Source organism: Anser anser, assembly GCF_964211835.1.
Source record: "Anser anser genome assembly, chromosome: 2".
NCBI lineage: Eukaryota > Metazoa > Chordata > Aves > Anseriformes > Anatidae > Anser > Anser anser.
Window position 1 is genome coordinate 63610164 of NC_139721.1, and position 286386 is coordinate 63896549.

The 286386-nt window shown below is 43.9% G+C and overlaps 7 protein-coding genes and 3 long non-coding RNA genes across 12 annotated transcripts; 6 read left to right on the forward strand and 4 right to left on the reverse strand.

The window, feature by feature from the left end:
* Positions 1-2243: 2243 nt before the first annotated feature.
* On the forward strand, positions 2244-29904 carry SCGN (secretagogin, EF-hand calcium binding protein). The gene is made up of 11 exons (XM_083822731.1): positions 2244-2544; positions 3009-3079; positions 12977-13069; positions 13305-13394; positions 14033-14089; positions 14918-14995; positions 25109-25164; positions 26261-26306; positions 26421-26480; positions 27063-27131; positions 28755-29904. Exons 1-11 carry the CDS (start codon positions 2472-2474, stop codon positions 28881-28883), a joined length of 822 nt encoding a protein of 273 aa, XP_083678857.1. The 5' UTR covers positions 2244-2471; the 3' UTR covers positions 28884-29904.
* Positions 29905-43198: 13294 nt separating this feature from the next.
* On the forward strand, positions 43199-52886 carry LOC310895702. Its single transcript, XR_014580876.1, has 2 exons — positions 43199-43337; positions 52323-52886. It is a non-coding gene; the product is annotated as an uncharacterized lncRNA (long non-coding RNA).
* Positions 52887-73881: 20995 nt separating this feature from the next.
* On the forward strand, positions 73882-134895 carry PARD6G (par-6 family cell polarity regulator gamma). Its single transcript, XM_083824529.1, has 3 exons — positions 73882-74088; positions 84003-84225; positions 132050-134895. The coding sequence occupies exons 1-3, from the start codon at positions 74017-74019 to the stop codon at positions 132907-132909; spliced, it is 1155 nt and encodes a 384-aa protein (XP_083680655.1). The 5' UTR covers positions 73882-74016; the 3' UTR covers positions 132910-134895.
* Positions 133743-135796, reverse strand: LOC310894450. Its single transcript, XR_014579913.1, has 2 exons — positions 135657-135796; positions 133743-135310 (listed from the first exon to the last, which is right to left on the reverse strand). It is a non-coding gene; the product is annotated as an uncharacterized lncRNA (long non-coding RNA).
* Positions 135797-135908: 112 nt separating this feature from the next.
* LOC310894448 (biogenesis of lysosome-related organelles complex 1 subunit 4-like) lies at positions 135909-145446 on the forward strand. Of its 3 annotated transcripts, none has more exons than XR_014579911.1 (6): positions 135909-136225; positions 136418-136489; positions 137553-137654; positions 138387-138521; positions 140303-140399; positions 141948-145446. XR_014579911.1 is itself a non-coding variant. In XM_083824530.1 (5 exons), the coding sequence occupies exons 1-5, from the start codon at positions 135980-135982 to the stop codon at positions 142041-142043; spliced, it is 651 nt and encodes a 216-aa protein (XP_083680656.1). In that variant the 5' UTR covers positions 135938-135979; the 3' UTR covers positions 142044-142876. The 3 variants fall into 3 exon arrangements, 1 of the variants encoding a protein (XP_083680656.1); XR_014579912.1 differs by lacking the exon at positions 140303-140399 and having other exon boundaries at positions 135938-136225; positions 141948-142198; positions 145268-145446; XM_083824530.1 differs by lacking the exon at positions 140303-140399 and having other exon boundaries at positions 135938-136225; positions 141948-142876.
* LOC310894451 lies at positions 142385-152661 on the reverse strand. Its single transcript, XR_014579914.1, has 2 exons — positions 152352-152661; positions 142385-151925 (listed from the first exon to the last, which is right to left on the reverse strand). It is a non-coding gene; the product is annotated as an uncharacterized lncRNA (long non-coding RNA).
* Positions 152662-152806: 145 nt separating this feature from the next.
* On the forward strand, positions 152807-177950 carry GLIPR2 (GLI pathogenesis related 2). The gene is made up of 5 exons (XM_083824531.1): positions 152807-152968; positions 164612-164720; positions 166840-166943; positions 175287-175364; positions 176394-177950. The coding sequence occupies exons 1-5, from the start codon at positions 152956-152958 to the stop codon at positions 176552-176554; spliced, it is 465 nt and encodes a 154-aa protein (XP_083680657.1). The 5' UTR covers positions 152807-152955; the 3' UTR covers positions 176555-177950.
* Positions 177951-201326: 23376 nt separating this feature from the next.
* On the reverse strand, positions 201327-205081 carry LOC310895738 (uncharacterized protein). Its single transcript, XM_083827376.1, has 3 exons — positions 204868-205081; positions 201920-202066; positions 201327-201512 (listed from the first exon to the last, which is right to left on the reverse strand). The coding sequence occupies exons 1-3, from the start codon at positions 205013-205015 to the stop codon at positions 201484-201486; spliced, it is 324 nt and encodes a 107-aa protein (XP_083683502.1). The 5' UTR covers positions 205016-205081; the 3' UTR covers positions 201327-201483.
* Positions 205082-228828: 23747 nt separating this feature from the next.
* On the reverse strand, positions 228829-231186 carry ALG2 (ALG2 alpha-1,3/1,6-mannosyltransferase). The gene is made up of 2 exons (XM_083824532.1): positions 230785-231186; positions 228829-230560 (listed from the first exon to the last, which is right to left on the reverse strand). The coding sequence occupies exons 1-2, from the start codon at positions 231121-231123 to the stop codon at positions 229658-229660; spliced, it is 1242 nt and encodes a 413-aa protein (XP_083680658.1). The 5' UTR covers positions 231124-231186; the 3' UTR covers positions 228829-229657.
* On the forward strand, positions 231186-236064 carry SEC61B (SEC61 translocon subunit beta). Its single transcript, XM_083824534.1, has 4 exons — positions 231186-231251; positions 231380-231477; positions 231636-231737; positions 235741-236064. The coding sequence occupies exons 1-4, from the start codon at positions 231249-231251 to the stop codon at positions 235826-235828; spliced, it is 291 nt and encodes a 96-aa protein (XP_083680660.1). The 5' UTR covers positions 231186-231248; the 3' UTR covers positions 235829-236064.
* The last annotated feature ends 50322 nt before the right edge of the window (positions 236065-286386 follow it).

The window sequence follows — 286386 nt, forward strand, 5'->3', positions numbered from 1 at the left end:
TGTGTCCTGGCTCTGGAGATCATCCTCTGCTCCAGCTATAGGATCATCCTCTGCTCTGTCCAGAGGAGCGATGCCGCTCTTCACTTCTCCTGGAGCTGTGTTAAAACACGGCGGGTGCTCAGGAAGGGAGGGAGGCAGCAGCCAGCCCTGCTCGGCCACGCAGCAGCCGCCGCCTTCTCTCTTTCCCTCTTGGCAGTGGATCTTACTTGTGCCTCCCCGAAACATTTGGATTGATGGTTGCATTTTCCGTGAGCCTCACGAACCACGCAGGAAACGAGTTTACTAGGAAATAGCATTTATGCTGCTTGAAATCTATTTTATACACCCAGGTTCACACGAAAAACAAAAAGGGGCATTTCTTATTCCTTGATGTGTAATTGCCATAACCTGAAAATAAACCAATGAAAGAAACATCTGAACAAATGATCTGCCATCACAAAGGCTTAATGGAAAATATAATCCCGTCAAATATTATTAGATTAAAGCCATTTCTGAACTTAAAGAAGAGTGGTGTGTTTTTCTAAAGATGTATCTTAAAAAATCTATAATGCTATGAAGAACAAAAAATCAATTTTTTATTTTTATTTTTTCAGCTTTTCAAAACAAGGGTTTGAGTTCCTCTACCTCGAGAGTTCCTGCATAGTGCAAAGCCAGAGCTGAAGAAGTCATTAATCAAAATCATCCCTCACTTTTAAAAATGCTGCCTACCTTTAATTCTTATTTATTCCTGTAAGAAAATAAGGCAAGGCAGAGCAATGGGAGTTTGGTACATGAGCTGTGCGTACAGCAGAAGGCACGTTCCTCTCGCTGCTTTAATGCCAATGGCAATAAACCCACAGTTCAATACGCTCCTCAGGTTTACAGTACCCTGCGCAGCGTCCTGCCCAAGTGGTGAAACTTGCTCTGAGCCCCTTTCTTTAATTCATGCTTTACTGGGTAACAAAAAGCAGCTGGAGAAGCCTAAACCCATTTTAACCATGCAGAATTTAAGCTTTAAGGTAGTTTAATAGATATTGCTGCCGATTGTTTCGGTGTCACCTGTATTTAGAAGGCCCTACTGATGTTTCAGAGGGGTGTTTGAGTACTTGCTCATGCTTTAAAGAACAACATGTGTTTTTCTTGTACTGGATTGTCACCCAAGTCCATTGCAGCATTCCCCCCTACATTTACAGGGTATGTTGGGGGCAGGATTTGAGGGAGCAAAGACATGGGGAATGTCTGGGATGGGGTAGAGAAATGGGAAAATGAAGCCTGTGGCTTGAGATAAGGACAGTTTATTAGGACAGAAAAGAAAGGAAAATAATGATAATAGTATTACTAATAATAATGTGTACGAAACAAGCGATGCACATTGCAATTGCTCACCACCCGCTGACCGATGCCCAGCCTATCCCCGAGCAGCCGGCCCCCCACCCCGGCCAGCCACCCCTATATATTGTTTAGCATGACGTCAGATGGTATGGAATACCCCTTTGGCCAGTTTGGGTCAGCTGTCCTGGGTCTGTCCCCTCCCAGCTCCTGCTGCACCCCCAGCCTGCTCGCTGGCAGGACAGAGCGAGAAGCCGAAAAGTCCTTGGCCTGGTGTAAGCACTGCTCTGCAACAATTAAAACATCAGCATGTTATCAGCGCTCTTCTCATCCTAATCCAAAACATAGCACCCTACCAGCTACTAGGAGGGAAATTAATTCTACCCTAACTGAAACCAGGACACGAACCAAAATAAGCCTGGAAAAAACTCTCCGTAAGACGACTGGGAGGAGATAATGGCATAGCCAGAGATGATGTGGGGAGCAGGCTAAAGTACTGTGACGCCGGAGTCCAGCCCCAGGCAGCCGAAGTTGCTGCAGGCCGACATGCAGGTGTCGGCTACACGGCTACACGGATCGCGTGTAGTCCCAAGGAGTGTAAATGCCAGCCGTTCTGTACCAGCACCGAGCCCTAACGCCGAGGTTTCTTCCTTTGATTTGTATCATGGGAGGAAGAGGATGCACATTTCCAGCCTTCCTCATTCTGGGGCTCTTCCTTCCCGCGTGGGGAACCCTCCTGGCTGTCGGCAGGGATGAGGATGCGCAAGATCCCTGCCTGCTGCTTCTCCATTTTCACAAACCACGGAAGAGGGTTACACATTTTTAGCAAACTTCATTATTTATTTATTTTCCCCTGAACGTCAGCTCTCCTCGGAAGTTCTCCACGTTAACCCCCACCGTCCCTGCCTCCGTTCGCAGACTTTTCACGCGTTTGAAGGCGGCGTCAGGCGTAGCCCGGCTCTTTCAAACCCACCCGGGCTCGCTCCCTCCACACCCCACGCCGCCGTTTAGACACGGGGCCACACCACGAGCGTGGTGGGGGGGCTCTGCCTTCCCCCTGCCCCCCCGCGGGGCCGCCCCCGGGGCGGGGCCGCCGTCCTCCAAGCCGGGGCGGGCGGCGGGCGGCGGGCAGAGCCCGCGCGGGGCCTTGCGCGGGCGGCACCATGGAGAGCGGCGCGGCCGGACGCCTGGACGCCGCTGCCTTCCTGGGTGCCTGGCGCCGCTTCGACGCCGACGGCAAGTTTTTGGGGGAGGGGGGGGACCCCGCGACGGGCCGGGGGGGGGGTGCCTGTGAGGGGGTGGGCGCCCCCCCGGGTGGGAGCATGAGTGGTCGGGGAGCGGTGCCGCCAAGCACCACCCGTGGTGTCCCGTGGGGGGTTTGGCTTCCCTCTTCCCCCACGTCGTGTCCAAACTTCCCCCGTTTCGCCCCCAAAAGTTTTCGCCTCTTTCATCGCCTCGCCGCCCCTCCAGCTCTGTTGGCTCTCGGGTTCCCCGTTTGCGTTTGCCCCGAAAAGTTTTCTGTAAGGCAAACTCCTACGGGATCCCCGCGGTGCTGTGCCCACCACCACATAGGACCGAAACAATCAAATGGGGGGTGAAATCCCCTGAGCAGGCAGGAAAGGGGACCCCCACCCCGCAGCCTTGGCACAGCAAGCGGTCCCCGTAACACCGCACCACTGAGATGTTTCACTTGCCTTTAGACAACGGCTACATAGAAGGGAAGGAGCTCGACGACTTCTTTCATCACCTCCTGGAGAAACTGGGACCAGAGGTAAGTACCGTGCCATGCTCGTCGTGCACCACTTCACAAGGCTGTTATGTTAGCGGTTATTTGTATTTATTGTCCTCGGGTTGCTGGCTTCCCTAGCAATCCCTGAGGTAAAGAGCCCTTCGCTTAGCAACGAGGTGGCATTTAGGCAGGTAAAGCAACAAGTGCAAAATGTTGGAGCGTTTGTTTTCGGTCCTACATCTGCTCTCGCCGTGAGGCTGCAGCTGGCACCAGCTAAAAACGCTGATAGGAAGCGTGGAGAGAAAGTCATTTACTGCCGCCGAAACACGTGAAAAAGCAGTGACACGCAGCCTGGCAGGGCCAGGGGCAGCACAAAGGTGATGTTTTATTCCAGCAAGCGCTGATGAGATTTGTTAATGCGAGGGGTTTGTTTCCAAGGTCACGTCTTAACAAATATTCTGTCATTAATGTTAAATAGTGCTTAGGAAGAAGAAGGACGTCTGCACGGCTGAAAACGGCCAGAGGCCAGATAGGAGTCAATTACTTTGCTCATAAGGTCAAGCCCCGGCTCTCAAGTGTTTCTGCTTTTCTCCCCTGGTTTACTTTTCTACTTGTGGCAGCCTTCCCCCCTTTCACTCTGTGCTACTACCAGAGGTTGCGCAACAGTTTACAGGTGCTAGTTTTCCTGGCTCCAACCATACTTTGCCTTTGACTGCTTCTGCCAGTTAAGCACAAATCCTGCCTCTTTGGTTGTCTGATCAGAAGTATATAGGGCATATATTGATAATGTTCCTACCATTTTCACTATACAGCCTATGGTCAGCCAGTAAGAGAAAAGGAGTAAGTGTCTTCCAAATGGAAGGGAAGGGTATGCCAAAAAACAGACATTTAAGCAACAAGTAATTAATGAAAAGGGAAAAGGTAGCTAATGAAAGGCATAAAGTCATGAATATCAAGTGTAAAATCAAAATTACACTTACAAGCTGAGTAGGATTCTTGGGTCTTCAGGGCTACAATAAGAGAAGATGCTGTAAATCACTTTTTCATCAAGTTTTTGTTTAACTTGCAAGTAAGTGTGGATTGCAATATTGGCAGTTTCTGCAGAAGTGTTTCTCCAGAGCTCAGGTGGTTAGACGAACAGGTAAGCACATAAAGTTTAAAGCAAATCAGAAAAGACTCAAAGGTAAGCACTAAGAATCACTAGGGACCCAGAAAAGCAGTTCTGAAGAGAAACTGGAAACCTCATGGTGGGTTTGGACAGGGATGCCAAACTGCAGGCATTATACGATTAGAGGTCCAGAGGAATCTCCCAGCCCTGCTCGATCCCATAGCTGCCCCTCTCCAAATCCCATCCCATGTGGGATTTTGGCAGCAACCTCACACCAGCTGGGCGCAAACCCGGTGCGTTACAGCAGTTTTGGCAGCCTTGCTGCTGTCAGCATGAACTGTGCTGTACTGGGCTCACCTAGCTTGCACCTCGCTTGCTTTTGCTCTCTAGGTTTGGCCATTAAAAGAAAAAGCTTAGCGCAAAAGGAGGGAAGAAATAACCATCTCTCCCCCTCCCTCTTAAATGGAAGAAACGAATAGGTTAAATCTGGAATAAAGTGCTTGCTAGCTGCCAGGGCGCTCAGACAGGCTCTCAAGTGTTTTTGGTGTTCTCCCTTGGTCTTCTGTCACACGTTCATCAGCATTTCCACTCGGGCAGCGTTACTCTGGGCAGTAAGACAACCTGTTGTCTTCTTCCCATTGCTGACAGCCTGTTTGCTGTCCTCACAGTTTTATATGGGGACAGGCAGCACCAGAGCAGCCTGCCTCCTGCTCTGCCTGCAGGGGATAGCTGCCCCGTCCGTGTATGAGATCACCTGCAGCATTGCACGGAGCACACTTCTCTACCTGCTCTGTATGACGAGTTTTTGTAATGATTTTTCACCAATTTTGCTCTTTTTCACATGCTTTATTTTGTGCAGACTTGTGGTTATTGCGGGAGGGGTAAAGAGTCCCCCCTGCAATGCTTTTCACTGCCCTACAGAAAGATAATGGCATCGGTGATACGAGCAGTGAGCTGGGGCTGAGCATCCCTCTGCTTTAGTGCTCATTTTGACACTTATTTCTTCTGTGGCCTCTTGACATCTCTGTTCTCTTTCACTGTAAAAGAGAGAGACAGTAATATGTACTGGCGTAACTTCCAGATGTGTCGCAAGGATTAATTAGTGACTGCGTCTGAAGTGCTCTACAAGTGATAAATAATGTTATCAGCCCTGGAAGTTGTCTCTCCTTGAATAGCAAATGGTCTCATAATTATATTTTTTCAGCCTGCACTCTCTAAGCTGTTATTTCTGTTAATGACCACTGTAGTCCTTCAGCTCTGTTTTTCCTCCCAGCTACTCCGCAGCATCCCCAGCTGACACTAAATGCCAGGGGATCAGAGCAGCTGGGAAAACAATGCAAAGCGAGCCCTCAGCAATCTGGGAGTCAGATTTCTTGGTGACGGGGCTGAGCAAGGAAGGAAACTTGAAATGCCATCCAGCGAGGGAGGCTAATGCAGTGTCTTTTATTGAACCATCAGGAAGCTGGGGAGAAAGGGAAAACTTTGAGGCAAAGGTAGACCTGAGTTTTGCCAATGCCTTGTAACCTTATAATAAACAGACACGAATCCCAGATGCTGCTTTCTGTCTCTCCCCCTCCAGCAAGGGGCAGTTCTAAGAAAATGCCTTTGATTTCCAGATGTGCATTACACGTATAGAAGTTGTCAGTGCAACACAGTGGATTTATGGCACTGATGTACTCCAGTCGGTGTAACTTCTCCATCAGCTGGCAGGGCTTCTGTGAAGAAGTGGGTTGTTTTGTTTGCAGGGTATGAGGGACAATTCAGTCCAACACCAGCCCAGGTTTGTGAGCTGCTATCTGTTATCACTCCTATGACTTCTCTCGAACCACTTCAGCCTCCAGCTTCACTGTATGGATGCCATTGCCTGTGCTCTCTTCTCCTGCTTGCTCGTAAACCTCGTTCTTCTACGTTATGGACAGATTTCCATTTGTAAAATCCATTATCCTGCAGTGAAAATTTAGTTTTCTTGCAGCACTGAAGAGGTAGTTTTATTGGAACAGGAAGTACTGCCCCTATATTTCTCTCTTACATCACTATGCATCTTTCGTTATAGAAATTATTTAGGATCTTCCTTGCTTCTTTTCTATAGTTTTAATGAAGCTCTATGTATGTTCTGGTAATAATTAGATAAGGAGAGGTTTCTAGATGAATACTGTAAATTTCAGATTAGCCTTTTACTGAAAATTTCTATAAAATCCATTATATCTGTGCAGATACAAAAAGAGTTGTACATTATCATTGCACTTTCAGGGTTCTTTCACACAAAGCTCTTTGTTTAAATTATTGTAAAATTAGGCAGAGATTTAGGAACAGCAGACTTCCAGATGAAAGTTTAGTTGCCATCACCCAACTGGAAGTGTGTAAGAGGCCATGCGTGGAAATCTTTGAAGTGCAAATTTGTTCAGGTAAGACAGGTATTAGCCTTGATATAATCCCCGCTCCCCCAAACCACCTAGATAGTTATGACTGGGAGGGACTGAAGCTAATCTTCAGGAGCTCAGCCTGAACAGCTGTAAAGGATTTGTCTTTGATTTTTACTTCCAAAGATGAACAGCCCCCAGCCTCTCGTGCATGTCAGCCTCGCCTCGCACAGCGTATTGTTTGTCTAAATCGTGTGTTTAACTTGGTGGTCAGATGACATGGTCAGGAACAGCTAGTTGCTCAAACCAAATTTAACGTCCAAAATATCAGCCAGCCTCAGAGTCACCCAAAGCAGACTGCCCCTATGTTGGGCCACCCCAATAAAGGCAGGGTCACAGAGCAGGTCTCTGGTGACCAGCAGGTCAAGTAAGAGCAAGAAGACCCCTAGCAAAAAGCATTCATCTTGCAGCCTCCTCCAGGCTAACTCAGAAATCTAAACCCTGAGTCAATTCTGGTAATTGCCCAAATACGTTGATTTATTTAGGTGTGGCTTTTGTCAGCCTTGATTATCCCGACCAATTCCTATTCCAGTTCCTGCAAGTTAAGGCAGAGCACTGCAAACACCTGGAAGTATCTATAATTGCAAGCTCAACATGCCCATGGGAATAACAGGCAAAACTGATGTGTTTTCATTGCCCGAAGGCATGTCAAAAAACATTCAGCCTACTGGAAAGGGCAGAACAAAGAACCTGTCCAAAGCCTAACCACAGAAACGTGATGGCACAGGGAAGGCTGCAATAGCCTTTGTTCGATGCTGGTGTCTTCTATGTGAAAAAAAGATTTCCCACATATGTGCTGATGAGAGCTAAAGCAAAATAAGCAACAAAAGCCCGCAAGGGATGACAGGGTAAGTGCTCATCTATTGTAGCATGCAGGATTGTAGTAAATCCTAACCAAAGTACAGGGCCAAGTCCTCCAGCAATAGCAATGCAGGTCAGTAAGCAAGATTGGCCCGGTAGCTTTGGGTGAAATCACATGCCAGCGAAGACAAAGCGGTCCAGCATACAACTGCATGGACGAAGTGAAATCATTCATGAATATATACTTGTTTAACACTACAGGATTTAGAGAACAAATGTTTGGCCAAAAAAAGTTCCCCTTCTAAAGTCGAAGTGTATGTTTCTGATGTCTCATCTGGTCTTCTCTGGCCTGCCACCATTACTATGTGGTTTTTGGCATGGTGATTATTGTCAAGGTTGTTTTCCAACTATCATTCTTGGCAGATGTAATTTATTTTCACAGATCTTGTAGGAACTTGATATCACTGAGACCCTTTGCACTTCTATCAAATTTGGCTGAAACGTTGTTAGGAGAAACATGTGCTTAAGATAAGCTTCATTTTTTTTTTTTTCAAGAAACAGGCTATAATAGTCACTTACATTTAACTTCTTCTTGCTTTTTATACTGTTATCAGTATAGGGACTGGCTTCCAAAAATCATGTCAAGAAGGAAAAAAGAACACTTATGACAAGGTTGTCTTGATCAGCAGGGATTAAATGAGGCTGCCCCTTTCATCAGATAGTCGAGTCTCCTTAGCGCTCCATGCATTCGCTTTTTGCTCCCCCAAAACAAATGACTCGTAGCTGTATTTTCATCATGAAAAGCTGCTGACAAGCACATGGATCCCTTAAGGAGTAAAAACTTACTTAATCAGAAAGCATGGGGCAAGGGTACAACAATATGAAAGGAATAGGTTAACGAAGGAGACAGATTACAGCCAGGTTTCTGAAGAATCATAATCAACCATGACAAAGAAATTAAATGCTGCGTGGATTAAAAAAATGTGAACATGCCCTTTCCATTATTACAAACTGTATTAAGAATTAAATTACCTTTGTGATGCTAAGTATTTCGAAAGGGTTTCCACAAAAGATGAAGACCGGACTTGGAAAAGAGAAAGCAGAAAATTCATTTGTTATAGCAACTTCAATTATAGAAGTTCCCGTCTGCAAAACTACATGGAAGAGCATCCGTAGAAAGAAATTTACTGCTCAGCCCTGAGATATGTATGAACAAAGTCGCAATAATATTTTAAATTGTACTTTTATGAGGAAAAAAAGTGACGTGTCCTCCTTCTCATAGGGCATAGTAAGGATTTATTCCTTGACCAGGAAGCATGAGCATGCAACAGAGCTTAGAAACCACGCAGCATCCAACCTGTGAGGGACTTTATATTCATATAGAATAGATATTCGTATGTATAAGGAATACATATATATGTTAGTTTATATAAAGCTGGAGCTTTATACTCCTTCATATGAAGCAACCTACAAAGGGGTTAGAGCATCCCTCTGTTCCAGGCTAGTTTTTATCCTCATTACAGCCCAATGAAGATCGTATTTCTTGGGATTATCAGAGAATTGCTTTTTTTTCCCCCTTAAGTGAGCGTCAGGGAGGACTTTGCTGGAGGTTACCTTCTGCTGCAGGGCACTCAGCGCACTGAGGGGCCCTTCCTCCCTTCCCAGCCGAGTACTTGCTCTCCCAGCAACCACACTCTTCCTCAGCCCAGCCCTGAGCAAAGCCGGAGGCCAGTCCCAGTTCAGATGTGTTTTCCACTCTTCATTACAGTGTGGATGGATGCTAAATGTGAGAATCTCCATAGCTGTTTCTGCTTTAAGTGGGCAGCAGTCCAGGTCAAAATTGTGCTCCTTTGTCGATTAGGATTATTACCTCTTGATAAAATTCTCTTCCAAAAACTCACGGAGGTGCATGCAGCAGGGAAAATACAGAACGACAGCTTGCGTTCTGTGGAAGGCCTGCCCATAGATGCAACAGCATTTGCTTTCACAAACTTTCACAAAAGCAGAAGTTTATCGAGTTGCTAACAAGTTTGCAAAATTTTAGCCCAAGCATTGAACACTTCTGAAAGCTTTACAAACCTTTGAAAGCAGGGAGAGAGGATTAAAATGGAGATGATGCTTGAGACAGGCAACGTGGTCAAGACAGCATTAGCTTTTAAGAAAAAAAAAAAAAAAAAGGATGTGCTCAACTACAGTGCAATCACTCCAATCACTCCTCAGAGAATGGTGTCCTCGAGACTGGATTTTTTTCCTTACTCCCCTTATATTCCATAGAGGATTGAATAAATAGAGTGCAAGCCTGAGGCATTTGCAACAGGCACGTGTTTGGCTTAGGCTTTCCTGCTTGCTTCAACCTTTAGTTGAACAGCAAATTAATAATTACAGGGGAGGGAAGGAGAGAAGGAGGGAGGGAGGGAGGGAAGGAAGGAAGGAGGGAATGAAGGAAGGAGGGAAGGAAGGAAAACGCAAACTTCCTGGGGAATCTGGTGGCCATAGCACTGCGAGCAGCACATATGTAAATGGCATCCATCCTTGCCTGTGCCTGTCTGGAGGGCTCTCCTTCTTGTTCTTCAGCCTCTGCCCTTTCTCCCTGTATTATAAGACTTGCCCTGATCTGTGAGGCAATGAAATATTCGTAGGAGACTAAAGGCAACTGGAACATAACATAGAAAATACTTTTGTCCAAATATTTTCAAGAAAGGGTTTGGCATCTCCATCCATGGTCTTGGCTCTTCCCTGCAGCCTGCTCAGGCTGCTCCACAGCAACCTACAGACCTCCAAAGTCGGATTTTAGAGTGAGAAGATACAACAGGAGTCTGCAGTTCCTGTCCTTGCTTGGAGAAGTGGAACAAGTCATGCAAACTACATGCAGGCTTTTTTCCACCATTTTTGTGACTGAGAGAGAATTGGAACAACCTACTGCTCTGCTCGCTCCCTACCTTGGTTTGTGAACATCACCTTTGAAACCTTATGGTCATATTCTGAGAAGATATATCATGCGTAGTGTAAAAATCTGCAATATAGAAATTATTTTGCCTTGAGTGTGCATCTTGGGGAAGCCCATTTGTACAGCATCTTTTACTTCCCTTTTATTCTTTGAAAGCAAAAATTGCTTTTTAGCAGATGCCACTACCTGTTGTGTTTCATAAGCAGCGTATTTATGAACAGAGATAGCTTGGCCAGTATGAAAAATACACTATAGTGTGACCTCTCGGACTAAAACCTATTGGAGCTGTGTTTCTGTACATTCCAGGTTTGGAGTATTTACTCAATGTATTCCATAGCTTGAATCACTTAAAAAAAAAAAAAAAAAAAGGAAAGAAAGAAAAAAGAAAAAAAAAGAAAAGGAGGCAGTCTTATTTTCATGCAGATAACATTCCTGCCACACAAAGTTCAATGAAGTAGTGGTTAAAAGCTGACACGAAGTTGAGCATTTAACAAATGACTAGTCTGTACTCTGCAGCACATTTTGTAAAATATCAGCTCTGATTATAGTTTCAGAAATAACTTATCCTACTGGGCCTGGAGGAGGATAATTTCAGAGTACTTTGCAAGCCTATTGAAGTCAGCAACTGATAGGCTTGCCTAATGCCTGGGAAGTGTCTGGAAGCGTCAAGGTGCAGTCAGGAGGCAATTTAAATAGCACGAGGATCGCGAGCTATAATGCCGAGGGGATGGCCCTCCGGGGCATCTCCCCTGCGGCGCTGCGCCCCAAGGGACGCGCTCCACCTGCCCCACAAAGAGCCACCTGGGTGCCCCTGTCCTCCCATTCCCCCTCCCAGATCCCCAGATTTTCCTTCATCTGGCTCATCCTCCATTGCTGCAGATAGTGACGAGATAAAAGAGGTTCGCTTGCTCTAAGCAGGGCCCCCCTCCCGGTTACTTTGACTTGACACTTATAAATTGAAGCCGATTAACATTTTCTCCCTGATTTCAACATAGGATCCTCTGCGTGGACCATGCGATTAGCGATTGATATTACACCATGCTGTGAAAGGTTTTTGTGTGAGCCCCTAATGACTGTGTGCAGGCAGATGCTCCTGAGCTCTGAGTCTGCTCTGAAGCAAGGTGAAGGCAAATTAAATGATACCATAAACGATCAGTCATAACATCTGACTACCCATTTAACTCTAGATGTCTTTTTTTGTGTTATTACTAGCAGCAAATTAAGGCTTTTGGAAAATACCAGTCACACCGAAATATGTGGGAAAAGCTGGTGACAACGCGGGGGTCGAAATAAGCCTTAGCTTAATAAGCTTAATCAGAAGATATGATATCTCACCGCCTTTCTAATGGCTTCATCTGTGACATCCTGGTGTTTCTCTCCAGCCCAGTCACTGTACAAATCCCCTGCGGCAGAATTGCTCGAGAGCAGCTGGGAATGGCATTGTCAGCTGGCTGCTGCTGAGTATGGGCAAGGCCAGGAAGGTTTCAGAGCATCAGGAACGATCAGTTCCCTTCGTGGTGGTTTCAAACACCCATCTCAAGCGAGAAGATGAGCTGCACGGGCAGCGCTGTTACTCTGCTCAGAGGGGCTCCAAAAGTAGACGAAAAAGAGAAGCTGGGTTAGGAGACCCAGAAAGACACTGCTATATCCGTAACTCCACCCAGATGTTGAGAAGATAAAACCTTTCGAGGGCTTTTCTACAGAGGTGGCAAGGGTTTAATTTATGCTCTTGTAAAAATGATAGAAAAGCATGCAGAGGGCCTGTTGGGGTTCTCCTGCTCCCAGAGAGGCTGGGATCGGAGCCAGGAGCTGGCCCGTGCGGGTGCCGAGGGCAACGTGACGCGGTGACCGCTGCTGAGGGATTTGCCGGCTGGGCTTCCCAGCCCAGCCACGAAGCTTGTCTCACCAGAAGGCTTTCCCCGTGGTGGAGAGGTCAGGCTTTGTGTAGCCAAGTCAGACCAGATACCCTAAAGGTTACTGTTTTAAGAAGAAGTCATGCCTGGTTAACCTACACGTTGTGTTTCACCTGTCACAGCAATGCCTGTCAAAACATATAACCTGACAAATCCTGAAAACTCCTCACTGCATATGAATTGATTAGGGGGTTAAACAGATGCAAAGGGAACATGAATTGCTTGAAATCCTATGTTGTTAACCCAGAAATGCTGACAGGGCTTAGTGCCAGGTCTGGAACCAGCTGACTGGCAATAATAAGCAGCCATCTTGCCCCACAGACAATTTTCAAGGCTGATGATCTAGTGAACCGCAGGGATGTTCTTCAAGGATAAGGGTGTCTTCCTGAATGAAGCAAGATGAGAATGAGCAGCATCAGAACTGCTGTCATACAAACCCAAGCAAAACCAAACCCCGGGGATACAGTGGGAACAGCTGGCTAAAGAAGCAGCATCACTGAAATGTTTTAGGGTCTCCAAGCACTGGTCTCCCAGCTGATAACTTAGTTACCACAAAGTTATGAGTAGAACTTATTTCCAGATATTCGACTGAGGCAGTGTGTTTGTGGACTTTTAGAAGCGTTAGCCCCCAGCTGTAAGGATGCAGTGTTCCTGGTGGTTATCTGCGGGTGAGACCTCCTCCAGGAGGCTCGAAGTGCACTGGAAGTGCCCTCAGCAACTTCCACGCTCGTGTTGTTTTCCCCATGGCAGGACACCATCACGGAAGAAAAAGTTCAGAGGATGAAGGAGCAGTTCATGTCCGCCTACGATGTCAGCACCGATGGCCGCTTGCAAATCCAAGAGGTATTTCTCCCTACCCCCAGCCCAGGGTTTCTTTTGCAGAAGGAGGGAGGATGAGGGCCTGGAGCAGAGTTGGGAGATGTGGGAGACGGAGCTGGGTGGCGAGGGGGTGAGTCACGGAGGGACTACGTAGCCAGATCTCTTGCTCTGGGGTTTATCTCCATGGCAGCTTCTATTTCTCACACTGCATCTGCAGCCATCCAAGCTTTCCTTATCTTTACTTTCCCTGTTTTTTCAGCTTGCAAATATGATCTTGCCAGATGATGAAAACTTCCTGCTGCTTTTCCGCCGAGAAACTCCCTTGGACAACAGCGTGGAGTTCATGCGGGTCTGTATCTCTGCCTTTGCCCTTTCCCCTTGCACACCAATAGCTTCAATATACGCACTCCAACAACATTACCCTGAAGAGTTAGGCCAGGCTGTGAAGGCACACAAATGCATCCCTTCCCTATTCAGGGACACTGAGAAACTCATCTTTGGCAGAATGGGTGCAAGAAAAATTGTGAAATACAAACTCTTTTTTTTTTTTCTCCACAAGTTCCTTCAGTTGAAAGTTTTGACATTTCAAAGACTGCTTGCAGTTGCTTTTATTTTACATTCAAACTGGGGGCTCCTGCAGATCCATGGCCAGCTGTGTACCAACCTATAGTCAAGGCAATAACCACACTGAGAAGCTGCGTGTACAAATTAGGTAAGAAATGCAGGCCAGTTTCTCAGTCTTTTCTTCCATTTATAGAAACCATGTCTGCATTAAATACGTGATTGCAGCGTGTCACATGTACAGCATCCAAATGAGAGTAAACGCTATTGTGTGGAAAGTTTATTTTATTTTGTCCACAATTAGTTAAATATTGGGTAACACAACAGCTTGCTCGTTAGGGGAGTCCCAATTCAGATCTTTACTATCTCCAGAGTGGGTGATTAATTGCAATATTTATGCAGTTGTATCCATCTATCCCCATCCAGATCTGGCGCAGCTACGATGCTGATAGCAGTGGATTTATTTCAGCTGGCGAGCTCAAAGTAAGTTATTCTAACCAGTCTCCTTGGGCTTGATCTACAGCTCACAGATGTCAACGGGAGCCCTTCCGTCGCCTTTACCAATTGGCTGCCTTTTTGTGCAGATGACAAATGGCACTTCTAGCTTGTTCACAGCCAGTTTAAGGGCAGGGCACCCTCCAGCCTTCTGGCACAGCTGCAGGCACCGTGCTGGGCTGGAGGAGGCTCTGCTGTCACCCCTGCTGTCCCACTGCCCCCTCGCTCTGCCCCGTGCCCCCTGAGGAGCTGCCTCACCTTGGCTTTGCTCGTGCACCTCTCCCAGCCTTGCTGAACAGAGCTGTCTTTTATTAATGGGGTTTCTACATAACCTCTTTCTGAATCTGTGGATTTTCTCTATGCTGATTTTGTTTTAAAGCTATGGCTTTTGAGGCAGATGCCTGTTCAGAAACCACCATGCACACGCTTTGAGCAGTCCCTGGGCTGCAGCCTCCATGTGCAGCCCCACGCAGGCAGATACTGAAGTGTTTTGCTGAATGGAGACTGTTTTCATCTGACATCAGTTAGCAAATACTGCAGGATTTATGTTATCTTTTACATACTTTGCAGGTGATTTTTTTTCATTACAACTGATTCTGCTATGCCTGCTCAGTGGAAATTTGGTTATTTTCTAATTTATTTGTAAAAAACATGCTTCAACTTAAAATGTGAGTTTTACATGAAATTGAAGGCACTGGTACTAATCAGGAATGTGGAATTAGATTAATGTGCCCCTGCTGAATTTGGATCTAGTTTCTTACTGTTCCTTCTTGAGTTTACTCTGAAGAGTAACATTTGACTCTTTCCTGACTACAGGATTTCCTGCGAGATCTCTTTTTGCAGCATAACAAGGTGGTTGCTGAAGTAAAGCTGGAAGAATATACTGACACGATGGTAAGAAAAGAGAGCAATAATATTATTTGGATTGTAGTACTGCCTAAAAATCTCTCTGAGGGTAAATGTCTCAGTATATGGTGCCACAGATGCCCTCTCAAAGGCTGCTTCTTCTCCAGGAGATCCCTGTGGGAAGTTAAGCAGCACATGCTGCTGCTGCTTCTTTTCACTGTACTGGACATCAGCCGTGAGCTGTATTTCAGTTGTTTTTCCTTTGAGTTGAATAGTTTATTATGAGAAAACAGTTTGACTTTGTGCCACAGCAAACTAAGCCCTAAACCTGTTCAAAAAAATGGGTGAGGTGCATGCATCCTTCTTTGGGGCAGGTTCAGTCTCAGACAGGTCCTCAGCTCCTTCTCTCACTTCCTCCTAGCAAAACCTTTTGCCCTCAAGAGATGCAGGTATCCATCTCTTCTCCTCTGCAAAACCTAGAAAGACTTGCTGGCTCCCCGCTGCTTCCCTGAAAGGCTGGGAGCTTGAAGGCTTAAAGGCTTTGGCTCTTCCCCTGCCTTCTCACAATGTAGTTTTTATACTGCAATCATCAGCAACATAATATTTGGTGTAAATTTAGCATCAGTCACCTCAATTTCAGAGCAACTTACTTTATCAACCATCTGAAAACAAGGAAGAAAGAAAAAGCCCATTTCTGATGTCATTATCAAGGGTATCATTTGAGTTCCACCAGAAGACTTCTACTGTTGCAATTTTCTAAATGATTTTCACACGGGACTATCTTGCTTCTTGGCACAAAATCTGTGTTTGTACCTACAGAAGAGCTTGGTATGCAAGCAAATGAGGAGCTCCCCACATATTTTGCAATACCACGTTATGAATGCATGAAGCGTCAGTGACTAAAAATGTGACCCTTGAAAGCAAAGTGAAAAACTGTACCTAATGGTGTACAAAAGTGTGTACGTCTTTTCGTATTTATAGAACAGTGAAGGGAGAGGAAAGCAGACTGCAGAAATTATTTTCCAGCTGGAAGAGCTTGAAAACAATAAAAATCCAGAAGCTACAGCCAGAACGAAAATCTTTCCAGCAGTGTTTGTAGGTAGCAAACAGCTTTTAGGCTGCTCCATTAAGGTTCCCTTCCCCAGCGGCTCATCTCTGACCGAGGGCTGCTGGTGGATAGGCGATCTGAAGCTCACAGACATTGGGCGGCTCATTTCCTCCAACTTTTTTCCCTTTCCAATAATTTCCCGAGAAATATCTGTGATTTCTGCCACCCCAATGCAGCTAGATAGCAATGCAGTTGGGAAGAAATGTGGTGTGGTGATGCAGTCCAGGGCTGACAGCCAGGGGGTCTGGTTTCTATTCCCATATTTTTTATAGATTGGCTTTGTGTCTTTGAAGAGACAGTTTAGTCTCTACGCTGCAGAATAAGATTTGATCTGGGAAAGGGAATGCTTCATATATCTGGGAAAATCTGTGACTTGAAATGCAAGTCTGGCTCGTGAGGACAAAAGTTTGCAAAGCCATAATGCCAAAAGGATCACGGATGTTATTAGAAAATTAGGATATGGCAGATGACTTTTTCCCCTTATGATTCTTTGTTATAAAGATTGAGGATGTTTACAAACACACCTGATCCCAGGAGCTAAGGTAGGATGTGAAATCACAGACTAACATCACAGGTGTTGCAATACCCTGCAGTAAAATGGAGGGTATGCATTCTGCGTATCACGGCAAGGTAAGAGCATCCACGTGGACAGTATCTCTACAGTAGCAGATGCACTGCAAAAGGTGATTGCATGGGAACTTGTCTGAAGCAGCAGTGCAAAATTATAGGGAGGGAAAAAAGATTCAGTCTTATATTATCAGCGTATTAAAAAGAGAGAAAATTGTATTAAAAAGGGGAGAAAAAATGACTTGAGGTGCCAAGAACAAAGGTATGATGCCAAGACCCAGGTGATGAGAGCACTCTGCTTTCTATTCCTGCTTTCTGCACAGAGCAGGAAAGTCCCGCCGGGAAACTTCTTCCATCACCACTGTCGGGGTGATAGAGGCCCTGACATACTTGGCTGGAAAGCCGGAGCCTCACATTTCATTACTGAGGCTTTTACAGGCTTTCTGTTGCATCTCTAGCAACCATCAACACCATCAACAATTCCTTTACTTCAGAATGGAAATACTTGTATTTCTTTCCCCACTGCTTTGTTTCCACCCTTGTTTAGAGCACAAGGTCTTCTGGATGAGGACCTGGTTTTGCCACCACAGCTACAGAGCGTCTGATGGTGGCCCATCCATCCTGTTCAAGGCTTTCAGGTGCCACTGTAATAACTTTTGGCTGAAAGAAGCAGCATCCCAAGGAGCTGTAATCCCATCTGTCTCCACAGGCATTTACAGATCTTTGTCCTCTTCTCCGTGCACTCCACAGCTGGCTGCATATATCTTAAGCAGCTGCTGACACACTGAGTAGGCCCTCGAGCTTTCTGGCAATAGGGATGAAGGGGAAAAGATAGAAATGATCATTCTAAAGAAGATAGCCCAGGCATGAAAAGAAAAAAAAAAAAAAAGAATTTAAAAAAAAGTCCCTTACAATTCTGTGCTAGGTGTTTGCGGCCTTAACTTGTGAGAGGTATAAACAGGTATCACACTAACCAGTGAATGGCAACTACTTGCAATTTGCTTATGCTGCTATAAATGATCCTACAGGGCATGAACAAACAAAGGGAAAAGAAAAAAAAAGAAACAGCTGGGAAGAGGTAGAAAGTATTCATTTTGAAAGTATTGCTTTTGTTTGCTGCTTTGAGGAGCCAGAAGTGTCACTAGTGCCTCAGAAAAGAAGTACCCCTCTCTCTCTGCCCTCGGTTTAACGTAGCACCGCAAATGTTGGTCCTGAGCAAATGTGAAGGAATAGGGAAGAGAAGATGGGAGTGACATTAATGCTCACTGTCAACAGAGAAGGCTCTCTCCTGGCTTACTGGATTTTGGACCCAGCTACGAGTCTTATTTCCAAATTTGTGGTGTAGGCTCTTCAGACTTCTCAGATTCAGATGCATTTACATATGTAGACTGATACATGTATGTATGTATGTATACACACATACACACATACATATTAATATTTTTATATCATTCTAACGTTATATTTTGTATATATTTACTTATTTATATGTATGAACACATTTCTCATTCCTTATCTTTAGCCACTTCAAGTCAGACATAGGTGAAACCAGAGTATCTGAGGTAGCACTTCTGCTCTGCTTCACTGTTACATGAAGCACTTTCCCATTTTTAACATGTGTATATTGGCTGTCTGCAGAAAGTAGCATCACTTTATCAGGTTGCTTAGAAGCCATTTGTTAGCAGACTATTCTATTTCCTTGTGACCTTGACATACTTTCTTCAGAGAACACTGATTTAGATCGGGGATTAGATGAACAAATAATGAACCCTTGGGAAGAAAAGAGATAGGGAATTGGCATTGCACAAGCACCACAAAATTTGTTAAATCAAATCTTAAGGAGCACCAAAGTCACTGAGAAATGTTGTGAAAGAACATCTGAGTTCTCAAGGCTCTTGGTGGGGGAATGAAAGTAGCAATTCTGTGCTGAGGAAGCCCTTTTGCAGGGTTTCTGTTAGTTTTTTGCTTAAAGATATATGTATATATATAATACATGCTTGTATTGATAGTCATTAAGGGTGTATTAATATCTACTTACACACAGGCATTTGCATGAGAATATAAACAGCGATGTGCTGTTCTGAATCTCTGAAAAAAAGTCTGTGGGTTTGTCTTCTTCCAGAAGAGACAAACCACAGATGACTTCTAGACTGAGTTGTGGGAAGGGAGCAAGGTGCTCAGAGGCAGAAGCAAAGCTTTGTGTTGCTCTGAGCCTCTCTGGGCAATTAGAAGATGTCGGGGCCGGGGGGGGAGAGCAGGGAAGAGGGAGGGAATTAATTGAAAGTGGAGGCTTTTAATAGCATGGTAAGAATATTATGCCTTCTTTAAGCAACACAAAATGGAGAAATGAAAACTTGCCCCATTACTGCTTCATCATGAGAAGGAGAGTGTGGAGGATGACAGTAGTATTAACAACCTTTCCCATGCTCCTGGTGAAGTTTCAGTTCATGCCTACCCAGCTTATGCTTGCATTTCCCAGCATTTTGTCACAAGTGACAGCTTCCATACATACACATAGCTGTGTACTTCAGCAGAATGTTGTAAATGCCTGAATATGAACCAGATTTAAGACATAGCTTTTGATGAAATTATGTATTCATCCCTTGTCTTCTGTAAGAACAAAATTCACACTCAGCTCTTGCATTTTTGGCATATATTATTACCTTGTTCATAGAAACGTCAGGAGTTCGTAGCTTCCCAGATAGCAGCATGCTACTCTAATTGGTAATCCCAGTGTCTACAAGCCACGTGCAGGGGAAAGCTCAATACTGAGGCAAAGTTCAGCAAATTATGTTACATACACTGCTGAAATAGTCACACATAGAACACTGATACTCACTTTTTGAATTGCTTTATGTTGATATAATCAGGCCGAGCATTAGAATGTCCTGTAATTTGAGCATTATTATATTTTAGCAAAACGTAAAGGATAAAAATAACCAAAGCAGAATACACATTTTGCTCACCACAAACTAAATTTCTAGGAAGGCAAAAATGTAAGCGCAGTGACTAGTAATTCAATAAGCATTGGTCATGAACTACAACATCTGAAGAAAATTAGTATATGGATATGGCTGAGGATGAAATCTTATCTCCAGAGAAGTCAATACAGCAATCCTCCCAGTGATAATGCTGCCATAGTTTAACCACGCTTGTCTGCAGAATTTCTGGGGACGGAGCTGTGTATCCTGAGCAGTCACTGCCCCCCCATGTGAACCCACAGCTGACTAGGTGAGGGCTCTTGGTCTTCTCAGTGCGAATGGAAACAGTCTCACTTCTCCCTGAAGACACTCTGTGTCCATGTGAATTGTGCATTACCTTGGTTTTGTGTTGGATGGACTGTTGGTGCTTTTGTGGTTGCTGGCTGTCCCCTCTGCAAGGACGGTGCTGGAGGTTCAAAGTGGTTACTTCCTCATCTATGAAAGCCTGTCTGTCTGTCCATGTTCTTTGCCAATACCTGTGTATTTACACAGGGAAAATCCAGGTGGTTTACCTCCTTAGCACCTTATTGGACAAGCTATCTTATCCGTATAAATGAAGTCCTTTACGACCACCAAAGGAATAGTGCAGTGGAAAGACATCTTTGTTATGATGATGAAAGCCTAAGCAGAGCCTGTTATGTTTCTTAACACATTCTAATCCAACTTCCCAAAGCCCTAGAAATACGATGATGGAGTATGGCCTAAGACTGGTGGTTTAAAGGAGAGGTCTTTGTACTTCCCTTCTCGTAGCAGTGGTCCATGCTGGCCTTCATCCCAGGTTGCTCTGTATGAATGCTGTGACTCCAAAAGACTGCATCTCCAGCTCTGCATTGGCACTGCAGCCATCGAGCCTCCTAATGCCAGCCACCACACTGGGAGCCCTCCCTGAGAGCTTCCTTGTGGCTCTGGGTCAGTGCAACTCCTCTTGCTGCAAAAAGTCTGCCTTGTTGTGTGTGATAGAGAGGGTTCCCACATAGCTCTTGAAGGGTTCCCACATACCTCGTGAACACCATGGAGGGAAATCTGGCTCCTATGTCATTTCTAGACTTAATCCCAGTGGTTCTGTCGTCTCCAATTTTGCACCGTGCTTGCTGTGACGTAAGCCAACAGAAGCAGAAAATCACATTTCAGCTCAAACTTCACTTCCAAACATCAAAACCCGTGAAACATAGGTGCCTGCAGGCTTTTGAAAATCCCAGCAGGTAACAGTTTAGTCTTTCAAGAACTGAAAGACTCTTTGAAATCCTGCACTAAATGACTTACCTAGGTTATATAGGCAATCTGGTGGGACAGAGAACTGAACTTCTGTCCCAGGGGTCCCACAGGGCCCTCCAGGGCTCTGCAAAAGCCTCTGGGCCACCATCCTTCCCCACAGAAACAAGACATAGGCAGTCTTACTGCTTGGACGTGTGTCTTCGGTCTTTGTTTATTCACATGCAGTAACTTTTTTTACTCCTTGGCTATTTTAGTTATAGCTGATGCGATATAGGTGGTCGAGATGTACATTTTTAGAAGGTAGATGGTCAGGGAAGAGACAACTCTCTCTGTGTCTCCCCCCAGGGATAACACACTTCATTACACATCAGAGAAGGGACAGAAAAGTGTTTAAAAGTCAGCTTTAGTAATTCCACTGATCACAAACCTATTTATTTTGGTTGTTTACTTCTCTCCTTATCTCTGTCACAGAAAATAATTCGGGTTTATAATCTTATATGGCTCTTCAAAGCATGTGTGAGCTTGTCATATCTTGGTGTTTCAGTGGCCTTCTTTACAACACCTGATTGAGGAGGCAGAAATATTTTTTGCTGAATTTAAAGCCAATGGCAGTTTTAATTTAGCACTTGAATTGCAAGATGTAGCAACTTTCGTTCTGTGAAACCATATCTCACTTACGCTCTGTCTGCCTCAGAGTACACAGACTAAATTCAGACAAACAGAGCTAAGACTTCCCTGGTGCACTGCCATTAAAACGTCAGAGAATTAATTTGTGCAAACATTGGGTAGCTTGACAGTAAAACAAATGCATCATTTCATAAAGCATACTGCTGAATGCAACAAAGCTTTTAATGAAATTGAGTGTTATTTAAACATGCCAGACCTTATCCTTAACCACACTGAGATGCTGCATATCAGCCTGGCAGCATAAATACACCTTTCAAGAATGTAAACTGAAAATCCATCAAGTTTAACATATCAAGATGGTGTGCAAAGGCAAAAGTTTCAATTAGAAACAATCTCATAACAATTTAAAATATCTCCTTCTCCCATGAGGTATGCATCATCATATGGGGTGGGTACCCTCTGTCATTCTTTGTGTACTTATGTACACAATTAGCAGATCAGATCAAACACTTGCAAGCTTGAAATTTGAAAGTTTAATTAATGAACATTTCCCTAGGCTTTTCCATCACAAGATTGCCATATAGCGTGTATGCATGAGCTACAGTTGTCCAAATAATAGGATTAGGTCTACCTTGTTAGCTGTGGTACCTGAACTAATTCAGTGAATGCTATTCCATCTTCCCTACGTGTTTCCAATCTTTCATGTGGAATTCACAATGCAAGAATTAGACCGACCTAGCTCTTCCAGCAAGACTTTTTTTGCTCTCTGTTGACTGGTATGGGCAGCAAAAACATTGCATAGGTTTTAAAATTTCATTTAGGAGGTTTGTTGCAGAAAAAAAGAAAAAAAAAAGAATTTGAAAATGCAAAGGTTCTCTCTTGTTATTGCAAAAACAGAGATGAATGAAAGAGGTCAGAGAGGGGAGCTGGTTAGATATAAGTAGACATGGTAAACCACTGGTAGTTTAATGTTAAGCTCAAAGATGGAGTGGAAAAGAAGCAAATTGATTGGGGACGTTGCTTTTCAGTAAGCATTCCACTAAGGGATGTATTATCTCTGTAGTTAAATTTGTTTTAATGGAGTCTGCAATGCTTCTGGAAAATTGCAAAGGGTTCAGAAATGGATAAAGTTGAAAACCACTGGCTCAGAAAATTGATAATGAAGCAGAAAGGCTTTCACAACTAAACCATCACCTCTAATCTAGCCTGTTTCATTAGGGGCACAAAAAGCTCTTCAGCTTCTCACAGCTATTTGAGACTTCTGAAACCATGAAAACACTTTGTACCCACAACGTAAAGCAAGTGCAGGGCAGGTGGGACACTTGAAAGTCCCAAGAAAAATGGCTACATTAGGGTGCTTATTTTTTATGATAAATGAGATGAGACTTAAGATGTTTCATGGGAAAAGAAACTCATGGATTGTCTCAGACAGGTCTATGTAAAATGAAAAACAGGCCTAAGTCTGATTCTTGAACTGGAGACCAATTCTGTCCTGGTCCCAGAAGTTGCCATCATGGTTAGCGTTTATATATGTTTATTATTGTGATTGTACAGAGGTCAGGACCACATCGTCGTGGAGCTGAGCTTCTCCCAGAAGCTCTGTGTGTTTACTTTCTTGAGGCGTCACAGTGGGAATGGCACATCTGGAACTCTGTTTGAATCCAAAGCCTAGGCTGAAACACTGCCTTGTAGTCTCAAGAGAGTACTTCTGAAATTGCCACAGAGAATAACAGAAAAAAACTTCTTCGGGAACTCAAAAAACATATGCAGGAGGATCTGGGTGGAGTTCAAGGAGTTCTAAAGGCAGTAGTTTCCAGTGTGTTCTGATAAGGGCCTTGTGTCTCTACGTGAGGACTAGGCCAGCACCTTCAATGTGGCCTGCTCTGTCCTGGGCAGGCTGAGCTCATCCCAGTGGGGCAGAGCATCCACAAAACACTGCCTTCTCCCACCGTGCAAGGCTATCCATCTTATGGTGGTTTCTTACAGACCTGTGGATACTGTGGAGGTCACTAATGCTCCTCAGTGGCCTACATGGAGAGATTTAGAGAAACGTTTTCAAAAGCTGTTGAGTCACTATACAGCCCAGGGGCTATGGCATCCCTACTACCCACATTTTGGCACTTTCCTTAGCTGGCTAAATAGGAGTTCATCTCCATAAACTTCCTTTATGGAGTATTTTTCAGAGTAATTGTGCAAGCTGGATGTTGCAAGGCAGCCTGCGAGGGCTCCTCTGCAGAAGGAGCTATTATGGTTTATCTCCCTCTCTCCTCATAGAACATACAAAAACAGCTTAGCCACTAATGTGGCCATTTGGAAAGAGGTTTTTAAAATCTTATCTGTGGTGATTTACCTCTACAGGGAACATTAACCATTTTCTATTGCCTGCAGAAATACTACTTTATCTGCAAAGAACCGAAAGTTCAGCTTTTTCTCTCTGATGGCAGTGGGGTGCCGTCATTGCAAGGCCATTTCATCCCTTAGTGGAACCAGCATGAGCAGCTCCCACTCCCAGCTCTGCCTCCAGCTTTGCCTTGTTGCGGCCCAGGCAGACACCAGGGAAATGTCCTCGCATTGCAGTGGGACAAACTAAGGGGCAGAAGGCAAGGTGGAAGTGGTCAGCTAAGATGGAGAGGGACGTTGTGGACTGACCCTGTTTGAGAGAAATCCTCAGGATGGTTCAGCAGCTTTAACTGTCTCTCCAGCTCCAGGCAAAAAGAAAAGTGGGTAAGTGGCTTTCCTTGTGCCACTGAATATCTGCATTGATCTCAGGACATGATTTTTCCAGAGATCTCAGTATGGATCTTCAGTTGTCCATATGAGTTTTACACTTTCGATCAATAGGTGGAAAAGTGGGCCCATACCAAGTCCTCATCAAAATTCCCATCCAAACCTCAGTAGTGTAAATCACAGAAGAATTAATTAAAACTTGCTGCAGTATCTTATTTACTCCCAGCACAACAGAGGGCTACCACAGACTCACCAACCTCAGCACAGGCACCAGAGCAAAGGGCAGGGAGGAGGCAGTGCTGACAAAAAAAGGCATTGTATTTACTCAGTGGCACCCCAAGAAACATCAGAGGATGGTCCCTGTGAGCCTGTGGAGCTGAGGACTGGCATGTGCCTGCCCCAGCAGTGTGTTACCACACCAAAGGTTTTCAGTGATTTGGCTGCTTGTACCCACCAAATAAGAAATGAGGTTCATGGAAGTAAGACTACTACGTGTTCTGTTACCGAGGATCTGACAAAGAATGGCAATCCATCTTAGTAAAATATTGATTCTTCCCCCATTACAATATTGAATACATTTTTTTCTTTTTAGCTTTGAGCCATAAGTTTTTCATGTTTGCGACCCATTACACTCTACCCCCATAACTGACTCTTATTTGTTCCTTGTAGGGAAACACAGTACCAAATACATTAAATAAACAGATAATATCTGGTGGTGACTCACCAAAAAGATTGCATTTAGAAAAAAATAATATTCAGGGAAGGATAACTTTTGCACTCACCCAAATTAACCTCTTGATATTGGCAGCATGAATCTTCTTCCCAATCCTAGCCATTTTTTTCTCAGGGCACAGCAAAATGTCTATCAGCTTTTTTTCTGTGTCTTCTCCTCATGGCCTATCTATTTCATGGCGACACTGTCTTCTTGATTTTTAGATGAAAATCTTTGACAAAAACAAGGATGGACGGCTGGACCTGAATGACCTGGCAAGGTAGGCTTCAATTACAATGATGCGTTTTTTCAGCATGCAATGCAGATCTAGGCAAGGTGACAACTTACAGCAGCAATATCTCTCTGGGGATGTGCATTTGAATCCTAAATTACATCAGGCACTCTCATGTAGGCATCTCAGGTCTCTGACACATGGTCCCCACTGTGATAGCCTGTGAGTGCTTAGAGCTGATGACACTGAGCAATGCTAGGAGTGGTCCTCGGTCACCAATTTGCACTGTCACGGCTCGTGACACCTCAGCACGGCTCCCCAGGAGGTGGTGAAGAAGCCAGTAGCACTGCTTCTCCATAAGGCTGGCAGTCTCTGTCAGCAGGGGACAAGCATTTGTTTCATATCGCCATGTGCGGCATGGATGGCAAAGAGGTTTTGCTCCTTTATTGAGGAGTCAAGGCACCACTGCTGACGAGTTTGGCCACGTCAACAAGAGAGGATTTGGAGATATAAGGCAAAGATGCTTGTGAATGAAACATACTTCTTGCACCTTGAGCCCTTCAGTGTGTGGAAGCATTTTGGCACACCCCAAAACTACTGGCCCTAAGAGCCTCGGGGCAAGCAGAGCAGCTGGAAAGATGAAAGCTTTTATCTGGGCTGTGAGGGACTTGGGGAGTGAGGTGGGGGAAGCAGAGTAATCTGTGTGGCCTCAGCACTCAGGCCAGCATTACTTCATCCCTTCCTTTTCCAGCCAGCAATTCTTCCTCAAAAAGAGGGTGGTAAATTACAATTTCCTGTAACGCAGCACAGCAACCCGGTCACAGAGGAATAATAGTCTGGCAGCTCTCGTGTCAGAGGCTGGCAGCCTCCACTGCGGTGGGCCACCAGGAATAAATGCACTGTGAGAGGCGGCGGTGCTAAGAAACATGGTTTTCCGTGAGCCGAGGAAGACCTGCGGCTCCCCATCAGACAGGGAGGGAGGCACGTGCTTACTGAACAGCACCCTTGAATAACCCTGCAGGAGGTTTTCTATTTTAAAGGCCTGTAATCTCAAATCCCCATGCTTTATGAACTGAAATAGTTCAGAGCAGTTTGTGTGTAGACGACAAAGTGACAAGATCGTAATTTCAGTCTCTCCGTTCAGGATTCTGGCGCTTCAGGAAAATTTCCTTCTTCAATTTAAAATGGATGTAAGTATTTTTGATGCATTCCTCCCATCTCTCTCAGCTAAGATAACCTGGGCCAAAACCTGAATCTCTTTCTTTTCTCTTTCTTTTTCATTTGTTTCTCCTCCCTGCATGCAGGCTTGCAGCACAGAGGAAAGAAGAAGAGATTTTGAGAAAATCTTCGCACACTACGACGTTGTGAGTCCTAGAGGCCATTTCTTTGTGGTCTTTACATGACACTGATTAGATACAAGCTGCTAACAGTTCCTCTCCCTGGTGGGTGCTGTGGGTTGCAGCGGTGCCAGATCCCATGGGCCAGAGGTGCCCATGTACAGGTGGGGAGAGCAGAGCTGGGTGAAGCTCAGAGACCACGTGGCAAAGTTCACATTTTCACTTTTTCAATCACCACAGCCAGTACCGCTGCATTAACAATATCTCTCTGCAGGAGATGCAAGGGCTGCAGAAAAATGAAATCCCTTCCAGTACCGAGCCAAGAGTAATTCTAAATCTGGCCCTGGGCAGACAGAACTGCCCAACCATTGGTTAGAAAACAGCAATCCAGAGCCTCTTCTGCCATTCACACAATGGTGTGGTGTGATGACCAGCAAGCCTCACTAAATGGTGGGAGATGCTGCTGCCATCTGAGGGGAAGAGATGGTTTGGAGAAGAGGAAAGGATCTTAACATTATTGGGCTCAGTGACCAGGTGGACCTACTGACTAGTAAACATTTCTGTGTTTTTGACTTTCTGGAGGGTTTTGATGTTTATTCCATCTTTCAGAGTAAAACGGGAGCACTTGAAGGCCCAGAAGTGGATGGGTTTGTCAAAGACATGATGGAACTGGTCAAGGTATCTTCGTGGCTCTTACTATTTATTAACACCGTGTATGTCCTATAATAATGCAGTGCTTATTCTGGTAAAGTTATGTAAATGGAGTGGGTAGTGGGAACACAGAGTCAAACTTCACTTTGATCAGAAACAGAAACAAAAGTCATCATCTCAGCATAAACACTGCAGAGCATTTCACCATATCACAGAAATTCTGCCTGACAAATTAACACAGCTTGACTCAGCAGTTGTATTTAAGAAAAGTTCCTTCTAACTCATGCTCTGAGCTGAGCAGACATTATGGTATCACAAACGGTTTATGAAAATTTAGTCACCACCTACTCTACCCACACTGACATCGTTTTTGCTCTAATGAAATAAGTATTGAGGATAAAATAGCTGAAGGGTGTTGAGTTAGCTGAAAGAGAAATTGGAATGAATAATACGTGCCTCTGCCTTTTCATATCATATCTGACTGCAAAGCAAGGTGATGCTGGTCAGAGCTGAGAGCCCTCAGTTCTTGCTGACAGTGACGCAGACTGAAGGTTCCCAGAGCATCATCAAGTTCGGCTGAAGCTTCAGGAAGTTCATACGTAGGATCCTTGATGGTTGTGATTTTGTAAGGCCACACAATCAGCTTTAGAGGACGATATTGATAGAGCTGCCTCTGCAATAGAAATCTTCTTTGACTCAGAGCAAATCATTTCCCTTGTTATCCTGCCTTCAGGCTGCTGGAGCAGCTGTTCAGAGAGGACAGGGCAATTCATATTTAGGAGGTGGTAACAAGCACAAAGGTTTATATATATATAAAAAAACAAAAACAAAAACAAAACTGTTGTTACTCCTAAATTCTGCCTTCTCAATGATGAGCAAGTATACCTGTATTGATATCGATTGGCCTACAGTCCCAAGTCCATTTGGCAGACACCAAAGACCGCACCTGTGTGCAGGCAGCTGAGAGTCTGTATATGTTATGGCCATGGCACGTAGGGAAGGGTGTGAGGACAAATGGACCACTGGGCTTGTGCTCTGTGCACGTGTGTGCAAAGGAGTGAGGGTTGTACTTGCCCTAGGGGCCTTTCTTCATCAGCATCACTCCTGGGCACCACTAACTGTGTGCATGCATTTGATCTCCTCGTTAGGAAGTGGAGAGCAGGGAAGTGGTACAGCATTAAGAGCAGGCAGAGGCAAGGTGGCCCATAAAGTATGCCTTCAGCATTCATTTGATCCACTAAAAGTATGTCTAGGTTGCTGACTGGCCTGTAAAATGGTGACCTGGCAACAAAAATGCCATATGCAACGTGCCTCCATGGGCAGCAGATCCGAGAGAGGAAACTGAATGAAAGCAGAGGTCCAGACCTTTCTGCAGACACTTGTTTGATGCAGACTAGATACTGCTGATCCTGACTAAGGGCAAAAACCATCTCACATGTCCTCGTGGGACTCACTGTGCCATAAATCTAACCATGCCCATTTTTGCAGGACCTCATTTACCACTTCGCTCGTTTTCCATGTGGGGTCAGGCCACTTTGTTGCTCGCCCTCCAGAGCATCTCCCTGCTGCTGCACTGCCTCCTGCTTTTCAGAGCTGCTGAAATCCAGAGCTGTTTTCCCTCTTAACAGCATTGTTCTCTTTTGCCTGCAGCCCAGCATCAGCGGGGTGGACCTGGACAAATTCCGCCAGATTCTGCTCAACCACTGCGATGTGAACAGGGACGGGAAAATTCAAAAATCGGAACTGGCCTTGTGTCTTGGGCTTAAAATGACCCCGTAGCTGTGGCGGTGCTTGTGGCTGTGTTTTCCTTGTGAGATTGCCTGCTACTCCTGGTAAAAGTGTGCTGTGTAAGCAGGCAGGTGGTGGGGCAGGGGGGCGTTTGTATGAAGGGGCAGCAGATTGGGGAGGACAGTTTTATCAGTGCATACAAATACCTGAAGGGAGGGTGCAAGGAGGATGAAGCCAGGCTCTTTGCAGTGGTTCCCAGTGCCAGGTCAAGAGGCAATGGGCACAAACTGGAACACAAGAGGAGCACTTCTGTGCTGTGCAGGTTGCAACTGCCCAGAGAGGCTGTGGGGTCTCCTCCTTGGGGATCTCCAAAATCTGCCTGGACGTGGCCCTGGGCAGCCTGCTCTGGGTGTCCCTGCTGGAGCAGGGCTGGGACCAGGCGGCCTCCAGAGGTCACCTCAGCCATGCTGTGAGTCTGTGACAAGTGTCAGTGGGTGATATTCAGTAGATGCCACTGCTTGTGGGACCCTCCAGCAGCTTCTCTGCCCGCAAGCACACCATTTGCTCAGAAAAGGGGCTGCTCGCCTACTCCTGCCCCCGTGAAACACTGCCCAGCCTGTCTGCTAGAGTAGGGACAAGCATTTCCTAATGTCAGTGCTCTTGGGCTGCTGCTGCTCTGTGTTTCTCATGGCTGCCTACTGTGTGAAGTCACTACTTTGGTGAGCATTGTGCTTTTGTTTGTGCAGTTAAAATTTTGGATGGTTGACAGTGTATTTGTGCAGAAATAAAAAAGAAAAAAAAAGTTACAGAAAATCAGTAAGACTGGAGTTCATGTGTTATGTATGGAAAGCCATATGTTGCAGACTGACAGACCGTACAGAGTAGCCATTTTAGTTAAAACCCATCAAATGGCAAGAGGTTTTGCAACGCCTATCATCTGTAGTGGTTTTCAGGTCTGCCAGCAAATGGAACACAGTAGGTTCTTCCCATGGGGAAACCACACGTAACAGAAATTAAAATTACCTCTAGGATGAAGTCACAGAGTAACACCACTTCTGGAGGAAGCCTTTCTTAATACTGAAGTATTAAACAAGGTTTCCATAAATTGAGAAATTGGAAGAACAGAAGTCTAATTAAAGAAAAGCTCATAAACACAGGTGTATGTTTTTTTTAAATCCACGGGAATTAGCAAATTCTTGCAAGCTTTATTGAACTTGAAGCTTCCTCTCACTCCCAGACCATAAACGTAATCCTCGAGCTTAATGGCATCAGCATCATTTGTGCCACATATTTCCCTATTCCAAAGGATTTGACCGCATATTCAGAAAGTGCCACACCTACACTATCATGCCCAGGTAATACTTTCTTCATCTCCAAAGACAGTTGCTGAGGTAGGGCTGTCAGCAAAACTAGCACACACTTCAGCATTTATGTCTCCTGCAGATGAGGGACCCAGACGTGACACTACAAGTTTCTTTCTGGTTATGTTCTTTGCACAAGATGGCAAAATGAAACACTCCCTTTATATTCTCCTTTATCAAAACTAATCAGAAATCGCCTTCAGTCAACACATACAGAGATGGTGATTCAGTAAAGCACCGAAGAACATATACAGCTTTAGGGAGATGCTCATTTTCCATTTACACCCATGATGATAAGCTCGTAGACAAAGTGCTAAGTGCGTGTTTAAACAGAGCACTGAAGTAGGCCTTTAAGCTCTAAACTGCATTTTATCCCCATGGCAGCAACTGAAATCACAACCCCAATAACAGAGCTTCACAGCAGTTCAGAAAATACATAAGCAAGAAATCAGACCTGAGCCACAGCTCCACAAGCCACCAGGGACGTGCTTTTACTCCCGGCCGCTTGCATCTGAGGGAAGAGCTGTGTTCAGGAGTGCACGATGGCAGAGAGGAAGCCGAACAGAAAAATCCCATGTGCTGCTGCTTAACAGACGTGCGTTACCACCATCCTGAACAATTTGCCACAAATTTTGTGAGGGACCAAACCTCTTTTCATCATACCTCAAAAAGGTATGGCTTGCCAGCCTAAATAATTATGCCTTTAAGTACATTCTTCTGTTGCATTCTCTTCTTTCAGCCTTTATATTGTTCTCATTGTTATTTCCATTTTCTTAAACTACAGTTTCTACTAATTTGGACAGCAGATGAATTCCTGTACCATTCCCTACAGAAAACTTCCACTTGTATGATCTTTATGCTATTTTCACTTTTCAGTGATAAAAGGTCTATTTTTTTCACCCCTATTTAATCCTATCAATATGAGTAGAACTATTTTTCATTTATTAAAGTATAAGTTTCAGAGTATCCTGGCCTGCTTCACCAAAAATATAGCAAATTTTAACCTAAAATGCAAAGAGTCTCTTACGGACTGTATATAACCACAGCTCTTCTTTAAAGCATTGCATAACGCTGCACCTTTACTGAAACCTTATGCTTTTCACATCTTCCTTAGCCAACAGTTTTTCTGACAGGCACTAAGTGGTAATGAATTTGGTATGTTCTTGTCACAATGCACTTTGCTTCTTTTGTACAAATCTGTGGATTTTTTTAAAGTGCTGAGTCTGCAAAAACCTTCCTCTCTGCAAGTTCATGCAACTCGTTTTATTAGCTTTAGATGAGTGCCTGAAATGGGTGCATTTACAAGGGTATTTTATAAAACTTAATCAAAAAGTGGTTGGGAATGGTAGACAAAAACCTCACATGAGGGCCTCGGAAGCATTTTTTTATGTAAGTGTATGCAGTTCCACATTCCCGTAAGGAATTGTTTGTATCCAGAGCAGAGAGGAGGGATTGGGATGGCTGGCAGGCACCCTGCCCTATTTTCAAGGACCGTGGGGGAGAGCCGCATCCCAGCGAGCTGCGGGTCCCCCAGAAGCAAGGAAAAATGTCAGGTGATGCCGTGGGATTCGAGCCCAGGCTAGAAAGGTCAGCAAGGCAATTATTAACGAGCCATGGCCTTATAGCCCTCTAGCCTCTAAAAGTCAATGTTATCACAGGAGGCAGGCGTTTTGAAACTTCCTGTGGAGAAAAACGTGTTCCTTGCTTGCAGATTTTTTTTTTTTTTATATTACTATATTCACTTGAGTAATGAATGATCTGTAAGCCCCGTTGGTCCCTGGCTTGCCTGTGGTAGCCCTGGTGATTTCATCCCTCTGAAGTGCTATGGATACATGGACAGATAATACATTTTGATGAAACACTGCTATTGCCCATTCTGCAAACAAAAAAGGTACTTTTATGTGCAGTGTGGATTCCCTTATGCACCAAAATGTGAGATAGTTTCACAGTTGAACAGTTACACGAAAACACCTGTTTTGCATGAATTACATGAAAACACCCTGCCTACAAAACCAAAGGCACTTACAGACCATGATGCCTTCAGTGCTGTAAATATATTGAAGACATGCAAGGAAGGTTTGGAGCTGTTTGATCGGTATATTCTCTGCCAACAAAATTCTGCCAATATCACACTGTTTAGGAACTTGCATCTTGGTAAGCAGAATTTGATAACAGAAATGAATGAAAACGTTTGCCAAGATATTTTCCCTTGGTATTTTCATGTTTTCCTCTAGAAAACTGTGATTAAGGGATTCACAGTTTTCTCTTTGTTCAGAGTATGCAAATTTGCCAAAATCAATTTTATGTGACTTATATCATCATATTTAATAGGTATACTTCCAATACTTTTAGCTAAGACAAGCATAGTGGTCAATATTCACCACGCTCCCAAATGTAAAATTTTACATTTTTTCTCCCCTTGCTTGTTGAACTGGCAAACTGTTGGATCTGAAAATCAAAGGGTGAATCTCCTCAGTGTTTCTTAGCTGTTCCTTTGCCTCCCTTCGGCTGTGAGTTATTGGAGATGGTGCCCTGGTCTCCTGTCACGCTCCCTGCTCATCTGGACCCTTCTCATTTTCAGCACCTGATGCAGTTTTGTTCTGGATGACTTGTCTTGACATCTTTGTCAGGCGATGCTGCCTCTGACAGCTTCAGCTGAATGTGCAGAACTCATACCGGCGAAAAATGAACATTTTTAGGGCTTTTAATTCAAATCCATCCTCGTTTAACTCCATTGGTTTCCCTGGAAAAGGTGCTATAGATACACAATCTTTTCACCTGTCACTTTGAACCTCAACAAGCCGCCTCCCAAGCCATCCCCGTGGAGATCGGCCCTTGGAGACACAGAATTTCCTGGACCAGCCTTGCAGTCACAAATCACACACGTCCCATCTCATCCCATGGTCTGTGCAATTTTTCCCTGGAATAATGAGCCCCAATATACATGCTCACTTCATTCCCCAGCCTGAACACACCGCAGCAGTCTCACATCATTGACGCTGGAGCTGGAACCAGATGAGGTGTGTACAAGGCATAACATTTAAGTTTCATCACTGCTTTATTTTCCAGTTTTCAGTGAAAGAATTCTTTTCCTTTGTTCTCACCACAAGGCTTTAAACAACGTAGGTGAAGCTGCCTGCGTCTCTTATGAAAACTGCATTTTATTCCTACTCAGAGCTAAGAATTGAGCATAAGCCCCAACAAAGGGCTCAGAGCACAGGGAACCAGCACAATATTTTGATCAACCTGCTTTTCTGTTTGTGTGGCAAGAGAATAGTGTCAATAGTAATGAAAACAATTGTTACTAATGCAACCAACAAGACTATCATGGGATCATCTGCCACGTTATAATAGTAACCCATCAGGAGAAACACCTTAATTACAGCTATTATCTCTTAAAAGGGCTGGGTAACTCTTGCATTAATCTGATTTGAAAGAGCATGTTGTCGTTATGTAGTGAAATGTTAAATGGGACTTTGCTGCGTAATTACACGGGCTAAAGTAACTATGAATGACATTTTTGCATGAGGGCTACCCTGACTGACAGTGAAAAGCTCCCATTTTCTGGCTCTTAGTGCCAGTGCTCTTCTTGCACCTGTATTTTCAGTAAACCCACAGAGGATTACATCTAATTTTAAGGAACATATGCACTTGGGAATAAGAGGGGGAAAAGAGTGCTAGTTACACCAATTATGAGAAAAGACAAGGGAACCATTTGCCTAATGCCAAGAGGCACCTGCAGGGAGCTCCCACTGGGTCCCAGGGGTTAAAACCATTCCTAAGTTTGCTTGGGTAATGGGAGAAACGGAACAGAGGTCTCTGCCCAGGGAGAATGTTTGGCACCACAGCACACAACATATTAGCAAATTCTTGGGCTACATCTCAAAGCCCCAGCCTGTTGTCAAGGAAGTTTCCGTACTAATTGCGCTGGGATATGGCAATTTTTGGTGCCATCTGTAAGACCAGCAACTCTGCAATCCTTTGGCAGGGGCATGCTCCCCAGAGGACATAAGCCATGAGCTGTCTGGCTGCCAGAGCTGGCCAGAGGAAAGAAAAACAAGACAGAAATGGGATTTGTTCCTTTTTTTTTTTTTTCTTCTCTCTCTCTCTTTTTTTTTTTTTTTCATCTGGCATCTCTTCATACCATGTTTCAGGAAAAAAAAAATAATTTGGATTTGACAGACCACATTTTGGCCCACTAATGCTATTATTTATTATTAGGTAACATAGCCTGGAGAATGGGCACCTGCCCCAGGCTGTGAAAGACCTGCTGTGGGGTCACTGCTCTGCTCAGCACGATGGTTGTAAAGCTTAAGTGCCTTTGACCAGCTCAGCCTTACCAGGAGAAGGTTTCTGCTGTGGATGATGACAGCACATAGCCACATGTTGGAAATTAGATGTCTCGGTTTGGAAGGGTACTTGCAGTGGGTATATTTAAAATAATGGGCATCAAGTTTCCAACTTCAGGAGAGCTGAAGCTGCTTTTTCCAGGGCTGGTTTCCACATCCAGCCTGAGAGCCGCTTGCCGCAGGGCACACCCCAGTCACTTTTTGAGATCCTTCTGCAGCAGACTATGGTGACAAAGCCCATGGAAGGAGCTCAAGGCAGCTATGGGTGGGCAGCAATAAAATAATGATGTTACAGGAGGGGAATGTGTGAAACTCAAGCCCTCAATTAATTCTGAATCCAGATGAGGTCTGTACCAGTATTTGTGCCAACTCTTCATGGTGCTGCCTGGTAAAATAATCAACGCCAGAGCCTAGAGAGAGCAATGGGCCACAGTTGGTGGAGTCAGGAGAAAGCATGGTTTTAATGTGGCTGTGGAAGTAGAAATTGCATGAGGCTGCCAAAACACTTGGGTCTCTGCCATCAGATGGGACAACCTGGCCCCAGTGGAGCTGGGCCAATGTAGGACAGCAGGAGATATGGCCATGAGCTTCATGCAGCCAAATTGTGCAAGGGTTTCTCGCAGTTGTTCAAGCTAAGGATAGCATGTTCTTGTTCTTAGCTTCCCTGCAAAGTCTTGTGTGAGACATTATTCCCCATGCCTCATAAAGAGGAAGATGGAGAAAGAGAAATATGCTCAAAAATCCCATTCAGGTTGCTGTTTGAGCAAATTGTTGTCATCTGTTAGTTTGGCTAGCGTGTGTCTAACTTTGATGGTGTGGCCAAACACAGTTTTTATTTATCACTGCTAATCCTTAGGAATCCGGTTCATTTCTCCAGAAGACAAAAACTAGGAGCTAGCAGACTGCCAGGGCTTCCTTTGCCAGGAGGGACAAGGACGTACCTGGAGAATCTCTCTTTGTTTTAGCGAGATATCCAAGGGGGAGCTGGGCGATGGAGCCTGGAGGAGCCAAGGTCCCTGCTGCCCCAGGGGAGCTTCAGGTGAGCCCTGCAGCAGCCGGCAGCCCCGCAGAGCATGGCTGTGGCACGGGGAAGAGCGGAGACTTCTCCAGACACACTGTCGGGGCCATTCGCAAACCCACAAGCAGACACGAAGCCCGGGCTGACCCATTGTTGTACGTCTTCCTGCAAGCAGAGAGCGTGCACGCGAGGGCTCGGATGGCGTGCGGTGCTTGCCGAGTGCTCCACAATAACTTGATTTTTTGCCTAAGAGCTAATTAATGAGGTGGTCAAAGGCAACTGTTTCCTCCTTCCTGATGTGCGTAAATGTGCACAGGAGCGTGGGTATGAGTCCAGGACATTTCCTGGTCATTAGGCTGAGAGTGATCTGCTTGGGTTTGGGCCACGTGGAAGAAGATTACATAAAAATCAATAGAAACTTGCATTTGTGTCATAAGGCATAAAAAGCTAATAGGCATGTCTTGTTGCAAGGACCTTAGGTGACTGACACAATGTCAGGATGGTATTAAGGACTTGTTCCAGGATTTCTTTTACCATCTCTGTATAATACAACGATGGTGTTTGTTTTTTTTTTAGTGAGAATTCCTTTTTATACCTAAAAAAAGTAAAAGATGCAATTGGCTTACAATTAATGACATTTGGATGGCTGTGTTTTGATTTTTAAGAGCTAGAAATTGCTTAATTTTACAAGTCCCTGGTAGGTGAACCCCTTTTAGGTTCTAATAAATCATAGCACATTTTAAATTATAGCACATTTTCTGCTTGCTGTCTATGAAATTTAGCTTGAGATTTTTCTTCCATTTCCACTCTCCTGCTGGTGGGATCCAGGAGTGCTACAGCCCACACCTTGCACACAACCACCACAAATCAGGCCACACAAGATCAAGCAGCTGTCTTTACAACTCATGACATCTCTTTTATTTTTCCTCTCCTTTCTTTGCCTTCCCTCATCTTTGCCTTGCTTTTCCTTTTTATGGGAAAATGTGGGATTGTTTCTCCCGTGCCTTCTGGGTCTGCAGCCCCCAGGCTGCCACACCTGCCAGCTGCACTCTGTAGTGTACAGCACCAGATCTGCTTATTGCTGGTTTCATTATTTTCCAGGAAGCTGCGACTCTCCCCCAGTCTCCCCATCTCGGTCAGCAAGGCGCAGGGGCAATTCCCTACATCATGAGCCTGTTCCTTCTGCCCCTTCATGGGAGACAGAAATGCAGAGAGCTGGGTGGGAAGAGGAAAGGCAAGGCAGCAGTACGCCAACCCACGATGTCGATAGATGCCACGCCATCACCAAACGTGCCCAAATTCACACTCTTGGGGGTCTCTGTCAGCTCCCCCAGCTTTGCAGCTCTACTTCTCCTGCACTTGGAGTTGTCTCTTGTTACAGCTGGTGGGCTGCTGGTTAAAATCTTGCCAGTCTCACACCAGAGCTCAAGGAAGCGGGGTTTGTACCACTCGTTGGACCCCATGGAGAGGGGCCAGGAAGGATGTCTGAGGCTTTCCCTCAATTATTTCTTTCCACTGCCTCTGAGGTTTCTGGTGCTGGGGGTATCCTCTGTTGCAGCCTTAAATCTAGCTTTTGCTGGCCACGCTCCTTGTTTTCAGTAAAGACTTGGGACTTTTTGTCATTTCACTCGTTCTGTGCCTGTCTCTGGCAGTGCCTCCAGCTGCCTCAGACAGAGGCAGCCCCTCCTGCCCCAGCTGCCTGACGCCTTTTTAAGGCACCACAGGTGCAACTCCTGGCTTTGAGGAGCCCAAACGAAATAAAGCTCTCCCTTCCCATAACTAGGTGGGCACTGTCCTTCCTGTGCAGCAACTAATGGTTTGGCAAAACCACTGGGAAGTAGGAGTCCCAAAAACCCTGCTGTATGTGGGTAAGACTGAATTGAGAGAAGTGATGGATTGAGACAGGTGATGGTAGGTGACAAAGACATTTTGTGCCCTGCTGGAGGAATAGCAAAAATAAATGTCTTGTGTTAGCATCCTCTGTGTGCGTGTGTGTGTGTGTGTGTGATCTTCCGCTGGATAATGACACGTTAGTATGATAAAGTACAGCATGTGCTCGTCTTCTTCAGGAGACTGCTTGTTTGTGTTGTTTTTTTTTTTTTTTCTTATTTTAAATTGAAGGCTGGCTCAGTAAGGAGCACCTTCCTACCACACTGCTTATTCCTCCAGAGTGTTGGTAGGGAAGGACCCACACAGCAGCCATCAGCTCCAGACCTGGGGAGGCTCCTTCCACCTCTTCGTTTGACTCACCATCATTGCAAACTCAGCGTCCGCAGGAAAATAATAGGAATCTCTGCTTATTTTATCAGGCATAGATAGGCCTCTCAATCTCCAGGACATAAAAGGCTTCTCACGAATAATTGGTGGTGAATAATTTATGCAATTAAATATCCATTTTTTTCCATCCACAGGAGCAGATCGTTCATTCTGATTGTTCCAGCACTTTCCTGGGGATCTTTGATCAGCTTTGTACAGCACGCGGCTGTACATTTCCATTTTCTGCTTCAGATAAGTTTTATCATTGGGTAGAGGGCTTAAGGAATTAATTTAGCCCATGAGTGCCAGGCTTAGGTTTCAATCTAGGAAGAAATGGAAATTTTTAAAATGTCAAAGCCTTTCTTTAAGGGCCGTGTCAGCCTGCCTTGGGCAACCCTCTTAGAAAAATGAGTGCGCTATAAAATGTGGTGCTTGGGTGCAGAGCTAACGTTTAATTCTCTTCTGTCAAATTCACACAGCTACCAGAGCCCATTTTGGGTGTAGCTGCACCATTCATTTTTTCCTGTCTGGTTTAATGGTCCTGTCTGAGACTTTTAAGCCCAGCCACTAAATAAATAGCTTCATGTACATGCATTTTTTAGGAAGTATTATTACAGAAAAGAGAGTTCTTTGAAAGAGAGGGAAATCAGTGACTGCTTATCTTAAATCACTGCACATTTCATTTTAGAGTGGTGTTAAGGGTACTTAGAGCATCCAGATCTCAGTTCTGCTGACATTACTGTAAATTACAATATTACATGCATATAAAGTCACAACAATTCATAACACCAGTTTTGAAAAACCTGACTGCATCTTCACCTGGCTTATTTGAGTCCCTAGGGCAATTTTCCAGTGCGGACTATTTCACAGTCTTGAAGCTCACTTACCTCAACCAAGTGTCAAAGGCAGACTTCAGCCAGCTGTAATAGTACACAAAGAGAAACAGCTGAGACTAGTGGCTGGAGCCCTTTTAAATTTCAGCCAGGGCTTATGGAAATGTTTTCACATCTTCACTTCTACATAAAGTTGTGCCTGGGCCAATATTAAGACAAATTACAGCTCTGGGCTGTATTAGACTCTTCCTTCTATACGTAGGAACTGTTTCCCTCTTGTCAGCTGAGAACCTACTTGCAACTCTACGTTGAACACCAATGCAACCGATGCCTGTCATGCACAGCTCATCCTCTCGCCAAGCCTTTCTCCTGGGAGCAATTGGGTTTGCCGTGGTTTGGTGTGGTGGGGTTTTGTAATCGATATAAAGGGCTGCCAGGAAAAGCAGCTAGAGTTCACAGGTTAAATCTCGGCAACAGATGTGAGCTAATGAAAATTAACGTTAAATGAAATTAACTTTAAATGGATGACATTATATCTGAGAATCAACCCAAGTTACATGACTCCCCGTTTCCTTCCCTTTATACTTTCTGTCAGCAATGCTGTCGCTTAAAGGTCATGCTCTCTCTCTCGAGCTTCACGTTTTTTCAGAGTGCTTTGGTGAGGTTGCTCTTTGCCAGTACTCTCAGTCCCAGGTGCACAGCAGCCTCTGCTTGCATGTTCGAGCTGCCTTGCCTGCAGACATGATTCCTCGAGCAAACAAGAATTTGAAACCACAAATCAGGAAATCAGTTGTGATTGTCTCGTGGCACTCAAGGAAATGTCCATTTCTTGTACTAATGGGAGATTTTCCACAGATAAACACATAGAGTAACTGGGAAAACGCCACCTGTAGCGTTTGCTCCATGTGCCCACTTTTTCCAAGCAGGGTATGGCCTATAACACTTTTTAAAGTGTCAGCTTAAGCTTGTGCTACCCCTTGTTTCACAAGTGATGCACTTGCTTGCTAAGAGCAGACTAAGAAGACTTCTATTGAATTCAGCAGAGCCAGAAGTGACGTCTGCATGGTTTTGACTACAGTACAAGCTGCCACTTGTGCCTCCACCCCACGGCACGTGGCAGAAAGGTGGCATCTCACAAGGGTCAGCCCAACATGCCTGTCCTACCAGTGGGAATTTGCCCACCCTGTCCTGTGCCTCATTTGCCAGGATGTGACCAGTCCCTTTCCATCCCTCTCCTTTTTGTTCTCTGCTTCTCTCCTCTAAGAACAAGAAATTAGGTTCCTTCACTTCCTATTTGTAAATAATGCTGAGGGATAGTGGTAGCTGTGATGTGCAGCTGTAATGAACCGTATGCTGCTGTTCAGCACAACCAGAGATGAAGGAGCAGTGAAAGCCAGGAGACCAGTTCGGGTAATTACAAGGGGTGAGGAAGACATGCGGTTCTCAGTCAACAAGACTTTCATTGCTCGCCTCTCACCTTGCAGGAATGCTGTCAGGAGAGCTCGTGCAGAACTAGCAAGGATTATCAGGGCAGTCTGGACATCCAGCCCTTCTCCAGGGTGCTCCCAAATGGCTCTGGCAGGGCAGGGAAGGGAAACACAGGGGGCTTGCGGTGGTGCAGGTGATGGGGATGCAGCCAGGCACTACGGCAGCATTTGTGCTGCTTGGTCACCATTAGGCAGAACAGAAGAAAAAACTTTTTCTCTCTTTTGTCACAGAGCACAGCTCAATGGCACTGGCTTTAAGCTGTTCTTTGGGCTGGGGCTACATTCATTTAATGCTACAAATGCCACGTTAATAACTTCCAGTTAATCAGAACTGATCAAACTTGGAGCAAATATTTTGCAGAAGGCATTTGAGGATGACTGCAAGTGAGCTCCTAGTCTAGAAGTGTACGTGGAAAAGTCAGGACAGAGATCCTTAAAGGCTGATGGTTAGGAGGAACGACAAAGACACTTTACTTCCACCCTGCCCTCAAAATAAATCACGTGCTCCTGATTTTTTTCCCCCCGTTTTCTCATCTATCTTATTTATCCTGTTTTGCTAACACAGATTCATCCTTCCGCTCATGTCTTTACGAGGAGGGAGCCACACTCTGTAGGCTTGCCAGACTTTCTTGGCTCAGTACCACTTTCCAGTGGGTGCTGTCTGGGCTGAGAGAGCCTGCCTCTTGCTTTTGAAGCCCCACATACCAACAAGGTGTGAGTGCTGGTGGCTCTGTGTTGTGCAGCAGGGCTTCATGAGCAGAAATCAAAAGTCCAGATGTAACATGAACTAGACAACTCCAGGTTTCAAGGTGCAATTTTACATTACTCGCAGGTTGTTGCATATATGTACTTCTAGTGGCTGTGGGTGTGCCACTGTATATCCACAATATGTGGATATTAACACGTGCACGGATTAAATGCCAACATTTCTCTGTGTGTGCATAGTATTTAAGCATATGTTTGTTTTTTTGTTTTTGGTTTTTGTTTTTGTTTAATTTTGAGGTTGCGCGTACCCTTCAATTAAAGTGAAAACAAGAGGGATGGGGACAACCATTACAGATGCATGCACAGGATGCCAGTGACACAGTGAAATTACTCTCTAAGCAATTCAAGCCTCCTGGAGGTTTGCTGTGCGCTGTAATTTAGCATTCCTGGCGTAACAACTCAGCCAGACCGACATCTAGCACTGATGGTTTGGAACCGGGGAGCCGGGGAGCCGTCGCGGGGCTGGGAAAAGCTGGCTGCCACCGAGTCTGGCCCTGACATCCCTCCTCTGCAGCTGCACAAGTGGCAGCACACGGCCACCAGCCACGTGGACGAGGAGGTTTCGGATGGTTTTCGGAAGAGGGGAAGAGTCCCTGAGCAAACAGGGCCTGGCATTCGCAGCGCCTCTTGGGCTGGACGGCTGTTGAAGCCATCATACGTAATTATTAGTGTGTGGATGATAATTATTAGTAACAAGTCACTATTAAATTAGGCTTGCAAACCTCGTCGTGCCAGCTCCTGAGCAAATACAGATGAGGAAAGATGTCCCAGCCCCGAGCTGGATGGCTGCTCCCGGGGTGGGGAGCGATTTGAGAGCCGCCAGCAGCCCTCACGAACCCCACCTGCCCCGCAGCCAGCGGCTGCTCTGACTCACACAGGTGAGCTGGCGGAGGGAAAGCTGGCAAAAAGCCTTGCCGGCAAACCCAGGGACTCCAAACAACGTGTTTTGAGGCTTCCCCTAGCTACCTCTCTGGAGCAATTTCGTCTCAGCTCTGGGCTGCTGCTTGCTCCCTGCAGCCGGCCGATTGCACTGCTGTCCCTGGGGAGGAATGGGCACAGCCAGTGCTTTGTAACAAAGCGTGTAAAGCAGTAAAAAACTGCAAAATGTGACATGTGATGCCCATTCCCTTGGGGATCAGCATCTCCTTCTGCTCTGAATCCTGTATCTCAAATGTAGACCGCGAAAAGGAGAAGCCTCTTCAGGTGTGTGCTTGCTGGCCGGTTGTGAAAGCCCTCCCGAGCAGAAGCCAGCCAGATAGGTGGCATCCCAGCACGAATCCTGGAAATACATCGCTGCGAGGTCATTTTGCAGGGCTGCTTGGTCAGAAAATCCGTTTACCCTATGCACTGATGAAAGAGTTATGTCTGGATTTTTCCCTTAAATCTTTGGCTTTAATTTATGAAATCTACTGTGTTATTTCACCTGGGATTGTTTGTCCATTAAACATCAGCCTCATTGTTCTCAAAGTAATGGCATTTAAAATGCATTACCGTGGGGATGCCAAATTAGATTGGGGTCACTGCAGTGCCAGGCACTATACGTGCAGAGAAATAGCTGCCCGTCAGGGAGGATTTCAGACTCTTTTCCTCTTAACCTCTTTCTACCAGACCTTCAGACGCTTGTTGAAGACTGATGGTGACTGTGGTAGTTACAGTCAGCAGCTGGCTGACCACAGGGGGAAAAAATCACATGCAATTGAGAGGAGGTAGAAACTCCCTTGCAGCCACGTATGGCTTGTTGTACACTGCCGTAATCATCCACCCTCAGCCTCATTCAGATACAGCTGTGCTGCGTACAACATCAAGGGGACATTACGCTACCCAGTGGAGGTCTCCCCTGTTTGCTAACTACAGAGAGCTTTCCTGAGAGCAAACACCTTTTTTACCTTTTTTTTTTTTTTTTTTAATGCTGTTCTCCTTCACACTAGCAAACACGTTAAGGCACCAAAGTCCCGCGTCACAATATTATGAAAGCCTGTTATTCCTGAATGGGCACTGAGGACATAGGCACTGTGGCACCTGCAGGTGGATCTGCTGTCTGTCACTGGTGATGGGGCTGATGGAAACACACGGGGCTGCTTCTGTACCTTGTACCGTGATGATCTTTACCAGATATAAAGGCATATCCACAAAAGCCAGCATATAAAACCTCTGCCACTTTATCAGAGCCCTCCCTGTGCTACGAGGTTTCCAAAGGCCACAGACTGACCGCTGGCTTTGAATATCCCTTGGCTGCTATTAATCCTTCCAGGGTAATGGCAGGGGGCACTCCTCACTGATGGCACACACCTGTGAGGTTAAACCCCTGCAGAAGCAGCCACAGCGCTCCACCTCCTGCTGGGACCATAGAGGGGAAGGAGAGAGCTGGGCGAGCAAAGCTGTTCTACCTCAGCATGGCCCCCAAAGGGTGCCCCAGGTCGAGATGCTCCATGGCAGGTGAGTAAGTGGCCCTGAGGGCCAAAGTTTAATTGACAAAATACGCTCCATCCCTTAAAAAAAAAATAAAAGAAAAAAGCTTGGAGGAGGAATGTGTATCAGATGTTAACAGCAATTACAGTTTTTTCAGTTTACAGTGCTTGCTTTTGCCCTGGTCCGAAGCCAGACGTTTAGGTGGTGTGAGCTAGTCTTGTGTAACATTTGATAAGTGGTGCCCTATCTTAAATCCCAGCTTGTGGCAGTGATGCAAAATAACTTACTGCTTGTTTCCATTCTGTTACTTTTAATTAACGTGGGGATTCATGGTTGTATCTTTTTCACATTCTCAGAGAAGCTGGGGTGCTCTTGCTACTGTGTGGTGTTAACTGAGAAGCCGGCATCATATCTCTGTGTCAATCCGTGCTGTAAAAATGCCCCACTACAGGTGCACAAAAGTAGGGATGAAGGTGCACGGGGAAATCTGAGTGCTCTCAAATTCCTTGGCTGTTGCCTTTCCTAGCCAGCTTCCTGCAAGCAGTGCCTCCCCCTGACGCCCCAGTTCCAGCACCCACAGCCAAGGGAGCAATAAGCTGCTTAAAACATCTGCTCTCACACTGCCACACCAAGGCAGGGTTGACAGCAAGCAGTTGTCATGCTGATAAGACGAAAACCTGTAATAGAGGGTCTCGGTACCAGAGCTTCACTCCTAAGTGCATAGTTCCACCTGGACCTCTGTAGGGCAGGGCACCGATTCGCTGTATATTTATGTAGCTATGAATTCACCACTTCATTATATATTTATTTAGCCATGAATTCACCCAGAAGGCTCACTGAGCCAAGCACTGTTTTTCTAACTGTTCTCTCCACCTCAGCAACCAGCTATTCAGGGCAAACATCACTTAGCTGCAGTGTCGCTGACTTAATATGCTGGTTCAGTCAGCTGAGCGCTCTCAAGACAGAGCAATGAGAATGACCTTTAAATGCCACAACTTGCCTTCAGAGCTATTTAGATGCTTCACTGGCTGCACAGCCATCTAGAACAGCGTTCACACAGCAAAACTCACTTAGCAAAGAAGGAAAACTTATTGCAGCAAACGAGGCAGATGCATGTGAGACCTCTGCTTTCCCTGGGCTGTTTGCCCTGGGACCAAAGCAGAAACAAATGCATCCTTGGTGGTAAGAGTAGGCTCACTGTGTAACCTAGTTACTCAGTCCAGACTCAGTGTGGTTTCCAGACAACTCCTCTCCCTGGTCCCTGTGAGTGCTCAGCGGTAGCATTCACACACCTCCTATGCAAATGACTACAACATGCTCTTGGAAATAATTGCTTGCTCACTTTTTATGAGGCATACTGATAAATAAGCAGATGCTAATGTTGCTGTTAATGTAATGCTGATGTGAATGTTTAACTAACACTCTTAAGTGTAACTAACTGGTGACAGCTGGCTGAAGGAGCTTCCAGCACCTCTTTCAGAAACCCAGGTTTTAAACCAGGTACTAGCACTAAAGGCAGCAATGATCTACAGGTTACCCACACGCAGTTAGGTCACTTTTCCCTTCCATGCTTAAGGACGGTCAGGAAAAGCAGCAGTCCAGATGAGGCTGCCTCTGCCACCATGTTTCGGCTGGGCTGGTCTTGACCACACCTTGCACGCGCTGGAGAGGTAAGAGAGAAGGTTCCTGCTGCGACAGATGCATAGGAGACATATAATTAGGCTTTCAACGACACGCAGACACTGCAGTTTTGCGTGGTACATAAGATTGAGGTTGGCTGAATTCAGTCTTTGCCAGCTAGTATCTTAGCCTTGGGGTATCCCTTAATCCTGGATGCTGTAGTCTAACTGCTGACAGTGTCATATTTGTGCTATTTGATTCTCATGTTCTTACGTTGTGTGCACTAAAACAAGGCATTTCATGCCACAAAGAACACCTGATCTAAATAAGGAAATCTAGCTGCTCTCAGGAAACAGCAGAACAATGCACAGTGCCACAGGAGCACCTGGAGAAGAGAATAAACCCAAACTATCATAAAGGGATAACAGGAGCCATTCTCGGGGATAAGGGACTTGAGGGAAAGGAAAATGATGCATAAATGGAAGAACGGCTACAGATAAGAGCTTATTCTACAAAAGCAGGGCTTCTACTCTCCTAGAGGCGGTGAAGTTCAAAATGGGTTGACTAGACAACTTGAACCTCTTAAGGAGGTAGGAGATTTGCTGTCAGAATAGGTCTAGATGCAGCTGCTGATGATCAAAGGCTGATGACTTCAAAGTAGCAGGAGGCCACCCAGTGCTCTGAGCTATATCATGTGCAAAGTGTAGTGTTAGTGGCCGCCTTTACTCGAGGTGTTGATTAGATGGCTTGGGTGAATGCCCTCTGTGATTATTCTTTTCTGTTCTTGACTTGCTGTCATCTGGAGAGCAACAAATCTACTAGATTAGAGTGAAAGTGACCATGCTCACCTGTCTTGTGAACGTACTTTTTCATCTTTAGCAGAATTCTCTCAAGGTTTGGCGAATGCACTGAAGAACACAGCTGGAAGTTGTGTGTCCATCTCTGTCATTGATTTCATTTGTCATTGAAGAGTTACTCCTTACTTTCTGATATTATCTCCTTAGCATTACATGTGTTCACTGCAGGGCTGAGAAAAGGAATTTTGTTGCAGACTGTTTCCCTTTCCTTGGACGTATATCTTCACTCACTCATCTCTCTTCCAGAAAACTAGTTAAGACCATCTAATTGGTTAAATAGTGGATATTTTTAAGAAAGGAGGTACCTATCACACATGCTATGCTTCCATAATCTTTTGTACTTCCTCTGTACCATGTAAGAGGGTATTTTAGGAAGCATTAAGCCACAGTTCTATAGCAAGGAAGTTCCTAGAAAAACTGTCTGCTCAAAGGAAAAAGGTTGTGGTAGCTTATAGCACTAGTTGTAGAAACTGTTTGCAGCAGAGCACGTGCCAATCTGACAAACTCCGAACAGAGGAAATATCCCTATGGAAAGTTAATCAAGTTGATTTTTTTTCCCTTTGGGTCTTCCCATTGTCCTTCTGCCCTGTCTTTTAGGTTGTTTATATTGGGAAAGCATTTTGATTAAACAGTGCTGCTGGTAATTCTTTCTGCTCTCTCATGCAACACCCTCTGCAGAGACTGGGGAAGAGGTAGGTAGTGGAGCAGAGGAGGTGGAAACACAAATTACAGCAAAATAACTAACAGGACCAAAGCATTTGGACTTTTGCACCTGACACGCAGGAAAATGATCCAAAAGGGAAATAATAAGTTCCACTTCTTGGAAGGAAAATGTCTTCATTTTATCAATATTCTCTTGTTTGCACAGCCATCTGTACTCTAACTAACCTGTCAACAGGCTTGCTGTACAAGGTGAGTGGAAATGCAGTCGATCTGTCTCAAGCTTAGAAAGTCACTGATCTTTATCACTTTTTCAGCTAATTCAGTGCTGATAATGGCTTGTGTCTCACTGCAAGAAAACTTCATCTTGCGTTGAACGATTGCTCAATTCTGCCTGCCTCCCCTGAAAGACTAACACAAATAATGCCTTCTGTGTGAAACAAGACATTTCTTGCTTAAGGCCCAAGTCTTGCACACATTTCAGTTGGTATTTAACCATGCTCCTGTTCCCTGTCCTGTTGACACCAGGAGAGCTGTTTAGACAGGGAAAATGAAGTTTTTATTGTGCACTGTAGCAATACCAAGTTCTGCCTTTGGTTTTGCTGTCATTCCTGGCTCTCCAGAGTGCCTGTGAAGGCGGGAGACTGTCCAAGCATAGGTGATCCATGAAACAAGCTCTGAACAAATCAGGGGAAGTTCAAGTGTGCATCCTTGGCCTCTGATTTAAAATGTTTCTTTTAGTAGTGTAGCTAGAGCTGTTCAAAAAAAGCACAAGTTTTCTTTGTAAGAGGGAGGCTTTGGGTCAGAAAGCTGGAGTAACTCAGCAGAGGCAGGAGCAAGCTCAGTTACGGGGTTCTTTCATCCGTCTCTTCCTCCTGGTGCAAGCTATGTGCTTCTGATGGCTTTGTCTTTGGAGCCTGCAGCAGTGTGGGGGCAGGCAGAAGCTTCAGTCCCAGCTGCTGGTGGGAGAAGGTCAGAGCCCTTGGCTGTGGCTCAGAGGTTTCCAGGCTTGCTGCCTGCAGCGGAACGAGGAAGCAAAGGCCACCAAAACGTTTTTCTGGCATGGTTTGTTTAATATAACAAACTGAGCTGGAAAACCCATGAGATGGTGACAGGCTGTATTAATACAAGTGGGGGTGAATCAAAACACATGAAGGTTGTTGATCATTGGGGTGTCATTGGGCATGTCTGAAGTCAGTTACGAAAGACCTGACTTGGCTTTGGTATCAACAGACTGCTGGAGGGTGAGACTGGGGAGATAAACCTGGAATCAGCTTTAATTCCTCAAGGGAGGCTGGTGTCCATCTTTGGGGACTTCATGCTCTTTTTTTACGGCAGCTGTTCTGCTACACAGGGTAAAGCAGCAGACTTCACGCCAGCTTCAAAGGGGAGATGAAGAAGACAGGCTTGGATGGGGTAAAGTCCCAGGGCACTGCAGCAAGAACCAGGTGAGCAGTGCTGGCTGGTGTGCCGTGCACAGGCACTGTGTGCCTGGGGAGCTCCTAGCTGACCTTGCTGCGCAGGGAGAGCAGCCAGCTCCAAGGTGAGCGCAGGGCCTGTCCTCTCTGTTACTCCTGCATTTCAGCTCAGTTTAATCTCTTTAATCGTCTGTTGAGAGTGTCTTAATTACAAATATCTGCCCCAGAGGAAGTCAGGTCACCTCGTAGCCCCGCTTTGGCAGGGAAGCACCAGCTGTCCTCCAACCACGTTGTTTCCAGCATAGGAACCAAATTTGGATGTGATGTCTTCTGATTTCTTTCTGTGCTGAAGAGCATGTAGATACAGATGTTCACTTCAAGGCTGAGAATTAATCGTGGAGAAGGCTCCATGGAGATCCTATAGCAGTCTTCCAGTACCTATAGGGGGCCTACAGGAAAGCTGGACTCTTTGTCCGGGGGTGTAGGGATAGGTCAAAGGGTAATGGCTTTAAACTAAAAGAGAGCTTGGATACAAGGAAGAAATTCTTCTTCACCCAGAGGGTGGTGAGGCACTGGCACAGGCTGCCCAGAGAAGCTGTGGATGCCCCATCCCTGGAGGTGCTCAAGGCCAGGCTGGATGGGGCTTTGGGCAACCTGGTCTGGTGGGAGGTGTCCCTGCCCATGGCAGGGGGTTGGAACTGGGTGGTTTTTAGGGTCCCTTCCAACCCAAACCATTCTGTGATTTTAAAAAAAAAACAAAAACAAAAACAAAAAAAACCACCTATTTATGCTAATGTCATTGAAAGTCTGTATTAGATGTTTTTTTTATTAGATGTTTTTTTCCTGAGGCCATATGTTTTCTCTCCTTTCCTTTACTACACCATGGCATTATTTCTGTGGAAACCTATGCATCAGTAGAGTACTCGCTCTTATGGAAATGGCTGATGTTTGAAATTCCTTGTTCATAGTTGGTGCAGCTTGCTTGAAAAACAGTTCTGTTAAACTGCTTGAACAGTAGATGTTAAGAGTACTCTCCGCTCAGTTGAGGCTCAAGTAAGTTCCTCGAAATCATATATGGGAACTTGAAAGCATTCCGGGGCCTTTTTTTTTCTTTTTTTTTTTTTTTTTAAATACACCCTCTTGGCCAATTCAGATCTTTACGCTGACTGTGGCAACATAGGGGCAACATTTGCAGTAAACCAGGATCCAGGTTTCCTCACAGCTAGTAGGTCTGAAACATGACCCCTTCCAGCTATTTAAAAACAGTTAAAAATGAATGGGGATACCAAAAGTGTTATCGAGTCAGGCAGCCTATAATCACCACAGCCTCACCGTGAGGTTTTTGGCAACTAATAGGACAGGGATGAAGGTACTGGTTTGGGTCACACACTTATTCGTACTGGAGCACCCTGGTACCTTAGACCTGAGGTTGGGGTATGTGCTCAGCTTCTCAAAGGGCGGGAGGTGCACGAGGTGGTGCAGGCATCAGATCCAGGTCTGTGCCATGACCTGTCTTTAACAGAATGAAGTGCAAGGCAGATGCTGTCTTTTTCAGTCTTAAAAAATAAAATAAAAATAAAAATAAAAAAATTAAAAAACCAGGCTGAACTAACAAATTCCAAATTTTGAAATAAAGTTAAATGACACAAAATATTCACTGTGCTAAATCAGTCAAAAGGGAAATAAGGCTCTAAGTTCACCTTTCTGTTTATTATAAGACCACATACAAAGATGAGTGGCAGGCGGTGGCCCCATGCTGTTGGTTCAATAAACGAAGTCTTTGTATCTCTTATCACGTTCAATTAAGGTCTGAAAAACTTGTGGCCTACAACACTTGTCATGGCTGTGTTCATTTGTAATTAGCATGTCAATCCTTTCTACTTAACTGGCTGCCAATCTGAAAGCCTACAGCAAGCCACCGTCCAAAACACAGATTTTGGATGCTGTTGGCTGTTCAGGCTTTTATGCCCCTGTTGAAAGAAAAGGTGCCCTCCACAGAGTTCTTCATAAATATTCGTGACTGTTTGTGCCTCTGCTATTGTGTCTTGCTTATGAAGGATTTGATTATTCATTTCTGAAAGCGATTTTAAAACATCTGGAAGCAATTACCTTGCTTTCAGGCCTTTTAATACCTGACTTTATTTTTTTCCACTTCAATCAATTTCATTCAGGCACTGGGGACTTTGAAGGACTTCTTGCTGTGTATACCCCAGCACAGATGAAAAAAAAACAGAGGGCTTCACTTGCTGCCATAAGGCAGGCTTTATTTCAGCTTAAACCTTAACTGTGCTCTTGTAGCCCTTCTCACATGACTCCCTCTCCTTGATCGCTTGATTCTTCAAGCTTTCTCTCTTGTGAGCCCTGACTGGCCAAAAAATCCAGCTTGCAAAACCTCAGGTCCTGTGGAACTCCTTGAAATACAGGGCTGGAAAGGCAACAGCATATTATGCTGGAGCCCCAAATGCTGTAGGAAGCATTTTGGTTGCCTGTATGTGTCCTCAGAAGCTATTCTTATTCTTATCATTCTCTTATGTTTTGATTTTTATTTTAACTGTTCACATCCAATCAATCACATCCAATAAAATGATTGAATAGTGCAGGGAGAAAAAAAAAAAAAAACATAACATGCTTCATCATTAATCTCAGTAATTTTCTTTCTTCATATTGAACAGACTAGACCAAAGTAAGGGAAGAGTATTTTCACTGGAAAGATGATGAATTCTTCTAACTTTCAACCATATAAGTGGTAGAAGAAAAATAATGCATGGTACAAAGCTCATTCTCTGAAAAGGTCACTACTGTTTGGAGAGGAAAAAAAAAAAAAACAACAACTAATGCAAAGTCTTGGGATTTGAGTTTTTCTATTCATCTAATTCAGTGGAGCATTTTTCCTCTTTTAAAAAATTATTAATATTCTGACTGACGGAAGAAAATGCACCTCAAAGTGCATTTCTCAAATTGTATTGTACGCTTTCTCAAAATATATTATCTTTACATATATTTGTATATGCACATATACTCAATTGCCCAGTAAGTGCACTTTATAACACACATATATACACTTCAGCATGCTTCTAGAGGCACAACCACAAGGAAAAGCCTCTCGTTTCCTCACCAGCAATTTATGCCTTTGACGTGCTTCTAATAAAGCCAAATGGTCCAGAAGGTTAAACGCCAGTTCTGTTGGAGTCAGTGCTGCTTCTGCCATTAATTTCTTGCAAGGCCAGATCTGTGCTCTACAGACTGGAATAATGGAAAAGGCTTCAGCGGCTTTCCAGTGTGGGCTGATACCAAGCAATCTGTGAATCTTCCCCTCCACCAACCCTTTCTGAGTACTCCTATGACTTAACAGTTTGAAAGGATCATCTGTTATTAGAAAAAAAAAAAATATTGAACTAATAATGTAAATTGCCACTGCTTGTGCCTTTGTCTTGCATTTTCTGCTAGTGCAATATATCAAAATTAGATATTTTCCTTATTTGCATATCATGTTAATTGGACACTTTCATGTAATGTATTAAATATGACACACTAGCTTTATCTCTAGGGGCCAGAGCAAACATCCCCAGACTGAGGGCAACACAGGGCACTTTGCAAAGTGCCTGAATCCAGGAGTAGTTTGGAAAAATGCTGCCATGTACCCAAGAGTGTTAATCTAGTTCTGCCTGTTTTTACCTTCCCTCCTTAGATAGGAACATTTTGGGATGTGTGGGGGTGTTGTTAGAAATATTTTTGCTGCACATCCTAATTCCTGAGATGTCTCCCGTTAGCTTTTACGCAGAACCGGGAGAGTTTCCCTCCTCGCTGTTTTCTGAGAGGCCTCGGTGTTGTGTTTGCCTGTGGAATGCAGGGTACATCTGCTCCACATCAAAGCTGATTAGGCATTTCTCTACCCTCTGTCATCCTGTATTTTCAATACACTCCCCTCTATTTCCATAGTTTTCCTTTCTTTTTTTCCCCATTCTTGGCAAGTTTCAAGGACACTGAAAAAGTCACCATTGCATGTGTTACAAAAACAAAGAAGAATAAGTCTTTGTTATTTGAGGATCATTGGAACAATTTCTGATGACTGCTCGGCACCCTTGCACGTGGCCTGCTTTACTATTACTGTTATTGAGATAATTTCCAATATAAATTCTCTTCATCCACTGTTTATTTTATCAGCTTTTGGTGAGCTTTGCTGCAGATCTCCAGATGGATCACAGTTTAGATTATGAAGGTACCTCTAACCCTGCAACAGCAAACTTTGGCCTGTGAAAAGTAATTTTTTCTTCTGTTTACAGTTCAGAAGCTGCCAAAATCCACAAAAACGTGCAACAATCCTCAACAAAAGTTGACTCATCAGCATACCACGGGGTTACTAAAATGACATGCCGCTGAGCCCTCCCCTCACACATCACACAGCATCTTCTCTGAAGAAGCGTGTCCGCTGATTTTTGCTGTATTATTTTTTTCAGGGATGGAGACAAAGGGCTATTCAGACTCTAGCCTAACCAGCCTATGCAGCAGCAAGTGGCATGGAGTACATTTAAAACGTCAGATACGTTTGTCACTGGGTCTGCTCCTGGGTTGTGGCCACCCAGCCATCTGCAGGGATCACACCCTGCTGTAGGTGCTGCTGGGGCTGCGCTTGTGTATCTGGGGGCACTGATATCTGTCCCACCAGGGATGCCAGCGAGCATTGTTCCTTCCTATGGTACAGCAAAATGTGTAACAGCTTTGAGCATCGTTTTTGCTGAGCTGGGAATGATTTGGCTTCTGTGATTGGCACACACGTAATTAGAAAAGCTCTGAGCATCCTCCCTAACGGGTCGTCCCTGCTGAAAGCTGCGGTGTGCTGGCTTGTGTTGTTCTCTGTGTTTTCATACGAGCCTTTCAGTAACAGAACTCAACACTGATGGTCACAGCAGGCCCATATTTTGGTCTGCTTGTAAAATGCTCTAAAAAGCACAATGTCTCTTTCTTCTTCTCTTCATGCAAACCAGCATGCTCATCCTTAACAAAGTCCCAAAGGACTTCACTATTTATCCAAAACTCCCTTACCCTTTATATGGATTCTGGCTACCCCTGCTGGCTCACACAAATTCTCAATACCTGAATTTCTCTTGGTCAGCAGCCAAATCTTGCAGGCATTGGTATTTCGCTGTGCTCAGAGGATGCCTTTGGAAGAAATTTGCTGTGTAAGGTGACAACGTCAGTAAATATCTTGAAGAGGTGAGAGAGGAAGACACAACTTTAGTTTTATGCAATGTCTTGGATTAGATTTTGGTACAGGAAGCTCAAGACAAAACGCCCAGAAGGGTCAAAGTTGGACAATACTTTGTCTTGCCCACCTTGTATCTTATTCAGACTGTCTGATTGCTAGCTCAGCAAATGGACTTGAACCCTGGTCCATTCTCTTTCCCTACTGTTGTCCTCTTGCCTGGGAATGCCACCCACCAGTGTGACATTTGAAAAGCCTTTAAAAGCTGACCCAGCATGGCATGTACCATTGCAGTGCTGTACAGCTGCCATGGAGCGGATTTCTTTTTTCCTTCAGGATTCGTCTGTGGTGTGCTTTTTTGTGATTCCCACCTGCATTACATTTTGTACCTCATTTTTCAGCCTGCTTTTGTTTTTGAGAAAACATAAATGCTTTGTGCCATCGCCTTGCTTTTCCTGTCTATCATTAGAGCAGCAGTAGCAGGTGGGATTCTACCACGGGCATTCCCTGAATCTCCTCTGCAGTCCTCACTGCTCTGCCTCTGGGCTTGGGGAAAATAAACCCTCCTGTTCTCCTTTGCCCATGAAAAAAACATTTCAGTTTTAATTTGCTTTTTAGGTTGTTCTGCTCTCCATCCCACTGCTGGCTTTGCAGAGCACAAATAGTTAGAATATGCCATCTATGGGCCTGAGGAAGGCTTGCAAGCTTTAATAATTGGTTATATAAGGCAGTTCTGTTCTTTAAAGAGGGAGTCAAACGATATATTTCATTAAAAAAGCAATGGTAATTATTTGGAGGCAACTCCCAGGCCTCTTCTCAAAACGCTCCCATTCTAAACATAAAACTACACAAATGCTTCCTGCTAAAAAGCAGACACTGCTTGTGTCCTGTTCAATAGCACTTTACAGCAGGAAAAGACAGAGGGAAACAAAGCTCACCTGATGAGTTTTTGTGTTTTTTTGTTTGTTTGTTTGTTCGTTTGTTTTGTAAAGCATCAGTATGTCATCTATATGGATTAGCAGTTGATTTCACCCAGCTGCCACCAACAACCTGGCTGCTGAGCCACCCTAAGCTTGTCTCAGACCACAGCTGTCCTCTCTATCACTCTTCTTAAAGTCATGTTCAGGGATAAATGGGGCTCATTCAGCTGGTAGCACTGTTTAAGCTGAATAGCATTGTGTTTGGTATGAGGGTGCCAGAGGAAGGCCTTGGGTACAGCTAGCAGGTGTCCCGTGTGAGCCAAGCTTTTCCTGAAAGTGCCCTGCAGGATGAGCAGTGAGAAATCTCGGTAAGGGTATTTAGCCAAATCTGGGTAGCAGTGAGGTGTTTAGGAGGGGACGTGGCCGGATTCATATCACACAGACACAGAATCATCTAGGGTGGAAGAGACCTCCAAGATCATCGAGTCCAACCTCTGACCTAACACTAACAGGTCCTCCACTAAACCATATCCCTAAGCTCTACATCTAAACGTCTTTTAAAGACCTCCAGGGATGGTGACTCAACCACTTCCCTGGGCAGCCCATTCCAATGCCTAACAACCCTTTCGGTAAAGAAGTTTTTCCCCAATATCCAATATTCATGATGTTTCATGCTGGCACTTCCCAGGAGAGCAGGTTCCAGCCTTGTGCCAAGGCATGTGCTGGAGCAGCAGGCCGGGCTCCAGGCACGCGAACCGGTCAGCGCTCCATGTGGCTCATCAGCCATGTGTGTGCTTTTAGCCCGAGGTAATGGAGTCAAAATGAGTAACTCCAGTTGGCCCTCGATGAGGAACGGTTAGCTCACAAACTGAAATTACGTGAAATTCGTCCTGGGCTTCGAGCAGGCAGAGGGAGGCTCGCCCTGTAGGGTCAGGGGCTGTGGTGAGCTGGTATCGCCTCCAGGCAAGCCATTTCCCTCACCGCCTGGTGGCCCAGCTCTGCCCTCAGCCATACATGACCCTCAAAAGGGACACAGCATGGACTGTGAGAGTGCTTTTTGTCCCATTTTGTGTAGCAGCCCACGGGATCGGACCCTGCGAGACAGCAACTACTTCGGCCAAATTTGGAGCCTTCAGGGCAGGCTCTGAAATTTATATTTAGCACCTTCTGACAAGAGAAGGGACATTGTCTGTCCAGCACCTCTCAATAGAAGCAACTTACTTAGGTTTTTAAACATCCTAGGCATTCAATTCAAAGACGACAGCTGTTACTGCCTCCTCGGAGGTTGTCTATCAACAGCATGTCAAGCAAAGCATTTCCAGGAAAGGGGTTGTTGCTTTGCTTTATAGCTTGCCTTAAGCCTGTGCAGTGTGTTCACTGAGGCCAGAAAAGTCATTCCCAGAACAAAAGCACACACAGAAGTCCCCAGATCCTCACGTGGAGCCAAAATTCTGAAAATGCACACCCTAAAAAATATTACACAGCCACACAGTAGAAAATGCAAATAAGTCATGAGATAACCGATAGCAGGTGCTTTACTATGGACACAAGACACCAAGAATAAGCAAAGGAAGGGGCCCCAGGCCATAGACACTCAACCTGACCACGTCACAGACATGAGCATCCTCTGAATTAAATCTGCAGCCACTTTCTTGACTAAGGCTCACTTTCTCTGACATACTGATGTGGCTCATCAGGTGATCTCTCAGAGCAGAGGTGGTGCAAAGCCCCGGTGTCCTCCACAAGGCTCTACATTATCCTTTGTAGTGATGCTGTCTTTGGGTCAGTGACCTGGAGAAATACTGACTCAGTCAGTTATAGTGATTAAAGAGAGAAACGAGACAGAAAGGTGGAGGTTTTAAGGTATGTGAGAGGTTTCTATAAACAGTGAGCTAATCTGCAGGGGGCAGCCACTCTGCACTCTCATTTAATGGTTTCTGAATAAACATGTTCCGCAGCAAGGTGTGATACTGATTCTCCCAGAGTCGCCCCTGATACCTGCTCACTTGCTTGCCACAGACACCAGTGCCATTCAGCTCATCCCATAAGCTTACAGCTTCTCCACCACCTTTGGTGTGCTGCTCCCTCCTTTTGTGTCCTCAGATGCTGGCAGTGTCTAATTCACACTGACTTTCTGCACAGCCTTTTACTCAGCTCATGTGCATATCCAAATATTCAGCTTTGTCTAAGCTCCTAGCAGCTCCCCTCTGGGCTCATATTACTTTCTTTGCATCCCTGTCATGGTTCCCACTTCTCAACAGCATCAAATACATACTTTTCCAAAGCCATTTCGTAAATAAATAAAGAATTTATTTTAATTATATATATATAATTATGTATATAATTATATATATATAATTATAGAGGGATAAGTCTCCCTCTCTGGCTACCTTTAGGACTCTTGAAGATCCTCAGTGCTGGACTCTGAAGCCTTTTGCAGAGCCACCGAGAGGACTATGTGTGTCTACTGCTTGCAAATTTAAACTGAAAAGACTAAAATGCTAGTTACTAGCTATACTAAAATCAGTGCCAGTGCTGACCCACCAGCTTCCTCCTCATGGTATTTTGTTCATCCCTGCAAAGACTGTTAGCATCATGTGTAAGAGCAAGCTGCAGCTCAAGGAGCTCCAGGAATAACCACAGGGAGATTCTGAGCTGCGTGTGTTTCCCCTTCTTGGCTTTCCCCAATGGTAACTCACAAAAGGAGGAAAGAGGGTCCAGGGAAGATCTCAGGATCTATTCACAGCAGTCACTAACAACCGTTTGCTTAGACCTGGGACTCAAGAGCCATGCATTTGGCTTGAAACAACATTGAAACACCCCCAGTGGTGGAGCTGCAAGGGACGAACATCATGCTGTCGCTGTGTTATATGGTTTATGCACCAGTTTAGCACCAGACTGTGCTCCTGCAGAAGCCAGAAGTAACTGGCTAAAAGGGATTCCCCATGTGTCAGCAACAGTTTCCCCTTCTTTATCCCAAATTTGTCAGATTGGGTAGTTTACTGCAAAACTCTACTTTTTAAATCTGCAGTTGCTAGAGGTCATGGCTAGAGTACTCCTGTTTTTTTCTATTATTCCAGGTGCATAGTAGTATTTGGATTTCATTCACGGATAAACATAATTCTGGCACATGTGTCAGAAGTAAACATCTCAGCATTTAGGTTTTCTTATGTTTAATTCTAGTATTTTTCCTGTGGGTTGTTTTAAGAACACTGAGGAGGGCAAAGTCCTAGTTTAATAGTTACTGTAACCTTTCCAGGGACAGAAATTAGGTAGGACCCTACACATGTGCTTTTAGGTGGGGTACAGGAAAGAAAAAACAAACAAATAAACAAATAAATAAATAAAAGAAAAAGCTAATGTTTGAGACACTGAAGATTTTTCCCCAACAGCCCACCTGTATCCACTCTACATGCATCCTTCCAGATGTATGCCCTGAGTCTGATGCATGTAAAGCATAAATCTAAACCATATGCTGCAAACTGTTGGGCCTGGCAGTCTAAAATATCCAAGAGACCACAGGACAGAAATCTCATTACAGCCTGATGGCTGTTGTGCAAATGCTTTAAGTTCGTATTTTATCCTGACTCTAACAATCAGGGACGTCAAATTGGGAGCAGAGCGCTCGTGTTTCATCCACTTGGCAGGAGATGGCTGTGCATCACGGCGCGTTCGGCTCTCGTGTGTTTTGCTGCTTGATTTGTGGCTCGCTCCCTTCTCCCATCCCATTGTGGCAAACGCGAGAGAAATCCAGCATTTCCAGCTGGCCGAGAAATATCACACAGCTGATGAAACTGCAGTTGATTAAAAGAGCAGTCCTTGGGCGTGCAAAGCAATTAATGCATTCGGGAGGGCAAAGGAAGGAGTAACAGCAGCTGGGACATGGCGAGCCCCCAGGGCGATGGCTGGGCAGGGCAATGCTGCTCGCGGCTCTCCCCTCCTGCAATCCCAAATCAGCTGGATCCGGGACGTGGAAATGGAGACACAAAACTGCGGGGGGGTTAGGGCACTACCATGAGGATTTAATTTCATCTATTTTGACATGCAGCCTGCCTCAATTCAGAAATTTTACAATTACAGCCTTTTACAATTCGGAAATGTGGACTTTGGTCAGACAGTGCTTGCCACCTAACTCCGGGCAAGCTCTGACTCCTTTTGTTATTTCTAGATGAATAAAACAGTGGAAATACCGGTGTATGTGGAGGGATTACACACAACCTGTGATTTCAGAAGAGCTATGTCTTCGTCTGGTCTTTGTGGAGAAGTTTTGCTGCTTTGGAAGCTCTTGGATATCTTCTGCTCAGGGTTCAGTGGATCCAGGCGATACTCAGGGTCTCCCAGCTCCTCTGTGCTGGGTTCTCCATTTGCTCAGTAAGTTTTACCAGGTGTCAGAAACTCCAGAATTGTCTTTTATCCTTACGCACAAGGACAGGCATCACCTGCAACACGTGCACCTTCTTCTGAGTAGGAAACGTCCCACTTCCCTAGGTTTCTGCCCACCCTTTCTTCCCACGCTGTGCTGCCTGAGCTGGAGCTGCCCCACAGAGCCCGGTTCACAAACCTGCAGTGTGCTCGGTGGTGGGTGACTCCAAGCCCCTTTGACACATCGGTGCAAGGCCATCACCGGGCAAAGGATGAAGCCTTTTTCCTCAGGCATGCAATAAAGCTCCGCTCAGCAGAGGCTGGATGTCCCAACACAGTCAAGGAGAGATGGGCTGAGAGTTAGTTATGTGCTTGCATACGTCTACAGAGCAAAACACCAGCCTTTGCCAACATGTAACAAAGGGCATTAAAGAATTTCATGAACACAGCTTCAGTGAGAGCATGCATAGAAAGTACTGGAGTAGGCGAAATTGGGTAACGTCAATCTCAGAAAAAAAAAAATATTAGGCCAAGTGCCCATTTGAAATTAACAGCAATGCTGGTCAAAAAAAGATCTCCTTAAATCCTCTGGAGTCAACAGAAAAGAGGCTCTGGCACTGAAATGTCTGCCAGATCAGATTTCACCTCAGAACGGGAAGGTTGCTTTTGGATTTAAAAGGGTGGCCCATACCAAAGCAGGGTAACCCAAAAGCCCTTTTAAAATGTAGAGCTTCTTTTTCCCTATGCTCCCAGTCTTGGAAAAATAAAAAATAAAAACTATTTGGCGGGTGGGAACCTTTGTGCAAATCGTGCCTGGTGCTCTCCTCCCTTGGGCCGCCGGTGCAGGGAGGCAGGAATTCCTCTGGCACGTCTGCGCCGCGAGGCTCCGGGAATTCGCATCCTCCCCGAGCCTGCTTTAGCTCACTGCCCCGGCGTCTTGGCACCCGCCGCCTGTCCGGGAGATAAGAGCGCCTTCACAGAACCGCTTTTGCAATTACCCACCTTCTAGGTTTGCTTCCCCTGACCTTTGGAGGGATGCGCGGGCTACGTGCCTTTGTGCAGGAGGCAGGCTTTCTGCGAGGTGGCTGTTTCAAGGGAGCACATACGGCCTTTTGGTAAATACCGTGTCAGGCCCGCGTAACTCGCAATTTATTTCTAACAGTCCTGATGCACACCGTGGAGGCCAGGGCTCGTGTTGCACAAGAACATGAATCTAAAGCATTTCAGAGCTGTGAGTGAGGTGGATAGCCACATTTTTTAGCAAGCTGCAGAGCAGTTGTTGACTTCAGCTTTCTCTTAAGTTTCATGAAACATTTTAAACTGTTCAGTGCTTAGAAGAAAATGATAAATCACAACAGATGAGCAGCCTGTGAATTATTCATTAAGCATCTGGCTTTGGCACTCGAGACCCAGACTGGACGCCTAGGAACGAGGACAGAAAACTGCTTTGTGATGTTGAGCGTATCAGTTTGTCCCCACATGCACTTAGACAAGTACTTGAAGCCTCCTTCAAATACTTCAAAGCCTTCTCATTTCACATGTCCCCACAGGGCTCACCTGGACTGGACGGAAAACAATTTCTGCTCTGGAATCTTAGAGTGCAGCTTGCATTAACAGATTAAAGCTGAATATTTTATACTTAAAAGCAAAGAAACCAGCTCATTCTTTTTTAAGTCCTATTGGGTGTTTCCTGGCATTTTTACAGGCCCGAATGCTTCTTGAAAATCTGGCCCTAAGACCTTTGGTGGAAGCAATAGAGACTCCTGCTCTGTGTGCTTAAGACGTGGAAATGATCAAGGTCCTTTCTGTCTGCTGTAGTCCCAGACAAAGCCAGCAGCATTTACTACATCCTGAGGCAAAAGCTGGTATACTAATACCAAACACACGAGTTAAAAACAGTTGATGACCAAGCTGTAGAGTACTTGCTTCACTCTGTGCTTTATGGATAAAGAGACATAGCCAGGTCTTAGCCTAAAAAGCTCTAATGTAGCACAGACTGCTGATGGGGCTGGGAGCACAAGCTTCATCTGACCTGGTTGGATTTAAACATCGATTCTTCTTGGTGGTGGACGTGTTTTAAAAGCGGCAGCTCCCCCAAGAAGTTTCCCGTGGTTGGAGAGCCAGCTTTCCTGAGAGCAAGCGTAACAGCATTGTGAAAATCTGCTTTTCCTCTTCACTTTTCGGAAGGGCAGAATAAATCAGAACCACCAAAGGGGTGTTACAGAGCCAGTGCACACGAGTGCACAGCCAGACTCATTTAACATTTAGCCATCACTGAGCTGTTCCTCCTTTCTCTGAGCAAGTAAAGTGCTTTGCAGCACTGTATCGACCCTCCCACGAATAATCCAGAAAGCTGCACTCTCTGCTGAGCCTGGGGGTAACTTCATCAGCACTCACGACGTCTTATTTGAATTACACGTAAGGCCGGGTGTTTAAATTACAGGAAGACTTTGTGTTTAAGAGTTTCCGCATCGTGCTGAGGCTTGGGAAAAAAAAGTAAGGTTTGACACATAATAAGGATTGATGTGCTACTTCAAATGCTGGTGTTACTGGAAAGGAAGGAACTTCCACAGGAAGAGCAAGGGAAATTATACAGGAATCAATAAAGGCTGCTAAAAATAGCGTTTGACTTGTCTTCTGTGTGAGTCAAAATACCCTACACAAGGGATGCATATGCTATATCTTGGCTGGTACATCCAGACTGCTCTTAATGGGGCACGTGCTGTCAGGATTTCCTCAGAAGTCAATGGATAGAGACCAGCGTCTCTAGAGGACTGTTCATCACACTTACCTAAGGAACTGCCAGCCAAAAAAAAAAAAAAGAGAGAGAGAGTGCCGTAGAGCCTACCTTTTCCCTAATTACCATCAGTTTCACATGCTTAAAATCAAGCATGTGCTTAATTACTTTCCCGGAGAGAGCACGGAGAGCTGAGTGCCTGGCGGGACTGAACTGCTAGCTCGGAGGAAAGCAAAGAAATAAGCAAATATTCTGGATGAACCTGACAAGCAAAACAGGGAAACGGGGAGAGCTCGCCCGCAAGGATGACTAAGTTGCAGGCTCGGAAGTGTAATAGGTCCCAGGAGAGAGAACATGATTAGTCAGGCAATTTACAGGTAATATGCTTTCATCATTTTCTCTTTAGCATTAATTTTCTCCAACGTCGGGCGGGAGCTTGCTCAGGAGGGAGGCAGCGGATGGGGCTGGGGTGGCGTGGGTTGGGGAGTGGAGCTCAGCCCCAGGGTCCTGGTACCCCAGCATCGCTGCTGTTAGCAAGGGGCTAGCGAGGCATGGAGCAAATGTCAGGGACAGTGATGGGCGTGCAGCTGTCATTTGAGGGAGGGAAGGGTGTCAGACCACTTGCTTCACATTGGGGAGGCTCTTGGCGTTTCTACACCATGGTTGTTACATCTGACTAGCCAACTCGATCAATTAGATCCATTTTGAGCTTGTATTTATGTGAACACTGCTAAAGAACAGCAGATTACCCGACTGGAGAATACATTAGTACCCAAGGTCGTCCTGCAAAATGTGAGAAAAGATGGCTTGGGCACAATTAAGGAGGTTTTTGCTTCTAAGACTCCATTAAAGCCTACTACACAAACTCTCCTCAGGGCTCTCTACACTCCTTAACAGGGTTTGTGTGAATAGATTGAGAGCAGTACAAGGCCCTAAATTTGAAGATTATAGCCTGTAACAAGTCACAGAGAGTTTTTAGCATCGCCCCTGTTAATCACCAGCAGGCAAACATGTGCAAGAAATAATACCCTCCCTGCGTGCCCCCACCTCCAGCTTCCCCATCTTGCAAACAAAAAACTGCGAGAGCCAACAGATCTGTTCTGGCTTGTTTTATTTCACTTGATGTTTATTAAAATGCTGTGTTTGCAGTTTATATTTCTTGGCACGCTGTTGTTTCAACGACAGTTAAACAAGAACAGCAGATAGACCGAGAGGGTAGCTAGTTCCATTCAAAGTTTTGGAATGATCCTTTCAGTCTTATAGTCATCGGTTGCATTATCTGTGTTATTTATTTGCTTTTGTTTTACTCGCTTTGGACGGCAAAAATGAGCTCAGCTGTTTCCCTTTGTTCTCTGCTCATTTCCGCTTTCAGTTTCTCAAGTACCAGCAGGACGAATACAGCAACATCCACGTTAATCCACCAGAAACAAATGTCCGCGACCCAAAGGAATTGTCTACGTGAATGTTTTAATTCAATAGCAAAAGAAAAAAAAAACAAATCCTGGCATTCAGCACCCCACATCCCTGTATTGAACCTCTCCCACCCACCACAGAGTGAGCCCTTACCCAAACTGCCTCCCAGGGAAGGTCCCTGGCCCAGGACCTCTTTGGCAGATGCTCTGTGGCCTCAACAAAACCCGTGCCAGGAGCTATGTGAACAGTTTAGCAATGCTTTGCAGTTGTTCGGCAATCGGAACAAAATTGTTTAACAACAGCATAATCGAGAGCTGTCTCCTGGGAATGGTCGCTGGCATTGTTCGTGGCTGGGTGCCTATATTGGCAAATTAGCGTCTGCCTGTGCCTCTCCTTCCTGCAGCCTGTGTTGAAGCTCAGTCTGTGTCTCCTGCCCTGAGTCCCAGCCTCATCCTCCTTGGTCCTAGCGCTGGGTGTTCATAGCCAGGCACCACAAACTTGGTGTCATCTGCAAACTGCGTGAACTGCATAAACCTCATCCCCATGCTCTGTCTTTCAGATGATCTGATTAAAGCATTGACTACAATCTGCTCATCCGCTCACTTTGAGTGTTCTTGATAAAAGAGCCCTTTTTATGAAGAGCTGAGCACACACCATTCCCAGGCGATCCATAAAACCTTTTCTTGAACTCAGGACCCAAAGTTCAATTGACTTCAGGGGTACACAGCTGGGATCACAGCTGTGTGGCTGCTTTGCCTCCCTGAATACAGGGGTGCCATCCCGTGGTCACGATTCGGGCCCCAGTTGGGAAACATCAGATATAAGACAGGCTAATTCATCCTCTGTGAGCCATGCAAGGCTGCTTCTGCTCTGCCTACCTGCTGGAACCAAGCTGAGATGAGAAGGCAGAAAGCTTAGAAGGCTTCCTTCCCCGTATCCCAGCAATGATAGCATGTTTCGCATCAGGTTTCTTATCGGAAAAATATACTATGCCTGTGTATTTTATTTGGATGGAAGATTATTTTTTCTGACTATTTCATCTTCATATTTTCTCCCCTCGTCAGCTTTTTTTTTTTTTTTTTTTTTTTTTTTGTTGGCTCTGGGAAATGAAGAGTTCTTCTCTCTGTATCACTGGAAATGAATGAACAACTATTCCACATGAGCTTTCTCTGTTCTGTCAAAGGTGGAATCAGTAGGCAGATACCTGACAAAGGTCAGTGAAATTTTTAATCCTGTTGTATATAAAACTGGGTGTACTTCCAGAGCAGGCTCTACTGCCTGTCAAGAGCTCCCTCATCCTCGCTGGGAGCCCTGGTTATCTTTCTGGTTCTCTGCTGGGAAATGCAGGCTGCCCATCTTCTTAGCAGCTCTTCTGACAGTAATGGAAGTTGCACGGAGAGTTAATCACTCCTTGGTAGACCTAATATAGGCTAATATAAATATGCTAAAATAAGGCAACATGTTAACCACAGGAGAGCTTTCCCTTCCCCTTAAAAACAGAATTGGGAATGTTCTATACCACACTGCCCCAACAGGTAGGGACATGGGAAAAACGGTCAGGAATTACTAGGACTTGGCAGAACAAACAGAAAGCATTTGGAAAGTGGCCTGTGACCTGAAGGAACGAAAACCTTGGATTCAGGCAGTGACAAAATGATGTGCAAATGCAGATGGAGAAGAGAAGGTGAAGTTTGAGGTGATATGATCTTAAATGCAAGAGGAAGTCATCTCATGGAGTGGGGCCTGGCTTCGAGAGCTCAGTGTAAAACCTGAGGAGGTGAATAGGGTCCGGTCTGACGTCCTACCACTGATGCTGAGGATGACATGAAAGAGCTGAACGACAGGTTGCAGTCAGTCATGAACAAAATGCCAACACAGGTGCGCTACTCATAACAGAAGAGCTCAGTCCAAAACTGGAAGCCCAATGCTTTTGATCCGAAAGTTAACACATACCATGAATGAAACGGGCGAGGGGGAAATGCCTATGGCTTCCTTTTCTGGGAAGCGTACTCATATCACAAAGCTGAGTTATTCCCAGCTGGGGAAAGAATGAGGTGAGTTGAAATCGCCCACACTGAATGTGGAGAAGAGCGACTGTGGGGAATGCCGAGGAAAATGCAAGGGGCCACGCAGGTACCCATCCCCACTGGGACACAGGTCTGAAGTTTTCTGTTCAAAAGGGTGAAACTGGGTGAAATCTGAAGCAGTCAGGGAGAAGTGTCTGAAGCACAAATTCCTGTAAGGGAAAAAAAAAAAAAAGAGAAAGAGAGAGAGAGAGGACTCTTGGCCTGAATTTGATGTTCTTTCTACACACAGGTTCATTAGCAGACGAAATTGTCCTGCAGGCAGTGGAGGCTCTACTGCTTCACACTGCTTTTCCAGCTTCTTTGACAGGAGATAATGACTTGCCAATTGTCTTAGGCTTGTTAGCAGTGTAATTTCATACATTTTAACTTTGCTATTCCTATGTCTGAGGCCCAAATCCTGGCTCACTAGTCCATGTGAACTAACTCTTCCTGTTGTAAGAAAACATTTGGCAGTGTATTAAAGGGAAAAGATACCTTTGGAGATTTTTTTTTAAATTTTTTTCCAGGAACTTTCTTCAGTCATTCACCTTGAAGCTGATTTGAATGGGGAGGCTTGCTCCTGCAACCTGGCAGCTGCCTTAAAAGCTAACAGGTTGTAGGGTAGTGCTTATCTTCTCAGGAGCATTCAAGTCACGCACGACGAGCTCAGTGACGCAGAGTTCACTGTTCTTGTTTTATATTTATGCCTGTCACATACTCCTTCATTTCATCTATTTCCAGAACACCTACACTTGGTAGCGCATTTTCTGAAAATAATTTGGAATAGCAAAACCAGACTTTTCCCATGAGACTCCCAAGGAAGAAAAATGTAGGTTTTATCACCATTAATTCTTAGCTGGCACGATTTTCTAAGAATTATCATTTGCCTATGAAGTGGTTTTGAGGCAACTTTACAATGCTACTTAAAGCATGCTGCACGTTACACCAGACCTCACACCTTTTTTATGAAAAGAGAACAGTAGAATCCAAATGAAGGATACTTTGTACTTGTGTTGAAAACTCCATCTTATGCTTCCCAGTTCTTATATCATGATAAAGCGTTAATTATTACCCCTTGTTCACCTTCTTGATTGACTTAACAGCTATATAACCTCTCCAGCTTCTCCTCTATATTTTCCATGGTGTGGTACAGAACCTGGATCATACCTCTGACCACTTTTGGTGCCTTTTCCTGCACCTTTTCTTGTTCTGCTGTGCCATCTTTGAGAGATGGGACTGGAACCACGCACCTGATATTCCAGACAGATGTTCCCTGGGGGTTTATACAACGATGTTAGTGGAGCTTCGCTCTTCCCCTCCTAATAAACCCAAGAGTCAATTTGTCTTTTCAACTGCTGCTGGATGCTGAACCGATGTCCCCCAGGAGATGGCTGCTTTAGAAAATAGGCACTATGTCTCTGCAGGGTAATTACCCAAACTGCCTTATGTCGTCCTTGCAGCATTACGTATTTCATACTGCTTTGCATTAAAAATATTTATTTATTTATTTATTTATTTAGTGCAAGCTTGCCAGCAGAAACTAACAGAGACCACCTGCAAAACCCAGCCAATGCACCTGAAATGGGGCACTGAGTGTCCAGGGCATCTGCAGTTAACAGCCTGCCTCATGCTCCTGGCCTTTGCTGGCATAAGATCTTGTCTTCACTTTCTTACAGCACTGCCAGAAGTAAGTGTTCGAGCTGAAATCTTTCCCGGGTGCCTACCTCAGGCTAGTTTAGTCTTGCTAGGAGTTGATTTCATTTGGGGATTTTTGTGGTTTGGAGGGGGTTGTTTGGTATTTTTTTCTTTTTCATTTTTTGACTCAGGCAAAACAGCTTATCCATTGCCAAGGAGGAGGCTAGGGAATGTACCTCTTATCCATATTTGAAGAAAATAAATTATTTGCCCTTTCTTTTGGAAATTATTTATGACAGTGGGATTTGCGAAAAAGACTGTATTTTTGCGGATAATTGTGCAGTGTTTTGTTGAGGAGGAGACTTCTGGCATCCCCACTGGCATGCATCTCTTTTTTTTTTTTTTTTTTGTCCAAACTCTTAGCCTCTGAGGAGTCCTAGTTTGCACAAGCTTCTCAGTTTTGAATGGTTAAATTTGTAGAAAACCCTCCCTGAGTTAGGCATGCTTAGCTCCTCGCAGGTCATGCTGGGCACAGACACCTGAATGGGGTAGGAGACCTATCACACATGTGAACCCCAGCTAGACCCAGCCTTGACAGAAAAAATCTCCAAGGGTTGCACTGGAAGAAACAACCATCAGGGTGAGGAGGAATGAAGAAAAGCAGAGGAAATGGGGCGACTCCAGGGAAACGGCAGGATAACCAAGGTTCGCCTTGATGCAAAGGACTGATCTGTGCTTTGATGAGGGGAGCTGTTGTTTATAGGGTCCTGTGTTGTTCAGTCCTTCAGCAGGACCTGAGCACATCAGTGCCTGGCTCCAGCCAAGTGAGTTTCCAGCCCTTACCGAGAGCACCCAGGCCGGGCTCCCTCCTGCCTGCCAGCATTACCACCTCCAGCGCCTCAGATCGCAGCAAGCTGGATCCCTGCTCTGCAGGTAGGAGTTTTCCTAACCAGTTACGAGTCTGAAATATGGAGCAGGTCAAAACCAAATACCGTCATTCCTCCTCCGACACACACACAAGAAAACAGCAACCAAAACCAGTCAGCATTTTGCTGACTCCTCACAATCACCCGGTCTCCGGAGACTGTTTTCTTTTGGCACCCAACATCAAGAATAACGTCAGATCCTAGCCAGTCATGTGGCGCCAGTGTAGAGTGAACAAAAGCCAAGGCAGTTATGGGAAAAAGGCCATTGTTCCAAAAAAAAATTTAAATGATGTCACTCTCCCCCTTAACAGCATCAATAAAATATCCTTTCCAATGGCGAGTGCTTCTTTCCGCAGTTGCCTGTGGTGAGCGTACAAGGCAAGGACTGGATTAGTGTGCTTCACAGAGGCTAGATATTTATCACAAAGCACCACATTTCAGTAAAAAAAATCCCTTCCCCCTTCAATACTGAGCCGACCAGCACCGTCCCTTGAAGTTGGCATGAGACGTGAGGGCCTAGGGACAGCAGTGAAGGCTGGAGCAGAGTGTGCATCTTCTAGGAGGGAAGAGAATCAGTCGTGCGCCTCGTTACTGTACTTCCACTTGTTAGGAGTCACCATTTGCATTATGACATCTGCTAGAAATCTTAATTATGGGTTGCGGCCCCACTGGAGTAGGCCCGAACAGATGTAAGAGTTATGTTTCTAATTATCTTAACACCTTTCCGGCAGGGTGTCATAAGCACAAGTTAATTAAGCCCCGTGCTAGCCCTGTGATGCAGAGATAGAAGTATTTTTTTTCATTCTGATTTACAAAAGAAGAAGCTGAAGGACCAGCTCACACCCAGCACCCTGTCCTGAAGCCCAAACCCTCTCCAGGTCCTTCTGCCTTAACCACTAGGTGCCTGCTCACCTGGCAGAAGATTTTTACCTCTTGTTGATAAAATTAGCAAACCACGTCCTATGCCCCTGCTGAATCTTAAGAGGATTTTCTTATGAAGATGAAAAACATGAGGAATTTCAACATTGCCCACATTTCTCCCTACCATGGTGACCAAGAAATGTCTCCAGACCAGGCTGCCCCCGTTCAAGAGCTCAAGAGCCAGCCATTGCCTTGCAATGGATGCATTCCCTCGTGCCCCTGTACCTATATAAGTCATTAGTCAGTTTATCAAAGCTTACTAGATATCTCACTCTCCCTCCAAACCTTCACAGGAAAGGAGAAAACTTCATCCCCTGTCTTGGAAGACATCACCCTTCCAGCCCTCTTGCCACCCACCTGTGAGCTGGGTCCTTCAAGAGCCACACAAGTATTCCCTGGCTCCTCTAACTGTGGGGAAAGGGCTGCCAACAGCGAGTTCTGGGGCAAAACAGGCTTGGGGGGCGTCTGCTCCTTGCCTCTAGGCAAAGTATGCACACCAGCAAGGGCAGCGAAAGGTGCTATAGCTTCCCAGCCAAATAGCGATCTCTTTCCACTGGCAAGCATCCGCTGAAATTGCATTTCATTTTTCAGATCAGTTTCTGGAAGTAAAAATGCAAGAGCAAAACTTTAGACTTTCCAGAGCTGTTGAGGGGATCTTGAGCAATAAGATGGAGACGTCATGAAAAGGTCTTTAGGGTGACCCAAAGCAGACACACTGAAATTCAGATAAGCAGAATTAAGCAATGAAAAACCTTTGCCTTGAGTCTTTGTTAAGCATAACTTGCTGGTGGTGATAGTGATGATAAAAATCCGAGGCACCAGCCCTCAGTTTGGAGGAATCTCATAAATTAAATTCTCCCTATTTCACGGTCTTCTTATTGTAAAGTCTCTCTGGTAAACTGGCCTATACCTACAGTGCTGAATGCAAGCACCTTTTGTTTAGAAGTCTTCAAGCTATCAGGGGAAAAAAACTAGGAAGTCTGTTTCAGTCAAATTTTGATTTTGAGCTTAATATTTTTATAGTATATTAATTTATGGTGGATTTAGAAGAATTGGCAAAATTGATCTCAAAGACACCTAAGTTTAGGAACAAGTGCTGTAGCACCATACTGCTCTGTAGCCGCTGTACCAGTCAAAATAATATCTAAGAAAATACACCTTGACAAACGTGTGAATTATTATGAAGCCTTTTTTACTAATGTCTTGTATTTTGAAGAAAAACTTGCCATGGAAAACTGAGGCTTCTTTGTTGAACTGCTCACCCTGGTGAGCTAGAGGCAGACCCGTACTTAGGGGGAATGCTGTTGAACAGATGGGATCACTGTTTTGCACATGATTCTGGAATGCAATAAAATTGTTTGGTTCTGGGAAAGAGTTTTTCCTCCCATTATACCACCAAAATGGCCAAAAGGCCTGATTCTGAAAGCCATACCCCCGCAAGTAATCCTCATTCATGCTTCAGGAAAACGTGAATTATGAAGGAAAAAAGAAAAAGCATAGGAACATCACTTCTGCAGAGACTTTTTTTTTTTTTTTGTATTAAGAAGGTGCAAAGTGGAGCCTGCTCTGGAGGAAAACAGATACAAAGAGCCTAAATGCATGGCTAACAGCAGAAACACAGCAAGGAAAGTAGGTGAATGCCTCACAGCTGACAGCCTGCGATGAATTCAGCAAACTGGGCTGGAGAAACAGTTTCAGGGATGTTCTGTGAGATTTCCCTCTTCAGCATCGTGACCCAGCAGTCCTTAATACTTCACATCCCTTTTCGCCTCGCAGCGGATGGTAGTGCAGGATGAAGGTTAGGACCAGAGATTACAAAATCGGGCCCTTTATCCACAGAGGTCAGGGAAAGCCACTTGGACGAAAGGCTTACAGACAGATTCTTGGCTGGTATAATTCGTCCCAGCCCCAAAAAAGTCGCAGCGAGGCTCTGCTGCTTTGCACCCACTGAACATCTGGCCCTCAGCCTGTGGGAAGAAGGATAAAATGTGCCTCATGCTTCATGCATTTCTAAGCAGCTGCTTTGAAGGACTCCTCACATGGGACTGTGTGCTGTTGCTGAAAGCTCTGGAAAGGATCGATTGTGCACAAACATTTCAAAACTTCAGCGTTTACAGGGCATGAATGCGGGCTGGAAGAAATCTCTAATGTAGTAAGCCGCTTCTTGGCAAATCTCTCTGCAAATCAGGTGGGTGAGGAAGAGATTATGTCCAGTCCCAGACGATTAAGAGCTTCATGATGCCTTTCCATGCAGGATCTGCTTCACTAGTTCTGACAAGATCAGGTGGTTCCTGCCTGGTACAGCTATGTGCAGTGGTCTGGCAAACATTGGATGGATTTTGATGTGTGAATATGTGTGACCTCTCCCTCTAATTGTTTTTTTTTTTTAATCATTTTTAATAATCAGGAACCTAATCTTTCAGTGTCTGCCCTTATCTTAACATGGTAACTGCTCTGGCAGCTCTGCCAAAGAAATCTTGCAAAGAACAGACTTAAAAAGTCATCTGGTAATATTTTTTGGTAAGAAGTTTTCAGCTGCAGTTACATATTTTAGGGATTCAAATCAGTAAGCGAAAGTCAAAATTTGTATGCTGTAGGACTCCCATAGCTACAACAGTTCCTTGTTATTTTTCCCTACTGTCGGGTGATACCTCTAACCACTTCTGAGAAGGCTTGACCTAATAGCTAGACATGATACCTTATACATTTCTTAAAGACAAAATTCAGGAATATAGGGTTAGTTTATTTATTTGTTTCTTTACCTTTAAGTCACTTTCCAAATGGAAGTTTTCAGAAATTATACTCTCATTAAGGTTTTGGTTGTTCCTTCCAGCTAACTGCATCCCGTGCCGGGCTGAAAACCTCTGTGTTTTTATGAGGAACTGAGACTGAGCTAAGGTTGTACTCTCCTACCTTGTTACCAAAACCCAGCTTCAGCTTCCAGGACTAAAAAATATGCCAGACAGCATTCCTATGAGTTAAACAGTTACCCAAAATAGAATAAACACAGTTTGTGACTGAGAAGAATTGCAGAAGGATGCCACAAGGCTGGTTTCTCTGTTCACCAAGCATGTTAGATAAGCACTTGGACCATAAGCAGAAGGAATTGCATCCTTAGCCGTTTTCTCATACTGGCATTAAATTTTAAAATTAACAGTGCTGCTTTTCCTTCGATTTATTTAATTTATGAAGATCTGGTCAGCTTATGTCCTTTAGGAAAATACAGCAGAAAAGTTACTCCAGTATCATTGTGTTTTTACAGCCTATTCTAACTTAAATCACAGCTTTCACAGAGGAAAGGTGCTTGGGAAGATAAAGATGATGTCATCTACATATATTATTTGATAGTACAGGACTAATTAGAAGATGTATCCTGTGCCAACTTATAATTATGCTTCAATTTACTGGAGAAGTAGGACCAACTATAAGAAGGGACAAAGTGAAGCATAGCATTATCTTGGGGGAAGAGAATCAGGCAGACACTCCTGCACACCAGGGCTGTGATAAGTAGTGTCTTTAAATCAATTATTAATTTGGGAGATTACAAACAATTGGGGATTAGTGTTCAGGAGAAGAAATGAAAAGATGTTGGTAGTGCAGAGCAGCGTCCCGGAGAAATGCTGGGAGCTGTAAAGGCAAACATCCATCTCCACCCTCCCTGGTGGGTGCTGCAGTGCAGCTCAGCAGGTGAAGTCTCCTCAGCTACAGCTCTGACCTCTCAACTTGGAGTATGTAATAGCACTCAAACCTCATGCAAAAGGTTTCCTTGGCTTATTTTATAGCAAAGTCATGCAAGAGGTTTCCTTGATGCTTCACCGTCCTGGTAGAGAAGAAGTGTGGGTTTTCCCCACCCCTGAGAGCAAACAGCCACCTCTCTTTGCTCTTTTTCCTATTAAATGAACACATGGCTCTGCAAGGCCTGAAGGCAAAAGTTCTTAAAAGGGAAGAAAAAGAAGACGTTCCACCAAGAGGGCAGGGACGGTGGAACAGCAGTGGTCTCCCATCCTGGTGTGGCCATCGCTGCCCCATGGGCAGCCTCCTGTGCCATGATGTCCCCCGCCATCGTCCTCTGCAGCTGATAAAGTAAAAGCTATCCGGGCTGTTGCAGGAATGCTGCTCCATGCACAAAAAGCAACAGTTTTCATCCCCACTCTTCTCCACTTCGTGCTGTGCTGGGGTTTGCTTTGCATTTAGAGAAACCAGAACCAGTCTGGCACTGCAGCAGTTCCCCCAAGCCCTCAGGACTTGCTGTTCATAACTCCTGCAAATACAGTGCGGGGAGAGGGGGGAGATGAATCCTCAGATGTGAGCCTGGGGTATTTTCTACCTCTCAGAGCACGTAGATGACTGTTGTTAGCACTGACAAGGCATGCAGCGAGTCAGTGAAGTCCCTTGCACACTGAAAAACACAATTTAATCCCTTTAGGTCAGAAACAGGGCAAACAAATTACTGGTTACCAAAACAGATGAAGATTTAAAGAAATAGTTAAGGGAACGTGATGCCTTTGGCTGGTGACGACAAAAAAAAAAAAAAAAAAAGGTGCCTGAGTAACAGCAGTTAAATTAAAACCATCTCGGTGGCTGAAACGTGGCAGGAGTTCGAGGAGGAAAACAGCTGGTAGGAGCAGCAGCTCCCACCGTGATGTGGGGCCGGGCAGCCCCGGAGCACACACGTTTTTGGGTTCCTGCTCGTCGGTGGAGACGAAGTCACCGCTCGTTTCTGAAGCTGTCCTCGTCGGGCCTGAGCTCTGCTCGGGAGGTAAGGGTTTAAGCCTGAAAGTAATTTGGAAAAGTAAAAAAAACTGCGTGTCTCAGCAAATTTTAAGAAATAGACTGAACTGAAGCTTGGATCAAACCTAATATATTCTGTTAACTTATAACATTAATGTGTTTTTCTACTAATTAAAGCATACAGTCAGGTTTTCATACTCTGGCCTTCTACCCACCTACTTTAGCCTCACCAGTGAGCTATCCAGAGACCAGTCATTATCTGGACCAGACTGGGGAAAAACTGCTCATCTTAATTTTACATACTAATGGGTATTTAACTCAAATTGGATTTCATTTGACTAAGACACTTGTATTTCAAAAGTCTGTTCATTTTATGTTTGAAGTCACGGAGATCTGAACAAAAAATAATTGAAATTAAAATGTTACTCGGGCTCGTTGACACATTTTCTTTCAGGAGGAAAAAGCGATCAGCTGAGAAAAAGCAAAGAGAGGGAATTTTGTTGAAGTAGCTTCAAAGACAGGGCAGATGAGGAGAGGGCCGCGTATTCATGTGGTGGGAATTGACGGGGCAGGGCGAGTGGAAGTCCTCTCAGTCCTCTGTGTCGTGCTTTGGAAAACGGGTCTTTATTCTTTATGAACCCAGCATGGCTTTTATGTCATCACGAATATTTGTTTTTTGGTTCACTTTTTGGGATTCCCCCTGTGGTCACAGACAGCTCGGTAGGCATTATTAGTTTCAAAGGTGTTTATTAATCTGGAAGGGATGGTAAAGAAGCTTTTGCGCTCTCAGGAAGGAGCATAAAATATCCAAATAAACTTCACAAGCACCAAAATTTACTTCAATTGACATCAAAATTTATTGAAAAATCGTCAAAACTTTATTTATTGAAACTACAAAGTCCAACCCCACAGCGACTGGGCCCGTCCCCCCGTCGCGGCTGCCATTTTGAGGGAGCCGCAGCCCCTGACGGGGGCACAGCCACTGGGGGGGGGGGGCGGGAGGGGGCGACACGGGGGGCGGGGCCAAGACTTTGGGGGCGGGGCTACGAACCAAGGGGGCGTGGCCAGTCGGCTCGGGGGGCGTGGCCTAGCCGCCGGGGGCGTGGCCTGCCCGTCCCCGCCGCCCGCCCCGCCGTTGTCCGCCGGCCGCGCGCGCGGGGCGGGAGGGCTCGGGGCTGGCGGCGGCGGCGGCGGCGGCCCCGGGAGGCGATCGCGGTGCGGCCGCGGCGTCGGGAAGATGAACCGGAGCTTCAACAAGTCCCAGACTCTGCGCTACCTGGAGTGCAGCGCGGTGGAAGTGAAGAGCAAGGTGAGCGCCGCCGCCGCGGCGGCGGCAGCGGGGACGGGAGCGGGGCGGGCGGGCGCCACAAGCGCCGCCGCTCGATCTTTTGTTTCACCGCCCGCACCCCCGGCGCTCGGCGTGCCCGGGCGGTCGGGAAAGCGGCCCCCCCCCCCGTGCTACCTCGGCACCGCCGTGGTGGGCAGCCCTGTTTTACAGCCGCCGTGCTCCCGGGCTGGGGGGAAAAAACCCCAAACGTGGCCGGCTGGGTGGGAAGGGGGCGCCCCCAGCTTTTTGGGGTGCCCCCACGGGTGGCACTGGGGTCTCCAGCCCCAAGCTGGGAGCGAGCTTCGAAATGGAGGGTGGGCTCCAGGTGCGGGGAGGTCGGCGGGGGCTGGTTTTAGGGGGTTTAAGGGGGTCCAGGGGAAGGCTGATGGCAAGGGGCCACGCAAAGGCACCGTACCTGTAGGAGCGTCGTGCCCTGGTGGGGCTGGTGACCTTACAGCCACCTCGCCCCGCACCGGTGGTCTTGGTGCAAGCCCCTGGAAACGGCGACCGCTTTTACAGATCGGATGGACCCGGGGAAACAAACAAACAAACAGGAGGAAAAAAAACAAACAACAAAACAAAATCAAAAATAAATTCAGAAATAGACCCTGCAAACCGTCGTGCCGCTTTCGGTAGCCAGCCTCCCCAGCCCTGGGCTGCCGCTGTTTTGTAAGCGCCAGGCCTGTCCCGGCCTGCCCCAGAACGAGAAAGTTGAGTCCCAGAGCTCGCGGCTGGCTGGGCACCCACCCGCGGCCAAGCCCGGCCCCAGAGCCACGCTGGGCAGCCCCTGGGGCCGGGGGATTGGCGTCTGGGGGCTTGGGGAGCCCCCGAAGGGCCGAGGACCCCCTCAAGGTGAGAGGGTGCAGCTTTGGAGCAGCCCCTTCCCATCTGCACAGGCTTGGGTCAGACATAAGGGAACCCCGTGAGAAGGTATCAGTGGGCAGTCCGGTGGGTGATGGCCTGAAAACGTGACTTTTTAAAGTATTTATATGTTTTTGACGGGCTTGCCCATCTTACGGTAGCCGGGTGGTTCCCCCCGTAAGGGTGAGCAGCCCGCCGGCTAGTGCAGTGCGTTGGTCACCAGTCAGATGTGGCGCCTGTGAAAACTGGCTGAACTTTTTCCGGGCTAGTTGAGGATTAGCTGTACCTGAATTTTATTTCTCTCCTCCAAAGGAAAGTTCTTGAAAGTGCCCTTAGTTACTGGAAGGAGAGAGATTGTGAGGTTCTCAGTACCAGCCCGGATGAGACACTTCTTTGGCAGTCCCCAGTATCCTTAAATCTCATGATTTCTGATGCGTGTCAGGGGATTACTTTAAAACGTAAATGAATAAAAAGGGAAGGAGCATCCTGGCAGCCAACTCTTGATTTATCAGATTTATCATTTCTTGCACGGCGTGAACGTGTGAGCTTCGAGGGTGATGGGATTACAGCTGGTCCGAACTGACTTGTACCTCTCCTGGACCAAGCCTGACCCATCACCCCAGCTGGAAATGGGGCCCCAAAGGATGTGGCTGCTTCCGATGCCTGTGTCCATAGATATTTTGATGCCTTGTGATTCTTCCAGCAGGGAAGTTCAGAGTGATGTGTTCCCTGGCTACAGATCTTTGCCAAACGACTAGTTTTGTGGCTCTGTGCAGTGCTTCTTGGTGTATGTCAGGTCAACTTTTTTCTCTGGGCAAACGGAAGGTGCTTCACAAGTCTCCTGGTCACTGTGCTGCAGTAGGTACTGAAGGTGAAGTTGGAGCACGAGCCCTCCGTGCGCATTTGTTCTCAAACATGGCAGTAATTGCAACAGTCTTCTGCTTTAAGAAGTCATCTTCCTTCAGGCCCTGTGCTTTCTCCCTGCCTGTCTCCTCCCCTGAAAGCTGGCCTTATAATCAAAACACTTAAGAGCTTATTGCTGGATGGGAGAGCGGAAGGAGAAAGAGAAACCTGCTTAGAAATTGGCACATGTCATAGGAAAATAATAATTGAATCGTAATTATATCTTATCCCTTTTCTCTTCTTGAGTCTTTCTCAACAGAGTAAATTAGAAGCTCGGTTGTTATCTAGGTGTTGTCTGCATAGCTCAGAATAAATGTTTCAGCCCTTTTAGGCAGGATCTGAAGACACATTATCTTGCTGGCTTAAAACAACTGTGTATTCTCATGTGTCTAGTGCTCCGTGGCTCCCTTCCTCAGCCTGGTGACAAGAGGAGTGAGTGTCTGTTCCCTTTGAAGAAATTACCTCTGATCTCTGAAAAAAGTTTCCAGATGACTCTTTCTCTCCTCTTTACCAAGATCTCCAGAGCAAGCAGTGTGTGGGGATTTTTGTTTGTTTTACTAAGAATCTTGCAAGTTGGCATGAGATTGCAACCCTATTTTCATTTTTCTCTCTCTAGCTTTGCAGAGAGGTTGAAGGCCTCTCTTTCCATGAGTAACCTACCAGAAGAACAAAAACTTATAAAATGGGAAATACTATACGTTAATGCTGAGACTTCCTCTTTAATTAGTTCCATGCAGTCAATTTTATCTCACCCTCCTCCGATCAAGTGAAAAATAGAGAGATGATTTTCTAAATTGCACATATAGCTTTTCAAATAGGAGGGTGTCTATCAGCTGAAGTGTACATTTCTTTTCCAGTCACCTGGATGTTCTGGAATGGTAGAGGTGTAAGATTCCCTCAGGCCTTTAAATGGTAGCTCTCTGACTTGGTTGTGCGAGAGCGTTTTTGCATTTTAAAGGTGACAGTGTTATGTTTCTGGCTTAAAAGCAGTGTAGAATTATTATTTTCTCCTTCTCCTACTACATTATTCCCTGTAAGGTGTATATACCAGTATGAATTTGTTTTCAGATTTTCAAAGGGACTCTTGGTTCCCTCCAAAAACAGTCCTTTAAATAAACCCTCTTGTTTAGTTGCTAAACCCGTTTAAAGAATGAAAACTTTCAGTAATAGCTGAGGATTATAGAAGCACAGCTACCTGACTCAAGTTCTGTTTTGGATTCTCGGTGGTAGATTGTGACATTTCTGCCATATTAATAGTGTCATATTTTCTTGTATTAACAACTGATTTACAAGTTAACAATGTGACTAACATCTTTTTACTATAAACAAACCCATTAAGATAAATATATCCAGTTAACTATAACCATATTTCTTTTGCTCTCTCCTCCCATCCTGTTTCTTCTCTGTTCCAGTAAATGGTGGTGTTCAGCTGAATGGGTCCATGAGTGTAGATATGATAGTGATATGGTCCTCGAAGACAGAGGGCATGCTTGGGGTCAGCTGTGCTCTGTGCTTTTAGAAGTGCCTTCAGATAAAATGGTGTCTTTGGGTCTTGGACACGTGCATGAGTAAGGTGATGCTTCAGCAAGTCTCTTCCCACGTGCTGGGTTGGAGTAACAGCCAAACACCTTGTGGGTGCCTTGTCTGGTGTGCATGTCATCTTGCTTCGTATCAGAAGTGTACCTCTGGCTGTTAGGTTAAAAATAGCTGTTTTAACCTGCAATGCCTTTTTTTTTTTCCCTCCAGAAGTTGCTGATGCAGTTCAGATAACTTTAGCGATATTGCACATACACGTGACACTTCAGCTCTTACCTTGCATATCTGAAATTTATAACACCAAGCGGTGTTTTACTTTTATTGGTAGTGGTAAGAGCAAACTTGCCTTTACCAGTCCCCTATAAAGAGATTGTAAAGGTCTGCTTCTCTTCTGTCTGGTGTTAACCAAGTGAGGGAAGTCTACAGATCGTCTTTTCCAGCCTCTTGTACTTTGTGTGATTTCACTCTAACCCTGGAAGTCATGCAGGCCTTCTGGAGTTCAAGAAATGTTTTCCATGTGTTGCACTCTTCAAAGCTGCTGAAGAAGCATCGCTCTGTTTTGACATCCTCTAGGTTTAAAAAGATGTAGTCTACTTTAAGTTTTGAAGCAGTACTTTAGTTTCTTCCAAGTTAGGATCATACTTGTCATACCTAGAACACAATGAAAATAATTGCAGTGAAAAGCCCTGTGACCGGCTGGTTTTGAGCTTCAGAACAGTTGATTATATGCAAACCAAATGTGGCACGGACTGAGAAAACCGCAGTGCTTCCCCTCTCAAATGAAGACAGCATGCCACAGCAATATCAACTTGAGTCAGTCTGGATTTTGCAAAACATGTCAAGAGGAAGATCTTGGGCTGTAAACATTAACCTCTTCAGAAGTCTTGTGCTTGCTCCGTTCCCTCCCTGTTTGCTGAGCTGCTGATGGCAGGTACCGTGATTATCCCGACGTACTAACTAGCATCTGCTGAGCTGCTGGTTCCTCTGTTATTGCAGCTCTTTGCTTTTCATGGCAGGGTGACTTTCTGAAGTGGTCACACTGGTAACCGGAGGTCTGTCATTGAATTCATTTGAGAGAAAGTGACCACAGCGTGGTAGGCTGCTATACATGAGGCTCGGGTGGTGCCAGCCGTGTTATGCAGGTGGCTGGCACTGGCCAGAAAGCTAGCCCTTGTCACACCGTCCTCTGCTGGATCCCACCTCCAGCTTCTCGCCCTTGCTTTCGTAGCCACACTTATCCTAGTGGCTCGTGAGTTTCTAATCTGCTCAAAACTTCATCCAACAAGTCTGTCTTTTGGAGTCGGCGTCTGAATTTTAGCCCGGGCACACTGAAACAGCCCTAAAGGGCACAGAGCAAGGGGCCTTTAATTTGCTGAGGTGCCCTGTGAAGCTGAAAAGCTGTTTACAGCTGGGGTCAGAAAGGAATGTCTCCTCTCGGAGGTTAAAATACCTGTGGAGACTTTGCAGTCCGGCAGCCTGCAGGACCAGCCACCTCTAAGGAGTTCTTCAGGGGGCAGTTAATAGTGCTGTCCTCAGTAGTCCCTTATCACGCCTCTGTAAGAGGCTTTGTGGGTGCTTAATCTGGGCTTTTAGTAGCCAAGAAGCACTTCCATGGACGGCTTGCTTGTCCCTAATTACATTTATAATGCAGGCCAGAAGTTAACCATGAAGCTTACCTTCTGAGCCATTCCCTCCCTCTGAGGGCAGGCAAAATCTCCCTGCGCAGTTAGTCCCGCTCCCATTGGAAATTCCTGAAGCTAATTGAGGCAGGAATGTCAGGGGCAGGGCGCGGTGCACCAGCCCCAGGGCCACCCAGCCTGCGGCCATCCCTCTCCCTTCCTCCCTGTGCAGGCGGCTCCCGGTCCCCCGTCAGGTCTGGCCAGGTGTGCCTGCGCATCAGATCCCTTCTCTGCGGCTCTGGTTGGCCCCGGGCTCGTGTGAAAGCTCTGGCAGAAACTAAAAGGGTCGTAAAGTCGAGTTTGCAGCCAGCAAAGCGTTACACGTGTCTTGTAACCGTGTGGATGCATCTCAGGAAATGGTCAGCAAATGGTTTGCTCTGGCTAGAGACCTGTGCTAGTGCAGGGCTGCCCTTTAGGCTCATGGGTTTGTGTGCTGTTGGCAGTGTGTAATACCAGGCCTCCTGAATCCGTGCTCCTTTGTCCCACTGGGAGGCAAGGGGACAAATGTTCCTTTCCCCCTCATGCTAATGGGATGTGCCGTGGATGTACGGAAGGGTGATGCTGGAGTCACAGGTGCCAGGGGAAGCTGTGTAATGTCCTCGTGCCCAGTGGTCAAGAACACAGGTGAGGCAGGGAAAAGAGTAAGCTTAGTTCTGTTCAGGTTGCCCTTGGATAGTTGAGTTTCTGTGAAGAGATCCGTAAGGGACGACGGGAGGGGAGGCACATCTCATGAGGAGAAGTTGATCCGAGAGCAGCGTGGACAGAAGTTTTTGCCCAGGCCTTGCAGACCCCTGGGGAAGGTTGAAGGGGTTGCAAAGACGGTCGTGCAAATGAAAGGCAGAGAGGCCCGAATCGTGTTGGGGTACTGTGACAATGAAGGGGAACCATTGGTGATGGGGGGCAGAATGAGAACTGAAGGTACTGGGGCACGGCTGTGTTTTGTGGGGCAGCGGAAGGGGAGACTACGAGGCGGAGAAGGGCAGGGGTTGAAACGATGCCAATTGGGGCAAGAATATTGAGGGAGATGGTGGCGGAAAGTGTCTGTGATGGGGTTCCTGTGAGGACTTGCCACTAGAGACAGCCGCTGTGGGACTGGGAGCAGCACGAAGGAGAGCTGGGTGAGCTGGGGAAGACGTGGAGAGGGGAGAAAGGGAACAGAAAGGTTCAGACAGAGATGTTGCAGCAGAGCTCAAGTCCCAGCTGAAAATACCCCGTACAAAACCATTTACCTGTTGTCTTTGCTCCTATTTCTTTGCCTCTGCTCCTTCTCACCAATAAAGCAGCCCTGATCAGGTCTTCCTCATTCTGAAAAGCTCGCAGGTAAGCAGAAATTACAGTCTGCAAGGCTGAGAGTGTTTGTTTTTCTTTCTGTCCCCGATACTCCATGGGAGAAGTAGGTGGCTAATGTAATTCATGTTTATTGCTAAATGTTGCTCTTTGATGTTTTCTTATTACAATAGCCTAAACTTGAAGCTAGCAATGAGCTAGAGGGATGGCACCTCATAAACACAGCACTTCTATTTTTCACCCTGTAACATTTTTGAAACTTACCTTTTTAAAAAAGAATAAAAGGTCTGTTTTGCTTGCAGAGAACTCTTCCATTTCATTCCTACAGAACAGCAACCCTCCAAACAAACCTCAAAATCCTGCTCCCTCCTCTACCCCATCCTCTCTTCTGCCCTCGCTGCTGCACCCCAATTTAAAAAAAAAAAGAAAAGTTGGATGCTGTTGGTCAGCCTGTGTAAGCTTTGCCCAGTGACTTTAGCAGTGACTTTCTTCTTCTTTAGAGCAACTTACCAGAACACGTTGCCTTCTCTAGTAATTATTTTCTTGGCATCTCTTTTTGCTCGGGGCTCCTGCTTGCTGTATCGCATTTTGTTTGGATGCTTTCGGTCATTTAGTTGCAGACAGTGAGTGTAGTGGCTGGCAGATACTTCGGAGGAACTTGGAACAGAGTGTATTCTTTGCGAAGCAAAATTTACATTTCTTTCTGAATTTCTTTTCCTTTCAGTCATAATTAGCTCTGTCAGACTAAAGTCACTTAAGTTTCCTCGGAGCCTCCTGTCCTCTGACTCCTGCAATAAGTGGGTGCCGTATTCGCGTTAGATAAATAGGTCAAAATGATTTACTTCATGATGGAGAACTAATCTGCTTGTTAAAGCTGTTAGTTGGTCAAACAGTGTCATACAGTATTGTTCTGGCAGAGACTGCTGGCAGACGCCAGTCCTTGTGTCTCTTTCTTTGGAGTGATACGCTAAGGATGAACTTTGTTTGTAGCTTAGGAAAGCAGACAGTCATCTTGGCTGTCTTTGCAAAGCCCTCAGAATTTGTAGTTTCTGGAAGATACGTGGTGGGTGTTATCTTGAAATCCCTGCTGAATACAATGCGGAGCCCCCGGTCCCCGAGCCGTGTGGCACTGCAAAACCTATTATTACTGCGATACTCTCTATCAGCCTCATTAGGGATGATGAATGAACGGTCACCGCTGAAGCATTTTTTTCCTGTTCTGAAAAGCCACCCTGACAATGGTTGCTGCCTGTGTATATGCCCAGGGTAAACTCATCAGCTAAACCACGGCTACAGCAGTACTGGCCTTTAAACAACACGGCATCATCTGAGCTATCTGCTTAAATCCCTTTTGAAGGGGCTCTGTGTTTTCCTTCCCTTCCCCTGCGGGATCGCTGCCCTGCTCCCTTGCATCCTGTGAAGGCACACGTGAAAGAAATGCGCTTGTTTATCGCTGTCCCGTTCCTACGTGATGGAAGGCTGTCCGTGGGCCTTCCCGAGGCTGAACGAGTGGGTCTGACTACACAGCGTTCACATCAGACCTCGGTGCCCCAAGCCTGCAGATGGAGCCCCACCGGTGGACTGTTACCCACGCGTCGCCTTCCTCTGATACCATCGTCTCGAGCGTGCCTGAGGCCATGCCTGCAGGGCTTAAGCTGGCAGGCCTGGCCTCGACACCGGTGTCAGCAGGCCCGATGGGCCTGGGTGGCATCATAGGCTCGCTGTCGTACTGGCTGGGATGAGTCTCCACAGCACCTGCTTCCTTGTGAGCACCGTGCCCGCTAACGGTTCTGAGTGAGCCTCTACAAACGAGCATTTACCGGGGCCAGCAGCCAAGCACATAGCCTGGCACGATGCTGCGGTGGCTAAAGGAACCCCACGTTCCCGCTGAGGCGTGCCGAACGGGAGGTGCAGCCTCGGCAAAGCCTCCAGAGATCATGTTCCTGCCTCTTGGGTTTGCCGTGTAGGCGCTACGCTTGTCATGGGCAGATGGCTTCTTCTCTTCTGAATCCACGAGAAAGCAAGCTTTAAGATACTTTTCAAACAGCAATACGTCAGCTTTCTTTTGGTTTAAAAAGTTGTCGCTCAGATTTTTTTTGGAGAGGAGCAGGGGGTGGAGGACAAAGAGGGACTGTTTTTCCTCCATTGGAACCAGCTGTGGGTTGCTCGGCTTTTGTGCGTTTGGATGGGCATTCTGAATTGAAATCCAAACTGGAACCAGCAGTTAATATTACAAACAAGCGGCACAATTTGACTAAACAAGCTTTCAGACAAGCACAACTAGGCTTTGATGCTGAAGAGTGGGATTTTCGTAGCTGCGGAAGTAATCTGAGAACATGCTTGCACCCAAAGCCAGTAGGGCTTTGCTTTTTTTTTTTTTTTTTGCTCGAAGATGATTATGGCGATGATTCAGACTTTTGTTGGTCTCAGCAGAAGAGTGGCTTGCATATGTAAGTTGATTTAACAACTGTGAATCTCTAAGTGAGTTACTCTCCATTTTGAGGAAAAACTTATCTACAGAAAAGTCTCAGTTTTCTTTAATTGTTTTTGTTTGTTTTCTCTGTGGTTTCTTGCCCTGGTATTGACTGACTTCGCAAATGAGAACTTCCATGAGGTCCTAGTCGCAGCCTGCCTTGTTTGTGGATTTAAGGATATGGTTCCTTGCTTTCGGGAATGAGTTAGCATGATGTAGAGCTTCAGCTGGTGAACAGTAGATTACTAGCACTAAACAATATAAGCTATGGAAAGAAGTGTACCAGAAGGATGATTTAAACTACACAGTTTAACTGTCTGATTACTTTTAGATGCCTAAAAAAAATGATTGGAGAATCTAATTGTTTCCTCCTGCTCTTAATAGCATACTTGGTTTCTGATATCAGCAATAAGGCTAACTGAAGTCTTTTCCGCAATCATGTCCTTACTTAAATACATTAAGTTATTTTAAATAAAACATTTTCAATTATCTTATGCCACCCCCCTCCTTTTTTTAACAGTCACTTACAAAGCTTCAGGAATAAAAACTGGTGCAGTGACAGAAGATTTAAACCTGTAAAAACTCGTTTAAAATAAGAACTTCCCTCATCCTGCATGGATACCAGGAAATTCTGGGGGCATGTAGAGGGAGTGTAATTTGCTAATAGCAGTCTGTGCACTCGCATACCACACTTCTTTAAAGGTCTTGTGGTTGGGATCCCAGTGGTATTGATAGAAAACGTGTAAAGAATTTTTATTAAGGTTGTTTGAATAGCTGAGTAATTTCTTTTGAAAGCAGTAGGGTGAACACTTCTGCTTCAAAGAATAGTTCTGCGGATGCCCAAAATGATGGTAGTGAATGATGGAGCTTCAAAGCTAAATCCTGCAAATCCTCTGGGATGGAAACTTGAAAGGAAGCATATCCTTTAAATATTAAGGTGGCACATGTGAGCATACCTATTGTCAAGCAGGGTGGTGTCTTGGTAGCCACGGTTTTATTCTAATGGGAGGACTTAAAAGGGTTTTTGTAGACTTGAAGGCACTCATATATGGCTGTACTTCTCGTAGAAAGAGATGTATACCACGACCAAATGTCAAACTAGAGCGTTGGGCTGTGAAGATGTGTGAAAGCAGACACTTTGTTGTTTTCTCTTACAGTTTGGGGCAGAGTTCAGAAGGTTCTCCCTGGACCGCTACAAGCCGGGAAAGTTTGAAGACTTCTATAAACTAATTCTTCACATTCATCACATAGCCAACCTGGAAGTGATGATCGGATATGCTGATGTGCATGGAGACCTCCTCCCTATTAACAACGATGACAACTTCTTCAAGGCCGTTTCAAGTGCTCATCCGCTGCTCAGGGTTTTTATACAAAGGCAAGGTAAGACGCAGTTTTCATTTCAGCGCCTTGACCGTTGGTGGGACAAGGTGAAGAGCGGATTTGTGGCCCTTGTATAAAGGCTGAGACGACGCAAGAGGAATGTGGGACCCCTTCCACTCTTCTTCTCAGGGTCACAGGCTGTTCTTTCACACCTCAGTACAACATGCAGAAATGACGTGACTTCAGGGCCAGTAGAGGTCCGGCATTGCTGCCCGTAAGGCATCTGAGGGATAGCATGCTGCTTGTCACCGTGAGACCCTTCTTTTCCTAGGGGAATGTGCCTTGTGCTGCCTGTGCTCTGTCATCACCCGAGCATGCCAACCGCACTGCTCTGCCTGTTGGAGGGAGCTGTGAGGAGGGAGGGGATCCTAGTGTTGTACTACTAGTTCATATTTAGAAATACTATCTATCGATCTATCCATTATAATCAGTGTCATATCTAAATGATTCATGGCTGTATAGTATACCAATGCACACAGATATGTAGTTATTTAAAAATAATAATAATTATGTCACAAATGGGTTCTTGTTTGACTCTGACCTGGCAGGCAAACAGATGATGATTTCTCCTCTGTCCTTAAATAAAGAAGTGCTGATTCTTCCCTTTTTAAAATCATCAACCAAGTGTTGGGCAGAATTGCCTGAATGTCAAGGTGACTTCAGATTTAAGTGGCTGTGTTGTTCTTGTCAAGCTTTTATTGCAGATATCTGGAAGTATACCCTACCTTCCCCCTAAAGGCTCTGTCTGACAGTTGCTTCAGACGAGGGTTGCTTTTTATAATGAGTTGTCTTCCTGCAAAACTCCTTAAATCCCAGAGGAACCCAGCACTGTGTTAACACTGCCTCCGCAGTGTTTTCAGTCATGTAGTGATTTATAGCACAGGGTTTGGAATTAAAATCTGGTCAGTAGCAGAGTCAGAAATGAGACTTGATCTATGGCTTTGAACAGTCATGTAGCTTTTTGGGGCTGGGCTCTTTGCTCTGTGGGTTTTTGTATTGATGAGGATTTAGCAAGAGGCTCCAGCCTGCTCCCTGATATGAGCTTGTATAGCGTGTGGTTTGATTCTGTGTCATCAGATACAGACAGAGCTGTGTGGCCCTCCCCATCCAGAACATGTTGTTTGCCTCCTTCTTTTGGATGAAAATAAATGCTTGAGGGGGCAGTGGAGAAGTGGATCCAGACCAGTTTCTTTTGTTTGTGTGTGTGTCAGAGGAGTGGGAACGTCTGTGAAAGAGGACTTGGGTTGTTAGCTCTCCTTTCTGGTGCAGGAAACGCCGGGTTGGATGACAAGTCCTATTACATCTCCTTCCTGCAACGCCTGTTAGGGCTTGTGAGTGTTCATGGTGGGTCAGGTCATGAGAAATTGCTTGCATGACTGTCATGCCTGCATCAGTTCAAGTTTATTCATGTGTCTCTGGATCAGTCCTGTTCCAAACGCAGCAGTCCGTGCTCCGAGCAGACCGCTAGAAGCCTTGAATATCCCTAGTGGCACTGGGAGAGGATTTGCCACCGAACTGCTGGTCACACAAATAAGAGAATACTGTTGGATACATGTGGGGAAGATGCTCCCTCCTCTTCTTCAGCAGGAAATTGTATGCTAGTCAGGAAGGTTTCTAGCTTGTAACCTTAATGGAAAAGTGCAGTGTTTCATTCCTTAAAAATCTTTTCTTTTACTTGCTGTTCAGTGGAAGGAATCATGGTCACACAAAAGGAAGCTCGCATACAAGGGAAGACCAGTCCGTGCCTCCCCACACGTGGCAATGCCTGAAAGCTTTCCCAACACGTGTTCTCTCGTGCTGCCTCTAAAGCTGAAGGGAACAGTGAATTCTGGCCTGTCCCTTTGACTAATGGCACCTTTAACATGGGACTCTTGTGGCTAATGCTTGAGACTCGTGCTTGTGGATGCTTCCAAACCACCTCATACATTTTCTTTTATGAGAACAGACTTTGAGAAATCGTTCCCTTCCAAAATAGCAGGAGTTCCTGAAATCTTGTTTGTCTCTTCCTCCTTTGCTCCATCATAACCCTCCCATGCGCACACATGCAGTTTTCCCTTTCTTCAGACTGAGGTGCTGGAGCAACGCTGGTCCTTCTGCTGGAGAACAAGGTGACCAGCCCCTTTCCCAGCAAGCAGGAAACCATTGTGCCACCCTGGGGAATGCGGTGTGTCTGCTGTGCTTCGGCTCACACCCTAAACGCGGGCTGCGGAGGCGGGAAATTAAGTTGACAGGGATGCCAGTAAAATATGAGACCGGTCCCCTGACTAATGGAGACTGCAGAGCATGGGCTGTACAGCTTGTTGGGTCGTGGATCGCTGTTCTTCGGCAGGAGAAGTCCTGGGAGGTGACTGCCAGAGGTTGTTCCTGCAGTGCTGTTGAGTAGGGAGGAAACTGGGCAGAAGTACGTAGACGTGGAACAACTGAGTAGTTGAAGTTCAGGTCTTTTTCTAGCCGAGTGGACTGTTTATCAACTGCGTGATTAGTCATTTTGTCTGTTTTCACAGTTTATAGCTGGGTTATCCTTTCTCTTGTGAAGTGGGTTATATAACGATGATAAACCAGCTTAACTGTTTGTTACCAGAGGGACAAAACTGGTGACAATAATCAAGCAACAATTTGCTAGTTTGATTTTTGTTTGCCTTTTTTTTTTTCTTTTAAATCTGAGCTTAGTCTTGCACTTAAATTCAAAAGCACTTCCCTCATTTGTCCTGAGGCTAGCTATGTGCGTGCCAGGCTGGTGTCCAGGTACGGGATAGCTGTTTTAGTCTATGTCCTCGGTTTTTTTTCCCCACACCTGAGCCCCAACATTTTCAGGATCACAGTAGCTGTTCTCTCTTCAGGCAGGGAAATGTCAGTGCTTATAAGCCAGCCTTTTTATTAAGAACTGGATTGCCGTTCCCAGTGTGCCTGTGACAATTACTGCAGATGCTTTTTGGGGTCTTGAGGTCTCTAGGACATCTGACGGTTACATTTGAGTACACTCAGCTGTGTCAAGTTTTTATAGCTCGTAGTGATCCATCTGCTGAAAATATGTGTTGCTCTTCCTTCCCCCTCCCCTCCAACACCAAATTACAATGCAGATAAAAATCCTAATTACACAACCAGGCTATAAAAAGAAAAACAAGCCAGTTTTCTTTTGACTTGCTTTCCCAGGCTACAGTATGGGCTGTGTCCTCAGCTGTTGTAAACTGATGTGGCTCTTGACTTCATTAGCACAATAGCGATTTATATCAGCTGATGCTTCCAGCCCAAGAATTTACTCACTTGGCTGTGACTGATGTCAAACATATCCAGAACCCGACATGGAAGATGCCTGCTGCTGGGGAAAGGACGGATGTACCAACGACCTTAGAACAATGCAAGGAATTATGGATGGGTTTGACTTGCTCCACAATAACTGAACTCTTGTACTCTAGCCAAGACCTGCATGAAGGAAAGGCTTATCTGTTGATGCAGTTCTTCATCATTTTTCAAGACTTCATTTGTTCTTTGTCTGTTTTAAACTGTAGCTCTTGAGAGACGCAGTATTGTGAATACAGCAGAAATTAAAAAAAAAAAAAAAGTGTAAGCTGTGAATTCAAGTAGAAACAAAGAACTAAAAAACCCAAATGGGTCAGTATTACATACTGTGACTGCGTTGCATTTTTCCTTGTATGATTAAATGGAATGACATTACTACTGAATCTTGTTTTAATGCCTGTCTCGTAGAGGCAGAGTGTTTTCAAACCAGGCTGTTTTGGAGGCTCTGAAACAGAATGGAGTGACCAACAGCAGAAGTATAATGACTCCCTCACCATAAACCTGCCCGAAGCGACTCCTCAGACTTTGCAAGCAGGGCATCAGGATTTAAGTGAAGGTCTACGAGACAACAGTTTCCAAGGTTTCCCCTCTTTTGCTCAAATTATCTGCTCTGGTGTGTTTAACCTAGTAAGGTTAGGAACTCTGGGAGTAGTAGGATTGTGTGTAGGGACTGAGATTGTGCTTGTGGCTGTTGCATGAGTACAGCTGCTGATAGTCTGAATCAGCAGGTGTATTACTATAGTTCTTAAGCAACTTCCATAAACACAACAGTAAACTACGGATGTTGGGGAGCCGAAAACAGAATCTAGATCAAATTCACACTCTTTCCATTAATACAATGAATTTTAAAGCTTCCTAAAGGTTTGAATGGTTACATAAGTATCCTACAGGTAGGGGACGGGTGAAGTGCTGGAGTGTCAGATGCTGGATCTGTATTTCTGCATGTTTTCGAGTATCAGGCTTCCTACAGGAACATAAAAGAAAAAAAAAAGCCTTAAGAAGCTGAAGAGCATTCTGACAGAGCAACTAAACCTAAAACACTCTATAAAGCTAACCAGAACAAGGCCTAACATAATAATTTAGTTAATGCCACAAATGAACTACAGCTGTTAATTGAGGTGGCCTGAAGCTAGAGAAGGCTGATGTCTTGTAGTACCTTTATTGTCTTGTATTTTGCAGTCTGGAAAACTGATAGTGTGTAAAAAGCCATTAAGTACCATCTTCAGAGACTCGCTATTCGGTGTCTGTTCTTCTGTAGTTATATTTTAATAGCCTATTACTGTAACAGTAAACCAGCACATTGAACACCAGACCTTGCTTTTCTCCTTGAGTGGTTAGCGCTGCTGTCTACCATCAGTTCTCACTTAAAGGTCAGTCCAAAATCAACAGGGAGAAATGTGCGTTTACCAGGCTGGCTTTTGGATCTGGCCTTGAATATGGCTTGTTTTAATGAGTTTGGAAGAAGCTAATTTTCCTCAGCAGCGTGCAGTGACTATAAGGTGTTTAAACTGCTGTACCATGCAACAAAGTTTCTTCTTTATGTGCAGAAGCAGATAAATAGCTCTGCAGTTTTTTTTACCTGGCAAAGTTCTGTTCTGCTTGAGGTACCAACATCTGTGCTTAGCTTTCTCGTTTTATAAAATCATAGCAATCGCAGTGAGTTTTAAAACAAAAATGTGCTAATGGGAATCGTGCCCGGGTCTGACTGAAAAACTGATGGTGGGTTGTTTTATTGTCTTTCATACTCTGAGCAGATAATCCTCAGGAATGGTGGTTGGCTGTCTAACCACATGTGTTAAACATGAGAACTGGCTTTGAGGCAGCAACTAAAATTAAACCTATTTTCAGCTATCTAAAACCCTTAACTCTCGGCTTAGACTTCCAGAGGAAAAGTTGAAGTCTTTCACATCTTTTTGGTTCTTCAGTAACCTTCCTGTTTATTTTACAGCACTGGCGTTAACTTTATCACCTCAAAAGGCTGTCCTTCTGAACAAGAGCAGGGTGATTTTACTGCTCTCAGAGGCACCTGATATATTAAATAATAAAGCAGGTAGCAGCACATGTTGAGGGGAATCCTGAACTGCTTCTGTTCTTGCTCCTGGTTGGGCTGTGCAGATTTTCAAAATGTTCTTTTACAAATCCAAGGGAATAAAATTAAAGCTAAGGGTGCAGAGAAGGTGACTTGAGACTTATATGCTCTTGTGGAGGAGGAGGGAGGAGAAGCCACTGCTCTGGCACTTGGTGTAGTTCATTGATGCAGTAGAAGACGCAGCTCAGCTGCTCTCCAGACTGTCCTAGGGCTACCACCATGTCTCCTCTGCCCTGGCATGGGTGTGATCCAGTGTCTGAGCTCTCTGAGAGAGCTCTTTGGCAGAAAACCAGTTGTTCTTGTGAGGCATCAGCACGGGATGGGCAGGACAACTGATTGATGTTGCCATGAAGCCTCAGCTTCCTGGGAGGAAGCAGTTTGCTTGCAGACTTTGGAAACAGGCAAGGCTCCTGCATTGAAGAAGGAGGAAAAGGCATCTTGCCTTAGCTTTGACGAGATTAGGGAATGGTGGTAGATTTCATGCTAATATAATAGGAATTGCTGCTAGGCTTAAATCCTTTCATGATTTTTCTCAGAAACATCTCTGTGTTTGAGCTGGAGGGGTCTTTGAATGCTTGTTAAGCCAAGTAATCTTTGTCCCACTCGAGTCCTTTGATATCTGAAGATAAGTAAAATGCAGCTGTTTGTTTCACTGAAGTCTGGCAACAAATTACTGTAGCTCCATTGCCCCACCTTTCATGTGCAAATGATGAGACTGGGTAATCTTTCAACTACTTTATTAAGCATCTTTGAAAACATTACGTTTTATCTGGCTTGTCAGACATAAACACAAAACAGCCTTGGATTTTGTCTTTGGCAGGGGTAGTAATACCTGGTCGCTGAGCAGAGCCAGCACAAGGCTGCTTCTCTCCTTCTTGAAAACTCATTTTTTAGAGCATGCGGATATTTGGTTTTCATCTGCAGTTATTTTAATTGCAGCCAGAAGAGTTGGTAGGCAAGAATTATAGGTGATAGGCGAGGAGAGCACGTGGAAATAGTGTTGCCTGCAAATTGGGTTTCTAGAGTAAATCTGAAACTGTTGTTTTACAGTAGTTTTCACTGGGCACTGTATAAATGTTAGTAGCTGCACCATACGCTAGGGATGGAGCAAAAGCCTTGCGAAAATGCTGCTGTGCTCTAACTGGCAGAAAAAACTTGTGGTACTTCTGTATTAAAGCTACATGGGGCTTGCATTTAGTTGCAAAGTTTAGTAACTTAATAATGAAAACATTAATAAATAAAAATTATACTATAACTGCTACAGCTGATTGCATTTAAATTGCATTTAGCTGGCACTGGCACCACAAGCTCAGCTGAATTTAGACTAAAGGAACTAATTTATGGGGGAAGCTCATGCAGCTTTTAATAAGAGACTCTACTCAACTCCACGCTTGGCTTTCACTGGTGAGCCACGTGAGAACAAGTAAATAACCATTCTTTTCTTTCATTCCTCACTCCCGTGTGTTGTCTTACAGTTGTAGATTGCTGCTGTGACGGTGCTTAGAAAAACAAGTCAGAAGGACTCCCCCAGTTATTCCCAATTATGTCTACATAAAGACAGTCTCCAATAAAATTTTTATCTTGTTTGTACTGTTATAATCTTATTTTCTTCTTTGGTCTGGCCCTTTTAATTTAAGATAGTGAAGCTGCTCTAACAGGTGGCTTGACCATACAAAAACAGTGGAGAGGAAGGTTTGACAAACGATCCTCTCCCGCTAAGGTCTCTGCGAGGGAATTTTCCACTATTTATATTTCCCTACCTTAGCAGTCAAAATACAAGATTCTGTTTCCTGCACATGGCTCAGGTTTTTTCCTGTGCTGCCTAGCTGTCATTTCCGTTCTTAAATGATGGAAACAAGTACAGCGTGCAGATAATAATGAAAGGCACTTGACAATCTCCTCTTGACACATGTTGTGGATTTCACCTGGAGAGACCTCGCACGCTCAAAGTCACTTTCATGTGGCGAGGGAGTATAGATAGCACAATACAAAGGCATATGTTAACTCAAGATTCAGGCCTTTGGGAATAGGTTTTCTGTTGAATTTCTTAAGTACTCTAAAGGGCTTCTGACAACTTAATGGGTGTACTCTTGCACGGAAAGCAAGTGTGCAATGTTGGATGCTTCTGCTAGCTGTTCGTAGTTAAGTTAGTTTTTTCAATGCCTACTAACTGAAAATATAACTCTAAAAACCTTAAAAATGTATGCTTTTTAAAAGTGAAAGCTCCTCTTTCGTCTTCTCGCTGCCTGTGTTGTTAGGGGTGCACTTCCCAAACGTGACTGTCGGCTTTAATAATACTGCACAAGAACTCAGGATATTCAGTTCCAAGAGGGAAGGCGGTGTGGGGACGGTTGAAAGACCTCTTTCTTGAGCCTGTCCCTAATGAAGATCTGTTTGAATCTTATTTTTTCCTCTGTGCTATGTTTAGAGTAGCAAAGAATCCTGTGGGAATATTGAGGAAACTATTAACCTAGAAAACTTCACTGTTGTTCTTGCTCTTCAGTCCCCTGCTATATACTGACACTAAGTAACCTCTAAAAACTTCATATGAACAACTTCCACACCACTCGTCTCCTCCTCCTTTCTCCCTCCTTCATTTTCCAGTATTTCTTCTGTCTCTCTGGTTTCTCCCCCTTGCTGTTTTTTTTTTCTTTCTTTCAGCTCTCTGCTTTCTGCTCCTTGTCTTAGTTTTGAATTGTTCTGCAAGGCCAGTGTGTTTGTTGGGCAAAAACACACAGGTACTGGTGCCTGGTATTCCAAGTGTTAGAAGAAAGCTGGGAGAGTGTTAATAGCAGTGGAGTGGCAGTGACAGAGCAGGTAAGGAAATAAGAATTAGTGAGGAAAAACTGCCTGCAGTCAGGATCTTAAATGAATTTATTGTCTGTTTGGATTAGAAATAATAGAGAAGTTGGGGATTTAAAAATAAGCAGCGTGAAACTTTGAAGGAGAACACTTCTCTATGTTTATTTCACTAACGAAGAAGAAATACTGTAGTGCCTGGTCACTGTGGAAGTTGGAGAGTTGGGATCCAGCAGAGTCGGTGGAAGGCAGTGTCCCAGCACAAAGAAGTCATGAAAACTCTCTCCTAGCCTCCAGCAGCAGTGGGCTCTGAGACTGAGTTTCCGCCGCCTCCTCCACTGCAGGTGACCACAGCTGTTTCTGTTGAAGTGGAGGTACCAGCTGTGGATTTGAGAAGGCTTAAACCTGTTTTAGTCCGCCACGGGTACCAGAGAGGTGTGATAAGAGGAGGTCTGTCACTTCTGACATCTGGTTGAACACTGATGACGACCGGTCTGTTTGCTTTGTTAGCCTGGGTAATGCCTTACTGCTTTGTTTTCATTCTGCCAGGCAATCTGGTACTTTTAGTGTGTATCCAGCAGATGCAGTGGTTTTATTTACAGAATAATGTCATCTTCAAGTCTTTGTGTACTCACTACAGTCTAGTTTTAAATGCAGTTGGCATGAGTGAAGGGGAGAAAAAAACACACTCTTGACCAGAAAGCCATGGAGTTTCAGAAAGAATTCCCTCCAAACTGTAAGAATCTGAATGAATGCTCTATAATAGATCCTACAAGTCCAGGGGGTTGGGTGTCCTCTTTGCTTGCAACAAAGAAAAACGAAAGAGTTCCCAAAGCTTACATTTTATGAAACTGCAAAAATTCTAACATATCTTTTTTTTTCCTCTCTAAAGGATATCTGTAACACACTTGAAGTACAATGTGGAGCTAAGTATATATATTATATATATTTTATATATATATATATATATATAAGCTGAGACAGAGTATCAACAGGAGATGTGACAGTTTTCTTGTGCCTGCATTACTTTTTGCTCACTTAAAAGTGCACTGGGAACTTGTGTAATGTAATCATTGATTTTCTGTACTCACTTCTGGCTGAGTATTAGAGATGATAGGGTAGCTTACAAGGAACCGACTTAACACGCATCAAGCTCTTGGGACATGCTCTCTCCTCAAGCTTGAATCATCTTTACAGCTACAGAAGACCTCTTTATGGTGGATTTGACCTATGCCTCTCACAAAATGTGAGATTCTCGTTTCCAGTGTTAAACTAGCTTGGATCCTACAGTGCTGTGGTTGAAAGGCTGCTTCTTCATCCGTTAGGTTGCTTCACGAGGGAGTTACTTTTCCGTGTGGGTAACCACACCATGTCTTCTTTTATCGGGCTGTTGTACCTCAAAGGTTGTGTCCTAAGGGTTGCCCCTAGATAATAACGGAGGCGCAAAGAGTGCTGATGACCTGCTAGTGAGCTTTACATTTGCAAGGGTAACTGAGCTAATTCTGGTCATGATTTCCATTAGGTCTGCCTAACACCTCTTCTTGTGTAAATAGGACAAGCCTAGAGGCACATCAGATTCTTCTTTGTTTTAGTTGACTTTAGTAGTGGTGTGGCTGGTGCCTTTGTGACCTCTTCAAGGTATCTGTCCTTGCGCTGGGCCATCATGATGAAAAACAGGAAACTTTGTGTTTAGCTTCACTCTTCTGTTCAGGTCTCGTGTCTTTTGCTGTTGAAAGCAAAGGTGCTGGTGAGAGTATTGCAAAATTTCCCCTTCCCCGTTTTTTGGCTGATTTCAAAAAACAGAGAGGGCTTCAAAGGTTATGTGACAGCATTACCTGGCAGCTCTTGTCAAACTGTAGCGTTTGGGACCTTAACTTTTCTTGCATTAAACCTGTCTTCAGGTTGTTCTGAGGGCTCCCAGCCTGTCCCCTAGAAGAGCACTGCCCTGTGCTATATTTTGCTTTACTCAGGATTTACTTTGTCCTTCCCTGATCTATTTGGCTGCCTTCTACTGGTTACAGGGATCTGTTACTGGCATGCTCCATCTGGAATGGAAGTTCAAGCAACTTGTATGTTGAAGGCCTTGCATGCTGTCTTCACTGTACCTCAGAGGTATCCGATGTGTACGTGTAAGCTGCTGTTTTGGTAGCTCTCAGACATTGCTTTGCACTCACAAGATCTATGCCATTTCTTGGGGCAGAATGTCCTGAATTGGAGTCTCCCCACGTGACATAGCAATGGAGTAAGGAGAGGAGGGAAGAGCAGCGTGTCTTTTAACATCCTTTAAAGCATGGACGTTTTTGGAAGAGGATGTGTTAGGCAGGTAGTTCAGAGCCTGGGGGGAAGAGCAAGAAAGTTATTGACAACATATGACCTTAGGAAAAACAAACAAAAACAAAAGCACACAAAACCTACCCTCTTGTTCTTTCCTGCCATGCCATGGCATACGTCCTCCTGCCACACACACATTTGAATCACTTGACAGGGGACAGACATGCCGTGTAATAAAGAGATGCAGGAACTGGGGCATTATCCAGGTTCTGTGCTCGAGGCTGTCGCCATACATCGCTGCGCGCTGATCTCTGTGCTGCAGAGCACTCCGAGGTGGAGGGGTGGGATGGGGGTGGTATTGAAGCTCATCTCAGGCTTGCCATGTCATCCAGAGGGGGATGGAGAGCAGAGGGGGAGCACTGAGAGAAGCCTTGGCTGGCTATCCATTGTGGCTTAGCATATGCTGCTGTGGGCAAAGAGGTTTGGCCGTGCCTCAAAACCCATGTCCCCTCCCTGAAACGTTCCCAGAAGCAGCTGGCCACAGGAGCCAGCTCATGGGCTGCAGATCACAGGAAACAGCTTGCTGCAACAGACGTGTCTTCCTTTGCTCAGATGACCCTCAGCAAGGGTATGTGTCACCTGCATCGTCGCTGGGAAGCGTGTAGTGTTGGCAAGCAGCAGGAGGGATGTTGCTGGTGTGCACAAAAACCTGTCTGACAGTGGGCTTCCACCAGCGTCGAACCCCAGACAACGCAGAGATGGCATTTGAGCATCCCTGCAACTAATTTGCAAGTCCTACCTCCGGATGCCTGGAGTAAAGCTGTGCAGCAATATCTTCCTGAGTGTGTGGGTTGGGATTTTTGTTTGTGTTGTCTTTTGTTTGCTTGTTTGTTCCCAGTGCTGTACCTCAGTCGGTAAGTGGTGGCTGTGTCCCACACCCTTCTTCTCACGAGTTGCATCCCGAGTTCCCAGAGCCGTGTTGCATCATGAGGAAGTACCGGGGCTGCAGTGTGGTGCGGGTGCCTTTCTGCCCTGATGAGTGTCACACGGTGTGTGGGTAGCACGCTCCGGAGTCCTGTTGGTCTGGTTTGTGGGTGTGTGTGCTTATCTTGGAGGATCAGAGTTACTAGCTCCATCTGTCTTCAGAAATGTTATTGTGTCTGTCTCAGCCTTTCCATCAGTTCCATGTGGACGTCCCAAGAGAGCTGAAAGAGGTGTGAGGAAGGTGCTTCTATGTGTGCATTGGCAGCAACAGGGAGAAAATTTTCCTTGCTCACTTAAACCCGGTTAGCTACCTTGCTCGCTAGCACTTGCCAAATGGTACGCTGCCGTGGTGGCTCTCTTGCAACGGGTATGGGCTAAGCAGTTCTGGCAAACCAGGTGTCCCTGCCTCAGAGACCTCCTGGCATGACAAATGCTGCCTGCGTTGGCAATGGGTGCTGCTGGAGAGCTGCTTGTGCATAGAAATAGCAAGGGGGAAGTTACATCCCTGCTGAGGAGGACTCACTGCGGCAGGGATAGAGGTATTTCTAGACGTGTGGAGACTCCTAGATCCACAGATTCATCTGTAGGGTGCCCAGTGGCTCTGGCACGACCTCAGATCCCTTTCACATGGCCAGGCTGTGTCAGCTTATGCAGCCCCGTGTGCCTTGCGGAGCTGAGCATGTTCGTGCTCTGTGCTGTGTGGCGGTGAAGTCTGTTACTCAGATTTTGCTTCCTGTGTTCTTGCTGAGACGTGGTACCTGACTCAGAGCGGTTGTACTGTTTCAGGGAAAAACATAGGATTTGCTTATGATGCTAGCTTTGACACTGCCCAGAATGTCATGGATATTGTTCCATGCAGCGAAGGAATCCCTCTCCTCTTCAACATGGTGCCGGTCTACAGTGCATGCAGATAGCCCTGTGAGCGAGTCCAATGTACAGGTGCCAGAAGTGGCACGCTTGGTTCAGAGCAGCAGGGATGAAGAGTTCAGGAGGTCTTGTCACCATGCAACTGTTTGTATTCACCCACTCTGCACTTGGCTGCTTCCTTAGTTTACAGGTGGAAATCTAATGGTTATGGGACTGTGCTTTTCATAACACTGAGGCTTCTTCCAGACCTTACCTACCCACAAGCAGACAGTTTAAAAAAAAATGAAAAAGAAGAGGAAGAGAGAGTGCACGGGAAATGACAAATATCTATAGGAGAGATGGGGAGAGAACTGACAAAATAGCAAAATCTCTCACACTTTTAAAAAGGAGCTCAGTAAGGACTCGAGTTCCAAAAGTTCCAAATTCACATGCTCTTTGTAATCTAGCTTCCTAGATCGTTTGCCACAATACGTTTTTATATGGTTAAAACACGAATAATTTTAAAACAAAGGTGTGACTCTGATGATTACCAAGTTACCAGCTCATACAAGTGGTGTGTGTGCCTGCCACTGGTGGCACAGTCACTGCCACTAGCCGCTCCTTCGTAGCGTGGTCACCTCTGTGATAATGCATGCCAGCTTTTGCAACATGCAGAATTCTGCCTTCCCAACAGCCTGAGGCAGGTAGACTTTATTTTCCTTTCTTTTTTTCCCCCCTATTTTCTCTTTTATGATGGGCAAGTTACATGCCTAACTTCTTATCATCCCACTGAAAGGTAGGTGAACAACTTTTGCACTGGCCTGATAAACTTTTTTTTTTGTGATATTTTTGGGGTCTTAAAGACACTTCAGATCCAATGAGTCTCCTTATCCGTTAAGATTGTGGTGCCAGGTTCAATTCAAACCCTATAAAAACCCGAAGGAGCAAAATAGTTCTGACAGCTTTATTTAGAGGATTCTGAATCCTCATTTATGAAGGCAGTTGTGTGACAGCTCAGAGGATTTGACCTGACCATTGCAAGATATATTCTGTGCAAGCTCCTCTAAAGAGCACTTGCCCAATGGATGTGTAAACTGGAAGCTGGTAAACAGCTTCTTTTCTTCAGACATAATGTGGTTGTCTGTGTTTTCAAGGCAAAAGATGGTGTTTAAAGGGAAGTCTGCAACCACAGCTGTCTTTCTCATGGTCATCTCTGTGTGCATCTCTCTAGAAATGCTGAATATGCTACCTTGTGCAGGAAATTTAAATACAGATTTATAGGAAGAAAAGGAGTAATATTTTGACTCTAGAAACTAGATTTCTGCCTTCTTTAATAGAGAAATATGCACAAGAAGTCTAGGGTAAATGCATTACCCCCTGTTGCTCTGTGGGGTAAAATTGGAGAGAAATGTCACTGTCCATAGCCATTCAGTAAGTTTTTCAGCCAGTCCCTCTCTGAAGTGAAGAACTTTAATTTTAAATGGTCTTCATTCATTTAAAAACACAACAAACAAACACATACAAGCTTTTTTGCACATTCACTAGCTTCTGCTGGGAGGTGTTGCGTCCAGCTGTATTATCTCAGCAGAAGATGTGTAGACAACTCCAGTACTAGCATGACATACTTAAAAAAGTCAAAGAAAAGCTGATTTTCTGCCAGCCATGTCATGATTTAGGTAAAGAGAGGAGCTAAGTTCCGTGTGTGTTGTCTTACGTACCTTTATTTGTGTGGCAGGTGAGATACCAGCACCTCAAATAACAACCGTGGTCTTAAGCAAGCATTTCATAATGAAGTCACTTGACTCATCAACTAGTGGGAACAGCAGCCTAGATCCACTTTACTTGCAGGGAAAGGGCTCCCTGGGAGAGACTTTACAAAGGCTTAACAAAATTCTCTGGATTTTCACTAGTCTGCATTTTCTCCAGTGGCTGGGATGTAATGTGCTAGTGAATTGGTTAAATCTGGGGCTTGAGGTCCTCTCCTAAAGTGCTCTGTGCAGCTCTGTGGTCCTTCCTCAGAAAGGAGAGAGAGACCTTATGTTGGAGTGTTGCCACCGTGTCTGCTGAATCACGACCATGAAAACCGCTGAAGGGGGTCTGTGCTAAATAACAGGTGTTGTATGCCAATGGTTATTTTTGGTGGTTTCAATTACAGTCCTCCTTTCTCCAACGACCGCACTGGTGTTTGTGTAAGTGGATGCTGAATTGCAACAGCGGAGCCGCTGAGTACCTAAGCCAAATCCGAAAAAGAGTGGACACGTTTGCAGCAATGTGCCTGTTCTTCTCTGCTATTCTAGCCCGTGACCCTGAACCTCTTCCTTGTATAAACATGGATGTAAGCAGTCAGGATATTTTTGTTTAGGAGCAACATCAGGAGGTTTAACTGGGAAGAGGCAGCACAGAGGATGGAGCAGTGGTTAGGCTTTTGAGTCTTTGTCTCAGTGGGAAAGTATGAATGCGTTTAATACTGTATTTGCACTCTTGACTGGCAGGGACCCAGCCCTGACCACAGCGCCTGCTGATGCTGCAGGGATTGTTTTGGCATTTAGCATCTGGACGAAGAAAAGGCACTTTGGGGAGCTTATTAGTAGGCTGAGAAGAGCAACCGTGACTTTTTTTTTTGCATCCTTTCACTCTTATCCTTTTTTTCCCCTCCCCTTTCAGCAAACTCAATGTTTAGACGTCTTGTGAATGAATGGCGGAAAGTCTTTGACTTCTGTTTTGAGGGGAAGCCAGGAGTGACTAACATTCCATAATCTGATTTTATTGCACATTCTTGTCTTGGATATGTTTTCTCTTTCCCTCAACCAAAAGAAGAAAACAATTCCTGATGCAAGTGGTTTCTAAGCTCTGTCTTCCTGTAGCTCCACATGTGGCTTTCTGTATCCATTTGGGAACTGACTTTGCGTATTGTTTAGTTTTCATGCAAAAGATCTTTCTCCAAATTCTGACTTGAATAAAAGCAGGAGGGAGTTCAGATTCTCAAGTCCATGATGGCAGCTGTGGCAGACAGCAGATAAATGCTGTTCCGCTTGGTACGTTCATTAGCATTCTAGAAATACCTGACTTGTCTGTTTCCTGATTAGGAGGTCTCTAGACAAATGCTTGTGTTTTTCCTTTTTTTTTTTCCCTTTTTTTTTTTTTTCACAGGAAACAAAGTGTTCAGAACTTCTCTGGAAAAAATTAGGGATGCCTTTCCATCTACATAACTGTGGCATTCTTTCATTTGCACGTGTTGCTGGCCCCTGTTTGGTGGGGACCTCTGTGCATGCTGGTAGAGCATTTGGCACAGAAACAAAGCGCTCTAGCTCCCTCCCTGCACCCCCAGCAACTCTCATTTCTGCCTCTTCCTTCAATCGGCAGATGTAGGAGATGGGTTTGACAGGAGTTGAGTTGAAAATGGTTTCAAGGGGGGGCTAGTCTCATGAAACTTGATCAAAGCCTGCTGTTATCACTGAAATACGGGTGTTGTTATTGATGCTTGGTTGTAGCTCGTGAAGTCTTAGGTGCTTGTACAGTTTCATTTTGTAGGCAGATGGCTTTTAGGTAAAATAATGACTTCTCAGTGTGCTCTCCTGAAGTGAAACACTGCTTCCTTCCTTCCCCCCCACCCCACCAAAGTAAAGCTTTAAGTCTTCAGTGACCAGGAGTGTTCGATTCCACCGAAGACAAAATGTATCCTGTTTGTTTAATAAATAATCAGCTGGCTTTGATTTTTTTGGCTTAATTTAGTCCGAGTGCTTGGGGGCGGATAGATGGGAATGCAGCCTTGGGGGTGGAGACTTTCAAGGAAAAATTCAAGGAGTAGAAAATTAAAGTAGCAGAGGATATATCCTTCAGCCAGGCTCTGGGAGACAGCATTGTGGCACGTGTTGTTGCTCATAGCTTCAAAAAACAAAACAGTGATTCTCGAGAAACTATAATGTAGTAACATGCTCCCAGTTAGGTAAAGCTTCACTTGCTTTATTTAGCTCTGGCAATGCCGTACGCTTTTATTCGCAAAGGCCTTGTTTCTAGAGCCTGTGGTTGACTGCTGATGTGGGCCTGCAAGCCTTCTAGTTCTCCCAGTTACCAAGGAAAATCTTAGACCTGAAAACCCAAGCAAAGTATCTGTGGGTCTAGCTGCACAGATACTGGTACAGGCAATTGCATTTTGGCTCCCTCTGTGCTCTCTTGGCAGGACATGAACCACTTTTGCTCCAGAAGCCACATAGTTGTGTTAGCACGGTGCCAAGCTCAGATTCCTGTGCCTGGTGTCTGGAGCAGGGTGGGCGCGTCTGCAGTGGATGGGATAGCCCTGGGCCTTGGTGCTCCAGGGGTAAGCTAACAGAGCTCTGTGTGTGTGTATAAATATTTTATATATGTATATATATATATTTTTTTTCCTATGCTATGCCCTTTTTTGGGGGAAGAGGCGGAAGAGGGGAATTACACAGGGCTAGCATCAGATACTCACAGATACTATAAGCAGGTACTCACTGCGTACTACACCTAAATTTCTTTGGCATATGTACTATGAATGGTTCTTTAGCGGTATTATTACAGATATCTGTGCACCACACGGGGTCTTCAGGTGACAGCTAGCAAATGCATGCCCTCCAGGGTCACTTTTCTGACCACCTGGGGACAATGGTACAGGTAGTTGCCATCAGCCTTGAGACATGCCAGAAGAGCATCAGCGACTGGGGTGAAGGAGGGAGGAGGTGAAATGCCAGTGTGTTGAGGTAAAACTCCCTCTGAAAAGGAAGAAAACTTATTTGCTGAAGCTTTTCTTAGACCCCAGTTTTCTACAGCAGTTCTTTGCTTGGAAATGTCTTGTGCTTCGTTGTTGCACTAAAGCTCATAAGCCTTTGAATTACAGTATGCATGCTAATAAGAATTTATTGTTTTTGTGCCCTTGAAATGAACAAAAACACTCCCACTCAGTATTAGCAGTCAGAAGGAAAGCACACAGTTCCCCTTGTGCCTTGCTCTCCCCTTTCCCAGCCACCCTCCCGTGCTGTGAGGGCTTGCTGCAGATCTGCCATGTTGTAGTTTGTGCCAGAAGCATGGTCCCTGCCTGCCTTCACACTGCCAAAGGTGGGCTTATGGCAAACTGGGGAGGTTGTGCGTGTGGGAAGGAGAAGGTGTATGGGTCTGTTAAGCTGAGACTGCAAATAAAAGTCTCGGGAGTGTTTTGACTAATGCTTGCAGCTCTTAGAGGCACATAAAAGCGGAGGGGGGGGAAGGGGGAGGAATCTGCATTCTCTGCCAAAGCTTCCCACAAGTTGCATCCCTTTTTGAAAAGGAGTTTGCAATGAAGGGCCAAAGTGTGCTTTTAGACCCTGAGACCTAGCAAAGCACCCAGCTTTTCTTCTTCTGTGGCCCTGCACAGCAATGTAAGGCGATAAGGCCTGCTTTTGGGGGGCGGCTGGGCAGCCATGTCCCCTCACGCTCCACCAGGAAGAGGCCTCGGCTGGACCCCTCGTGCCAGCGTCCTCGCCATGGCTCCTGCTCTCCAGGCTGTCCCCTTGGTGGTGGACATCTCCGTGTGGTGTCCTCTTCCTCCTTTACCTCTGAGCCCCTGTATTGAGGGGCAGGCCACTGCTGTGAAAGCTGCTGCTCGGGTCAGTAGTTTGGTCCCGCGTTGTCACTGACAGACCTAGAGAACATCTTGGAAAAAAGCGCTGCAAAGACTGACGTGGTGGGGTGCATTCATCAATAAAATCAGCACGTGGGCGTCTGAAAAGCAATCTGGCAGAGGGGGAGCCTCTGTTCAATGTGTTGTGTCCTTTTGTGGCTGCTGACGCTTTGTCTCAGGAAAGAGAGGCTTGGAAAAGTCCAGAGGTGAGCAGTGAGAGGAAGAGGCTTATGAAACTTTTCCTTTGGCTTTTCCCCATATTAAATGGACAAATTGAGGCAGGAAGAAAGGTCTGACGCTGTTGCAGGGTATAACTGCTGGGAGTTGTTAGGTACGTCTGTCCTTGTGCCTTGGTTCGGGTCAGGAGGACACTTGTGAAGTGTCAGAGCACGCAAGCCGGATTCCTTCTGCATAAAACCAGAAGCTGCTTACCCAAAGCCCACCCGATGTGCCGTGGCAGGAGACCAGGCCTCGTCTGAAGCAAAAACCTTGCCAGCTTTAGCTCTGGCTGTCGGCACCCTCGGTACCGTTGCCTTACGGAGAGCCCTGATGGGTTGGCCCACCTGGGGCCAGCTCCAGCGTGGTGGTGCAGCAGGACAGACTGCCCCGGCCAGAGGCTGTGATGGCAAACCTCAGCCCTCCATGGCTGCAGGCACAGCATGCTTTCCAGTGGAGATGTGTGGCAGACCTTTACGTTCTCTGACAGCAGGTTTGGTGATACATGTTATGTATATGTATTCTTAAACAGCTGCCTTTCACGCTGTCATGGAAAGTTGCCAGGGGCCCTTTTCTCATCATCTCGCTGCTCTCCCTTCTGGGAGATAATTGGTTTGTGTCTCACTGTGGAGAATTGCACTAAATGGTCTCTCGAGGTCCATGCATATCCAACTCCTATACAAGTGGTATGTGGCAGGTTTCCTCAGCTGCTGTGTGCTCCCACAGAGTTACTTAGAAATGCGTGCACACCTTTCACAGTAAGTGTATGCTTTTGCTGCAATCTTAGAGCGTTTTGCCCAGATTTAAGTGGTTTGAAAGGCGTGTAAGAGAAAATTAAATGTGAAGTGGGGGAGGGGGGTGGGAAAGAGGCTTGCTTTTTTCCAGACACGGGTAAGAGAGGGGGTAGTGTGAGAAAGATTGGAGCCCCCAGAAGCAAAATGCTAGCTTTCCTCATGGGCAGTGCTTCCTTTATGTCAGTGAGGTGCAGGAGGAGTTAGTGTGGTACATCCGTTGTATGCTGAAGTTTGACAGTTTCAGTCTGACCAAATTTCTTAACCTGTGTGCGAGCAGGTGAAGCAAAATAACAAGTCAGCTTCTTTCTCCTCTATTCAGTCCCACTGGCAATTTTTGTTCCAAAACAGCCCAGTTTAGATAAACAGCAGAGCTCCCATGGTGAAGTCTGCTGTGTTCTTAGAGACAGATCTCCTGACCCTTTGCCCTCCATGTGTCTGGGTGACTTTGTTTTCAAACATGCTTGATCTAAGTGCGTGTGTTATTCTGGCCCTCTGAAGTCCAAATGTACTGTTTGCCTCATGTAACAAATGAATGGCAAGTTGGAAAATGCAAGTAAACTTGTGCAATGCTGTTGCCCTTAGATGATGAACTCCCAGGAACAGTTCCCAACACCAACTGTGTAAGTATTTGCTTGCTGTTAAAGCTGCAACCGCAAAGCTGTAAATCCCTTTTTTCCCCCCTTTTTTTAGGAGATGGGAAGAAAGGAGAGTGTATTACTTCCTCTCTTCCCCACCCACCCTTGTTTGAAATTTCCGAAGATGGGAGAGGAGGGAGCGTTTTTGACTTATGTGAATAGTCAATACGAAAACCTTATCCAAATTAGGGGTGCAGTGTCGTAAATGGTTCTCATCTCTCATACACTCATAAGACTGCATGCTTGGCTTTCTTGGCAAGCTCGGGAAGCAATTCTGACTATTAACCAGCCATTAATTATCTGTGTCCGTGTGGCTGGGATGCGCAGGCATTCCTGACGTAGGAGAGAGCAATGCGTTACAGGCTCGCCGGCCGTCTTGTTCTGCAGCTCCAAGGCGCATGTGTGTCCGCGCTCCTGCAGCCCTTGGGCACATTGGCGATGTGGCGCAGTCGCACAGCTCGGTGACATGTTTTTCCACAGGGCTCTCCCATTACTGAATCCCTAACTTGTGTTCTTTATTTCACCTCTCCCTAGGGGTCTTGCTGCTTGCAGTGGTTGTTGGCCGTCCTCTCCTCCATTCAGGCACTGTGAAGTAGCTGACTGGGAGAAAAGCCTCTGTCTTTGGTGGCTAGACTGGTTTTTGCGCTGGCGATGACTTCATCTTTTGACTATGCAATGTGTCTGAGACTAGGTCTGCTGGAGACACACCTGAGTAACTTTGGTTGTAGAGATTATTAAAGAAAAATGCTCCCCCTCTAGTTATAATAAAACTTCTGCCATCCATTTCCTGAGTCCTAGCACAAAGGTAGTCTCCGAGTGAACTATCAAGTTACACTTGTTTTTTTTTTTTAAATTGATTTTTCCTTTGTTGTTTGACCTGCACTCTATGCCAGCGTTGCTGGACCAAGTTAAGTTCAGAAGACCTAGTTTTGCTGCCTGTATTTCAGGGAAGGAAATCATATGCTACTCTGTCCTAGAAAAGGAAATCCTCCCTGGATCGAAGCATGAATACTTATTTCATTTTAACATGGCACATTTTAGCAGGAAAGGGCTGGAGTGCCTTGAACCTGCTTGGTTTTAGACTTTAGTTGTCCCGCCCAGTTTGCATTAACTTCTTAAAATGTTTTCTGCTGGAGTTCAGTCATGTTGGAAGCTCCCATTCCCCTCCTTGATCTTTGTATTTAAATCAGCTATTGTACAGTTTAAGGAATTCACATCAGACTCTCAATTTACTTTAGGAAGCAGAAGAGACCTCAACAACATGTGAATCTCTGGGTTAAGGATTAAATTAATCCTAAATTAAGGTTACTTTGCATTACAACCTTGTGGCCATCTGCATTGGGTTTTATAGCAGATGCTTCTACCCCTCCTTTGAAGGAAGTATTTCCTGGCTGTCGCCTCCATCTTCAAGCCTGTGAGATCTGGCATCAGACATTGTTTGTGTTCATTTATGGGGATGGAAAGGGAAAGGTGTGGAGCTCATCCTGCTTAGCAGCATCTCTGTTTCTGCTCCTGAGCCAGATGTTTTTGCATGTGGCCTTGGGTGCAAAATCATGTTTCAGCAGGTTGGATGGAAGGATTAGTGAGAACCAGCTGTTGGCAGGAAGGCTTCTTACTGTCAGTGTCGTGGCGTGAAATCGATTGGATAAGTACAGCTCTCATGTCTTACCAGGGGACTTTTAAAAACTCTGCTAATCACTGTGGGAAATCTAGAATCAAATACGTTTTTTTTTCTTTTTTTCTTCCCTAAACTGAGGCTATAATCCCAGGGAGTTTTGGTTTTGTTTTTGATGACTGCCAAATAGGATAAGTAAGAATGTTGCCCTAAACAATGCAGTGGGCTCTGTCCTGGTGTGTCTTGACCAGGGCTAACTAAAGTTTGCTCATTCGGACCCTGAAATTAAATTGCAATCTTGCTGCGGAGAAATCAAGCACCTCACGGACAGGAAGATTTTTCAGGAGCCTGAGATGTCCCCAGGAAACTGCTTACGGTTAGAAAACTTACCTTCCTTGCTCACTCACCTGGTATATGCCAGCTTTTACCCCAGGTGTTGTGGGGTGGCTGCTGGCACACGTGAGGAGTTCTGCCTTTCTCACGTCTGATAAAAATCAGCATGGCAGCGTGTTGCAGAACTCTTGACCTTAGCTAGCAGGCAACACGACTGCGATTCATTCTGCACTGGCAAGTTTTCTCAAGATAAGACATTAAAGGACTTTGAAGATCGCTTTTCAGATGCCATTTCAATAGAGCAGGTAATGGTCGTTTGTCCAGGTGCTTCTCGAGTACAAATCTGGCGGCATGCTTTCCAGGGTAACTTGTTAAGTTGTGCATGCTCTATAAGCAAAATATTTTTATATGCTGCACAGGAGTAAAATGAGCTAGAACAGGCTGATGCCAGGCTATGACTATGGCAGAGGCAGTGACTAAGGTGGAAAAGGAATGGGTCATTACCGTGTGGGCTCTCTTTAAAAGAGCATATTGTTTTTAAAAGTTCTCGCATTGTGCACACTGTGGTGTTTATCTTGGTTTGCAGTTATCAGTGATTTTCTTCTTAGATAAGTGACCAGTAGCTGAGCTGTCGGGCAAATGAGTTCATGTGTGCGCGGCCCAGGCCGAGCACCTAAAAGAAAACCAAAAACACAAACCTAGGGCTGAATGTTCTGGGGCTGCTGCATTTCAAAACTGCCATAAAACAATCGCAGTGGGGCTTTTCCTTTCCAAAATATCAAGACAATAGAAAAAATTCTTCTAAAGAAAGAACAAATGGAGGAGGAAGGCTCTAATTGCCCTTTAAAAACAAAATCCCTATCTTGCTGAGCTGCTTCTGGTCCAAACTTAAAACATGAGATTAATCTTTGAAGCAAAGCAAGAATCTCCAAGTGGTTTTCCTCCCTCCACCCAACACGTACCTGGGTTTCCCACCCGCTTTAGGAGCAAACCCTTTTCCTAGGGGTGAGCTGAACTTTGTTGTTGCCAGGAGCAATGAGATGGAGTCAGAATTGGGGAGGCGAGGGGAGCAGCCCATTAATCTCCTTCCTCCTCCTCCGGAACAAATAAGGGTTGGATTTTTATTAAAACCATGACTAAGTTTTGTTTCTTAAATGAAAACATACGCTTTATTGACTTTTTTTTTTCAAGTCCAGGAAAGCCCTTCCAGTCATGCTCTGTTATTAAGTGTGCCCTTCTCCCAGTCTCCCTGAAATCGCTTGCAAGTGGAGTTTTGTAATAATGAGTTTTTGTAGTAAAGGAGGGGGGAGGTCAAGCTCTAGTTGCTCTGCTGATGAGACTCCTCAAGGAAATCTATCCCTGGTGCTCATCTCTGGTTCAGTTAGTTGTACGATACCGCGCCTTTCTCTGTGCTTGTGCCTTGGCACAAGGGGATGAGACAAGGCAGGAGATGAGGCCAGCTTAGCTGTGCTGATGTTTGCGTTGCTGATTTTGGCAATAATGCTCCTTTTGCCCCGGACGGCCCTCTGCTGAACGAGGAGAGCAACTTTCCCCTATCCTACCAAGTATGAAGAAGGGAGAATTCTTTATTAGCTTTTATCTTACTTCTGGCTTCACTGAAAATGCTTTTGCAACGTGATGGTGGAGTAGGAATTGAACAGGTTTGGGTACTTGAGGCATCCCAAATGAACGGGCTCCTGTCCTTGCTGTAGGACTTGATTGTATCCTGGCTGCGCCTTTGAAAAGCTGTTTGCTGGAACCTCGCTTGCTTGCGGGTCTGACCTTGAGCCGCGGGTGTTCCCACTGCTCTCCCTCTGACGTTAATGCCACTGGGTTTGCTGGCATTATGAAAGTCTCCTCAGCACATTCGGTCAAGCTGTGACTTCCACAGGTGTGTGTGGCCACACGGTGGGCTCCTCAAGCAGCTCTTAATTTCTTCACGTGTCTGTGCTGGCACGATGCAAGCTGGCTGTGGCAGTGGTCTCATGGGAGCCTGCCTGTACGGGACAGCAGATTTCTTCCCCGCGGACTAAGGGGCTTGCTGAGAGAGACTTCAGGGAAGCTTCTGGTGCCAGTGGCAGGTGTGGTGAAACGTCTTCTCCCCACTGCCTGCGGTAGAAGAAAGGTGGGAAGCTGTGACTCGCGTTCCTCCTGTGCCTGGAGTGGCAGCAGACCCTCCTTGCTGGGGGTCCACCGAGAAGTGAGTGGATGGAAGGCGTTACTACCTTCCGAAAATGTGACAGTTGCGTGAGCTCTGCTCCTTCCCCAGGTGTGGCCCGTACAAGGAATATTTCCACCTGGGGTGTGGGAGGGCAGACCGGGTGAGGGGTGGCAGCGCTCATTTGGCACGCTTGAAACTGCTCGAGCAGAGTCTTGGAGCCTTTCATGACCAGGTCTGGCGTGCCAAGAGATATCAGGAGGGCCAAGGGGGAGAAATGGATGCTAAGGCCTGGGGGCTTTTTTGGAGGTGTTTGTTTCTTTACTCCCCTTCTTCTCCTCATGCCCTACCTCCAGAAAAGGTCCTAAGAAACACAGTAAAGGACTTAATTATCTTCTGTTAGTTCCTGTGAAAGCGCAAGATGAAGTTTTAAATCTAAATGAGACAACATTCGTATTTTCTGTACTTTACTGTTCTTTTTCTTCCTGCTTGCCATAGCCCTCCACTCATCTTTTCAAGCCCCAACTTGTCAGAGCACACATGCCCATTCTTACTCTTGCTGTAAACTCCTGACTCTGCCATAGGTGAAATACTGGGATGTCGGCGATCAAATGCAGCCTCTTGCAGGCAGATGCCTCGAGATGCCTTGTTCTTCTGGGTTTTCTCATCCAGAGACTGAAAAACAGAAAAAGGGAGCTCATTAGATAGCGGAGACCTGGCTGTACCAGTCCAAAGATACAGCTCCTGTTGAGAGAGCCGTGTAATGAGGAGTTGTACAGGTATCAATATATGGAGCACTGATGGGTGAGGTGAGACTGTGGAAAGAGGCGAAGGAGCTGAAGGCTTGTTTTGGCATAAGAAAAACTGTCTGAGTGAGCCTCCGAGGATGTAAAGTAGATGAAAGGATCTCATGGGCTTTGGGGGACCGCTCCAGCGTTGTGGCAGTGGGGGACCGGACACATGCGCTCAGCGGATTTCCTTCCAAACCCGAAGGCTTGCAGATACCTTACTCTGTGCTTCCAGCGCTGCTGCTGCTGCTGAAGAGGAGCTGTGTGAGAGGGGCTTTTGCTGCTACTAGGTGTTCTGGGCTTGTCTGGAGAGTTGGCTGAGAATTACAGGTGCAAACAGGACTGAACTACAACAAGCACCACACCAGTTTAGCTGCTTGTATGCTTTTTTTAAGCTTCCTGCACCACTGAGCACTGACAAAGCTGCAGCTCCATCTTTACAGACGTTCTTCTGTGCAAGTGTTGGACTTGTAATGTGTGAGAAATCGTGCTGTGGTGAGGACAGAGCAGTCTGGGCCAGAAAAAAGAGCTGGAGTGTGTACTTGCGGAGTAACGTGGCTGGGATTGCACAGGCACGCTGCTGGAGGTAGGTCAGCCTGGTGGTGCTGAGTTAGGAAAGGCCTGTTGGGAGTCCTAAGTCACGTCCATATTTATCATGGGACAAAGTTTTATAAAATTAGAGAGTTTTAGAGTAAGTGCTTTCAGCCCCTGGCTATAAGGATGGTGGGAGAGGAGCAAAACGGCTGATTAATGCTAATCAGCCAGCTGTTAATGAAGTGCATGTTCAATTTTTCAAATTATACAGAAGAATTTTTAATCCCAGACTTGAACGGGCATGTTTTGAGGCTAAGTGTTGGGTACAGTTGTACTGGAATACCTTATAGCAAAGGTAGGGTGGAAGATCTTTTGTCTTAATTACCTAAACAAGCTTAGGCTGGAATATGTTTTCGCAAGGCGGTGTTGATTTTTCGCAGGATTAAGTCTGTAACTTAGCAGGCTTGCTTCCTTCCCTGGGAAGTAAGTTGACCACCTACTCTGGATTGTTACCCCCTGCGTGGATTGTTACCCACTCTGGGGAAAAAGCGGATCCGAAGGTGCACGGTAAACTAATGTGATAGTTCAGCGTGCCTGTATGCATCTAATTCTTCTTCTCCCCTTTCACAGAGAATGTGAATTCTTGTCTTTTGACTGAGTTGCATGATTTGTAAGTCAGCTGAAGGCTCGGTGCTGCCTTCCTCCAGCAGCTGCTTGTTTCGTATGCTGTAGCCTCGCAGTCACCACTGCTGAAGAAGAAAGGATGCTTTGGGAGAGTCTGATGTAAGTGGGAATATAAAGGCACTGGTTATGCAAAGGGAGATAGGAATCGTTCCAGGCAGCAGCATGGCTTACGGGCATTTTGTATGCCTCGGCTTTTCCCAAACCTGGTGTTGGCACCTCTTCTGTGTTGTCCTTTCTGCGCGTATCAGCTTTCCTCTTCTGAGACTGGGAGCCTGTCTGAGTCATCCTTTGATTCTTGTCTTCTACATTTTTTTCTTCAGGGGTTCAGTAACATACACGAGCAATCGATAAGCCAAGTGCCTCCAGTTGCAGAACTGCTTTTAATTCCACTGCTCCCAGGAGGCTGCAGTGCGGTTTTGGGCCAGCCCTGTTCGTGTTCAGACACCTCTCGACATGTCTGTCAGGTGTGCTGTCTTTCCTCTCCCTCCCTCCTGTTTTTCTTGATAGCTGCATGAGATCATCCTTTACCAACACCACCCCCTTAGCCCTCCTCCCAACACCTAACATTGCTGTGCAGACTTTTGGAGATTTTTTTCTCCGTGGTCCCAGCTCTTGATCCCTGCACAGACCTCTGCTGGGTGCAGCACAGCTGCTGGCCCAGTCTCCTGTCCCTGCTGCCTTTAGTAGTGCTTCTGTGCTTTCCTGTAGAAGTGGAGCGGTACAAGTCAAGTGATTTAAGTGGCTGAGAGAAGCGTGGGGAACAGACGAGGAATGGCTGTAGGGTAGGATCAGAGATTATTTTGCATAGCGCCTTGCCGGGTTGGAGATGCCATGTCTTTTCCTGGTTTCAGGCTATTCCCCTGTGTTGCAGCAGTACCTAAGAGGGGTGATGTATTTCCTGCGCTTTTAAGCTATTCTTAGTCTTCGTACAGAAGCCGCCCAGATGCGATGTGATAGATTGGTACCTGTAGGCTAAAGAGCTTACAAAGTGCCATTCCTTGAGCGCATGCACAGACTTCGGGCCTTGTGATACCTACCTGTCTGCGTGTTGCCAGGAGTAAATCTTCATTATGGGCACTGCTGCTAGGCAGTGCTGGGGATCCTGGCACTTCTTCTGCAAAGAGTAAAACACTGTAAAGTTGCAAGGGGTGGCTAGCAGCAAATTCTGGACAGCTCAGCTGGGCTCTGCCTTTGCAAGCCTCCAGATCTGATTAAAACAACAGCACTGCAGAGCCCTGAGATACTTTCTCTGAAGGTAAAAAGGAAGGTGGCTTGCAGAGTTCTGGGCCGTCCTGGTTTCCTCAAGTAACCCGTTTTCATGGAGTGGGTGAGCTTGAAGTAAGTGTTTTTTGGAAGTGAATGTCCCTAATGTTTAAGAAGCTGATGGAGGGAGAAAGGAGAAAGAATTGTGAAATCCAGTGAGATTAATTACATTGTGAAATGCCATCGTCAAACTGCAGCCTAGTGGAATTCCACTGCGAATCCGAGTGCTGTAGGTCAGACCTGGCTTAATCAAAGTCCCACCACTCCCTTAACGCATGCTGAGGGACAAATTAGGAAGAAGATCGCAAGACTAGACCTTGACATTGAAGACTTGACCACAAACAAAAGCCAGGATCCACTGTCTCAATGGAAAATAGATAAATCTCTGAAAAATAGGTCATATTTTTTTTTTCTGCAGCTTGGCAGCACATCAGCTGATGCTTAAACTGTGAAGCTTATGAAGCAGATCAGGGTGCAGCCCCACTGGCTTCAGTGCACTGGCTGTGATACGTGACAGCTGACGATGTGGCCCTGCAGCTCAAGTCACAGCAGACAGATGCCTTGCAAACTAGCTGTTGATGTGTCATTTGAAGATGAAGACCAAGGTTTCCTTTTTCTAGGGGAGGAAAAAAGAAAAGGTTTTGTCATCAGATAGGTTGGGATGGGATTTTCTGCCTGAATCCTATCTTCGGCAGAAAAAGAGGAGGATAGGAATAAATTAGCAAGGTGTGTCCATGTGTTGTGAATTGTGAACTTCATCTGCTTCCTGCAGTCTGCATCAAGAAAAGCACATCTCAGACTGACACGGGATGATTGAGAAATCTTACTCAGGCCTATTTATAGAGGCTCTCAGGTTTTAGCTATGGTTTCCACTCCTTCCTCTCTCAAAGAATGAATTTCAGCTTCCTTCAGTGCAGGTAGGAGAGCACTTTTTCTACACCATGATCTGTCATTCTTGTTTTCTTACCCTCCTTCCCCTGTGGCCAACTTTTCTAGTACTCTACAGACTAGAACAAGCAGTTTCTTGCACCTGATTTTTCTGGAGAAGACTTGTTTTCTTTTACTTAAGTAGCTATAGTTTTAGTGGGATCAACAGATGTTTTCTGCTCCCTCCACCGGAGCACTTAGTGCTGCTCTCATCTTCTGGCACAACACCGTGGCTCTGCTGGCTTCCGTCAGTGATGCTGGCTGGGACATTGCTGTAAGCTCCTGTCAGATCCCCCTAGGACAAATAACCCTGTTGGTTTTTTTTTTTCCTTTTCTTACTCCAAATCTCACTTGATGTCAGATGTGAGCTTTTCCTTTCTTTACAAGATGCCACTTCAAAATTTGACCAGATTGCCCAAGTGAGCTGTGGTACTGTCCCCTCTCCAGGTCCCTCTGCTCCTGTCTAAGTAACTGGCTTTCAGTTCTCTGCAGATGGGGCAAGGGGAAGGTCTCCCACACTTAGAGCACAATCTGTGCTATTGCCTGCGTGTGGATCCTTCAGGTTATATCTGCAAGGGCTAAATCCACAGGTTGCTTCCCTTTAGCCCGAGACTGGAAGGCTGTGAGCAGCCGTACAGACAGCAGCCAGCCTTTTGAAGCAAGTTGCCGTTCAGTAACATTAGAAGCTGTGCACGTCACGCAGTCAGCGGTTTTTACCTTTAAAGCTTTTTTTCTATGCAGATGCACTCACGTGGAGTTTACCGTCCCTCTGATGTTAGCCACATGGCCTGGCTTCAAGACTTACTCCGCAGAGCTTTTCATTATCTGTGCCCTGACGTGTGTGTGTACGTGTATGTTTCTTTTCCCAGGAGGAGCTTGCTGAGGGCAGAGCTTCTTCGCCGTCCTTTTGATCTTGGGCTCCTTTGGGATTGAAAGGGAGGCTTAAAAGGTTTATTCTGAAGCCAGGATAGATGGACAGCCACTTGCTAGCTCACTATCATTGAGATTTTTGTTAATGATCCTTCAAGTGTTTCTCCTTGAGTCCCTTATCTCCAAAGCAAAAATTGTGACTCGATTTCCTGCCTGCTTTAGTCAGTCGGTCCTTTAGATGTGGTGCCCATATTGTCAGGTGATAGCATCCGTGAGATGGGTGATTACTATAAAGCCATACCGAATATTAATGGTTGATATAGGGCGATCTCACGCATTTGTCCTTATTTAACAGAACCCTTTCCAAAGCAAAGTCTGCAGAATTGGGCTCTTGGAGCAGGCGAGGCCCAAGCTGTTGAGCTAAGACCACGTTTATCTCTGAGGACCAACATTTTCAGCCTGTGCTATAACTTGTTGGTCCTGAATTCGTAGCTTTCTGCTATAAACTTGACCCTCTGATTATCCAGGCACATAACCTGCATGAAATAATCGTGTATTCCCAGGCTATTTCTGTGCTTTTATTTTTTTATTTTGTACTCCCAGAAACTTCTTAGGAAGGGAGCAGGAGGACAGTGAACTAGGGGCTTTATAATTTCATTAGTAATTTTGAGAGAGGTCTGGCTCAGTTGGCTTGGCCTGGAAACTTCTCCGTATTTAGCTTGGAGAACTGAAAAGTGCTTGTTAATGTGTTTGGTATCCTGTAGTTAAAGACAGGTTAGGATGAAAATAATGTTGTTAATATTGGTCTGTGGCACTGCTGGTAGCCTTACTGTTGTTTCATTAACCGGATGAATCCCAAACCTCTAAGCTACCACAGGGAGAGGCAAAAAGCCATAGTCAGTGACCTACAGGAACTAGCAGTGACTTCCAATTGCTCAGAGGCTCCCGAGGAGGATTTTACTTGGCCACAGAAACCACCAGCCTCACTGGAGAAAGATATAGCAGTGGGTTCGCATTGCTGCAGCAATGCTGAGATCAAGCTAGGGTCACGCAGTGGCATGGCTCACCGCAGCCCTGAGCACATAGTGTCAGGGACTGGCTGATTTGGACGCAAAGAACTGACCAGAAGTCTACCCAAATCCACGCTTAGGTAGAGCAGGTAACTGGACGTGTGAAGGTTTCAGTCTGGAAGCCCGACTTGAAGCACAGGGCATGGAGATGCTGGTGGATAGGATCTGCCCTCCAGCAAAACTGCCGGCAGGCTGGATGTGGTCCCTGTAATTCACACATCTGCTTTGTAGCTCTTCTTCAGAACTTAAGTGCATCGATAGTTCTTTCCTGCTGTGTCTCAGGAGTGTTTTCCATACTGCTTTTTCTATCCTTGGTGTTAGAAGCAGCAAAGATTTCATACCGAAAGTTTCTTTGTGGTCAAAGTGAAACATAAAGCTGAGGTGGGCCTTCCTTCAGCTGCCTCTTCGCAAGCAAGACCAACAATAAAGTTCAGTCAAGGCAAAGTTGCTTTTTGAATTAAATCCAGATTAATTTTTTTTTTGTTGGTTTTTGTTATTAATTCCCTAGGCCTTTTTTGCCTAGATTTGGAAAGTGTGAAATGTTTGATACTGTGTGGCTGTCTCCTGGACCACAACGGGCTGAAATAAATGAAAAGGCGTGATCCATTCCTCTCTTGGGGGTGTAACACAAATTATTTCAGTTTAGGCTAGAAAATCTTGTATATCAGAGACTGAAATTTAAGTACTTCAGTGTTTTTTGTTGTTTTTTTCTTTTTTTTTTTGGAAAAGGGAACCAGGGACTCTGTTCTGCCTGTTTTCTGTGGGGACAAAGGCTTTTAAAAAGGTGTTTAATTCCGAATCTGATATGGATCCTAAACTTTGAAAGCTGTGAGCTCCATCTTTTTGTATACACATACATATACATACGTATATACTAGTCCTTTGCAGGTATTCCCAAGCTTGAATCTCTGTATTTAGAATTTGAAGACCGAGTGGACCAAAAAACGTGGATGCAAGAGGATGTCTGTGGAAAGAGACTAGAACAGAAAGGGCAGCTGTATTAGCAGGGTGAATCAGGTCAGTAGCTGGCAAAATATTTGGTATCCCAGGTGGTTCACCGACCCACGGCCCTGCTTTTTATTGGTGTTTATTATTTTTTCCTTCAACTTTTCTGTGGTGTGTGGAGCCGGCCGCTGAAGGGCTGCTTGCATCAGTATGATCAGCAGCGCTGGGATGCTCCAGGCTGATAAGCAAGCTCCTTTTGGACAACGTAGTCGCTTGTCAGGATGAAAGAGCGGAGGGTGGAGTTTGGTTAGCAAAGATCAGGTATGTCCATGGGAAGCCGGCGGTGTCAGAAGGTGCAAACCCAGCCTGTTGGGTGGGTTTGGCACAGCTCTGTTATCTGCATGAAATGGCTGTCCGCGCACAACCAGGACTCAAACCTGGTCTGTGAGTGCAGTACAGCTCTTCAATGAGCCAATTACTGCTCTGAGGGCTGTACGGCCCTTGCCCATGAAAGGTGCCGTGGCAATCCGAGTGGGTGTGTTGATCTCTCCCAGCGCTGGGTGGGTGCCCGGCTTGTATTTGGGGGTGGGAGTGTGCCCACAGTGTGCCTAGCTCGTGCTTGCCCTCGCCTCGTTCTGCAGTGGTAGATCGGCTGGCAATAGGGCAGGGCTGTTAACAGCATCTGGAAGCCACGTGTGCATGCTGTAGGGTGTCAGGTATGGCCTCCTCGCAGCGGAGGCTTCAGCTTTGCCGGCAGTGTTTGACTCTAGCACTTGGAAATGGTAGGGACTCGTTACCTACGTTTGCATGCGGTCAGGTTTGAGTTGCACGCCCAAGGTACCTGTTGGTTAACAAACAGCTCAGTGACTTGGCTGGAAGGACAGGGGGCCCTTAGGAATAGTAAAGCCTGTCTAAGACATAGCACACAACAAATATCAAGACTGTCCTGAAAAAAAGACAGCTTGTGGCTTTTGTAAGCTGCAGTCTCTGCATTCCTGGCAGCTCAGGATCAGGATCTGTACAGCAATCGGAGGCCTGACAGGACGTTTGGGAGTGCAGTAACAGCATACACCTTTCTGCAGGGGTGTCTTCTGAGAGGACAGGACCACATCTTTCCTCTGATATCACTTCCTACCCTAAGCAAACATTGAGCAACGCCTTCCTGCTCGTTCCATTCCTCTCACGTTAGTTGCTGCCCAGCTTCTGCAATGGTTCTTAATCAACAAACTTCAGGTTAGCCTTCTAGATAAACACGAGTTAATGACTCAGAAAGTGGTGGGGTATTTCAGGTGTTAGCTTTTAATTGGAAGTCCCCTCCCAAGTAAGTTTTCAAGTCTAAGAGTAAACAGGAATTCCTCCATTTTCTCCACCCTGCTGACAGCATGACTTCCTCTGATGGAAATTATCTAAGGAGTGCAATCCGGATTGTTTTTTTATACATCAGGGGTGTTGACAGGTTATAACATAGTCTGTAAATTTTAGAGCTGGAATCTGTTGACCGTGTTGCTGGTACAGAGCACATGGGATAGAGAAACAGTTTTTATGGCCCATTAGAAATGCAAAGAGTGCAAATATTGATGGAGGAGGGAAGAAGCCCGAAACAGTCATTTTATTTTATTTTACGTCTATTGTAAATGTTTTTTAGGGAGACGGTCCCTTAAATCCATTTGTTTCCATTGTAATAGGAATGATTTCTTCAAATGGGGATAGTGAGAGCACTATTGTACAAGGGCAGGCTTTATTTGAAGAGTCTGCAAATAGTTGTGGTTGGTGATATGTGTGTGCTGACAGCTGTAATATCTGCACGAGCAATTAGCACAATCTGCAAAAACTGCAAATGCCAGCTCGGGACACTATCTAAGTGCTGCCCTGTGCACTGAAATGCTGGAAGTGGGAATTTTAAAGCTAATTTAAGAAAGCTGTTTCCTCGTGGGAACAAAACAGGTTTCGTAATGATGACTTGTGTTTGCAAAGACACATTTTCTGTCTACTGAGAAAATAAGGTCATTTGTAAATGACCTATGATGTATGCAGCAGAGACCTAGTGTTTTATTAAAAGAAAGTGAGACTCTTGCAAGTCTTTTATTTTGTGTTTTTTGGGGCTGGGGTGTTAAAAACGTAAGCCACCTTTGTTTCTGCCTGTTAACCATTATCAGCAGATAAAGCACGGACTGTACACTGTGAAGGAGGAAACACAAGGATTGAAGTGTCTTAGTCAAGCTGTTCTACCTTATTTTAATGCCTTCTTAAGGCATCTATAAATTCCAGAAGAGAAAGGGAGGACTGTGGGCTGATGGTTATCTTCTTCTATTGAGGCCTCAAGGAAAACAACCTAGAGACTTGCAAGAATAGAATTAAAAAGGCTAGGAAGGATGCTTACAGAGTTTTAAAATGAACTGAGGACAGACAACTTAGGATGGGGCAAAAGAAAGTGACAGGATTATGTCTCCTGCTTTCTGAATCAATATAGTAGAAAGGGTTTGTGTCCTTGTGTTTTTTTTCTGCAAGTCGGTTGTTTAAAGACATGCAGTCGTTGCATGTGATCCTCATGCAAATGTCCAGCTTTTACCATTTATAAAGCATTTTTGGTAACGAAGGCAGTTTGCATACTCTGGAAAGAATAAATCCTCTGGGGATAATAGATCTGTTAGAAGTAGGCAGAGGAAAACCAGCTTAAGGACCCTGCTCCATTAATAAACTTTCTCTCAAGTGGCTGCTCGGTGGTATTCTCACAGCTTCGTAGCCAGCCTTCTGTCTGACACTTGTCCTAACTCCACTCTGCATGCCAAAAGTCTGGTTCTGGGCCGTCCCCTTCATGTCTGCTTCAAAGGTGAAGTTAATGCGTGTCCATTAGCCATTCTGGAAAGTAAACTTTGAGCTCAAAACGTAAGGCATATTAGAGTTTTTCTTTGAAGTGAAGTAAGGAAGACTTCCCTAAGCGCACCGTGCTCCTTTAGCACTTCTCACCAGACAGGCAGCAAGTAGACAAGTTGCTAGAGGTTATGCATTACACGGGTATGCTGAAAGCCCTTAATTCCTCAGTTTGTTCTTAGCTTTACCTGGTGAGTAGTTGTCATCTGGTACAGTGTCAAGCATCTTGCCTGACACATAAGCAGTCCTTTTAATTTTTCACTGCCTCATTTATTGATACCTCCTTCAAAACTTGGTTTGTGGTTTCACCAGTATAGAGAAGGGCTCTGGGTGGTTTTTTGTTTGTTTGTTTGTCTGTTTCTCCCCCATTCTTTCCAGCTAGCTCGCTCGCACCTTGGAAATTCTTGCCAACAGCCAGCTTTAGCTCCAGAAAGCAAAGTCCTCCCGAGGCTGTCGAAGCTGCTCAGGCTGGCAGCTCCCCACCCTGCTCCTGCCTGCTCAGCTGCTCTGCTTCTGGTCCCTGTGGGTGCCCAGTGCCACCCTCCGGCTCCTGTTTGTGAAGGCTTCCTTCGGCCAGCTCTTCCCCGTGCGCAGAGAGGATCCGAGGAGGCAGCAGGCCTGGCCTCGCTCCCAACACGTCCCCGGAGTCTGAGCCTCCCTCTCTGCCAGGGACCTTGCAGAGATGAGTAAAGGGCAGTAAGAGAGTTCGAAAGAAGCTCAGTGCTGATCCTGAGGTAGCGTTTTTCTCCAGCAGTTGGGACAGCTTTTGAAAATGCCTAGTTTTCAGGCATATTTACTTGTAAATGACTTCTGAATTGAAGGTTTTACGGCCTCTGAACCGGAGATTTGCTGTTGGCCATGCGTAACTATAAGTACTGAGACACAAACTTGTTTGAGCTGGTAAACATAGCTGCTGCCTTACCAGTTGGTGACATTATTTCCTTCTGGATATTCCCTGTTGCCTGGCGAGCCACTGCCAAGGTATATAGAGTGACTCACTTCTTGTAGTGCTTCCAAGGTGGAATTTCTTAAATCTGAGCTCGGGGATGACAATAGGGATGTTTTTGCCTACTTGCTAGGTCAGGCGTTTGTCTTTGTTGGGGCGAGCCCAAAGGTGACACATCCCCTACCCAGTAACTCACCAGCCAGCAGCTGCCTCTTGTTGATGGAGCGGATCTCGTTTGGGAAACTCGCTCAGAGGGCTCTAGTTCTGGGGAGGTTTTTACGTTGCTGTCCTGCAGAAAGCTCCCATTGTGCAGGAGCTCGGGCTGACGCTGCACAACGTGACGAGTCTCCTACGCAGGCAGCATCCTCCCACAGCCTGCCAAGCCGAGAGAGCCGCGCTCGCTCCGTACGTCGCCGCGGTGAGAGCGCTGGGAGCTATTGCCTGCCATTATTACAGAGCTCGGAATCTCCTCCTCGCTTCCTGTGGGCTGCGTAACACCAGAGCAAGGCTTTTTAATTAACGCAACCGTCTGAAGCTAGCTAAAGAGCAGAGCTCAGCTAAAACGGCTTCCCCGGTTGTTTGGGCAAGCAGCTGATGTGAAATCTGGCACGGGAACTTTACGTTGGCCTTTGACTGATCTGACATGAGAGGCATAAAAGCAAACAGGACGGTGGTGCTTTCCCAGGAGAGACACGTTACAAGCAAAACTCTCACTTCCATGGACTGGCTTTTTGATATCCACAATGCCCAGCTGCTCCTGAGTGCCTTGCCACCCCTTCAGTATATTTCAGTTACTGTTAGGTTCAGGATTTTCCAGATTTCTTCCTTGCCAAGACAAGCAGGTGATTCATAGCTACTGCCTTTTTTTCTTTTTCCCCATTTCCTTTCTTAAACTTTCAGCAATGTGCATTAAAAGGTGGAGGCTAAAGCATTGACATTATTCCTTTCAACTAACCTGTCATTTGACTTGCTGTGGCCAAGGGCTTGACTCGTGTAAAATGAGCTGATACAGACAAAACCGAGGTGAGTTGTCTTGTTTAGTTCCAGCCTAGGGGTCTGGATGTTACACTGCATCCACCCAGAAGGAAAAACTGGAGCTGAGCAGCTGATAAATACGATCAGGAAGGGTGAAGGGAAAAGAAGCCCAGGTATCTTTTTTTTTTCATACCTCTGTGTCATATAAATTTTTCCCCCCACTGTAGCTCCCTGGATTAATGTGGTGTTAGCTGCTAAGCCAAGGGCAGGTGCCATTAGCTCCGAAACCTGTTCAGCCTGTCTCCTGGGTGCTCCATCCGCTCCTCCGAATGGGAGAAGTGCTCTGGTTTTTGTGCAGGAGGTGTGCTGCATTGCTGCTGCGTCCGTGAGTACTGTACAAAACACAAAGGTTCTGCATTGCATGTTTTTGGCTGTCTTTTTAAGCGTGTTCAGTGGGCTGAACACGAGCCCAAAGCAAACGTTCGTTCTTAATGTCAGCCTCTGCAGTGCAGCCACAAAACTTTGTAGAGTTGATGGACTTCGAATAAGGTGTTTCATTAGCCGATGTGTTAATGAATGCATACTGAAATACAGCACAACTTAGTGCTGAGCATTTGTGTGCCTCCCTCTACCCTCCCCGCCATCTGCCCAGGAGCACCTTAGCAAAAACGTGCGCTGATCAACCTGCGAGGCAGTGTTTTTCGTTTATGTAACTATTTGTCTTCACTCTCCGTGTCCCTGGAACTGTTTTTTTTCCTGAAGATGAGATGCATCATCAAATAAAAATGGTCTTGGTCACCACTTGGCTCCTGCTGTGGGAATTTAGTATGGATTTAGTAATGCTGCCTGATCTTATTAAAGGGCTTGCCAATTCCTGATGCTGTCTAGCAATTTAAGAGAGTGAGGTGAGGAAAGACTTGAAAAGGAACACTGGGCTCTTGTCAGGAGAAAACAGAGGGGTTTTATTCATTCTTCTTTTATATGGAGGGTGAAGATGAGATCTGTCTGCTCGCAGTTAGTAACCCAGAGGGGGCTGAAGGCAGAGGAAGGTGTGACGATTAGAGGTGAGAAGTAAGTGGTGAGCTGAAGTTACTGGTAGCAGCTCAGTGTCTCTGGGCAAGGACACAGCTTGTACTGAAACTTGCCCGAGTCGGCTTATTGTACTGGGGGATACTTCTGCTGAAAGCATTCTTGGAAACGAGTTATGTAGTGTAATGAAAATAAGCCCTAACGTACTGCATCTGTTCTTTCCTGCCTTTGAACAGTACAAATCCCTCCTCCTTCCTTTAAAGCTGCTGGGCTTTGCGTAACCTCTGATGTATTCTCCAGGTTTTTAGCTTAACCAGCGCAATGGGAGCGAGGTCTCTCGTGAACAGTGCGTTTTTATTTTTAGCTCTTCGGGATCCACCGATTAGAAGTGCTTCTTGTAATTAGGCTTCTTGTGTGGGATGCCTTTCCTTGAGGTGACTTTTCTGGAATTTACAGTGGTGGTAAATCATTCGGTGCACACTGACTAAAGAGCTGCACGTCTGGTCTGGCCACAGCTTCATTTTTTTTTCAGGCACGGGAAAAAAGCCCAGCACTGCCCGTGCACTTCACCCAGAGGGATCAGGCTGGGAATAGTGTATCTTCTTTTAGATATATGCCTGCTCCCCCACCCCAGCGATATTTAGCCAGCAAACGCGGCAGTGACTCAGCGTTATCTCCTGTGTAACAGGAAAACTGAGCTGGTGAAGGGAATTCCCAGTGGCAGGAGTACCGGGTGGCGTACCCGAGCGTGGCGCTGGCAACCTGCTCCCTGTTTGTAGCAACAGGAGATGGCATTTCGAGCGGAGAGCGGCTCACTGCCTGCGCTTGCTCGGCGCTTCTGGAGTATCCGTGCCAGCCAGACCCAGAGCGGCTTGCTGCTGCTGCTGCTGCTGCTGGCAGAGCTGCGCTTCTCTTCGACAAACGTGCCTGGCTAGAAGCAGGAGGTCTGTACTGCAGCGGGTGGTAGGGCTCCGCTGATGAAATGCAAGGAGTAACCTGCGCTCCTCTGCAGGCGTGTCGCAGCTGCCAACACCGATCTTCATTAAGGGGGCAAAACGTGAGTCCCGAGTTGGGTTTGGTAACTACAGAAAACGTTTCCGTGCCTTTGAACCAGTAAATGTCAGCTTCACTTGCCGTGCTTCGTGTTGTGTTCTGGTACCGTGGAAGCTGATCTAATTCTTTAATTTTTGAACAATCGCTTCCTGCCTGCCACTCCCTTGTTTGTGTCATGTGCTCGTAGGAAGAAACTCCTTTTTAAAGGAAAAAGTACCGCATCCACTAGTTCACCACGCTTAAATAACGAGGCGGCATCTCAAAAATTGTTTGGACAAAGGAGCAAAGTTTTAAAGTGGTATAAACGTCTCTGTATTTATTTTATTTTATTGCTTGCTGTCCAGTTTTACAGACCAGTGCTTGATATTCTGGAAAAAGAGAAGCTTCACAGTCAGGTTAGTGGTGGCCTGAGGGCTGGAGCCCTCAAGCAGGCAGGTTCTGCTGATGCCCGCTGGCATTGGGATGATTCAACAGCTCCCTGTTCTGCTTTGCTTTCAAGAGTCCCCTCAGCTGTAAAGTTTGCCCAAGCTGCAGCCTTTAATTGGTGTGTACACGGTTGGGCTTGGAGCCCTGGCCTGTCATGGAGAAAGGGATACAGCATTATAAAAATAAAGTTGGAGCAGTCATTTAGCCAATAGCTCCACACAGCTGATCCTCCTGCTGGAATCACAGTGATTCTTTAAGCTGCTTTTAAATAAAATGGTCATTTTTTACTGACACCAAAGGATGAAAGTTCAGTGCTGCTTGCGTTCTGGTGACGGTCAGGGTGGGACGTGGCTAATCTAACGTTAAAAGTGACAAATTCATTTTGGAGAGGACATGCAAGTTGAATACGAGGAAGGCTTCATTTCTATTTTGAGGAAGAAGGGTGAGGAAACTGCCTTGACCCTGTCGCCCCGGGGTCCTAAGGCCTCTAAGGAAACAAGGCAGTAGCCTGCCGCCCTCGCCCAGGTAAGTGCCGCTGGTCAGGAGGCTGCAGGTGGAGGCCAGAGCAGGGCAGGCGAGGCTGGGCTCCCAGAGGTCACGACTTGATGGGCAAGTGTTGTAATAAATTTCGTGTGCCACGCGTGCTTTGAAACCTTCTCAATTCCGCGATAAGCAGCGGAATCTGGACTTTGTTGACAGCCTGCTGACTCGGAGGCAGGAACCATAAAAGCGCTTTGTAAAGCACTGTGTGTGTTTTTCTCTGCCTCCCCTCCAGTGCAGGATGTACGTGGTATTATCACACCACCGCAGTTAAGCTATAAAAACATGATGTGTCCATTTTGTTTTTTTTTTTAAAAAAGAGAAACGCATCCTAGAAGAATTTGAGCTGTGTAAAAACGTGCTCTTCTCCATGAAGATGTGCTGACAAGTTCTGAAAACCATCAGGATAATGACTGCAGAGGACTGCCATTTATTCCTCCGAGTCTTAAATCTTCATTGCATATGAACTTCTCCACAGTTTGGGGATTTTTTTTTCCATTTATTTTTGATGGGAATTCAGAAGTGTAACCGAAAAGGTTAGGCAGGCTTCCTAGCTTGCCTGTCTGAACTAGCTTGGGATGAATAAGGTGTTACTCAGCAAAAGAATGCATGAGAAAGAGGCTGTTTTCTGTGCTGCAGTCATTCTTTTCGGTAGTACCCTTGGATCTCACAGATCTAATGCTTGCGACAGTTGAATGACCCCATTGCCATGGCTGTGAGATACCTCGTTTTTTTTAAGGGGCTCGTCCTGGCAACGCTGCATTTTTGATTGAAAGTAGCAAGAGTCATAGGTAGGAAAGAATCACGGGGGGGCAGGGAAGGAGGTAAAGCCCGGTGAATGTAGTAGCTGAGCCACGGTCACCAGGGAGGTCTGCAGGTATACTGCCGCTAAAGATAATGGATGATTTTTCCTTCTGAACAGAAAAAGCACTCGCATGCTGCAGAAACGTGATCAGCAGCTACCTGCATGCAGGACAGCAGACAACCTTGCTTGCTGTCAGTTTTGCTTTTAGCCATGGAGGGAGGGTCACTCTGGACTGAAGAGGAGGAGAGCACTAGGGTATGTGGCAGAAAGCGGCAGGAGGGAGAGCCAAATGCGATGCTAAATTCGGTTTCCCTTGGGCAAGCTGCAGGCTGTATCAGCCGGGTGCCACAGGTCCTGCCTTCCCTGTGCGACCTCCCTCTGCTGCCTGTGCGACACAGCCCTGAAGTGGCCTTCACTGCCAGCCAGGGTACTCCCAAAGGAGGAACAGGCTCCGTTTTAGGGTCTGTGTCGACAGGGTGGTGGTTCTCAGCAGGTTCAGTACTGCAGCTCCCCCAAAGCTTTCCCTTGGACCCATGGCTGTGTAAATAGTACAAATATACTAGCTTTATTTTGTGCCCCTCAGTGTGGTGCCTTTCCAAGCTCCGTTAGCAGCTTCTTCTGAGACTACTGTGAAACAGCATGTTTTTTTTCTTGTCAGAGGTATAAAGTTCATATTCTGAATGAATATGATCCTTAGGTGAATTTTTTTTTTCATTACTTGCAGTGCTTTTGCAAATATCACCCTGTGAAAAACAGAATGGTGTTCACCCAGATCTGCTCTTTGGTTTGATCTGTTTACCTTTCTTATCTTCCAAACTTTAGACTTGTACAAAAAGTAACTTTTTTCTCATACCAAAACAGTACTCACAGCAAAAAATATCCACTGCATTTTGTTTGTCATTTATAGGATTTTTACTGTATCTGCTGAGCTTGGTAAGAGTTGTTGTAGTTTGGTCTGTCATTTTCCCTCATTGCGTTTCACTTTGTATGACATGTTGACATTTTCTTTTGGAAAGAACAGATTCCCTTTGTTGCCTGTGTAGGGAGCAAGTGGTAGAGCTGTGAGTTGCTCGATCTTCTGAGTGAATAGAAGAGAAATTGTGTGTTTGTTACAGGTCAGAAATTGAGTGAAATAAAATAATTAAAGGGTGGCGTTTTAATAACTTCATATGGTACAGTTCTTAATGCTGACTAGCCAAAGATACTGTATGTAATTACAGGCTGGAGAGTGGTGGTGGTTGTTTTTTTGGGGTGATATTTTTCCCTAAGCATCTTAGAAAAGGATCAATGGCTCTCTCACTCTGATAGCACCAGCTGAGCGAAAACAGGTTTTTTTTGTGGCCGCTGGGTGTTACTGGGTGCACAGGGATACAAGGCTAAATCTGTCAGGCTCTGCGAGTAGGAAAAGTGCTTACAGGTGCCCAGTGAGGGAAGCCCCACGGATAACGCCTCCACAGCAGCACCGTGTGTCTTCCCCGCTGCCTTGGGATGAACATGATGGTGGCTGAGATGCACAAGGGAAACGCCATTTCCCACCCAGCCCCCCTGCAGGGAAAGGGAAATGTTAACTAATACTTGAAAAAATAAAAGGACGACAAGGCCGCAGCTCAAAACCTGCAAATTTCTATCGCTGCGATAATGTATCCCTGGCATAATGGGGTTTGTGGAAGGAAACAAGGCGAGAGGGGCCCTTTCTGTCGCATTTTAGAGTGGAAATTGCACGTGAAGCTTAAGTAGAAAGAAGACCCTGATGCTTTTTTCCCTTTAAATGAAGATTTGTACCGGGGACATTGCCCCAAGAAGGAAAAGGCAACCCAAATAAGTCACTCTGGTAAAGATAAATGTCTTACCTGAGGAGAATGCATCTCGGACATGAAGACAGCAGACTTGACGAAACAACTTAAAATCCTCGCAACAAATCCTCACAAACAAGTGGCTGACCAGTAGTGATACACTTCACAACTAACTACACACGTAAAATTCGGAGCCTGAGAGCTGGTTTTTGGCTGCCTAAGGCAGCTGTCTGCTGGGTTTGAATGTTGTGAGGGTGAGGATCGCTCTGGGAGGTACAGGCCTGGACACTTGCTTACATTTGGCAGCATCCTCATCCTCCTGAGGTCTCTCTTGTGTCATGGGGCAAGCTCGTAGGTCAAGGAACAGCTCCTGCTCCTTTGGAGCTGTGCAGCTGGTCAAAAATAGGGAGCCTCCTCCTGAGGAGGAAGGAGGTTCGGCAAGGGAACAGTGGCCTCTGATGACAAGCAGAGGGAAGTGCAGGAGGCCACACCAGCAGTGCAGATCAAATTCCCAAGGGGCTGTCCTCATCCTTCAGGCAAGTGGCCTAAAAATGTTTCTCACACGTGTCTGACACTGTAAAGAGAGCCTGAATCTAACGCAATGGTTTTTTTGCTTGCTATAACACGTAAGATCCAGGAACAAATAACGTTCACCTTCTTGAAAGAGAGCAGAATATTCTGAGCTTATAAACAAATTGGGAAGAGAGACACATTTGTGTTCCTCAGATTTTAATCCTGATCAGATAACAAATGTTTCCTCCATAGGAAAGCAAATTTATCTTTTTAGTACTGAATCACAGTAGAAGATTGCCTTTTGAAAAACTGCACCTCACTTTATTTAGTAGGACCTATACTAGGGTAGGATGTTCTCAAGTTTTCTTTCTAGCAAAGTTATTTGGTGAAATTTGTTTTCAGAAGTGTCATTGAGTTTACAGTCTGCGAAGTCCTTGGAAGGCTTTGTTTTAGAAACTCATGCATTAAGATAACATGCTCTCATGTTAATGTGAACTCGTCCCTTTTGATCTTGTTTGTGCTTCCGAAGCACTGCTGATTGCCATAGATTACCTAAATGTTACGGTTTATAGTTTGTCTTCGGAAGGGTGATGAGATTATGTCCGGCTCCTTGTGATACAGTGGTAGAGAGAGGAATGAGTGGGGTGTGTGTGTGTGTGTGTGCATACACGGCGTGCTTCTGTTCCTTGACTTCTAAGGGCATGCCAGCTACAACTGTTTTACCTGCAGCGTGTGTTTTGGATTGGCTCACCACCCAGAGGTTGCTGGCAGCAGCTAGATTTTTTTCAGTACTCCCGTAACCCACAAAATGCAACGTTAGCATTCAGACACCCTTATTTTTCCCCCTCCATTAAACGCTCCTCGCTGAGTGATGTTGGCAGGAGGACCCCCTCCGCCCCCCCGCCCCAAGCCATAGTTCACTTCGTGTCTGTTTCCTCCTGACTCCCTCTGCACGCGGTCAGCCTTGCAGGTCGCAAATGAGAGACTGCCAGCTGATGTGTTGTCCGATGGCTTTCGCAAGCGCTTCTGGTTTTGATCTTTCTGAGGAAGGAGACACCGAAAGCAACTCGTGTAAAGTACGGAGGGTGTTTCTAGCAGAGACATGGAAAGGTAGAAGGGTTAAACGTGACATGTTCCCTCGAAACGGTTTTGTGCTGCTAATTTGAATGCTCAGTAATAGAGATCTGCTGGATTGAGGGGTTACCCTTCACTAATAATGACTCATTGGCCTCCTTCCCAAGCTGCCTGAAGTGCTGCTCTCCCTAGTGGAAGTAATTTTGTCTTTGAAGTACTTTCCAGAGCTGTCAACTAATGTTCCACAGTTCCCAGAGGAAATAATAAGCCATGAGTGCATGTACACTGAAAAAGTAGAGGCTGAAATGAACTGTTCCTATAGGAGCCTGGCAGTCTGCTTCTCTGTGGAATTTAGCTTGTTTATACAATCTTATCTGGCTAAGCTTTGGTATTTCATCTGGCAGGCAATTCCTATGAAAAGCAGCTGTCCAAGCAATGGGAGTGGTGCTCCTGGTGGCTTTTTCAGAAGGTCTATAATTTCTTGTTTCATGTAAATTAAAGAAACACAATACTCTTTTGGCTGCAACCAGATGCTCTGAGCAGTTTGCTTTCCCTTATGAATAGTCCTTTAGGTATGCTGTGCTGTGGTGTGCTCTGTGACTTAACGACAGGATTCACGATGCCCACCAGGAAGGTATCATGTATTTTGGAAAGTCACAGGCTGACTACTGAATTGTCGAAGGGTATTTTCCTCAAAGATGTTAGCATCTATAACTCTGTAGATATGTTTTTAAAAGAAATTCTGATAGTAAAACATCCGTGCCTGGAAGTGAAAACCTCCTTCAATGAGTTTTACTGCTGCTGGACAAGTGGAGGTAGTTCCACCAATTAAAACAAAACAAAAAAAAACCCAGTGGTATCAAGAAATGAAGACAGCTGTAGCATGAATCTTCTCTAACAGAAAGGTTCTGATGGGTAAGTAGGTAGTGACAACTATTTATAAGAAAAGGGGGGAAATAAAAAAGCACAAATATTAAACAGGAAGGATGCAGCCGGAATACTTAAGGTTTTATATAACTTACTGTCAGAAAATAAAATGTACTGAAAAATGAAGCTTCTAGGGAGAAGAGGTGGAATCATCCTCCAGAAGAAGTGGAGGTGTTTTTTTGTGCAGCCTTGGGTTGTGGTTTCATGTATGACAGAACCGGAGGGCTGAGGATTCCTCCAGTTGTGGTAAATGTTCTTGTTTGCTTCTTCCTACAGGAACAGTATTTTCAGCAGGAAGCAAATTACGGACATAAGTAAAATTCAGGTCCAAGTCTTCCAGAGTTCGGTAGTTATCCATGATTATCCATCCAGTTCATAGCACATCTTGGTGTGAAAGCACTGCATTTTCTATGGGGAAGTGCTCCATGCAGTCTGCCCCGTTCTAAGAAACGAAGACCATATTCAGCAACTAAAAGGCTAACTCTTCTGTTTTGTTTTTTTCTGTTTTTACTCTGACCTCATTCAAGACACAGGAATACATGACACCCTGTAAAATGGAAGGCTTTAAGTTCTTTCTGTGTAGATGCGCCATTTGATGGCACATCTCCTGCCAGTATGCGTACAGATTTATGTAGGCTTTTTGCTCTGCAGCAGCAGGAGAATTTGATACTGCAACAAGTGAAACATGAAAAACGAGCTCTGTCTAGTTCATATAGTTTATACTTGTCTTCGCTGAGATCAAACAGACCATTTTATTAGGGAAAAATGGCACTCCTGCCTGGAATCCTACGTGGCGAGGAAACTCAAAACCTAGTAACTGACCTTCATTAGAAGTGTGTCACTGTAAATTATGCTGTGATACGGTTCCGTTTCGGTCTTACACATACCACCTGAATGGTTCATAACTAGAAAAAGGTGATAGACCACTGTGTGACCACCCTGTAGCTGTTAGAAGGCAGTGATGCTGGCTGACTTCTCCCAGTTCCCTGGTGAGCAAGGAGATTTTTCTTTTGTTGTGCTTGGGATTGATGACTTTCTGCTGCCACAGCAACAGCTGATGTTAAACTTCGGTAGAGATGCTTGGCTTTACAGCATGGCAGCATGGAGAGGGGCAGTTTTGTTCCAGCAGGTCATCTTGAATGCAAGTAATGCAACAATACCTGTACTGTCAGGGAGCATGCATTCCGTACTTAAACTTCTAGAAAACAATTGGTATGTTTTCTTAAAAGCTCTCCACGTTAACTACCGTTTCTCCAATTGATAGTAGGTTTTAACAGTTCTACCTGTTAAAACTGGGACTTCATCTTTTTATATGTAATCCTGTTTAGGATCAGAGCTGGAAACTAATGACTGACGATGTTTTAAAAACAAAAAAAATCCGATCATCAACAGGACATAAACATAACTTTTTAACCTGCTCCAGACCTGAAAAACTGAATCCAAAAAATGGTCAGTGGTCCAACGCTGAAATTAGCCCATATGACTTGCAGTCTCTGCTTCTGCCTGGTTCGTGTTTGGAGGAAAACGATAACATTTTTGTGGTAAGCTGGGCTCTTTCTTATTAAAGGAGGTGGCTGTTTTGAAGCTGCTCAGAGGTTAGGAATGCTGGCAGTCATCTGGGGAGACAGATTAGTGGGCTGAGCGCAGGTGAGGAGGTCACAGAAGCAAAACAAGGACCTCTTTTGTGCCATTGCCCTCGTGATTGTTCAGCCAAAGGAAGCTGCTTCAGAGATGAGCCACCTGTGTGTGTCAGGAGGACCATCGTGCCTCTCTGGCTTACCTGTGACATCCATTCTTTGTCACGACAAACCTGCATGCTGTGAGGATCAACACGCTGGGTAGTTCTTGTTAGTTTAAGGGGAACAAACCTGACAACAAGACCTTCCCAGGTGAACTATTTGATAAAACGTTTGCAAGTCAGTCTTAAGAGTCATCCAGTATTAATAGTCTAACATAAACAGAGTGGGAGAGAAGAGCTACCTAGGTACTTTGAGGGGAGAGACGGATTACTAGGGCTTTTTACTTGCAGTGCAATGAACTGCACTCGCCGATCTAATTTGCTGAGCCTTAAACACTTGCAGCTTTTGTTTTGAGTTTAGTTTTCTATTACTGCAAGAGACAGTGTGAAACGCAAATTCACATGTAATTTTAATTTTACCATCTTAAGCTAAAAGTCTTAGGGCAAAGGCTTCCTCAGTTTTCAAGGTACAGAGCTACTGTTCAACAGTGCAATATGTATTTCAGGTGAAGAAGAATTTCAGTTCTAAATGTGAGCCCCTAAGTTGTTTTCATAGCCTTGTCACAGAAACCTGTCAGTGAGCTGTGAGAACATAGGGTGCATTGTTGGAGGCAACGGTGGTGAAAGACATCTCAGGCGGACCCATACTTTGTAAGAAAAAATGTTTGTTGCCAGCCTTCAAAATCGTCCGTCAAAACTTAATTGAAGTTTCACCTCCAGGTGAATGTGGATGGTGGCGCTGTTGGTGAGGGGGTAGGAATACTGCCTGGCTCTGGCTGCTGTAGGTGGGCTGTACGTTCAAAAGAACTGGTGCTACGCTGATGAGGGTTAGCTGCAAGGACACAGGGAGCACAGCAGGGCCCGCACGCGTGGTAGAGCTCTGAGCAATCTTTAGAGCAGAGGGGAGAGGTAGGTGTGTCCCTGAACGCTACAAACTCATCCAGGAAGCTTTTCCTTCAGGATGACCTTCTAGAGGCCTTCTGGTGTCTTCAACATTGGTGTAGCCAGTGCAAAGAAGTTCCGGGAGAATGCAGAGATGGTCCTTCTGCAGTCTTTAAACAATTTTTCCATCCCAAAGGACTACTGTAGGATCACAGAATGATTTAGTCTGGAAGGGACCTCTAGAGGCCAGTCGATCCAACACCCTGCTGAAAGCAGGCTCGGTTAGATCAGGCTGTGGTTTAGCCCTTTTTTTCGGTGTTCTGTAAGAGGGTGCAACGTGATGCCACTTAATTGAGAACTGTCAGTGATACGCCTTGAAAGCTGACTTGAAGACGAGACCTTGCAAGAAGAATGTAATTATAGGCTTGATTTTGCTAACACGTTTTTTTCAACCTTTATCGGATAGAGAGATTATTTGACTTTCTCAAACATTGTTATGCAGGGTTAACTTGAAGGAGAGAAATTTCTTAGCGGCACTTTTGTAAGCTGATTGTACTTCAGTATTTTATTGCTTTCTTCAACAGCAGAATAAACTGAAAGTCTTCATTTTTATCTGAAAAGTGTTAGCATGTTTAAACTTCTGGTGAAATGTTTTTCCAGCTAGTGCATGCTTCATGTTTAAAATATGCACAGTATTTTTAATGTGAACTGCAGTGACACATTTTGTACACTAGCTACTTCATAACCGTTTTAAGTGTTTTTCATGCAAAGTGCAACTTGAGTTTCTTCTTTCAATCCTTAGCGTATGGGCGAGGCAACAGAGCAGTCTCCTTCTCCCTGCTTTTATTTCTACCACGCCACTTCCACAAAACTTTTTGGAACCTGGCACTTTAGCACTTTTTATTTCTGTGAAATTCATGTGAAATAAATTAAAATATTCCAAGGAGAAGAGTGCAGTACTGAGAGACACATATTAACCTAAATCCCTTAGTGAAACAGGGTAGGCTAAAAACACACATCCAACTACTCTCTCATATGCTGCTTTCTTGTTTGTACCTAAGGTCTGCTATCAGTTAAGCCTGTGCTGGTTATTGAAATATTCTTTGATTCAGACTTCCAGGTTAGGAATGTGTATAACGCTTTTTTTTTTTTTTGCACATTTGACAAGTATAAAATTACAATCTAACTCTGAAAGTCTGGTGTCATATAAGATGGTGTATCAAGCCTGCAGCTGCAAGTAATTGCATTCTGTACGGGAGTATGGAATCAAAAGTCTCTTCCCTCAAAATGTGGAAGAAATGCGGGTAATTTATTGAAAACAGCTAATTCATTCTGAATGGTGTGCTGATGGACATAGAATGAAACAAAGGTTAGGGTAAGCAGAAGAATTCATTTGCTTTCTTCCGTATTATTAGGAATGTGGCTTCACTGAACCAGACTTCAGCGGAAAACACCCTGTAGATTGAGTTATGCTGTGTTTGATTGATATGGTGTTGCTATTTCTCTTTCAGATGAAGTGGACTACAGTAATTTTGGGACCAACACGCTATCAAGGAAGAAGAAGGCTCTGGTGACTCTCCGCAACGACAATCTCCGCCGGCGCCCTCACATTAACATTAGCATGCCTCATGATTTTAGACCGGTGTCTTCCATAATCGATGTGGACATCCTTCCCGAAACACACAGGAGAGTGAGGCTGTATCGACACGGGTGTGAGAAACCCTTAGGATTTTACATTCGCGATGGCACCAGCGTAAGGGTTACTCCTCACGGACTGGAAAAAGTACCCGGCATCTTCATCTCTCGTATGGTTCCTGGAGGATTAGCGGAGAGCACGGGCTTGCTGGCTGTCAACGACGAAGTCCTGGAAGTTAACGGCATTGAAGTAGCAGGAAAGACTCTCGACCAAGTCACAGACATGATGATTGCCAACAGCCATAATCTTATTATCACGGTCAAGCCAGCAAACCAGAGGAACAATATTATTCGAAGCAGTAGGATGTCTGGTAGCTCTGGCCAGTCTACAGACAGCACTGCTAGTCACCATAGCTTGCCTACATCCCACGTGCTGCAGAACTTCCACCCCGATGAAATGGAGAGTGACGAAGAGGCTGACATTGTCATCGAGGGCGGTCTGGAGCCACAGCACATTCCCAAACTGCACAGCCTTACTTCCAGTAGCCTCTCTCGAATCAATGGCAGCAGCCTTAGCCACAGACTTCAAAGGGACCTGGTGCTCAACAACAACTCTGGCCGAGAAAGCAATGGCAACATCCACAAATTACTCAGTTCCTTAAAAACTGATCCCCGGCACAGTCTGGTTATCCCCAGAGGAGGCATCGAGGAGGACGGGACAGTCATTACACTTTAGTAGCAATTCCTGCAACTCTCTTTTCAGTCTTAAGTGCCAATGAGGACAATTAACTCTTGCAATATGTTATGCACAAAACAGAGAGCTGATATTCTCATAGACCTCAGAGGTGCAGAAAATTGTTGCTGTCTAGGAAACATGGCATCTGGAGTTAGACATAAGACTGTCATGCACTGTAGAATTTGTCAGGAGAATACCAGGGTGTAAAACCTGGTCTACATCCCAGCCCTAAAGTGAGAAGGCAAATTAGTTTTAGTTTGTATAAATCTAAGCAGTCTTATAGGCCACCACTGGCAGTGCTACGTACTTGGGTTTGAATGCATGGGTGGATGTATTTATACATGCATGTATATGAATTAGGTTTTAATAGTAATAACAGACATGTCTATTTGAAGTGGAATCTGTTTTTCCTCTAATAGGAGTTTAAAAAGAGCGCTTCTTAATAGCTATCCGTTCTTTTAGCATCACAGACAGACCTTCCACTAATTTGTTTATACCATATTTGCAATGTTATGTCTAATCCAGACACGCTCTATAAAAGGAGCGGTTTCCTGCTCTGGTGGTAACAGCGGTAGGGAGATGCTGCAAATCCATTTTCCAAACGAAAGTATATATGTATTTTTAAAAAGTCTAGGGTGGTGAGGTTGGAGGACGTTGACGTTATTGCTTTGAGATCAGCACCACCTGCTGGTCAGAGGCAGGCCTGCCTGCAACACGATTTTGTCCTGTCCTGGAACAGAAAACCATGATACTGAGGGCTTCAAACCAGGTTCAGCAACATTATGTGTAAAATGTATTCCTTTTCTTTTTCGATATTTATTAGATAATACCTCTTTTTCAGTTGTTTTTTTTTTTTCATGCTCTGTTTTTTTCAATATTATGGTTCATGTGAATTTTAGGGATACATGCGAGAAGGCAAAAGTGGAAGAGTGTGCTAGGACTGTCCCCTTCGCCACAGAAACAGGTTCTTGCTACATGTTTGGGGCAACCAAAATCCCACAAGGTCTTTCCTTACAAAAGATTGGCCAATTGCTATACAAACGAGGGATGTTGACTGCCTTTCAAACCTAACCTTAGAGTAGTTCTGTTATTTTTGGACTCTTCTAGTAATCATAAAGCTTAATGTCTACACATGATTTCTAGAAACTTAGAGTATACTGGGTGTTTGCGATGGCTGGACATCTCTACTGGATGCTGGTTAAGGGGTAACCAGCGACTGCTGAGTCGATAACCGTTCACTTCTGAAAACGCCATGGATTTATTAAAGTGGTCAAATCTAAAATATTTTGTTATATCTTGATCAGTGTAAGGAACAAAATATAAATGTTTTACAATGTATTTTTCTACTTTTAGCTTGTGTCACTTTCTTTTTGTTTTTAACTTTGTAGTACATTAAAGCTTTTTTATATGGTGAACTAGACATTTCTTAAATATTGTATGGATATGAAAATTCAGAAGTCTTGGTTTGAAAAAAATTACATTCCATTTTGGAATTTGTAATGGCTGGACAAAGGATGTTTGGACTAATTCATTATCGCTGATTTAGAATACCTGTGGAACAGCCAGTCTTCTGCTCGTTGTTAAATGTTTTGGACGCTGAACTTAGTGTGTTTCTTTTAGATTTGCTTTAAAAGTTTATTTTAAAATACTTTCACTTACTCTAATTCTCTTCTAGGTGTCACAGCAGCTATACTTATTTTTCCCAGCACAATAAGAATATTGATCCTGTTTGTCTTAAAAATGTTTGTACTTTACCAAAGGTTTTCATTTTTTAAAAAAATCTGACTATATTGGTGCAGTTAAAAAAAAAAAAAAAGAGCTGGATATGCTTCAGTCAATCAGACCATCTTATCAAGAGGAGTGTGTTACATCTTATTTAAGACAACTTCTTTAAATAAGTGGATTTGTCTGGCTGAAGTTACTCATTTTGCCTTATTTAACTGATGAAATTGTGACCTGTCTGCAATAAAACGTGCACTAATCTTACATCTATGTTATATCCTTTCCCCTATCCTGAAGCACATCTTTCTGCAGAAGTATCTCACCTCCTTGTTGAAACGAGACATGTTTTTTTGGCAACTCTTCAACTACCTAAACATTTTGGTGATGCTTTTTTCTGTACCAGTAAAGACTTAGCACAGGTAACAGGCAGAAGAGTGAAAATTTCCTCCCCCTACTGCCTTTATTAAAGGGTACTGCTACATGGATTTGTATGGGAACCAAGTAACTTGCTCTGCTCTTCATAGCATGATTTCTTCAGGTCTCTTGTCTTCTTTGAGTACCTCAGGTACCTCCAGAGCTTCAGAATAAGCTGAAGATAACACTGTCTTGATATGCTGCAGCGTCTTGCTTGGAAGAAGGCTCTGTGGCTGTCCAAATGAAGCAGACAAGGCCCTTCATCCTAGGAAGGGGGAAACACGAGTTGCATTTCACACCTCAGAGCTCTAAGGGGGACGAATAAAAGCATTTTACCCCAGCTTTCAGTCGCAAGTTGAGAAGGGCAGATCATTGACAGAACCAACTTTGGAGCTAACACTTTGTACCATAACACTTAAGGCTTGCAAACTTAGTGCCCTCGCTTGCATCAGGTTAAAAAAAAAAAAAAAGCTTTTATTTTTGCATGCACAATTCTGAAAAGTCCCGTATATATATATACACACACACATTAGTTCTCTCTTTAGGATTAACTCCTTCCCCTTTTTGGTCTGTCACCTCCTCGCCCTGCCCACCGCCTGGTACTGCTGTACCTGGAGAAACCAGGTGGGAGAAGTTCAGGCAGAAATCGGGGAACCTTTGGGCGCAGTGGGAGGCGTCCCTGCCCATGGCAGGGGGTTGGAATTGGATGGTCTTTAAGGTCCCTTCTTGCCCAAACCGTTCTGTGGTTCTAAGATTAAGCAAGCGGGTGGCTGAGGGCACACAGCCAAGAGCGAGGAGCAGCCTCGCCCCCAGCGGGCACCCTCCGCCCCCCGCTGTGGTGAGGGCGGGCGGGCGGCGCCAGGCGCGGGCACGGCCCCCCGGGAGCGCGCCTGCGCCCGCCCTCACGTGATGGCGGCGCCTCCTCCCTCACGTGATGGCGGCGCCGGCGGACGGGCCGGGCGGCGGCGGCATGGCGGCCGCACCGGGGGACGGCGACGGGGCCGGGGCCGGGCCCTGCCCCAGCGGGGACAGCGGGCACGTCTCCCAGAGCCACAGCAACGCCTCCGGGCTCGGCGAGCAGGAGGACGAGGAGGGGGACGCCCTGGAGGCGTCGCTCAGCGCCACCGCCGCCGCGTACGCCGCCTACCTGCTCGTCGACCGCAGCGCCTTCAGCGAGCAGGTGAGCGGCCGCGACCCGCAGCGTCTTTATTCTATTTATTTATTTATTTATTTCTGTGGGGAGGCTCGACCCGTTGCGTCGTCCCAACGCCTCTTTTTTGTTTCTTTCTGGGCCAGGCGGGACGTAGCCGTGTGCCCGGCCACCCGCTCGCTTTTCTCGTACCGCCGCGGCGCTTAAAATGTGTTTTCGCAGGTGGAGAGCCTGGAGAAGAGCCTGGACGACCTGCTGACCAGGGTGGATGAGTTCGTGGGGATGCTGGACATGGTGCGTGTAAGCGGCGCGTCGGTCCGGTTTCGAAGTCGGTGTGTGTTTTGGTAGGGGGTTGCGTTGTGAAACGGGGCGGAGGGGGGCAGCGGCCTTTGGTCCTGGCCTGCGGGTTCCCGTACGATGATACGCTGAAAAGGAAACTCGTTTTGGTCGATAATTCATGGATGAGAACTACTGAGCTTCCATGATAATACGCTGGAGAGAGAACTCGTTCTGGTCAACAATTCATGGATGAAAACCACTGAGCCTCCACGTAGGAGCAAAGTGATATTCACATATAGGTATAGAGCTGCATAATTGCATTTGTATACGTTTGTACATGCACATACATGGAATCTCATTTTTGGATAGCACAGCGACAGACATTTAAAAGGATGATACGATATTCATCACCCTTTAGTATACGTACAGACATCCTACGTGGTTTTAATGATTAAAGCATCTCGCTGGAATTGCCAGACTCCCAAAACTAGATGAGAGTTTAGGGCAGACCCATTCTTACCATTTTGTCAGAAAGACAGCTTTGTTTTCACGTCCTCATGAGAGGAGAAGGGGGAACTCCATGAAACGCCCATGTAAGCTGTCATTGGTATACAGGCCACCTCTGAAAGCAAAGTACACTTGGTCCTGCAGCAGTAATCTAAGGGCAACCTAAGTGTGTTTTTTATTATATCAATAAAAGTCAGGCCACAAAATCTTGCTTTTTTTTTTTTCCGGTAAAGATGAGGAAATGCGCAAGTAGTAAAACTGAAGTCAGAACTTCAGTTTAATACATTTGATTCTCCACTATGTCTTATGTCTTAGTTCTGATAATGTTATAGCAGCCTGTTTTTAATACAACTATAAAATTAAATGTTAGCCTCTGCAAAATAAATTTTGTTCAAAGGTACTTGCTAAACTATACAAAGAAGCTAGTTAGTTAGTTTTGATTGAGTATTTTTAATCTATTAGTGTTAATTTGTGTAATTGGAACACAATTCTAGTTTCAGAAATGAAATCTAGTACTTAATATTTTGTTCTATTAATCTCTTTCTGTATTATCTGTTGGAATCATCTTTAGATTAGAAGCGATTCCTCCCAAGTCATCAATGAAAGCATACCTGAAATTTACGCAAAAGCTACAGAAATGAGACAGGTATACAAGAAGATTGACAACCTAGAGGTATGTGCTTGCCATCTTCTACATGCATTCTCTTCTCAGCAGGGGGGAAGAATCAATGATACGCTATAATCGTGTGTGTGTGCGTGAACATGGAGTGGACTCAGATCCCTTTTGCTCTTCCGTGTCCAATCCGGATCTCTTACCTCAGCATTGACGAAGAGAACACAATTTATGAGGAATTTCCAGAGACTGCTGACAATCTAAAACAAAATGCCTTTTTGTTCCTAAAGCTACTGCTTGAAGCAAGGCAACTGTCCTCTTTTCAGAAAGCGATAATACCACTTTTTCTTCTTTTTGTTTTTGATAGCGTCTTTCACGGTTACTCTCTTGAAAGCTATTTTTAGACTAAAAGAAGGAGGGAGCTATTGATTTCTGGTAAAGCTTCAAAATTCTAAGCGATCCAGATTCTTGATCCCACTTCTGGGTAGAAAGGCAGATAAAAATCTAAATCCTAATAAGTCTAAATTATTTATGTGAAAAACAAGTAGGAAGAGGAACAATAACTGTTTTGTTAGATTTAACCTATTTTTGCAGGCTGCTGAGTGTCTCATAAATATTTTTTACCAATAAATTGGACTTGTAGGTGGAAGGAAATAAAGTATGGAGTTGTTTTGTTTTGTTTTTACTTCTCATTTTAGTAATAGTACTGTTACCGCTGTCGTGTAATACAAAATCCTGTTTCTATCTATTAGTGAAAAAGTTGTGCTTATTTATCTATTTATTTTCAAATAGGCTTTTGTGAAGATGATTGGAAACTGTGTGGCTGGAATGGAAGAACGGGTCATAAAAGCAGAAACGGACCTCGGAGCATTTCCAAGCACATTCAAGAAAATCTTGCACACAATCAGCATGCCATCCTTCCTTAACGTAAGTAAGCTTTTGTTATCATGTGTCCAGCTTAGTTCTGTTCACCAGAGAGGATTATTAAAATAACAGTAAATTTGTTACACATATAACTGTATTTAAATGTAAACCTTACGTAAGTTATTAACACTATTGTGAAGTTCTCAGACTTAATTAAAAAAAAAAACACCACACTCAAAAATCACAAATTCTTACAAGGATTTGAGTTGCATTCCAAAGTTAGTTTGTGTCTGTGTAGCAGGGAATGTGAAGGGCACAAAACAAGTAAAGAATGAACAAGCCTTTATTAAAGCATATCTGATAGTATGGAAAGCAACTAGGAAGAGCGTGTACAGACTGTTAGAGGAGTATACTGCATTAATATAATCACTGACAAAATATTATATTAAAAAAAAAGGAAGCAAAAAATGTGCTACACAATATTTTTTAAAATAAAGGTTCTATTTATATACAATCTACGCAGTTCAGTAATTGTGTTACCACCTTCTTAAAACTCGGTAAAAGGGGTGTGATTTTCTCTACCTTTCCTCATGACTATGTGTGGACTGTTTTTCCTCTTCAGATGACTTGAAGTGCTTTCTCTAGTATGTTTCAAGGAGATGCCATATCCAGTCTTAAAAACTGACACTGTGCACTGGTTTTAAAATAACTTTTGGATTAAAAAAAATAATCTTCTGGCCCTCGTATGAATACCTGATGCTTCTTTGCATCACCTGCTAATACACCACACGCAAGTGCTCCTCCTTGCGTTTTGTCAGCACCCAGTATTGCTGTACTAGGTCAGGTCTCCATCTCATAACGCTGGGGAGAATGCTGAAATAAAGTAGGTTTGCGGAGGGGGAGAGGAAGGTGTTTGTGACTGTTCAAGTATTTGTGTTCCTGCATATTGTAACTGCGTGGTAGCAGAGAAAAATAGATCTAAAAAGAATACATATTGTCTGGTTAAGACTTGGTTCAGGAAAACTATTTTTCACTGCTATTTTCTATGTAATCTTCAAGTTAATTAACTTCAATTTCTTCCATTTTTTGTGTGTGTGTGTGTAAGTTCAGGGTGATGTTGCTTTTTTCCTTCTTTTAGAAAAACAGCCCCCCCACCCCCTTAAAAAAAAAAAAGCAACACTCAAAGCTGCTATTTATAGGCCAATTACAGAAACAAAAACTATGGCAGTTGTAGCTAGGAGCCTAGTGGCCTTAAACTTCAGCCTTGAAAAATATTCAACATTATTTTCCATAAAATTAAAATCTGCAATCGAGAAGTCTGAGAGTTCTAATAGTGTTTGCTTACTGTTACGTAGGAAGGCTTCGTCAGCTTAATTTTTTCCACAATTAATAGGATAGAGTCTTTGAAAGAGTCAGCAAGCAGAACCTGTCATATCCAATGGTTTTGTGGTTTGGGAATGGATAGGAATATAATCAACACTCAGAACTGACTGGTATTAATTGATAAAGTAAATAAAAGCTAGGTGACTGTTGCACAGTGAGCTGAGTATCACATAGTGGAATATTTATTTTCATTAATAAACACATTTCCGCATGAACGAAAATGCATGTAGAGATTTCTCCTCATGCCCGACGTTTAACTAGCTTACACAATACACACGCCCTTTGGAAAAGGAGGCTGTACCGATGTCATGATTTTCACCGTAGCTGTTAGTTCACAGTTTCCTGCAAAATTTTTCATTAGATCAAGTGCCCTCACACTGTTCCCGTTTGAATGTCTGTTTCTTTGCAGAAAGGGTATATTTTGTATTTCTTAAGCTGTGTATTTGTAATCTCACTTTCAGATTTTGCCCCAAGTTCTTCCCTTGTGAATACCAGGCAATGTAAAGTACAGTACTCTAAGGCTTCTAGTATCAGTAAGGATGTAGACTCTCTCAAAAGGTAAAAATGTCTGCTAAGCAGCTGCAAAAATTTGTATATGTGTTCTTAGGCAACTGTGGGTACTGTGCCTGCCTGTGAGTTTCTTCACCAGATTTAAATTAGCCCCTCCCTGCACACATGCAAATACAGTCCATCTTAAATCAGAGTCGTGAGCTGCAGAACACCTGTGACGCTAGTTTTTCTTGCTTACAAGGTGTTTTCTTGTAGACCAGTACAGGATAGGAAATGTTATTTTAAAAGGGAAGTTTGATTTCAAAGATTGTTTTTACATTTGGCAAAGTTTCTGATATAGAAAACTTTGATAATATCTCCTATTCATAGCTTTAACCTTGGTTTATATATATATATTTTTTTCCGTATATGCTATTGCTGTATGAATGGCAAAACAAAGCTTGTTACAGAGAAATTAGTGACATCATAAAGTTATAGACAAATATAATTTAAATACCCTAAATCAATGATTTATAAAATACAAACTTCTTGTTAATTGATTTGCATATAAACAGGATAATAGGTAATGTTTTCATATTGAGTACAAGTATACACTTTAACTGAATAGTGGATAAAATCCAGTTAACTGTTTCATGGGTACACTTAGTTACATCCTCATTTGGTGCATCCCAAAGTCCAGGTATACTACTGGTTTGCTTTTCACTTTATTATTGGTGAAGATTTTCTAATTTCCCCACTTCAGACAGGCAAAAAAGTGCCTTCAGAACTCTGCAGACAAACCGACTGAGAGCTCTGCAAAACAGTTAATGAAAAACTCTTCATGAGTTCATAGGAATTTTTAATGAATGAAATCTTGACTTCAAGCCTTCTGTTTAAGAGCACATACTGAAATCATACAATGGCTCTGTGTTGCAGTGCAATATTATTTATTATTTAAGTGCAGGAATGCTGACGTGTTAGTCAGTAGTGGTCCCTGCTGTTTTCTACTTACGGGAGACATTTGGTGTAGCAAAACAATGTACAAATAATATTTAGAAGGAATGTATACACTTCTGAAAAAACTCCAAATTTACTACTGTATTATTTTAGCAGTATGTCATAGTACATATATTCTAACATATATGCTTGATGAAGAAGCTCAGAAGGAGCAGCGACCTTGAAAGAAACATCTGCTGGCTTTGTTTCTAAGTAAAGACTTTTTTAACTAAGTAAATGAGAACACAGGCTAGGGTTAACGCAAAGGGAGTGGCTGAGGAGAACTCAGAAGGCTGGAGGAGGAAAGGTACAGGTTTGTGGGTTTGGGCGGACAAAGATTACAATGACTTGACCCTCATGTGTTTGTCTCCTGCAAAGCTGGCGTATTTACACTTTTCCAAGACTGAGTCTGTTCAGGTGATCGAATGGCAAAAGCCAAAGCCAGTTTTCTTCAGTAACATAAAGAATATGCTAGACCCATCTGAGCTGCGGTTTAAAGTTCACCTGAGGAAGGGGATGTGCCATTAAAACTCCTTTTGCTTTGCATTTTAGCTTTGTAGGTTTTGTTCTGAAACTTGGGTTTTTAAGGAGGCAAAAAATAAACTTCTATCTAATTTGCAGAAATCATCTTCCTCGCGACAACAGACCCCCTATGAACCTCCAGTCCTCTTCAAGACTGAAGACTATTTTCCATGTCTTAATGAAGCACCTTATTGACAATTTTTGTTTTGGGATTGGAATCGATCAGCCAGAATAGAGAAAGCCAAGTGAACAAAAGAAATGCTAACCTCAAAACAGCTGCATTTCTGAGCGTTATTAATGGCATATTGCCATTCCGATTCTCATTGTCTTCCTTCAGGCAGTGTTTTCAGGTAATCTTTGTTTGTGAATATTATTTGAAAAGTCTTCCTAAGTATACATTCTCAGATTATACTGGGGAATGAACTTCTGCAGCAGGTTTGTGTTTTTTTTTAGGGAAATAATAGGAAACATACTTTTATATTATATATCTTTTAACACTTCAATATCTGTGCTGCTGCAAATGTAAATAGCTGTACCTCAAGGATGTCTTTTTTTTTTTTAATATACTGACTGAGGTGAAAGAAAAGCTCTATGCATAAAATCACTGTAAGTTTTGGAACTTGGTCCCTGCACTGTGTGTAGACAAGCACACCACATCAGGATGTGCAGGTGGCAAGGGGAGGACTCAGAAGATTGGTGAGGAGTCAAGGACGTGGCTTGGCGCGTGCGATCCTGTCCCGGTTCACAACACAACGTCCTGCCCTTTCTGATGTCCAACAGGTCACTGTGGCCATACCTTCTAATTACCGCAGCATTGTGGTGTTTGATGTGGAACCAGGTGGGCATGACATATATAATCTGCTGTCAAAAAGAAAAGCATGTAAACTGAGGCAGAGCCATCCCTGGGCTGAGCCTCTGTAGGACACCTGACCTGACCTTGCACTTCTCCCTTTCAAACCTCTGTGCAGTGACTGGGGCTGCTTGTGCTGACTGGAGTGGGAGTAAAATGTCAATAAACTAATGGCTATATAACACCTGCTGTATTCTTGCATCACACGTGAGGGTATTGAACTGCACAGTTATTTCTGAGAACAATTTTGCTGACAGCCCCCTGTAATATCTAGTAGTTGTTAATTATTACTTGTTATATTCTTAAAAACCACCACTGTTCTATTGCCAGTGTAACTCACTGCAAGTACCCAAAATTCACCTTTCAGAAGAATAAGGAATGCGTGAGGGAAACAACGTAATGCCTATCGGTTTTATGTTGCAAGCAAAGAAAAAGATACCTAGATGTGATAATAGGTACTGTTTTCAAAACCATGTGGTCTTGTGTCCCAGCAACAGCAGGGTACCAGGTTCTAAACAGAATATCTGAGGTGCCATTTAGTAGAAGTGTTAAAGATAGTGAACAAAGTCAAAATCATTAGGATCTAAAAACAGTTTTAATATAAAACCAATACATGAACTTCAACATGGAGTCTAGAACATGCACTTACATGGAAACACACAGGAAAGAGCAGACGTATTTCTGTGAAGAGAACCACCACACACTCTCACACACTCCTTACTTTCGTCAGTACCTAAGCATTTCACTCTAGATGTTCTGCTGTGGCAACAGTTGTATTCCCAAAAGGCAGGGTACCTTTCCATTTATGTCAGAATAATAAAGGCTTATTAGCCCTTCTCAGTGAAATCTAATGAAATGGCATGTCTATAACTTAGTGTAACAACATAAGGCTACAGTCAAATATTCTTAAGCACACCAAATACTCTTAAGCACACTGATACTGACGGTACAAAAGCCCTTAATTTTAGAACAGCTTTCTAACTAACGGATCAACTGCTCAAATAACTTTTCCCATTAGTGAATGGAGCTGAATGAATTCATTGACAATTGTAAGGAGGAAAAACTCACATCTTCCGAAGTGGGCTTTTATGGTAAAACAGTTCCATGGAAAACATAACTTATTTTCAAAGAATGCCATAAACAAATGCAATTCCTATGATTCATATAGTTGTATGTTGTAAATGCTCCAGACTATTTCTAATCCTGACAATAATGGACAGAGCATCGAAGATTCATTAAAGAAATGCCATAACATACAATGCTCCCAGGTTGGATGAGGCCCTGGGCAACCTGGCCTGGTGGGAGGTGTCCCTGCCTATGGCAGGGGGGTTAGAACTGTGTGGTCTTTAAGGTCCCTTCCAACACAAACCATTCTGTGATTCTATAAAAGTATTGATGATACATAAACTGTGGCTTTTTTATATAGTAGAGAATAAAAAGGTCACAGCTGATCTGAGGACATAGTATTAGAAAGTTTATTAAATCGATGCATTCTTATAATACTAACAAGATCCATATGTTCACTCTGGTATTGAGTGGGCTGATGTGTACTACCTTGCCTGTCTCTGTTCGTGGTAATTCTCATCACGCAGAAATAATGTAAAAAAAATCCCAAGAGCTCACACTCAGTAAAGAAAGTTTATAGTTGCAAATCCTTTGTTCTGTCTGCCATTGTTACCTTGTATTAGTGTGAAACCAGTATTAGCTATGTTATGAATTAAGCTTGATATTTATAATTTTCTGTACACTGTTTATCTTTCTCCTGTTGCTTGGGTTTCAAGATATGAAGCCCATAACAATGGCAATATGTTACCTATTTGTAACATGAAGAGTTCTTCATATAGCACTGATGAAAAGCAACAAGTTTAATGAGCTGAGTTGCTAAAAGTTGGTTATCAAGTGTATGAAACAAGCTGATGTTAAATAGCAACAGAATAGTCTACACACAAATCTTACTTTTCTTCCCTAACACAAAACATTAAGCTGTTCCAGAAGAGAGAATGCTAAACGTTTTTATATCTTTATAGTTAGGTATGTTTTGGGTTTCTATTTGAAAGTAGTGCGGTGGCTTGTTAACGTATATCTGCATGCTGTAAGAGGCAGTTCAGATATAATAAAAGCTGCATTCACAAGATACACAGGATGGGTTGAATGTCAGAGCTCCGCATTTCTCATAGCTCTTGGACAAAAATCAACACAATCTGCCTTAACTAAATATTTACTTACATGATAAACTGTGCCTGAAGAAGGCAGATAAAGACTGACACTGGTAATTCATTATCTTTGGACATACACATTTTGTTCCACACTTGAGCAACGCCACTGCAGGTGCTATAAAGTCTAGGGAAATTATAGAAGGATGCACATTACTGCCATGAAAAGAAACAGATTTGATGATTTATCTGAACAATTAATAAATTGAATTTAAAGATGCATTGGATTACACTGATGTTATCAAAACTGATAGCAGTTCATGGCTTCTGCTGACAATAACCTTCAAGCTTAAGTAGTTTTACCTACAACAGTAAGAAATTAGTAGGAAGTTTAATTTGGATTCTGTCATGCACAGGAACTGTATCCAAATGCTCAGATCCTGAGATTCAGAGGGTGATCCTGTGTGAAAACACCATCCAGAATTAGAAAGAAGATAACTTGCATCTACGTCTATGAAGAGAACTTTACGTCTGAAATTTTGTAAATGTCTCCAGTTTACCTTACAAGAAAAATAAATAAATTGTGAGACTTTTATACTTTCTCATTCTTTGTGGAAGAGAAAAAAATCTAGTCTTGGAACTGCTACCAAGAATTTCCCACGTACCCTGCCTTGAAAAACCAAGATCCCCGTTGGGTTTGGCTACGGTCAAAGAGGCTGGTGCTTCCGTGGCTTGGGTCGGTAATCTCTCTAGCCACTGCAGCTAAATCATCAGGAACGAGAGGTCTTCGGCTGCAGGGACCCACAGGCTTGTAGAAGCGCAGAGGGGATGGAGGAGTTCATTGAATGTGGCGGGCTCTGCTGTGACAGGTATCTGAGTGCGCAGCGCCGCGCTGCTGGTTCGGCTCTAAGCTGATGGGTGTTCGTTAGTACAGCCTCCGGGCAGTGCTGCAGCACCCAGCCCGCCTCGGAGAGGTACGGCGTTTTCTTTACCTTCCCGCTTGAGGGGAGCTCCTCAAAACTTTTAATGTTAGTCATTTTTATGGTTTTGCAATACAAAGAGTATAAGTAGTATTCAAATTATGCATTATGATCAATGTATTAAAATTGCCAGCTAACAAGCACAGAAGAAGAAATGGAAAAAACAAAACAAAACATAAAACAACAACAAAAAACCACAGTGCTACAGTTTGAAAAACTGAAATAATGTCTCTATAGAAGATGAATGGATACATAGGAAAACCATAGTATCCTGTCTAAAATTCACATTAAAGACTAAAAACATCTTTTAATTTTGGTCAACTTTAATACTGGCTGTACATCATTTAATGGATTATTTTATAGAATAAAAAGACATTAAAATGACATAAATAATCGTGTCTTCAGTGAAACATGTTATGTATACAGGAGCTTGAATACTATCTTTGTAAAAAGGATATATGGAAAATAGGATATATAAATGAAGAAAAAAGAAAAGGGGAAGGGAGGGGAAAGGAGGGGATAAGAAAAGTATAAGAAAAAGAAGAAAAAAAGTAGTAGCCAAAATCCCCACAATACTGTGACTGTATCAGAGCGCGCAACAACTGATGTGCACCTGAAATGTTTCTCTGAACATGAGTCCACGTGAAAGGTTTGCAGAGAGCTGCAAACTGGCAGAAAAGCTAGTTCAGCCTGATTCATATGAAAACAAGAAAAAAAAATAGAATGGTAAGACCGTTCTGTAGAAGTGGACGAAGCAGAAAACAGCGTACTGAGTAGCGCAGCCCAGGCAAATGCCAAGAGGTAAAGCTGTGGGCCAGAGCGTCCGAAAGCATAAACAGCCGAGGGCAAGGTCCCTGAGCTGGGGAAGTGCAAATGAAAATCCAGAGCGGACCTGAAATACACACGTGGTTTTGCTACTTGTTTGCAGTTTAGGAGCTTTATTACCTTTTTTTTTCTTTTTTTTTCTTTTTTTTTTTCCTCAGGGCCCGTTGCTGCCAGTCCCACAGCAGCATGAGCTCTTTGGGGAGGGGAGGTAGCAGCAGGAAAAACGATTTAAAAAATGCTCTAAACAGTGTCATGAAACAACTATCTTGTGTCGTGTTTTCCTCCGGGATTTATTAGCCTGACTTTTCCTGGGTTTAGCTGTGTTTCTGCAGCCAAGGGACGGGGAGCACATGGCAGGCATGCCAGGGAAGGGTTGCCTCAGGAAAATCATCTGGGATGTGGTTAGCGCGCAGTGGGTGCGCAGAGCAGCTGCAAGCTCTTTGCACGAAGCGGTGAGGTGATGGTGAGCGCCCTGCTCAGTGAGTTGGACGAAATTATGGGAAGGAAGGAGTGTCAGCAACAGATGGAGGTGAGGGAAAGCAGGGCTAAATGGTGACCCAGTCAGTCCGTACCGCTCCGGCACTGGCACCGTGGAACCGTCACTGCCAGCACTGGCCTGAACATGAATCTGCAAGGGATGTGAAGGGTAGCAAGAAGGGACTCTACGGGTGCATCAACAGCACAGGGAAGACTGGGGAGAGCGTGGGTCTACTGCCGAATGAAGCAGAGACCTGGTGACGTGGGACACAGGACAGGACAAGGTACTCAGTGCCTTCTTTGCCTCATGGTAAGTTTTTACTGGGCTCCCCAGTACAAAAATGATGAGGATATACTGAAGTGAGTCCAGTGCAGGACCAGAAAGATTTTGGAGCATTTCATGAGGAGAGCCTGAGGGAGCTGGGACTGTTCAGTCTGGGGAACAGAAGGATCGGGGGGACCTTATCATTGTATATAAATACCAGATGCGAGGGAGTGAAAAAGAGAGACACTTCAGCAGTGTCCACTGGTAGGGCAAGATGCAATGGGAACAAAATAAAAACAAATGAAATTCTGTCTGAACATAAGAAAACACTTTTTTTTCACTGAGAGTAGTAGATACTCATAATATGGCAATTAATAAAATCTAATAGTTAAAAAATTTATATTAAAGATAAAATATTAAATATAATTAATTATATTTAATATGGTAAATCCTATATTATTATTTTTCTGAACGCTTCCTTTAATATCCTCTAATCTTTGTATTGGAGGACACAATGAACAATTAGTACCCATCTGTGTTGATCATCTCATAAATGTCTAACTTCCCTTTGCATGACCTCTTCCCCAGCTGAAGAGGCCTAGCTTGCTGGGTTTGCGTATGGAGCTTCCACGCCCTTTGTTGCCTGTCTCTGATCTTTTTTTCCACTTCTGCTCTATCCTTTTGAGATAAGTAAACCAGCGCTGTCCATGTAATTTGAGGCACAAGCAAATCAAAGGTTTAAACACTACCACAATAACATTCTCTGCTCTGTTGTTTGTTTCTCCTCTACCTCTGCCCAGTATTGGATGTGCTTTCTTATCTGCTTCTGAACATTTAAACCGATGTTTTCAGGACCTATCATAATTGCATGATCTCATTCATGAGTAACTGCTCAAATTGGCTTTCTGACTCATAAAGCGGTTCGAATACAAGGGTATTTTAATGTAACAGCTAAATATATGGACGTTAAGCAGGTGATTCCAGTTGGTAGAATGACGGTTTTGCCAAAACAAAGGTTACTGTGTAAGTGGATCTGATACGAAAAGGAGTAGGTGGCAAAACCAAGACAAGGAGGCAAAAGCACAGATGCTGCGAAGTCAGTGGGCTGGCTGTGAGTGCTGACTGCGCGTTTGTTGTGGCTCTGTGCGTATACATACGGATGTACTGTTACAGGAGGCCAGGAGCCGGCCTAGTCGACCGATCCCTATGTGAGTTTGTGCTCACCGGGGCTGACACTCGGCTTTTATCCCAGTCACAGAGCAGCAGTCCTAAAAACGAGTTCAGTTTTACCTACCCTGAGGTACAGTGATGAAGCAGAAAGCCCATAAAGCACCTTGCAGGCACTGTGCAGGCCACATGAGCCTTGGAGGGGAGAGGTAACACTTTGCAGTACTGACAGAAACCCTCTTCCTTCTGAATGTCCTCAGACCAATTGTGGTGCCAGAGCTCTTTCAGGGCACCGTCTCCTCTGCCTCTGCACCATAACCCCTCTGTATCCCGCTCCCTGAGGATGAGCTCTCCCCTGCTCTCCCCTCAGAGCAGCAGGCCTCCATGTCCTTCTCCGTGGCACTGTGCAGGGGAAGGACACCAAGCACCTGCGGAGGTGGGAAGTGACGTTTCTTACAGAGGTTGTGCTATGTCATCTTTCTCCTCCTGCCTGGAGCTAGTTGAAAACTACAGTGGTGAGTGTTTTCCTCAAGTTGGTGACTCAACCGTTCTCTGATTCTGTAATATTCTGGGGCTGAAGTGGGCACTTCACTGCCTGGCTCTGGTGAGATTTGTGTGCAGTCATGCTCACAGACATCTAGATGGTCAAGGATTGAGCCTGAAGAGCATCAGCCACGGCTGGTGCTAACACCCTAGAGAAAGGCAATGCCTGTGCCACACTCCCCACTGGACAACGGTATTCCCACATTTTGTCTCCAAAACCTTTGCTTTGAATCCAGCCCTTAAGACTGTTGGTGATTAATCATGCGCTGCTTTTGTCTTGCTATGTGTAGGAAGATATTAAAGTGACTGACTACTCTGCAGTGAGTCTCCAGTTTTCTGTGAGGGTTTTATGGATGCGGCCACCCGATAACAGCACAGTGCCGAGAAAAGAGTAATGGCTTTGCTTTTTGTGCTGTTGCTCTTTTCTGCTCATTTCTTTCCATTTTCTTCAGAACCGTGGCCAAACTATAAAACAGAGGTGAACGTCTCTCCTTGCAAGAAAAATAACGCCTCCAGCTGTGCTGAAGTTGATTTTTTGTGACCTGCCACACAGCCTGGATCACTGCGTTCAGTTCAGTTGAAATGGCAACGCCAGTTTGGGTTTCATAAGCAAAGTCTGGCAAAACTGGGACAGGAAGGATGTTTTCAAACCCTCTACCATCATTTTTGCCCCATTTTCCTTTTACCTCAATATGCATTTTTCTATTTTCATTGGTAGCCTGGTGCATTATTCTAGTGCTCACTTGTGGTTCTTGTCACCATATATGATGTTATTCACAGGTGATGTCTTCATATTGATACGAATACTGCTGGCCCTTAGGATCCCTTGTTCAGAGTCTCTGGGGAGAACAGATTTGTTATATTTAGTACTGCTCACAAGGTTTTTGTATGCATGGCTTGACTTGCTGAGAAGCTGCTTGGTGTTGTGTTAATAGAAGACTGAGAGGCACACACATCTTGGCAGGGCTTACACATGACAACATCATCATATGTCTGTCCCCATCTGTGCAAACACCTAATTGTACCTAACTCGTACCAATTCATGCGCTGAATTAATTATTCACAGCGTTAACAATGACTGGCATTTGCATCAGCCGGACCCACCAGAGCATGAACTGGTAAAAAGGTTCATCTCAGGCCTTCCTTGCTGTGTCTGAATGTGCCTACAAGCGGTTGGGGACCTGCACAGGCTGGACGCCTGTTTCTTCATCATTTGCACCCCGAAATCCTCAGGCTGAACACCACAGTGGAGATGGGTCCTCGTCTGTGTTCCCGAGATGTGTGCGCACACCTCTGGGAAGTGTGCCCCCACACTTTTTCCTTTTAGCAAAAAGAGGGAACAATTAAAAATGACTCAATCCACTTTGATTATGCTTCTTCTACGCATCTTTTCCAGAAACATCTAGGAGGTGTTGCTATAGGAGCCAGAATGCTGGACCTGTGTCTGATTGTGTCCGGGTATTTCTGGTTCTGGAAAATAGTTCCTAGTGCCCACTAGTGGATAATACCAATGCCAACATGCTATTTTCTTTGTATAAAGGAATCATTCACTAATTAAACAAGAACACAGTTGGGGTTGTTCAGATATATCATCAAGCAAATGGGAAATCCCATTTATTTCCACTCAGATTTCAGTATGTTTGATACTACCTGAAACTGGCATGGGGATATTATTGACTTACAGTTGGCAATTCTCCCTGGCAGTGGCTTTTATTTAATCACTGCCATTATTTTCAAAGATTTGATTACATTCTTAGTTATTAGTGTACGTACTTCCTCCAAATTGCCATCTGATAAGGTCAGCAATAATTTTTAGTCTGGAAATTTCAACAGGTCATGTTAAATTGCTAAAAAGCCCTGCTCCCCACTTCCTCTTTGTTGTTTGTATCTCGGCTTACATTGCTTTCTAGCCTCTGATGAGTCACCCCACTTGTTTTGTACTGATTCTTCAAACACTTCATGTCCAAGCAGTGATTTCTATCCTTTCTGGACAGAAAAAGCGCCAGTTTTGCCTGTAGGTAGCACTGGATTTTTGCCAGATTGGAGGAACCCTCTTTCCCAAATTATGATTGCACAGAATATTCTGAAAACCACATGCAGGTGACTGTGCTAACTTTTGGAGATCTTTATGCCATCTGGGTCACGAGTGCACATTGCTGTGTAATGCAGCTTGATATTATGAAGACTTAAAACATGGACAGCATAAAATATAACAGCCAATTATGAGGATATAAACGAAAATTTTAAATATCAGAGACTCACAGCTATGCAAATTTGAGTTCCCTTCTATTTGTCAAGGCTGTGGGATGACACAGAATATTACCGAGTGTTGATGTCCATCCTAGGGGTAGAATAATGCAGCGTTTCAGGTTTAACAGAGCATTTTTAGAGGCTGGGGTTCACAGACTGGCCCACAGTTTGCTGATTTCTGCAAACAAATCCAACAAATCCCTTAACATCTCTGTGTAGAGGGCTCTGCTAGTTCCTCCTGCAGCTCCCCCTCCTCAGCCAGTGACTGCCGCTCTCATGGCAGGAGGAGCAGAAGAGATTTCCTTGTTCACCGTCTCTGACGTCTCCACTCTGCTCGAGCTTGCCACCCGCTTCAGGAGGTGTCAGGCAGTTGTGAAGATGGCTTTGACCTTGCAGCCTGCAGTGCTCTCCTCTGCCTGGTGATCATTCACCCCCTTATCTCTTCCTAGTGATCAGGTCAGCTCGTAGATAACGACACACGCTCAGCATGTGCTGCAGCATCACCAGTGAAGCAATCTCAAGAGGGATATGTTGGTGAAGGGACGATGTCTTCCTCATCTGCTCCTGCTATATATTTTATTTGAAAATAAAATAAAAACAATCATTTTATTCCTTTTTTTTTTTTGAGGTAAAACCTCCAATTTTTGAAAGGTATCGTAAAGAGAAAAAAAAAAAAAAAAAAAAAGGAAGTATTGACCTCAGACGTTTTTCTGTGATGAAGAAAAGAAGGAAGTAGGAAGCACATAACTGACTTATTACTTGGAGAGATGCAGCACTTCTGAATTAAAAAAAAAAAATAAATCGAAGTAACATCTCCACACCCAGCAGTTGAAATGATAGTTAATATTTGTCAGATTAGCGTGAGACATTTAGATGTAATATGAAGGTATCAGTGGTACAGCCTGTAGTGTGCTTGCACGGATGAAATAAGTCATACGAACATCCAACTCTTTTCACAGAAATAAGTAAACCATCATCACGATTCCTGCTTACCCTGAAGAATCCTATGCTGCATCTTACTAATATCTTCTACAGATTGTTTTAGCAGTGCAGAGAGTTCTTTTCATAGTCATAAAATGTAGTGAAACTCCCGTGTCGCTTGTCTATTTTAACTTTACATGCAATAACTTAGTAAAACTTTAACGAGTAATCAGCTGTATGAATTAACCCCGTGGGTTATGCCTGCTGTGCCAGCATAATTATTTGTCAGCAGATTATTTTTTTTTTCCACAGCATACTCTTATCAGGAAATAGTCCCTATTACTAAACTAAATCGGTATGTGAAACCATATGGTGTTTTTGAGCTGCATGGTTACTGTGGAGGCTACGCAGCTCCTGACCCTAAACAGAATCTTTTTAAGAAAAAAAAAAAAAAAAAGCAGTGTCCCCGTTCCTTATAAGGCAGGGGCAGGCTTCAGAGGGGCGGTAACGGGTTATTTCAGCGGAGCTCCTCCAGCAGAAGTCGCAGCAGAGTGAAGTTGCATTGAAATTACGAGCCCTTCATCCCCGGCGCTGAGCAGAAAAACTCCATCAAGAGAGGAGACATCAGGTGAAATAAAAAAAAAAAAACAAAAACAACTCATCACACAACTTGATCATGGGAAAATCAGGTGAGCAAATGCTTCTGTGCAGTTGGCTGCATGTTCTTACAATGGCATCGCTCGGTTTTGTGCTGCGAAAGCGTTCCCGAAGCATTAGTGGCTTTTCTCTGAGCAGGCTGCTTTCATTTGTGCGTGTTGCAGGCTGGGAGGAGCATTCTCTATGACACAGTGAAATGGGACCGTTACATTTAAAAAAAAAAAAAGGTAAAAAAGAAAAAGCAACCCCCCCAAACCTGCAAAATGTAGAGGTTGTATTATAAGCCTGATAGCATTAATAATGCTTTGTGTATAGCTGCCTGACAAAACTTCCTGTGCTGCAGACAGTCCGCAGACTTGCTGGCTTGGAGAGAGAAGCTTTTTTATTGCCCTTTCTTTCAGGAGGATTTAGATTTAAGCTCTGGTTACACTTTCACCAAGTATAGGCTGGCTGGGCTCAAAAGTTCTTCCCCAGCTGTGCAGATTTTTGTGAAGATTTTTTGTTTCTGCTGGCTGTTGGTTGCATTATCGCCTGCTCGTTGTTGTCTGTGGGCCTGGGTCCTGCGTTCTGTGTTGGAGAAAACCCCTCTGAGGCTGCCTTAGAAGCTGGAGACCTTAAAAAGAGAGAGCTCACGCCCCAGGGCTTGGTCCACCCTTGTCCTGTTAGAGCCGCGAGCAGTTCCCCTCCAACAGAGGCGTGCCTAGAGCCTGGAAATCTGTGCTGATCTTTTGAAACTGCTATGAAACTGGACGGTTTATTCTTGTTCTTGTGGTTAGGATGTTATTTCTGTAACTAGTCAGAGCCTGGTGGCATGTTATCTACCTGTCCTTTCATAAAGAGTACGTGTGGGACATGCTTGGTAAAATCCACTTAAAAAAGTCTCAGAAAATTCACTTAAAAACACAGGGAAACTTGAGGGAAATCTGTGTGAGGGTAACATTCTGATGGGCCCCAGCATGGGTGTGTTGAGGTTTCTTTCTCTTTCCTTTTTAAAGGTCAGCAGCCGTATGAAGTCTGAGCCCTCTGAAAACGTGGCTGTTGCAGGGCTTGCTCTTACTGCCCGGCATGTGGCGGCAGCCTGACAGCCAGCCCAGGCTTAGCACCACATAGCTGCCAGTGTGCGGGCTCGGCCCCATGGCCTGCAGTCTGCGTGTTTTCAAGTGGGTTGGGATTAGCAAAATTACCTTACAACCTTTTAAATAACTCAAGTCGCTCAGCAGTACCGTGTTCAGAAGTTCCTTGCTAGTGGCATAAAAGGTACAAGTGCCAGATACGCCTAGCATCCCTGTGCTACGTTAGCAAAGTTGGTTGGGCAAAGGCAGTAGAGACTTGATGTGCCCCTCACAATCCCAAACAGATCATAATCTCTTAATTTTAATGCCCAGTCTCTGCAAATTTCTAATACAGTTGTAAGGCAATTGCTATCTTTAGCTATTAGCCCTGCACACCAGCTCTTTGTTTCAAAATTAGGAGCAAAGGCAAACCAGAAATTTCTTTCACGGAGGCTTGGGTATTGTTTCCTTCTCCGAGAAGTTATACAAATAGAGCTTAAGATCTAAGTACATCTTATTTTTTTTTTCTCACTTGTGTCATGCTTTTCAAATCAATGGCAAGCTGGGTCCAGGTTGCTGCCTTTGAACTGTATGAGGTATTTTTTGGATGGACCACAATCAGAGATCCTGTCCTGACAATTGGTTCATTGACTAAATCTGCCCTTTTCACCGCCATGAAGTCTCTAAATTCCCGTCTGAGGTTGTTCGGTGTTGTTTGCCTTTGAATGGGTGAAAGCAGCTATTAGGAAGAGTACAGCGTCCTCTGTGTTTTGGGTAAAACATGGCGTGTTCCAGCCATGGTACTACTGAGGATACACAGCTGGCTTAGGAGATGTGGGCGGGTTTCTCTGTACTGGGATGTGTGGAAACATAACAGCTTGGGACCCGTCTGACCTCTTGGTGACATCCAAAGAGTGCATGCTCCTCTCCTGGATCAGAAAGACTACAGCAGAGATTACCTGAAGGCATAAATTTAGTGAATAATTCATGATTTGTGAATTAGAGCACCCCTAATTCACATAAACTGGGGGCTCTCTATTTTAGAATAAATGTCTTCAGAGCAGTTTCTTTACCTTTGTATCTTTGGTGAATTTATCTTGAGATCCTAAGCGTCCCCAGGCAGATAAATCCTGCTGCTTATAATCTCAGTTCCTTGCAGGAATTTTGATAATTCTTTGTGAGTATTACAGACGTCGCAGTGTTTTTGCTTCACTTAATAAGACTGAGCGCTGGAAGACATCAGTACCTCTGACTCAGCTTCCTTGGAAGCTGCAGGCTGCTAAAACCAAGTGCATACTGAAACTTCCCCATCAGACTCAGAAAAATGCCTCCCATGGAGACAACTTTTGCAAACACTGAAGCAAAACACGGGGACCCCCCTCTGTCCTCCCACTGGTCTTCTCTTTTTACGCAGCATTTGGGCTAGCAGGTGGTGTGGGCTCCCCTCCCGTGAGATCTCAACCCCCTCCCAAAAAATACGGGTGAGCGTTTTCAGCAGGAAACGAGCCGATGGTGAGCTGGCTGCACTTTTTGTTGGCGTGCTGCTACGAGCCTCGTCGCGGCACAGCTCTGACCCCCGTGCAGCTGTGCGCGGAGGCCGGGGTCCCGGAGCAGCCATCGGCCCGGAGGGGTTATCCACAGCAGCAGCTGCCAGCCCTGCTCAGGAAGGCAGCTGGCTGCCAGCGCCACTCCTCCGCACTGGAATGGCTGGGGACGTGGCCGAGAGAGGCTGTGGAAAGTCTCACTTCTTCCATTTCCCCTCCGGGAAAGGGATCTCGCCCCCTTCGCCCTCTGAAATCCCAGCAGAGGTGATGGGGAGGGAATCGAGTGCTCTTTGACTCCTGGCTGCGGGGTGCAGGACACTCAGACAAAGAGAAGAATGGGCTCAGTAAATATTGGGTATCTTTTTTACAGTGTTTGGCTTCCTTATTTTCTTTCCTTCCCCCCCCCCCTCCTGCCACTGCAAATGTGGGTGGGTCTCCAAAGAGGTGGCTGGGAGTTACCCACTGTGCCGCGCGTTGAGTCAGTGAAAACATAAGCAAGGGCCACGAAGGGGTTCCAATAACAAGAAGAGAGATATGAATCAAACTCAGTGCAGTTTTTCCTCATTGCCTTTAGGCTTCCCGAGAAGCATGTGCTGGTTTTCAGCTTTGAAGATGCATATTTGGAGCAGGGTAGAAAAGGGATGTTCGGCTGATCTGAAGGGAAAGCTTGCACTCGGCATCTCGGGAGGAGACAGCTGCAGCAGCTCTTAACAAAAGCTCAAGGATCCTGGAGAAATGACCTGTTTGCTTTCTGAGAAATGTGATACTTGCAGACTGACAAAATGATGATGCGTTTTGTGTCGGCTGGTTTTGCAGGACCCGTGGGGATAGAGGAAATAAATGCCTAAACTGCAAGTAACCAAGCATGCACGTTTGGTAACACTGGGGCATTTGCAGAACTTGTGATTAATGCAAGTTACTGGCAGTTTCTTTTTACATCCCAGCTGAATTGGAGGAGTAGTAGGAAAAGGGCCCTTCAAAAATCAACCTGATTCAATTTAAAAAGTCATACTTCTCCAGTTTTTGTGTGTAGATGATGCTAATTACTCAGTTCAAGTTCGGTGAATGGGAAATAGAGGAAAATCTGCCAGGAAGGCATCAGGCTTTAGCAAACAATATTCAGGGCCTAATTTTTATAATCATATTTTAGGCAGAGGAGAAGGCCGACAACTGGCCAGTGGCGCAGCAGCCGTCCCTTGTAAGAGTGGTTACTCCTGTTTGCTGCTAGATTAGTCGCCTTAGCTCCTGGTGGTCAAGGCAGATAAGCACCAAAACAAGCATGAAGTGGCTCACAAGGAATGAGACAGAATAGGATGGTCTCTGTTAACAAAGATACCTACCGAGGTTTCCCATGCCATGCTGCTGCACATCAAAAAGCATCAACCCTCCTTCCTGGATCCCTCAAGAAATCATTCTCAAAAATAATTAGGCGTGAAGAAAAATTTTATTACATCCCTCAAGAAATCATTCTCAAAAATAATTAAGCGTGAAGAAAAATTTTATTACTGAAAATTAGTGAAAACATTCAACATAAGACCTCATTTTCTTTAAACAGTACAACTGTTAGTTTCTATCTTGTTTGAATTTGAATTTGCCTTGGTTGCTGCTCTGTGTACAGGAACCAAAAGTAAGAGAAAATGAGTCTCTTGATTGTAACTGCTGAGTCGTTCATTGCCTATCTCCACAGGCCAGCAGAATATTTCAGATAGCTGTTTTGGTAAAGGCCATTCTGTTCTCCAAAAGATTAGCTGAAGCATATCAACGTTGTGTTTTTACAGGCAGACATAAGCAAGTTCTGGCCAGTCTTTGAAGGTCTGGACAGAAACTGTGTCTGAGTCAGGCTGTGTGGCCCTGTGAGGAGGAGGAGGCAAGGCCAAGCCCGTGGCTGATAATTCTCATTCAGAACTGGCCCACGTGCAAGCAGGCATGAGCCTGTAAGAGATGGCAGTGGCTGTGGGTGTTTTGGGGGAAGACAACATGGGCCTAGTTAAGGCCACCACAAATATTAATTAGTATTATTCTGTGTTGACTGAACTGAAGTTACCAAAGTGAACCTTGGCTTTCAGCAGAAATCATGTGGGCTTTGCCTGGTCTCGGCTTTAATTATATTTGTTACAGAGCTGTATGAAGTGGTTAAGTTAACTGTCCTTCTGAAGGTTTGCAATGCCACCATTGTAGTGCAGGGGTTTGGAAGCCATCTTCTAATTCACATTGTGAGGGCCACGTCCAGGCGGCTTCTGGAGATCTCCAAGGAGGAGACCCCACAGCCTCTCTGGGCAGCCTGTGCCAGTGCTCCATCCCTGCACAATGAAATCGTGTTTCTTGGTGTTCAGACCACAACTGTTCTTCTATATCTTCTATATCACAGCTGTATGACGACTTATGACCATGGGGGGTATCTTCTCTCGAACTGCTCTCATGTAGCGCGTTCAAATGAGTTAGGGGCTTAAGAGTGTTGTTTATTGCTGAGGAGCTGGGGATCATGTTGCAGTCATGCAAACCCAGTGGCTGAAGCTCAGATTAGGTAGTAGGGAAGTCTGATTTCTGGTATTGCTCACTAGTGAATACAATCACACCTTATTTCTTCAGAAAGTACTGTAATTAATAACTCTCAATAAATAGGACGTCGGGGAGAGAAGAAGAGAAGAAATGAATAAGATTGCTTCACTTCGTCCTCCTGCATAGTGTGATCAGTAGGTTGCTTGGGGCTTTGGTTTTCAAACCATGTGTACCCTAGGAATTATGTCCAATTAGATTTAAGAATATAAGGCCTTATTAATGAGAGGGTCTCAGCCTTTTTAAAGGGTTAGCAGTTTACTCACTAACCGTCTCTCAAGGGTTGTGCATGTGTGTCATGATTACAATATTAGTGGTCCTCTATAGCAGAATAGTGGTAAAAATAATGCTCTCTGATTATCTCTCATGCAAAGCCAACACTGGCTTCTCTAGATTTGATGAGCAGTCATTTACAGTCTTAGGCATGATGACCACTCCATGATTGCAGCTACTTGGTTGTTGGAAGGTTTGCTGGTCTCGTTATTTGGAGGGGAGAGGGGCTCCAAGCAAAGCACTTCTCCTCCCGCGTCACTCTCCCCCACAAAAAATGAAAGAGAGCTTTGTTTTGTCGGTGTTCAAGACTGATTAGCTTTTTTTTAATATCTATCTCAGAAGGCTCCACTGCTTCTCTGTGCTGTGAAGTTTCCCGTTTTACCAGGTGTTCCTTTTTAATCAGTGGAGTCAATTGCCTAACAGTTTATAAAAGGCCTTAAGTGAGGAAGTAATCAGCACTGTCTATTATGGCAAGAATAGGATTTGCAATCAAACAGTGACATGACTAATGTCATTGAAACATTATTACAGCAGTGGTTTCATATTCTCAGGCAATATGCCTCAAATTGGGAATGGGGGAGAGGGGGAACAATGTGTTACATCACATGGCACAGGTAATGCAAGGTTATTAAGCTGCCAGTTTGCTGTAGAGGAAACGTGGATAATAAAATGAGTGGGGAGTGTGTCCGTCAGATTCAATTTACTTGAGCATCTTACTGTTGTCCTGAAGCTCATCCCAGTGATAGGCAGGGGTGTAGCAAAACTTAAGACATAACTGAGTGCTGAGGGGCATCAGAGAATCTTCTCCCTGAAATGGGATCTCCTGAACTGAGGGGAAAGCTATTTTGAGCAGACTGATTAAACACAATGAAGTTCCAGGAAACTACTCTCATTCAAACTTGTGTCTAATTATAAACCCCAGTTCTTTGCAAGCCCTTAAGCAGTATTTTCTCTGCTAACTCGAAATAGGATAATTCAGGTTGGAAGGGAAATAGGTTACCAACAACTATGGTATCCCCCATAAAGGCCCGTTGTATGGGATGGAGGTGTTGCCTCTTTATTGTATTCTTGGTTAAAAGGTATAAAAGAAAACAAAGAAACCCCACCCAGGATATAATGGTTTTTGAATATGGTATCATTTTATCTTTCCTTCCCTTCAAAATGTGTATATGATTTCATTTCCTCTGTGTTTCTAAGCAATCAGACAGTTCTGTTAGAGTATAGGGGAGTTTGGCACAGGAGGACGTCAGTTTTTTTTGGTTGGAAGTGATGCATGAATTGGCATGTCAGATCCATGCTCCCGAATGATGTATTTAGGAATAGCTTTAAGGACCGGTCTGTGAAAACACTTTTATCCCAGATGGGGAGCAAGAAGGTGCAGTCAAACACATGGAGTAAGAGACATGAAATATTTGGTTTTTGTGGCTTTGCAGAGGTGAACCAGCATAAAAACACTATGGAGCATTTGTGTCCTCAAATCAAAGCACAGAGTCAAAATGCAACAGAGGTGCAACTGTCTTCATTTAACCTTTCTCATGTTAAATAGCCATCATTTCTCCATTGAGAAGCAGTATGCTTGTTGTGTGAGAGACTCAGCTGTGGCTAGTTTCTAGAGAATGATTTCAAGTGAGGACAAAAATTTCTGATAATAAATATACCAGGTCTTTTAGGTCTAGGTGACAATGTGGTCATTGGCTGAGGTGGTTTTTACTTAACAATTTTGTTTGTTTGCTTCCAGTCTGTTAATATACTTTGAGAAGTTTGTCAAAATAGAGTTATCCTTACATATCTGGGAGGGTAATAAAGGAATTCTTCATATAAATACTTTGTAGTTCCTAAAGCTTCTAAGAAATTTTCTCACAAAGCCGTTGGGCATATTAAAAACTGTATTTGCTGCATGATCTTTCCATGCTCCATTTCTTCTGTTAGAGTAGAGCAGTTCTGTACAGCCAAGGGGGACTGAACAGATTTCATTCTTAAAGATGAGATATACTCGGTCTGTAAACAGTTAAATTTTATGTTTGTTTGTTTTTTTGTCCACTTTGTGTGTACTCCATGTATTCTGACACTTGACTTCTTTCCGCCTGGATCATTAATGTTCCTCCCTGTGCTCTGGGCAGGAAGGAGTGTCGAAATAATGTGCAGTATCCTGGGTAATATGAGTCACATCACCAAAGTTGTTGGTATCAGTTTCTTTGCATTTACCTCTTCCCAAAAGAATGGGTTCTTTGAAGCGCTTTTTTCATCTGCCTTCAGAAATGTGGTTCTAGCTGCTACATGATTACCCTTCTAATTAGTAATTTTGGGGCAAAACTGAAAGGTGAGGTCACTGTCTTCGTTTACCTGCAGTGCACACACAGAGTGGAAAGGTGAGGTCTATGTCATGGTTCAAAGATATATTGAGATAGGCATTTTGGTACGCTTCTGGGGAGGATTCTACAGGAGGTCCATTTCTTGTTGACTCTGTTATGTGTTAATTATCTGAAGGCAAAAAGAAAAACTTAGTATCTACGCAAAGTACAAAATTGCCGGTGAAGATTAACCCATAAACAATAGGGCAAAGAGCATTGAGAAGACAATGACACTTCTAGAAATTGACACCATGCTCTTCCTTGAATCACTGCGGTGGATACTTAGCCATTAAAAACATGTGTCTTTTTTACTACTCAGGTGTATGTTTGGCATAATGCTGTGGGCCCTGAATTGTGACATAAGGGCTACCCACAGCATATCTATTGTGTAGGTATTGGGTGGAGCAGTTTTGTGTTTGTATTTTGTGAAATATTTTACTGTTAACTTTTCCCCATGTCATCTTGCAAGACCAGTGGAGTAGGTCCAGCTGATGGCTGCAGAGGTGATACAGAGCAGCCAGTATCACGGAGGATGTGTTCAGATAACTCGCTTCTGTTCTGGTGGCCAAACAAAGGGGAGAGCAGAGCAGGAGAAGACAAGGTTAAGAGAAAAGGCAGGAAGGACTCAGGCATGAAGAGCACTTCACCTGAGAGAGGTAGAGTAGGTTGGCACTGCTTGGAGGAAGGAAAAGAATGGTGAAATATAATACTCGGGGAAATAAATCTGATGGGAAAAGTCAACCTAGATGCCTCTGCATACTTTTTCAAACAAAGCTGATCAATGAACCTGAAAGTCCAAAAAGCCTGCAAGGTGTGCTATACTACAAGGTGGTCTATACTACATCATAGCCTGTAAATTCGTTGTCATGTGCTGTCATATCTTAGGCAACGCTCCAGGGGAATCTAAAACAGGTAAATGTTTGAATAACGAGAAACAAACAACTGTAGCTAATAGCTTTAATTGTTTTATCTATTAAGCCGTGTAATGATTCATGTCCAAAAACAACTTCCTGGCAGTAGGAAATATTTTTTTCTAGCAGTTTAAGCAGCCTATGTGAAGGGGGAAAAAAAATACATCTCCAGAGCTGCTTGGGAAGCTATTCGCATTTGGGTGGGAGCCTGAAAACTCCCGTTAACTCTCACTTTTAATATCTGGCTTCTCAGTGTATGGAACATTGATTAAAATGGAAAAACTTAACATGTCTTCCAGAACAAATCTGAAATGTATTTGGCAGTTGGGCGTCCCTCTCCATGCTTCGGAGCACAGAGGAGAGGCAGTGGAGAGAGGGAGGTGGTTAGCACATGAGCTTGAGTCACTGTAGATAAGTGTTTATATAGCAGCCACCTTTGGGGAAGGGAAGGGAAGGGAAAGGCCCCCAGGCACCGCAGAGTGGTGTCTGCTATAGCTGGAAGAAACTGTCTTTTTTTTTTTTTCATGTCTTGTTGGCCTTTTGTAGATCAAAATGTCAGCACAGAGCTGGGTTGTGCAATGTCTGTTAATAGATGGACTGACAATTGAAAAAGGCTGCATTTCAGTTAATTTCAAGCTTTTTTTCCTAGAGTTTGAAATTTTTTATTGCAATCAAAAACAAATCACTTGAATAAAAACATTCATACTTGCAGGTCAGATTGTTTATCTGCTATTTAATGCTGAGCAGATGAGAAATTAAGTCCAGGCAATAACAGCCACAAACTCTAAGATGGTTTTGTGCAGAAAAAGAGGCAGCCTGGATGCAACTGTGATGCATGGGATGCAACTTCCAGTGCTGTGCATTTCAAATTCTCTGATTTGTGGGCTATCTTAAAATGTCCCTGCTAGAAGGACTGACCCCTGCATCAGTGAAGTTAAGTCAACTGTAGGCTTGCTTTCCTCAGTAACCTGGGGTAGACGCGTTAGAAATGGGCCATGATGCAGCAGATAAGAGGTTTAAGATCCTGGCTCAATAGCATCAGCGAGCTGTGAGCAGTGGCAATAAGGATGATGGAGGAGTTTTGTTAGCAAGGGGTGTGTGGGTGCTTACCCACTGAAGTGGGTGTGCCTGTTTTATTTGAGGGTATGCAATTTGTGACACAAAAGTGAAGGCAGACCTAAGAGGAGGAATGTGGTGGGCAGACCTCATCTCACTCAACAAGATTCCTATTGCTGAATTCTCAGCTGTCTTATGCCAACAAATTTTTTTTGCCAAAAAAAAAAATAAATCTAGCCCGCAAGCGTGTTGATGCAGAATATATTAGGTCTATGCCCACAGCACCACTTTGGTCCAGAGAAATGGACCAACTCAACTCCATACTCTGTTCTAAAGTTAAAAGGCACTGAGTGAGACAGTAATGGCTTTCTATGTGCATTTGGACATTGAGATTACCTTAGGTCACCATATTATCTTGAAGCTGTTTTTAAAACTAGCGAGAACTCTGGCAACAGCTAAAAGTGTGAGTGTAGGTTGGATAATTACCTTAGAAAAGCATTGCAAGAGCTGTATATGCACGCTGACAGCTACACTGTGGGAGAATGCATCACTACAAACAAGAGAACAGAGTACAAGCTAATAAAGGAGGGGATGAGTGATTATAGTTGTTAAAATCGAGCAATGAGGGAAACTTGAGAAATCTAAGGTTAATAACAGGAATAACTTTCTAGTCATGAGATCTATTTGGGCTTTGAAAATATCTTACAAGGAAAATGATGGGAGTCCTTCTAATTAGGACTTATCTAATTAGGACTTATGATTATTAAGATTTATAGAATAGAATATAGAATTATAAAGCTGATACTAAATATGTCAGAAATTATGTCACAAGTTGCATTAATAAATGTAGAAAACTGTATTACAGTAAAAATGGAGTAAATACTAAAATATCTCTTGGTCTGTTCAGAAGCTTCAGCAGTACATAAAAGTGAAAAAATACTTCTCTGTCTGTCCTGATACCCTACTTCAGGTTCCAAATCTCTCTTGATGAAGGAAATTCCACCGGGTGACCAATTCCAGGGAAGATTATTAGATACTTTTTTTTCCTGAAACTTGAAAAAATATTCAGGAAGGCAAAAAAAAAAAAAAAAACAAACCCACAAACCACAAAAAAAGAAAGAGAGAGAACATTGCCATCAAAGTGAATCACACCTGGTTTGCCGCTGTGAGTTAGCACTTGTCCTCTGCCTGCTGCTGCTGAAATTCCCAGGTTTACCAACGGTACGAAAATGTTTTTGTTTTTTTTTAAAGCTTTGTAATAAATTCAGAATTTAGATATTTACCAAATACACTCTAGCACAGGGGATTAAAAAAAGAAAAATCCTCCCCAGCAGTCATTTCCTTCGTTACCACCTGCTGTTTGTGACAATTATTCATCCTGAGCCAAACACAGGTGCATCTGGAGTGTTCTGTGAATTTGTGCTATGTAGCGCCTACAAAGAATGCTGTGTGTTTCAAAGCCTTTGCATACTTCTACACATTTTAATATCTCCATTTTATTTTGGGAGTGTCTTGACTGATACAAAAAATTCTTGCATACCGAGATAATAATTTGCATATTTAGTGTATCTCCTGAAAGGACTTAATCCTTGCTTACTCTGATTTCTTTGAAATGGCCATGCAGCGCATAGAGATCTTGAAATGAGAGTCAGTCAAACTAACTTTAAATCACCTTGCTGTTGCAGAAGGGAATGAGGTTCATGTTTTCTTCAACCTTTAGTGTATCTGTACCATCCCACTGGGAGTGTCTCTTAGAGTTCCTGGACAGAAGGCATTAATGGTTCGCTTCATCCTACTCGTAGGTAATGAGCATGGTATGCTCCTGTTTTTCAGTCCAGCCTTCTCCAGGATCTTAGTCTACAGGGTATGTTTTTCTGTCTTCTCTGATGTCTGTATTTGACAGACCTTTCCAATTTTTTGATGTGATTTCAGCTTCCAAACAATTTGCTGAAGAGGTCTTGAAAGCACACAATGACTACAGGAAGAAACACGGAGTCCCCCCATTAAAACTCTGCAAGAAGTTAAACAGAGGAGCCCAACAGTGAGTTCAGTCCTTTCTTTTCTTTAATGACATTTCTGTCACTTTTACTGGCTAGGCTTGCCTGTGCATACTGCAAAAATACTTGCCTTTTGATATGCTGATATTCAATGAAAGCTTACTGGGTGGGAAGTGAAGGATCCTACTCTTTTTGTCTCCCTACCCAAATCTTTTCTTCCTTTCTTTCTCTATCACATAACACTGGCTAGTCACACAGGCACTTCTTTGGCCACAAGTGTGTGAATCTTCCTTGCACCCTCTTCGAGACATGGGCTGAACCTTTCTACACTCGTGTGTCTCCTTTGCAGAGGGTAGTTGCCTAAAACATGCTTCACCACCATCTCTGTCAGATGATGCACTGTTATCTGCAAAAGAACCTCTGCTGCTGCTGAAATAGTGCAGAAAATAAGTCTTTCATGATAGGAACTGATGACTGGTGTAAGATCAATGAAATCAAAGAGAAGTAATTTCAGATCAAATTCTGTCTTCCTTCCACAAAAGCAAAGTCAGTATAACATTGTTCCCTAGTCTGTCAGGAGGGACGCACCTTACCTCTTCTCCAGTGCTGAAGACTGTACAAACTCCCTAATGTACAGTTAGCATACAGTGGATCCAACTTCCTACTGTCTGATTTAAGCCTTCCTTGCAGAAATTTTAGTCCACTACCACTTCTACTCTTTCCTGTAGATGTGAAAACCAGATTATTTCCTTTCCCTTTACAGCAACATTTTTTCAAAGTAGTTTTCATGGAATCACAGAACAGTTGAAGTTGGAAGGGACCTCTGGACATCACCTGGTCATCATTTTTTTTTTCAGGCTGAGGAATAGATCTTCACAATACAAAGGAAATACCTGAAGGGGAAAATGATGACTAAACTATTCAGAATATAAATGTCTTCACATAATAGCTAAAGACTGGTCAGCTTGATCCCTGCAAATGTGACATCTCTTCTCCCATTAGGCTTTCTACCATAACTTTGCAGAGTTCTCCATGCTGGCTGGCCGGGAGCCAGAGAAGCTGTAGTGTTTCCAGAACCCAGTTTATTGTCTCAGCATAGTGTCACGCTCTGTCATGCAGATGCTACAGTCCCCTCATGCCCAGACCAGAAATCCCTACCAGGTGATGTGCTGTACAGCGCACCATGTACATGGCTTGTTGATGTGCCCTCTGGCAGCAATCAAAATCTAATTCTGTCCTTTTTTTCCAGTTTTTGAGACACCACGATAACTAGATGCAGTATTTCTGGAATGCCAGTGATGCATCTGCATACCTATGTAATCTTCTGAGTTTTTCTTCCTGTTCTTCAGAGGTTTGCTTTGTTCCCATTTTACGTGGTGCCTCACAACGAGGAAGAGATTTCACTGACTTGTCAGCCACACTTCTTGTCTCTTCAAACTTTTACCGATGGTTTGAACGAATCAATTTATATGAATAGTTCAGATTATTTCTGCCAAACAGGCATTGCTCCACATTTATCTCTAAGTGTGCTGTTGCCCTTCCTGGGTATTTTTAGGTTCTTCTGGAATTCCTCACAATCCTCTCCAGTCTCAGCTGACTTTCCTCACTGTGGCGAGCAGCAGTAGGAAACCTTTGTTTGTTTGCTGCCTGTAACTTACTTTTAAGTATTAAAAGCATGTTTGGAAACTGGTGTAACTGGTTGGTGGCAAGAACCAGAAATGTTTTGTTCTGAATAGCAGACATGAAATATCAGAAATCTCATATTTGTCAAGACAGTTTGTGCACAATCTTAAATTCAAGGAAGAGCCTCACCTTTACTTTTGGATATATCTTGTATCTTTGTTGGTAATTATCTGGTCTCTCTCTGGTTAATTCGCTCTGTTTCTCTGCTTGTGTTGAAAATGGCCTATTTTCTACTACTTTCAGTCCCAAGAATAGAGGCAGGCTAAATAAATTGACTATTGGATCCCCGTTTTAGGATGACTGAGTCACCCTCAGCAGGTGTCTGTTTATCTCTGACTGTAATGAAGCACAGGGTGATGATTTCAGACACAAGTCTCATGCTTCCAACTGCCTGATCTAGAGTGAATTAATCACCATCACCCTTTCTCTTGAAGCAACTTGGCTGTGGTCTGTGGCATGATGTGTGGATTCCTTTGCTAGGTATGCAGAAGAGCTGGCTACCACGAGGGTCCTCAAACACAGCTCCGAGTCTGCTAATGGAAAATGCGGAGAAAACCTGGCATGGGCATCCTATGATCAACCAGGTAAACTTTCTTCTTCTCTTGCTGTCTCACAGACACTAGATAAATGGCCTGTTTCATGTACTTTGGGCTCAGGGCATGAACGAGCTGGATGCCTTGTCTGGTTGCAAGGGCACCCCCATTTCCTCTGCTCTGAAAAAGCAGCCACCGCAGCCCAGCCCATGCTGCATGGGGGCAGGATGCTGGTGTGCAGTCACCTGCGCGTGCGGAGAGCAAGAAACGCACATAGGCACCAAAGGGGTAATGAACTCCTGTAGTGCTCTATGTCCCTTTGGATGTAGGGCTTGGTGGCTGGGCTGCTCTGTTTGTCCCAGACGTGGCGTTACTTGGAGTGCTACTTCTCTGTCCCTGGCAGGAGAGAGGGAAGCTGTCGGTGCCCTGTTCTTCACCTTTATCCTTAGTTTGCCCTCGCCTAAGAAAGGGCTGACCACAGGCCAGCTGTGGTGAGGAAGATGGAAATGTGGCAATTGCATACACCACAGCAGTTCCTGTTCGTGGGGGCAAACAGGTGAGGGGAAGCCAGAGAGGGAGAGGCAAGTGTATCGGGCAGCAGCATCTGGTCTCTTCTGCTCTGTCAGTAGGCCCTGAACCTTTTTCCCTGCCTTTGTTTCTGAAGACAAAGTGCTCCATGCATTTTCTGATCATAAACGTAACACACAATTGACAGCTTTCGGTTTGAGTGCCCTAGGAGCTGAGATTTGGCCGTGCTGGCAGCCTGTGGTGAGCACTTAGAGTTACGTTCAGCAGGCTCTTCCCTCTTTCCTCCTCCAGCGTGCAGGGTTAACGCCCCTGCCTGCCGAGAGAGCAGGTGGTGTGTATTAAAAGTCACCACTTGCCTTCTTTATTCCCATCCGCCCCTGGAATTCCCAGCACAGTCTAGAGGAGATTGAAGCTCGTTTCTGCAGACTGTAGGTCCCATTTTAAGGGCTTGGCAATTTTAGGAACTGAGTTTCAGACCCAGGTCCCTGGGTGTAAAAGTTCCAAAAAAAAAAAAAGGAACTGCTAGGTTCCTTTGCAAGTGCCAGCTGTAGGCCCTAGTGGATATGTTTTCATATTGAAAAAGAAAAGCGGGGTGGAAAAATACAACTGGATCTACTAACATTTGGCATTGTGTCCATTCTGAGAGTCTGAGGCAAGACTTCAGAATAGCATGGGAAAACACAGATGTATGGCAAAATTTGCACAGTGCCTATGACTCACTGGCTGAGCTTACTTCTTCCTTCTTGTTTGCGTTAATGGCCTGAGCTCCTTCCCCCAAGGTTAAAGAAACAGGATTCACTTTCAGAGAGCTGGAAGAAAAACACACGAATCCTTCCATAAATTTTATAATGCCAGTCCTTTTCTGGATCGCATTTGTTTTCTTCTATGCACTGTTTCCATGCATAGCTTGCCAATTTTGAACAATTTCATTGCTATTTGTTATCCATGGGGTTGAGTGCCTTGCTAAGAAAATGAAGCTACATCCTCTTTTGTTCTGTTCTCCATTTCCTATGTAGCAGGATCATTCAGAGTGTCAGAATGAGAAAACTAGTTCTTCAAAAGAAGTTGTTCCCCTCTCTGGGCTTAGTCTTCACCTCTGTGGAGCTGGTTCATTCTTCGTCTTTTTCTCATATAGTTCCCTTTGGATAGTTAATTGGTAGCCTGCTCAATGAGGCTGAAATTTGTATTAGGCATCTATTCAAGGGCTTAACAAAGGGAGTCTGTGTCTTCCAGTTTCCTTCCCAGATAAAGCAAAACTCAATAAACCTCCAGCATACTGTGTATTGTCTGTAAAAAAGCGATCCTGTTGTTTGTTTTGACTCTTAAGGAGTTCCGTAATAATGCCAGAAGATGTATATCCTGTTTCAGAAAAGATTTAAGCTTTACATTATAAGGGCATTCTAGTCTGACCCTCTCCTGGCACAAGCATCTCTGACATTGTATTCAGGATTTTGGAGTTACATAGCCTAAAGCTGTAGCTGGAAATATGTTTATCCCTGTAATCCAAGAAATAGTTGACAGCTGTTTCCTCCCTCCAAGTCCTGCAGGAACTGCTCCGTGGCAGGCTTCTCTTTATCTGCGTTCAAGTAAGTGAGCTGTCATCTGCCACTGATGCGAGAGACCACAGCCTGCCTTGGCAGCTGTAGTGTGTCAGGCTTCTTAGGATGCCTCGCGCCATTGCTCGCGTACCGGCAGGTTGGAGGCAGGCGCTGAATGATTAAATTCTGGTTGGGATGAACGGTGCCATGAAGAGTGCGATGTGCTGCCCCTGAAAACACTACAGCTGATGGGGGAGTTCGCAAGAGAAATTAACGGGTTTGGGTGATATCATGCAGTGATGGGAGGACCCCAGGTTTGGGGACAGATTTGGTCTAGAGTGCAGGTACCTTCTGCACCGGCCCTGAAGGCACATGCTTTGAGTCAGAACTGTTTCTGAGCATACCTTGAGGCATCTGTGGTTCTCTATTGCTCTCCAACACCATGTGTATGCAGTACTGCTAATAAACAGACCCTCATGAACAATGCTGGGAGTAGAGGATTACTCCCTAAAGCTATTTATCTAGTATCTAGATTCCCATCCAGATAGTTACTTTACTTCTGAGTGAAACTAAAACCCACATCTCCTGCTTTCCACTCAGACTGGTGGAAGGGAGATTGTGGTAACGAAACCTAGAAAAATGATAAAAGAAAGATATGAGGTTTGGGGTACCTGGTTTTTAAATAGATCTTGAATGTGACCTGTATGCTGTAATTTTATTAGAACGTTTTTAACAACTTACTCTGTGAGTTGTCTTGAAGATTTAAGGTTTCTTTGGTATAACAAGAGACAGTAAGGCTGGCCCCAGAGCAATTAAATGTTAATGAAGCCAAATACAGTTGTTGGGCTGCCACAGCCTTGTGCCTTAATTCCAACTGGTAGTGAGGATGAGAACGTGTTCCCAGGTGTGCACACACAGACACGCATACACAGCATGCACATATGTATGCAGGTGGCCACACAGATAGGTGCAGTCAGATTTACGTGTACAGCACCAGTGGCCTCGTCCTGTCCCCCTTTCTGGCTGGTCATGATGAAGGTCCACTATAATATATAGTGTCCACTATAATATTTATATATATATATATAAAAATTATACATGCATATAAAATATATATTCTAAGAGTTGATTTTTTAATATATATATAATAAAACAATATATTTTTGCTAACATAAAATAATATATTTTAAATATATATATTCCAGTAATGGAAATCAAACTCCCATTTGTGTCCCTCCAGCAGCTGGGCTCAGACACCCAGTCTGCCCAGTAACTGCCCCTGGATCCCAGTCTCCCCAGTTGCTGGCACCGTGACATACAGACCCCTGAGGCTGCAGTCCCCCTCCAGCAGCTGGTACAGCCCGTCCCACCCATGCACCCACAGCTCCCCGGAGTCCTCTTGTCCCCGTGGTGGCCACATGCTTCTGCAGTGAATCCTCCACAAAGATGTGGCTTCCAGGCCCCTTCAGCTACACACCAGCTAGTCCTCCAGTGCTAGTGCTTGCACACCGGCAGCTGCACTTGCTCTAGTTGCTGGCACCACAGACACACGGTCCCCTCTGCCCTTGGTCTTTTACCAGTTGTTGGCACTTGACCCCCATACACATGCACATAGAATACAACTCCTCACCCAGAAAAAACAGATATAAATGAAATTTAATACGGCAACGAGACAGCTTGCTCTGATAATGTGCATGGCATGGCCAGGCAAGAATACTGACCAGCAGCCTGTTTGCATGCGGTGGTCCCCTTTTCTCTCTCTCTCCTTCTGTGGAACTTACACCAGGACTGATAGTCCTATGTGTGCCTCCAACCACCTGGGGCAGCTTGGGGAGCAGGCAGATCGGCCATATTACTGGCTCTTAGCTTGGGTAAATGCTAAATGAACACTACTATGCTTATTCTGTACCTAGTATTGATCAGAACTATACTTGGGTACGAATTCAAGGATCTTTGCACCAAACTTTGTGTGATGTAGCTGTGCCCAGAGAGTCATGGTACTGACAAAACTCGTCAGAGTAAGACTCAGCCTGTTCCAAAGTGAGCAGCTGGTAAGTCTATCTGAGCAGGTCATCAGTTGGCTATCATTAGGAGAAGGGTGGAGTTGAGCCACGTTTCCATTGAAAAAATGTTGAAACTGTAAATGTGGTTAACAGCGATGAAAACAGGAAGGATATTTAAAGAAAGAGCAATAGACTCATTGGTTCTGCAAGTGGAGCAACGGAAGAGAAGCTGCAGCACTGACTGTAGGACAGATCTGGATGTTTTTGATAGAATTAAACTTCTGTCATTTCTGCTATAATCTGCAATGATGGGTGGGAGTGTGATTTCTTTTCCGTGTTTTTTTTTTTTTTTCCTTCTTGAAACGCATTTCAAACAATCATCAGCCCATGTTCGGGGGGCGAAGAAATGGGAGTTGTTTTCAATGAAACATTCAAATGCAAGGTCAATCAATGGGCACTGAATATAACTGCATCACGCATCTTGTAATAACTTGAAATGGAAATACTGGGGTCAGTTCTCCAAACCAGCATGTCTGAGGATGCAAGTTGCTATCCAAGGGGCTAGGCTGAGCACTCTGCTCTCCTGTGTTCTCTTTCTGTTCATTTTCACCACTGGGCTCAGGGCAGTTTTCCCACAGTGACCTGTGTATCAGCTGTCATTTTCAAAGGTGGTTTATTGCTTACTGCTCCCCAGGGGACAAAAAATCAGAAGAAAAGTACATTTAATCAATAGGTACGTGCCTGTCTTCTCATATGGTAGGAACTTTCACACAGGTACCCTCCATCTCCTGCAGAATCTGACAAATACAGTTCATCCCCTTCACTTCTGAGCCATGTCTTCAGCTTGATTTCAGGGCAGAGTCTTTCACATGTTGCCTAGTCCTTTGGTCACCCTCCCTCTTGCCAGGAACAAGTCAGTCTTTAATTTCTCACAGCCTCTGATGCAATGACTCTTTCATTCAAGGACAACTGCAATACTGTGCAATGATAACCCGATCCTTCACATTTGAACAGAGAGCATAGCTATCAGCCTCTAGACTTTCACTGTCTGCCTGCAGTAAGTTAGTTGCAAGCTTAACTTCTAAGGCTGAGAATTAACACATCATAACTTATCTTGCATAACTGTGCTCATTATCTTTCATGTGGGGGTATTCTTACCTGATGTCACTGCCACCTTCCTTGAATTAAGGCATTACCAGATTTTCACACAATGGTATTCTTTACATTTAAAAAAAAAAAAAAAAAGAAAGAAAGAAAAAAAACACAAAACAAACAAACAAAAAAGGCAGACGAAAAACATGGAGAGGTACTCAGTCAGAACTGTCATGTGTCTTGCAACCTTTCCATTATGCTGAGTTTCAGTTCTTGTTGCATGGAAACTAGATACACTTCTTAGAGCTACAGTAGAGAGAGTGGTGTTGCCTTTCTCTTGATCTACTCTTTTTGCTCTGTATTAATGGATGGAGTGAAGTCTTGATAGCAGTGGAAATGCAGTACTACATCTGTAAAAATTCATTTATGTAGTGTAGTTATTTAAGCACTTGTACGTACAAAGTACATATGCTTTATAAGGTCTGATATGTCTGCTGTCACACTCCGTGCTTCTGTTTCACCCAGCTTGCCACAAACACATCTACATTCTTCATAGCTGTGAAGTCTGGTGTGGGACAGGATGATTGTTTGTTTTTTATCCTGTGTGATTTTTATTTTCCCCTTGAATTGCACATTGATTGGTCTTTGCAAGATTTTCAGCCTTCATTTTAGCTTTAGTGTGACAGATGAACAGATATTTTATTTGCACTAGAGACTTCAGCCATAAAACAGGTCTACAGGATTTGTTGTTTGGTGCAGGGAGAACAGGGAGAGTAGGAACCTGTTATTATTTCCAAAACATTACTTTGGGAATCAAGAGAGGTTTTGCTACATTTTTATGTAGAAAATGTAAATAGACTTAGTAAGAGAATGCCATTCCTAACAAGCTGTGTGGTGTGGATAAGTTCATCGTGCTTCCACAAAGCTTTCAGAGATGGCAGTTCATTCAATATTTTCTTTTCAGTGACAGCTCTGACAGCCAGATTGCCAGGTTAACGGCGCCATCAGTTTAGCAGATTGCACTCATAAGCATCTGAAGTCTAAAGAGGTTAATGACTCAATGCCTGACTTCTTAAACAGTGCAAGCGTATGACTTTTTTGCTGCAAAATAGCAGAACATGAGTCATTGTGGTTCTGCAGCCAGTGGTCCACCAGGGACCAGCATTCTTCGTGGCAGTAGTTTTAACATCTTTGGCAGTTACGAGATGAACTGTCTTTGTGTCATACTTCCTGGAATGCTAAGCAGAAATTTCATTATTGATGTAGCTCAAGGAAAAACCTGTCCCTTCTTCCCCCCCCCCCCTCCATGTTCGACACAAGAATTTCCTAAGAAACAGTAATGGAAAAGAAGTAATGTCTGACCTTTGAGTGCACAGCATCTGCAAGTTATGCTCTGAGCTTCTGCCCTCTGTGCTGTCAGTTTGACCAGATTCATTGTGGATTATCAGAATCTGCTCTTGTCTATCAGATTCCATAATGTTTCAGCACAAAACAAGGGAGGATTGTTTCTTGAGCAAATGTCACAATTAGAGACCTATAGACAGTGCTATGCCACTGACCACAGTTGTGATCCCTAAATAACTGTGGTCAGTGAATGCCTCTGAGGACACGTGCCAGTGCTGGACATAAGGATTTCCATGCAGTACCAGCTCCTAAACAAGTATATTTAATGTGTCTGTCTGTAGTACCCTGAGTTACAGCACCTCAAAGTGGAAATCCCCCATGGCTCAAGTGCTGAGTGAAAACCATTAAGAATAAATGCATTTAGAAATTCAAAATATTAAATGCTGATGAAAACACAGAAAACTAAGGGATGTCAGGAGGGTCATTTTTCTTGGGTTTGCTTGGAGCTCTAAGGGCTTGGAACTCTTCAAACACCTGGATCCACAGGTCAAAGGCCTCCTTTTTTTGCTCAGAAAACCTGGCAAGGTTTTCACTGAAGTCTTTTCAAATGTGTCCCAAGAGGGAGTATCTGCTGAAAGTTGTATGTAGAAACCTAATGACAGGAGCACTCATCTAATACAGGGGAGGTGTGCCTTCACTACCTTCCGGGCTTAAAGTTACAGACAGTTCTGGGCAGAAAAAAAAAAAAAAAAAAAAGTATTAAAAACCCAATGTGTTAAATTGCCAGACAGTTAAACGTTTTGTTAAGGGCAAAACGGACTTCTTAGCCCACCAGATCCAAATGCTACGCCACACTGGTCTCTGTCGTCTGTAGGTTTTTCTAACTTCTACCCTGCAAAGTTTTAACTGCAGCCAAGAATTGGTGGTAGTATAGTGCTCTTCATTCATTTCACTTCCTTCTTCCTTCCATGAGGATGACCAGAGGGCTGGAGCACCTTTTCTGTGAAGACGGGCTGAGGGAGTTGGGGCTGTTCAGCCTGGAGAAGAGAAGGCTCCGGGGAGACCTTACAGCGGCCTTCCAGTGTCTAAAGGGGGCCTGCAGGAAAGCTGGGGAGGGACTCTTTGTCAGGGAGTGTAGTGACAGGACAAGGGGTAATGGCTTTACAGTAAAAAAGTCGGCAGATTTAGATCACCTACAAGGAAGAAATTCTTTGCTCTGAGGATGCTGAGGCCCTGGCACAGACTGCCCAGAGAAGCTGTGGATGCCCCATCCCTGGAGGTGCTCAAGGCCAGGCTGGATGGGGCTTTGGGCAGCCTGGTCTGGTGGGAGGTGTCCCTGCACATGGCCGGGGGTTGGAACTGGGTGGGCTTTAAGGTCCTTTCCAACCCAAACCAATCTGTGATTCATCAGCCCCATCCTACCTGAGGAGCACCTCACGACAGAGATCTCCCCGGACTGGGATGAGCTGTTCTGCAGCTGTCTCATGAATCGCCTGCCCGAGCTTTGAGCCAGACTGTGCTGGCCACATAGTCCCTAGCACTTCAGTGAAGAAACTGATGGACTGTGTTTGTGTCTAGAAGCTGAGAAGAACTCAAGTAACTGATGGCAGGAGGTGGTTCACAAAAAACATTGGGCTAATTAGTAACCGTATAGCAACAGCTGGTGCAAAACAATAGATACTTGGTAAGTAACATGTGCTACCATGTTACCTGTATTTCAAAAACTTTGCTTCAGTAGAGGCTGTTTCTTCCTGTTTCCAGAAGTCCTGCCTTCAGTTGCACAGTTCTCACCAGCTGTTAACAGAAGATCTTGCTGGTCATGCTGTAAGTGAGCTACTTTCTTGTGTTTATGTGACCTGTCATGATTCCACATTTCTTTTGTGTTTCAGGGAAGGATGTGGCTGACAGATGGTACAGTGAAATAAAAAATTACAGCTTTCAAAACCCTGGTTTTTCTTCGGGGACAGGTAAGTTCAGACCGAGCACTTTCTCTTCAAAAGCAAAGCTTTTATTTTAAGAAATTGGCTGCTTTGCTTGTTTTGATATTTTTCAAAAATCTACCTTATTCTTAGGAAAAAATAAAAAATAGGGGAAGTTCTATTATTAAGTTAGAAACTGACAGAAGGGTAAAAGAAAACTGTGAGAAATAAGGAAGTAAGCAAAATCTGTGTTTTTTTTTTTTTTTTAATATATTGTATTTTTTCTCCAACTTCAAAGTTCTTAAAAAGCAACTTATTTTTAAGGCAAATTAATTTGTAAATGCCACTGAATTGGAATCAAGTAGATGTCTTACTAAATGGACTGTGCTGTTGTTTACATTGACACATCTTCTACCAAGCTGCATCACTGCAATCACAGAGATTACTTCAGCTATAGTTTGGAGAGCAGCCACAGGTCATTAACTGCATATTGACAATCTGGTGCTGAATGAACATTGTCCCTTGAATTAAACAAGAGATATGCCCAAGCTTGTCTGAGATGAAGAAAATCTTGGTTTTCGCCCATGGTACTTGTCCATGCACAGGGGGAATGACTGATAACAGCTTGGGGGTGACTAGTATAGCTAGGCACAAGAAGCCACAAAAGACAGTACTAGTTTCGACAGTTGCACATGCAGGCAGGATGAGGGAAGATGAGGTGGTAGAACTGCTGTTCGTACTTCAGGAAGTAAAAAACATGACGTCTTTGTGGAGTTTTATGTCAGATATTCATCAAACTATGTCTTTCATGATTCTCTTACTAGGTATTCTTGTTTGGGAATAGGGTATGGAACTGGGAACACTAGAGTGGAACCAGATGAAAGCAGGCTTTTTCAAGACAAAATGCTAGATGTAGAGGTTTTGTTTTGTTTTGTTTTTCACACCTTCAGTTTTCTCTCCTGTTCGAGAAAAAAACAGTTTCGTATGTCTCTTTCTCCCCACCCCCCTCCACACGTTTAAAGGAATAGTAAAGATTTAGCACCTAAAATGTCTGCATGTATTTCTCTCTTTCTTCAGGCCACTTCACAGCAATGGTTTGGAAGAACACAAAAAAGATGGGAGTCGGAAAAGCATCTGCTAGTGATGGTTCTACATTTGTGGTAGCTAGGTACGATCCAGCTGGAAATGTGGTAAATCCAGGCTACTATGAAGAAAATGTCCTTCCTCCAAGAAAATAACTTTTTTTTTTTAAAAAAAAAAAAAGGTAGTGTATTGTTTAGCGACAAATGAACCTAGGTTTGGACTTGACAGTGTTTGAAATGAAGTACAATTCAATGACATTTCCTGTTTGATACTGCTGTTCACCTCTCATTACAGAGGAAGCAATTACATGTTGCTTGAGTCAATCTACACATTAGGTCCCTGTTGTTTCTGAGGGGGCTGCAGTTTGTCTGAGGATGAAGTATACGCAGTATTTCTGAAGGGTAACAGTTTATAAGTTTTTCTTTTTACCTCTTTTTTTTAAAAAAATATTTTGCATGAACTCTGTGTCAGCATGTGAGTAAGCACATGTTGAATGTCTTTTTCTTAACAAGCAAATTTGTAGCTTTGTGTAAACTGAAGATACCAGCTTGTAATTATATCATGTATTTCAAGTTTTCCAGTATTCGTTAATAACTGTAAATTCTTTGCTCTCTCTGTACTTCCTGCTACTGTGGGGTCAGCTCTCTGCAGATGAGATGGAACATATGCAAAGCCTCCCATATGAAAAGTACATGTATAAAATGTAGGGCAATTCAGACCTGTATGTTTTCATTAAAAGGATCTCAGAGAACACTAAAATATTGCTGGCAAAATTGTATCCATCAAGCTAGCTATAACTAATGTGTGACCAGAAAGCTACTAGAAATGTTTAAATCCTAGCTTTATATTTTAGGTGCTAATATTTAAAATTTGTTTCAGATGAAGTATATTTCAAGCTCACACCCATCCTACAGTTTACAGTATGTACATTGTCTTATAATCAAATTGTTTACTTCCCTTACAGAAAAGCAAGGTAGTGCCTTTTTTCTTAGATGCATAAAATCATTTTCTTTTGGAGAGCATCTAGGATTTTATTTCTCAGTAACTTATTTTTATTTCCTAGGGAATATCTCCTGCAGGTATCATACTGTACAGACAATAACATTCCCAAATCATAATTAAGAAACATTTGTTCTTAGTTCATATCATTCAATAATAGCAGACATATGTCATGCTGGATAGATGCCTTGAAAAAAAAAAAGCATATTTAATTTCTTTAAAAGAAAGCAAACAAAAATTCTAAGGACACATTCTTTTCTTTAAAAATGTGGATTGGACACTTTGGCCAGATTCATATATTCTACTTTAATTTGGGGTTTTCTTTTCTATGTAAATGTTTCATTTGACTTCTTCTGAGATTCTGTATGCCAGAATTTGGTTCATGAAGAGTGCCATTGCAGAAATACTTTTTGTTTACACAGTTGTAATAAACTGCACTGTTACGGCTTGATTATATGTCACTGTGATGCTGTATATTATAAACTTTTTGCTGTAACCAAGAATTTAACACATACAATGAACATCTGAAAATTAAATATTTTTGAATATGAATTACTGAAGTCTTTGCTGTTACCTGAATCTTTGTTGAATAATCTTTAGATTTTGTTTCCAGGATGTTAACATTTGACTTTATTACTTATGTAATGACATGCAAATAAACAAACAAACAAACAAAAAACAGCAAGTAGTCTAGTGCAGGAAAGAAAAAAGAGAGACATTCAAAGAAATGATAAATCATAAAGCAGGTAAAAAATGGCCATCACCTCTTTACAGAAAGTTTGCACTAAAAGTTTGCATCTTTCTCTGTTGAAATCCTACTTTGTATTTTGTTCAATTTCTGCCATTCCCTCTCTCGGTTGCCATGTTCTCAGTAAAGAACAGTCATTTTACTTCCACATATACGTGTCTATTTAAGTGACTGTTGTCTTGAGGCCTTCCCATCTTCAACCTTCATTTGAGAAATGTTAAATAAATTAATGGTATAAAAATGATTTATTTTTTTTTTAATAACATTGCTGCTGTTGGCTTTATAATTACTTGAATAGTTGATGCATGTATCTATTTGAGTGAATCAAGTCAGAATTTTTCTGTGCTGCCACGCAGTAGATTTTTAATGTCAGAACTGGTAATGTAGGTAAAGAGAGGACAAAACAAAACCAACTTAGTCATTATCTTTATTTAGAATGATAGTAGAAAGTGAGCTTTCTGAGCTTTTTAGAAAGACCGTGGTGTGGTGGTGTCAGAGAGAATCTGACATGGAAGGAACACAAGCCACTCAAATAGACCCAATACACACTTCATACACCCTACAGTTTTCATGCAAGCAAGCACAAGTATAGTAATTAAAAAGAAAATTAAAAAAAAATCAGAAACACCCACAAACAACAACAACAAAAAACAACAACAACAGTCTGTCAATTTAGTTCTTCATGAACCAAGCTTATGATGTTGATGCCTTGTCTGAATGAACTATCTGCTCAGTAAGTCACGGCATAGATAGGAGTCCAAACGCAAAGAAAAAGGTAACGTTGCTTATGTTGCTCATCCAAAAGCCATAGAATTTTGGGGAAAAGTACTCTGAAACCCGATTTACCAGCAATCTGTATGGAAAGACCCCATGTAGGTGCAGGTGTGTGGCTCTACTCTCCACCACGTCCTGGAGAGCTGTGGTGACTGGGAGGTGGGAAAGAAAGGTTATCTACTATCATGTAAAGGCAGAACAAGATGTTCAAGTACATATAGAAGCCACCTTTCCCCCAGGAATGAAGAGAAAGTCTGAACTGACAGCTCTGATACCAGTCAAAAATATCTGTCTTGAGAGGCCTAGAGATGGTTTCTACGTTCTTTTTGCAGAAGGAGGAGGAAGAAGAATTCTACATTGTCTGACATTTCATTTCCAGTCTTCTGGTTTAAATAATAAAAAAGCACGTAGGCAAGAAATGGGATTGGTCTTCAAAAAGTGACAAAAGGGAAGCCTGCCTTACACATTTTAATTTGACAACTTCACTCCTTCATCTTCCTAAAAAACAGGAAATCCCCCCTCCAAAAACTGGGAGATGACATTGTGAAGTGGTAGAAATACTGTTAGAAGACCACAGACTTGTTTTTACCTGAAGCTGACCGAGTTTGTTATGGTACAAAATAATTCCCCGGAACATCACTTCTGAAAGCATAGGTAACAAGGATGATGTGAACCTCCTGAAGGAAGGGGAGGAAAAGGACTTGGAAACGAAGCTGCAAACTTCATGGCTGGACAAGCACTGCAAGAGGACTGAGCACTGCAGTACTGGTAGCAGAAGGACTCTGCAACAGCACGAGGACACAGGCAGAGGCATTCGGTGAAGATTTGGTGGCACATTTTTGTTTGTATTCCACCCTGAGAGGCCTTGCGGACCACTGGTACTCCCGTGTAGTTCTCTGAGATAAAGTGATGAAGCCTGCCTTGCTTGCAGTGTGTGTTCCTATAATCATTTTTGTAAACTGACTTGGACTCTGCAAGGATGTAACAATTGTTTAGCCACCTGAAACAGGTAAAGTGATTTCATCTTGTAGCACATGAAGCCAAATTACCAGCTGAGTTTTCAAATCTCTTCCACAGTAGAGGTTGAAACCCTGCATGCCAGTTATATTTTGTGATTGCATTTTTATTGTTAGAATTGTCTAGAAGACTTTTAAGGTTTTTTTTGAGCTTTTTGAGCTGCTCAGGACACTGGTTGGCTGAGTCCCTTGGGAGGCGGTTCTGAAGGGCAGAGGAGTCCAGGAAGGCTGGGCGCTCCTCAAGAAGGAAATCGTGATGGCACAGGAGCGGTCCGTCCCCACATGCCCAAAGACGAGCCGGCTTGGAAGAAGACCGGCCTGGCTCAACAGAGAGTTGCGGCTTGTGCTTAGCAGAAAAAAGAGGGTTTATAATCTTTGGAAAAAAGGGCGGGCCACTGAGGAGGACTACAAGGATGTAGCGAGGCTGTGCAGGGAGAAAATTAGAAAGGCCAAAGCTCATCTGGAGCTCAATCTAGCTACTGCCGTTAAAGACAACAAAAAATCCTTTTACAAATATATCAACGCGAAACGGAGGACTAAGGAGAATCTCCATCCTTTACTGGATGTGAGGGGAAACCTAGTTACTAAGGGTGAGGAAAAGGCTGAGGTGCTTAATGCCGCCTTTGCCTCAGTCTTTAGGGGCAATACCGGTTGTTCTTTGGATACCCAGTGCCTTGAGCTGGTGGAAGGGGATGGGGAGCAGGATGTGGCCTTCGCTATCCATGAGGAAATGGTTGGCGACCTGCTACGGAGCTTGGATGTGCGCAAGTCGATGGGGCCGGATGGGATGCACCCGAGGGTACTGAAAGAACTGGTGGAGGAGCTGGCCGAGCTGCTTTCCATCATTTATCGGCAGTCCTGGCTATCGGGGGAGGTCCCAGTTGACTGGCGGCTAGCCAATGTGACGCCCATCTATAAGAAGGGCTGCAGGGCAGACCCGGGGAACTATAGGCCTGTCAGTTTGACCTCAGTGTCCGGAAAGCTCATGGAGCAGATTATCTTGAGGGTCATCACGCGGCACTTGCAGGGCAAGCAGGCGATCAGGCCCAGTCAGCATGGGTTTATGAAAGGCAGGTCCTGCTTGACGAACCTGATCTCCTTCTATGACAAAGTGACGCGCTTGGTGGATGAGGGAAAGGCTGTGGATGTGGTTTACCTTGACCTCAGTAAGGCTTTTGACACCGTTCCCCACAACATTCTCCTCAAGAAACTGGCTGCTCGGGGCTTGGACTGGCGTACGCTTCGCTGGGTTAGAAACTGGCTGGATAGCCGGGCGCAGAGAGTTGTGGTGAATGGAGTCAAATCTGGTTGGAGGCCGGTCACTAGTGGAGTTCCCCAGGGCTCGGTACTGGGGCCGGTCCTCTTTAATATCTTTATCGATGATCTGGATGAGGGCGTCCAGTGCACCCTCAGTAAGTTTGCAGATGACACCAAGTTAGGTGCGTGTGTCGATCTGCTCGAGGGCAGGAAGGCTCTGCAGGAGGATCTGGATAGGCTGGAGTGATGGGCTGAGGCCAACTGCATGAAGTTCAACAAGGCCAAGTGCCGGGTCCTGCACCTGGGGCATAACAACCCCAAGCAGAGCTACAGGCTGGGAGATGAGTGGCTGGAAAGCTGCCTGGCAGAGAAGGACCTGGGAGTACTGGTTGATAGGCAGCTGAATATGAGCCAGCAGTGTGCTCAGGTGGCCAAGAAGGCCAACGGCATCCTGGCCTGTATAAGAAGCAGTGTGGCCAGCAGGTCTAGGGAAGTGATTGTGCCCCTTTACTCGGCTCTGGTGAGGCCGCACCTTGAGTACTGTGTTCAGTTTTGGGCCCCTCGCTACAGGAAGGACATGGACGTGCTCGAGCGAGTCCAGAGAAGGGCGACCAAGCTGGTGAGGGGTCTGGAGAACAAGTCTTACGAGGAGCGGCTGAGGGAGCTGGGCTTGTTCAGCCTGGAGAAGAGGAGGCTCAGGGGCGACCTTATCGCTCTCTACAGTTACCTTAAAGGAGGCTGTAGAGAGGTGGGGGTTGGTCTGTTCTCCTACGTGCCTGGTGACAGGACGAGGGGGAATGGGCGAAAGTTGCGACAGGGGAGTTTTAGGTTGGATGTTAGGAAGTACTTCTTTACCAAAAGGGTTATTAAGCATTGGAACGGGCTGCCCAGGGAGGTGGTGGAGTCACCATCCCTGGAGGTCTTTAAAAGACGTTTAGATGTAGAGCTTAGCGATATGGTTTAGTGGAGTACTTAGTGTTAGGTCGGAGGTTGGACTCGATGATCTTGAGGTCTCTTCCAACCTAGAAATCTGTGATACTGTGAAGTTCTGAATCATTGCATAGCTTTTTTGTTCAAATCCTGATTTGAGCTCTAGGCATAATGTAATTATTTCATAGTAGGTGTATGTATAGGTTGGTCCATATCTATTTTTTTTTTTTTATGGAAAAGCTGATTCAAAGATCAGCTGGGAACAAAAAGGTCTAGATAAAATCAGCCTACCCAAAGAAGAAAGACAAAAAGCCTCATCACATGAATAATAATAAGAAGAACATGAGCAAAAAAAAAAATGTGAGCACTTGGCTGAAGTCTTAGAAACTCCACTTGGAAACACTTTCCTTCTTATGAGCTCAGGCACTCTACTTCTCTCTGGCTTTAGTTTTTCAGGTGGATTTGCTTCTAGCAAAGTGTTTAACTTAGTGGTGTGGACTGCAGAGGAGTTGTGTCAGGCTGGTGGACTGCTGAACTGCACGCCTTTGCACAGGGTCAGACAGTGCTCTAAGAATACCTTTTAGCTTTTGTGAATATCTCTTACTTTGTTAGCCTTTTTTTCTTTTGTCTAATTCAGTATTTAAAGATAATTTTTCATTTGACCAGTTTTAATGCTCATTTGACCTGTCTTTTCAGCATCACTACAACATCCGAGCAGCTGATTGGAAAAATAAATAAATAAAAATCAGACAGCTGAGGTGTAAGACATCTTAAGTACAAGAAAAAAAAGAAAATCTTTAAAGAAAACAGTGTGTTCACTACCATTTAGTTTGCTCCTGTCTCTGATAGTTGTTTTGGGGAAAGAAAAAAAAAGAAAAAAAAGCTGTATTAGAAAGCCAATAACATGAGAAAGTGAGCAAAGCCTCTTGGTCTGTTGGTTACAAACATCAGTGCTGCTGGTTTTGTGGTCAGAATACATGACACTGCTATATCCTCTCAGCCAGAGGCTTGGTGAGGAAAGGGCCATCTGTAGGATGCCACCTGGAGGCTGTTTGATGGCAAGCAGAGTGGAAAAAGGGCTTGAGATGGCACAAAGAAAGTCAGTGAGTCAAAGCCACCTCCTCCCCCTTTTCCCAGCCTCAGAAAGCTGCATTGCTAGAGAGAACACAGGAGAAAGTCAGGGATTAGGCTGCTACAAGTTTTCTATGGTAGGAAAATGAAATGTGAAAGTGGCATCGTTATTTCTCTTTCCTTCATACAGCCTAAGGACCAGAATAACTGTCTACACTTCCAGCTCCACCATGAGCTGTCGCATCTTTGCACCATCTTTTCCAAACCATAACGGGATTGAGTTTTAGTGCCGTTCAGCTCTCAGTTTGCTTCTCTGGGGGAAAGTATGGGTTAATTTCTACTGACTAAAGCTCCGTGCACCAGACTATGGGATTTGACTTCTCGTGGTGGGAAAACAAGGTAAGATTTGCACCAGGCCTGAGCTTTTCTATACGAGCAGCCTTAAGCAAGTCACAATCTGGAAGATAATCTGCATCTTCAAGCCATTAAGGATGCCCTTGGTTAAGTGCATGTAATACTGAAACCAAGGGGGGCTGAGAGTCTCGAGCAGTGCCTGGGTTTGGCCTCCCTCTGCCATCTCTCCAGAGGCATGCTCTGAGGGTGGGGACCCCACACGGCCCCAGCAGGAGCCTGGGGGGCTGAGCAATGATCTCTGCTGTGGTCCTCCCCATGCACTTCAGATTTTCTTTGCTCCTTCAGGGAAGAGTGGCCCTTCTAGCTTACTATTGTAGTGGGTTTACGTGGCGAGGTTTTGGTAGCAGGGAGGCCATGGGGGTGGCTTCTGTGAGAAGAATCCAGAAGCTGCCCCATGTTAGTTAAGGGCCCCGCTGCTGGCCAGAGCCGGGCCAATAAGCTATGTTGTTTGTGCCTCTGTGAGAGCATATTTAAGAAAGGGGGGAAAAAAATAACAAAAAAGGCTGCTTCACAGGGAGAGAGAGAGGAGTGAGAAGCAGCCCTGCAGACCCCAAGGTCAGTGCAGAAGGAGGGCAGGAGGTGCTCCAGGCACACAGCAGCAGTTCCCCTGCGGCCTGTGCAGAGGCCCCCGGTGGAGCAGGCTGTCCCCCTGCAGCCCACGGGTCCCACACGGAGCAGATCTCCACGCTGCAGCCCGTGGAGGAGCCCCCGGTGGAGCAGGTGGATGTGGCCTGGAGGAGGCTGCGGCCCATGGAGAGCCCCCGCAGGAGCAGGCCCCGGGCCGGAGCTGCAGCCCGTGGAGAGGAGCCCACGCAGGAGCAGGTGGACCTGCACTGACGGGTGAACTGGAAAGAAATAATACAGAAAAAAGCAGACATGGGCTGTACGGATAGTATGCAGACAAGGATCCGAGACCTTATTTAACAGAAAACTAGGAAAAGCTGCAAAGAGGTCTGCAGAGAGCAAGAGCCTGCTGATCTGCCCTCTGGATGGTGTGCCTGGGGCAGTCTGCATGGGCAAGGCTCTGCTGAGAGGTCCCCAAAATTCAGAATAAGCTCTGTGTCCCAAACGGCTGTGAACTGGCAGAGCTCCCCTTATTGCTCATGTACTGACGAGCCAGGATGGGGGTCCAGCTGCTGCCCACGTTGTCTTGGGGTGTGCAAAGACGCGGGCCAAGCAGGGACAGCAATGGCCACACAGGCAGGGTCCGTGCTGATCCTCTGGCAGGTTTTGTCGAGGTTTTTCCTCCACTTCTGCTTCACGCCGACACCGTGCACATTTTGTCAGTCTCTCTTTGTTTTTGATGAACAGCTGCAGAAGCCTTTTGAACGGATGGATGCTTGCAGTCTTTGTCCCTGCTTTAGCCTGAACACAAGACTGCGGCAGGTGGAGCGGTTTTGCTCTCTCGAAAACTGTGATCAAAATCCCAGTAGAAAACAGGAAAACCCGGCTGGGGTTGAAGCCCTGGCAGGTGACCGAAGTGTCCTGGCTTATGTGCGGTAGGTGGCAGCGTTGCTCTTCGCTTTCCAGCCGATCTGGGTTGAAAAACGCACAGACAGGCGGCTGAGCATCCTTTTTTTGGGGCTGGGATGCCGCCGACCTCCGTACAGTGTAATGCAATTTATGCGGCGCTAGTTTTTCCTCTAAGCGTCATTTTTAATATTCTTAAGCCCGTGGCTCCGTTATTGAATATATTAAAAATAATTACAGCGGTGTGTGGAATAAAGACTTTTTTTTTTTTTTTTTTTTTTTGAGCCGAATGAATTCGACTGAAAATGTAATTTGTAAGGGATTTAGCTGAGCCCATGTAAATTTAAAAATAGAGTTAGGTAAAGTGAGTGGACCTGTGAGCAGGTTTATGTTCTCTCCTGTCCTCGGTGAGCCCAGAGTTTACACCAAATGTGCCTCAAACGGTGCAGATTTGGGAAAGAAATGCCCTGCAGGAGTTGGTGGGGTACTGCTAACAAAGGGTTCATGCCTGTGGCAAATCACTACATAGGGTATCAGTCACATATATCTCCTCCAGGAAACAAGTAATATACAGCATCTTGCTTTCTTTGTGTCCTGCTGTGTGCAGGCTGAGTGTCCTCTCAGAAGCACCAACAGAAAAGTCATCCTAGTGTAAGAAGCATGGGCAGGATTTTCCCCCTTTCCTTCAATCCCTGGTGCATTACCAAATGCCTCGCTCTGGTCAGAGCCACGTTTTGAAAACGTGGTTTTGCCGAACCCTGCCAAGGCTAATAGCACTTATGCTAGGAAGTACAGACAAAGCTTTGCATGAAATGTTTCTCCAACAAGCAAGCGGTTTCTCTCCTCTATTTGATAATTAGTGATATATCGTGTCCCTTTTGGCTGCTTGCCCGTTTCCCTTGGCAAGTGCAGAGCTTGCATATAAAGCTCAAAGAATTTTATTCAATTATTTTGGTTTGTCCTCTTTCTCCCTTTCTTGGTTGCAAATTGCCAGTGAACAAAGTGCCTTCGGGCTGTAATTTCCTGTTGCATATTTTCTGAAACAACGTGAGGGATTGTTCCTGATGAGCTTTCCAGGAGCCTGCTACAAGTGAACCTGTCTCATTGCCAGCCAGATAATACCCTTCAGCTTCTTGCCACTCTTTTCCCCTTGCAGTCCAGGATTGTTTTATTTCCCCTTCCTAGGATTTAAATACTTATATAGGTCACGAAGTCTCCGAAGGTAACTGGCACAAGATCTTCTGGGCCAGCACAGAAGAGAGGGCTCTGGGCACTGCGGGTGCTTCGTAAAGACTTTACGTGGTGCTTATATGCTAGGCCATGGCTGAGGCAATTCCCAAGCTGTACCCAAACCGGGGCAAAGACTCTAACTTAGGGTCAGAAGCAGCATTCAATAACATGGAATTGATTTGCCCACCGCTGCTCAGACAGCTGCAAGGCACATTGTTCTGGGGAACACCAGTATAATTTCTGGCATCTGCCTTACACCTGGGCTGACTCTGCATGAAGCAGTCTTTGAAGGTGCATTTCTAGGAGCTTTTGTCTTAGCAGGGTCGGCTGCTTATTCTCCCGTCCTCCCAGGTGTGGTGCTTCAAGCACCTGTGGGGCTTTGCTCCAGCCTGTAAAAGGTCTCACTAAGGGGGTGATGCTTTCCTTCTTTTCAGAGGATTAGGCTAGAAAAAAAGAAATTATGGTACTATTTGTGGAGCTGGGTGGCTATCCAGAGGGTAATGATGAGATCCTTCCTGGTGCAGGTAGTCCAGGTAAGAAGATGAATTGTCATGAATTATCACAAGCACTGTGGTCTCCTGGACACTCTTGGGGCAGCTGTGGCATTTACAGCTTTGAGAGATCTCAAAGGCAGCTTGAAACCTCGTCCTTCTTTCCTTCAACCCTTGGACTACTAACTTTGTGCTGTCACAAGGCACTGCTTAATATTGCTGTGCCTTTCTGAGCTAAAATAAGTTCTGTTGGCTGGTATGCTACCTTTCACACATCATCTCTGTCCCTCTCCCCTTTCAAATAATAGGATTAACGAGCAGAACTGAGTAATTGTATATATGTATAAAATCTACCACGTATTTAGCAAGGATGTGTCCAAAAGCTTTACAAAGAGAACACTAAAATAAAATAAAATAAAATAAATAATTTTGCCTCTCTCTGTCTTGTAAACTTCCATACTATCGAATGCAAGGAAAACACAGTGACTGTTTCTATCTAACTGTAACTAGCATCGCAGTATGCCACTATACTGAGTGAAACCATTATAAATGTTAGTGATTGTTTCTCCATGCCCATCACAAAAGCCGAAGAGTTAAAATTGCTAATGATCTTTCCAACAGCCCAGCTATTTTTTCAGCTGCTCACCGGGGCCATTAATCAACGTAACCAAGATGCTTGAGCAACATTTACTAGCAATTAACCTATGGTTGTGGGAATATTTTTCCCTATTATGTTTCTATTCTAGTCTGCACATCAAATAAAAGATGTATCCTAACACTGCTTTAGCTAATTGAAAAGGCACTGAAAGAAAAGTTCTGAGACCTACATGGACCAGAAAAAAGAAGGCATCCAACACACTGAAAATGTCTTGCACTGAATCCTTCCCCAGGCTGCTGAATATTAACTGAGCTCTTCCTTTTCATTTGCTCTTCCTGAGGTCATGTAGATGACAGAACAGACATTTGAGGTGCAGTTGGTAATGTTTATTTTTAAAAAAAAATTATTCGAAGACTCACCTGGGAAGAAAAGGAAACATGTATGAGTTCCCTGATCTTCACACTACACCACTTTTTCTCTATTTTCATTCCTCAGACACTGACTTAATCGTATCACCTCATTTTTTCCTAGCGAAATGCAGGACTGAAATATTTCTAATGTTACTTCAGTGGTGTCAGCAAAGTTTCATCTTGGGTAGTCTTCAACTCTGATGTTTTCTACTGTCTGTAAAGTTGGTTTGACTGGTCAGCATTGCTGTGTGCTCTATGAGAGCTTCTTTACTTTGCAGAAGAAATGAAATAAGAAAGTTTCTAATTTTCTTTGGCATCGAAGACAGGAAGATTATAATAACCCTATTGCTGAAGTATCAGCAGCAACGTTGCTTTCTTTGCTTGTGACCCCAAAGTTTCGTGTTTGCCGTCCAATTTCCTTCACCCCAGACTCTGCAGTGAATGCCTTCATGCTCTCTCTCAGGTTGGACTGAAATTCAGCATTGCTAATTTTTGCAGCGTTCGTCATTCAACTATGTAATTCTAATATGCAGGACCGTAAGAGAAGCCTAAATATAGTGATAATCTTGGCCCTCACTTCTGTAAGAGACAATGCCAGTTTCTAGCCCACACAGCCGTGGGGGAAGGAGCCTTCAACGTGTGGCACAAAAGCAAACAGGAAAGATGTCTCCAAAAACACTTAACAAAACTCTCTTGCTTTCTTTTGGAGTATGACTCACGGTTTCTAAGTGATTAGCAGAGCCACAGCTTCACTAAAACCCTGATCAAAACCATCCTTCTACCTCTGATGAGAGAGGAGGAGGCGACTTCATTGCCGGCGGTGGCCCCTCCTCATCCACGCTGCTGTGAAAAAGCAGGAGAAAAATGAGCAGGCCCAGGGTGTCAGAGAGGGGCAGTTTCGTTCCCTTTTTCACAACTTCTGAGCTCATTCAGCATCCCCAGTTTGGGCAAGGGGGATCTTTGAAGGCGTTTGTAGCAGGGCTGGTGATTGCAGGCTGAGGGGCAGGCCTCTCGGCGCAGGACGAGCTGAGCTACAGAAACCGAAGCTGACACCGGGCCTGAACGTAATGCAACCTAATTAAAATTAAGAACGGTTGAAAACGTGCTTGGCTAGATTCTGCGGGCAATGAAAGGCTATTTTTCCTAAAAAATGCTCTCTCGGTGATTTGCCCCATTTATATTCTTGTCTTTTCATTTATTAGTTACCTAAACCTTATAAAGCAGAGCTTTCTCCGTCCTCATGAGGCAGGTGTGTATACAAATGGCAGGTACTGATGAAATGTTTACTGAAAAGATTAGCTTGTCAATGAGGCAAAGGATGGATATTGATCCCCCTTCTATGTTTGTCAACCCATAACCTGTTTAAGAAATGGCCTACAGCAATGAAATCCAATCAAGCACTCTCTGCAGCTCCAGTTTTCTTGTAATATAGGGAGGGGATTCAATCACAATAAAGGAAATGAACCACTTATCATATAAATGAGGATAAGGCAATTAGCAGGTTACAGGTTCCAAGTGAGGGGAGTTCAGACTGCAATACAGGATTGCAGGACGGATATCCTGGGCACCTGAGCCTTTCCGTGGTCCTTCTTGCTGCATGGCAAAATATGCCGCGACGCTGGGTTGACGAGGTCAATAGCACTACGTCCAGTAGGTGCCTCTCCTGGCCAAACCCCTGCTTGACGACTTCATAACAGAAAGGTTCTCAGAGAGGTGGTCAAAATAGTTATCTGAGCAACTAATACCGCTTCTCAGTCCTGTTGGGAAAATATTAAATACAGTATTTTTTTCCATTAAAATGTTAGGTCTTGGTACATCGTTGTTTTCCAGCTTAAAAAGGGATGTCACTTATAAGCATCTGAGCAGTGCTTAAGCATCACCAAACCTGCATCTCCAGTGCATTTTTTCTCCTTTTCTAAACTTTATTCTGCCTAATGGGTTCCCTTATTGTTTCAAATGTGCATTGAAATAGACTTCATCAGATAAGCAGCCTTCAGAGAAGAGCTCAGTGTAAGATTATGCGTGACACACAATAAAAAGTGAGAATTTGGTGAACTAACTGACTTGGGACAGGCAGAGAGATAAACAGCCCTCAGTCCGCACTCCCTATGTGAGCTGGACCACCCGTGAAAGCGGCAGTCTGTCCTGCCTGGTGTCTGTCCTGTTTATCCTCACTGGGTCTCCAAGTTCAAACCAGCAGCCTGGCAGTGCTGAGGGGCAGAGCAAGTCCTGCTCTGGGCAGGGCTTGCGGCAGCCCTTCAAGAGTGGAGGGTTAGTTCTTCTTTCAATAAATTCTGTTTTGGTGGTGGGTATTCTCGCTTTGCTAAATTGTGACCTAGTGACTCATCTTTCAGAAACCGTAAGTACAATATCTATGCACAAAAATTAGTGTAAACATTGAAATATCTGAGATGGAGCCAAATGCAGAAACTGTAAGGACAATAGCTATGCACAAAAAAAAAAAAAAAAAAAAAAGTATAAACATTGAAATAAAGCCAAACCCTTGAAAGGTGTTACAGCGTGCTCTTGCTGTGTAGATACCGTGCTGGTACCAGTACCATCTGGTCCAGTGTTCCCAGTTGGAGGTGCCTGCCACTCATCTGTAGAACGGAGGGGCATCCTTCTCCTCTCTGGTTCCTTCTCTCCTGCTGATAACATATCCCCCAGAGACTTCCTGTCTGCTTTGTTAATGATGAAGAGCTAACTACAGAAGGGCACGTACCAAGTATGGACATATTATATTGTGTCAGAATTGAGGAGGAAGCCTCAGGCTTGTGTCCCCTGTGCCTCTCTCCAGTATTAATCTTCTCAGTACATGAAACATTTTTCACCAATACATAACCTCACTTATTACTTCCTGCCATTAAGTGCAGCAAATACTCAGACACTCTTCTGGAACATTTCCAAATGAAATCTCAGAGTCATTACATTAACCTTTTCCATTACAGAGCAGAAGGAAATTAGCTACCGGCACACACAGAAACCCATAGAAAGTGGTACGATATTTCACATAATTACATTTTTATGCTTTTCGACAATGCAAAGAGTTAAACAAAAATGTTAAAAATCCTTCATGCTTCATTAAAAACTCTCAATTTCTCTATTTTCAGCAAAATAAGCCATCAGTGTTAGATTCTATAATTGACACCATTGCTTAGGGAACAAACCTATGAATCTTATTAGAGACAAATTCATTACTTTAAGTCCACCCTTAGGATGCAGAGCTCATAAAAGAAACCTCTGGAGGGTTCAGCTTAGGGGATGAGATGATTTCAGGCTGCAAATCTACAGATTTGCTGTAATTAACCTGAACTAATTATTGTCAGGCGATGGGTCAGACATCCCGGATAAAAGCCCCTGACTGGTTTTATGGTCTGCTGGGTTTTCAGTAAAAGAGCTTCTTGTTAAACAAAGAAAAAGTACTGAAAGCACAGTCCTATATATTCTTAAAGTAAAATAAATCTTTCCACTGGGAGAGTATAGCAGAGTCTATTTAAAATGCACCGTCGATAGGCACAACTGAAATACATTAATGTTTAATACTTTTGCTAGCTGGCTCACTACAGGTAACGATCAGTAGCAGTGTTCAAAAGCAACTCCTGGGTGGGCTAAACTTGTCTCCATAGGAAGTGAATGACCGCTTGCTTGCTAGCTTTTGCAAATATCGTAAGAAGGGATCCATTTAAACACATTTATGCACTGCAGATACACCGTTACACACAATAAGCCTGCAGTGGATGCTCTCCTCTCACTATTCTTCAGTTGCTTATGAGGGACAAGACAGATGCGCAGGAGCACCTACAGAAGATTATACTGCTCACACTGGGAAGAAGGTATAAGCTAGCCTGCGCAAAATAAGCAACACAAGATACCCTAGTAATACAGATTAAGTTTAATTATCAGGGGTTCAAAGAGCAGTGACCTTTTTTACCACTAGTGGAAGAACTGTTTAGCCTTATGTTTGAGACACAGATTTTTGTATGTGTTTAGACTTCCAAATTCTGTTGAAATCAGTGGCAATGCATGAAAGCATCTCAAGATACCCCCATCCTTCAAGGGTTTCAAGACTCACCTGTACAAAGTTCACATGCTCTATATGTGTAAGCAAGAGTCCCACTTTGAGTGGGAGATGGTCTCCAGAGGCTGGAGGTGGAGAACTGTGTCCTCTTTACCCTCTCAGATAGAGAAGCTTACAACTGCTCCTTGTGATTTATTTTTTTTCAGTCCAGAGATTCATTGCCATTGCTTTTTCCTTCATAAACATGAACCCTACCTTCCCTTTCAACTCTTCTCCACTTCATATTGCTGGTGTTTGGTTTCGACAGGGATTATCTATGGACTTTAGTGGGTTAGCAAAGGGGAGAGAAGTGGGGATAGTCAGTGAGCTTTGTCATGTGAGTGACTTAAAAGTTATATTTTGAGCTTCTGTGACTCCCTAGGGATAAACATAAATAAATAAAATAATAATAATAATAATAATAATAATGAAAACAACAACAGAGGGGTACCGTGAGTGTAAAGTAGTCTCCCACATACTGATCTAATGGGGTTCATTGAACTAGAAAGATATTGAAATTGAGAAATTGCTGACTAGACCCTAATTCTTTTTTTTTTATCTTCTATATATTATATCAATACATTTGTTATAGACCTTCCCTCTTTGAGTCATTACCTTTTTTCCTTCATTAACCCTTTTCCTACTAGTATAAAGACCATCTTTATACTAGTATAAAGTATACTAGTATACTTCATCTAGTATAAAGACCCTAGCAAGTAGAGGAGTCAAAATTACCATGTAAAAATAGCTAGAAATCTGAACAGCTGAACATAACGGAGGCATGGGAGGGATTATTAGTGAGCATAACACAACTTTTAGGAGGATGCACTACATGAGATCCTCTGTGGACCTGAATTTTTTAGGTGAACAGAACTTTCTAATCAAAATGCAGATGTTGGTTCAAAACTCCACGTTACCTGAAAGGCAGATTTTAAAATGCACAAACATTAGGCATTTTAATCTTACTGACTTTCTGTGGGAGTCAGGCCTTGACTGCCACTTCTGTACATCAGATCCTTAACCTTTGTGCTTTGTGGGGACATCCTGAAAGCCAAGATTATTGAGATATCTCCTCTCGAACAGTTCTGAAGACATATATTTGTATGTTGGGCGAGCAGGAAGAGCACTGCCAGGTACCAAGTTCCTTTTCGCCATCCTCCCCAGATTGCGACAGGACAAGCCGGCTCTATGTTGGCCATATTGAAGCATGGCCTTTTGCTCTGGATGCCATCACCACCTTCTTCAGCAATTATGAGCTTGCCTGCTGATGTCTATGCCCTGTTTATAAATAAAAGCTGGTCTTGTGGTCTTTGCCCTCTTGTTCTGGTTTACCTTTATGCGTAAAGATTTCCACTTGCACTCCAGTCATGCTAGCCTCAATATTTCTGTTACAAATTCCTCAAAGTAGGAGTGAAATATCCACAACCTTCACTTTACTGCCCTGATTACCTGTGACTGGTATTTCAGGTGTGGCATGGTTTGGTCAGGCTGCAGGGAACGCTAACATACACCAACAACTGCCTGCAAACTTAAAGTGAAAACATGGAATAATAGAATCACAGAATCACAGAATGGTTTGGGTTGGACAGGACCTTAAAGCCCACCCAGTTCCAACCCCCTGCCATGGGCAGGGACACCTTCCACCAGACCAGGTTGCCCAAAGCCCCATCCAGCCTGGCCTTGGGCACCTCCAGGGATGGGGCATCCGCAGCTTCTCTGGGCAGCCTGTGCCAGTGCCTCACCACCCTCTGAGTGAAGAATCTCTTCCTTGTATCTAATCTAAACCTCACTCTGGCCAGCACAGTACCCATTCACCCTGACCACCCCTGGCTACAACAGCTCTCCTAAGGAGACTGCAATATAGCCAGTCCTTCAGTATAGCAGACATGAAACCAGCTATTTTTCATAATTCTGCTATGTGGAAGAAAAGCAAGCAAACCTTTGCTAGCACATTTGGACCAGCAGGGTGTCCTTTGAGAACTGGTGTCTCCCTAACCAGCTTACAGCAAAAGCAAACTCACTCTGTGCCAGTTTATGACTGGTATCACAAACAAAAACCAGTTACCTGTGGATGGAAAACCCTCACTGTAGCAAGAAAAAACTGCAGTTATCATGTATCACCACTGTATGCCACTGCAGACTAATTACTCTGGTGCATCCCAGCAATGAGGCAGTGCTATAGCAGACCCCCCCCAAGAAACACTTAGTTAATATTAAATTGTAATCCTATTATGTTTAGTTGTTTTCAGTGCTATTAATCTCACATTTTCCAAATCAACAGTTTAAAAACAGATTATCTGAAAATCATAATGCTATTTACCTCTTTGTATGTATACCATTTTTTAAGCACAGAAGGCGAGAAGAATCAAATTAATAACATATTTGTATTTTCAGTGTCTCACATCTTAAGAATATTCCATACGTAATTTAAAATTCATCAGAAAAGCACCAGCCATCTAACAGACTGTTTTCATAAGCTATTTATGCTAAAGATAAAATAAACACAAATAATCAGAAATGAATTATCTCATTCACTGTCTTTTATAAGTCCTCCATTGGACTGGTGCAAAATTACTGTCCGATTTATACCCTTGGGTCAGAAGAAATAAATAAATTGCACTACAGAAGAATTATTATTTCTATATCTTGAAATAGTTTTCTAAAGGTAACTTACGTCCTAATAAAATTTTTGTTAGAAATTCACTAGGCGAAAGATCTTTGCAACACAAACTACCAGACACAAGTAAAAAACTTCATGCTGACAGAATATGAAGAACTTCTCAAGTATTTGTATATAAATGCTTAAGTGTTTACATGTTTTTTAGCACGTAACCTTAGTTAGTTGTCCACTTCTATTGCTTGCTCCTACAGGGATGAAATCTGCAAAAATATTTTTGGTTTTGGTCTCTTTTTTTTTTCCCCGATTATTCTCATTGGTTGAGTCTGTTTCTGGTTATTAACAGATTTAAGCAACTGCTCATTTCTTTTCACTTTATACTGCTGTTCTGTTGCTTTGTTCAGTTTTTATTCTGTCTGCAGTTGAAACTGCATTATTTTATCTAGCAAAATCTTTATAAAACATGTTGGAGAGGGAGGATGGCCAGGGCAAGGATTCCCAGTGGGTAATTATATAAATTATTACTTTGACAAAATAGTTTATTACTAGGATTTTTTAGTGTTTCTTACAGAAATTGCAGGGAATATCTCCTCCATCTCAATGGCAAATGCCACGTAACCTGGAATTGTAGTCTCACAACGAGCAGACGCTGGGGTATTTAAGTTTAAAGCTTGACAGCCATTACTCTTGTCCATCAGCTACCCCAGGGAAATTACAGACCCTCTTGCATCACATCCTTTCCATTTCCCAGTCAGTGAGGAAGAGCAGGTCATGGAACATGTGGGGCATGTCTCTCGTTTTATTGCTTCGGTGCCTTCTAATCTTTGAGATATGGTAACAGTATGATAAAAAGAGAGCAACCGAGAGCTGTCTTTCCTTTTCTCTGCAAAACACCTGTGTGACAGTTAATGACCTATTTGCAAAACAGATAAATATGGAAAGCTACACTGAAAAGCTGAATTGACTTAAAAAAAAAAAAGGAAAAAAAAAAAAAGAAAGTTTCTCCCTTAAAAGCATATTCCTAGAAGGCTGGGAGCTGTTCTCTGTCACTAAAATCACATCCACGAATATTTTTGGTGATGGAGGTCTTTTCAGCTGATTTGGCAGAGCTATTGACAGTGCTACTTCTGCAGCAGTGCAATAGCCGTAACATGGGGATGGTACGATTTGACGTTATTTTTATATAAAACCCTTCCTTGACCTCTGGGTTTCTCTAAGCACTGTGGCCCATGATGTTACCAGCACACTGGATCCCAATGTTTTGATCCAGGTATGACTTTCTTCGTCTACTGAGTTACGTTTGTCTAATAACTAGCAACCACTTGTATGCTTGACATCGTACTTCACGCCTTTGCTTATTCCTGACTGTGGTGTGAAATTCGGTTTGACCTTTGTAAAGCAACGGGTTACTCCTGTCCCATAACTGAGCAAACCCCTTCCACCAGACTTTAATAGTAATTATTGGGAAAAATTGAAGTGCAGTCATGAGTCTGATAATGTCTCTTGTGGAAGGAAACGTAAATTAAGTAATATTGGATCTCTGAAACATTATATTTGGCAAATTAGGCATTTTTGTTTTCCTTAAAACCCTAAGTCTATAGCAGAACTAAAACAGCACAGGGCTGGGTGCAAAAGGGAAATAACTATCAGTTGTGAAATATCTTCGGATTGTTCAGTAACATTACCATTCACAGCCACGGAATACATTACATTTTATTGTAAACTTCGTTCCTTAGAGAAGTATAAATCTTGAAAGTGTGTCAATACTTGGCAAAGTAAATAGTCTCCGGAGACAAAAAATGTTTAAGACCATCTATCAAGTATAAGAAGTTGATAGCAATTAAAATCAGGGCTGTTTATGTATAAACATAAATTGCAGAGCTAGCTTAAAACTGGCCAGTAAAAATCTTGGCTGGGTGGAAATTCCAATTGTAAAAGACTGCGGAGAGCAACATCTGAATTTTAAGAACTGCTTTTGTAGAATGCACTATTTTTTCCTTAGAGACAATATTTTCTATGAAATTTTATGACATCAAGGGAAATCTATTTATTTATTTATTTTCACATTCACAACCAGGCATTTAAAAAAAGAATCCCCAGGTAAAAATAAGATAGCTTAGATAAAATATTCCTTGTATTAGGTGAGCACTAAACTGGATTATATTTAAGTGTTCATTTTATTCCCCAAAAGTGATGGAGTGAAAGATGGGGAACTCTTTTAAGTTAATTAGTATAATCCTGAATGATGAATATTTTCATAAGGGAATGTACTTGCAATCTTTTGAATTACTGTGTGTTTAAATAAAATTATTAATCGTGTCTCTTTAATATATGAGGCCCTAAGGAAATGGACTGTTGTGGGCAGCCTGCACAATTTTGTTGTTTTTTGTTAAGGTTACAATGCTCAGAAATTCAGCAGAATGAAAGCTCACAGAAAGAACATGGGGGTGTCTGCTCCACGATAGAAAATGGTTTAATCTGCTTGACCCAGCTACTGAGTACCCAGTTGCTGATTGAAAGGAATTTGTTGGTCTGACTCCAAGTAGCTTTTCAGATCTTCTGAGATGCGGAGGTCTGCCTTGACTTATCCTTGCACTATGTCCAGCAGAATAGGTCTGCCACTGGCTGTCCTGCCAAGTTGAGTGCAAGAAGAAATAAGTATTTTTGCTATGGTGGATAGTCTCAGGCTGTTGTGATTGGGTCAAGTCCTTGCGAGGATGCAAGGAGTGCATTGGAGCGCTGGTTAACGTGGTGGTGGAGGGGATGTCATGTTGGGTTGTAGGTGGACCCTGCCTCTTCTACCATGGCATCCATGAGTTTAGGGACCTGCGATGTGCAGCACCACATCATACGGTAAATGTGAGAAGGGCTACCTCCTTCCTTAAATACGGGGAGGTGTGAAAACACCAACTTGAAATGGGTCAGTTCTGAGGAAGTTTGAAGTTGAGGGGTGCTCTGCCAAGGAGAGAGCCTTCCAGCCAGTGCCACGAGTGCCAGGAACATCACTCTCAGTAGAAACATCACCAAGCTGACAGGTGGAAGGGAGAGGCTGTGGCTGGGGGCCTTGGAAGGCAAAGAGACAAAAGCTGCACCTGAACCTGGAATTGAGCTACAATAAGTGAGACCAAATGCTGTCAAACAGAACGTAATGTGCAATTTGAAAATAATGTTGCATGCCTGCCTTAAAACTGCATTTCAATATTCAAATTGACTCAAATGTAAAATATTAAAATAAAGTGTTCATGAATTATCACTGCCAATCTTCCAAGTTACAGTGTTAGAAGTTGAGAGGATATGAGTGCCTCAGTCAGCTAAGTAAAGGGAAATCTCCCCTTCTCATCTTGAACTTCTTCCACTCTGAGAGAAACTCTTCCCTCCTGTTCAGCTGGGGGAAAGAGATAGCAGGGAAGGAAATTTTAAAATGGGATCCAAATAAGAAGCTGGTATATGGCTGAGAAATATATGTAAATGACTGTTTTTTGAGACACTAAAATCCACCACTGAGTGAATTGTGTGACTCCACAAGTGAGTGGATTAATTCTGGCACTAGACAGGGAAGAAATACCCAAGTTAGGAGCTTCCTCTCATCTTCCTTACTTCCAGAGGAAGACAAGCCCAGCAACTATTTCTTCATCTCCTCAGAACAGTGAAAGAGAAGAGAAATTTGTCAAGTGATTTCCAGGAGGAAAAGAGAGTTTGGTCTTCTTCCCAAAGTCACGGTGCTCCTGCTTTGTGCACGCGCTGTCTCTTGCCTGTCTGACCCATGGGAACGGGGATATTCTAATTTACCTTTAAGAGATGAAACCATGACACAAGTGAGATAGTAAGATATCATTTCAGCGCAGGTAGTTGCCATAACTTGGCTCTCTCCCCTCCTTTCTTTGAGGAGTCCTTGGGCAAGGAATCAGTTTTCATTCTTCGGCTTGCCAAGGACAGGGATACTGAAGGGTGCCTTAGTAATGCAGGAGGCAAAGAGAAGCTGCAGGAAATAACAAAAGTAGTCTCATGTTTTTAAACTTAGAGACCCTGTCTTTCACTCTGCCCACTAAGAATTTGTGAGAATTCCACAAAATAAGACATGAACAAATCAATAGAGGAACAGCATCTGAACCACAATGCAGGCATTTATTGTCTCCTTGTGCATTAAATTACCCAATTAATGTTTTCTGTTGCCTTAGCCTGTCCTAATAAGGCTTGACTGTCGCTTATCAGCCCCTAATCTTCTAAATGATGAGCAAGAACTGCAGCTGGATTTACAAGAGCCTTTGGGGCACAATACCAAACTCCCAGAGAGCCAAAGATCCATCCCTGGAATGATGCTTATTAGGGGTTCTAATTCATTACCATTTACTTCACACAGATACACGCTGATAAGATCAGCCCAGCTTTATTTATTAAAGTGCTATTAAAATAGATACACTGGACAACCAATCTCTGTGTATAATGTATTGTTCAAAAAAAAAAAAAATCTTTTATTGCATAAAAATGTCATTTCAGATACCACCACTCTTTTGAATCAACTGACTCTGCCTGGTTTGTGAGTTTATTTTTCCTGAAAGTGTGACCTGTAATTTAGAAAGCATTTGAGTAAGAAAAATATTTCCAGAGTTAACTGAAAGTGATTTTTATGGACCGCGTGCGTAAGTTAACTAATTAGAATAACAATGCTGGGAAAGAGTTGCTGGTAATGAGAAACTAACAGGGATAAATGATTTTTAATAGACAGTGGTAGTGTCTTCAGCATGATAAATGCTTTCCTGTTATATGATAAAAAATAAATAAATCTATTTTACTAAGAGATCCTGCTCATGAACTGTGAGGCCAGTGGGGGGGAGGAATAGATTCATTTAGATAAAATGCTATTAAATTGCCTGTATACTGTCCTGTCAGGCAACTATCGACCCCATCCCATGGGAGGAATTGATTTCTGTGCAGAGAGCTATGTTCTTTCTGCAGTGCATTGCTTCACTGCTATTGCTCTGGTAATCACACACTGCTGCCTCTTTTCCTTTCTCTCCCCTTCTGTCTGTTTTTTGCAGACGATTGATTGAGAGACGTGAGGGAGTTAGGTTGTCATATCTGCTGTTATTTGACTGTTTCAATTATATTCTGTTAAAAATGTAAATACGTCCTTTCTGATAATGCACATATGAATTTGCTTAAGTGGTCTGCGAGTGAGGCATTCAGGAGGAAGCACTTACCTTTGTTCTCCTGTAGGCCTGTTGGAGCTGGTGCAGCTGAGGGAATTCAAATGCAACAGAGGATGCTCCCTGCTTTAGGAGAAGTATCTAGGAGAGCTCTCAATATGGCAGGGTCCAAAGATGGAAAAAATTACACAAATTAGTAATGCCAGAATCACGTAAGTGCTAAAAAGTGAAATGAAATGTAATTAACAATTGTTGCCTTGGTTTGGGTTGTTTTTTCTTCTTTTAGGCATGAATATCTTTTGTTAGCTTTCACTAATGATAAGCATATTTTAAGCAAGCCAAAAGCACTTGAGGTCAAGAAATACCAACACTGAAGTTGAATCTTGGTTTTAAGTCTTGCTGTTATACAGGCAAATAAGAAGCAAAGACTTTAGTTGCGATCAAAGGATTGCATGTTGTTTTCCAGATAATATAGCATTAATTGTTTGCCTGACAAGTTAAGTATGTGCCTGACTTTTTCTAATTTTTACTCATCCTTACAGTAGTTTCATTGTTACAACTCACTTCAGCATCATCAATGTTAATACAGGTTAATACAAGCCAGTTTGCTTGTGGGCACCTGGATCCTTGCTGCTCTCTGACAGCATTTGCACATGGGGGAGTGTATGGATGGGAATCATGGACCTTGCTCTACCTCGTGCAGAAGTGAACAAAGATCTGCTGGTAGAGCAGAGATGTATTTTAGTAGTTACAGGTTGCTGCATTAGACCTTGGGAGGAAAGAGTAGGGTGGCTCAAGTAGAGCCACGTAACAGCCCAGACTTGAAGATGATGCGTCCCAGCAAACTGATGGTTCCACCTTTGCACAGAAACACCAGAGAGCCTGCCTCCCGGTTCTCGGTCAGACTCACAGACCTCTGAGTCTAAATTTTTTACTCCATAATACCTTAAATTTCTTTTCATTTCATCTGGACCTCATGTTCTTCATTTCTTGTCTTTGTTTACTACATAATTCAACACCAATATTGCAGTTAGTTCTTTATGACAGGGGTAACAATTTAGCAGTAAATAACCAGCATGCAGGCAATGAGCAAGGAAGATTTCATGTGAGTGTGAACATCTTAAATACCATTTAAATCAAGGCATCTGACCTTAAAAACCAACCAAACAAACAGAAAAACAACACCACAACCTGTGTGTGATTATGCTTCTGCATTTCATTTGCAGTGAACGAAACAGTTCAAAATTCTTAAATATGAGAGCTAACATGTAAACGATTAGTATTGTGTGAAGAAATCTCTAAATCTGTAATTTTACAGAAAGTAAAAGGAGAGGCTGCATCATGTGGTCTTATTAGAAATATGGGGGGAAGGAGGAGATGGGGGAGGGAGCATGAGAAGCCAGAAAGACAGAAGGAAGATGGAAGGAAAGGGGAATGTATGTGGGAACATGTCTAGGAAGTGGACAATGTTGTGTGTATCTGGGGAAATGGTGCAGTGGGAGCACATCTGAATGAAAGGCGAGTGGGGAACAGCAAGAGGCGCAGATGGTGAGACTTATTCCAATCCAGAGTACTGTAGCTTCCTTTTATTGGCTTGTGTTTGCATATGCCTGTGCTTCAGAGAACGTTTAACCAAGGAAGAACCTGCCCCCATCCCCATCCTCATCCCCACCCCCATTAATTTTGCACAAGCATCCATGATTTTAACAAAACCTTTATTTGTGCATGTAAAAAAGGTTTTGCCTTTTATATTAGCACCAGGGAGAGCAACGAAGGGAAGAAGATGTCAAAGAATTCCGTCAGCATAGGATGAACTGCTTGCAGAGCTTACTTCTAGACTGATGCTTCTTTCTGTTCAGTGCCTTCCTCCTTTGCCACCCATTGCTAAGGACAAACACAAAGAAACACATGAGAACAATGTAAAGCAAAGCTGCTGTACAGGGAAACATACAGAATATCTAAGCATGAGTTACAAGCACTCCCAGAACATAGACCAAAGGTTTGTGTTACACTCAATTAATAACCTAAACTTCCAGTGACCTTTTTTCCGTGACTAGGTGGTTCAGCTTTCTGTCTCTGCTATCCACCTCCATCCTTGCAACTTTTTTGCATAGTTATTTCCCCTAATTCCTTAGCTTCTGCTTCCCACCCAGTATAAAGCAACAAGCAGAAGAAATGTTGCTTAAAATGCAATGCAGCAACTTCTCTTTACACCCCTTCCTCTAGTAACTGTAAAATAGAGCTGAGAAATCATTTGTTATTTCATCTTTATTGGGAAGACTCTCACTTACAGATGGACTGGACAGTGGAAGTTGTGCCGCCTCTGGGGACTCCACCTCCATGAGATCTGGCCTCCTGCGACATCATGTCAGAGGCCCTGGATCCACTGGAGATCCCGCTGCTGGTAAAACCTGAGGAATGTGTTGAGCCTCTGGCACCTACAACAGTTACAAAGGAAGTGTTACTGCGCTTTCCTGACTGGAAGTAACCTCACAGGATAATTATAATCTACTGTTCTTTAAAAATAAGCAAATGGGAAAAAAAAATAATAATAATAAATAAAACAAGGCTAGAAAATGTATTAGAAGGCAAAGAGACTGCTGATTACTTGACTTGTTCCATCACTACACTGTTTTTTACGTGCCACCTTGGGGAAGGGGCATTTATACTGTTTGGTGAACATTGCCAGAACTTAAAGAAAACCTACAATTCTTGCACAAAGACTGCTTTTGATTAATTTGCTTCTCCAAACCACTTTGGATGCAGTTTGCCTCTGCTGAAATCGCAGTTTTCTGAGGAGCTGCCTGAGGGCTGTGGAACAAACTCTTACAGGAACTCAGGGTTGTTGCAGCCTTTACCACTTACTGCTACAGGTGGTGGATACCTTTCACTTCACTTTCCATAGCATAAACCTATGCATAAAACATACCTCGAGATTTTGAACACAGCAAGCTGTGGTAGCTAGTGACCAACGCATATGTATATTTCCATCTCATTATAAATAAGCCCCAAACAAAGTATTACATTGCGAACCCTTCTTTTTGTGGGAGAGGACTAAGACATTAACAATGACAAATGTTAGTGACAGCCCTTAAAACATTCCTGGAGGATGCTCAAATATTTTGGTGATGAGCTTGTTATAACATCTTCTGTAAAGTGATGCTGAACAATACTCGTGCCCTGCTGCAGAATCAGCCGCTCCTCCATGCACCTTTGTTCGTGGGGGAGGGTTTACAGTCTTAATAAAAAGGTTAAGAAGATGTGTTTGAAGAGCGAGAGATTTCAGTGAGCACCTGCGGAAATGAAATCAGACCCTTTTAGCTCTCAATCAGGCAAAGAACGTGTGGCAAGCTCTCCTGCTGCAGGGAGCCAAAGCTCACACCTGTCTTGGCAATGTTACAGACAGAGTATTTTTCACATGGATAAAAGCTCTTTTGGAGTATCTGCTGTAGGCACGGCTAAGGTTTCCTGAAGTCATGCAGATTTATCTTCACCAAAAACAGTGCATTTTATAAAAGGGTGTAGTTGATACTGTTTCATTGCAAGAATAAAATCAGGCACTGTCAAATGTTTACTTTGCTTCTCTCTCTTCTAAATATTCCCAACACGAGGGGACACGAATGTTCAGTCTTTTATTTTAAAAATTGCAACTTCATGGTCTGTGTAGGGCATCACCACCAAGGTTCACCACTGGCTACGGCCATGCTGAGTATTGCTGTACCACCATTATCTGCAGCAGAAGGCAGGATTGTGCAATTTTCTCTGCTCTGCTATAATATTAGATCAACTAATGTGGTGCCTGTGGACTGGGATTTGTGCTGCTAATCCACTGGCGTGCCTGAAAGTAGCTCCTCCTGCTATTTACTCCTATGGTTCTCCTCCTTTCCTGACTTTCTCTCATATTCAGTCCCTCTGCTGCTACCATCCCTTAACTTCTTTGCTACCGAGTATTCAATAAGCACTGTATCAGTAACCTAAACTCACTGATCAAGTCATACGGAGTAAAATTCAAACAATGCCTCACAGGAGTCCCATGCAGCATCTCTCTAAATGACCCTTATGTCACTTACTTCTTCAGTGTCTAAAGAGCCTCATGCTATGAAAAATACTGGCAGCAACATAAGCCACATCTGAAAAAAATAACTTACCTCCTTTCAGCCAGTTCTATCTTTTTTGTTTGTTTGTTTGTTTTTGTTTTTTAACTAATTAAAAGATTGCACAGATCTGGGCCCTGGCCAACCTCTCATTTTATGGCTGGAAAAGTCAGGCTCAGCTCCATTGTTCAGTAGACTTGTAGCTGCTTACCGTGAAAGCAGTTGGCCAGCAGTTGACCAACATGATAGTCCACAGCCTGTTGGTGAGCACACTCCTGAAGTGTGAGAGACGTGGCTACCCTAAGGTGCTGAGGGGTTTGAAGCCTTTACCCAAGGTCACCCTGCTAACTACCATGCTGCAGGGTAAATCAGGATTACATGGGGCTCTCATTTCTGTGGGGTTGTGCGTACTTAGAGTGCCTGATGAATCGGGTCCCACAGGTGGGACTAGTAGGCGGAATACCTTGTGCTTGAATCCCACCGGACCTGGAGTTAAACAAGTGCCAAGCTGCTTCAAGTTGTCAGATCAGGGATTGCTCTGCATATGCAACAGAAAAGCAAGCACCTGTGGGGTTAGCTCGTGTGAAAGCCAGCCATGACTATTTTTAGTACTTGGAAACATGCTGCAAGGACGTGTATATATTCCCTTTGTGAATTCAGCTCTTGAACTGCAGCTAATTTCCCTCTGTTATAGGGTCTGGATAAGTTCTTATGCATTCTCTACGTGTGTGATACGTAGGGGTGCGTATGAGTAAAGAGCAAAAGAAATCTGATTATTTATATGAAATGTAGGTACACAGATCATGTTCTTGCATAAGTGTATGGTTGCTTACTGCTCGCATGGCTTTCTGTATTATTGATGGTTCCTAGAGAGAGCGCAAACTTCAAATAAACACTGTCCCAAATCTCATGAATGACACCTATGTATATATATACTCATGCATATGTACATACACAGAAAACATCCTTACTAGCATCCCAGACATAACATGCAGTCAAATATCCACATCTTTTGTCTTGCAGTGCGATACAGGAATGTAGGAGGGAAGTGATCACTTGACAAGCTTATATTCAAGGCCAAAATTCTGTTTGGCCCCACTCACTAAACCGCAAAACCACAAAAGAAAAAAAGAAGTTGCTCATACCCATCTCTTGGAGAGTAGCAGTAGGCCCTCCAGAACGCACGCCTCCCCCACTAGATTTTGCTTCCTCAGACATCAAGTGTGAAGCAAGTGAACCTCCTTTGATACCGCAGGAGCCGAAACCAGCATTGCGGACGTTTTGGTCAGCCATTTTTCCTTTGGGTGGTGTATGAAGCACTGCACAGCCACTCTTTTTATACTCTGCCTGGCTAACAGCAAAGAAACAGAACTGAAACCAATGAACATGAAGAAAGTACACAAAACCTGGGATCACTCAGGAAACGAAACTGAACCTTATGAACATGTTTTTTCATTGCTGTTGGGAGGGCAAAGTTTATTAGACAAATCAATTGGTCTATTCTCCTGATAACAAAACAGATTAGTTGTGTATGCATTCATATCCATCATATGCAGGTGATGTGGCTGAGAAATTTGCTTCTTCATCATTTTGCACTGCACTCTGTTGTAATGAACTCCATCCGTGGAAGATCTCTCTTCTGTTCTGTTGGTCATTTCCTCAAACTTCAAGGACATACAGCACATGCAAAGCTGTCTTTGTCAGGGGAAGGAATGGAAAGGGATCTGAGAAGTTCAGACAACCTGTCTCCGTCAGGCTTTATGCTGGTTTAAGCCCAAAACAAGACCAGCTACCTTACGCTAGTCTACATTGCACATCTAGGTTAAAAGCCAATCTCTTGCCCTCCTTCTCTGAAGGTATGTGTGGTGGGAGGCAACAGTGATAGAGATAAAAAACCTAAAAAAAATGCTGTACATGACCTGCTATTGCACTGCCACAAACGTTTTTATTAGGAAGTTCCTTTACAAAAAGTAGGTAGTCATACATGGCCTTCTGAAGGGCATCAAGAGAGCAGAAAAGGTCATTAAGAGCAGTTTAACACCTTTCTTCACCATTTCACCATTTCTGAAAGCTTCCCAAACTGTTTATTATTTGTCTCCCACCTGTTTTATCTGACAGTTTAAAAGTATGGCTTTTGAGGGAGTCTTAGTGTTCCAGTTGGACAAAAAATGTGCTTTCAGTACCAGTTAGCATTCTGAAAGAAGGTTCTTTATAAATAAATGTTCTTGCCAAAAGCCTGAAAATGGGGTATTTCTTCACTTTAAGTATTAACACAACTCTGAATAAAGATGATAAAAGACAGCAAAGTGGTGGTCATACAGAAACCGCAAGCTGTTTGTTACAGTACCCAGAGCCCAGCTGAGACAGAGCTACCCCCCAAAAAAATTGTTTACAAAGACTTGAACTCAATTAACATTGGATGGTTGAAATTAATTTTGTTATGGAAGTAACTGTTAGGGGACTTCATGTCATAAGAGCAGATTGACACAGCTGTTTTATTCTTCCTCGTGTAATCCCGTTAAAGCTTCCACCTTCAACAAACAGGCCTTTGCAAATGGCATATGCTCCTTTTATTGCAGTTTTTCTTAGCCAGCACTTTAGATAAGTCTGTTTAAAAATCCATGGGCCTCCTTCTTTAGGTAAAGAGGACTATCTGGTTAGGTCAGAGTACCAGAGGGAGGGCTCTCGGAGTGGAAATATACAGAAAGAAGATTTAGCTTTTTCACTGTTATATAATGCCCGTATCTTGTACATGGTGGGTTATAGAACAAAGGACATAAGGTCCATTCCTTTGCTTCCGTATGCCATATTTATCTGAGCAGTGGGTTATCTGGCCCACACACCCCTGAGCAGTACTGCTCCTATTCATTTGAATACTTCTCTTTTATTCAATTTTTTCTTTAATTCAGATATGTTTGCTTTATTTAACTCAAATACGTTTTTTTTTTTTTTTTTCTTTCTAGTCTGCTTGCATTAGGGCTTCTGTTATGATGTATTTTTATCCACAAAAATCTCCCTTTATCTCAAGACTTACTTATCATTTTGAATTATTTAATGTTATGAAATATCTAAAGTTACAACTTAAATACGAGTAAGATTCCATGTAAGAATAGGGCAATTAATGCTATAAGCCCTCTTCGAAGTGTCAATAAAACAAAATATCACTTTCTTTGTAAGCATCGCTATCCTTCCTTCAGAACTGCTAAAATCTTTTGGTGCTTTGTTGATATCATTTATTTAATATTCCAGACACCCCATCAAGAAATGATGACAAGGCCTGGCAAAGCAATGGTGAATTAGAGCTTCATGAAGTTGCAGAGACTCCATATGTGATGAGCTTTTACCCAATCCTAAACCACAATGATTCCTAATGAATACACACAAAATTGTTTAAATAAAGCCAATAAAAATTAGACAAAAGTTCCATTGCAAGCAAAGTGCCCCAAGGCAAGTCATGATTGACAGAGATATCAGTGAATAAGCAAGGAAAGGAGGAGCTACTAGTAGTCTCCTAAAGACAAGGTGAAGAAATTCAAAGCGATAATGAGAGAGAAGTCACTGAAAAGATTCAAGAAAAGCCTCTGCTTACAAGTATGCCACAGAACTAATCCACAGGGAAATGACTATAAAATCTGGTGTATGGTTGCAGTGAGTTGGGTGATTAATATGTCAGTAGGTACAGATGACATGGTGTTAGTTACTAATACTGGTGAGGCAAATTAATTTATAAAGCTCTGACCTGGGAGGGACTCAATTTTACTTGTTTTCAGCTTATTATGAAAACTTGGGATATTCTGCTTATACATATAGAAAATAATAATAATAATAATAATAAAAAAAACAATATTTCCTGAGTCCTAGTAAGCTGACCTCACTAACACCTCACTTTGTAAATAGTTCAGCTTGGCATAATGTGGTCAATCTCTTGGACACGTGCCAGGGCTGAGTCCACCTTTAGGTCTTAAAGGCCCTGAGCAGCCTCCCCTGGGGCTTCCACCCACACCCTCTGCCCATGGGCTCAGTCCCTGCCTGAGGGATGCTGCAGGTGCTCCTGCCTGCAGCTCCATCATGGCCATACCTACTTAACCCATATGCTGACTTCCAGCCGGTCTTCCTGGCTTGACCTCGGACCTGCCTGGTTATAATGGATAGACTTGCCCAGCGGTCACTGGACTGTGGTTGTCTCCAGACCTGAACCTGATCTGTTGATTCATGTTTCTGGCTTGACCTTGGATCTGCCTCATCACCACCATCTTGTCTGATGATTTGGACCCTTGCTTCAACCTGATTGTCGTCTCTTGGTCTGCTCAATTTGCCTTGCTTGGGGTGGTGGGACAGGGCCATGGCTGGTGATGCTCTTGCCCTGCTGGCTTTTTTGTCTTGTTCGGTTCCCCATTCCTTAGGGAACAGGCAACCCTTGCTGTGCCATGACAACATGGCTAACATCACAGCCACCAGTCTGAAGAGATCTAGTGTCACTGTTGATGTGGGACTGGGAACAATAACTCAGTTCCTGAGCCCACAGCTTCCAGAGGTCCTCTCCCTCCACTGATCCATCCAGAAAGACATGCTTCCCTCACCTGCTAACTTTGTGTGAGTCGTTTTCCTTAATGGTCCCCTACCTGTTTTGCGTTGTTTTACCAGTATTTCTAGTTAGAAAGTGTAATTTTCAAGATGTTAAGCCAATGTAGTTGATGTCCAGCTGAGTTTGCAGGGAGACTGGCGTAGAAGTGCAGACAGTGGACTGTCAGCCCAAAATCCAAGCAGTGATAATTTAAAAGCCAAAATGATGCAACTTCTAGGTAAAGCATGAAAGGAAAGAGAAAAAAAAAAAAAAACTCATTTACGTCACTGAAACTGGCAAATTTATAGCACATAGTTGAGTCTGGGAGAGTATCTGAATAATTTCCCACCCCCAAATCTGAGGAGATAGGTGGTGTGAACTGATCTGAAAAGCATTCAGCAGCACTGCTGGGACTCAGAAACCAGAGAGTCAAAGCCATGAATACCAAGAGTAGGATTGCCTCATTTTCAATCTCACTACAATTCCAGTAGCCTTAGTTGCTAAAACATTTATACGTGCAGCTAACAAAGTTTGATGTTTAACTCTCTGAGCTTCAGGTTCAAATGAAATCCTTAAATGTCAAAAATCATGTACTGTCTAGACTGTGTGCTCTTTGAAAGGAACTGGAAAACCAGAAGCCTGTTTGGAAGTACTCTGAAAATTTGAGCCATGAACATCCTTACCTTCTTCGGGGGCAAAAAAAAATAAAAAATAGTGTGCTAAGATGAAAATACCAAACAAACCAACACAAACAGACAAACAGATGTACATGCAATTCTTTTATATTTCACTCAGGAAAGAACTTATTCATGTCTGTAAGTGTAAACTGCTGTGCCTCAGTAATCTGTTTTCCTTGAAGTTCTCACTTGTGTGCCACTTAGATATATTTTCCTCATAGAGAAGCTGGGCAGCTGATCACAGACATTAATCTCTGTGTAGCCTGCTTTTGGTAGTCACGTTTTTCATTCTAATAACATGTTCATTGAAGTCACTTTTTCATAAACATTTTCCCATAAACCTCTGTTTCAAAAGAGATTATTCAAACAGCTTTTAAACAATTACTCTTTTGAAGGGTCTAATTGAAGGAAATAAACCTGTAGAGAATCTGACTGAACCAAAGATCTCCAGCATCCAAGATTATCTATCTGTCACCCTGTGACCTATTTCCTTCACACTACTTTTTAATTTTTGTAGCAATTATAGTGTATATGGATAATACCTATTAGCATATTTATGGTCATTGCTTCATATTTATTGTCTGCACAACTCATTAATCTTCATCTAGTGTGTGAGGCTGACAGCTCAATCTATTTTGCAATCTCTGGGCAGCAGCCATATCCAAAAAGCTTTTGTTTCCCTGTAAATAAACTGTGTTCAGGACCAGAGGACAATGGTACATCATACAGTGATTGACACAAGCCATGGCTGCTAATCAAAAGTAGATTTTATTACCAGCTGAGTCAAGTGCATTATGGGGCCATTGTTCTAGTGCTGTCAGGGCAAGAGCATACGTAGTCAGTCACCTTCTCAAGATGGGTTGATTGTTCTCCAAGATTAGACAGAGTTGCCTTATTATCCATCCCAGACAACAAGGCATCTCACCCAAACAGACGCCTTTACAGAAACTGCCTGTACATTGAATTGATTTGAATTGCTAATGCATAATCTGTCCAGCACAGATGTGCAATGAATATTTGGATGTTGTTTTGCATGTCAGTTGAGAAGGCTGAATGATGAGGTGATGATCATTCAGTGATGGGTACTGGACATTTGCCAACAATTGAGTTTGAGCACTTTCCCTGACAGTAATCAGATCAGCTTCCAAAACGTCTTTTCTTCAATTCACTGACAATTTATGTTAGAAGATAATGCAACTCTCTCACAGTTAACACAGTTGGCAGCAATTTGCATTTTTTTCATATAATTAAATTTTTCATTTCACCCAAGAAGAAATACATACAAGCCATATATAACTGATATACATATTCCAAGACACTTCCAAAGTAACTCCGCATGAGTAAGAGGTCATCTAGATAGGTAAAACACATTGAAACACTCCATAATACAGGTGGCAGTAGTTTTATTACTTATAAAGCTACACTTGCAGTGAAAAATTAGGAACAGTGTTATCAAGCTCTAATAGACTAGCTCTCAAAAAAAATAATTTAGGTAATAAATATTTAACATATGACTATGGTCATACTGAGAGAAGGCTGTCCAACGCAATGTTCTGATTTAAAATTTTTCAGTCTCTGTCAGGATTGACTTAGTATAAATTAGGAATAGAAATAAATCCCACAAGGCTGATATTATGATTGATGTGAGCTCACACAGTGGCATCACATGATTCACATGAATGTGAAGGAGTTTTTTGTATAGTCACAATCATAGAACGATATAATAATTTAGTTTGGAAGGAACCTCTGGAGGTCATTTGGTCTAGCCAGGGACTTACCCTGTTACTTGCTCAGAGACTGATTTAGCTGAATTCTGAATATCTCCAAGGATGGAGATTCCACATCCTCTCTGGGCAACTTGCTCCAGTATTTGACCACCTTCAGGCTGATTTTTTTTTTCCTGTGTATCACCTCAGAATTTTCCATGTTGCAACTTACGTTTATTATATGTTGTCCTATCTTTGTGCAATTCTGAGGAGATTCTCGTTCCATCTTCTTTATACCCACATTATTTCAGATCTAAAGAGCACAGTTAAAAACCTACCTTTAGGACATAAGTAGCTAAAGAGCTCCTGATAGTTTAGAAAATCAGGGACTCCTGGGGATATTTCTGCCACCTTAAAAATGTTACCTTCCGACTTTACTTGGGTATTTGGCTAGTTCATCTCTAACCATATAGTGACACACTTTTCCTCAAAAATAAAAATGTTTCTCAGCAACTTCTAGAGCACTCTAATGACAATTTGCTCTCTGCCTTTCTGAGGTAAAGATGTGTACTCATCAGCACATGATAGATGATAGAGGGAACAATCACTTCCTTTATCTCAGTGGTCTTCATACTAGTGAAAATCAGTATAGCTAGGAAGAGACTGGGAAGTGATTGAACAAGAAGCATTACAGTCAAGGCCAGAATGGAGCTTTACTGGTAAGGCTGATTTTTCCATATGTCAGTCTTGTTCAGGGTTAGGTTAAGTGACTTTCATTGGGATTTTTATTACCATTTTCATCTATCAGAAGCAAAACATAATTATATCTGTGTTACAGGTGAAACAAACCATAAAGTTGCACCGGTGACTTTTTGGGGGAAGCAAATTCTAATTTTGGATGTTTTGATTTTGTGACCTATTAAAAACACACCTATAGCCACATATAACACCTGCTTGCATTGCATACCCTTGATATCATCTGAAATCCAGTGGATTTTCCATCTGGAATTCCAGAAACAAAGCCTTTGAATAAATGGCCTGAGAAGACTTTAAATTTAGACCTCAAATGGAGTTGGATCTTACTGCTTGTTCACTTCACACATCTGAGTTCTAAGCTGTACTCCTCAGAGATCCTCCAGCCAGATCCTACACCACACTGGCACTTATCATCTTGACCTTGGTATTATGTTTGTGAACATAGTCAGTCTTGATGTTGTAGGGTACAGCCAGGACTTTGTTTCATACGTAATCCATACTTATCATATGAAGCTCTGCTCAAGACACAGTCTGCAAAAGAGTAGGCAGTCCTGCCTTACATGCAGTAGCCCAAGCTCAGAGGATTCAGCCAGATCAGAATTCAGCCCTTTGAGAGTGGCACTCTCAGTCACCATAAGAAATGGGATGAGAGACAACACTCAGCCGTGGAGTCATGCTCCCATTTGCTCTCTGTCTCCAAGGAAGTCTTCATTATTCCATTATTTCTGCCCATTCTTTCACTTCCCCTGTTGAGCTATCATATGCTTCTGAGGCACTGAAATGAAAGCCTGAGCATCATTCTCAAGGCTGTTAGTTTCTGCTGCAAGAAGAGCAGTGCTTGAAAGTTGGCATGGAATAGCCAGTACTTAGTCTTCTTAGTGAAGTGATTTTTTATCCCAAAGACATTTAACACAAGCCATTATTCCTGCACTGAAGGATCCTTTCCTTAAGGTTAAAAGTCTTATTTTCCAAAGCATGGGAAGTTACTTCAGTTGACAAATAAATGTCACAGCAGCGTGGTCTTTTTTTTTTTTTTTTTTTTTTTTTTTTTTTGACTGAAAACAGAGGTAAGGATAAAGAATTCTCACAAACTGGTAAGAATCTGAATAGAGAGTTCCCTTGTATATTCTTCTGTTAAAGAAAAACATAGATAACTGGTAAAACTACATCGTCTGCTGAGTAAATGTTCCATTTGATCTTGAGGTTGAAGTCTTCTCATGAACAGTTATATTAACAAAATTTGAAAATACAGGGATATATACTGTTCTAGAAGGTAGGAAGGAAAAGAATTAATGAGTTCATGCAGTCTTCAAGAACAGTTATATAGACATGAGGGAAAATTATAAGTCTTTCTGAAACCTAGGGGGCAAAGTCATGAAGGTGATAGACCAGTTGTATAATCCAATAATTGGTTGTACCTATTCCTTAAGATAACATGAGGCTTATGTATTTATTTATTGCCTAGAAGAAATGTGTTAAAAACAGAAATAAATGTTTAAGAAACTGAATTAATGGCCAAAGTGCTACTTTTAATAACATTGATTTCCCACTGCTATTCAAATGTTATCACAATTGCTGGTTTAACAATGCCATTCCAAAATACACCATCTACAAGCAAGTAGACATAGACAAGTAGCTGGCAAGAAGCTGGCAGAAGCAGCCGGCAGAAGTGGTGCAATTGCCAGCGTTTGTTCTCATGGAGGACTTCAACTTCCCAGACATATGTTGGAAATACAATACAGCCCTGAAGAAGTAGTCTAGAAGGTTCCTGGAGTGCGTGGAAGACAGCTTCCTGACTCAGCTGGTCAGTGAGCCTACCAGAGGGGGTGCCCTGCTAGACCTGCTGTTCACGAACAGAGAAGGACGAATGGGAGATGTGGTGGTAGGGAGCTGTCTTGGGCAGAGTGACCATGACACGGTAGAGTTCTCCATTCTTGGTGGAGTCAGGAGGGTTGTCAGTAAAACTGCTACCTTGTACTTCCAGAGGGCAGACTTTGAACTGTTCAGGACACTGGTAGGGAGGGTCCCTTGGGAGTCAGTCCTGAAGGGCAGAGGGGTCCAGGAAGGCTGGATGCTTCTCAAGAAGGAATTCCTAAAGGTGCAGGAGCAGGCTGCCCCCATGTGCCATAAGATGAGCTGGCGGGGAAGAAGAGCGGTGTGGCTGAACAGGGAACTTTTGCTGTGCATTCAGGAGAAAAAGAGTTTATGACAGGTGGGAGAAGGGGCAGGCAACTCGGGGAGAGTTCAAGGAAGTTGCCAGGATATGAAGAGAAAAAATCAAGAAGCCCAGCACAAGCTCAACCTGGCCACTATGGTCAAGGATAACAAAAAATGTTTTTATAAATATATTAATGGAAAGAGGAGGGCCAAAGGGAATCTCCATTCTTTACTGGACGCAGGAGCAAACATGACTACAGAGGATAAAAAAAATAGACTGAGGTTCCTAACGCCTTCTTTGCATCTGTCTTTACTAGCCAGACCACTTATCCTCAGGGTACTCAGCCTCCCGACCTGGAAGTCTAGGACGAGGAGCAGAAGAACCCCCCCACAGTTCAGCTGGAAACAGTTAGAGACCTACTTCTCCACCTGGACTGCCACAAGTCCATAGGGCCAGATGGGATCTACTCTAGAGTGCTGAGGGAGCTGGCAGAGGTGATTGCCAAGCCGCTTTCCGTCATCTATCAGCAGTCATGGTCATCTGGAGAGGTCCGGGATGACTGAGGACTTACTAATGTGACTCCCATCTATAAGAAGGGTCGTAAGGAGAACCCAGGGAACTACAGGCCTGTCAGCCTGACCTCGGTGCTAGAAAAGGTGATGGAACAGGTCATTCTGAATGCAATCACACAATGTATGTGGGACCACCGGGGGATCAGGCCCAGTCAGCACGGCTTCATGAAAGGCAAGTCCTGCCTGACCAACCTCATCTCCTTCTATGACCGGGTGACCTGCCTGGTGGATGAGGGAAAGGTTGCTGATGCAGTCTACCTAGACTTCAGCAAGGCCTTTGACATGGCCTCCCAGAGCATTCTCCTGGAGAAGCTGGCAGCCCATGGCTTGGACAGGTACACTCTTTCCTGGGCTAAAAACTGGCTGGACAGCCAGGCCCAGGGAGTGGTGGTGAACAGAGTGAAATCCAGCTGGTGACCGGTCACCAGTGGTGTTCCCCAGGGGTCGGTGATGGGGCCCAGCCTCTCTAAAATCTTTATTGATGACTTGGATGAGGGAATTGAGTGCACCCACCGTAAGCTTACAGACAATTCCAAGTTGGGGCGAAGTGCTCCTCCTTCCACATGAGGGCATCTTCCAGGCCACTCCTAACACAGCTGCCTTTGGCCACGCGTGGGCCACTCACGTTGGGCATCACAGAAGCTTGCTGAGGTCACAGTGGCCACCACTGCCCCACCTTTGCTCGGGGTCCTATAAAACAGGACCCCCTGCAGCTGGCCCACCACTTGCTGAGCTTCTAGGCCCTCTGACAGCCACTTGTGTGGCAGCAAGAAGCCCAGAAGCAGGAAGGTGAGTGGCAGCCCTCCTCGGTGTGGGGGACAAAGATGCAGCCCCAGGAAACAGCGAGAGGGAAGGCACCTGCCGGGAAGGGGAAGTGGCATGGGCAGAGGCATACCGCCTGTGGCACGACAGCAGACAACAGTGCTCTAGGGACCTCTGGCGTGCAGCCCACAGACACGTATGTGAGTGGCCCTGGTGTTACCATTGGCACTGCAATGGGACGGGACATGGGCCGTCCCCTCAACCATACAGCGCCTGGGGGCATGGGCCTTCCCATTGGCACAACGGTGGCGTGGGGTGAAGGCAGGAGCATCAGCCAGACAGCGACATGGAGCAGAGGCCTGCCTGTTGTCCAGAATGCAGCGTGAGACCCAGATATGGCTGTAAACCAGACGGCAGCATCAGACCCATGCATGGAAATGAACCGGACAGAGGCATGGGACCTAGGCAGGATGGCTTGGACAGGTACACTTTTTGCTGGGTTTAAAAATTGGCTGGACGGCCAGGCACAGAGAGTGGTGGTGAACAGAGTGAAATCCAGCTGGCGACCGGTCACCAGTGGTGTTCCCCAGGGGTCGGTGTTAGAGAATCACAGAATCACAGAATGGTTGATGTTGGAAGGGATCTCTGAAGATCATCTAGTCCAACCCCCCCTGTCGAGCAGGATCACCTAGAACACATGGAGGATGGCATCCAGATGGGTTTTGAATATTTCCAGAGAAGGAAACAACCTCACTGGGCACCTGTTCCAGTGCTCTGTCAACCACACAGTAAAGAAGTGCCCTCTCATATTCAGATGGATCTTCCTGTGCTTCAGTTTGTGCCTGTTGCTTCTTGTCTTGTCACTGGGCACAACTGAAAATAGTCTGGTTCCATCCTCTAGATCACCTCCCTTCAGATATTAATACACAGTGGTGAGATCTCTCTGTTTTCTCTTTTCCAAGCTAAACAGGCCCAGCTCTTTCAGCCTTGTATGACAGGTGCTCCAGTCCCCTAATCATCTTCGTAGCCCTCCTCTGGACTCGCTCCAGTACCTCCACATCCCTCTTGTACTGGGAAGCCCAGAAGTGGACACAATACTCCAAGTGTGGCCTCAACAGGGCTTAGTAGAGGGCGAGGATCACCTCCCTTGTCCTGCTGGCAACAATCTTCCAAATGCACCCCAGGATACCGTTGGGTCTCTTGGCCACAAGACCTTAATAATTTTATGATTCTAAGTAAGCACATATAAGTAAGCACATACAAAGTAAGCACATATAATCTGAAGAAACTCTTTTAGTTCCCAGGTGCCACACAGATAAGCCCATGGTACAGTGTGTGCTGTAGGGTAAGTGCTGAGCAGTTGAGAATGGCTTAGCACCCTCAGGATAGCTGCTCCCTCAGTCACGGGACCTGGTCCAGCTGATGCTCCTAGAGCAGCCCTGGTGGTTCCAGCTCCACAAGGAGCAGAGAAGGAGGCTGTGATGCCTTCCGTCTACAGCCTAAGACAAAGGACGTGTATTGGTGGTCTCTGCCACGTGGGTTGTCGGCTCTCTTCCTCATGTCCCATTCTGCAGCTTCTGTGTCCCAGGACTGCACTCTAATCATGCATGTCTGTGGTCATTGCTGCAGGGTCCAGGGGTCCAAAACGAAGTCCAGTTTTCAGCAATGAAAAGGGAAGTCTTGTCTGAAGATGAAAGCTAACCACAGACGGTTTAAAATATGTGGGCCTCTCCTTGTCTGTAAGTTGAAAGTATTATTATTTTCCTATCTCCCAGCAAGTTTGAGGCCACATATATTATGCGACTGGGGATTTTTGATAACAAGCACAGAATAAACATTAAATGTTTATATATGTTTATATAAAGAGGTTTCAAATGCTAATACAAGTAAGTATCTATGAAAGTGTAAGTGCTGTAAGTGCTTTTATGGTCATTTGGAAAAGCTGTTAATGACAAAGTGGCCAATCTGTTACATGGGTAAGGGATCTGAAGACCAGATGGCCTGATTTACTTCTCAGCTCCAGCTGCACAATGTATGGGTAGGTTTCAGGCCATGCTTATAAAAGGCTGAGAGATTTCCTTGGAACAATAAGAGTGGCTGGGTCATTTAGACACTTCTAGGCCATGAAAGCTTTTTTCTTTCATGAAAAGAAAACCTCTTCCTTTCTGTTTCTAAGTAAGTTTTTGCATCTGAAAGATGATGAGGTTTGACATTAGCTTTTTCTGATTTGAGAATCCAAGCTACATGTTTATATGACTTACATTTATGCTGGAGATTGAGTACGGTCTGATTGAACCTGACGAGTCAGCTTACTGTCATTGTTACAAATAACTGTAATATGGCATCTGGGATACTATGAAGAGTAGACAATTAGAGCAGCATGAGTTAGGGTGTGGTATGGTTGTGCCTACGAGATAAATGAGAAAAGCCGAGAGTGAAAGCGTCCCTGGGAAGATCATGGAGTGTGTCCTCTTGGGATCTGCATCTGAGCATGTGAAGAACAAGAAAGCAACCAGGGATATTTGACATGGATTTGCTGAGGGCACACTTTGCTCTCTATGACACAACACCAAGCACTGAAGAAGCTTTCATAACAGAGAAAAAAAAAATCTCAAAAAAAAGCTGTTTGTAAAGAAGTTTGAAAATGTAAACAAAACAAACTACTTCACCCCTCTATTTAGGGAAATGTATCTCCCATCAAGGCTGGACACGATAGATGCCTTGAAGCAGTAGTGGCTTTGGCAGTTAGATAACTTTCCTCATAACAGAAGCGCATGTAAACTTCTGAGTATCACCTACTTATGACAACAGAATGCAAGCCAAACAAAAAAGTTCATCAAACTAGATCTGAATCCTTGTGGCTAGTTCTTAACTGGGAAAGAAAGTGCTTCACTATTTATAATGCTAAAGCTGCTGGGCAAGACACAGTGGAAGACTTAAATTAAATGTCAGATCATGAGGTACTAACAATAAATAATGAGAGATTTCTGCTGCCTTTGGTGGCTGTAGATAAGCCACTGGACAAGCTATTTACTGTGGGCAGGTTGTGCAGTCATGGATGGATCATTCTGACCACATCTATGTGTTTTCTCACTTGGATGAGAGAGCAGCCTGGTGGGAGCCTGTGCTGCCCACATCCTGGGGTCTTTGTGGTCCCAGGTGCTGCCTGTAGTGCTAAGTAGCTGGGAATGAATCAGAGCTTCAAGAGCCACCCTCTTCCTCTCTTCAAATGCTGCAACATAGACCCTCCTAATGTACTTGCCTGCCCTACTTGTCTTGCATTGTGTGCAAACTGTGGTAGCAGCATGCCCTGCAGATGGATGTGCCCTCTGCAGGATGCCTATAGCTGTAGGAAGGGATGCTTATCACTGATTCAGCAGGGCATTAGCAAGCAGAGAGGGAATATGAGATGACTTCAAGACAGCAACGAGATCCATTCACAGTGCCCATGCCTTCCTGTGCAGATGGCACCAGTGTGTGGAAAAGCATTAATCTAGTGTTTATAAAGCTGTGAATTCCTTTATCAGGACTCACAACAGCCTTCCCTCCTTTACTACCACCTGTTACTGATCCAGAACTCATCTACTCCTGCCTTATGTTCTTCCCTCTTTCCTTCACCATTTATCTTCCTCTCTGAAAGTCCCCTGTGAGGCAGGCACAGGCTGCAGAACTTTTTTATTTCCTATGTCAGGCCTGCTCTGTAGAACCCCTCATCAATCCTACAAGCAAATTTTTCTCCGCAGGAAGGTATTTGTTGTGTGTTATAGAGCCCTCCTTGCCAAGAAGGCCTGCCTTGTACTGCCCCGACTCAGTGCATATTGCCTATCTTTCTGTGCTGTGGACCTTGGCTTGACTCCTTAGGAGAGTGTTTACTCTGTCACACAGCCAAAGGGTGAAGAGGAATTACCAGGAAAGAGGACTGTAGCACAAACTGTGTAAAAGGGGACAGTCTTTTTTTTCCCGTGTAAGGAATGTGCTGCTAATGGCCCCTTGGTCTTCCTTTAAAGCCTGCTTTGAGCAAAAGCAAGAAACCAGCAGCCCATCTGGAGGTGGGTGTGGATTTTGAGACTAGCGGTCAAGTGTCCACTCTGCTGAGCGGATGATTCTACCATGGTGAGTGTGGGTTATCCCCCCTGTCCCCAAACCTGGAACTAGCAGCAGGGGCTGATGGTGGTGCTATGGGTGCGGCTTGCCCACGTGCGCATTTCCAGTTACTCATATTGGAAGGAAGTGAGAGGGGCAGTTTTCATGAGGAAACCCAGGCAGGAACAAAAAGAGGTTTATTAGAAGAAAAAAATCCCAAACTTCACATCCAGTTTGACATTTGTGCACATCTCCTGAGCCTGGTCTAACAGAGCAAATGGAGAGCCTCAACCCATCTCATTCTATTTGTGGCACAGACGGAGGAAAAGTCACGATGTGGACCCCAGTCCTGACAGCAGAGGATCCAGTAACTCTTTATTCTCCACAGCAGAGTGATATTTAGAAGTGTTCCACCTCTATAGGAAAGCCATGAAGAATTTGGTTTATATATCAGCAGCTATTCGAAGCGAAAGTGTGAATTGGACATGCCTTTAGAGTGCCGAAGACACTGCTGAGGAGAGTTAGTGCTGTGGGAAAAAACAGGATAGATGTGCAATATTTGCTGGCTGCTCTTGGGTACAGCAGGATAGGACTTTAAATCTTATTTCCTCAGTGAGATTTTGACACTTGTCAGCTCCTGCCACGGTTATGTCACAACTCATGTGAAAGTGAGTTTCATGAGCTTAAATGAGGTATCATCTGAAAGTCTATGGATAACTTTCTGGCTGTGAGCCCACCCTCCTCCATTTCTCCCTCTCTTTCCCTCTGTAAGGGTTGGAATATTCTCTGAAATTAGCAAAGGGAGTCTGGTACTGGGAGAATGCAAACAGCACTGCAAAGGGAAAAAAAAAACAAAAAACTATTTTTATCCTTCCTGTCCCTGCCCACAGTGTAATGGTAATTTGAATTGTTGGGGGAGGTGCGAGTTTCATATCTGAACTTAGATACTTTACTCAGCTTGTAAAGCTCTGGAGTACGTGTAGCATAGCCTGTCATTTTGCTAGCACCTCAGGAATTAATTGCTTTGCCTTTTGTGCATTACTCATTAACAGCACAGTTCTATGGTAAACTTTGAGCCTAGACACACTATGGTGGAGGAAACACGTAGAGTCACTTATCAAAAGGAAATGCTTGTCTTGAAATACACTGTGGGAGTCTATTGACAAAAGTAGATTCTGTCTGAGTTTTGCTCGTCTATTTAATGGTCTTAAAGTTTTTTAACTCACTGCAACTACAGCCTTTGTTATTTGTTCTAATCAACTTTCTACTGCCATTGTAAATGACCTTGCTCTTTGCCTGAGTGAGAGAATCTGATATACGAGGATTCTGAACAAGAAAGCTGAAAACTAGAAGAGGTCCTGCAGGCAAGAGAAAGGAGATTTGAATTAAGTTGTAAAAGAAGTTGATCTTCCTGCCTGTTTATCATCTGCTTTTTATCCAGGGGAGTTTCCATTCAAGCAACTGCAATATTGCAGTGAAATGTGTACTGGTATCTGGCAACACGATACAGCTTGTTTCTAAAGTGCTTTTTCCTCTTTTCTGGACCACTCCTCAACAGGTACAAAGCATTTCTTATCATGTTGCCGGCACATAAAAAATATTTCATGGTTGGCAGCTCAAAGTGAAGTTATATCGGGTCCTATATTAAGATATGAAACATATTACTGTATCCAGCTGAGTTCATAAGATCTTATAGCAATTACTTTCTTAAAACAGAATATATTTATCCACTTGGAATTCAGCTGAAGAGGCTTTGCCTTCCTTCAGTTCATTAAAACAAATTGAATGTATGTGCAAACATTATATAAATTCTGATTCTTATTACTATGAAGAAAATTTCATGTAAATCGTTCTATTCACTGCTGTTACTTCAAGTTTGTTCCTTAAGAAATGAATGTAATTGGGGTGTATTTTCTATCTGAATGAGAAAAATGCCTTTTAGAAAACTGGTACAATGAACAAGTTACCTAGCTCAGAGAAAAGCACATTTCTTGCTGAAAATCCTGCCTTTGTTATGATCTCCTGTGGAAGTTTTGGTTTCTCCTGAGTCTCAGTTTGAAGAAGATCCTCACACAGTGTTTTATTTCAGGTTGTTCTGTATCTCCCCAGTCATTTTTATTAGCAATTTATTTCAATACTTTCTGTGCTTGCTTTGTGTGCAGTGGATCTGCTTCTTCAAAATGGATCTTTCTGTGAAATTTGCAGCTCTTCTGTGTACAGCAGTCTGAGGATTCACTTTCTCTTGTCCTTTTATAAGGATTAGCAGGACAGTGAATGACTTCTTGGTAATTGCACGAAGTCCTAAGTATATGAAACAGTCTACTTTGCCCAACTACATAATTTTGCTTTAAGTTGCTTTTGGGAACAATATTTATTCTAGGAACCAAATACTGGATCAAGGAATCTTCCACAACTGTAGTTACTGGCTTCTTGTGTACTCTAAAGGCAGGAATGTTAACGCTTATTCCTATCAGATTGATGCATGATATCCAGTCCTTCTGGATTGCCGTCCATTCATCTTTTAAAAATCTTCAACCCTTGCTGAGGTGCTTTGTTTGAGATGACCACAACCGATATTTTTGAAATTATACTTTTGAGGAGCTCGTTCACCTGCAAGAGTTAGAATTAGTTTTGCCTAATTTTATTTAAGCAGGTACATAATCAAAAGCTCTTTCCTCTGTGAAGTATGAAAGTTTTTTTAAGCAGACAGGTTAAATTTCCATGTTAGATTAATGGCGGATGCCATTACTCACTGCAGGGAACATTTTAAATTTAATTTGAATTAATCTAAATAATGAAATAGAATAATAAATTAACTGTAATATCAATTAATTTCAGCCTCTAGAAATGTAGGTTTATAAAGAACTGGATAATCTCAAAGTTGTAGGAAATTAATTCCCTATAAGAATATATAGGCAGAAAATAAACTTATGTGAGCATTTTTATTACTTTGGGGGACAGCCTGGACTGGGCATCTTTCACTCGCTATGACTTAGAGTCATATTTCCACTGAGTGTGTTTGCATATATACAAAATATTTTGAGACTGGAACACCGCAGTTTAAATACAAAATACAACAGGAACATGAGAATTTCAGCTGGGGAATGTTACCTTGTCATCTGTCATGAACTTTCATACAGCTTTAGTGATCAAAAATTCATTGATGATGTTTTGCAATACAATTCACTTTGTTCACAGTAAGTCAGAGATTGCTTTATTAACTTAAAAGTGAAAGTTTCTTGTCTTGAAGTCACACTAAAGTGTTGAAAGATTACATCTATTCAGAAAATGAGATGTTGCTGGAATAGGTGAGAAAGTATCCTTTCCTGTATTATTAGAACAGGTACTAGCACAAATTTTCCTGGGAGAGGAGCTGTTTCAGTAAGGGAGTTATCTACTTTCATGTTTTTTAAACACTGTATATGTTCTTGGGATGTCTTCTTGGTCCCTTTTTCCATAGTTTGGGGTACTTAGGGATAGAGTGGTTCTGCCTTAGAAGAGAAGAGGTATGAATACTTATCAAAGGTTTGCTTCATTTCCTATTCCGTTTTCAGGAGTGGGCAAAAGAAAATGCTTATGTCTAGTATTACTTATGTGTTGTCTAATATAGTTTCCATCTCCTAACAACCCGTTATTGATGGGCTTTCTGAGCAGTTACTGTATTTGGACCATAACTTTTTAAATCAACCTGTCTGATTAACCCTTTTTTAAATCTGCTTTTGGCTTTTCGTGTTATTTTAGCACCCTACAAAGACTTTCCACAATGTAAATATGTTGCGAGGAAAAAGACATTATGCTTTTGTTTTTTGCCTGCAGTACACCTATAGGCCATGGAGTCTAATGCTAATGTTAACACAGAGTTACCATGCAGAGGAGGAAACAGCATAATCAACAGATCAGGAAAAATGTTTTTGTATTTTTCTATTTAGTGTTTCATTTTTTGATGCTAGAATATCTGCACAAATACCAGTTTAAAATAGAAGTGCTGGCACTGGGTTATCTGGGTCTAAAGCCAAGGAACAGAATGAAGCCTGGGAAGCAGTAGCAAATAATTTCCATTCATACCGTGACATCCAGCAGGATACTATCTAGCATATGTTCACCACATACAGTAAATTCGGAAGTAACCTGGAAGGCCACGAAGAAAGAAAAAAGCATAAATACTTGTTAGCAAACATATAAAAAAAAATTACCCTGAACGAATTTTCCTTCTCCTGAACTGGGGAGGAAGAAACCACCAGCACGTCACACTCCTTGGGAGCCACTGCTAAGGAGAACACCATGCTGATGAGGTTGGAAACGCATCTCCTTCCACTGCCCTTCCTTGTGCGGTCACCTGCTGTTGCTTGTGCAGCATCATGGAGCAAAACATCATCTTGTCTTCTTCCTCTGCCACTGTGGAGAAACAAACCTTGCCACCTGCTTGGCTGACAGTGGAGACATAGCCACTGTGAGTCTGCCACTGTCCTGAGCACACCGAGATGCCTCAGTTGCTCTGACCATCAGTGTGGACCTGCCTAGTAATCTCCAGATGGCGTCTGACCCTTGATACAACCGCTGGACCTGATCTTGACCCTGACCCTGACCATGACCTGCAGGTTGGCACCCCAGCATGACCTCAGACCTGCCTCATCACTACAAGCACATCCAGCTACGTGGTCTTTCAGTTCAGCTTGTGTCAGGGTCTCACACTGAGTGGCCAGGTTCTTCTAGATATTCTATAGATAGAGGGTTTCATGTTGAATACCAAACCTGCTTTTTTGAAGTTATGTGGGATTTTGGTCTATCAGAGTGATACAGCAATGCACTTAAATGACAGCACAGGTACAAATCATCCTCAGCAGAATGTTGCATCTGTAATATACAGTTGAGTCACAACATAAATGTGATTCCTATTACTGATCTCTATAATACATCACCACAACAATGCTGGGTGTTCCCAGTCTCTGGGAAGGAGAACTGAAACCAGTTCAAGCCCATAGCTCCCTTCAGAGCTCTTCCCGTTTGTTATCTGTATTTTGTACACTCCATTGGGTTGTACCATGTTTGCTGGTGTATTTACAGTCTTTTGATTAACTCAGAGAAGTAGAGCTACACACCCCATTGATCTACTGGACTGTTAAAGCCATTTATCTCGAGCACAGGCTACCTTCGCAGTATGGCTGAGGCTGGCAGGAACCTCTGGAGGTCATCTGGTCCAACTCCCCAACTCAGACAGGACCACCCAGAGCAGGTTGCCCAGGAACGTGTCCAGGCAGCTTTTGAAGATCTCCAGGGTAGACTCCAGAACATTTCTGTGAGACTTGTTCTGTTACTCAGTCACCTGTACAGTTAAAAAAAAAAAAAAAAAAAGAAGTGCTTCCTGATGTTTAGAACCTTTTGGTTCCCTTTCTGTTGAGGTAAGTTCACAGCTGTGCATCAGCTGTGCTCAGTAATTGCCACATCCTGCCATCCCCAGGCCTGCTCTGTGGGATGCCCACCTCATTACTGTGCACTGCTCTTGGCTCCCTGGCCCCTTGGTGATCAACCAGCTCTTGCTGCTCCCTGACAGTCTAACTCTATCCTAACTGGATCTGGAGAGGTGATGCGATGTAAGAAAAAGGATTAACTGGAGGGAAACTGAGATAGCATGGGTTTGAGGTGGTCCTGGATTTCCTCCTAGCCTGAGTGCTGTTTCCTACATCAGGACCAAAGATGGCTTCATTCTCCCTCATCACTGATGAGATCCCATTAGAACATCAGGCATCTTCACTCTACTGCCACGTTACCTGCACCATAACCACAAGAGTTCTGCTTGGGCTCCACTCTCCTTGGTTGAAAGTAAAATGCCAAGAGAGACCACAGTAATTCAGAGGTGTGATGCACCTGTGATTTTTACATACCTGTAAATACTTAGAAGCACCACCAAGACTTTTTTTCCTTAGCCTAGAAGTAATTGAAGATAGCTTTTCATTTGTTTCGTGTCTTGAAAATCTTGCTATATGGTGCAGAGATTGTGTGTACAACTGTGAGGGGGAAAAGTTCACAAATTTAAAAAATGATATGTGCCTGTAGTTGTAGTGTAGGCTGTTTGAAGGCTAATTTCCCAGTGACTGATTATCTTATGTAAAAGTTCTGAAATTTAGCAACTTGTGCTCCCTTTCTCCATGTAAAACAACTCCAAGTGATTTCTACTTTCATTTACTCAAATGATTTCTACTTTCCTTTTCTCAGTCATTATATCTTTCTTCTCTTTCAGTGCACAGAAATTGGAGTCATAAAAATACCACGATATTAATAGATTTGTCTCAGAGTTCATAAGGTGAAACTTGTTGGTCTTCCCATATGACTAACAGTGAAAAAATCTGGAATCAACTCAGTTAATCTTGTGCATAAAATAACTGGCAGAAACTAAAATAACTGGAGAAACGCACATCCATAAATCAACAGAGACTAACCTCCGATTTATATCTTTTTGGGTCACATGTTCTACATTCACCATAAATGCAGATAAAGGTAACTATAATTAAAATGTCTATTTCCTTCTCTGCTATTTGTATTAACATTCATGCTGTTGAATATACTCCTTTCATAATACTATATTTTGTCAGTATTCTACAGTTATTGTTTCCTTAAAAATACCCCTGTGATATTAACTGTATAATAAATTACAATTCAAAATAAAATATCAGTCATTTCATCCATGAGAGAGAATAATAAAGCCATAATAAAAAGGAATAAAGTTTAGCAATATGATAATGTAGCATGAGGTTTTTATAGACTCCATGTAAACGTTAAAATCTATAAATTTTTTATGTTGTGTAAAATAGTAAAAAAGAGGAAAAGAGTGTGGAGAGGGGGAAAAAGCAATAATAGCAGGCTGGTTTAATCCTGAAACCCTTGTTATTCCTATTTCTTTTTATAACCTGAAAAAGAGTGTGTAAAAAAATTGCATATGAAATGATTTGTTTGTGGCTTATTTTGTTTATAATAGGTATTAAAAATAAACAAAACAAGGAAAGCTAGGTTTCCACTTTACAACCCACAGTATTTGTAAGTGAAGAAACTCTAAATCCTAACCATCTCTCTTGCCTTCCTTTGTTCACACGTAGTACCCCTGGATGTACTTTGTCTGTATTTTTCTGACTATGCTCTTTATTTGGCATCTTTCTGTGTGTTTGGGTTCTAAACAAAGGCGGAAGGATGTGCAAATACGGGAAACAGAGAACAGGAGATGAATTCCTCCTTAAAACCATTTCCTACATGTTGCATCATCCCTTCTACCAAACTGGTGGGATTTCCAAAAAGGAGGAGAGGAAGTAGAAAGGAAACAAAGCTACACTGGTATAAAGTAAGGCACTGGCTGAGCACTTGCACTCCATGCACAGTCCTCAGTGAATGATTCTGGAAGTTGGGGAGCAAGAGACTTTCAAGAAACCTGAACGGCTGTGCCACATCTCTACACACATTATAGCTTCCTCCAGGATTTTGAGATTAACGTGCAGCTGAGGGGAAGCCTTGAGGGCTAGATGCTTATAACCTGAGGGCCAGGCTCCGTGATGGATCAAAGCTTGAGAAGACCCAAGCTACTTGTCAAGAAGCAGCAGGACTGGGGCTGCTCCACAAGGGACAACAGTTGAAAGCTGAGGGATGCCGCATCATGCAGGGAAAGTGATCTCACAGGCCAGGGGATGGTAATCTGTCAGCCTGGTGATGGTAAGAGGTTCTGTTCACAGGCCAGTCAGTGACCATCAGGTAAATGTGAGATGACAGGTCAAATCCAAATGCAATCCATAACTTCCAGTCAACAGGAGCTGCAGGGCACAGGGCAAGGCCTGAAGGAAAGGGCTGGGAAAGGGCAGGGAAGAGTCTGAAGGCCAAAGTTTGAGCTTAAAGGGAAAAGGATCTGGGGTTCTGGTCAACAGCAAGTTGAGTATGAGTCAGCAGTGTGCCCTGGCAGCCAACTGTACCCTGGGTTGCATCAGGCATGGCACGGCTACCTGGTCAGGGGAAGGGACTGTCCTGCTCTGCTCTGCACTGGTGCAGCCTCACCTCCAGTACTGTGTGCAGTTTTGGGTGCCAAACTATAATAAGGGCATAAAACCATTAGGGAGTGTCCAAAGGAGGGCTACAAAGATGGTGAAGGGTCTAGAGGGCAAGACATATGAGGAGCAGCTGAGGTCCCTTGGTTTGTTCAGCCCAGAGCAGAGCAGGCTGAGAGGAGGCCTCATGGTCACCTGCAGCTCCCTCACGAGGGGAGCGGAGGGGCAGGCGCTGAGCTCTGCTCTCTGGGGACAGCGACAGGACCCGAGGGAACGGCATGGAGCTGGGACAGGGGAGGGTCAGGCTGGGCGTTAGGGAAAGGTTCTGCTCCCAGAGGGTGGTCGGGCACTGGGACAGGCTCGCCAGGTAAGCAGTCACAACATCAAGCCTGACAGAGTTCAAGAAGTGTTTGGACAACGCTCTCAGACATAGGGTCTGAGTTTTGGGTGGTCCTAGGTAGAGCCAGGAGTTGGACCCTATTATCCTTGTGTGTCCCTTCCAACTTGGGATATTCTATGATTAAATGGAGCTCTTGCATCAGTGGGCAGAGGTAGAGGTGACTGTTGGTGAAGCCAGAGCCCTGAAACAGAGTTTCCACCACTGGCACTTCACAGAAAATTCCTGTTTCTGTGCCTGAAAAGGCAGAGCAAATCTTCTGTATGGGTAACCACATTTTCCTGCTGGACGTTGGATGGGCTGCTTTCTCCTTGACCTACAGGATGCAATCAGAATACTAACACCACTTTCCTTACAGCATTATTATTTTTTTTCCAGGACTGAATTGTGTTGAAAGATAGGGCCTCATTTCTGAATGCTGGAACCAGGACAGGATCTGTGACCAGAGCTACCCCTGCAGGTAGACAGGCAGGTGTGCACTGATGTACCTTAGGTTCTAAGTTAACACCTGTGCAATTTGGAAAGGAGAATGTAACATAAATTAAGCTAGCCATGCAAATCAGTTCCAACCATCTCAACCCGTCTCACTGCAGCTTAAAACCCAGGCCAAGTATGTCATCGTGTTAACATCAATAACCAGATAATTTTCATGTTTCTTTCCAGGCCCTTCAGTCACTGCAACATCCACCCTGAAAAGTTAACATAAAGGTTTAAGAAAACTTTTGCTTTACAAGGATTAAGGGGCAGGGAAGGCACACAAATATAGGAATAGCCAGCAAACGTACTAGATTAGGCCTTGCCAGTGTTTCTCATTAGATCAGAAATGTTGGAAATCAGGCCTATCAGATCACCTGCTCCCAAGCCATGATGTATAACCATTATAGCATCACAACTTCCTGAAGACAAGGACAGAATTTCTTCATGGATTTTTTTTTTCACTTTAAATAAAAACTTTATACTGAGACCTTGGTTACATTCCTTAGTAACAGAAACAGTTCCGTCTCTGCTGGGAAGTACAAAATGTGAAAATTCAGAAAACTTTTTCTTAAAAGCAAATCATGGAATGCAGACCACAAAATAGTACTTCAAAAAATACTGGACTTCAAAAAAACAGGGAAACTATTGTTACTCAGTCCATTTTCAGATTTACAATTCAACTGTATGAATTGCATAACAGTGTATTATTGGAAATCCAACAACCAAGCAATACAGACGTGCTAAAAAAGAGGTAGATAGAAAAAGATATTCCTTGCTTAAAACGCAGTCTTACACTTGGAAACAATCAAACACAACCAACCAACAAGAAAGTCAAATTGTCACGTCAAATCCCTGCTTTGGGAGAAACGTGTGTGGTTACTGTCCCCCAGCTAAACTATTCAGAAATATTTTACCAAAAACTTATCACTAAAACAGGCAAAACAAAATCCATCTTTATTACACATTTCAGATAATCATCTTTTATAAATGTGTTTTCTATAATTTAGAGTATAATGAAACGTTCAATAAATATCATTTAAGCTTCTATAAACCAGAAACTCTTCAAATTACACCCTTAAGCATACCAAGCATCTGCACTGATGTAGAATTTCAGGACAAACATTTTTGCTTCAAGTAGTTTAATGGCCTTGGTTTTGTTATCCCACCTTTCTCTTGCTCAGACACCTACTTGCTCATTTATGATTCCCAGTGTGACTAGATGATGCAATTTTAGAAGGCACAGTAAAAGGCTATTTAAAAAATGACACACCATTCATATCCCTAACAATGGTGTTTATTTTTTTTAATGCACAGTTGGACTGTGCAATCCCTGTCCATACCATAGCCGAGGTCTTTCACTTACAAATTATTGATGATCCAAATTTGAAAGTCTTACAGAAAAATAAAGGTGTGCTTATCTGCACAAATGTGTATTTTGTAAACTGAGTTAACCATCCAGTCTTGAAGTAATATATGCAATAATGTCCTAGTAACTCACTGCCATTTGAACAATGCATTTATCCAAGGTACTGCACGCAAGAGTTCATACATTGGTGAAAACATGAAAATCTGAACCTTTCAATAAGAAACATTTTCTTCTCCACCACTTTTTTTTTTTTTAAATCAAGTGACATAAGGCAGCGTACAAAATATAACAAGAAAACTCACAAGTACTGGGTTTGTCATCACAGTCACATTGAACACTAGCCCCCTATACAAGTCACAGATACAAAAGTATAAAATGCAATATGGGAATATAATTTTATTGTGTTAATCTGCATATGTATTGGTACAGCTGTTCTGAGAATGCTCCTGAGGAAAATTTTTCCGTAACTCTGACTCTCCCAGCTGCTCCCATTGCGTCCTTTAAGAGAGGATCTCTCACAATCTTTTCCATAGCCTCAGCAAATTGTGTCGGCAGAGGATCACACAAAAATCCAGTAACATTATTTAAGATGGATTCTAAAGGACCACCTGAATTAACTGCTATAACTGGACATCTCATGTACATTGCCTCCAAAGGAACAATGCCGAAGTGTTCATTACTAGGCGTATAAAGCACGCACACAGAGTTACTAAGAAGAGAGATTTTCTGTTCATCTGAGAATGATCTCAGAAAAGTGACATGGTCATTAATGTTAAGCTTAGTTGCAATGCTCCTTAGCTCTTCGTAGTGTTCCACATTTTCCAGAACTGCTTTATCATAGCCACCTGCCATAACCAAATGAACTTCATTCCAGTCATGAGAGTCAAGTCTTCCCTGAAGCTCATGCAAAGCTTCAAGAGCCAATGCTAAATTCTTTTTTCTCTCATACCTATTAATAGAAAGAAACAAGAACTTTTTCTTTTTAGGAATCAGCTCAGCTATGTCTACAGGAACTATCGTTTCAAAGCTATCAATGTTGAGCGACGGATAGAGGACATCTGGGTTTATGTGAGATAAGGACTTGAACGTTTCCTTGAACACGTTAGCAGTGAAGTTGCTGTTCACAACGATACAGTCTGCCATGCCAGTCGTGTACTCCTCCAGCCAGTCAAGCGGTATCCTGTAGATTCGCTTCAGGAACGACTCTCTCTTGGTCAGAAGCTGATCGGGGAAGTGGCAGTAAAACAAAACCTTCTTGCGGGTTCTGGCCAGCCTAAGAATAGGAATGCAGGCGGACACCTAGTGCAACCACGAGAAATAGAATAAAATATTTATTATTTGTGTTAGGGCAAAGAGGTGAGCTGAAAGCCGTCACCCAAGAACCAACGCTTTTCAAGAGAAGGGCACCAAAGCGCCCACTCCCTCACCCCCCCCCCCCCACCCCACAAACGCTGGGGTTTCTCCAGGAGCCTCCCCACCCCCAGCAGGCCCCGGGAAGGGGACCCCACGAGCCGGCCCCGCACCTGGTCGCAGACGAAGACGTCGACGCGCTCCCCGCTGAGCAGCAGCACGTAGAGCGCCACGACGGCCATGCGGAGCGCGGCGCACACGGCGTGCCCGCGGCCCCACAGGCTGCGCGGCAGCCACCCCCCGGCGCGGCGCACCGCCAGCCCCCGCGTCTCGGCGAAGCAGCGCTCGGGCTCGTAGCGAGCCGTCCACACCTGCACCCGGCAGCCCCGCGCCTGCAGCGCCAGCGCCGCGTCCACCACCAGCCGCTCCGCGCCGCCCAGCCCCAGGTCCGGGTGCAGGAAGAACACGGACGGGGCCCCCCCCCCTTCCTCATCGCCCTCCCGCTCCGCCATTTTGTCGGCGGCCGCCTCCCCAGCGCCACGTCAGCCTCTGGCGCCCGGCGGCGGGCGGGGCCGGAGGGCGGGGGCGCGCACGGCGCCGGGGCCGCGCACAGCGCCCGAGCAGCGCCGCCGCCATCATGGTGAGGGGTCGCGGCCGCCCCGCGGCCGTCACGGGCAGCCCCTGCCCGGGGCGCCCTCCCCGCCGCCCCCCTTCCCCTTTCACCCGTTCCCTTCTCCTCTCACCCCTTCCCCCGTCTTCTCTCCGCAGCCCGGGCCCAGCCCCAGCGCCACCAACGTGGGCACCTCCGGCCGCTCGCCCAGCAAAGCCGTGGCCCCCCGCGCCGCCGGCTCCACCGTCAGGCAGAGGTAGGGGGCGGCTGACGGGGGGCGAGGGCTCGGGTAACGGGCAGGACCCTGCTGCCCGGGCCCTGAGGGGCTTTTTTGGGGTGCGTGGGGGGTGGCTGGTAGCGGGCGTGGGTCTCTAACGGGTGCGGCTGTCTGTCTCGCCCCGGTGTGCCCCGCAGGAAGAATGCCAGCTGCGGGACCAGGAGCGCGGGCCGTGCCACGTCCACGGGGACCGGCGGGATGTGGCGCTTCTACACCGAGGACTCGCCGGGCCTCAAAGTGTGAGTGGGGCCTGGGGGTTGGACACGTCAGCTCTGGGGCCTGCGGTGCGCGAAGCGAGGGATCGCCGCCGCAGCCTGCGGAGGAAAGCGGAACTGGGGGCTGCTTAGGTGGATTTGGCAGGAAATCTAGTGTTTAGCCTGTAGATTTAGAGACAGAGCGGTTAAACTCATAATTCCTTTTTAAAAGTAGATACAAATTTTGTTTTGTCAGTGCCTAGACTCAGCTGATCTTGTGAGACTCCAAGCGCTCTCTTTGAAATCGGGAAAAGTTACTTGTTGCGGTGAATTTAGGCATCATAAATAGTTGAACAATTACAATATATGCTGGTTTGTCTCAATAAATATATATATTTTTTTCCCCTCTTCTAATATGCATGTTGTGACACCTCACCCCCTTTTGAGAACATGGTATAAAAGATTTGCCACACAAACTTTTTTTTGTGTGTGTCAAACGATTTGCAAAATTTCATGTGTTTTTATTTAAAAAAAAAAAGTTTATTTTAGCTAAGCTTGCTAAACAAATAACCTTCCAATCCCTTATGCTGTAAAGAGAGCCTACATTCTTAGTCTGGGGACAGTTTGAATCATTCAGGTCAGTTTCCCAACCTAGCTTAGCAGCCTAATACTGGGGTGGCAAACGTGGAGGAAGCGTGTCAGCTGGTAGGGGTACATGCTAAGTCATACCCTCAGTGTGAGCCCGTGCTTCTTGTAGGGTTCTTCACAGCCTGTAGGTTTTTTTATCCCCCAATATACTTGGGGGTACCCAAAGGTACACCAGTTACTTATTTTTTTCTAGAATCCGTTAGGATTTTATTTTGGGGTTCCTTAAGATGGCTGCGGCTGCTTGTAGGAACAATGTTTGGAGAAGAGCTCACGGGTAGTCTAGGTAGTGATTGTTCCAAGAACATCCTTCCTCTGTAGTTATCTTCTGTTCTCATTTTCATATGTGCTTAATAGTTTTAGCGAACAGGCTACTGCAAACAACCTAAAAAGTACTGGTGTGCTGCTGCTGCAGTCTTAGTTTGTCCATTCTGAATCCAGAGAGGAGGCGAGGCAAAGACAATAAAAAGAAAATGAGCGAGAGTAGTGTTTTAGGGCATGTCTGTGTAGAAATCAAGGCACATATTTTCTGTATTGTTCGGTCTACTAAAGCTTAATTTAAAAAAAAATGAATAAAATGAAGCTTAAAAAAAAAGGAAACACATTCTACTGTTCAGTAGAACTCTTTCAACAAAACAGTGGTGCAAGCTGTCAGTGCAGCTTTACTACAGTAGATTTCCTTCTGAACCTTTTGGTTTTCCTTTTGCTGATGAGTGGTCAGTCTGTGGTCAGTGGTGCATTGTGCTAACCGTCAATACAAGCAGGTCAATAAGCAGATTTTTCCCCTCTTATTTATGCTGCAAACCCGTGGTTCTGAGTTTTAAGGTTTTGGAAGAGTGCTTTTTGCAAGCTACCATGGGTGGCTCTATGGCCAGGGTTTTAATGGATGAAACATCTGTAAAACCACCTCACTTTTACAGATCACTTGAACGCTAGCTGTAACATTTTCTAAACCATAATCATAGAATCATATCATAGAATGGCTTGGGTTGGAAGGGACCACAAAGCCCACCCAGTTCCAACCCCCTGCCATGGGCAGGGACACCTCCCACTAGATCAGGTTGCTCAGGGCCTCATCTAACCTGGTCTTGAACACTTCCAGGGATGGGGCATCCACAACCTCTCTGGGCAACCTGTTCCCATTGGGAGCATCTTTCTTCCTAGCTTACAGCTTTTTGTTTGCTGTATCATCCGTCCCATTGCTATGATCTCTGTCCTATTTCAGTAGGCTTAAAAATGAAAATGGGTTATAGATAGGTTGTGGTTGCCTCAGTTAAGTGATTGAGCAGAAGCTGTGATTGCTTCTGCGTAAAGCACTATAGAAGCTTAGCCTGAGATTTCTTTTTCTGGGGGAAGGGAGTTGCTCTTTTCCCTGTGCTTAAAATAAGAGCACTTAATTATTTGGAAAAATACATAAGACATCTGAGAATAGGTTATTTCATGCTAGTCACGATCAGGACTACTCTGCTGCAGATGAAATGTCCTGTGTTTTGTCTCAGGAAAGTACATTTCTCTCTAACAACAAGATGTTGCGCATATTTTGCATCTTTAAAAACAATGCTAGCAAAAGGAGCTGTGGGAAATCTGGTTAAGAGTGAGATACGATTATTTTTCTGTTTAATACTTACCATGAGTATTTGGTGCTTTGAAAAGAAGACTAAAACCAAATTCAGTTCACTTCTTGTGGTACTTGATACCTGTGGTTCCTCTTATCTTAAAACTTTACTGCTTGAAGAGCTATAGGCAGTGTTTGCTGTGGAGCCATAATAACATAAAATCGGATGTGTGGTATGTAGCCTTACAAAGGGCACAACACCAGATTTTTAGAGGTGCCTAAGTCAGGTTTATTATTTATTTAACTGTGTGGGCATGGTGAGATGAGAAGATCCAGGTGTTTGCAGGAGGATTCCAGGGTTTCAGCAGGCTGTCTGGGGGAAGCGAGTTCCACGCCAGTGTTGGAAGCCTGAGTTTTCTGTAGTGGGAGCAATGTAACCTGCATACTCCAACCAACCAACCAAACACACAAACAACCCCCCACCCCCCAGCTTATTTCCGTTTACTCTGTTCTGGTTGGTAGTGCTCCTCTCAGGCAAACAGATTTCTCTTTATCTGTGTGCCTTAGGCAAAGAGTAGCTTAAACGTTGCTACCATTAAAGGCTCAAATTATTTTTTTTTGTGCAACTGGTATCATGCTTGTTTCTGTAGGACCTAAACTTCAAGTATGTGTAAAACTGCAGAGTAAGTTCTGTTGCTTAGTGAAAGCCCCTTAATAGGGGCTGCTTGTATAGTTACTGTGCTTGCAAAGTTTTTATTTTGCACGTTGTGTTGTTGGTTTACTTTCTAAGTGGTTTACATCTGCGTTCACAGTTCTCCATGCTCAAAGAAGAATAAGCATGATCAGTTATTACTGAGTTCTAGAATGCAAGGGAAGATGACAATTCTGATCTGGTAGAGAATTGTTAGTAAATTGTTTCAATCAATTTTGAGTTTCACTTTGTGTTCAAGTAACATTTACCTCCTTGTAGATGGTAACCTGAAGGGTAATTTGTGAGGTGTGGCTTGAAGGCTGGTTGAGAGAATTCACAGCGTTTCACCCAGTATAACATTATAAATCTGATGCAAGGTGGTATGAAGTAAGTGGTACGAAGCAGTGCTGAGTGCCTGTCATAGTGTGTGTTAATTGTTGTGTCACAACAGTGTGAAACAGCTAATTTAGTCTCTCAATATGCACCCTGAGATTAAACTGTTCTTGAAAAACGTCGCTATGCAGTTTCTAAACAATAGGTAAAGTGAGAAGGAAAAAAAGTTTGAGAAATCTGTTAAATTGTACACTTTAGGTAATGATTTTATGACTGACTGACTTCTGACATTCTGTATTATCTCTTTCAAAAAAGCAAAACAAAAAAAACAAACAAAAAACAACCAGCAAGCCCCATCTCCTTTACTGCTGCCATTGTCCTTGAATGAAGTAAAACCTCTGTGGGGGAAAAAAATGCTAATGTGAATTTTAGGCCAAAATTTGACTAGCCGCTAGAGGACTCTGTTGTTTCTTGTATCTTACTACATCTCTGTTCAGTAAATACAGATGATAATTTTCTGCAGTGATGACTAGTAACAAACTGTTAAGTTCTAAATAAGCGGGGGGTGGTTGTTGTGATTTATCGTTTTACGTACCCTGTTACGTAACTATCATTAAAAGCATAATGGCAGCAGCAATTTTTTGATCAAGGTGGCTGTCTCATTTCTGTGCATTTTATGGTATTTCTGTGGGAATGGAATAAGTTTTCTCTTACAGTTGCAAATGATTTGATGATTTGTTTGGCTGGTAATGACTGGCTTTTGGACAAAGCAGACTTTTTTTTTTTTGCTTTTTATGTTAATTCATTTTTTTCTTTATTTTTAGTGGGCCTGTTCCAGTTTTGGTCATGAGTCTTCTTTTTATTGCTTCTGTATTTATGCTGCACATCTGGGGTAAATACACTCGTTCATAGAGTCAGCTGCCAACTTAAAGCAGACATCTTGGACCAAAAATATGGTGGATCCTGGTTGTTCTTGGAGAGAAAATGGGGAAGCTTCCTGTCATCTGCTGAAGTCCTTTCAACTTTGTCTCTAATACAAAATGAACTCAGTTTTCTATGTGGTCAGATCTTAAGGTCTGTCATGGGTCATTGTATCTGTACACTTAGAATACAGGTATTAAAATAAAATTTGTATATGGAAATGGAAACAGTCTTAACTTTTTCTTTCCCCTCCTATTCCAACACAGAACAATTAAAGCATTATTCTTGTGATTTCAATGTATAACCATATTTCTGAGTAAATGCCATTTGACAGTTCAAACCAGTTTCTTTTATACTGCACATTACTATATACTTTTATGACAGAAGATGTTTTTGTGAATGGGAGAAGCAAAATATAGTGCACAAACGTGATGGTAACAAGGGCGTTGTTAAAAACAAAACTCAGGTGTGTTAGCTGTGCTGGTCATGTTCTTGTGTTAACTCCAGAAAAAGAGATGGATTTGTTTATTTCCTAAATGCAAGTTAAACTACTCAATATTCCTTATACTAAAAGTATACAGTTATGCTTGTTTTCAAACTGCACTTGAGGAAAGACATGAATAGATACCCAAACGATTAAAAACAACTGCATGACTGTCAAAGACTTTTTTTTCTGTAGGCCTAGGCTCTTATGAGGAGATTCAGGTCAGAAAGGAGTGGGAGGACTGGAAGAGTAATGGCTGCTTTTTAAATAAGAGGATGTACAGACAGACTCTGAGGTACAGTTAAGTGGCTCTTCATACCCATTCAGTTTTCCTTGTGTGTTTATTTTCCTTTTGGATGGTCAAGACGGCTCTTCCTTCACCTTTTAAACGTGCATACATATTGGTGCATTAGAGTACATTTTTTTTCTCATTGCTGAGGTGGTCATGGGATTCAGATAACCAAGCAAGGCCTTTCTATGCAGTTGGATGGAATTATTTTAGCCTATTTTTCATGTTATGATGACTCATTGGATATCAGCTTGTACGAGAAAAAACAGTATTCTTGCTTACGATACAAGTGTTGACTGCTGACAAGTTGTGGAAACAGTCTCTCCTACCCCTACACACTCTCCCGTAAAGCAATTCTTAAAGTAGGAGCAATTCTGAAGAGAATTGGGTTGAAAAAAAAAGGAATGCAATCTCAGGTCTGTAAGGATAACTTTTGAACTGTGCTTATGCCATAATACCCACTGGAAATGTACAGGTAAAGATAGAGCAGAAACTAAAATTTCTTTATTAAATGTAATGATAGGAAAGTTATGTTTTGGGAGGCGTGGGAGTTGAGCAGGGAATTCTGGTGACTAAAAGGCAGCGGTAGCAGAATACAATAATGTGGTGGAAACTCAGTCCAATACAGTGTGTGTCAAAGGGAAAGGGATCTATAAACCACTTACCGCTGTGCATATGGAAGGGAAGTGAAAACGCAAGGTAAATAAAATAGGGGGATTAGCTTGCTTTGAAAGGCAGAGGTAGGGGACATCTTTAAATGTTTTGCCTGGCAAGAAAGTAAAGTGTGTACAGCCACTGACTTTATTCTAAGGCAAGACAGAAAACACAGGACAGCTGTTAACTGACCATGTGGACAGGCTGACTTATTTTGCGGTACTTTAAAGGAAAGTAATAATGGGCTCTAAGATACCACAAAGGAAAGGAATAATGGATAATAGTAGTATCTAAGTAGGTAACCTCTGCTTTACTCTGCTCTTGACAATATAATTGTCTTCTAAACAATTGTGGTCCTCAAAGGCTCTTTTGCCACATCAGATAATTCCATTTAAATCTGTCAATATTTTTGCTTTCTGGTATCTTGCTGAAAAGACCAAAATCAGCTGTGAACTCGGGAAAAGAACAGGGTTGTGGGGGGAGGGCGTTGCTGTATGACCCTGCATTTTATTCAACTGAGTATGAAACCATTGAGTGCTTCAACAGTGCTGTCCTTAAGTGTGTTATTTCCTAGAGTGGCCTGTATCATAGTTTTTTACACGTGCCATCAAGGAGTCCAGTGTCGCTAGTTATGCACAAATTACTTCCCTCCCCTTCTCAACTTTATATTTTGGAAGTGTGAGTTTTATTATGGCTTTAAAAAATTGCTGCCTTAATTCATGGAAAAATTGATCACTTTAGATGCATTTGTCTGAAATGTCCATAGCGTTGCTTGATGTTCCTTGTACACCATAAAGACAACTTTCTCTGTGGTATCTTTTCAACTTACAATCTTTTTAATGGTTATCATGAAAGCATTAGCTCTTCATGCTTATATTTTGAGCACATCACATGTGTGAGCTGTAGTGGATTATTACAGTCAATGGTTGTCAATCAGCGGTTGTCAAGAATTCAGCTTCACAGAAGTGCAGATGAAGAAATACAGATTGCAAAGATCTGCCAGAATTTCGGCTTCTGTGAAATTCTGTTTGGCCTGGGTAAATAAATTGTGGCTGTGCTGATAAACAGTAGCTAATCTGTAATGCATAAAGCTAGGGCATCCTTAGTAATAGGTGGAAAAAGAAGAAATGGTAATCATTTGCAAAGCTTCATATCAGACAGCAAGGAATTAATAAGACTTCAGATTTTTATCCCTATATGATTGAAATACAAACATGTCTGAGCTGACTTTGAAATCGTAAATATAGTCTACAGCGATGCAAAAAGAGCTAAGCCAACTAAGATCTTTAGTTTGTCTCCTTAGTGATACGGGTTAGGAAATCTGGGAGGACTTGTATTTCCGTAGGAGATATGATAAAGTACTAGAACCTTTTATTCTTTTAACAACAATATTTGCAACCTCGGGCTTTGTTACTGCTCAAGCAATGGGGTTTTATAAGGAAATAGGGCTTCTGTGACCCTGTTGTATGTCTGAACCATGTAAGCCTTCCCTCTGATCACTTGTAACGTTTCTGGTTCCTGAAGAGACCAAGGGGAAGGGCAGTTGCTCAAGTACGTGTGACATCTTACAAAGACTGTCCCATACATGTAATGCTCTTTTGCTGCAGAAGGACTTTTTAAATTTATTTTACCACACCAGACTCTGAATTTACCCTTCAAGAAGAAGCTGTCGGCTCTTTTCAGTGTTTCATCTATCTCCAGCTGTTTCTTAGGATCTCTGAGGCTGTCAAACATAACATAGTATGAGCTGTCTTCGGAACTGTTCACAGTAAGTTACAATGCCTTTACCACAGGCATATATATATATATATATAATTGTAAAGATGCATGCATGTACATGCATATAGTCACTTTATCTGTTTAGAAATGCGAAAAGATGAAGTCTGAAAATGTAAATCAGTATACCCCTATTAGGCTGCACTGTGGCAGCGGTGCAAGAAGAAAATAGAACAGCTTGTGTTCTTTTCCTCAGCTGTGTTGGCTAGAGATGAGTGGATGCTATATCGAGATCATGTGGTGAGGGCTAAATGATTTTATAAATATATTAATGGATTCCATGAGGGTCTTTGTAGAAAATTTTAATCATTATTTTCATCTAGAAAAAGACGCGTCTTGTTCTTCAAGGACTAAGTTGTTATATACTTCCAGCTTTGATAGTGAGACTGCGTTGAGAACCTTATATTAGCAGTGTATGTAACGTGTTTTATAGAAGGCTATGTTTTGTAGACGTACCATTGTTAGTGATATATTAAGAGTATTAATAATTCTTGGGATGTGAGAGGGGACTGTCTGCCTTTTGCTTTTTGTATTGAGGGAAAATTGTGTAGTATTTGTAACTTCTGCTGTGATTTCAGAAGTTGGTGAAAACAAAGATAGGCAAAGCAAGAACAGCTGTGAAGTTACTGAATATACTTAATTTCCTGACCTATACTATGACCTCAGTGTCTTACTGCTGTATTCCAGTTGTCTTTTTTCCTCTGGAGACTGCTAATTACACCAAATTATGCCACAGAGTAGGCTAATGTTGTGGTGCAGGGGCATGGCAGGCAGTAACAACTGTGAAAAGAAGACTCATTTTTCTTGTAACAGCATCCAAGTTCAGATGTGGATCACACTTGAATACTGAGAAATTTGACACCCTTAGTCATGTTTTGCGCTTCAGGTTGCAAAAAATTGTTTGTTTCTTACTTCGAATGATTTTTAACACACCTGCCTTCAAGTAATTGACCAACTAGAAGTAGAATTATTTGAAATTACACTGTAGTTTCATGAACAGCACTAAGCAAAACTTCTCGTGCACAGGGATGTTTGTCTTAATGTTAACCAAGTGAAATCACACTTGTGGGCCTTGATGTTAAAGTGAAATAATAAGTGTGCTTCTTCCAAAAGGTTGCCTTTTTAATATATATATGTTTATATTTTTATTTCATATTTAGATCATTACAAAGGTCATGAAGAAGAACACATTTGGTTGAAGTTGCACACACTGTCAGGGTTCATGTTATAACACAATCCAAACTATTCTGTGACAAAATTATGATTCTACACTTTTGAAACATGCCACACGTGACTGATGGAAAAGTTAGCTTCAGATGTTAGACGATACTCGTACCTGATCACTTCAGAACAATTTCGGAAGTTTGACTGTGCTGGGAGCTGAAGAGGAAACCTTGACAAACCTCTCACAGCCTTTATTCACACGTCGTGTGATGGATTTCTGGTCTGTGAAGAAAAAGAGTAAGAACAAGCACCAGACCATATTGTTTGGGTTTATCTGTAGCTTGCCTGTGGGGTGGACTTCTGCCCAAACACATGAAAAGAGGGGTAGATGTCTCTTTCTGTGTTCAGATGGTAGAAAGAAAGACCAAAAGGTGTGTGTATATATTTATTTTTAACCTTCATTCCTTTTTAACTTTTTTTTCCACATAAGGAAGTAAGGCCTCTTTAGCCAGGCCTGTTCGCTGAGGAAGTAGAGGAATCATGAAATCATTGTTCAGGGAAAATTGAGCAGTTATGCCCAAAAGGATGTCTAGAAGATGTTTTCTTCCTTAGAAACAGCTATTTAAATCAATAGCTAATGAACATCTTGATGAAAGACGTTTTCGTGTTCAGCAGCCTTAGCTTTTCATGTCTCTACTACATTCTCAATAAATAGGTAGGAAAAGATAGAAGGCAGTTTGCCACGACTTACAGTACATGATAGATTGAAATAAAATAAGCCACATCTTCCCCTTACACCTACAGAAAAATAAAGCCATCTTCCTCATAAATAACGAAGTTAGCATTTAGGAGGCTCTGATGCTATTATATTCATGGTCTTTTCAAAAAGTAATCTGTGAACAAAAATCATTAGATTGAACATTAGAAGTAAATTTAAAAATCAATGTTTAACTTTCTGTAATCTCAAAACAATTAAAAGTAAAATTAAAGTATTTTGCTTTTGGCCAAAATGAAAAGTAATTGCCAAATACCGACATTTTGCATGAACTGGAGTTTCAAATGGGAGCCAGCACTTAACGGTAGATAGCTATGACAATGTAAAGTAAAATTGGAGATGTGGGTATAGGTCATAAAGGAATGCATTTTGGAGGAGGATCATAGAAGTCTCTGTTCCAGCTCCTTGCTCACAGCAGGGCAGGCATCAGGTCCCTGTCTAATTGCATTTTGAAAGTCTCCGAGGAGAGAGATTCCAGTTTCTCTGGGTACCCATTGCTGTGCATAACCATTCTTGTGGTGGGGAATATTTTCTTCTGTCTAATCAGAAGTTTACTTTTTTGACCTAGCAGGGGTTGCATGTCATCCTTTTGCCTGTTTGTTGCTGAAAAGAGTCTGGCTCCACCTTTTCCATAACCTTGGATCGGTGAGGAAAACAAGTAGATTCCCCACTCATGGTACAGCCTCCTAACTATCTAAATGGCTGCCCCCTCCTCAACTCTCCAGTTTCTTTCTTTTGTACTGGGCATAAAACTGGACACAGGATTCCAAATGAGTATCAAAAAAAGGAGACTCTTCAGGGTTACTTTCCTTGATGTGCTGGCTGTGCATCTTGTTGTTTGGTTAGCCCTCATTTTGCTGCAAGGGCAAACTGCAGGGTTTTGTTCCACTTGTCCTCTGGGACACCCGGGTCCTTTTCTTGGAGTTGCTCTCTGGCTGGTCAGTCCATGCCTTATTGCATGGTGCTGCTCCATCTAAGATGCAGCACTTTGCATTTGCCCTTGCTGAACATTTCTCCAAACTGCGAAGGCCCTTAGGTAAGTGCTATTCTCCAGCCTAGCTGCTATTTTTTGCAATTTGGTGTCTTTACAAACTTGCTAAAGATGCAGATAATGGGACCAGCTACCTTCCTGCTAGGAGAGTGAGGATGAGCCTTCAGGTTCTCTCTAAGCTTTTTGTCCCTGTTTTTGACCATCTTCATCTTCAAAAAAGCTAAAAAAAAAAAAGCAAAAGCTCTCTGCCTGGTCTTGTGTGTGTGGCTGGCGTTTAGATGCTGGATTTCACATAAGAGCATGCTGTAGCCCCATGCTGTATGTTACATGGAAGATGCAAGTGAAAACTCAGATGTGCTTGAGAGGCCTCCAAGTGCCTTCCCAAAATTCACTAGGCACTGTTCCCAGGCCTTCTGCTTGTTCATTTCTCACTCACCACCTGTGCATTCAGATCTATCTGCTGGCTTGTAAAGTGATTTATATAAAGTTCTTGCTTCCCGATAGCGTATGCCATTTCTTTTATTTGTAGGTCTCAGACAGACTATCACAGAAGATACCTACAGCATGTGCTCGGTGGCCAGAGCAACACACGAAAAGTTCATTTCTGGTATGACTTCAGCAATAAACATCTGCTTTTCCGAATTTCCTCCCGGCATTCCTAGTGATGCCAGTAGGAGGAAGAAACCTTTTACATACATGTTTGCCCTTCATTCTTTCTACCCTTGAACTAATTCTCCGAAAGGAAAAGGCACTGTAAAGCCGCTACAAGCTGATATCTCTATGTCCAAGTACTCAGTCTGGTGGGCAGCTCCTCTCCCCTTTGTCTCTGCAGGCACAGATTTTCAGATAACTTTACCAGTGGCCCCATCCCTCTTGCTCTCTGACTTGACAGCCTTTAGAAGGCTGTTGCTTGTTGGGATGGAAATCCTGGTTCTTTCTCTCAGGAGAAACGCATCATAAAAGCTTTTCCTAAATGGATCAAACACCATAATCTGAGACATACGAACTTCCCTGGTCTTGTCTGAGAAGTTATGCTGGGATAAGTGCAGCAGCTATTTCTGTATGTAAAAAGACACCTTTTAGCGGTGAGGTTGTAGGCGTAGTCATGCCAGGCTTTGTAAAATCTGTAGCTGATTCACAGGCTAAGTAAATATGTCTGTACTTTGGGAACAGGGTACTGCTGTGACAAAGTGTACTGCCTTGCCCCTACGATGCATGAGTGTCAGGAGATGAAATAAATTGATACCTTAAAAGACCATCTAATGTCTATATTCAGTAGAGAAGTGCTGTGAGACAATCGTATTAATGCTCCAGAGCCTGCTCCCCCACCATCTGCTGTAAGGCAGTGGCTCTCAGATAATGTTCAAGTTGGGAAAAAAGACTGTTTCTGATATTGATAATTCATGGATCAGATGACGGAGGAACTTTGTCATAAAAGCTGACATACGTTCCCATCACAGCACCCTGTCTTACCGTGTCTGTGAAAAAGCTGCAGAGGCAGAATGAAGTGGTAGAGTGATGGCACCGCGGGGTCTGGCATTTCAGGTGTAACTCGATTATTTGATTGTGAACCGCGACGTGTGTGGAGTCAGAGTAATACTGTCTCATACAAAGTCTCATGTTTTCACTGTGTATTTAACACCATCAGATCCCAGACTTGAAAGCGTTACTGTAATGCCTAATTAATGCCCACGCTAAATATTTCCAGCACCTGCCACGACAGAAGAGCTTTCATGCAGTACTTCCCTTCTTACTTCTCGCCCTCCCTCGCTGCTGCTAGCTAAAACCATCGTAGCACGGAGTCTCCCTCTAAGACCATGAAGGTGCGTCAGAGGACAGCAGTGTCTCACTCTGGGCTGGAAGTATATTTAAAATACAAGCAGACCTATGTTTTGTCTTGAAATAAGATAACCAAGAAAGCATCATACTCTGAGATACTGATTCCTGCCGACTACTAATATTTGCTAGCTATTAGTAACAAGCAGTGCTGTCATCATTTCTTTTTTTCTCCAGGTTAGCTGCCTCCTGGGGTTCTGGCAGCAGCACTATGGTAAACCAGTACTGTTTTCTCTCATGTTACTGACTATCCGTGCTTTTTACTGTTCGAAATAGGCTGTTATTTTCAAATATAAACAAGACTACATTTTTCTCTTGCTGTATGCTATGAGTAAAAGAGGTGTATTTGAAATACACTTGAAGTGGGAATATATTATATTGACGTTAGACGATAAACCTCTACAGTGACATTGAAATAAAAGTGATATGCTTTGAAAAGTATATCACAGGAAGATCCTGTAAGAACTTTGAATCAGCAAAAAAAAAATAATTACATAGTTACTGAAGTTGGGAAACAATCAGAACTTACTCTTAAAGACAGGCATTACATATCAGAAGCTCTTCAGTCTCTTCAATTTAGAAGGTCTTGTTTGGTTTAACACAGAGGCATTGTAAAGCTACGGTTTCAAAACACTTTCGTACATCTCAGTATTTTAACTTTTTTTTTTTTGCTTATTAAGTGAGCTGCAGAAGTAAGCTCACCAACAAACCTTTGTAACACTGTTGCCATGCTGCTTCTATTTCCTCCTTTGACAGAAATTGCCTCTGACAGAAATGTTACTGAGCTTTTTAGCAGTGTCCTGCCAGTTACCAGGCTGAGCCATACTGATTGCTAACAATTCCTGTGATTGTTATTCTCATGTTTGGGGTTAATCTCTCTGGAAGCCTTTGTCGATTGCCATAAGTTCCTGCCCTTCCTTTGTCTTTTAGCTCCAGTCATTCTTTCCCCCTGCCGAGCCAGCATCCAGAGTAGTGTTGTTCTTTGGAGAGGTACTTGAATCGTGCCCTTCTGTGGGTGAGCTGAATGAATTGGCTGATGGGGAAGCTGGAGGTTCCTCTTGCTGGTGGGGTTGGTGTGCTGGCAGCTGGCAACATTTGATCACTGCATTTAGAAAATGCCCCTGGATAGCATACAGCCTTCACTAAAGTATCCTTCCTAGAGTGATAATTAGTATTTGGTTTTGTTTGTGGAGGTAGGCTTAGTGTTTGAGTGCTAAAGGTCCTAACTCCAGTGGATGAGGTCAGATAGTTATCTGAGTCATTTATGTCAGACAGTGGTGAATCCTGTCTTGATTCATGTCCCCATCTGGTCACAAATCACCTGACGGGAAAGGCAGTAGGAGAGATTTGGGGGGATTTCTGTGCCTTTACACCAACATGAAAGCTGTATAAAGGAGCTGAGCAGGAATGCTTACTTTCCATGTGTGTCTGGGCAAGATTCACACTCACATATTTGTGAAATGAAAATGTACGCTACGTACAAGAGAATGGTTGAAATGAATTCAGCTTCTAATTTTTACACATACTCATGCACAATTGTTCTTGATACTCCTGCAGCCCTAAGGAGCTATTAGAAGTGCATGCAGAAATTAATCTTTCTCAGACTTGGTCTGAATGCAGAAATTCCTCCAGTCATGCCCATAGACTCAGTCATATGGAAACTCTGCAAGAGAGGTCCTTTAGTGAGGAACTGCTGTGAACCCTTTTTACAATTCTTTATATAATCCCCCATACACAAGGAAGAGCTGTGACATTTCTTTGTGAAGCAAGCAGAGATTTAACAAGGTTTGATCCTACTGATTTGAAGTTCGGGCCAGACTGATCCCTCAGCTCCTTTTCTGCTTTAGACAGTCATAAGGCTTCTCCTTGCTCCCTGATATCCTAACTAACTGTAATTTCTACTTTGTGGGAGATGCATAGTTCATATATAGCTCAAGATCATATATGGGATATAGTCCATTGAAAAACTGACTTGGTCTTGGCATGTGGTTGTATTTGGTCTTGCACAGGCAACTGTCTCCCTTTGTGTGCTGACAAGGGCAGTAATCACAGCCCTGTCTGGGCCCTGTTCTTTGTTGTCGTGTATGGTGTAAAGCCGTTTACATCCGAGCAAAGCCAGTGTTTTGCGTCAGCTTTCATGTCCACGCTGCATCAATGCCACTCCCAATTTCTGCCTGTTTGTGCCCAGCAAAGCACTACTTAGCCTTCTGCTGAGAGGACCTAGCAGGTCCCTGCCTTTTCCAGGAAATATATAGCTCAAGAAGTAGGTGTTGGATAGGTCCCACCCACACCTGCTTCTGAAACTAGGCCCAAGGCATTAGGGAACATATCCATTTCTCATATTAATGAAGAAAGGATAGTATTTGTCTCAAGTCAGACTTGCCAAACAGGGACGAACTTTATATGTACGTTTCCTGTAAGATTTATGGTGTCCTTGCATGGAAGCAGCATGAAGACTGAAGAATTTAATCCCTTCTCCACAGCAGTTCAATGACAGAGGCTGGGCTAAAGTTCAGGATTTCCTGAAGTTCTTCCATGTAACGCTGCATACCTGACATGAAAGTATAAAGTTGATCTAATATGAGTTAGCACGTGCATGAGCCATCAGTACGAGGAAATACAGGACAGTGGCACAACATGCCAGTTCACAGCACAGCCTGGCTGTGTGCAATTTTGAAGCCCCTCAATACAGGAAAGACTGATAAATGAGAAAATCTAGCAGAGGTCAGGGGCTGGAATGCTTGTTTTTGTGAGGAGAAGCTGTGGGAGCTGGACCTGTGTGGGGTGGAGAAGGGGAGGCTGTAACAAGAGCCTTACAATACCTACATGGAGGTCATGAAGAAGTTGAAGACTGACTTTTCACAGCAATATGTAGCAGGAAGATGAGAGACAATGGACTTAAATTGAAACAAGAAAGTTTGGATAGAAGGAGAAATCCTTCTCACCAGGAGCACAGTCAAGCATTGGAGCAGGTTGCCTAAAGGAATTGTGCAATCTCCTCTCTTGCATATTTTAAAAACCTGGTGGATAAAGCCATGGGAAGCCTGGTCTAATCTTACACGTGACACATCTTTGAGATGGAGGTAGCAGGAGGTTGCACTAGATGACCTTTCAAGATCTCTTCCAACCTGGATTATCCTATGATCCTACGGTTGTTGTGGAGCCCTTCTGAATGTCAGCATTCTTTGAAATTTGGGATATTTCTGCAGCACAGCAGTTGAGGTAAAGAGCTGACGGTAAGCAGAACCTTACCAAAAGCCTACTTGAGATTATCAAAGGAAGGTCTTGAAGAGATGTGGGAAGAAAGAAGGTTCTCAGTTTTATCTATGATGTTATTCACTCTTTGGAACCCCCCTTTTTTTTTTTTTATTTTGAACTAAGTAGAGAGAGTTCTGTGATATTAGCTAAGAATACAGTATGCAATCCAAATAAATAAATCACTTGTCTGTGGGAATCATCAAAACTGTACATGCTACTCCATCTGGTGGGGAAATCAATAACAACTTGTACTGTTTAAAGGTGCAGACATTCCTCAGTTGTGAAGGCAGGGATCTTTCAGTCTATTTTGTATCTGTAAGCAAATGTCCTTGTTTTTGCAATACTTACACTACGTAGGACAGACAGGAAATCTTAACTTGTTTGGGGAATTTTTTATTTTTTTGGTAAAAATTCTGCAGTTGTAATAACTAATTTTTATCCCGTTCCATTTTTTCCCAAGATGAGTAGCCCAAATCAATGTGATTGATGGGTTGCAAACAAAAGACACAGTCCTGAAGAATTTGACCTCCTCTTTTCTACAGATTGTGGACTCAGAACATGACTCTCCAGTATTGGTTAAATTATCCAGAGTTGATTTTGGTAGTCAGTCTTTGTGGTTCAGGAGTGTGAACACTTTGGTCAGAAATGAGCTTTCAACTGGACCAACAAGGGCAAACTGTGCTCTTCACAGCCACGAAATCTTCAGTTTCTCTCCTTTTGCTATGAATAAAATGTTTGCTTTCTGTGTAATAGCAAATTTCTAATTCAGATGTTTGTCTTAGCGACTGAAAGATGTGTAATGAAATCTAGCCCCTTCTAATCTAGTCTGCATTTAAGTATCTGATCTCAAAGAGAGTTTGCATCACAGTCCCCACCACTTGTCAGAGGTCCACTTCAGGTTTGAAGACATAAGTTCTTCAGAGTTTTTTTCAAACCCAGAATTTGGATAAAGACTTTCCTGCCATAGTCTTTCAGATCTGTATCACAAGGTGAGTGCTCAAGGAAAAGGTGTGACTTTGCAGCCCAGTAGATAATGGTGTTGCCATTTTTTGTGAGAAGCTGTGGGCTTTGTGTGAATTTAACACCAGAGGTCTTCAGACATGTTGGGCTTTGTATGGACAAGTTGTGGCCTGCCTGCAGTTGTATTTTTGCTTGTTTAGCTATAATAGCAATTGTTTAATGACCAGGTAAGTGTTATTTACTTTGTTTTAGCTTTTTATTATCTTTGCACAAATGTGTAGTGTCTCACCTATTCTGACATAGTTTTTCTAACTAAAAGATGGTAGTAACAAGGAGTCATTCTCTGAACTATGTGTGATTGATCCTACAGCAAAATACATAATACAGGGATGACTTGTCAGGAAGGGGTATGTACCTACCTTTTGTCATGCTTAGCTGAAGCAGGTGATTTTTGAGATTTTTGGAGAATAAAGCATGAGGGAGAGCTCTGTTCAATGAAAGTGTTCAGTTATGTCCTGAGAGTTGCTCTGTTATGCTAGAGAGGCAAGATGCATGGCTTCTTCGAGACTCTAGGAAAAGGCAACTTGCATACTACTCAAGATGATACGACTAGATTTGGCTTTCAAGCAATTCACCCAAATATAGTGAATATGTGGCTTACTTTATGAGGTATTATTTGGGGATGATTCAAGCAGTCATCATCCTCTGGTATCAGGATCTGCATCTTTCAAGGAAACTTTTAAATTTCATCTTTTAAGTTTTCATCTTTCAAGGAAACTTTTAAAGGCTTTCAGAATCAGTCAAGCTAGATCTTCTGAGTGCTTTTGAGACTTCTCAGGAAGGAGGAGGAAAATCACCAAGTTCAGAGCTTTGTCTAGCAGTGGGTACAGTGATTTGGTTAGAATCGTTGCATTTCAGAAGTTGTACTGAGAGAACTTAGCTTGGGATCGGGTCTGTGAAGGAGAAGCGTCCGTGATTGAGTTTAAAGGCGAGCATCAAAGACTGAGGAAATGAAGCTGCTACTGTGTCTTTTTGAACAAATGGAGAAGAAACCACACCGATATTAAAAAGAAATATTTTAAGCCATTCAGAGGTTGTTTCCTGCGAGGCCAAAATGCAATTCCTGCAACTCAGATTGCTCTTCGTATGCATGAAGGACAGATTTAGACCCACTAGGGAAAGAAAAGCTGTGAAGAAGAGGAGGAGGGCTAACAGCTTACTTCTTGGCTGTTAACATTGAATAATTAAACACTAACAGCCAAAAGGAAAGCTGTTGTTTTCCTAGTCCAAATACCCAGCCAGGAATAAAACATTAAGCAGCTATACAAATGATGTCTTTCATTTTCTTTTCATAAAACAAACCACTGAGTTAAACAACATATATTTTGGGCACATGGAATGTAAGTGCATTTCATTTCATTAATTTCTGGGATTTCTGCTTTGCGTGTTGCAGGTAAACTGAACCTTATTTAGTGTTCTGATTTTTTTTCCCTTAAAATTCGTTTTGTGTTTGTGGAAATGAAGCTAATATCCAAAAACCTAAACCTTTAAATCATGAATATAGTATGGTAAAGAACCCCTTACACTTGTGTGCACTTGTGTGCACAAAATCTTACCCTTTTTTTCCCCAACCTATATTGTTTGGTTCAGTAATGTTATTATCTTTATTTACTAATCTTGTCCTGCTTCTGGAAAGTGAGTCATTAGCATCTGCTTTTACTGAAGGAGGGTCTTAAGAGTGTTGTGGGCATTTGACTCTGGCCATACTCTCCTGTAGTCTTTTCACAATGGCTGAATTTTCAAAAAGTTCTCAACCTGCAGCTTAAGCTTTCAGAGAGGAGAATGAGGCAAATTGTTTTATGGGTAGTTTTAATTGTGTGTGAAACAGGGATTAAAAAAATTGCAGTGAAACAGAGGCACCACATTCATGATTTCAGACTACAACCCGTACCCATTCACACGTTTTATACTGTAAGAAAACTCAGAAGAGAAAAAAAAATAAACCAAAGAGAAAAAAAAAAGACATATGAAATGAAGAAGAGATGGCACTCAGAATTCAGTATGTCTGACAAGAAATACCCCCTAGAGCCAGAAAATTGTCATCGAGTAGCAGTGATATCAGTCTCGAACTCCTTCCAGCTTTGGATCACGAGGCCCATCAGCAGAGCTCCCTGTACACAGCACCCCTTCACAGTCACTCGTCAATCAAGCAACTCTGAAAATAAAGACCACATGTCATCAAATTTGTGGAATTCTTCCCTTCCTGTTTATGCTACTCTTGCAAGAACTGCCAGATCACTTATGTTGCTGCACCAGCTTTCTATCCTTGGAGAGGCGGCTGATTTTCTTTTCCTAGTGTCAGAGCATACAAGTCCTTTGATTCTGGTGTGAAACTTAAATGTTGTTATTTTAAGAGAATTTTGCACGGCATGGGAGCCCAGAGACCTTTTTAGCAATACAGAGGTAATAGCTTTGAACGTTTACTTATTCACCTCTATAAAGCTCCTTCTACCACTGGGGGTGGGATCCAAAATGCCATATTTGCCTATGCAAAAGCCTTCTAGAAGGCACTGTGTCAGCCCTGTAGTTGTTGCATGAATGCCATAGGAGCAAAATATATGAATAACTGCAGTCAGGACTCAAAGGCTGTATCTGCAGAGCTAAGTAAAGTGGGCCAGGGACTGGTTTTTAATCCTGGGTTCAACAGGTATGGCTGAGGTTGTGTTCACACCGCTAAATTCCCGTAACCCTTCCTCACCCATCGGAGCAGCCAGCTGTATCTGGCATGCCTGGTGGCCTGCATTAACTCCTGATGTGTTCCTAGATAATGATATAATTTGGCCTGGGCCGAAGCTGGGCTAGAAACCATGCTAATACTTTCATGGTAGAGCTGATTGCTTGCCAGTCCTCAGGCTTATCCCCACACCCCGTGTAGTTTATTTGGACAGGTGTAGCCAGAGGTTCCCATGCCCATGTAATACTGGAATAGTAAATATCGGACAAAACAGCTCTATTTCAGTGAATTGTCGCCTGTATGTAGCTCACACCTATTTAAACTCAACCTACATGTTCAGAGGAGCCGTAAGTAGAGATCACTCCTTGTAGTAACCAGCACTCATTCTCTAACAGAGCTGCAAGACAAGAAAAAGGTTGAAATTTATATTAAAAACATTCAAAAAAAATAGCAGTACGTCTGTTGGCAGTTTTCCCAGCACACCATATGTCGACCTTTTCTGGTCAATGTAAAAACCACAATCAACAGTTACGGGATTAGTGTTTCACCTCAGATGTATCACCCCATGCTTTGCGTTCTCGCTGATGCCACACTGCCATCCTTTCCAAGTGACTTCAGGCACTTTTCATGTGACATTTTGCTCAAGGCTGTTTCCAATGTGTTTTCACAGAGAAGCGAACACAGGCTCACAAAGCATAGCTTGCATGTTCCCCCAAGCCAGGATTTTATTCATTCCTATGTATGCCTGGGCCTGGACCCTGTTCCTCCTATGTTAATTGTCCGGCCTTGCAGTGTTCATTGCACTACTTCTTTGTTGATTTCCAGGTTTGTACCCGGGTTGATTATCAGAGGAATAACCCCTTCCCCTTTTGTACGTGTCTGTGTTTTCACTCTTTTATCCCCACACATTACATTTCGTCACCCTCCTGGCCCATGAGGACAACCTGAAGCCCGCTCTTAGTTCTTGCTCCATATGCTGAAGATGGAGGCTCTATATTTTTAACATTCTCCCATAACATTAATTCTTTATATCCAATATGAATTATTGGCAGATTAACAGCAATCTGGAAAAGCAGATGGTGCTTTCCAGACCTCCCTCCTCCTTCCCTGTCATGGTTGAAAGGAAGCTAACATTAATACAGCCCCAGCCTTCAGTTAGAGCACAGGCCTACTCAGTGTGTCAGGCTGCCAGATCTTTACATACAGCTTTACTCATACACATATTTCCTTTATCTTCTGGATGTAGAGAGGAACATCCAGTAGAGAAATCTCCAATATATATCAGTATTTCTATACTATAGTGATATTTCTAGCTATAGTTACAGATGCAAATATAAACTCATCATACTACATCCATGTGTAATCACATAAATATATGTCAATGACTCTACATTTGTAGTCCTAAATGTATGAATATGTGAAATGGATATGGATGCAGAATGTGTATGTGTGTACGTGCATGCGTGATACATCAAAGGTATTTATCTGTACTTCCTAAATCCATTGGGCATCAATATTGACATGCTTCTCTGTGGAAACTCTGAAATTTAGGTCTGATTGAAAATTGTTAGCATGGCTTGGAATGGCAAACATCTGCCAACTACTAATTAATCACAGACATCTCCCCTGTCTAGAAACAGACCCTTGTATCACTTTCTATACACAATTGCACGGTGTCCTGTCTTTATGCTTGCATCATATTTGGCACCTTTTCAGCCTTCTTCTGCTGGGACAACTTTTCTCAAAGATTTCACATCAAGAAAATTCATTGTGCTAGTTGTATGTGTGCCTTTTCCTGTGCTGGCAATATTACCTGGCACCATTTATGCTCATAACAAGGGATAAGAACTAGTTTGGATGTGCATCAATATACCTCAAGCTCTTCCCTCAGGATTCTTCCAGGAAAATACTCGTTTTTTAACAATCCTTTCATTCCATAGGAGGTGAAGTTAGTATGAAATTCACTGAAAACAGCAGAAACTGATAGCAAGTAATATATGCACATGCATATACATACTGACACAGAGGTTTCGATCTGAGACATACGACCTCTTTCTGGCAGATGCTTTCCCTTTTTCTCGAGTAGTTTTATTTTTGACCATCTTTCCTCTCAGCCTACAATTAATCAAATCAGTCACCAGAGGCAGCACAATTTTCTTATTTGTTCTTTATCCGATCATGTGCTACTAGACTGCACTGTTCCTTATGGTGTTACCTGCAAGAAGGCTTTTAATGAAATGCTTCTCAACACAGAGAAGATCTCACAGAACTGGGGGTTAATGAAGCCCTTGGTGCCTCCTTAAATTCTTCACTCTCCACTTATAATAATGATGGTATCAGCTTCTTGAGAGAAGAGCATTTAGTCACCTGGTCACAGCTACCCTACATCAAATGGCCAGAGGTAGGGGGTTCTGATGTGGCTTGCCAGGTTTCCAAAGTCCCTCTCTGGGGAGAGGTCCCGCAGTGATGTATAGCTGGAGATATTTCTTCTCAGCTGTGTTTCTGAGTGATTTCACTGAAACTGTGTGTTGAACTTGCATCAGTGTATATATACAGAGTGTTTGGTGGCAAGCACTGCAAGGAGAGAATATCGACTGGGACGCGATGGTATCTTGTGAGGTTTTGTTGTGTTCTACTTTGGTTTCTCTGTTTGTTTCCTTTTTGACATTTTGGATGTTGGTGAAGTAACAAACATGCTTCAGGCAAATCTTGAAAAATAACTCGGTTTTCCCCCATCTATGTCCAACTGCTATCTCATTCAAGATCAAGCAGATTAAATGTAAAGTTTACCAAGAGAATTCAGAGCCCCATGATGGAAAGCAAAATATATTTATTACTACTGGCTTCAAGTCTCTTTTCAGACTGTTTCGTGCTCATTGTATAAACATCCCCCTGCATTTACTCAGCTATATACTTATACTCCAAAAGGAGTAGCATATGGTGTGAAAACCAGATGCCCCTGCCCACATAAAAGCTCTATACATTTGTTTGAATGTAATCAGGAAACAGTCACGATCTTCTTCCCACTCTCAGAGGAGTCAGCTGAATGCAGCCGAGCCCCTGTTTAGCTCCCAGAGACTTCTGGTGTTTCCTAAGCTCCTGGGTGTTGGTGGGGAACAGGGCATAAGAATGTTTCACCAGTGCTCCTCTGAACTTTCCATGCTTTGTGCATTAATTCCTTCTGCTTCCAGAGGCCAAGTTTGCATCCTGTCAGAAACTGCCTTCACTTGTTCATCCTTCTTCTTTTTTTTTTCTTTTTTAAAATAAAAAAAATAAAAAAATCAGTGCTCCAAACGAGAACACATCACAAAGTCTGTAATAAATCACAACCTTCACATGCTTCTGTTGCATCTTCGCTTCTGATCGTTCGTTGTTGGGAGGTCAGTCATTCATTTGTTGGAGACTCCCTTCAGCTGCCTTGGTCCTGCAGTTTTCTGGCACATGCATTGTAACAGAATACAGTGCTCTGAACACCAACACAAGGCCCTTCCTTGTGGCATAAAATCTTCAACCAGCTTTGCACGAGATGTTTTTTTCCGTGGGTGAAGCAAAGGTCTAGCTCCATGCTCTTCTAGTTACCTGCCATGCGGGGGCAGAACAGCTCCACCTAGGAAGATGAAATGAGTTACTTCTCCTAGAGAGAGCCAGTGGCTCTGCAGCTCCTCTCTCCACGGGAGCAGATATTCCACAGAGGAAACCTGCAGGATAAACTGAATTCGCTAGAAGTCCCTTGGGTTCAGGAGAGTCTCATCAGGTTCATGTTGTCTTCCTACACATTTGCAGTACCTGATTTGGCTGCTCTTACTGTAGACCCAAGGCATAGTAAGCCTGCAATCATGAAAAATTTCATACCTTCTGCTGCACCTGAATCATCAAACAAGCCAAATTCAACCCTGAATATTTAGTGAAGATCAGAATAAGCCAACAGTACATGTGGCTACTGTGTGCTGGAAGCATCATTGTATAGGCTTGGTCAGCTGTGAAGCCAATGGGAATTCCATACACAGAGGAACCGCGTGGCATGTAGAAGGGGTCTCCAGTATACGGACCTCTGCATCTCCCAGTTCAGCTGTGAGAGGTATAGATGCATGGCTTTCTAGTAGGATCTATATTATTTTAATATTTTACTTTTTTTTTTCAAGAATTCTGGGCATGGACAGTAAGTCTTTAAAGGCACTGGGGTATTTTTAGTGATGCTATTCTGAAAGTCTTCCTTGCAGAAATTGCAAATACTATTTTAAAAAGTCTCTACAGCTCTAAGTTGTATGAGTCACTAAAAAGTGGTTTATGTCTTCTTTTTTAGATTTAAAAAGAGTTTCTTCTTTCAGTGGATTCTTACTTTGTTGTCCCAGAAAAACTGACAGGGTTGTTCTTTCAATCAAGCTGTAAGGTGTTGTTAAAGGCTTTTAGCTTGTTTTTCTTAGGTATATCAGATGATGCAGGTAATGAATGGACAGCACCATGGCTGATGCTTGCCTTTAAAATACTGTTTAATACTGAGCTTGGACTGTTGTTTCTGTCCTGTTGGCAAAGCCACATTCATTTCATGCCAGGAGACTCTTTTTGTTGCATGGAACATGTCACTAAAGGCCAGAATTCAAGCAAAAAATCTTTATATTTGTGATCTTTTATAAAAAATGAACATATAGCAAAAAGGCTTACTCGAAGGCAGGGTTGAGGACCCCTGCCATCTCCACAACTTTCATAGAATCACAGAATTGTAGAATAGCCTAAGTTGGAAGGGACCCACGAGGATCATTGAGACCAATGCCTGGCTCCTTTTTGGGTGGGCACACAGGACCACCTCTCCAAACTCTTCTTGAATTCCAGCAGGCTCGGTGCCATGACCACAGCCCTGGGGAGCCTGTCCCAGTGCCTGACCACCCTCTGGGAGCAGAACCTTTCCCTAACCCCCAGCCTGACCCTCCCCTGTCCCAGCCCCATGCCGTTCCCTCGGGTCCTGTCGCTGTCCCCAGAGAGCAGAGCTCAGCGCCTGCCCCTCCGCTCCCCTCGTGAGGGAGCTGCAGGCCGCCATGAGGCCTCCCCTCAGCCTGCTCTGCTCTGGGCTGGGCAAACCAAGGGACCTCAGCTGCTCCTCATGTGTCTTGCCCTCTAGACCCTTCACCATCTTTGTAGCCCTCCTTTGGACACTCCCTAATGGTTTTATGCCCTTATTATAGTTTGGCACCCAAAACTGCACACAGTACTGGAGGTGAGCCCTGAACTGAGTAGCAGTATATTTCTGCTAACACCTGAATTTCAGTCCTCTGTATCCTGTTCTGGAAGAACCTCCCACCGAAATTGGTGAAAACTGTTAAAAATTATTTTTTTCCAAAACCTGAAAGAAATAATACAGAACCTTTACAAAAATCAAAGCTAAATTCAATTCCTTAAATCCCTGATGGAAGAAATCTTATTACCTTCAACATCATTATATGCGGGACAAAGCCTGTAAGGCTTTGCTGAGTGATTGAAAAAGGCAAATTAATGGCAGCACTTGAAATTACCTGTAATTATCACTGACACTGGGTCAGCATCATTGCAATGACAGTCTCACAGAGTGGTGACTCTCGGTGGTTCAAAATTTATACAAAACTGCAAAACAAAACGTGACCTCCACATTCAGTATTAAGGTATCCAGAGCAATTAAGCATCTGAATTCGAAATCTGCTATGTAGCTGCTTTCATTTTTTGAAAAGCAGTTAAATTCTGAAGGAAAGGATCCCAAGCGTTTTTCTGGTCAAAATCACCTCTCCTTTCCCATTCGTATTTACTCAGGCCTCTCCCTTCACAGTCACCGTCACACAAAGCCTCTGCAGCAGCTATAACAACTGCTTATATGGAAAAGTAATAATAGGAAAGCATTTAATGAATTTTAAGCTGACTTAATGTAATTTAGCAGCTGGAAACAAGGAGAAGAGCCAGCACTGTGTGACCTGCCAGCTCTCTATGGATTGTCAGTGGTCAATGGAGCACAGATTTCAGAACTGCTCTCCAGGGTATGTTGGCAATGTCTCTTTTCTCCAGCTACATTCCTGATTTCAATTAAAACACAGTCTGAAGTACTCTTTCTGATAAAGCTAATACCTTCCAATAAATGCTCTTGGCTTTCTTTCTCCCCAGATGCTGTCCTTCCTCACAGCTCTTTGCTCAGTGAGTGAAGCACATACCACCTGAGAACCGGAGATGTTCTCTTTAGAGAGACTAGAACCAAAGTTTTGTCTCAAGAACACAGAGAAGAAAAGCAACTCCCTTGATTACAAAGCAATAATTGCACCATCCCTGGGGAACTTCTCCAAATCTTCCATTTGTTCCTTCACTGTTCCTATTTCACTATTGGGTTTTCTGTCTGCGCTTAAAACAAACGCTTTCTGGAACTATAGAGGAATTTTCAGCATAAAGTCACTTGTCAAATTTTACAGTTGAAGGTTTTTCGTTTTCAGGGAACAAGAATACCTTGAAGTTCTTTCCTCTCTATTTTCCACTGAGTGTGCGAACCAGATTGTTAACATATTGACCCAATACCTTTGAGGCATTATAAAGCCTTTTATGATGGCCTACAATTAGTATTATATGGTTTCTTTTGAAGAAGGGTTGCAACAGGTGTCTTAACTTTCTGCTCCTTCCTTCCGTCCCCTCCAGTTCAATGAAAAATATGCGGTTTAACACCATTTATAGAGATCACCCCTGTTTCCAGTTTAGATGAGTCTGTGCTATGGCATGGGAGGAAACTACAGTTATACTAGGCTGGGCAAGGACTGCGTTTGCCTTCATTTTTGCAAAACTTTATTTTGACATAAATTCATTTTTGCTGTTCTTTCAGCTGTTTTGACCTTCAAACAAACAAACAAACAAGAACACAATCCCACTGTCACAGTCCTGTGATGAGCTCCGAGCCACATGGCTGCTTAAAGCTTTGCAGAAACCATCCCAAAGAAGATGGTGACCTCCAGAAAATTTCCTTCACTTGCTAAATAGGGGTTCTGTAGGCCACTTCAGATTCATTTGGCTGGGTTCCAGCATAATTCTTTGTAGCTCTTTGACATTTTCATTTTGTCTGTTGTTTGGGCTGATGACCAACCATTACAAACATGTGGCTGCTGAGCCACGATAGCCGATATGTCTATGGCTGTGCGCAGCAAGGAGCTGGACTTCTAGGGACCTGACTGCTGATGACTCCATCTCCAAGGGTATTCAGGCAATTGATGATTTTAACAGCTGAACATTTAAGTTAGAGTAAGAATACCTGTACCTCCTGGCCTTTACAGATTTGTGCATTGTATGAATCACAAGTGCAGGCAGCTGTTGTGGTCACAGCTCTGCAGTTAGGCTGTTCACAGCCATATGCTGGAGGTGGCTCAGGGCTTCTTAGCACTGTAAACCAAACTCAGTGATGATACCCCCCAAAGTGAGATGCTGCGGTAGGACTCATGTTGTAGGAGAGGAGTAGGAAGAAAAAGGAGCTACCTCAGAGAGACAGGGGAGAGCCTGGGGAATGCAATTGGTCATATTAAAGGGGATGACAGTGAAGACCCCAGATGAAACCTCTGTCTCCATCCCACTGTTGGTGTAAGCATTTTCACTGACCAGGCTCTCTGCAGCTCTGGCATATTCAGAACAGGCATCTGGTGGGCATTTATTAGTCTGCTGCCCAAGGCAGGTGCATTTGTTGTGCTTAGGATTGGCCCTGCTGTGCGTGAAGGTGCACATGCAAGCAAGCAGGGGTGCCCCAGTCCCAGAAAATATGTGAAGGCCATTGAACCCTGACCTCCCACTTCTATCCCATTATTGCACTTTCCTGGGTAATTTCACAAGCTGTAAAGTCTCAGGCTGCAGATAAACAACATTAACTTGGGACCATTGCTGAATATCCCTCCCCAGCTATACATTCCTGTTGTTTCTCTTGTGGTGTCTCTGGCACCTCCCTGCAGTGAACAGATCGGAAGACTAACCAAGTAATAACATGAACACTTTTGGTTCACCAATAAAGCAGATTAACACAAGAGATATGCCAAGGGCTGAGATTGTGATGTACATCTGGGGTGAGATGAGGCAGGACTGTCTCGGCAGGCTCAGGTCAGCACGAATATTTGGAGATTTTGGGCACAATGTGGATTATTTCTGGTAGAGAATTTCTTGTTCTGCTTCAGACCATTGTCATTATAGAACAAATGCATTTGTAGTTACAGTCACAGAAACAAAGAGGGATGAAGAGCAATGCTTTAACACTTGTCTGGGGAAAAAACAAACAAACAAACAAAACAACAACAACAAAAAAAACATAACCATGCCCTTTGCCCTTTTCAAATTGACCCTGACTCCTCTTACATTTCCGTTAGAGATAATTCCAGTTTTCAAAATAAATAAATAAATAAAATCAGGCATGTTGGCAATTCTTTGATCGGTGTAATTAGTACCTGGAAAACAGCTTGATGCGTACAAAAATCCATGTGATTCTGATACATGCATATGCACATACTAGTTCTCAGAGACTATGAAAACTCTACACCCAAATTTTGAGAACACTTTATATCAAAGTCTGTAAACATGCACATACACTGTCTGCACTATTACCACAGTTTTCAAATATTCAGTTAATAGATGGGTGCTTTTCTTAATTATATACTGAATTGCGAGCACTGCATTTTAAAAGGAGTTCTTGTTAATGTGAAATATGAAAAAAAAGAGAATGTTTGACTAAATCTGAGGGTTCCTGAGGAACGGTGTCTGTAATTGTCAGTGCTAGAAGAGCCTAAAAGCGTCACTCAGAGCCCAGAGACGAGGTGTGAAACGCATTAGTAAGTGCTGGGGGATTCATAGTTACTCGCAGACCACAATGTGAGTGGGCAGGCTTGTGAGCCTTTCTGAAGGGAGGCATGATGCTTTGATGTGCCCAGTAATTACATTATGAGTTCTAATTGATGTAAGCAGCAAAGAGACAGTGCCTCATGGCATGGAAAAAAAAGACTGGCAGATACCTCTAGTCGTTTGCTGTGCTTCGGTAAAAGATTGTCCAAGTGAACATTTCTCCATTCAATCACATTTTCCGCTGGAAATTCCTCTTTCCTTCACATATCTTTCAACATACAAGAGTCTCTGTGGGCTCATTTGAATATTTTGCCACACAGGTACCTCAGATGAAACCTCAGGCTGTAGCCTCAAAAGGGGCGGAAATACTGTTGTAAAGATCTCGTCTCTCTGAGAGTCACGTTGGCACTGTCTGCTGCTTTCCTGCTTTTGCATGCACTTGCCAAAAAGAAGCTCTACTCCTTAAATACTGAAAAAACATCAACAAAAAAAACCAACCAAATAAATAAAAATCACTCTCAGCATCTGAAATGCCTCAAAACTAAGTGCCGCGGTGGTGCTGCACTTTCAGAAGATCAAAGGTAGTTTCATTAAATCCTGCGTGTAAGAAGGCTGGAGCAACATTTAAGCACTGAAGTGTGTCATGAGTCTAATTGCTCTCTCCATCTCTGCATAACAGCACCAGCTCTGTGTGAGTAATTGGGGCCGGAGCTGGTGTCTAAAATCCCCTTTCAGACCCCAATTTAGCAGCATCACATAGGTGAGGAATCAGTGACAGCGTGGGAAACATGACTCACGTTGGTAGTGATCGTAGAGATTAGACTAGCGAATAAACCACCTCCTAGCTCGAGTGCTGGATGGTGGCAGTGGGATCTATATGTCATTTGCCAGCTCAGTAAATCGCCTTTTGGGGCCCCTGGTTCCCCACCCGGGACAGCACTGTTCATCTTGGCAAAAGCACTGAAGAAGAGCTCTACACAGAAACCACACGGCACCAGAACAGTGTCCCTGGTTATTCTTCCTCATGATGAAGATGAAGAAAAAACTGAGGTGAAGAGATATGCTTTTAGGCAACACAGAGAGGGATGAGAGCTTGAGACAGACAGATGGGAGTCAGCCGTGTGGGTGACAGTGAATTCAGTCACCAGGTTTGCTTTAATGTTGCTCCTTGAAGAACTGTGTTTTAACAGGCATTTTACATGGGGATACCAACTGCAACTTGGTGTAAAATCTGAGCTGTACCGTGCTTACTGTTGAAATTGTCAGAAGTGAATTAAAATCTTAAGTATCATTTTATCGACAATTGGGTCTGAGAAATGCCCTTTGTAAATATGATGGCCTGGGGTGTGGTGGTTGAGCTACCTGGGAGCGATTTCTCCCTCACCACCTGAACCCAACGCAGAGCCAGCAGGACAAGTAGATGTGGCTGCTGGCTTGAGCAGGCCATGGTAGATAGGAGATACGAGCCAGGAGTCGCATACACACCAGGCTGTACTTCAGGTAGTTTGTCACCAGAGGCTCCTTCTGGCTGTGGTGGGTTGTCCCTGGTTTAATAGGGGCTGGCAAAGGTGCTGCTGGCACGGCACACCATAGACCGGGGACCGTGGCCCACCAAATGTCCCCGTGTGGTTGCACGTCATGTGAAGACACCCACAGCAGCTTTAGATTGTGATCCTATCCACCCAGTTTTTGTACAGCTCGGGGATGTCTTGTAAAGGCAGCCACTCAAGGCCTGTGATGCAGCATGAAAGAGACACCTCTGCTGTGTTTTGGAAAGCAGTGAAAGGGCCCGGAAGCGCCGAGGAGAAACGTTTGTGGTGAAGGTGGAAACGAGAACGGGAGGATGGCCTCAAGGAGACCTGTCTCTTCATGAACCCTGCAGGCCTTCCAGAGGGCATGCTGACGGCCTGCAGCCTTTTAAAGCTTTAAAAGCACGCCCGGCATGTGGCTCTCAGGCACGGGCTAGGAAGAATTCAGCGTGCAGCATCTGCTTTTACGCTTCAGAGACTACCGCGCTGTTAATTCCTTTGAATATTCTCTAGGGGGCATTAATTGCTATTCATCGATAACTACTATGTTATTCTGTTAGAAGATTAACACAGAAACTTCGGTGTCTTCATCCGGTTTTATACTCTCAAGTCTCACAGAAAGGATTGTGGAATGTAATCAGTATGAGTAAAGGATTTTTTAAAATTCATTTTTAACTTCAGTGCAACAGTGGCATAATTATCGTGCATAATTTTGCAATGAATTTTCAAGTAAAAGTAGTATAATTGCAGTCTATTCACTCTTCTTGATCACCTACGGGTTTATCTCCCATACACTTGAACAGATTCAAAATTAACTTTTTCCTCTTCCTCGTAATGGTAACTGACCATAACTAGATCCCAGATTTTTGCTTACATGCATAAATGATGCTAAATCATTTTGAGTGGTTTAATGTGCATTCGTCTTTTTCAAGTTTGATGAATTGCAAATTATGAATACCGGGAGTCTGTTACTCCTCTTTTCCTGTTCCCTCAGCCCCAACACTCACCCCTATTTTGTTATTTTACACTTTTAAAAAGACGGTTGTTACTGTAATGCCAGTTAGGGTATGGATTCAAGTGTGTAAAATACAAATGTAGGAGGAAAGCTCGACCCTGACAAGCTAAAATAGTAGTTAAGAGGATGATAGGAAGAGGTTACGTAGGGAAAGAGAGGAGTGAAGCCAAAGCAGTAATATGGAACACTGTTTTACACACACTGCATGACATGTATTCTGGTAGGAGGCCTTCTAAAACATACGTAAAGTATGTGTTACATCCTGATGGGAGTGCTGTCACCACCGATCACAAGCTGTTAAGGGACGATCAGCAGAGGGTCTGTGCTCTCTGTAGAGGTGCTCCTTGACACTGCAGAGCTCTAGTAGAAAACAAAGAACGGGTCTGCCAGTGCTCAAGATCTAAGGGCAGAGTGACACAGAAGATGCTGTGGTGGGGTCTGTTACAGAACTCCTGACCAAGAAGACGTAGAGGATGAGGCTTTCTACAGACAATTACAGATGTCTCCAGATTGCAAACATTTGTCTTCACGTGAGAATTCAGCTATCCAGATAGTTATTTCTGGGCCTGCAATGTGTCAGCAACCCAAGAAGTTCCTAGGCTATACTGGTGACAATGTTATAATGCACATGGTAAAGGGTCTGTACTTAACCCGCTGCTCACAAAGTGGATAGAATTGATGGAAAGTATGGCAAAAATGGTAAACTGGGCTACAGTGACCATGGTATGATTGAGTTCAACATACAGAGGGAGGCTGGGAAGAGAAGCAGCAGAATTAGGACTCTGGACCTCAGGGAGCAGATTTTGAGTTAGGGAATTTATAATCATAATTCCTGGGGAAGCTACTAAGGGGAAATGGGGCACAGGAGGACAGGCTGCTTTAAAAAAAAATAAAAATGAAAACAAGCAAAAGAAATCCATCTGATGGTACAGGAAGGATGTTCAGCAGAAGGCTCATGTGACTAAGCAGGGAGCTGTGTGGTGAACCAGTAAGGCAACCAAACAGCATACAAGAATTGAAAAGGTGAATATACAACAAAGGAAGAGTATAAAAAGATATTTGAGCACTTATTAACAAAAATGAGGAAGGTCAAAGCCGAGCTGGAGCTAAGACAAGGAGAGTGCATTATAACAGGAATGGATTCTACAGGTACACTAATTACAAAAAACATTCAGAGAGTGTGGGCCAACTGATGTATGGGGGTAAACAACACAGTGGCTCGAACAATAAAAAACAACATCCCCAATGTCTTTTTTTGCATTGTTTTTCACAAATAAAGCCTACTCACAGCTCTATACATACCATCACAGTTTGTTGTGGACGACGGCCTATTGTGAAGGAGCAATAAGCTAGGGACTACTACCACTGGATGTACTTAGATCCGTAGGACTTGATGATATTCATCTGATGGCACTGAAAATGATACCTGATGTGCCTGTGAGACTTCTGTATATCACCAGTGAAAAGTCAGGGTGACCTGTGGATGTTCATGAAGACTGGAAAAAGGCTAGAGGCTAAAAGGCCTATCTTTCATAAGGGCAAAAAGGAAGATCCTAATATGCCATTTAACGTCACCTCAGTTGCTGAAAAAGAACATCTTGTAATTCATAGCAAAGATAAGAAGGCAGTGGCCTGTATGAGGAGGCAGATGGCACCGTCAGCAAATTTGCAGACAGTGTTAAATGGGGGGGAGTGATTGACACAGAGAATAGCAGAGCTTTAGTCCAGAGGAATCTGCAGGAAGCTGAAGATTGGACCAACAGAAATTTCATGAGATTGAACAAGAAGAAATGCAAGGTTCTGTACTTGGGGCAGAATAACCCCAGCATTGGTACAAAGCGGTAACTGACTGAGCAGCAGCATAACCTGGAGAGGACCTTAGGGTTTTGGTGGACTGTCCGAGCAACATATGGTTGAGCCAAAAGTCATTGTTGAAGTAAACCACGCAGTGGGCTAGAAAGATCATAGCCAGCAGCTCAGTCAAAGCTGGTGTTCTTATACACCTTTACTTGGCAAGGGTGACAATGGAACCAAACTCTTCTGTGTAGTAGCAGACAAAGTGACAAAGCAACAGCCAAGAACTGCAGTTGGGAGGTTTGGGTTGGACAGTTGGGAAAACCCATGAAGGAGGATGGTGCAGCTCTGGAACATGTGCAACAGAGGCTTTGCAATCTCCATCCCAGGAAATTTTCAAGAGTTGTCTAAGCAAACCCACACCTTACCCGTATCAAGCAGAAGGATGGACTATATAACCTTCACAGGTCCCTTTTGAGCAACTTTTTATGATTTTGTGATAAATGTTGTCTACAAATAATAGCAGATACCTGTACGATCACACAGATGCAAAAACAATATGATCAAGGCGAGTCAGACTTCTGGGTCAGGCAAGAGCAAAAATCTCTAGGACTTTTTAAAAGTAATGTTGCATTTTTCTTTCACGTCTGTCCTGACCAAAGAGTGGTCATGTTTTTCTGCCTCTGGTAAATGTTTCCTGAAACACTGTTCTTCCTATTCCTAATAGCCACTGAGCAGAGAACTCTTTCAGTTTTCCATTCTGTTTTCCATTATTAGTCTATGTGTCTCATCTGTCTGCAGGTTCCTCTCATACTTCTTTGTGAGTCTGAAGTAACTTCTGCTGAACTATTATTTGTTATGCACTTGTAAAATCATTTGGTGCTTGGGTCATGACTCCCGAACCGTTCTCTTGATTTTCACTCTTGGGTGTCTCTACTGGGCTTTGTTAGGTATTGTTGTTGCTGTTACTGTTTTTAAAAAGCTTTATCTCAGATCGTACAACTGCAACGAGCAGAGCTTGTATGAAAGTTGAATTTGTGGTCTTCTCATTTACTCTGCTTCAGTTTCCTCTGTACTGGGGGTTACAGTTCCTATCCTTTCCCAAAAAAAAAAAAAAAAAAGAACAAAAAAAAAAACAGATGCAGGATGCAGGCTAGAGTAATGAAAGAAGTCAGTAGTAATGCTGTAGTACACTCCTCCTACCACAGCCCAGAAAAGCATTAGGTGCCTACAACACCTGCAGAGGCTCAGGGGTTTTCATGAGGTGACAGAGGCTGAAGAGTAACTGATGGACATGGCAGCCTTCTTTGAGAATCCCTGGATGTTTAAGCAGAAACCATCTTGCTGCAGCCAACATTGCTCCTCTGAGCTGTCAGCGAAGAGCAGGGTGTAGTGAAGATAGTAGAAGTGTATATTTTTTTGAGGGCTGTGGGGGAGGAGGAGCATGGAGAGAGGTGCAGAGTAGCCCTATCAAGCTCACTGACATTTTATGAATATTCTCTCCACATTTCAACCAAAACCTGAGACAGCTCAATGCTATTGCAAGCACCTGCTCTGCTGAAACTAGGCTGTGGCCTCCTTACTCTCCAGACAGTGCCTTTTGCAAGGGAGTGTGTGTGGGACTTTCTCAGGCTTTCCTGTTGCGTCTGTTCTGTCTTGTATTAATAGTCACTGAACCACAGAAAGACTGACGAGGCTTCCTTCATATTCTTGTTGTGAATCAGGCAGAGCAGGGACATGCATCTGGTTCTCTCACATGCCACATGAATTTTCCTCACAAGCATACTACTGACTATCTGGGGTTCCTTTCTTTCTATTTTTGAACAGAATTTTTGTCTCTCCTTGTTGATACTGCCTTATTTTACCCCAGAGTTTGTTTTTGACTGACTAGCATTGTCTGACAGTAGCAAAAATCTTCAGAAGATCATTGTCCATCAACCTTTGAAGAAAACAAAGAAACTGTAATGTAGAGCATCTCCTCCAAGAGATTCAAAGATTTGTGCGTTTCAGTTGTTAATCCCACAGTAACTTCTTGAGGTGTAGTGATTGCTTATATGTATTTCAGCTGGATTTTGCCTTTCTCTAGGTCTTTGTATGTAGCCACACACCTAGGAATCCTACCAGCTTCATTGTGCTTGTTATTAGCACACAAAAATAAAAAAGAAAAATAGAGGACCCCCCCCCAGACAGCTGATGAGCAACAGGATTCAATAGGGTGAAGCAAGGAAAGAAATGTAGGGGGTGTGGGGGCGTGAGAGAGAAGAGGAAGGTGTTGATGCGGTGATGAAGTGGACATAACATTGGAAAAGAAGCTTTTGCCTGTTGTCTGTCTTTCCATCTGTCCCACTCTCTGCAGTGCATCTTTGTTAATAAACACTTTTCCATTAAATTCAGCTTTCAAAAGCTGTGTACAGTTTTCTGGGACCGACTTAGAACTGTGCTAGTGTTATGGATCTTATTACGTAGGTTTTACTGTTATATTTGGTGGTTTCCATTCCTTTGTGTCGTTGCTACACTATCTTCCTTGTTTTTTCTTTTGTTGTGTGCTGTTTCATATTTGAATGGCTATGAGGTGCCAGCTGATTCTGTCCTTTCTGATCTTTTTATGTTCTTCTCCAATTTCACCTCTTTTTGACTAGGTGTTGGCTGGATTATTGCTCTCATGAACGTGTTTCTGTTAATGACTTCAGAATTTAGTACCACCTTCAGCTCTCTCAGCTGCACATTTTGGTTTTACTTTGCTACTGCTGCCCCACAGTCTATTACCATCCCTAAACAATGTGACCCTATAATCATTTCCAACATTCAGCTACAGTACAAAAATTGCTCTCGTTGAAACGCAAAGCAACTGTGCTGTATTCGGAGGAAAAATTGCTGGCCACTGAGTTTCGTGTAGTTTCTGATGTCCTTGTAGTAGTCTAAGTGGTGGAAGGGGAAGAGGCTGTTAGACAGCAGCCACACAGCAGAAGCTCCCCTCACTGTGTGAGATGGAGCCCAAGTATGACAGTAAGTTCTTACCTACTCAAGCAATCTCTCGCTGCCTCCAGAAGAAAGCAGCAGGACAGATTTTTAATTGTCTTTGGCTGCTCCTTTGAGGTTGCAGGTGTGCTGTCAATGGGTTTTACACAGTGCAGATTGGAAATCTCTGGCTTGGAAGAGCTGCAGAGGAGTACTGTAAACTTTGAACTGAGGTTGCATAAGGAGCTATTCTTGGTTCACTCAATACCTTTATCAACAATTTGGAAGGAAATGTGTAATCATCACATAGATGCAGTCGATATAAATTGGACAGGCTGCAAATCACAGTGTGATCGAGTAGCTGAATGCCAACGTGTAAGACCTTCAGGCACAGAGCTCACTCTGGTTTGCTCAACAGAAAGGGATTGTTCAAACCCTTCTCATACCACTTCTTTAAGTGTAAATGGTAAAATACATAGCTTGGCATTTCCCCCCTGATCTGTTTTGTCCCACTGGAGACGACTCTGCGTCCATATAATGCTGTTTGGTGAAGGAAAGGTTTAGGCTCCTTTTGTGAGATCTGACAGGTTGTAGATAAGAGAAGCCCACTCTGTGCAGGTGCCTGTGGGCACTGGTGTGCCACCAGTACAGGTGGGGTGTGGACCCTCCCTCACCTTCTGTACTTAGGGAGGGCTAGTATTGCTTGTGATTTATCAACACACACACACACACAAATTCTCATGGAGGTAGTGCTGCAACACTGCACAGGTGAGCAGAAAAGCAGGATGCTGTTCACACTCTTTTCTCTCCCCTACCTATTAACACATCTAGTTCATTTTTTCCTGGCAATTAATAATGCCCTCTAGTTCTAGAAATAGCTCACATATGCCAAATATGATTATGGCTCATTCTAGGTAAGTAAATTAATATTAAATGCTAATGTGTGGATGGAAAAATGTGGAAGCAAAGAAGTTTTGATCCAGTGGTATAGATATAGACCACAGAGCAATTATTTATCATGTGGATCAAGCACTTTAGGGAATTTTCTAAGATTAAATCTTTCAGAAGGTTCACTGCTATTTGCTGTCAAGTTTTGTTTGCACAAGCAGAAATAGCTGGTGGCACAGTGGTTTTATCCGACCAGGGAAATATTTGGGTGAGGTCTGCATAGAATCCTTGCATTTTCTCACTTACACCTGAGGCTTTCTATAGTTTGGCATGCAATTTCAGCTAAATATGAGATTTTTAAAGGAGCTTGTGTCTTCTCTGGCAAACACGGAAAACAATGTGCTGCTCTGAAGGAAGATTAAAATCAAACGGAATGTAAAGCCTTGTGAAGACAGAGGAGGTAAGTGTAATGAAGACAGGACCTTCCTCTTCCCCTTCCCCTTCCCCTTCTCCTTCCCTTTTCCTCCTTGTAATCAGGCAGGCATTGTTTAATACGATGGGGAAAACATTTCTGCTCCTGTATTGCTACTCCCGTCCGTTTGCCTGTTTTCTCTGATTGCAACATACAATCTGACATTCAGCGTTACATTATAGGGAAAAAGGTTTAATACCTCTTCACCTCAGGTTGACTGTGTCTTTGTTAGGATCTGCCTTCAGAGCTAAAAAGAAGTAATGTGCATCTACACTGGGCACAAGTTTGGGTTTTGTTTAAAGTTACTTTAAAAAGACAGGTTACCTCTAGCTTTTCCAAATGGCAGGATGCCCAGCAAATCTTTACTCTCTGAAGTTTGGCCTCTCTTTTGTTTTATTTTTGCACTGCTTAGGCTCTGATATAATACCAGGTTCCACTAAGACATTAATGCCATTTTTGTCAAGAAAAATCAAACAGTGAAGCCCGATCCAACCTTAAAGAAGCCAATGGATTGGAGTGAGTTTTATGTCTTACCTGAATGTATATTTCAAGATAAAATATCACATCATGAAAATGGGAATTTTCGGACATGCTTCAGAAGCACTCCGGTACATATATGCTGAAGCTGGCACTGAATCTCTAGCTTCTTTTCAAGATGATTTGTGCAATATCAAAATATTAACAGGCTTGTGTGAATAATGCTGACGATTACTACAAGCCCACCTTTTGCTGAACTGTGCAGTCACTTTTGTGAGTCAAATGTAAAATTTGGGCTGAGTCAGTAGATTTTGCCAAACATTGTATTAGTCGTAACTGCATCCCATTTTATAATATTCAGAAACTGTAAAACTAATGAGACACACACACACACCCCACATTTGTCATGACCGCGCACAAAGTCCACTATTACTGCATAGGCTGAGCAACCAGCTCCTATTTCGACTACCTGGGGTTGCACCGAACTTTTCTCTTTAGCAGAAAGTATGGCAGGCATGACACTGAGGAAATGTAAAGAAACAAATGAGCCCTGAGGGAGCAGCAGACAAAAATGTTTCCGTAACATTTTCTGTGGTTCCCTCGCTCTTATTTCTCTGTGTACACACACGTACACACACGCCTGTCTGCATTGCTCTCCGTGTCCAGCGGTTTGCTGCCGAGCTTACTCCGAGACAAGCATCTGGCATTTGCTGTGCTCTGCAGATGGGTCGTGAGTGACACGCACACCGTGCAGCTGCCTGTATCTGGCACTCAGGTGATTAGTTGTTTGCTAATCAACCGGCAGCTCCATTAGGAGAGCTGGAGGTTAGGAGAGGGTGATTAAGTATACAGAAAGAGAGGCTGTTATGTGTTTGTGGGTGAAATGCTGGATGATAATTACAGGAGATGTAAGGATTGTTATTGTAACCAGGGCCGTAACAAAAATTAAATCTATCTATTCAATCTGCTTGTCACTGAATATACAATGGCAGTTTCCTAAAGCAGAACAAAAATAAAACAAAACACTGCTCTGCTTTGCAGCACGAATAAAGAGATATCTCCATGTATGCATTAAAAAACTGTGGTCACCTGCAAAAATGATCAGATTTCAAACTAAATCAAACATGCAGTTTCTCACAACCGCTTGCAAAGGACGTCAAGAGTTATGTGTGAAAAGAGAAGGAGTGAAATCTGATCGCTTTGTGCTGCTCGGTTCAATTAGTTTAGCTAGCTGACCAAAATTGCAGGTGTTAATTCTGCAGGTGCCAGTTGGGTCTAATCAATCTGCAGGTCTTATCTGCAGCTCAGCTGGCCAAGCGACAGGCTTAATACCTAGCAGAGTGGGCTGGTCACCTGCTATGATGTGATTTGTTGCTGTGTTTTATGAAACTAGTAATAAGATATAACTCAATATAATTTCTCACTTATTGTGTAATTTATTGGAGCATTTAACCTATACAGAATGAGGAAAAAATCATTGAATGATTTTAAAATGCCATCATTTTATCATTAAAATGCACAGGGTGACATCCTAAGGTTGCTATTTCTGACCTCTGCAGTAATGAAATAACGTTATTAATTTTGAATAAAATGCTTCTGTGCAGAGGGCTAGAGTGCATAACATAGGAGGGTGGGCTGAGGGAGCTGGGTATATTTGGGCCAGAGGAGAAGAGGATCAAGGCAGATCTAATTGCTGTCCTCAACTGACTAGGGGAGGGCAGTAGTGAAGGCAGAGCCAGGCTCCTCTCAAAATTGCTCAGCAAAAGGACAAGAGGCAATGGTCACAAGATGCAGCAGGGAGGCTCTCACTGGGTAGTAGGAATGAAATTCTTTACCAGGAGTCTAATCAAATGCTGAAGCAGTTTTCTCCAAAATGTAGTGTCTCAGTCTACAGATATATTGAAAACTTGATCTGCTGTGAAGCTAGCCCTGCCTGGAGTTGAAGTGGAGTCCTCCAGAGACCCTTCCCACCTGGAATCTTCCTGATGCTCTTTGCTCCTGTTTGAAGTTGGACCTTGCTGTCTGCCGTGCTCTCTGCTCCATTCTTCCAGCAGAAGGTGGAGCCGAAATCCTCATCTTCGGATCCTGAGTCCTCCTCTTCGGGGAGGACAGCGGAAAACATTTGCTTTGAAAAAGAAACCTTTGAAAAGTGATCATGGCTTTGTTAATTTACTGTTTCTAATTGAAAGCTTACAGGGAATATGGTTTTGCTTTCTAGTGGTTAGCCAGCTTACTCATGCACCATCACTTGCAAGGACCACACAGGACAAACTCTGCACCGAGTTATGCTCGGGACACCTCATAGGCTTCACCATATCTGCCTGTGCAATAGGGGCTATGACCAAATAACTGGCTCACAAAAACACTACTTGGTTTAAGGTAACTAATTCCAGAGATTTTGCTAAGTAAACAGTTCTTCTCCCTTGAGTGCCTGTAAAAGCAAGAAGGCCCCTCAAAGCCAGAGAGAGCCTGTGGAATAGTTAATAAAACAACAAATGGTTAGAATGGAGTTTAATGAGAAGAAAGGACAAATGGTGCTGGGCAGGCACAGGGTTAGCATCCTGCCTGCTGCCCCTCCACCTCCTTACTGCGTCCTGCCTTCAGCCCTTCGAGGCAGGGGAGCACTGGGACCCAGGCGAGGTTTTGTTGGCCACCAAGTAGGCAAGCCTTGAGGGACAGAGGGGTAGTTGTGGATGTATGTCTTCAGGAGCTCTGTGGTGGTGTCAGTCCTGGCAAGATGGAAGAGCGGAGGGTGGTCATATTAGATGTGGTCTGAGACAGAATGCCATTTTGCCTGCTCCATCAAGATCGTTTTCATCACACACATCAGTGCCAGGCAAACTTTTGATGCTGGTTCCCCCAGCATATCCACTGTCTGCTGTGTTTTCTGTGCTTCTGCAGATGCGTGTGTACGAAACGATGGTGTGCTGGTCACTTTAACCGGCCCTGCCTTCTGCAAGAGCATGCATAAATTGCAGGCGTTCCTGGACTCCCACACAGCTTTTCTAGACTTGAAGCCGCTGGTGTCTGGGGGTGACATTGTGCACAGAAAGTTTCCTGCAAGCTTGCCTCTCGCAGCAGTGCTTGTGTAACAAGCCACCTCCCAGTTCTTCTCAGGCACTTTCAAAATTAGTGTGTTGGGTATAGACAGGGGAATTGCAGGACTTCAAAACGAGAGAAAAGGGACTGCATGGTTGTGTATTCATTTTGTAGGCCTTGGTCAGACCTTGTTTTCCAGCTTCCTCTACTGTTCTCATTAAGGGGAAGATAAACCACCTCCTGTGATTGCAGTCTGTGATTCCCAGCCCAAATTGCTCTGTCCTGGGAAATGTGCTTGGGCTGCTGTCAGAAACTGCTGTGTTTCACTGACTTAAAATGCTTGCCTCTACAGGAAAGGGAATAAGATAGTCCTGGGAAGTGTCCTTGACCTCTGGAAGAAATTGGGGGATTGTGTTCCTTCAGCCTAGAACTAGTTTTGTTCCCAGGGCCTAGGCCTGTGTGATCACAGTATGTAGTGCAGGGAGATTTCATGGGATATCTTTGCAAACCTGTCCTGAATCGTCTGAACAGCCAGCTCCCTGTGAGAATGCAGGGGCTCCTGTGTTCAAAACACCTGCTGTATAAGACCTCTCTTATTTATCCTCCTTTTAAAAAAGGAGCATTTCGGCCCTTGGTGGCGAAGAGGTGATGGAGTGAGTTCCCCCCTGCCCCAACCCTAACATACCTGCGTGTGATCAGCTAGATCTGCTTTCACGTGGTCTTAGATAGCAGTCAGTACGGCAGGACCCCTTTGTAGGGCCTCATGAGGAGGTTACGGGGTGACATTGGTGCTTGTTCCCTCCTGGAAGTATTTGGAGATCAATGCCAGAGAGCTCTGAGTTGTGAGGAAGCTTGTGTGATGCCTGAAGGCCTTCTGTGTGCACAGAGAGGTTCCTCTACTCTGGGGCACCCTGAGTCAGATAGTCTTATGAGTGACCTAGCAAGGCACTGTAGACATGGCCAACGCCTCTTCTTTCTTCTTTTGTACCAGGGTTAGGTGCATGACTCTGGAAAATTCTTCCCCAGGTAATTCTTCAGCCCATTTACCACGCATTTGCAACTTGCAAAGGGTTAAAGAGATTTATCTGGGCAGGGAGGCCAGGTAGGTTTAGGAGGGGTGCTTGAGGGGCTCCATCCCTTCCTTCCACCAGCTGCTGTGTAGCCATGCAGATTTACACAGCGCCCGGGAGCTCACAGCACAGCGGGTTAAGCTGGGAGCTCACAAAACGCCCCGGCTCCTCCTGGAGGCACGCCGTGTGGAGCAAAGGGCCCAGCACAAAGAACCGCTTTCCATGCCCACACCTTCATTTAATGAGCAGTAGCTTCCCCCTGCGGACAAGTCCTCGGGCTGTGGCAAGCGGCCGTCCTCTATTCTGTGTTTGTAGGGTGCCTGGCAGGGCCTCATTTTAGGTTGGTACTTAGGCGGTATTGTAGTAAATTATAAAAGATCCTCTCTTTGATGCCTTGTGGGAGAAGGCTCTGGGCCTGATTTCCCCCTGCCTGGTTCCTTGTGTTGTGATTCGCACCGGCCACTGTAAAACGCTACCATGCTGATTTGGTAACCACTTTGCCACAGGTATAAATTACAGCCCTAGGTGCACAGCGGTGGGGGAATGAGGCCAACTATCTCTAAAGGTCAAAGGAGCATTCATCCCACCACCAAGTCTATTGTGGCTTCATTGTGACTTGGCATCAATCAAAGCGCTGTTGTTGTTAAAGCATTTAAAATCAATACAAAATAAAAAAAGACCCGCACTTTCCTTTTCTGCCTCTTTGTTCTGTGCAGAAATATCTTGTTGTACTCCAGTCTTCTCAAACAATGTTCCTGTACATACAGGTTACAGATATAAGTGTATTTAGCCAAAAACAGAGTATAAAGGGATGGGATAATTCTCACCCAGCCTAAAATAGAAGGGAGCGGTGGTTAGAAACAATCGCCGTAATTGTGACTTCCTCAAACAGAATGGCTCTGATGTCAGATACAGGGAAAGAGGAAACAACCGTTAGCATACATTATGGTTTAACCAAAGGTGCAATTTGTTCCAGCTTTCTGATGAAATCTTCTCCCCTGTAAAAAGGAAACATGAGCAGAGCAAGCAGAATGCTGTCAGAGATACCCAGCTGTACAGAAGTGAGTGAGGAGCAGGTTTGATCACTCTCAGCTGCCCGGCGCAGCCTGTGAGAGCACACGCTTGCTTTCAATTCTCTCCTAACATGCCTTTGCTTTGATCTGGAGAAAGCCCCATAAAAACAGAAACTTCTACTTGACAAAGGTTAAGTTACAGTTCCTAAAAAAAAAAAAAAAGAAAAGAAAAGAAAGACTGAAATAAAGTAAAAGCCAAGATTATACTATGTTTGACAACCATATCAGGACTTTTGTTTGCATTTAGATTAAAGCATTGAGTTTCCTTTGGTCAATCTGTTGCTAAATCTGAGTGGCTTATAATTTCTGTTTTCTGGGTATGCTATATTTATCTTAGAAAGCCGGTCATGAATCAGTGTCACATTAAAATATGCCTTTTAAGTTGAGGTAGTGGTTAACTGGGAACTCATGAAATTCTTCTGAATTCTCCATTTGATGCTGCTCATCCAGCACATGCACATCCCCAGTGTTCCTGTTGTGTTTCATTTTGTTGTTAATTAGCGATGGTCTAACTTTGAAGTTGGCCCCACCTGAGCCAGAGGCTGGACTAGATGACCTCCAGAGGTGCCTCCCAAGTGCAGTTGTTCTGTGATCCTTTGCCCTCGCTGCTCGCAACTGGCAGACTGGTCTGTGGTGAGCCTCGCTGTCACTGCTCTTGTGACCCGTGCTCAGCTGATCCTGATGCCTGGTCCCCACTCAATAATACAAAGGAAAGTGAGAAACATGAGGCTTCCTCCCTGTCAGCCCTAAAGGAACTGCCTTTACAGAAAAGTACAGAAAACAATGATTCTCCTGAAGCGTTTGTAAGCCATGTGACTGAATGTATGCATTTTACAGAATGGTTATTTTAGAAGTTCTACAGAAAAGAGATCTTTCTCTATCAAAAAAAAAAGACTGGCTTTTCACAAATCTCTGTATGATCACACTGATCTTCCCATTACACTCCTTAAGCCTCATAAAAGTAAATTTGCTGGGCCTTCATGACCTGCCAAACAATTCTGTCGTGCCTGAGCTGGAGGAAACGAAACATGGCTTCAGTTTCTTGTGGTCCTTTTTAACACACTCACATGGCATCAGCTCAAATTCCCTTCTCTGCAGCAATATGAGTGTATAAATTATGCTCAATGGAAAGGGGGACAGTGGCACTTTCCCATTCACATGATATAAAAAGGGGTTAAACAAAAAATATTCAGTAGGAAATGGCAGAGGGAAGAAAATTGGATCAGCGGTTTGGGAAGCATTGCTGTTTTTCTTCTTCCTTCTTGTCTTCCAAGGAGTTTTGGCAACAGTCCTGTTCTCTTACAGGTAAAAATGCTTAATGCAGCACCTTGTGCTGGCCACGGGGCTGTCTGGTGGACAGGCCGATGTCTTGTCCATTGCAAGGGGGAGTCTGCTTTCAGCCGTGCCTGAAGGACACACATTACCCTGTAATGCCAAAGAAAAGGAAAATTTCCAGCTTTTATGGGTGGAGAGGTGACGTGCCTTCGAGGAGAATTAAACCCGCTGTGGGAGGCCTGACCTCTCTCTGGGCAGGAGGATTGAAGAGCCAAAAGCTGAAAATCAAACAGTTGAGGAGGATGACAGAGAAGGGCTTACAGCAGAACAGCTTATTTTTCTTCATTTTTATGAACATCTCTTTAAATTAGAAACCTAGACAACACTTGGTACAGAAGACAAAGCCAAAAAATGTTGTGTCTGTCAAAAGCACTGCTGATGTGCCGCTCAGCATAGTGTTTAGTCACCTGTTGCTCAGTTATACACATTTTAAATGGAGTCCTGGCTTGAAGTAAGTGGGGCTGCTGTCTCTATTGCTAGCGAGAGTTACAGACAGAAGTCTGTGATCTTCCAATGGAAACTGAATTGGGACATTTTCATTTAAACAGGAGCATCGTTTAGCTAAGGATAAGGGCAACTCATCCCCAGGTTTGCAAGCTGCTGTTCCATCAGGTTGGCAATTGGCAATAATAGCTTCTCCATTCTCCTGCGACTCAAATTAAAAAATTACCTGGATTTTTCTACAGATGCCCCGGTTTCATAACTCAAACACAGTGCAGTGTGCTATCATGTGATGCTGTAATTACCAAAAAATCATGCAGGAGGCTGAGAGCAATGTGCTGAGCGAACTGGGACATTTGGAGTCCGTAGGCACACGGCCTTAAGGCTGGTGAGATTAATGCTTTTGGCATCACACAGAGCCAGTATTATGTTCATGCTGTGTTAGGGATTTCTTTTTCCACAGACCTCCTGATTGTAAAAGGGGATTCCAAAACTCACATGCAAGCAGCAAATGTCTCCAAGTACACTGTGGCACTCGGCCAGTAACAGAAACCCCCGTTACTGTCCGCGGCGGCGGTACACTGTGTTGGAAATCGGATAGCCGGCCGAGCGCGGCGTATCGCGGCATGCAGGAGTCATGTGAGAGAGACACCAGGGAACAGTAGCTGACAGTCACATCGCTGCCAGTCAGAAAGGGATCGGTGCTTAAAAGGGAGCCCTGGATGCCTTCAGCATGACTGAGCCCGCTGCTAATCTGCATATGTCTGGATTAGAAGTCACACCATCATAAAGATGCCATGATCCAGGCAGTACCCATATGTCACTCGTGCGGTGACAGTTCCTAAATATCCTGTCCCCCACAGCTCTATTCCTAAGTGTAAACAACAAGTAGAAGGCAAAAGGCAGAGCGCACAGCCTGTAAAGCATCCCAGTCCTGATCCCGGTCTCTTCAGCATCGTTAGGTTTTTATACTCTCCCTGTATTTGCACATCTTTGTCATTTGAAAAAGGGGATTATTGCATTTGCCAGTAGTCTCTCATTTTAGTCCTAAAACAGCATTATTATGTGGTTTGACTGAATATATCACTCTTAATCAGATGCAGAATGGCATCCCCTACCTTCCTGACAGTGTTATGGACCACGTACCGTTTGATTTAGTCTGGTGACAGGACTGTAAATCCAGACTTCGTATCAACCTCCCTGCTGGGGTGGTGCCTCCTTTTCCAGCCTGAATGCAAATGCTCCTGGAGGTGGGGGCTTGGTCCGAGCAGCCAGAAGGTGAGTCTCCGTGCTGATGCATCTGCGCACCTGATTCTGAGTGCAGCCACGAGCCTGAAGCAGAAAGGCAGATGGTTTGGAGCAGATCGATGCAGATCATTTTCACCATTTGGCTAAAGTGAGTCAAAGTTCAGATTTGATCAACCCGGCTCTGTGCACAACTGATGGGCAGTACATGCTGTACGTCTCTTCTTTTATCAGTGCACTGAGTGCTGAGCAAGACGTATGTGACGTGACTTTCCAAAATATTTTTCACATGCCAATGATGAGTTCAGTGGTGAACTGTGATTTCCACAGCAGACTGAAATTAGGAAATACACAACAAGGGTTTTGTTTATTTTAACACGAGGATCAAAGTAAACGAAAGTCTCCTGCTGAGGACAGCTGTACCATACACGTGTGACCAATTACTTCTTGAACCAGAACAGACTTTACTGAAGGGTGCAAGTCTTTGTTAACCTGCTGCTGCAGAGGTAAAAATCTTTGCTCAGGAGGTTGTTGGTGGAGTCTCCTGCGTTGCACGTGGAGTGACAGGCAGAGGAGTGGCGAGCAGATTGCAGCCTGCACTTAGGTTAGCACTGGTAGGTCAGAGCAGAGCAGCTTCGGGTTTCAGACTACCTGGCAATCCTTGCCAGAACTGCTCCTGCTCGCCTGAGGGCGTGGAGGGAACGAGTTGTGAAGATGCAGAGCCTTTCTGTTTGTTGCAGAAGCCAAGGACCTGAGGCACCTATTCAAATTACAGATGTTCACCACTCGTCGCTCCTGCTTCACAGTCTTGTTGGTATTACTACTTTGATGCCTCGAGGATGCTGGGCCTTCAGTACAATAGTGCCAGCCCAGTTCCTGCTGGGTCTGATTCTGGGATACAAAGTGCAGTGAAATAAAACTAAAACCGAATCATTTTTTTCTTGTCTGGAACTGCCCATATATTCTGAGCATTTTTTATGTACTAGGAACTGGGATCTGACTGGTTTGGGGAGGATTTTTTGTGTTTTTACTGTGTGCCTGGGAAGGCTCCGTCTACAAGTGAGGCCAGACGTCACAAAAGTCTTAGTTGTTCAAAGATGCTCATGGCAATCTTTCCAAACATGAGTTTAGGTACTAAACTTCTACTGATTTCACGAAAGCAGTGGGAGTCAGCCCATTGGCCTATTTAGACACACTCAGAAATCCCATAGATACCTATCTGTGTCTTCCAGCAGCAGTGAAAACCTCTCTCTTGGTGCTTTCTAGAGTGTGCTGTCACTAACATTGAAAGGTCAGTCGGGGTTCCAGTAGTCTTTGGACCAGACTGGAGTGTAGGAAGGAGACACATGCACATCACAGAGGAAATCTGAGTCCCGCACAGGAATGTACAGCTAAGTCTGTACTGGACTTCGCTCCGTGTGAATTGGAGCAGATGGCCACTTCTCACTGGAGACAGAAATGTGGGCTGAGGATAGCATGATTTAAATACAGGTATAAATCTGGGATCAGGGTCCCGATATTGCAGGCTGAACTAGCTGATTTGACTGCGTACTTTATATTATTATTAATTTTATTTTTTTTAGAATTTAATTCATGGCACTCAATGCAAAGTTTATTCTAAATTATTCAATATCTGTGGGCCCTGTAGGTATTATTACAAGACAACTAGCTTCGCTGGTTTAATGTTGCTTATTCTACTTTTGAATAAAGCTAAAAAATTCATTGTTACAAGCTCAGAGCTTACCTTGTTTGATCTCACATACCTTCCCTGCTGTAGAGTCAGAGCTGCACTGACTTTTGAGGGCTGGGCTCAGTGCTTGTCCAAAACCATGAAAGATAAATAAAAAATAATATATGTACTTACCTCAAGGACACACCAACAGGAGCCAGAGTCACTGTGATGTTAATACAGATGCTCCCAGCTAAAATAACATTCTTGGGCTTAGGGATTTATGTTTACTTTATGGGCTGTTAACCAGGTACATAAAATTTTGCCCAGAAAAAAAGACTTACATAAGCTGGAGTGCTCATGCTGTGGCTTCCGTGACATGGGACAGCCTGAAGGAAACTATTCTCAGGAACCATGAGAGAAGTTCTTCATTTCACCCTGTCCTTCCCAAGATGTCCATTGTGTTAGCCCACTTGATTCTTGAGGACTGAATTCTCTTCCCTCAGTCTTCTGCCATGAACTTCCTATGTCAGAGTAGGAAGGGGTTGGCAAGAGGCATACAGACAGGATGGAGAAGTAATTTATGGAGGAAGGAAGGCCTTCAAAGCCTGGAAGAAGAGCGGTATCTGGGAAGAAGAATAACCACTGGACAGCACAGAAGGTGAAAGGGAGAGCTGGCACCACCAGCACAGCAGGACCGCAGCACTGGTTTTGCTGGTCAAGATCTGTACCAAGCCTTGGGCTGGACAAACACAGCCAGCCTGAGGATGAGCTCCAGTTTTCAGCCACCTTGACATGTGCATAAGCAGAAGACATATGGGGTCCGTGAGTCCTAGTAGCGCATCGCCTACAAAACCTAATCATAAGTATGCAGCGTAAATCGTGATATGCAAATCTGCCTGGACTGGCAGCTCTCACCCCAGCCTGCCTTAGCTTTACCTTTTGTTTCTAATGCCTGCAAGTGGTAGCCTGAGTGCGGAGAGCCACCTGTGCTCCAGAGCGCCCTAGGGCATTTGTGGCGGTGAGGCTCAGCCATACAGCAGGGATGGCAAAAGGCACAGAAACCTTCCATGATTTTGGACTTGTCGTGATTGCTGCGCTGGGAGGCTCGGTATTAGGCATGCCTGGTTAGCAGAGAGGGGGCGATTGTGTCTGTGGTGAGCGTGTGTGTGCCTGCCCTCGCTGACCAACGCCAACCAAACCAGATGGGGAGGCAGGACCCTGAAGGAGGTGAAGCCTCCACACGCTTCCTGAGCACAGGGCAAGGGACAACAAAATCCCTGCGAGCCCAGGGAGGGGGAAACCCGCTCTGTGTGCTCACCCCTCACCTGAGGCCAGGTGGAGGAAGGTGCTCCTCGCCTGGTGGAGGCAGGGCCCCGGGGCAGGAGGCTGCGGAGCCCGAGGCCTGGGAGCTGCCCGGGCTGCGAGCTAGGTGGCAGCAGAGGATGCTCGCGGTCGGCGGAGCTCTTTGGATGTGACAGCTGGCCGTGCCGGGCCGGCAGTCCTTGCACAAGGGTGCCACTGAGCCCCCGTGCTGCTCTGCCCCCACACATTCCCCCGGCTGCTTTTGCGCCCCGCTGGATTCCCGAAAGGAGGCACGGTTTCTGCTTTCCCACTCTCTCCGTGTACCTTTTTTTGTTTTTTTTTTTTTTATGGCTCAGAAAGTGCTTGGTTTTCTCCCCCACTCCCTCCTTCTATTTTATTATTTTTTTTAATTATTATTTTTTAATTCTTTTTGGTGTTCTGAAGGCTCTCACCTTGCTTTCCTTCTTCCTCAGGACATGGGCAGCCACTGTGAGTCCTAGGGAGCTAGCCAGGGAAGCAAGGCACAGCAGAGAGAGTTTCAGGCAGTTTTGTTTTCTTAATAAAGTCATCAGGTTGCTTTCCTTTTCTTTAACACTGGCTTCCCTTTCTTTAACACATTGGCAGAAGCTCTTCTCTCTTTCCAGAGCCACCCCATACAACGGAGCCATCGTCACACACATTTTGTGCTGACAAAAGTTCAGCTTTTTTTTTTTTTTTTTTTTTATTCCTGAGCCATCCATTCCCCCTCCTGAAGAGCCATCCCGAGGAAAAGGGAGGCCAGTCACTAGATTAGGGAGTCCTAATGTCAATGCAAGGAAAACAGTAACGAGAGATAAGGCAAAGGGACAAAGGCATCCAAGGAAGGCAAAGAAAAATGCTGGATACGCTGTAGTTTTGAGATAATGGAGGAAAAGTTATTTGTTAGATAAATGTGGAACCTGAAGATTAAGGGCAGCAGATGATAAGTAAACAAACACATTCAAGTTTGTATTCTTCTTGCTTTTCTAACATCCACTGAAGAACTAATTAATGAAAAATCTGGCAGCTTTGGATCTCATTGTCTGGAGAACAGACCATAGGAAAATGTGTAAAATTTTGGCAGTGTTTTAGTTGTAAGGTCAGTCCAGGCAAAAGAAAACTGCAGCCCATTTATTTATTTTGTTCAAGGAAACTATATAGAAATTATTTGCATTTTTAACAATCAGCAAATCTGGAACTGTGCACTGCATTTACAATGTCAAAAATAAGTTTGCAATTCTGTGTTTTTCTTACCTTACACCAAAATAACATTGTAGCTATCTAACAAAAATCTATTTTTGCTTGTGTTTGTGAAGCACCCTGATAATATGGCAAGAAAGAAGAAATAAATTGGGTATATGTAGACAGGAGAACAGACATATTCTGTTAGTGGAGACAATGATATGCAATCATCAGCAAGTAAGAACGGAGGTAGCTTAGAGACCTCATGTTTAAATCTAGGAATTAGTACACGTTATTAGACCAGTTTTTCTTATAAGCACTTCCTCATAATTTAAACAGCAATGTCCTTTCTATAAAGTATCCTGTTGATTTTGCCTTGGGGAGAGTCCTCTTCACAAATGCCACGACAGAGGGAAAAGCTGCTGATGTAAAAACAAAACAAAACATTGTGGTATACTGAAAAACGAGGTTACTAAGTAAAGGGAAAGTGATATTTGAGGTCTTAACACAGATACCATTGTACTGTCCTCATTGTTAATCCCGCTATTTATTTAATTAAACATATCCTTTGTTAAAGCAGAAAAGAAGCCGTGGCAGAAATGGCTTTTGCCTGCACCAGATTGCTGCAGAATCCAGGAGCTTTGCCAATGCCATTACAGCGGAGTTGGCTGAGGAGCATGTGAGGCCTCAGCCCTAAGTGTAGGTAAACTGAGGCATAGCCCCATCCTCAAGACCAAGGACGAGACAGGCTTTCCAGGCATACACTCAGGATAAGATGGTCAATGGGAATTGCAATGCATTATCTTTAAATATTAATGCTATTACTGGTCTAAGTCCAAACCATTTCCTTCCTCTACCTGATCTTGGCTGAATTTTACAGCAAAAGGCAGAAAAAGAATAGAAGGGAGCGTTAAGGATGTATAAATACAGGGTCAGCCGTGTTCGCGCTAGAAAATACAGCATTCAGACAGAAGTGCCTAGAGGCATCCTTTTAGAAACAGAGAGGAAGACACAGGGATGGAAATTCCACTCATTAGCATCTAGGAATAAGAAAAAATATATTGACCTGTTTCCATAACATGCCACGAAGAAATCACTGACAGGCAAGATAAAGGGGCACAGGTAACTGCAAGGAGTTCTCAAATGCAACCAGAGTCAAGGCTCCTTAATGATTTACACATTTAAAGTGGCAAAACCGAAGGCAGGCTCCCTCCCCCTGATGTGGGGCGAGCCGTATAGCTGTGGTTCTGTTCGCCTGCTTCTGCCTTTCTGAACAGGCGGCCCACAACAATGATCTCGGTGTCACTAAAATGGAATCCCAGTTATTAATCCCTCATGTGCACATGGTCACATGTCGGTTTTGGGACGCCATGGGTAAGGTAAAGAAGGACAAGCCTGAGCAGACTGCACAGCTGAAATACAACCCTTTTTGATCATATCCATCACATGTCTTCTCCAGGGGGAAAGGCATGACCAGCAGGGATGCTAAGCTTTTTAACCTTGAATGACATCCTGTGATAAGCCCAGGCACACAGGAAAAGAAAGAGGCAATGGCTTCCACCCACCAGAAGTCTTATATTTCCCCAGTGCTGAGGCTGTGATAATTACAACGCATCCAGCTGGCGCTATTATTCAGCCATTCCTGCAGGAAAGGGTCCGTCTCAACCAGCAGAAAGACTGCTACGAAAAGCATGTAAAGTTAATTAACAAAAAGCAGTTAACTAGTCACATGAATGGCAGGAACAACTTCCACAGCCATGTGATCGTATTTGCATTCGCTGCAGTGCTTACGACGCCTGGCTCGCGGGCCCGAAGCCCACTGTGCTAAGTGCTGCGTGAAGCGGGTGAATGGAAAAAGGAGAGAACAAACTCGTGGTGGCGGTTGTCAGCCTGCTCGTGGAAGAACAGTTGCTGCACTTGAGCCAGTGCCAGCGTAAAACTTGCAGTGGGGAGAAGGGGGGAAGGAATCGAGGCATCAAGGGAGAATTGGCAAGGCACTGAGGAGGGGGAGAGGACAAGGTGTGGGGAGCAGATGATGACGGATTGGAAGTCCTGTGGATGCTGGGTGAGGGGTTACATCCGCGGGGCCAGAAGCAGTGGGTGATGTGGAAAGGGGCTTGGCCATGACAGGAGGGAGCATTTAACGACAAAGGGGAGAAAGAGGGAGAGCACGGCCTGATCAGTGGTCTTCTAGGTGAGTGGAAAGTTGAGTCATGGCTGCAGAGAGAACAAGCAAAAGTGTGAAGAAACCTACACCTACCTCAGGGCTGGCTTTTTGTTAGCACACAAGCAGCTTGGGGCTGTTCAGCCTGGAGAACAGATCTTGGGGAGACCTTATCAGTGTGTATAAATACCTGAAGGGAGGGTGCAAAGAAGACACAGCCAGGCTGTTCTCAGTGGTGCCCAGTGCCAGGAGCAGAGGCAATGGGCACAAACTGGGACACAGGAGGTTCTGTCTGAGCACCAGGCAGCCCTTCTGTGCGGGTGACAGAGCACTGCCACAGGCTGCCCAGAGAGGCTGTGGGGTCTCCTCCTTGGAGATCTCCAGAAGCCGCCTGGACGTAGTCCTGGGCACCCTGCTCTGGGTGTCCCTGCTGGAGCAGGGCTGGGACCAGGCGGCCTCCAGAGGGCCCTGCCAGCCTCAGCCATGCTGAGATCCTGTGAGTCTGTGATCCGTATCCCTGTCAAGGCTGGGTGAAGAGGAGGAGAAACTCTCCAAAACTGCTCAGGAGACACAAGCTGAAGCATGGCTGAGGAGCAGAGAAAGGGTTTGGATGTAGGGTTATTCAAAAGTGCGGAAAGGAAGAGGAAAAGGAGGAAGAGAAAGGGAAGGGAGTGCGAGAGAAGAGGCATCTTTGCGAAAAGATGGCTTCAGAAACAGTGACAGCAGAAAAAAAATAAATAAATGTGTGTCTGTCCAGGCCAGGAGGTGAAGGAGAAATTAGCTTGGCTGGCTGCAGTAGTTTTAGAAATGGTACTGTCATGCTATGGACTGCTGGGGCGAGAGGGAAAAACTGAGGAGAGAAGCATTCAAGTTGGGAGTGCTGCACCGAGAAGTTATAGCAGGGGAAGGCTGCGAGGGGAGCAAAGAGGAGTGTGAAGGCAGAAAGGCAGCCAGGGTCGGTCAAGTGCTGTCAGAGGTACGACAGAGGGAGGCAATCACAGGATCTGGACTTGTGTTACGGAGTGAAGCGAGAGGTGGGGAGAGCAGCAGACAGGACTGTAAGTGGAGCGAATAGGTTACAAAAATAAAAGCAAAATAAAACAAATTTAAAATAAAATAAAATAAAATAAAATAAAATAAAATAAAATAAAATAAAATAAAATAAAATAAAATAAAATAAAATAAAATAAAAATAATAAAGAAAACAGTTTAGGCACGTAGATGCGCACTGTGAGTATGTGGAGAGATCTTTTGGAGACTAATAGAAAAACTGGAAAGCTGCTTTGGCTTCATCCCGAGGGAAAGGGAAGCCCTATGAAGGCTACTGTGGTACTTTTTTATGTAGCCAGACGGTGGTATTCCCTTTTTGAGGAGAATGGAAGTTGCACAGACGTAAAGGGATAGCTGAGGTTTCTTAGGAGAGGTACGTGAGAATTAAGCCTTAGGTTATAAGCTGTATTTGATCATTTTATCTGAAATGTATGTTTTCCTTACATCCATCTCATGGCAAAATTGTGCATAGTGACCTTGACTTTTTTTGCAATCTTCTCTCCAACACTGTGCTCTGCCAGGTCTTGGGGAAAACAATCCTGGTCTAGATGGACCACTTCTTAGTGCTTTCCTGGATTCTGTTTTTGGTAGGATAACTGTCTGCACAGTTATATTTAGATGATGTACAAATTTGCATTTCTTCAACTGGAATTTCCTTGTTTTCTACCATGGTTTTCAGCCCTGCCACATTGTCAATCTCAGTTCTCCCAAAATGCATGGAGTTGTTTTTTAAATGTGTTCTAAAGACTGTGCATAGATCCCACTGTGCATCCAGCTTCTTCCCTCTCTGCCTGTAGACCAGCTGTATTGGCTGAGATGTCATTATAGGAATCATCACACCAAATTTCTGTTAACACTCATAAAAATGCATGTTCTGTCAATGACTAAAAGTGTTCATTTTCCTTGCCTTTGTGTTCAGACAGCTTCCTACATTCATACTTTCCTTTTTCTTCTAAATCTTTTGCCTCAGACAGGGTTCATTTTCTGTCTTGCTTTTTATGTTAGAAATACACACCACGTCATTTGAATTAAACAAAAAAGTCCCCTATTCCTCTTCCCCTACACTGTTTGAATAGAGGCCTGTGTAAGAAGCCTTGCCAGCTTTGAAATGGGAAGGCTGGTAATTTTTTTTTTGCTTACATGGAGATCATTTTAATCCAAACAGACTCTCATTACGAAAGATATAAAGGACATTCCATTGCTTCTTGAATCCAAAACACTCCTAAACTGACACATTTACCACTTGGTCTCCATTTGCACAGCACAAAGCACATAGGAGTGCTTTGTCTGCAGTGTTATAATGCTGTTCTTTCAGAAAGCTGATAATTCTCTAGCTTGAGCCTTGGCATGGTCTCATTAACAAAGCTCAGCACATGGGCAACAGGGTACGTATCTGAGGGATGCCTTATGGCAGAGGCCTTAGTTTGTGATAGCAGTAAGTGACCCGTGTACCTCTATGTGCCTTCAGCCAGCGAGAGGCAACGTGAGCTACAGTCACAAGCATCCCTTACATGCCAAGACTCCAAGCCCAGATTACTATCATCAACAACTGCTCCAAGAGACAGTGCAGGCTAATTGAGCTGCAAACACTGCTTTCAGATCTGTAGGAGCTTATTTATGGCTGTAAGAAATTCAGCCTCAGCTTTAAAGGAAGGCCAAAACCAAAGAGGGAGTTTGCTCAAGACACCATGGGTCTAATTGCTGACTGGTCTCTTCATTTTTTCATCATAGACTCTAGAAAGAGGATGATTTGGACTGGGCGGCACCTTTCAATCTTCCTGCAGAGAAGAAATAACTTTGCCTGCCTGAAGATAACTGATAGTTTTCTAGCTGTCAGTCATACACGTAAGAAGGTGACCCTGCATCTCTATCTGCGTGGCCTGCTTCACCTCTTTGCAACCCTTTTTAAAAAACAGGCTGTGGCATATTCACTGAAGTTGCCAGGTACTTTAGCTTTTGGACTACATATAGCTGTAGAACCTTACAAACTAGGAGTGTATTTGTGAACAGAATGAAAGAATTTGGCTGCAGAGCAGCCAACAGGCCATCCCCACTTCGTGATGTGCAAAATGCATACTCATGGTTTAGTTGGGGCC

Bases quoted from the DNA above. Each gene is read 5' to 3' on its own strand.
- SEC61B (XM_083824534.1), top strand. The intron at 231,478-231,635 runs GTAGGGGGCGGC...TGTGCCCCGCAG, and splicing joins GGCTCCACCGTCAGGCAGAG to GAAGAATGCCAGCTGCGGGA. The intron at 231,738-235,740 runs GTGAGTGGGGCC...CTTTATTTTTAG, and splicing joins GACTCGCCGGGCCTCAAAGT to TGGGCCTGTTCCAGTTTTGG.
- LOC310894448 (XM_083824530.1), top strand. From the start codon at position 135,980: ATGGCGGCGCCGGCGGACGGGCCGGGCGGCGGCGGCATGGCGGCCGCA. The intron at 136,490-137,552 runs GTGCGTGTAAGC...AATCATCTTTAG, and splicing joins TCGTGGGGATGCTGGACATG to ATTAGAAGCGATTCCTCCCA. The intron at 138,522-141,947 runs GTAAGTAAGCTT...TCTAATTTGCAG, and splicing joins GCATGCCATCCTTCCTTAAC to AAATCATCTTCCTCGCGACA.
- LOC310895738 (XM_083827376.1), bottom strand. From the start codon at position 205,015: ATGGCTGACCAAAACGTCCGCAATGCTGGTTTCGGCTCCTGCGGTATC. The intron at 202,067-204,867 runs GTATGAGCAACT...TAACTGTTGTAG, and splicing joins TGCTACTCTCCAAGAGATGG to GTGCCAGAGGCTCAACACAT. The intron at 201,513-201,919 runs GTAAGTGAGAGT...GTTTGTCCTTAG, and splicing joins TTCCACTGTCCAGTCCATCT to CAATGGGTGGCAAAGGAGGA.
- SCGN (XM_083822731.1), top strand. From the start codon at position 2,472: ATGGAGAGCGGCGCGGCCGGACGCCTGGACGCCGCTGCCTTCCTGGGT. The intron at 3,080-12,976 runs GTAAGTACCGTG...TCCCCATGGCAG, and splicing joins TGGAGAAACTGGGACCAGAG to GACACCATCACGGAAGAAAA. The intron at 14,996-25,108 runs GTAAGAAAAGAG...CTTGATTTTTAG, and splicing joins AAGAATATACTGACACGATG to ATGAAAATCTTTGACAAAAA.
- GLIPR2 (XM_083824531.1), top strand. The intron at 164,721-166,839 runs GTGAGTTCAGTC...TTCCTTTGCTAG, and splicing joins TTAAACAGAGGAGCCCAACA to GTATGCAGAAGAGCTGGCTA. The intron at 175,365-176,393 runs GTAAGTTCAGAC...CTCTTTCTTCAG, and splicing joins TGGTTTTTCTTCGGGGACAG to GCCACTTCACAGCAATGGTT.
- ALG2 (XM_083824532.1), bottom strand. From the start codon at position 231,123: ATGGCGGAGCGGGAGGGCGATGAGGAAGGGGGGGGGGCCCCGTCCGTG. The intron at 230,561-230,784 runs GTGCGGGGCCGG...TGGTTGCACTAG, and splicing joins ACGTCTTCGTCTGCGACCAG to GTGTCCGCCTGCATTCCTAT.
- PARD6G (XM_083824529.1), top strand. From the start codon at position 74,017: ATGAACCGGAGCTTCAACAAGTCCCAGACTCTGCGCTACCTGGAGTGC. The intron at 74,089-84,002 runs GTGAGCGCCGCC...TTTCTCTTACAG, and splicing joins CGGTGGAAGTGAAGAGCAAG to TTTGGGGCAGAGTTCAGAAG. The intron at 84,226-132,049 runs GTAAGACGCAGT...TTTCTCTTTCAG, and splicing joins GGTTTTTATACAAAGGCAAG to ATGAAGTGGACTACAGTAAT.